At 40.4% G+C, this 288,358-nt stretch overlaps 3 protein-coding genes and 1 long non-coding RNA gene across 8 annotated transcripts; 1 reads left to right on the forward strand and 3 right to left on the reverse strand.

Moving 5' to 3' along the window:
• Positions 1 to 12,266: 12,266 nt before the first annotated feature.
• BVES (blood vessel epicardial substance) lies at positions 12,267 to 45,336 on the reverse strand. Of its 5 annotated transcripts, none has more exons than XM_054062254.1 (8): positions 45,181 to 45,336; positions 39,485 to 39,718; positions 37,078 to 37,202; positions 27,776 to 27,963; positions 26,814 to 26,922; positions 24,705 to 24,872; positions 21,591 to 21,732; positions 12,267 to 16,491 (listed from the first exon to the last, which is right to left on the reverse strand). In XM_054062254.1, the coding sequence occupies exons 2-8, from the start codon at positions 39,705 to 39,707 to the stop codon at positions 16,424 to 16,426; spliced, it is 1,023 nt and encodes a 340-aa protein (XP_053918229.1). In that variant the 5' UTR covers positions 39,708 to 39,718; positions 45,181 to 45,336; the 3' UTR covers positions 12,267 to 16,423. The 5 variants fall into 5 exon arrangements, with proteins under 5 accessions (XP_053918229.1, XP_009563179.2, XP_053918232.1 ...); XM_054062257.1 differs by lacking the exon at positions 12,267 to 16,491 and adding an exon at positions 16,498 to 18,230; XM_054062256.1 differs by lacking the exon at positions 12,267 to 16,491 and adding an exon at positions 16,498 to 18,236.
• A 5,144-nt stretch (positions 45,337 to 50,480) lies between these two features.
• Positions 50,481 to 69,594, reverse strand: POPDC3 (popeye domain containing 3). The gene is made up of 4 exons (XM_054062258.1): positions 69,303 to 69,594; positions 59,573 to 60,301; positions 57,639 to 57,747; positions 50,481 to 56,699 (listed from the first exon to the last, which is right to left on the reverse strand). Exons 2-4 carry the CDS (start codon positions 60,061 to 60,063, stop codon positions 56,379 to 56,381), a joined length of 921 nt encoding a protein of 306 aa, XP_053918233.1. The 5' UTR covers positions 60,064 to 60,301; positions 69,303 to 69,594; the 3' UTR covers positions 50,481 to 56,378.
• Positions 69,595 to 96,101: 26,507 nt separating this feature from the next.
• On the reverse strand, positions 96,102 to 203,534 carry PREP (prolyl endopeptidase). The gene is made up of 15 exons (XM_054061942.1): positions 203,337 to 203,534; positions 201,925 to 201,999; positions 194,868 to 195,001; positions 192,075 to 192,205; positions 189,245 to 189,454; positions 186,643 to 186,764; positions 173,832 to 173,937; positions 150,673 to 150,864; positions 140,567 to 140,764; positions 138,082 to 138,185; positions 119,655 to 119,791; positions 113,709 to 113,803; positions 105,819 to 105,950; positions 101,382 to 101,538; positions 96,102 to 99,493 (listed from the first exon to the last, which is right to left on the reverse strand). Exons 1-15 carry the CDS (start codon positions 203,508 to 203,510, stop codon positions 99,199 to 99,201), a joined length of 2,262 nt encoding a protein of 753 aa, XP_053917917.1. The 5' UTR covers positions 203,511 to 203,534; the 3' UTR covers positions 96,102 to 99,198.
• Positions 203,535 to 279,692: 76,158 nt separating this feature from the next.
• On the forward strand, positions 279,693 to 282,663 carry LOC128851858 (uncharacterized). Its single transcript, XR_008449391.1, has 3 exons — positions 279,693 to 279,822; positions 281,339 to 281,381; positions 282,158 to 282,663. It is a non-coding gene; the product is annotated as an uncharacterized LOC128851858 (long non-coding RNA).
• The last annotated feature ends 5,695 nt before the right edge of the window (positions 282,664 to 288,358 follow it).

The raw sequence follows: 288,358 nt of genomic DNA on the forward strand, positions 1-288,358 counted from the left end.
TGGCATTGTCAATTCTTTTCACAGAGCAGGGACTGGGACAAAATTCCAGCTGCAGTGCTCCAGAGAAAAAAGCCTACCTGCCTGTACACGTAAAAGGAGCTACAGCTAGACAGGGAGACACAACAGGTACAGGGGCAGTGATGGAAGAAAATACACTGATGAGAACGGATCTTGAGCCCTTAAGTAACACAAGATACATATTATCTTGCAGCTAAGAGCCACAAGTAGTTACCATAAAAGCCTTGTCACCACTGTGAGTCACATGGGGACATGCTTTACTCAACCAAAATAAAACCAGAATCATCCTTTTCCTGGAGCACTACCACCACAAAGCATAAGACAGAAAGTGAAGTGACAGGATACAAGGAAGGGTGGGTGGAAGAATAAAGAAGGTCAAGATTCTCTGTCAATCAGTTTTCTACGGCTGCAGGGAGATGTTGGCAGGTCCTGAGGGCCGCGGGGCTCCTCGGGTCACCCAGAGCCTGCACCAGTGCCAGCATCACCAGGATCCAGCCGCAGTCGTCACCCACTGTATTTTAAGTGTCCATCTAACCTATTCCAGAAAGGCTTCCGAGCCTGGTTTTGTCCCCACTTAGTCAAAGGGGGAAGGATTTGAGTCACTGTGAGCTTTTGTAGAGAGTTCCCTAAATTAGCTCCTCTATTTGAGATAAAAGTAAGAAAGAAGTCCATCTTTATTTTACCCATTCACCCGTCATAATTACTCTGTCTCATCCGTGTCTGCTATTCATTGGCTCTCAGCAAGGCCCCAGGAGCCAGGTCACAGGTCAGTGTGGGGGGACAAGCCTCTGCTTTGCTGAAAGGATTGAAATGTCTTAAGTACAGCTTCAGCAGCTTCCAGAAAGTGCCCATCTCTTCTGATAAATCAGACTTGGTGAACTGCACCAGCAGTGACACAACAAGGAGACCAGGATCCTGGAAATCACTGCTCCTGCACTTTGTTCTCTGGACATTGCTTGGTTCATTCAGAGTCTCAGGAGGACAGTTAATATACCCCAAATCTCTTTATCTCTTTAGCATGCACTGGTTTATTCCTCCAGATTATCTAGCAAGGTATTTGCCCTGTGAATTTTCAGATCTGCTCATGTGCCTCCTCTGTATCTTTGTCTTTAATTCAATTCAGAAATTTGTTGTTACTATTGTTATTAATGATCACTGGGCAATTGCCCTTTACCTCTAAAGCCCAGGAGATTATGTCTGTACATTTCACACTAGAGCTAGTGTTGGACATGTGTACAGAGATCAAACAGCTCTTCTAACTTCTTACAATATATGCTTTTCTGTTTTAAAGTCTTACATAGAAAGGGTTTCCTGAAAAAAAAATAACAATAACAATTATAGAAATACTTGGTCTTGAATTAATCTATAGCATTAGCTGCACTGGAAGCCAAATCCCCATGTTATACTCTATGTGGTTTTTTATTTCTGTGCTGAGTAAACACCTCCTGGTTTGGATGCCTGTTATGAAGAAGCAGGAGCACCAAACTATCCACACAAAGTATATGCAACAAATTTTTGCCAGTAGGTGATGAGTTTGGACACATCAAAATCAGGCTGCCAAGTGGTCCACAAATAACAGAGGTGGCATACGAGTCAACAGCTGAGACTTACTAACCCAGTCATTCTTGGGATGTGAGAAACTACTGGAAATGTGAGGTTATCCCTGTGCCCACGATGGGGACTCTGCTGGATAGAGGTGCCGATGTCACAGCTACGTATCACCACCTGCAGGTAAGGAACCTCCTCTCCTGGCACTGGTAGTGGGCCAGTGTTTTGCAGCAAGTGCCTCTTCAAAGTTTGGTGATGGCAGCTAACTTTTCCCTTGGTGTCCTTGCCCCTGCTGCCAGCACCTGCACTATTTCTAAGCATCCGCTTTCACATCTGCTGCCTTAATTTTGGAAACTCAGGACCTGATCTGCAGAGGTGCTTGGTGTTTGGAGCAACACTTTGAGCTCTCAGGCATCCCCAGGGCCACCGCTCATGGGACAGGCACCATGCGACTTTGCCACATTCATGGATGTTTACAAGTAATAGAGTTAGAAGGCCCCGCTTGAAGTTAACCCACACACATCATCAGAAGACCTGCCTCACACGCACAAAAAGTATAGGGGTGTACCAGCTAATCAAAATAAAATGGCAATGTGGGTTTCCAAGTATAATGTATTGCCCTTCATCTATAAGGCTTGAGCCAGAATTCACTGAAGCAAAGAAAGCTCCTGGCAGTGTTACTGGACAGCACAGGTAAGGCCATATGAGAAATGCATGATTTAGAAGTAGACAAGACTGAAGCACTCAGAAATACCTGGGTGTGTTCAAGTTCTGTCCTTTTTTTGGTTAAAAAAAATTAAAGAGGCAAAGAAAGCAGTGACATGATTCTTGCTTAGACAGGAACAGACTGCAGTCCTAACACAAGGCCATTTGCTTGAGGGAGACATATTTTGCTCATAGTTTAAGCTAAAAGCAAGAGGAGAATGTCACACACGTAGCTCATTCAAGATTCTGAGAGGCTGTGTTTAATTTGTTTGTTGCCCTGTGCAAAGATGCTTATTCCAAAATAAGGTCCACCTAGATAAGATACACACCTAGACCCACCTTGCAGGATCCTGAGGGTGCAGGATGCCCACGTACGTTATCACAGAATCACAGAATCACAAGGTTGGAAAGGACCCATTGGATTATCGAGTCCAACCATTCCTAACACTCCCTAAACCATGTCCCTAAGCACTTCATCCACCCGTTCCTTAAACACCTCCAGGGAAGGCGACTCGACCACCTCCCTGGGCAGCCTGTTCCAGTGCCCAATGACTCTTACTGTGAAGAATTTTTTTCTGATATCCAACCTGAACCTCCCCTGACGGAGCTTCAGGCCATTCCCTCTTGTCCTGTCCTCTGTCACTTGGGAGAAGAGCCCAGCTCCCTCCTCTCCACATCCTCCTTTCAGGTAGTTGTAGAGAGTAATAAGGTCTCCCCTCAGCCTCCTCTTCTCCAGGCTAAACAACCCCAGCTCTCTCAGCCGCTCCTCATAAGACTTGTTCTCCAGCCCCTTCACCAGCTTCGTTGCTCTTCTCTGGACACGCTCCAGAGCCTCAACATCCTTCTTGTGGTGAGGGGCCCAGAACTGAACACAGTACTCAAGGTGCGGTCTCACCAGTGCTGAGTACAGAGGGAGAATCACCTCCCTGGACCTGCTGGTGACCCCATTTCTGATACAAGCCAAGATTCCATTGGCCTTCTTGGCCACCTGGGCACACTGCTGGCTCATATTCAGTCGGCTGTCAACCAGCACCCCCAGGTCCTTCTCTTCCGTGCAGCTCTCCAGCCATTCTTCCCCCAGTCTGTAGCGCTGCATAGGGTTGTTGTGCCCCAAGTGCAGGACCCGGCATTTGGCCTTGTTAAACCTCATCCCATTGGTCTCGGCCCAGCGGTCCAGCCTGTTCAGATCCCTTTGCAGAGCCTCCCTACCCTCCAGCAGATCCACACTTCCTCCCAGCTTAGTGTCATCTGCAAACTTGCTGAGGGTGCACTCAATGCCTTCATCCAGGTCATTGATAAAGACATTGAACAGAGCTGGACCCAGTACCGAGCCCTGAGGAACCCCACTTGTGACTGGCCTCCAGCTGGAGTTAACTCCATTGACCACCACTCTCTGGGCCCGGCCATCCAACCAGTTATGCAGCCCATTCAAAAGGAATCTAAGGACACACAACTGCAGGGTTGCCGTCATAAGACTTATTAATGCAGATCAACAGCCTCTACAAGTACATGTTAGTTACATGAGGAATCGTTCCCAGAAAGAAGTGTAATCTCATGTATCAAATGGACATTCCTAGGAAAGTGTAAAGGCTCATAGCTCAAGTAGAAGAAGTGGGACCACAGAGTTTATACATGACAAAATAACATCCAATCTATGATTTTGAACAACTGCCTCCCAGTCTTCGAGCTGATCTTAGGATTCCCAGGGGCCTGAGTCAATTTTTGTCTGCCAGAACCAGCAGGATTATTCCCCTCCTCCACACATTCAGCTTGCTTCTGCCAGACAGAAGAACTTATGTCTGACACCCTGAAACCTCTGCTGTTATTCCCTTTGCTAGCTGAGACAAGAAAAGCCCAGAGAAAAGCCCAGCTGCCTCAAGGTACAGCTTTATGAAAAGGCTGAGGTGGGTGTTTAAGCAACTTTTCCAGCTCCCCCTGACTGACACTGCATCACTCTGACGCCAGAGCAAGTGCCTGGCTACTGCTCTTAGCCTTGTGCTCGCTGTGAGGCACCACATACGATAATGTCTTATTTTTCACTCTGGTTATCTACATATTAACACAAGTACCATATTATAGCAGCCTTCCGGTACTGATGAAATTCAGTCTGACTTGCCATCAATACTGAGGACTCAGCTGGAGCAGCTTTTCTAGTTGAAGTTATTACCCCGTAAGGTGACAACCTCTGGTACAAGCAATAAATGCAAAAAAAATAATGCCAGTTATGAGGGTAGGCTGAAAGAAACAGATGTTCTCATCTCTTTTTAATAAGTCTTCTTTTACAGGGAAGGTGGACTCAGAGGGATTAGCAAACAATTGTTCTCCAAGGCCAAAAGCCAGGAGAGACTTAAACAGGTCAGAAGTAGGCAAGCACTGAACACCCACCTCTCTGACCTTACAAAGGAGCGATTCCCCGGTCGGGCAGACAAGCCCAGGAGAAGTACGTTCATCTTCCCTTTCCCTTTTCCATTCTGAAGGTGTAGAGACAGAGGTAGAGTTGCTAGCTGTGATCTGGAATGCTTTATGACTGCCACAGCATTAGCTGCCAAAATTAGTCTCCTGCTTTACTGCTGTGTTGCACAATGTACCGAAACTGTAACAAAGCAGGCTTTGGCCATGAGAGCAATACTAATTCTACCAGAGCCATACTGCAGATGCCAAAAATTCCTCTAATAACAGCTCAGCAGATGTTTTCTTTTTCTCTTCATTGTACAAACCAGAGCTGGGCTTGGATATTAATACATTAAAGTTAGTATACACAGTGTTCAGCCAACAGAGCTGGTAAAGAAACAAAAAAAATTAGCATAAGAAAGCACAAGGGGCTTTGATTTTCCAAAGTGAGGTTTAATAATATTTTCCCCAATCCAGAAGCCATTGAAATGTTTCCCATGCCATTTACATACATAGTCTTTTTTTTTCAGATTGACTCTACCGGGGATTTCCATTACTGTGAGCAGTCAGCACTTCTGAGTACTTCTAAGTGCACTGTATAGCACGATCAATATGATGCTGGACAACAGCAGAACTCAGATCAGGTGCTTCAAGATGCAAGTAGCTTAGTGATCATTCTTTGCATTACTTCCATCGCTCAAGGGGGTTGATTACTCCTTTGTCTTTCTTCAGTAGGCTCTACTGTATCTTACTTAGAGAGGTGGAGAAAGCATCTCTGAGAGGAAGACAGGAATCAGAAGAAGAGCTGGAAGATTAAAATTGTACCATTGCTTGTGGTGTGCTCTGTTAGCTATGTGCTTCTTTAATGGGACTAGCTATCTGATTAAGTTATCCAGGGGCAGCTTAAGAGCTACCAATTATCAAACCAATTCTGCTCATCTTAGTAGTTTTCCTCAAATATTTACAACCATAGCTATACTTATTCACCCCAGCCAAGAGAAATGTTAAGTCCATCACTCACTTTGGGGACCATGAGACATACTCTAAGCTCCTCTGGCTCATCATCAAGCCTGAAGGCTACATGCACTTCCACAGTCTTTGCCAAATCAACATCTTCCCAATTAACAGTTTTTCTTCGGCTTCCCTGCCTATATCAACAGCATCTGCAAAAAGCATGGGAGGTTTGTCCCCAGCAGAGGCTGCTGTTTGTCTGCATTCTTGTCTTCCAACATGGATATTTTTCAGATTTATCCTCTGCTGAGCAAAACAGCAGAAATTCCAAGGTGCTCTTACATATAAGTTGTTTCTATTACAGCATCAGACAGTCAATCAGAGTTCAGCTGTGTTTATGCCATCAGGCTGCGCTAGAAGAAACACTTGTGCTGGCTGAGTGCAATCTAGGGAGCAGTTCAAGAACAGGTCTGGCCACATCGCTGCTCACCTTCCCTGACCCCAACAAGGTACTTGCGGTAGAGAAGAGTTATCAATTGAGTTCTATTTGCTTCTTCCATTTTTAAGGTAACTTTCAGAAAGCAATTGGTGTTGGGAGATGCTTATGATGAGTGGAGATAAGATTTAAAATTTAGCAGAGTCCCCATCCCTTAAGACAGTCAATGTAAGAATAAACTGGCTGAAGCTGAATGCAATGTAAGCAACTTGTAGACAACTACGATTAGCTCCAACTTACAGATCTAAATGAATACAACAGAAAATCTCCATGGTAATGTCCCACGGATACATACCACCTATGTATTCATTTGCCATTTAGGACAGAAATTAAATATGCTGAACCCTAACTGTGTCCTGTTCTGTGAAGAAAACCAGGGTTCTCAGCCCTCTGAAATAACCCATAAAAAATACTACTACCCTACCTCCAGATTTGGTTCAAAAAAGGAAAAAGGGAAGGGAGCAGGAAAGAGACAGCGAGCCAGACAGCCCCACAATGCTTGTGTGAACTTCATTTCTCAATAGGGTTTCCAGAAGAGCAGTTCAGATTTCCTACCCTCACCATCAAAATCTTCTGATTTTAGACAAAATTGTATCATTGCAATTCCTCCTTATGCTTTCAAACATGAAATACCAGCAAGAATACAAGACTAAATCTGACCGCGCTTCTGAGAAAGACAAACTCTGCTGGAGGTATAAAATGCAGAGATCATGCTGACCATTTGCGCCGTGCTTAGGATAACTTAACTCTCCCCAGTTCACAGGCAATCACAGATATGTACCACAGCAGCAAATGCTTAAGCACATCCCACAAAAGCCCTTTCAGTGGATTTTTCCAAGCACAGAGGACAGTCTAGCTCAACTCCAAGGAAAGAAAGACACACTTACCACACTCGTATGCTTAGTTGCTCCTGCTGGCTCTGCTCACTCCGCTCTCCTCACTCCTAGCCAAACGAATGAGCCATCTCCACCTGGGTTTCCCTCTCACCACTGCTCCAAGTGCAATCTCCATGCTGAGATAAAAAACCTGTTTCCCCCAGCCTAGCTCATAGCTCATTCCCAGCTGTGCTATGGCACAGGCAAGTAGTTGTGTGCTCCAGGAAAGGGAAATGGTGGCGGAGGTGTGATGGGGAAAATGTCAGCAGAGCAATAACGCTGTGATTTTAACATTTAAAAAATGTTTGGAAATATCTCTTTCAACTCCTGCCTCTGAAGAGTACAAAGGTTTTCTCTCTCATCCCCCTGGAAGTGCCTGCATGCTTCATGCCTCCACTCATCCCAAAGCCCTTAGAATTCAGGACAATACCACATTCGTATCCCATTTAGCCAGGAGCACGTGGGCACATGCTCTTTCTAAGTCTAAGCCAGCAACGGAGCCAAAGAGCAGTGCCACCTGCCTGCTCCTCTGAGGTACCCGCTGTAAGGAGAAGTAGCTTAAGAGACCAAGTTATGGACTTGAATAGTATTGAAAGGGATTCCCTCCTCCCTTATCTCCTCTTCATAGTCCTACGACAGCTTTTGAAAAATCATATGCGGAGGAAATGTTGGAGAAAGAAAGACAGATCAGTGTTTGGTTTTCTAACTCAGCTTTCAGTAAGCAGAAGTCCTCAGGAACGGTTCCTTGAAAGTCAAAGTAAATATTTGCAGACATGAGTGACCAAACTGTGGAAATTTTTAGCTAACTTTTTATAGAAAAGACTTTTTGTAAATATTTTTTCTTGAAAAACTTTTCATAAACAGCAAGCTGGAAAAGCAGTAGAAAAAAGGATCTGCCTAAATGTTGAGAATAGATGAAAATGAAGAAAGGAATGAGATTACAGGAAGAACAATGAAAAATGCACTGAAAAGAGCCTGGCTCCATCTTCTTTATTCCCTCACATCAGTTATTTATATATATTGATAAGATCCCCTGAGCCTTTTCTTCTCCAGGATGAACAGTGCCTGCTCCTTCAGCCTCTCCTTGTAGCACAAACGCCCTTTTGTCATTTACATAAACCTTTCTAATATATGACTGTCCCCAGTCCTGACACGCGGAATTACAATTCAGTCTGAGCAACCGCAATCAGATAAATGCCCAGGTGTTTGTTTTTTACTTCTGTCTAGACAAACCTGTCATCTTAAGTCACCTCCATATGAATGGAGTAAGAACAGGAATGTGGTTTCATTCTGCTAGACCATTTTATACACTAGCAATTTTGCTTTTTCCCTTCAACACACGCAATTTTGCCAACTGCTGTGTGTTTTACATCGTTTGGAGTACACTGAACAATAAAAAAAGCACAGTGTAAAACTCTAGATGGCGGTGTGATCAGGGAAATTGTTTTTAAAAAAATGAAGTAGAGCACGCTTTCTTCAGCATTTAAAACCCTAAAAGATTCATATTTCTTCACAGAATTTTTGGCAGACAATGCCAAGCTATTATTAAATTCCTTAGTTTTCTGGAACAGAGTTGAACGTGGAGTAGCAGTGAACACAACAGAATCAATGCAGTATCATACAAGTGGATGCATGTCAAGAGGCATTGCTTTTGATCTGTCCTTTGCTACAAAGTATGATGGGGAATTGTTATCCCAAAGCACTTAGCACAGGAAATCAGGATGTGGCTGCAACAGATATTAATCCCCCAGGAGAAAGTTAAGGAGGAATTCAAGTACTGTAAATTGCAGTGGCTGGACAGTATTCATTTGAGGTATCTGATAGCTATGGTAGGTGTCTGGACATCGTAAGACAACATCCATCCTTGTGTAAAGCCCTAATTTCTACTTAAGCTCTGACTTGTAAGTTCTGGAAAATAACTGTCTCAGGCTTCTACAGATACTTAGCAAACACAACAGGCATGGCGTGACTGTGACTTAGATTTGTAATTAATTTTATGTTCATTAAGTGCTAACTAAATATTCTTGTGAACTAAAATTCAGCAAATATTTAAGCTCACCGAAAATGCTTTATTCTACCTGTAGTCATAGTAGCTTTATCAACTGAAAAGCAGATTGTTCTGTTAAATAGCCTAACAAGAAACCATCAACTTTTGCCGTGTTCTTGAGCCATGCTCTCCTTATTGAAAAAAAAAAAAAAAAAGTAGAGATCAATACTGAGCAATGCTGCATCTTTTGCTTTTGTATTGCCTCTCTACACTCTCTAATGACTCTCATATTATCATCATCATGCTCTCAGGAAGTTTAAATGTCAGAGCTAATTAATTAAGAAGGTCTGTCTTCTCTTATTAATCCCATAAGTACTAAGAACCCCTTCCCCTTTAATCAGAAGCAGCTGTGACCAACATGGCACAGGAGACAGAAAAACAACATGTTACTCTCAGGCACTTCCTATGACTACATTTCTGAAACAATAATTAAAGTAACTGTTGCTGTAATTCCAGTATGGAAGTCAAAATGTGTCACTACAATTTCACATCTCAAAAATCTATCCAAATGATTTGTGAATGTATCCGTGCTGAACATGCACAATGTTGCTCAAGAAATTGCTGCCATCTGCATGTGAAGATACTTTTCCAGTCTCTACTTCTGCAATGGGCTCTACCTTGATGCTGAAAGTTCACTGAAGAACTCAGCTCTTGCCTTTTAAATACGGTATCAGCATTGCTACTCTTTTAATTTTTTACTGAAGCGCCTCTTTTGTTAGATCCTTGTTTTGCTTTGTAATGCCTGTATCAAATAAAGTAGTCTATTTTCTATAAGAAGATTATAATTCCGTTGTACTTATCTCTTAAAGGGAAATAGTATAGGAAAAAATTAAAGCATTTAGTATTTGAATGCCAGTTCAACACATTAATTTTTTTTGAATTTAAATACATTGGGCTTGTTTATAATTTTTTTTTTTTTAAAAAAAACAAGGCTATTTAAACTATATTCATATTATCAAAATAATTTTGATCCTTGAATTGACCTGTTCCGAGCTTGTGATTTACAGCAAATATCCATCATGGACTAGAACATAAGAGTTTGTGTTCAGCCTGTAGAAACATGCTGTGGGTAGTGACTAGCAGCTTTCTTTACATTAACTAAGATCTAAATGTTCACCAGCTCTGCTACTGGAGCATTTTTTGCATACCTGATTTCCTGAGTGCTGAGCAACACCTGGAGTTCTGAATCCTCTAAATGCCCAAACTAATTTTCGCAATCTTTGGACAACTTCTTCAGTGGGGATTTACCTCCTGAGGCAGTGGTACACGAGCTGCTGTGCCTATGAGTTACAGCTCAAGAGATGCTGGGTCAGCTCCATGTGAAGTTCATTCCACACCATTTATAAGTGAAACAAACAGCACTGTGCTCATGAGAGCAGGACAGAGTCTGAAATTACTCTCCAAGACAATTCTTGACACAGCTGATTAACACCATTTAGTTCAGTCTCCCTAACAAACACGATGCTCAATGTGTTCTACGGTATCAATACAAATCAACTGAAATCACAGAATTCTTGAAAAAAAAACCCAAAACATTTTGATGAAGTACTGTCTTCTTTTTTTCTCTACAGGCATTAGGCATTCAGGTTAGTAAAAAGAACTATTCGCTACTATGATTCACATCTGCTGCACAGTAGCAGTTACGACCAACAGAACATGTTATAATTTAACAGTATGTGTGGGTTTATGTATGATTTACTAGTCACACCATGAAATGAGATAACAATGCCTTTACAGCTCCTCCTCTACACTCCCTAAAACACTCTTCCTTCAAATCTGAACTAATACAGGATGCTTTTGCTTGCCCTCTGCAACAGCTATGAAAGGGGGGTCAATATAGAAAAGCAGGCTACAGTCTGTTTCAATCTCTGTTATCTCTGTAACAACTCTAATTGAAAAAAACAGCAGCAGAGGTAAACAGAATTAGCAAGTTGTGCTTATCAAGTACATTTATTTGCTATGAATTTTACTGATTTACCAGGAAATTTAAAATTTATAGTTACATATTTTTAGGTAATAAAATATATTGTTTCTGGTTGACTATCACAGTTCTTTATCATTATTTGCAGTGTTATTGCTATATATCCTTAGCACACGTGATGTTTTCCAGGCATAAATATACTTGGTTCCTGTTCACAGCAGATGAGAGTTTGTGCTCCTGAAGCTGGGATATGCCAACTGGTACACAAAACTCTGCTTCTGCAGAGCCTCCCTGATTTTTTAAGGCAAATTCTGTTCAGGAGATGCACTCTCTCCAGGCATCCAATATTGCTTGTATTTATAACAATATATGAGAAATCATTCTGCTGCAGAGGGAAGAACGGAAAGTGCTATTTTTACTTCAGTCATGCTGCGTTTTCTGGTTATTACTGAACTGTACAAGCTCTATTCCACCAACATGGTTTGCCTTTTGAAAGGAGTCTGAAAATTGGCAGAAATTTGGGAAAATTTCATCAAGACAAGAACACGGCTTCCTTTATCTCCTCGTAAGCAAAATAATTCCTCTTTCCTCTCTTACCCCCACAGGAGCCAAGACGCCACCTCAGAGATTTGGTCACTGTCTTTGAGACATTGAACTCATGATAAACTCACTCCCTATGTAAAAAAGATATTTTGTTTGCAATCTAGGTAGGAGAAGAAGGGCGTTTGCATATTTTCATCATGGTCAAATGGGTTTGTTCTGTGATTTTTTTCAGTCCTAGCCACTAAAACCCATGCATTGGCATCCTTCTTTTGACTGACGTGTTTTATCCACAGGAATAATTTTCTCTGGGACGGGAGTAAAATACATCACTTCTTACTCAGAGCTTGAAACTGCTCCTGGGAGCAAGAAGGCTTTCACCCACTAATCAGTGAATCTCTCACCGTCATGTTACTTACATGGCTTGATAATCAACTACTTGGAACAGCTTTTGTAAAACCTGCAAAAATATACAGAATTGTTCTATTTACAAAGGTTGGTTGTTCTGTAATCTAAAAGGAAGGTAAGCTCTTTAGGTATATGAGCCTGGCACATTGCCAGCTTCCTGTAACAGCATTTATTAAGACTTTTGCTTTCATCATTAATTACAACATTTCCTCTTCTTTGGAAGTTAACCCTGCTTCAGCAGGAAGCCAGATCAGATGATCGGCAGAGGTATCAAACTAAATTATAGAAATATTCTGTAAGCATTCTTTTTTATTAAAAGAAACAGGACATCCAAAACCTCAAATTCACAGCTTTACACCAAGCAGTCACTGGAGTTATAAGGATACGTATTTCTCTTTGTTTCTTGGTTTTCAAATATATTTAATTTTCCTGCTGTCTACTGTATTTTTGTTCACGGTATAATCTGTTCCGTTGCTAGTATTTGACAGCTCCTAAAAATGTGGTATAATTTTAAACATGCATTTAGGTTTTATTTGCTGAATCCCAGTTGTACACCAGTACACTCACAACTGATTCTACTGTTCATTTTGATTAATTAAAGCAGTGGGTTTGAAAGCTGTTTCAACTACCACTTGAGCATAAGTTACAACAGCTGCAACGAGATTTCCTGTTTTCTACCTATAAGACCTTCATAACATTAAATCAAATTTGCGTGATTAACTACATCAACTCCAACAGAGGCCAATGCGCTGTCTTTTGCATGTGTGTGGCCTGAAGATATTTTACATATATTCACACAAATTGGTAAGTACGTCCCACCACAGTATGGCATTTTTAGTAAAACAGAACTGACCGGACCACAAGATGTACTGATGTAATATTAAACACTGCATTTAAATTCATAGGAGTAGGAACACTCGACAATACAGGTCAAACTTCCAATCATTTAATTGTGTGGTTTGATATCGCAGGAGCCTTTGAGGAGGGAATGAGTGTAACTCAGATGCAGGCTGATTCAAGGATGCTCTGTCGGGATAAATTTTAGAAATAAAATGGAATGACACAAACCAATGACACAAACCAGCAAAACCCAGACTCTGACACCTTTGACTCCATAAGAGTTTATGCCAGACTTCTATTATTGTAGGTAGCAGAGTTTTGTGCAGTTCGATAAGTGGAATAGTATCTCTTCTCTGGTTTTTTCAGTTAAAATATACTATTCTTTGCATAACAAATTTCAAGAACTGTCAAAGCACAGAAGTATAGCTACCATCTACATGTCTTCCTTGTAGGAGACTGTGTTTTACTGTACTTGCAGCTACTCAGTTTTGAGATCTGAACTGAATTTCCTACATCAAGTTTAATTTGTACCTCGTGTATTGCGGTGTGGAAAGGTTAATCCAGAAAAGCTCAATCACTCCATGAATAACACTAAGGAAAAGCATAGACTTTGGAGTAATACAGTTATCTAAAGAAGAAAAAGTTAAGGAATAAAGGCAACATTAAATATTTTGCCAAGAAAAAATTAAAATTGAAGTTATTATTACACTTGTAGAGTCAAGCAGACAGGTTAAGAAATGCCAGATTTAGATGAAAATTCCTACCAAAAGATGCAGAAGAGTACGTGTACTATTTCATATGAGAATCTTACAACAATGATGGTAGGTAACAGCAACCCGGCTTTGGAAACACGATTTCAGAATCTCCCATTCATAAGACACAGGCTTCTAAGAAACTTACAGAGATGAAACTGGGGATGATCTCCACTGAAAAAGTGTCTAGAAATTTCAGGCTGTTCAGTCACTTAATACCAAATTTATGATGGCAAGGGTCAAAGTCAAAATAAAACAACCACCCATGTCCAGAAGACAAAAATAATACCTGTACAAGTTTTTATTTATTTTACTTTATTTAGAACTAAAATAAAGTGTGACACTTCCATCTAGAAGCCACTGACATATGCAAAATTCAGACATGGAGAGTTTATTAACTTTCATATTCCTCCCAAATTCAGCTTCTTCCTCTTGCACTGGAACTTTGTGCAAGCTCTGATACGCCCAAGGACACATCTGTTTAAGGCATCTGCTGGAGTTCAAGCTTATCAGAACACGGGGCTTCAAAGACATCATCTTCAACAGTTTCTTCTATTGGCTTCATTTTTGCTGAAGTTCTCAAGTAGGGAGATGTCCGGCCTGGGCCTGCCACAGTTACAAAGAAATTACCAATTAATTTCACAACACACACCTGCTATATACATCTATTTGTGACAAAGTGTACACAATATGATGATCCTGTCCTAACTCCCTTGTGAGAGGATTTTGTAAGTAAACGTTTCTTTGTTATTTGGCCACAGGCATCATGAAACTCTAGACACAGGGCAGTCGCGCTTCTGTGAATCAGCAATGCCTCTGAGACTCAAACTCTGCGGGCAGCCCCAGCACTCTCCCCAAATGCACTGCAAACCCTGACTGTGTGAGGTGCCCGATGCTGTGTCTCTGGTGATTGTTTTCTCACCATTACACTCACCTACTGGTTCTTCTCCACAAATGAAGACGTGAATGATTAAATACAAAAGGTACGTGGATCTGCACAGTTGCCTCGGCTGTGGAAAAATTCTTTAGTGCACTGGGCAAAGCTCACCTGGGTACCTGATCACAGCTCTAACTGCCTTAAAAGCACAACAATGTAAAACCTATGGAACATATAATAGCCCCATAAACATATAGAAAACAAGATGAATGGGTGAAGGCCACAATACTTTTGGCTGACATTGATTTCATTGCTCTGAGACAATCTTATAGAAAAGCAGTAACTCATAAAGCTTGCAAGAGTGGAGCACACACAACAGCCATTGCTAGTAAGACCTTTAATGGAGTTTTTGTCCAACGTATTACTGCAAACTATCTCTACTGTAGTTAAATTTTCAGTATGAGGATTTCACCAAAGAGATCCTCCGACATCAGCCAAACAGGTTTATTTCCCACCATCCATTCTGAAACTGCATCTGTACTTGGACTTTTTTCTTCTCTTAGGGCTCTCTTCTAGAGTCAAACTACCCCAATGGCAGTAGGTTGTAATCAGCTACAGTATGACCAAAAAGAAAAGGGAAAACTTTGAAATACCATTTAAGAAAAGATCAAGAGGTAGTGGTCCGGTGTGGTAGGTCACCATATCCTAGCCAAAAAGTCAAATGTTCTTGAAAAAGATACCGAGAGCTGTAATATAACTGTTATTGCAGGGATATTCCATTAATTTAAAAACATTTTTCAGATATACAGTAAAGTGCTATGCTAAGAAAGCCTGTTTATGAAAGAGGACTGCTTTGTGCTGCATATGTTAGAGAACAAAAATTCAGCTACAGGCAAGACCAGCAAATTATAATATTACTGCATTTTTAAGTCAAATTCACCCAAACACTGTTGTGAATTAGGTTTTTAGACTTTTCCATGTTAAAAATGTATTAGCATTTTCTTTTGACATTCAAAAAACTACTTTAATCATCATGATAAAGGTTACTTAAACAATTTTTAATCACTGGAATTGTTAAGCACTTCTTTTCACACAGATAGGTTTTTATGACCTAAGCAAATGATGTCTAGAACATTTAATTCTCTAAACCTAGGATTTGTGTGTACACTTGCATATAAAATTGGCTTTGTTGGAGGACATCAAAATATTACACTCAAAGATGAAAGGATGCCTGAAAATGCTAGATTTAACTTCAGCTTTCCATTTTTTCAGATTTTTGTATTGGTACACTTTATCACCATTTTTAGACTCTCTCTCTTTTGTTTAAGAGCACTTCACTCTCTCCAGAAATCAGAAGTAAGAAGCCATAAAAGTCTGTTCAACAGGATCCAGTATAAGATCTAACACTATCAAGTTGTTTGGTTCAGAGACATGCCCCTTTTCTCTATAAAAGCCACATCTACTGATGCCTCAATCCAGTGTTGGACAGACGTTCAAGAGACCGAGTCAGACCTTGAACTCAGACCCTCCATTCACTACTCTCGAGGGCCTAAGCCCAAATGCCTATTAAAATGTCATTTCTCATGAAAAACAATCCTGCTTTTAAGCACAAGTTGGGTATAACATAGGGAGCACACATGAGATAATACCAATAAAAGCATTACCAAACCAAAACCTCTCTACATTCTTGCTTAGCTTAGAAGTCTGCAAATACAGATTCATAGAACAACAAGTCTGAGTGATCTAAACCCAGCAGCATAGAAAAACAGACTGTGTCAATAACAAGTATATGAATGTCTATCAAGCAATAGAATTCTTGAATGGAAACTAATACAAAAATGTTTTTTAAAGGACTGAAAGTTAGGTGAAGCTACCCTTGCAAGTAGGTTGAACTACTTCTGCTTAACCCAAATTTTGGAAGAAGAGATGCACCAGTTTCATTTCGTAATAAATTACATTTAGATGGACTGTGGATGTCAAACACAAGTAACACGTGAAAAAGAAATCCACTTTAATACCTTCTTGAGGATGCTTGCTGAGTTAATGTGATGTTATCAACAGAAAGCATCATGCTGCAAACGACTCACTCCGTAAGCATTATAGAACTCTTGTTGGTTATTTCCTTAATATAAAAGCAAACAGTTAGTTGGGTTTCTTAGTTAATTAAATGCAAACACAGTTTTGTTAGTAATTGTAGTTTGGGACCCACTAATTAGTATTTTTCACGCTTTCACTACTAAACACTTTGAAAAAAGCTTTATATCAGTTCCTTGAGAAAATCAGTCAAAGCTGATTGTAGCACACGTGAAAGCATAATTTAAAAAGTTTAGGAGTTGTTAGGAGAATAAAACTTATTTATATTATAGTACCCAATTATCATATTTGTAGTGAGCAGCTTTTGTCTACATAACAATTTATCACCTAGCAATGACAAGACAGTATTCCTGTAGAGCTCCTCTACTGATAACTTCCTCTTACTAATGTCTTATTCCAATTTAAAAAAAAAAAAAATTAATTTCCACATGTTCCTCACTAAATTTTCCGTCGTGTCTTTGGGTGTTTTGCTCTATTTTAATAAACAAATGTACGATTGCAGAAGGAGGATCCAAGGGAACAGCAGTGGGACAGCATGCCTCAGCATGTACCTCATACTGAACCTTAAAAACAAACCAACAAAAAAGATTGACTGCTGCACTGAAAGCACCCAGGAGCAGATTTTTGAACATATAGCAGTGGGAAGGCAAATGACAGCTTTTTTTGTTGTTTCTTCACCTTTGAGCTGAGAAAAAGTGCATACATGGCCACAATCCCCACTGAAATCAAATCTTTAAGCAGAGCTCACCTTGGTAGCAAACCCCTCACTGGCAGGGACAGTACCCAGGGATAATTAACAAGCTATTTTAGCAAAAAAAAAAGATCAAAGCATTACAGTTTGGTGATATAAATAACCTTTCATCAAGAATTTTTATCAACCTTTTATAGATGTCAAAAATTTCACTTTCATCAAGATGCAAAAGGGAAATAACGGACAGTACTTCCCCAGGTGTCTGATACACTACTGTATAGGTAAGCTCCCTTTCTCCCCAAAACTAAGGGAACTACTGGACTCGTGAGGCTGCTGCCCACCTAGTGTTGCCAGTGGGGTGGTGGCTGTGGCTGTACAATCTACACCAGCCACTGTCAGATGGAGCAATTTTGGCACATAAAAGACATTTAAAGCCCTCTTTTGGGGAAAAGTACACAAAAAATACAGTACACAACCAAAGAAAAGTACAACAGAGGGAAGTGTATTTATCAAGTATGTGCTAAGCATGGATGCATCTTAGCAGTTAATGTAATTACAGATGAACATGTCATGCATTTAGATTACTTTCTCCCAAAGCCAAAATACCGGTTCAAGTGTTTTGCTGCTAAGCCTGAAAAAGAATTTTAATTCTAGCTAACTGCATAAGCATTTTTACAATTTCTTTCAGGCTTCTGAGGGTGCAACTTTGTCCAAGGATGCTCTACGCAGAGGAATGGCCTCCATTTCATGGACCTTTGCTGTGGAAGAGGTGAAAACTCAGTCGGGAGCTTATGGGTAAGGATCAGAGAACAGACAAACATAGGAGACTTTGTAGGAGGTATCTGCTACAGGCTGCCTGATCAAGAAGAGCAAGTAGATGGAAGCCGCCTGTAGACAACTCGATGAAGTCTCATGATCACAGGCCTTGGTACTCGTGGGGAGCTTTAGCCACACCAGTATCTTGTCGAATCAACAGGGCTGAGAGCAAGCAGTCCAGGAGATTTCTGGTGAGTGTAGCAGACAAGTTCTTCACACAAGTGATCGATGAGCCAACTAGGGGAGGTGCTCGGCTGGACCTGTGACTGACGAACAAGGAAGAACTCATCAGGGAGATGAAGGCTGATGGTAATCTTGGCTGCAGTATCCAGGAGCTGGAGGAGTTCAAGATACCAAGAAGTGTGCAAGACAAATAGTAAGAATTACAATCCTGGACCTGAAGACAGGGGACTGTAGCTTGCTTAGGGATCTACTTGGCAAGAACCCATGGAACATGGTCTGCAAGGGCAAAGGGACAAGAGGACAGATGGTTGATCTTCAAGCACACCTTCCCCCAAACATAAGGGCAGTCCATTCCAGTGTACAGAAAGTTGAACAAGCGTGGTAGAAGGCTGGCATATATGAACAGGAAAGTCCTGACAGAGCTCAAACACAAACATGCAATGTGGAAACAGGGATGAGCTGCTTGAGGGGAATACAGAAACAGGGCCCAAGCCTGCAGGGATGGAATTAGGAAAGCCCAAGCTCAGCTGGACCTAGATCTAGCGATGGGTAACAAGAAGGGTTTCTACAAATAAATACATCAGCAACAGAAGGAAGATCAGGAAAACTGCGAGACCGTAGCTCAGAGTCATGGACTTAGGGACATGGAAAAGGCCAAGACATTCAACAGCTTTTTTTCCTGCTGCTTTTACCTTACAGGTTTGTTTTAAGGTCTCCCAGGTCTCTTAGTCTAGTGGTAGAGACTGCGAGAGTGATACTTACAGGAAAGCCAGATTGAATTAGGGACCATTGAAGTCAACAGGGTAAACATAAGACTGTGGAATCACATGGGCTGCATCCAAGGGTGCTGAGGGTTGGCTGTTGCAATTGCAAGACCCCTTTCTATCAACTTGGAGAAGTCATGGCAGCCGGGGGAGAGCAAAAAAAAGGCCAATGTCATGACCATTTTCAAGAAGGACAAAAAGCACTCAGGGAACTATTGGCCTATCAGTCTAACCTAAGTCCCCAGGAAGATCCTGTCTTCCTGTAAGCCATGTCCAAGCACATGAAGCACAGGAAGGTGACTGAGAACCACCAACATGGATGTACCATGGGCAGATTGTGCCTAACCAGTCTGACTGCTTTTTGTGGTGAGATGATGCCTTTGTGGAAGAAGGGCAAACAGTAGACATTGTTTACCTGGGCTGTAGCAACACCCTCCACAGCCTGCCACAGAATCTTTTTAGCCAAATGGGTGAGAAATGGGCTGGACACACAGACTACAGGTTTGGTGAAAATTTTGCTGGATTGCAGAGTTCACAGGGTGGCAAACAGCAATACAAAACCCATCTGGCAATTAATTACCAACAGCATCCCTCGAGGGCCAGTGTTCAATGTATAATGACCTGGATGATAGGACGAAGTGCTCTCCCACCAAGTTCACAGACAACAGCCAGGTACTGAGGGAAACTGTTGATAATAGGCCAGAGGGTAGGGTGGCTACTGAGAAGGGCCCTTCAGAGGCTGAAGAAAAGAATTAACAGAAACCACATGAAGTTCTACTTAGGACACAACAAACCTACACAGCAGTACAGCCTGGGCATCAACTGGTTGGAAAGCAGCTTTGCAGAAAGAGGCCTAGGGGGATTGGTGGACACAAAATAGAACACAAGTCAGCAGAGTGCCTCTGCAGTGAAGAAGGCCACCCATATGTAGGGCCGTATTAGCAAAAGCATAGCCAGCCAGTCAATGAAAGAGATTAATCCCCTTTACGTGGCACTTGCGAGACAGGATCTGGAGTGCCATGTCCAGCTTTGGGCTCCTCTGAACAAGAAAGATAAGGACATACTGGAGCAAGTGCAGTGGAGAGCAACCAAGATGGTCAGAAGCTGGAGCACATCACACACATGGAGAACTGCAAGAACTTGGCGTGTTCAGACTTATGAACAAAAGGTTCTCAGGGGATCTTAGTTGTTGTCTTCAGCTACTTAATGGAAGAGTATAAAGAAGACAGAGCCAGGCTTTTCTCGGAGGCATGCACTACAGAACACAGGACAACAGTCACGAGTTAAAATAAAAGAAGTGCTTTTCACAGTGAGGGTGGTAAGGCCCTGGAACAGGTTGTCCAGAGAGACTGAAATCTTCCACCTTGGAAATATTCAAAGCTTGACTGGATATGGCCCTGAGCAACCTGCTCTAGCTGACCCTGCTTTGAATATGGGGTTGGACTAGAAGATCTCCAGAGGTTCCTTCTAACCTCAGCTGTTCTGTGATTCTAAATGTCCTTTCGGGGAATAGAGGAGGAATAAAGAAAAATACTGGAATTTTTACCAGTCTTTAACACCTATATCCCAGCTGTCACACTCCTGGCATTCTAGTACGGTGAAACACTAGTATGGCTTTTGCTTCCATCTATCTGGGCATGCAGACTATACCAATGTTAACAAGCGAAAACAGATAGGCCCTCCAAGTTTGAAGGAGTTCCTGGATGAGAACTGTGAGGAATGCAACAGAGAACAGATAATTAAATTGGAAAGTGCAAATACTTTAAATCACTTTCTCTCATCAGAGAGTTTAACCGTAATAAATAACTAGCAGTGACATTTCTCCTCACAGATTTGAATTTTAATTACTAAAGAATAATATTTCCCAAATCAAAATAAATAATCTGATATGATGCTTTAGAATTCCATTAAACTAACAGTTTATGTCAAATGAGAAAATCAAGCACCATTCAAGTTCTTTTATTCAAAAGCTGCTTTCAGAGTTCAGGCTACTGTTGAAACTGAGATTTGAGAAAATTAAAAGTAAAAAATAACAATAGCCTAGAAAGAATAACTTAGAAGGTTTCTATAAAGAAATAAATCTGAAGAGCAGAAGCAAAATGGTTAGGTATGACTTCTTCCCTCATTTCATTTTTTGTCTACTACCTCCGCCATATAAAGCACAGGGAAGGAGAGCTTGACAAGATATTTGGAAATTTTCCAGGTGGCATCAAAACATTGGTGGTACACCACATTTCTCCAGACTCTGCCAATACAAACTGTCTCAAGAAGAAACAGAGCACCAAGCTGCTGATGGAAAAACTTTTGTTTGGGTTTTTAATTTCTACCAGCACGTCACAGACCAAAGGAGATACTACTGTGACAGGCATTGTACATTCACAATTTTGCCCCATTGCTATAAACATTCCGTACCATGCCTACACATTCACATTAAGTCACAAATTGCAATACATGCTGTTTTTTTCCACTGCCTATAAGAGGTAGTTTCAGTTAGCATTCAAAGCTTTATGCATCTTCTGAATTCACCAGTTGAATCCTTGCACATATGTAGTGTATAGGAGCATCCAACAAGCTACAGCCTGCTCCCACTGGAGACAGTAAGAGTTCTACAATTACCTCTCATGATCAAACGAGCTGTATTCAAAACTGGCATGAAAAACTTTGAGCACTCACGAAGAGAGGATGCAGAAGAAGTCCCACGAAGGAACATTTGCAAGCCATCCTCACTGTCGCTGGAACTGGCCATACTGTTCCTCATCTGCATCACGGAGAGCTGTGAGCAAAGACTAGGCTGTCGATCAATCTTTTTTGAAGCCTAAAATAAAATAAATTATTATTATTTTAAAAAAGATTATCAAGTAAATTAAAAAAATGAAAAATAACAGTATCCTCTGTAGTAGTTGCTCTGGTATCAGCTATGACTATTCATGAATGAAGAAACTGCTTAGAACAGAAGATTATATACAACATAAATTAATTCATATGAAAATAGAAGATTCCAGTAATATATTGGAAATAGAACACTGACAAGCATGAAACCTCAAATTAATGATTCAATTTTAATTCTGTTTTGCACTAGACTTTTCATGTATTTTCCTACAGAAAGATTGGTCATTATTATTAGGTAATTCGTTACTCAGGTATGATGCTCTGCAATTAAATGCAGTCTTTATAATGAGACTGGTCCTCCACGCTAAACAAAACAGCATACTATACATAGAGTTCAGCAATTTATATCTTAACAGAAATTTGTTCGCTTTCTTGGCTTTTCATTTCATCATGTTAGAAAATGGTGAATGTCACTCCTTCTTAGTAAATTATAATCTGGCTCTTGATTTTACTTAAGATAGATTAAATGCATCACGTGAACATTATCCTCTATCCATCAAGTGGTCTTAGGAGCTTCCATTTAGTTTGAGTAGTCTTCCCGAGAAGTCTCTGTACTATACTATTTATATGAAACCATATATTTTAAGCAGTTAAGTATTACCACAAGTCAGAATGATATTATCTTCTTACTACCTGCCTGATTATGAGTAAGCTATACTGAACTTGTTTTAGTTGCTCTCTTTAATGTCCTCTGTGTAAAGAAGTCACCTACAAAATTTTCTCATGAGATTGTCACTAGTTAAATAGCATTGAAGACAGCAGTAATTAGTATATTTGACAATAAAGCCTATGAGAATTGAGGTGCATAGGGTGCTAGCAATGGAGAAATGAAGGAGAATTTACTTCGCAGTTCTTGTCCTATGCTATGTAGGAAGGGCTTGTGCAACACGATTTTCATTTAGGAAGAATAAAAAGGTAGTACAACATTCCCAAATGCTCACTCTTAATTTTTAGAACATACATTTTCAAAAGTTACTGTGAAAAAACAGTTACAATAATCTTAAATTCATGTGACTTGTTACTAGAAAGAAAGACTGGTACGAACTGAAGTTAAACTGTGCAGACGTTAAGTCAAAGGAGGGCTGAAGTATGATAGGTTTTTTTAATACTTAGAAGGTATGATAAGGATCTTTCACTTAAAAATAACCAAATACAGCATTACCATGAGTACTTAATTTAATTTCAAGAAATACTTATTCTGGTACCAAAGTTCTACAGCGCCAGAAGTCAGAAGCACAAGTGTGTTTCTGATGACTTTGTGTATTAGGCAGGATATCCTACTTCTGTCATTCACGTGAAAAAAAAAAAGAAAATGAGAAAAAAATGAAAGAAAAGAGGAAAATAAAATAGAGAATAGGAAGGATAAAAGAGTTAAAAAGGTAAATAGGGGAAAAAAAGAACAAAATTAAAAATGACAAAGTGAGAAGCGTGACTAGTAGTCCCCCAGGAAAGGCAGTCCGAATGCAACCCTCAGCTCACACACAGGAGGTGTGTTGTTACATGTTCCTTCTGGACGCCACACTCCAGGAATGACTTACTGTCTACGCAGATGTGAATTTTATTACAGACCATTCCCCTGTAATTATTTTTTATTAAAAAAAAACCCAAGCTTTAATCATACACTTTATAATGTGTACATTATAGACAGTAAGTCCCTGCTTTATTGTTTTTATCTTACTGTATTAGTAAGATTAAAACAATGATCCAAAATAGTTTTGATGCTCTGATTACAAGACAGCGTAATCCTCTATTTAATTGACCATAAGGCAGAATAAACCCTACTTTCTTTCTGTTGTTTCTCCAGCATTTCTTGGTTTTCTCTTTCTATAGCCCGTACAAAATTCAGAAAACTTACAGTGTCTAATTAGCCATAAAGACATGAGAAGTTAAGCCGTCTAAAGCCTGTTGTACAGCAGCAGTGACAGTCATTTGGGTCATTTTCTAATAAATTTACAGCTTTGCAGAAGTAACAATTTAACCTATATAAGAGATATTTACAGGCAATCTGATGAGAAGGATTTTGCTCTGAGTTACTGTGAGTTAAATCAATACAGACAGAACACAAAAATACTGTATTATAAAATTATAAAGCTTTTCATAAACGATGGTGAAAGTCCTTCAATTAAATTATGTATGAGAACCCTACAGCCACTACATAAATAATTAAAAAAGCCACCACCAACTAAGTTTCCATCCAAATCTTGAAAAGTCAGGTAAGTAACTAAGTAAGGAGACAAAATGAAAGTAACAGAAGAAAATCAATACATTCATGACTACACTCTGACCACTTACTGTGACACCTAAACCAAATTCCCTCTACATGCAAAGAATGAGTTATATTCAGACCACTTAATATTTTATATGTATTTATATTTTATGTGCATTTCATGCCTCCTTTTGCTAACTACATCATCACAACCTAACATTCCTTTTTGGTTTGCATGTGCAACCCTCAATAACATTTTTAAATTATTCTTCTTAGCAATCAGTATTATCTGGTTGTTTGACCTCAGCAAGCAAATTCTTTTACAAAACAATGCTGATGCTTGTACAAAGGCACCAATTTTTTAATAAGAGAGCATATCTAGGGAGAAGAGAAGCACCTTTTTAGCTACCAGCCACCACGTCTACTACTTTGTTGGAAATATTTGTACTAGCTGATCAGTTCTGACTCTCAGCTACTCATCTTTCTTGCACATTACTGCACTAACTTTAAACAATATTGCTTTTGACAAAAACATTTCACTGACTCATACTTTGGCAGAAAAGGCAAGAACTGTGAATTCAGCAGCTGACAGCAGCAGTTTAAAAAAAGTGTTTTAAGAGGATTTAAAACTGAAGTAACAACGCATTTGTGTGGGGGAATAAAATTCCTAAAACAAAACTTAAGTTGCTTACCTTGTCATTTAAAGTTGGATCATTCAGTGAATACAGTTTATTTGTAATATCTTTGCCAATAAGATACTTAAAAATCTCATATAGAAACGGCTCAGATTCCAGAAAATAAGTCAGCCTTTCCCTGGACCAGCACAGAAACTTGCAGTTATCATCTGCGATAATGGTGACCTAAGAAAATACACGCCCAGAATTAGCACTTCTCTCTTGCGTTAAAATACATGATACCATTTTATCTGTGTCTCCAGGCAAAATAAATCTTAAAGACATAAAACTCTTCACTATCCCTTAGAAAGTGATATTTACAAACACAGAACATCTCAGCTATTTATTAGCATCATATTTTTAACTTATAAGAATGACCAGTTTGTTTTTCAGAAAACCTGGGGGGAGATAATAGGGGGGAATCTCTCACAACTGTAAAAGAATTTATGTTAGAGGAGATTTACATATAGAGTGCACTACCTGCATCCCAACAGGCCTACATGTTGCTTGGTTTTATTTTATGTTGCTGTCACCAAACAGGTAAAACTGGTATAATCAAAAGGTCTCCATCAAAGAGTTTCTAGTGTTTTGGGGTTTTCCTTGTTTTTTTCTTTTAAAAAAAAAAAGTTTCGCCTTTCTCTCTTCACTGTCAGCCCTGCTTATTCCCAAGTGCCACCTTCTAGCAGTTGAGTTATGGCTCTCTGTGCTCAGTTACTGATAATTCAGCTATCAGTAGCTACAGAGGAGCTTGCAGCATCTCTAGGGAGGCTGGATCTGCCAGGTTCATCCTCCTGTGCCGGCAGAGGGCAACGGCACACCGAAACCTGCACCGCTAGGTGATACCCAAAGGAAAATCAGTCACCTATGAAGAAATAGGGTGCCTTCTGCTATTACAAGCTCATGCTACTTCCCTGAAAAATTAAATATCTATAAAGCCTAAGAAATAATGTGAAACTGTCACATGCGCGTGGATTTCAGCTTCATGATCTGTAATACAAGCACACAGGCTGAGGAAGAATTTGCCAGCATTGCCAGCAGATGAGGTCCTTAAGATTGAATCCTTGTCCTGTTAGAATGAGGTTATATTGCACTGGGCATGTTCAGCAGTAACAAGCAGAACTCACGAGTGAAACTGCAGTAAATTAAAAATTATTGCAAGGCATGCGGAAATTGAGGCATGAGGTTCTTCCCTTCAGAGGGACCGATTCATATCCATTTGCTTACAAGACAAACAGGCTGTGCCAAGAAGGTAGCTGTGCTGTGGGATTCCTCACTGCTGCAAAACAAATACATCTGGACATCTCTCTCTCTCTTTGGCATTTAGCCTAGCATTTGACTGGAACATATGACATCAGTCACTGATTTTAGATCCTACATTGCTCCCCTCCTGCCATGGTATCGGTGTGGAAGCACCTAGTCAGCCACAGTCTGGTCATTACTACACACACACAGAGAAAGAACATCAAGCAAGAGGCAGCAAAATAGCCATTTTGGTACTATGTTAAAAAACCTCCCCTAACAGTAGTTTTTCCTCACAAGTGACAGTACAAGAAATGCTTTAATGTACCAGTATAATTACAGTGCTAGAGACATATGCCCCTACTGTCCTCCACATGAGTATTTTTAGTCAAAACAATGTGATCTCTTTCAGCTTACGTTGTTTTAACAATTTTCAAAATGAGAGAAGCATTAATAAATGCTAGATAAACACCCACTTCAAACTGCTAATGCCTGAACTTTTAATCTTTCATTTTAGTAACACCGAATATTACAGAAACTAATTTTCCTTTTCTGTTTTTGAACCAGTGATGACACTGTTCACATAATTTCTTTTCCAGTAAAGCTCTCTCTCAAACTGTTTGTCCTGAATAATCTCTTAACAGAAAACAAACTTGCAAACAGTAAAAGAGAACAGAATAGCAAGAGCCAGACTGCTCAGCTAACACCATCATAATACTCTTCTGCTGCATTTAATTTTAAAATTTACTATTGATATGGTCCATCATGAATCACTACTAGAAAGCTAACAAAATTATGCAGCCAAATAGTTCACTGTCAATCAAATTTATACTCTCTTTGTTATGATTTCATTAATTTGTATGCAGTGACATTTAAACCAAAGTGTACCTGGAATTTCTCACCCCGGTTCATCTGTGTTGATCGAAATTCAGGAGAATCTATAAAGGCACAGGGGTAAATATTATGCAGAAAATGCCCTCGATAAGACACCTTCATTCTGGAAATAAAAATGTAAGAAACAACATTTTGAAGTCATGGCGGTTGATTAATTTAATCTAAATTTGGATATGATTATTGACAATGGAAAAGCAGAAAGTAACAGGCAAAAATATGTCCCTCTTCTGAAATTTCAGCCCCAAAGCTAATCTATCTTTTGCCTAAATTTCCACTGATTCCAAGCAGTTGACAGCAAATTCCAATTGCCAGATGTGGTGTGTATCCTTAGAACATTGCTATTCAAAATGAAAAAGATCTGAAGGGTTATGCTGCACAGCCAGACCAGAATCAGGCTTCCTTTAGATAACTAACTTTCCAGTAATGAGCAGCTAATGACTTCAAAGGAAAACAATGAAACCCAACACCACCATTGCCATCAATAGAAAGTGGTTGAAATATTAGCCAGAATTTAGCAAGAGCTTCAAGATTACAGTCTGGCCACGGGCATTTATTTCACTGTTTTTCACCTGGGTCCTGTCAGCCTCTGGGCAGTGTACCTGCTCCTCTCCAATTGCATATACATGTGCAATTATATATTCCATGTTCATTTAAAGTCAACTGGAGAGACAGTTTTGCCTTCTCTCATGCACAATATCATTTAACATTGAAACCTGAGAACGCACTGAGAAGAAGACTTAGATATCTAAGACTCAAACAAATCTCCTGCTTGTTCTGGAAAACACTGCCTTTGGTATTATACAAATATAATTCCCCTTAAAATCCGTGCAGCTGCACACACAAGCGAGGACATACTATGGTCCCAGTAAGAGACATCACTGTCATTTGGAAACTGTCTCACAAAATAGCCTATGTCCATAGACTATTTGGCTATCCTCAAGCTTTACAGAACCTACTTCCCCTTCAGCAGGATGCTCAGCCTATCGTCAACTGATGTTTTATCTTCTGCAGCATAGGCTTGACCTGTCTTTAAAGTGTGAATGTTGCAGAATTGTCCAGTTAGTCTTTGGAAGAGCTCTGGAGGCACATGGAGAGGTTCAAACATTCTCTTGTAGAGGCTGCTAAGCTCCTTCTCTATCTTGATCTAGAATGCAAAAATAAAAAACATCAAAAAATACATAAGTGTTAAAAAAGGATAAGACTGTGCACGTTTTAGTTGCTACATTTGAGGAATATTTCTGTTACGTTTAGGCAAGGAAAGAACTGGCGAATGTGCAACATCTATCCACAAACATTGCCTGTTCTAGAGTGACCAAAACCTTATCTAAAATTAGCTAGGCGTGCCCACTGGTGCTTTAGGATGCTGTTCTATCCAAGTGGCACATTAAATCATACATGAGGAGTCTTTTGAGGTGTCTGCTGATGTAACAGCAAACAGGACTTGGGCCAGAATTACACAGGAAAAAAAGTCAGGTTGCCTGCATTTTTCATATCATGGGCACACCTCATTCTGGGCATCTCTAAGGTTTCTCCTAGGAGCCCCTTTCACCCCCGAGTTTCTTGGCTTACTTGCAGTAGAAAAGCAATACTATGAATGCTGAAAAAACAAACCCATCATATTGAAACCACATGTGATGAAGGAAGAAGGAAAAAAAAAGCATTGCCAGCCGAACATCCCACATCCAGGAGCCCACCCAAACTCAGGCAAGCAGCAAAGAGGGAAAGGATGTTGGCTGAAATCCCAGGCCTGGAAGTCTTTCTTGAATGAAGGCAGCAGGGAATGAGACTGTATCCAAGCCTCCCCAAAAGCAGAGGCAGCCTGAAAAAAGCCTGCATATTTGCTGCAAGGAAAACAAATTAGAACAATAAGCATTGGATAATGAAAAGATAAAATACACGCAGAGCAGAGAATAAGAAAAAGCAACCAAGAAAAAAAAGGCTGAAAAGGAAGAAAAGGAGTCACTACACTAACAAATGAGAATATTCAAATTTTACACAGTTTTCCATTTTTTTTTGTATTTCAATATTTCAGAGAAGGAGAGAAGGCAGTAGCAGAGGAGTCCAGGAGTCACTTTGCAACTGATGGTAGCCAACAATAAGAATAGAGAAACTCGTGGTCATCTTATGGCTTGGGGAGGTGGGGAATCCAGAATGACCACAGGCTGCCTGAGGCCCCTATGGGCTTCAAACTGTCACTATTCGCTCACCGGGAGAGCAGTTTAGGGTGAAAATATTAGTCTTTAGCCACTAAGAGATGCAAGTTTTCCTCATCAACAGTCCTCCCTAAGCTGCTTTTGGTAGAATTACCTCTATGTGTGAGACAGCAAAGCAAGAGATTTCCTTATTACATTTCAAGTTTATTTAAACATGGAACAAATTGAGCTGAAGCAGAAACTTTCTAGATGTGTGGAACCACATTTGGAGTATTTCATACATAGCTTCAGTCATTGATGCAATCCATCCCACATCTGGGCCACCAAACGCCCTGGAAAATCCAGTGGACAGAGATGGTGGGTTAGTCCCACAGAAATAGTGTACAGTGTGTTATTAAATTGCTAGGCAGCAAGATACAAGGCCGATTATGTGACCTTGCAATTATCATTTCATGACTTCTTGGTCTTTATAATTCCACAAAAGCTCAACAAAAGGATATCCCAAACTTGCCGACTTCACTTTTTTAACCAGCCTCTAACCATGAAAAGTAAAAGCAGATTTATAAGCCACAAGGACTTTTATGCAGCCTCCATACGAAACACACACCAACACCTGTTTCCAAGGGTTTAACGTAAAAAATTCTCATGAGAGTGCTGCTGAGAACTTTCCTTTCCTTACATATAGCTGAACTCACTTTGTGTAAGATATCTGTGTACATTCACCACCCACAGCTGTATTAAAGCACCGTTTGATTTTTTGATCTGTCCACACATGAGCTTCAATCAAACATGAATTACTGCCACCTAAAATCATTTAAATGGATCTTTCCATTTCATTACACTGTGAACATTTTGTTACACGTTTCCATTCTTCTATAAATTATTCTCTGCCTAAAAAACTCTATCAGAACAAAGAACAGGAGGGCTAGAATATAAATGTTCAAACAGGATTAACAATAAAGTCCCAGAATGATGGAAGTTGGAAGGGATCTCTGGAGGTCATTTGGTTCAACCCCCCAGTCAAGCAGGGTCACCCAGAGCAAGGTCATCCAGGACCACGTTGAGACAGCTTTCCCATATTCTGAAGGACAGAGATTCTGCAACCTCTCTGGGCAACCTCTGCCAGTGCTCCATCACCTTTATAGTAAAAGAAGTTTTTCCTGATGTTCAGATAGACCCTCATGTGTTTCAGTTTGTGCCAATTGTCTCTGGTCCTATCACTGGAATACTGTCACTCTTTCCTGCAAGAGCCCATTGCTGGCTCATGTTCAAGATGGTGTCCACAGAACCTCCAAGTCCCTTTCTGCAAACGTGCTTTCCAGCTGGTCAGCCCCTAGCATGTGCTGGTGCATGGGGTTGTTCCTCCACCGGTACAGGACTTAGCACTTCTTGTTGACCTTCATGAGGTTCCTGTCAACCATTTTCTCCATCCTGTTGAGGTCCGTCCAGTTGGCTGCCCGACCTTTTGGCCTGCCAACCACTCCTCCAGTTCTGTGTCATCACTGTATACTCTGCCCCATCACCCATATCGTTAACGAAGATATCAAACAGGACTGGGCCCCACACTGACCCCTCGGTTACACCCCAAGCATACACACTAGCGCGTACAGCACATACCTCCAGCTAGATGTCATACTCCTGACACCACCCTCAGCCCAGCCATTCAATCAGTTTTCAATTCAAATCACTGTCTCCTAATCCAGTCCATATGTCAACAGCTTCTCTAAAACTATTTCACGGGACCTTGTGACAAAAGCCTTACTGAAGTTAAGACAGACAATTTCTCCTACTCTCTACTTATCTACTCAGCCACTTATTTCATAGTAGAATATTATCAGGTTGGTTAAACATGGCTTCCCCTTGCTGAACCCATGCTGACTGCTCCTGCACACTTCTTGTGCTTCACATGCCTGGAAATGGTTTCCAGGATTAGTTGTTGCATCATCTTCTCAGGGATTGAGGTGAGGCTGCAGTTCCCTGGATTATCCTTCTTGCCCTTTCTAAAGAAAATAGTGGCACTTGCCCTCTAACCCTTGGGCACTTCTCCCAGTTGACACGATTGTTCAAAAATGATTTAGTGGCCTCATAGTGACATCAGCCAGCTCCCTCTGACAATTGGTTTTGCCACCAGTTCTCCAGGAACTCTTTCATTTTTAACAGCCATATCAATCTAATTTGTACCTCTTTCTATACATGCAACTTAGAGATAAAATTACTTTCTTAGATGAACATGCAAGTTGCTCTCAAAGACTCGTGAGTTCAGAACAATGCACACAGACCTGAGGACAGGATTTAGCCCTGGAGTGCTAGTGTAATCCCTTAACTAGCACATAATTCAAGCTTCATGATTTTCCTCTCATATACAATACTTAAAAGAGAAAGTTGGCATAACCACTTCCTTAAAGATTGATCAGATTGGACACTATAGATAGTTCAAGTGGTCTCCCTCGTAACAGACTATTCACAAGCGCAGCTGACTGCTCCTCCAGTCATGCTTGTGGGTCACATTCCAAATGAGCCATACGGGTAGGTGTAATGTTTTGTTCGGCAGTGGCTGAAATACTCTGGGATGCTGCCAGAGCTCCAAGTCAGAGCTCTGCAGAGACACCAATTAGATTCTCTCAGCTTCTACTCAGACAAGAAAAGCCAAATCTGAAAGCTCTAAGGAGTTAAAACCAGAGAAATAATTTTCTGGTCAGAAGAGAAATTCGCTGCTATTTTGCATGCTCCATTTAATAAAATAAATATTTAACAACTGAACATATCAATTATTCATTTTGTAATATGACTAACTTGTAATTATTCTTCAATTCCTTCCTTTCCTTAAAAACATCATTTGTGAGGACAACTACATAAAATCGATTTTGATATTGGCAATACAATAGTTGCACACACAAAATCTTATTCAAAATTAGTTTCTATTTCTTTTTTATTCCTCCATTCTCTACCTTTGTATAAGAAAAACACGTAAAAACGGCCTTCTGTTCATAATAAACAGAATGTATAAGACAGCTAAAAAGACATGTTGACTACCATGCACCACTTCAAGTAAGCTTGCTGATCATCTCTAACAAAGAGATTCATATATCATCTGGGATATTACCGTGATTCCATATAATTTCAACTGTTGTTTAAATTCATGTAATTTACTGGGTATTAAGAGTCCAGTTTTCAAAGAAGCTGAGTACCCACAGTTCCAAGACCAAGGCTGCAGCGGCAGAAATACAAATCTGAAAGTCAGGCACCAGTTCTCCACTGTATTACAGTTTAGATTAACATGAAGCAATTTTTTTTTTTCTCCTCATCCTGCTAAAGAACAGCAGTGAAGTGCTTCTCACCTATGACTATATACAGCTACGTTAGCAGTTTATAATGGTTGTGTAGGCTTGTTCTCTAGCCAGTGGTGAGACGTCACTACCTTATCTTAAATAGATATTGGGCAAGTGAGTTGAATTACACTTAAACTAGACGATTAACTTGCATATGGATGAGGTCAGACAAGATGATTTTGACTCCTATTTCATAAGGTAAATCTAGCTGTAGAAGTAGATAATAATTTGTTCACTTTGAAAACGCTTTTCGTTGTTACACTCAAGTATTACATGCCTTCTCTCAGCCTTTCATTTCTGGGAGCAGCCACATTCTGAAAGATGTAATATTTCAGTACAAGCGTCAGAATGTGACTGAGACTGCCTAACGAAATAGTCTATGCCTACGTGGACTCACCAATTAAAAGTATTAGACATTCCTCCTACATGTCACTGTTTCTATTTAATGCACGTTTCTGTCTTTAGAAAGCAGTTAAATATAGCAGAAGATAAAGGAAAAAGAGATTCAATAAAGGCATCTATGGTGGCAGTTTCATGATTTTGCTTTGTTCTTTATTCAAAATTATGGAGAATGTCAAGAAGTAGTCATTCATTTTAAGAGTGAACAGAACTGATATTTGTTTTAGGTCAGCTCTTATGGTAGCAACTCCAGCCTCACCAGAAGGAACATCTAGGAAGTTTTCACATGGAAGACTGTTCCTGCAAGCTCCTTTCTTCCATTCAAGATCTGGAGTATGCATGGAGCTAGGGGCATTGTTCTGAACTAAACACTGCAAGCCTTACCGCCACATGATGTGGCAACCAAGTTATGACACAGTCAAGCATGAGCACATAGTGTGCCAGGCACTGCACTCAGGTGAATGCCCAGACCTACTAGCTCGCCTCCCAGTAGGTGTCTTACTGTGCAAGTGTTCCTTCAATGTTCTAGCATGAAGTCAAACAACAGAATCTGTCACTGAACCACGTCTCGGGTGTCAGTGGCTGGAGAACAAACTTGCTGTCTACATCTGCAGGTGGAACTCCAGCCCCCTCAAAAGGTCTTGCTCTCCTCTGGTTTCACCCAGGAGTCAGAGAAGTAGGAATGTGGCTGTCTTACCAGCTTCCACACCATGGATCAAGTTGGTTGCAAAGAATAGTTTGATGCTCTTTCCAGGATGTGGGAAATATTTTGTTAGGCTCTAACAAGAGCCAGATACTAAACTTCTTTATACAGGACTAACCTAAACCTGGATGGTCTGTTCCACAGTGTTTCTCATCCTGTCTCACCTAAAGCTGTTAGGCAACTCAACTACTACTCACTCTTAGATGCTGTGCCCAAATGATGTGCCTTGAATAAATGTTTAAAAGGAAAAAAATTAAGTTATCTTACACTAACTTTGCTTTCAGCTCTTTCTGAAAAAAAGATCTTTCAGTATCATCTCATTGTTGGACAGCAAGCTGAAAACTAAACCTGAAAAGAAACCAGTGTTAAGGTCTGTAGGAGGGTGTTTTAGAAAACAAAACAATCAACCAACCTGATTTAAAAGTAATTACTGAAAATATTATGTATTAAACCGATTAAAATAGTATATTTTTCATGTAATGTTCATAAATATTGCAATTTCCTAAACTTAACAGAAAGAAAAGTAAGTCCCAATAGACTAGCCATGTAGTGCTGTTTCTTTGCATATCAGAACTAATTCTTCGCTAAGCTTTAAGTTGTAAAGGTCACGTAGCTGCAGATGGTAACTTCTGGGTGAATCTGTACTCCACGTTGGAGGAACACTGCTGTAGGTAGACTCCTTCCTTTGTTAACATGTATAAGTAGATGTATTCAATTTATCAACTTGTTGTAGACAGATACAATTTAGCCTTTAGCCTCTTCTTATAAGGTGTGATTGCCTATTGGAATTTGCTCTGTGGTTGTTTTTAGCCATACTGGTAAAGATCTAAGCCCTTCTACCATCTCTCTTTCATTTCCTTTAAATTCCTCTTCCTCTGACAGCTTGCTCTGGCTCTACTTAAGCTGAAATCCCTAATTTGCACAGCATTTTTCAGATGTCCAACAAAGTCTATTTTCTTACATTTCCTCTAATGTTTTCTGACTAGAATTCTAGTTCGTTCTGCCTAAGAACAGCTGTGGTTTTGCACCACATGTGTATATGGTGCACAGTCTACAGGAGTGCTGAACACCTTAACTCTTCTGTGGTTCCATAGCCAGTGGGGAAGGACTAGAGAAATGAAGAGCAAAGTTACAAGCAGGCTCTCCAGTCCTTCCTCTCTTTGAGTAATTTTCTACCAACTTTGGCGATGGATAGTTTATCAGTAAAGTTTCATGTCCTTACATAATCCTTTCTTCTTAAACCCACTTACACAGTACTTCACCTACACCTATTGCTTATCCCTACTCCTACAAATAATTTTGCTAACAAATTTACTAGAGGATTTAGTGAAAACAGCTGACACTTCAATAGGAAGAAGTCTATATACACTATAGAGTATAGAGAAGCCTATAGTCTCTACACTACAAAGCAGTCCCTCTCCCCAGCCTATGCTAACGTAGCTTTTAGTATACAACTGTAATCACAGAAGAAAATGTTTTTCTTTCCTCATTCAGTATTGACTTACACGGAGTCAGGCAATTTTTTTTTTTACTCAAGCACAAAACAGTGTCATCCTCCCAAGATGCTCATTCACTCTCCAATAAACTTTTATTCACATTTTTGGAAATGATTGGACAGGTATGAATCCAAGGACCATTACCCATACTCTAAGGACACATCCCACAACTCACTTTTAAAAATGCAGATAATTTTTAAAGGCTTGGTTTTCTGGAGAAGTGAGTTTATAACAGGTGTGCACTCCTGCCTTTTGCAATAATTCCTGACTTTGTTAGCCATTTCCTGTCCCATTAGACAAAGAACTACACGTCTCAAGACAATAATAAAAGGCTAAATTGATGGGTGGGTTGAGGGGAAGGTGAACACTCTGACCTGGTGTCTTCACTGAAGAAAAAGAGTGCAAGATGAGCTCCCCCAATATTAAAGATTAGATTACCTGCATGGGATACCTAACCGCACAAACGAACGCGTAGAGTCTGGTTTCACTGGCTCTGCTTAATCACAACCACTATTTTGTGTGATGCATTGGGCAGCATGGCCATGGCTGAGTAGCAGAAATACAGTGCAGTCTTACCACGCTGCTCTTTCTTGATGATAGAACATAAGTGGATTGAATAGCATTAGCAATATCAACCAAAGAGGAACTTACTCTTTAACTGGGAAGATTACTCTCAGACAATGCAATTTAAATTACTAGAAACATTTACTACACAGCTATAAACATCTAGTATTAGATATCCTTGAAGAAAGACAGAGATGAAGTGTATGCTCCCTCACCAACAGAGGAGGCGGCTGCCAATTACCCGGCTGCTTTCTTGCACAGGCCTTGTTGGCTTGGTGAAGAGCTTATTTCCAGCTAGTTTAATTTTTTTTTTTTGGTACTAGCTGTTACACACTTTCACAACGTGTCTGTTTTTGAGGAATGGCAGAGTTATTGTGCTAATGATGCAACCCTAGACATATTCCTGTAATGTTCCCAGTATAATTCAATCTGCCTTAGATTTTGGAGACTATTGAATGTAATAGTAACATTTTGAACACTTAGCACTTCATTAATATTTGATTGGCACATAACAGCAACTATTATACTAAAGATGATCTAATTTTGATGTGCATGTACCACTAGAAGGCTGGGCTGCTAATCAACTTGTAGAAACAGAATGTATTTCTGGATGAATAATAGTAATAAAATTTATTTTCTGTTGGATATACATTTGGCTGAGGGCAGGGCAAATAATCCTGTATTTTTTGTATAAATTTCAAATATATTCTTAGCATGCATTTAAGAAAGTTATCCTAATGCATCCTTCTGAAGGCAACAAAAGGAGTTCCAAAACTCCCAGGCATAGCCCTCAAAACTCAATGAATGCACTAAAGGGGATAAAAGGATGGATAATTTCACTCACTAGTGCTCTTCCCACATTTTACTCAATTTTGCTGCTTATGTCTGAGTCCCACAGGTATTCAAAAAGGGTAGTAGCATCTCACTTATCTTTCATTTACATGTAAAATAAATGTGGTAGTACAAAACATATAGGCCAAAGCACCTGTTGGCAAAGCAAAGAGTATGAAGATCATTTATAAATGGACTTCAGCGTATGTTTCTACGTTGAAATAACAGTCTGTTAGGACACTAATTCATCAGTCTCCTTTTCCACCACAGAGGATGTTCATGATTTAAAAGTGAGGTAGGAAAGTTTGATCCCTCCCAATCTCCTAATTAAGAAAAAATACTGTCCTGGAACACTCAATTTTATGTATCTTAGTAGGATTTTATTTCAAGAGGCCTGTATGCATGTATTCCTGTAGGTGGGAGGGTGGGGGGGAAAAAAATACACACAAACCCCAAATTACCATTTCTGGTTTCTCTGAAAACAAACTACGTAAGCTGTTCCTTACCAACAAAACCAAACAAAACAGTCAAACCCAGCCAGTAGTAACTTCTAAAGTCAAATCGTTTTTCAATAATATGAGTTTCAGGGAAACAATTTTGTACTGCACTAGATCATACTTACGGTCTGGATCCTTCCTGAAGCAGCTAACTGACTTCAGCCAAAAGAACTCCTGTCTAATTCAAGAACTGCTGTGTAATTAATTGGTTTGTTCACCAAACATGGACAAAACTTCCTTTTTGTGTCTTACTAGACTGCTCGTGAAAGGTAGTTGTTATACATACCGGTCTTCTCTTATATACCAGGTATATGAAATGTAAAAGGTTGACAACCAAAAACACAGAATTCCAGATCATTATGTCCAAGGCACAACGGTAGAGCGTAGCCCAAATGATGAACAACGCACAGCCTGTAAAAATTTAAAAAAAAAAAAGTTAAATTTCACTGGGCAATGAACAGAGTCATACAAAGCCATCAAGAATGTGTCCACTGGATGTAATGACACTCTAAAGCAAAATGTTCAACAAGCAGTTGAACAGTTAGGATCCATGGATCAATGTACTCACTGGTAGCATCAGCTAAATCACTACAATGCTACAAACAGCACTAAGAGCAGGTTGAGAGCAGACTGCAGTCCTATCGCATGGGACTGCAATACTGGAGCAACAATAATTCAGATCAGGACTGGGGGAAGGAGAAAGGTGCAGCTCATGATGGTCTGTTACTAAAATGTAGAAATGAGATAAGGGGAAACTATCTTAAATACAAAAAAAGAAAAAAAAACAGCTCAGAAAAACTTTATTATTAGTACTGCATTAGTTAGACAAATAAGAGCCTAGAAATGAATGCTTGTTGTTCATATCACTAATGTTCATATCTAACTAGCGAGTAGTAGTTGCACAAAAACCTCCTTAAGTCATACACAGATATTTTTGAAAATTTAAAGGAAGTATCACCATTTCATTTTGATAAGGTCACAGCAGGGATCTGTATTGTCTTGTACAGCATCAAAGAGAAAATTTCAAATACTTACTCTTATTTTAGTTGCTTTGCTTTGAACAATGACAATCGCTTTAAAAGATAAAGAATGCTGTGTGATTAAGGATTCCATTTTAGCCCCCAAAGACAACACTTATCAAATGATAGATTATACATCCGTAAGACTCTCCCAGGTAACTATGAGTATACCATCGAATAGAGATGGCTGTAGAGGTCATAGATACATTTTCTCTTAAGTATCATGCAAAGGCAACAAGGAGAAGGTGCCAAATTAGTGTCCCTTCTGCCTTTCTCCATGAAGACAATGCTGAATTCATTAACTCAGTATTATCTATTCTGTCTGAGCTGTTGACCGGCCAGGCAGCGCTTATGTATGGATCAGAAAAATCTAAATACGGTGACTCTTGACCAGCTGGTTAATTAGACTACAAGGGACAGAAGAATATGGGCTCTGAAAGTATTGAAGAGGAACAATATTGTGGAGCAATACAGAAGTGGGGCAGGGTCAAAGTAAAGGGGACACACCCCTGGGAACCAGGGTTCATTACTTATGCTGCCCATGGAGTAAATGTGCTTCCAGCTGCCACCTCAGCTTGCAAAACTCTGATTTCACATCTGCTCAAAGTGCAACAAGACCTACAGACCAAAGTGGCGAGCTGAGCAAGTGCAGAGCTCCCACTGCTTTTAAAACAAGAATCACACAGACAAAAGGTCTTGCAATGCTCAGACCCTTGGTTGTTGGTGCAGTCTGTTTTAATAAGTTATCCTATAACAGTTATAAAAAACAAAAGGCAGTATCAGTGTAAATTCAACCACAGAATCTCTATCACAAAACTGGCCTGCACCGTTATATGAATAGGCATTCTCACTTAAAAATACTTAAGCATGCTCTGTGTTGTGATACGCTCGGGTTTATCTTTCTTACACTGCAATAACTCAGTACTCCTTCTCCTTTGATCACAAAAACCTCGTCCCACAGAAAGTACAGGGGCTTAGAAATAGCTGTGGGACTGAAAGAGTGTTAAAAGCGGAATCACGTTTGCTCAGTCTTGAGTATGCCAAATTTAGTTTTTCCTCTGAAGTCAATCTTTCATGTTGCAAGATGCCTACGGTGGTGGAAGAAACGAATTCAGGAGAACAAAGACTGCAATCTGTATGAAAAGCCTGCACTTCTAAATTGGCAATGAAAATAACACTGGTGACCTACAAGTGTCATGTGTTTGAACCCACGTTTAAAGAACGTGCAGGCCAACATCAAGCTTCTCAAGGAAAACTTCTCCTGCTGCAGACATACTGAGCTAGGGCACCAGCCAATACACAGTCTCAGTACTTACTTGAAGCCTAAAATTAAGGCCTTATGGATCCGTGCACTTAAATAGAATTTAATGAATTTTAAGCATCCAGTCAACACCCGAAGTAAGTAGGGTGTACTTGTTTTCAAGTTGACATCCTCATAGGTTTGAAATTGGAAGTCACAAATCTGGTAAATTTTAAGAGCCTAGGCACACATAATCCTTCCAGAAGAGGTATGTCAGGGCCAGAACAGACCCCCACTCACACCAAGACCACTTTCAGTACAGTACAATGACGATGAATACAGGCTGTAATTTCACCACAAGCTGAAAGGGCCAGCTCTGTAATGGTCACAAAATACTATTTCTGCCACTGGAATGTTGCAAATAATACTCCTACCTATGGTGAGCAAGCCTCGCAGAAAAATCATATGAAGGTTCAGAGTAGTTGGAATAACCAGTCCAACTGCAAAGCAAATATTTGCCATGTGGAAAACAAGATGATGAATCTCTTTCCAGTTTTCACATGCAGTCTCATTGAAAGGCACAAGGGTGGCGTTTTTTAATTCTGGAATAAAACCTAGTGGAGTAACAGTGAGTGGGGTCATTGATGTAGTATTCATCTTGGAGACTCCTGTAATTAGAGAGAAAAAAAAAAAATCACCGTGTATAAAACTGAAATATATTAGACATACACATAGATTTTAGGCTTATTTTATCTGTTCCCAGGATATATTCTCCATTATCGTTCAAGGAAAAAAAAAAAATCCACAAATGCTTTGAGAGGGTGAGCTAAATCTATAGTGTGATCATGTTTTACTATCTCCCAAGTGCTAGGCTTGAAGAATGGTATATTTTAAAACTTGGACCATATGTACATAAATAACACTAGCTACTATGACTGTCATCACTCAGTACAACATCCTACACATCCTTCCTACTCCTGCACAAATAAACACATTTCAGTCTACCATTTATTGAATGGGTCTACAATCATAGGCGAAGTAAATATTTAAGAGAACTTAAAAACCAAGATGAGAACTAAAAGATAAAATAAAAAATAATTTTAAAAAAGGCTTCTGTAGTGTAACTCTCCTCTACAGCATGCAAAGTTGTTCTTCTAAATGAGGAATGGAAGGTCTTAAAGGAGAAAGACGTGCTGCTTGGCTGGTTTAAAAAACAAAAGCCAACAAACTATACAAAAATCAAAATGAACAACAATCTCAACTTCTGGCTTGCAGTATTTGCAGGATTATTTAGAGGTCTCCCAAGCCACATATTATATAGCACACATTATCCAAAGTAGACAAAATCAACTCAAAACACTTTAGAGACAGTAAATAAAAACTCCTGGTTTTTCTCCTAGTTGATCAGATGCTACCAAATCAGAAAAGGAGATGTTCAGGCATCAGTTATGACAAGGATGCTAGTCTCTCAGGGAACTCACTCAGTCTACTTAGTGTGAGCAAACTTGCAAGACCTTTGGTTGTCTGTGGAACTCCTGGAGAAAGTGAGACAGATGAAAAAGCTAATCAAAAAATACACAGGCTTTCTTGCTTGCTGTTGTAATGCTAAATCTAGCATATTTTCCTTTCACACCAATTAAAAGGAAAAAAAAAAAATACCTGTAGGCAAATATCTTCCCAATACAAAGTAAAAAAAATCCTACTAAAAACAAACTACAAAGAGAAACTGGAAGATTCCAAGACACTGCCTTTAAAAATCTTAAAATCTGGTCTCTCTAGGGAACTGCAGCCAGCGTTGCAAGCACTCCAGAAGGTCCTCTTAACCCAAAGCAGTTCCCAGCTGGAGGAACACTACTGTTCCTAGGCAGGCTTTCAGAAACATGGGAGAAGCCTGCTTCCAGTGAGGCACATGCAGTCACAACTGCTGCAGCAGGGGGGGACCATATGGAGCTCTGCTTGAGTCTTGTTAATGAAATACATGCATGTATCACCAAGCAAACAGGCTCCAGAACATACAATATGGTGGGATTTGCATTCAAATAAATTCTGTAGAGATAGTGCAGGTCCCTGCCGTGTGTGCTTACTAACTGTCATGTAATTCATCTGCTCAGCAGACTTTTGAGTCACAGTTAATACACTCAATATTTCCTGCAGACTGGAATATGCTCAGCATTCCTCTGTTATTTGACAATTCTTCTTGGGTAAGATTACTCAAGTAATCTTGAGTTGCTTCATCCATTCTTTTTATTTCATTCCCCTTTTATCAACTTACGTACAAGGCAAAGCTAGCTGGATGATTTTTGAAATTAATCAGTCTTTCAATTCCCTTTTAAAAGCAATGGAAAGAAATAAATCAGAAAGAAAACCTCAACCCTCTGGTAGTTCGTTTCCAATACCCAGAGCCTGTCACAGCTAAAGCAAGCTACAGAACATGCAGAGGTATCTTGCAGGATCAGACGAGCATGGACATAGTATACAGAGTACTCGGAGAGCAATAATTAAAAAAACATATAATAATAAATTTAATTAATTAATAATTAATAATTAATAATTTAATTAATAAAATATTAAAAAAACATATATATATAATTTTCACCAAAATGAATAGTTCACATTCCTTAAGAGCACATTTCCTCTTTTCATACCTGCATTAGTTATTCACAAAGATGTGGTTTTTGGCATAAACTTAGTCTACATTAAATTGTTACCAGTAATCACAGTGCCCAAACAAATTCACAGTCCGAGTATACACACAGGCACCATCCAAACATGCTCCTGTTTTCCTTCAGCTCTTTCAAGTGAGCTTAGCAACAAGAGCCACAAGAACAGTTCCACTGTTCTGACAAAGCTGCTCACACACAGAGCCAAAGTGTGAGTCTGTTCGAGACCGCAGGACTGGCAATTTAATGTGGTTATAAACAGAAGGTAAATGCTAACTCCAGGGAACCGTGTTCTGTGAACTGTGCTCATCTTACCCATATCTCATCATTGTGCTCCTGCGGTTTTCAAACAATATAAACTTCCAACACTGAACAGCGGGATCTCTAGATCTCTTGCAAAAAGTTATCTGAGTTTCTATTGACAGTCACTCTTTCACTGCCCAGTCATCTGCGAAGAAGAGCACGGCTTGACATGCCTTCATTTGGCAAAACAAGTAAAGACAACAAAACCATCACACAGAATCAGAATCAGCTGTAAGTCCATCAACCCCTCTCAAGATCAAAATGGGCTGCAAGAGGTATCTTCAGCTGCATTCGATTACAAATCCACAAAGTTTTCCAGAAGCTTGATTTTTTAAGAGCAAAATTTTGCACTGTATCACTGGGAGAGCACAAGCTACTTTACTCTTCTAGACTTGGCTGTGAAGCATCACATGTTTGAAGAGTGGAAACCCAGGGAGCCAAATCAAGTGCACAGCACGTGACAATATAATTCTCCTCACAACTCAACCAAAACACTGCTCCCCCCCTCAGCCACAGATACTGATGCCACAACCTGCCAGCCATGAACTGGCATAACGGGAAAACATTTCTCTAGCAAGTGCTGACCAAGTCATTTAAAGCCTCTGACAATAAAGTGTCCAGAGTTGTAACAACAGGATGTTTAATGCTCTATAAAGTCTGGGTCTAAATTAGAACCTATGAACCTAAATCTAGCCACTTCTATTTTTATAGGCTTCATCTTTAATACCTCGAAGTTCTTATATGAATACATTAGAGCTTAACTTAGTACCACAGAGAAACACTGCAGCACAGCTAACAGACCGGGAAACAGCAGAAAGCTGCACAACTTCTCTGTCATCGTGGCATTTTAAAGCTGGCAGAAATAGATTGATGTTATCTGCACAATGACACAAGGATAGATTGTGATAGTGACTCTGAAGGGGAGCTGCCCATGAATTTCAGCTAGGGAGACTCCCTGAGAACAAACAAAACAGGCTGGCAGGCAGAGTCACAAGCTCTAATCTAAAATGTTTGTCCACAGATACCACTCAAAACACAAAATATTCAAAATAATAACTGTAATTTTTAAATCCAATTCTTTAGTCCTAATGTTGACTGCTATCAAATAATATCTAAGAATTAGCAAAATATCTTATGTTCAACAGATGAACAGGCAATAGTCGTTCCCTATCCTCTGCTATCTCAGAAAGCCAACAATTAATTTTGGAAGTACAGAATCAGGCCTTTAAAACTTTAATTTAGGGTTGTAAGTACTAAGGAATAACACTAAGGCTTCAATATATGAAGACAGGTATTAATATCAGAAATTAAAAATGCAACAAACGTGGCTGAGTAATTTTGGAAAAATTGGGGCAACAGTTCAAATGAAATCAAAGCTTTATGGATCATAAGACAAATAATTAAAATAACTTTTTTAATAACCAGTAATTTTTCCTTCACATGGATTTAGATGTACCAAACTAAGAGCTTGAAAACTCAGCTAACTGAAAACTCAAGCCAATCTGTTGTCCAAACAGGAAAAAAAAAGAACAAATCTAGAAAAAAACACCACTCAGTGATACTTTGACAGTAAATCTTATCAGAAATTAGTATAGTTAACAACAAAACCCATTAACTTTTTTGTGAATAAATTTGATGGAGAGTTAAGATCATGTTTTTAGGTCTGAAAACACAAATTCTCAGAATGTAAGCAAGGTGAGCTTACTCCAGGTTCGTTCTATGCTCAGGAGATCTTCATTCAGCAGGTCAAACCTCTGAAAGCTGTTCTCAAAAGGATTTAGATCCAAAACCTTTAGACACAAAGATGCCTTTTAAAAAACAGGGGCTTATGGATACCTACTCAACGTTCACAAAAGACAGATGTAGCAGAAAAAAGTTTAAAGCAGTTGGTTGTAGTAGAACAGGTCAGCCAAGCTGATACGGGACAGTGCGGTGTCCCACGCATGTCTTCATCCACTTTATTGAGATTATTTGTATCACGCGGCTTTAGTGTTCAATATTATTGAAGTGAACTGCTTAAAGTTTCGCTTGAGCATGCTTGTATAACTTTACAGTAATTGCAACTTTACAGTCCATCACTTATGTAGATGGATTTTGTGAGAAAAGAAAAAAAATCAGGAAAAAAGCCCCTGAAGCTCAACAATTCTTTTTGCTAAATCATACCTGCAGAACCCTAACTACTTTTCTAAGGTCTTGTAGCACAAAAGCTGCATAGAGAATTTAGGCAATCAATAATTTCTTTGCTTCTGTGAGCTGAAGACAAACTATTAGTGCTACCATAACTCAGTTAATTACACTTTAAGTTACCAATTTCCTTTTTATAATGAAGCAGGAGTGAATGGCAGAGCCGTATAAGAAGAGATGCGTTTCAACACGCTCTTTGGGGTAAGTTAATTTCCATTAAACGTGTCATTAACTACAGAAATTCCTTAGTCTCACTATACCATTTGTTCTAGACAAAATTTAACGTTTCCACTCTGCATCGTTAACCAAAACACCCATGCTTTGAGAAATACTCTTACACGGGCTCCACAGAACACCAGCACAGCTGTGCTACGGCCATGGAAGTTCGTCGCCTTTGAGCTCGCTCTGCTTTGAGGATTACATTGCGCACGGATGCTCCGCGAGCCCGACCCGAGGGACGAAGCCGCAGCTGTCACCCTGCAGCCCCGCTCGTCACCCACGAGGCTTCGTCGTAGCCCACAAAAAAAAAACCTAATTAGAACACCCCCAAGGAACCCATCCCTTTCTCCCCAGTCCCCGCTCCGACAACGAGGGCGCAGGGACGGGGCAAGCGGGGCGCGTCTCTCCCGGCTCCAGCGCGGAGCCTGGTGCCCTCCCGTCCTGCGGCCACCGGGACAGAGGGACCCGCCGCCCGCACCTGGGACGTCCCGCACCGCCCGGGGAGCCGGTTCTCCCTGCCCGGGGCTGCCTGTCCGTGCGTCCGTCCCTCTGTCCGGGCGTCTGTCCGTCCGTGTGTCTCTGTCCGCGTGTCCGTCCGTCTGTCCGTCTGCCCCTCTGTCTGTCCGTCTGTCCATCCGTCCCGTGGCAGGAGCGCCCTTTTCCCTGCCCCGCAGCCCCTTTCCCTGCCCCGCGCCCCCCTCTCCCTAACCCGCAGCCCCTTTTCTGCCCCGCGCCCCCCTCTCCCCGCCCCGCAGCCCCTCTACCTGCCCCGCGCCCTCGGAAGAAGCGTCCCGCGCGGCCCCCGCTCCGCTGCCGCTCCGACCCCGCCGCGTCCCCCGAGCCGCCGCTGTGACTAAAATAGGCAGCGGGCGGCGGGCGGCGCCAGCGCCGGGGCCGGCACCGATCCCCGCAGCGCGCAGGCTCCGGGGTGCGGGATGCCGCCAGGGGGCGGCGGTTCGGAGCCCACCCGGGTGGCCGTGCCCCCATCCGACTCCAGGCATCACCTCCGCGTGCTCCGTCCCGGTCTGAAGGCCGTGGGTCTCGAGCGGGGTCGGCTTAGGCATCTCAAACACGTGGGATGGATGACCCCACGGCGGTGCCTCCGCTCGCTGTAGGGCGAACCCGGAGCGCTGGCTTCCCTTCTCGGGGGGTAAATTTGGAAGAGCTGAATTCTCCCCTGAAGGAGCAGTGTTTCCCCTACATGGAGAGTCAAGGAGCCACAATAGCCTTTATGAAACTGCTCTTCTCGACTTGGCACCTGCTGTGGTTGCTTTGTCACAAGTGTAACATTCAAGAAATGTCGCTGAGTTTGCTCGTTTGGCTGCCTGACAGCTCCCAGAAATGGTGCACTTCCAAAGCGGGACGCTTGTGTCCCTGCGTGTTGGCAGATTGCACTGTGATGTCCTGCCTACCCCTCTCTGGCACCACTGGTCTTCGCAGGACAAGACAAACCAGCCACCAAGCCTGGATGGTGACATGTAGCATCCAGCCGTGAAAGGCATTGCAGATGGATGGACATCTCTGGACATCTCTGGACACCCCAGGCCATCCCAAAACCTGACAGTCAGTGATAAGTGAGGACAGCAAAAGAAGAAAATCTCTTTCAGTATATTCTGATGAGTTACCTACAAGGTGGTTAGGGTTTGTCTTTTTCAGCAGCCAAGAGCGTATGGTCAATGTTATACTTAAATATTTTCTGGAAGAGGAATACAGAATCCTGAATAATCTTTTAACTAAATGTTTATACATGTGTTATGTATATGACCTGATGTGAGATCTGGATCTTTCCAGTGATGTGTGCCATGTGAGTAGGGCTTTTATGAATCCAGCTGCCTGTTTTTCCAAAATATATTATTAATTTATGAGGAAGGACTTGGTTTGGGACTGTGTTTGCTCTGACTGGCCAGTCATTCTTACAGATCTATTCACTCTTTCCTGAGATATGCAGAGTAAGTTACCTGGGGAAAGGGCAGGAAGAGCAAGTCAGGATAGCATGGCTACAGAAACAGCCACAAGAGATGGCATCTAGCATCTGTTTGAGATTGATAATACTAAGTTATGATTGCCGGAGCAAAAGCCAAGTGGTTTCCTAAAGCAGCACAAAACAGCCTGTCAGAGAGCTCCTATCCAAATCTAGACTGACATGTAAGCTTTTTTAGCACGTTATTGGATGCTATGCTATACATTTTGCTGTACTAGGTGTGTCTTTTATGGAGTCTTTGTACTTCTGTCATCACCCTCCAGTCTTCTCTCTTTTTGTGAGGAGCCTTGGTGATATCTGCTTAGCCCAACACAGAAAATCCTAGTTAGGAAAGCTCAGCAATTAACTAATTATCTTTGTAGCTATGTGGCGGTGTTGAATTTTGTGTTGATTGCAGCTAGTCTCTTGGGATTTTTATATTTCAGTATATTAATGATTAAATGTCATTTCTCCTGTGCAGTGGAGTGGTAAGAACCAAGGCTGCATGGGCAATGTAGATGGTGGTAGCTAGTACAGCTGCCAGCAGAAAGGGAGAAATAGGGAGGAGCTGAGAGCTACCTCTGTGTCCTGGCCCTTCAGGAGGACCATAAGCAGATGAAGGGTGTAGACATGGTTCTGATGGGCTCAGCCTTGAGCTGTGGCGTGCATCCACACATAGAAGAAAAACCTTCCTTTCTCTGATAGAATGACTAGCATCAATTTTATATAAGCAATAGCAAATAGTCTTATGCAGTTATTAATGGCCATAATTTAAACCAGCCTTTAGTTACATACGTAATATTAGATAATGTAGATAGCATTTTATATATATAGTCATGTAACTAACATAAGCATTCTGTAAGTCAATGTATTAAGTGCAGTTTATTCTCTTAAAACAAGGTCTCGTGTACTGCAGGAGAGTGGGCTGGTTTAATGAAATCAGTTCAATGTCCTACTGTGAAACCACTGTAAAGACACAAACGGTTGGGCATACCTCCTGTCTATGTCAATAAAACACAAGTTCATTGAAGTCTGCTAATAAAAATTAATCTGATGAAGGCAAGAAATAAAAACTGTTCACTTCTACACCAATGAGAAGTTGGCTTCAAACAGCCACATTAGTTTTTAGAGATTTGTGTTGAATTGATGCATTTTGTCAGCAAAGACAGATCTAATGGTATTACAGCTGTTCATTGATGCAGACTTTCTCTCTGCCATGTTTCTCTCTCTTGCTATTGGAGTCTTGATAGCTTAAGTGCTTTTCTTCATTATTTAGTTATTTTCCAAAATAATGGTTAACAGGGGAAATTGTCACATGGATGTTGAAAATTGCTCGGTCTTATTCCTTATCTCCATTGACTTGCTTTGTGATCTCTTGCCAGTATACCCTAACCTCTTGATTGAACCTGGCGATTCTCCTGTATAATGCAGGGAAAATAAGGTGCACTGGTGGTGCAGGCAGATGTTGCTCAGTGGAGGTCAGGCAGAAGTTCAGAAGCATAGCTGAGACCGGAGCCTCCCTCTCTTGCTTCTCAGTTCAGCCTAGCTGGGCACTGAAATACTTCATTAAGTAGATGATAAAGTAACGCTTTGTAAAATTGCAAGCGCTCTGCCTCGTCCAAGTGAGAGCCCGATTCTGCAGCCTTTTTTAGGCAAAGTTTTCGCTAAAGAGAACAAATGCTTTGTATTTGGAATCCCAGATGTGCCAGGCTGACAGGGCTATTTTCGGACAATGGCAAGATCTATGAAATGTTTCCATTTATAGTTTTAGGAAGTGTACTCAGCATCTACAGGCTAAAAGATGCCTGCTCTAAACTGATCTTTTAAACCCTCTCTTTAGACAATGTGAGGGGGCTCTTTTCAAAAGTATCTAATCCTGTATGTGTTTGACAACTGTCTGGAGTGGAATGAAATATGCTGGCATAGTTCAGAAGTGCCCCATTTCAGTGAGACAGATCCCATCCTAGGTGCTGACATTATGTGCCATATAACTGAAAAATTACACATATTTTCCTCTGAAAAAAGTATTTATTTGGGTTTTGCCTGAAGGCATCCCTGAGAATTATGTTTTATTAGAAGGAAGTTTGTATTGAAGAGGTTGTAAATGATGAATACTCTCCCAGCTCTTTCATATTCTGGTGGACTTTTACCTCAGACCCTCCAAAAGCTGCTTTCTGATGTATTGCAATATAATCTGTCAAATTTTGTCATGCCGTAGCTGCAGTGAGAGTTTCTTCTGTTTATAGAAGAAGGGCTATCTATTTGTGAACCCCATTGAACCGGAGATATAAAACATCATATACAGGGGCTTCCAAGTGTCTGTCTGATAATGGAGTAATTGGTTACTGAGAATGTAGAGCCAGGAGCCAGGATTCTTCTAAACTGATCTGTCACAGTATCCAGGTTCTAATAGATGTACTGGTAGGTAGCTGTAGACGTTTATGCAAAGAGTACCTGATCCTGAGGTGTAAAATTGTTTGCTATTAAAGTTATATAAACTGTGCACAGTAAACAATTTAGTCATTCCAACTTAGCAATTATCCCTGTTCCTAAATTATACGTGAGCAGTCTCCTGCTGACAATTTAATTTGTATGTTTATTATTTGAAATTGCTCAGTGAATGATTATTATGAATATATGTGAGCCTATGATCTGCTTGCAAGTGCATTTCCTGAGACTGCTGCTGGAAGGGTCTCTTCCTCTTGCTCTACCTAAATCACAGTTCCCCCCAAAAATGAGTGCTGCGATGAACTAGATTGGGTTTTCTAAGGCAGGAGTCACGGTGTAGCTGTCGCTGCCCTGCCAGGGCTGCTTGTTAGCAGTGGTGGGGAATAGTGGGGAGCCTGCCCAAGTATGTAGAAATACAGGAATACCAAGAACAGGGTTTGAGCACTGTCCAGGACTCTAGTTGCTATCGACATGTTGCTCTTTGGTTGCTTTTAGTTAACGTGAGGCAGCTCTTACTTCCCACATAAGTGGAAGACAATTAATAAAGCAGTGCTTTTGCACTGCATCTGTCCCCTCACTTGGTGACAACTTTGATGCACAAAGAAATTTCAAAATGATCATGCAAAGACGTCTGTACTAATCTTGAAGTAAATTCGTGTCAGTCGCAGCTCACAATGTTCTCTCTGCAGAAATCTTTGTGAATTTATATAAGCCTATGTGAGTGTACTTATAAAACAAAGGAACTGCAAATACTGTCAGGGCAGTGTTATTTCAAGATAAAATGAGAACTAAATAACAACAGTTTAACATATCCAGAAGAACAGAGAGAACTTAAAAACTTGAGGAAGGAGGACAAAGAGGAATTGAGGGGAGGCATAAGATGAGTCTACAGGACTATTTAAATGAGTGTCAGAGAAAGCATGTAGGATTTGAGAATGAAAATACTCCACATACTGAGGGGGAAGAAAAGGTAAATAGCTCAGAGGAACTGTGAATGGGCATGAGGTAGGGGTTTTTTTTTAAAAAAAAGTTTTTTGGTTTTGGTTTTTTTTTTTTTGTAAAAAGACACAGAGAGAAGAGAGGAAGAGTAGGGAGAAAATGGATAATCCCATGAAAGAGCATAGTGTGGAGGTACATAAGCCAATATAAAGGCTAGGAACAGAAGTTCAGGAGTGAAAACCAAACCAGGAATGCACATTTGGTCCAAATGCATAGAAAGAGGTTGATGTAGCCCAAGTATTGAGGAGGAACATTTTATGCACTTGATCAGATTAGCAGTCCTAAACAATTTGTGTTTGAAATACTCCTTGTTTTGAGCATAAACCTCAAGGAGATAATAGCCACCCAATTTCTATATTAGCTGTCTCCTCTACCATTTAAGAAGAGTCAGCATCAAACAATCACGAAGGAGCATCTGGTTCACATTTACTGTCCACCCCAAATGTGCTGCTTTGTACATCCAGATGCTGGACTTCAGCTGTGCAGATGGTAAATGACTGTCAAAATGTGTGCAGAGTTATAATATACCTCAACTGCTTCTTACTACTCTTTGAGTAATCCATGGGACTAAAGACAAACACAGAATTAAGAAAAAAAAATTCCTCTAATCTCAATGAATAAATAAGACCAGTCTTCTGAGGAATGTTTATTATACTGCTTTGTTTGGTAAAGAAAAAAAGCAACAAAGACACTCCTATCATATGAGGTTAAAAACAGAGATACAGGCTGCAAGAAGCATACAGATATTAGATATGTAGGATTATTGCTTGTGCACATAGTATTAGCTTAAGTACATATACCACTGTATAAAGCAGTTTCAGAACTAAAATGACAAAGGTCTATGGTAGAGAGAAAAGTAAAAATAATTTGTAAAAAAAAAAGAGTATAAAAAAAGTTTTATGCTCCATATCTGATTTCAGAATATCAGTCTTTATTGTACTTTTTCCTTACTAATAATTAGTTCTTAGTTCTTTAAAATATGAACATATATACTGGAAGAGACACTAGGCTTTTTGAAAAGCCATAACCGAACAAGAAAATGGAGATCCAGTAAAAACCAGAGTGCGGTGCTGTATGATTGTATGATTGGTTTTTAAGAAGTGCTCCCATTCACCTCAGTAGGGATATCCACTTAAAAATATCATCTGATAGGTCCCAACCTTTCTATAAATGAAAACACTACAGTTTTGCTTCATATTCATAATAAGTATTAAAAAAAATTTATCTAAGCTAAATCTCTTAGTACAATAGAATACCTGTTTCAACTGGATTCAGTAAAATGTTTAAGGCTTTTAAGATAAGCAAGGTAAATGAACAAAGAGCCCTAAGGATTTCCAGCTATTTTATGGTAACTGGTGATAGTCATCCTTGTGTATCCTAGCAGATGTGACCGGCTTGCCTTTGTTAGGGGGTAAGTTATGTTGTATTTACCGCAGTGTAAGAATACGCATATGGGAAGACACAGGATCATATCTAACATATTTTAAATCCATCCCATAGCTTTCCTGCCTGTACCTCACCTTACAGTTGGCCCCTGGAAGTCCAAACCAAACACTGGGTATTCAGATTGTCCTATACACTCCTTAGGAGTCCCTAAAACACACATATGAGAAACACTAAGCACAGATGTGTGCCTCACTCCCATTGACCCCGGACTCCAGGAGGATGCCGGCTGCTTAAGATCATCCAGTCAGAATCCCTGAATGGGGACAGGGAGCCACTCACCTCCTTTCACAGAACTGAGATGCTCTCCTATGATGTACAGTTGTTACGGAAGGTGATGATGCTCCCCATTTCTATAAAGTGACTTAGTTAGAACATTGATACATGAAATGAAATTTTTGGCTTCAGTACCTTACTTCCAGAAAATTATTATATAAAGTCTGGCCCCCCAGACTTTAGACAACTTTGGGTGGAGAATTACTAGTGGATAACAAAACTATGGGATTCATGGCTAAAACAGTTATTTACCACTGTTATTTCAGTGCAGCTGCTTGTTTATATGACTTTAGTGTCCAAGTTCTTAATCGTGTGTCTTTTATCACTGTTTACCTTCAAAATCCCATTGAGGAAGGGAAAAAATTCTGTCCCCACAATACACTAGATCCCTTAAACTAGGAGCTGTGGTGGAACTGAATAAAATTCCCTGGGAATACAGGCAGAACAATAACTACTATAAAATCTTTCTGCTCCCACAAGCTTTTAGAAACATCCCATCTTTTTCCCAGTCAGTGACAATGTTTAACAACATTTGCTGCTTGCAGAGTGATGATTTTGGTCCAAACCCTCTGCTGGCAGAACCACCTGCGAAGCTACACTCTAAAAGGGCCTTGCATGACATGGTTTGGGACGTGACCCCAAATCCTAGGGCTTGCACACAATGTGCTTGTGCTGCCTTTCTCCTATACCCTCCCACTGATGAAGCTCCACCTACATCGTTCGATTAATTGGGATGGGGTAGCTTGATTTACATGCTAAGTTAAATTAACTCTTGGTTCACACAGTAGAATTACAGTAAGCAGAAACTGCAGACACAAAAAGAAAGTAAAGTCAATATGAAATAGAAAAAAAAAAAGTGCTTTCCCTTGGGAGCCCTGAACTTATTATATTTTTATGCATATTAATGTAATCAAAGTAAGTATTTTCAAGAAGGATTAACAAATCAGCTTAATGAAGATATTTATTTTGTTGTGCTGTAAAAAAGATATGTTATACAGTAATACTTTGGGGCAGAAAATGCATTCAACTATTACAGGAATAGAAAGAAAAATACTTAAATCTGTTACTCTGAATTCAGCAGATAGATATTAATCTTTTTCCTTTCTGTTTAAATGGTTTTCTTCTATCTAAATACCTATGGATCTGTTTCATTTTTAATACCTAGTTTGAAAGACCTGTTTATATGAGCAATACAACAATGTATTTTAATTTTTCATGTATTTTGAGCCCAAATCCATCATATTTATCATTCAAAGTAATCAAAAAATGTAGAGCACTTTTTTTTCTGGAAATGTAGCATCAACATATTATTTAATTACTGCAAGCATATGCCTATTTTTGTGGTGTGGCAAAACTATACAATTTCATCCAAGAATGTATTCAGCTTTCCCAGCTTTATCCTAGCAGAGTTCGGATATCTGTATGTATAGTTTGCCATCATTCTTTCCATTACTGAGTTTCCTCTGATCCCTGTCACATTCACTGGTTTGTTGCAGGGTAATTAACTCCTGAAAGTTTAGGACTGGCATGAACCTCCTCAGTCATCAAGTCCAGCCTCTATTTCATATTATCATAGAACAATCTTCCACTAAGCACTCACAACTAGCCTTGTGTAGCATTATTAGTCACTATAGTACACCGGGCTACCTTCTTTCTGGTAATTCTGTAGTTTTGAGTAAAGTTGCATGATGGAGTTCAAAAATTGCTTAGAATCTGTTACCTTACTTATGCAACTAGTAGTTAATCAAGTACTACCTAATGAAGGAATTGCAGGGCCAGTCCCATGCGTATTTAAGGCGTTTATTTTGATCTGCTAAAGAAGCACAGTCAGCCCGCCGCTGGCCCCTTTAAGTACTAGAAAGCCACAATAAGGTCTCTCTGGAACCTTCTCTTCTATAAGCTGAACAACACCAACTCTGTATATGGGCGTATATGATATCACTAAAGATTGTATTACTTCACCGAGAGGGCTTGCTGTCTCACCTCCAGTCCTTGCATAAATACTTATGTTACTGTAGATACATACGCCCCGAATTCTACAGCTGAAATGTTCTGCTAGTCATGACTCAACCAGATGCTGGAAAACCAGAAACAATTTTTAAAAAGTGACTCAAAGCTCAAAAAAGCACAGTAACAAAAGCTAAACAAGGGCCACCTGATCTAGTGGGACGTGTCCCTGCCCATGGCAGGGATGTTGGAACTAGATAATTTTTAAGGTCCCTTCCAACCCAAACTATTCTATGATTCCACGATTATCTAGAAGTATGTTCAGATATTGACTCAGCCATGTCCTCATAGAGATTTCTGATGGTAAGAAAAGCACCACCGAGGACTGTGTCTGGAAACCATGCTGAAACCAAGGCATGCACCTGTTTACAAAGAAGGAAAAATTCCCAAATCATGTAATGAAGTACCCATCACTCCAGAGCAGTTACCTTTCCAAGCAGTATGCTGTAGTTTAAATAGCATATATAAACTTGATACAGAAGGTGTGGGCAAGACTCTTTAGTCTTATTTTTGAAGGTCAAGATGATCATACTACTTTATTAAATGCTGACTCTATTTTAGGTTAAGGCAAGTTTTCTTGAACATATGGGGCAAGCTCATATAATCAAGAAAAATGAGGATAGCATTAATCTATGATTTATAGTTCATTTAATTCTAGAATAACATATCTTTTATGTCTCTACACTATAATCATTTTATTTGTAGACAACACAAAAAATTAAGTATAAACTTCATATTGGTCCAACACATTATAACACAAGAGATTTATAAATTCATGTTATCAGAATGAGAGACAGGGAGTTATTTTTAACTCACCTGTTAAAAAACAGCATAACATTTTCAGCACATGGCACGTTCATCAGGAGCAGCTCATCCAGGTGAAGCGTAGCAGGGATTGCAAAGCAAAACCTAAGTGATAACAAGATGCACTTCCTACTCACCTCTGGCACTGGGTGCCACCAGCAAATAAGACACGATACTAATCACAGTGCTGAAGTTCTGTGAAAATATCTATGCTGAGTCATACCAAGGGGTCAGGTAGCCTGCTGTCCTGTCCCTTAACTGTGAAAAGTACAGGAAGGGAGCACATACAGCTGTATGACCTTCCTACACACTGCCAGCCTCTGGCACCTTCTGCCTTGTTTTCTGTGCCAGTCTTTAATAGCTATCAATGAACCCTCTGTTTGCATTTCTTTGATTCTCTTTTGACCAAGACAAAGTGGCTTTGTGGCTCAGGGACTTCACACATTACGTAGTACATACAGAATACATTGTGTGGAAGAATTTGAGGATTATCACACTGCATGCTATGGTATTTATATTTGGCAGATTTTCTTCTTTGAGAGAGGCACATAAAACTAAAAGCAAAACTCATACATTATTTGCTCTACACTGAAGGTCCTACAAACAGGCACTTTCATATCACTTCTAACAGCTTTCTTATACATAATGCATCATCGTCTTTCAAGCATGACACTGTATCCTCCAGCAACAACTCCTAAGATCTAAACTGGTATGTATACGTGCACATACAAACACAATGGTTGTCCTACCAAAACAGTCCAGCAATTTTAAAATATTAAAAATGTGATCTACCTCCAGATCTATCAAGCAGCAGTACAGTCTCATAAAATAGTAATGTTTCCCATTTTTTGACTACTGGCAGGCACCAGGCATAGCAGCAGTAAGGTGAGCTAGAAAAGACAGTCATATACTTCTCCCCAAAGGCGGTGACTTCAAAGGCTGAAACCAACTTTCTCCTACTGAAGTGTGAGCTGGTGCTCCCTTATGTTATTAAAACACCACAGAATTAGCATGGGAATACTTTTTCAATCAAGAATTACATAGGCACAAAGAAGCAACTCTAGAAGCTAAACAAGAACATTTTGCTTAAAAATTGTATTTATTGCTGCAGCTGTTTCTTAAATAACTTCTTCCTGACAAACTTGGCTAAAAAGGATATCGTAAAACAAACTCCAATAGTTTGGCAGTTGATTGAATAACAGTATTTATTGTACATGGCATGGATGGCACGGACACTGTGGAAGCCTAGGTCCTATAAGACTATCAGAAACACTACACGATCATTTCCCTAAGCTATATTTGCAGCAGTTAAAACTGGTTTACTTTTCTAATGCCAGCAATTACATTCATGTTTGGTTTCACAGATTACCTCTTCAGGGCAGCCAGAGAGAAACCAATTGCTCATGGGACAGAATGTGTTGTTTCCTTTTGTTTGTGTTTTTAAGAATCTTGCCGTGCATTTCAAAATCTTCCATTTCTTTAAAAAATAAAACCAGTAAAATCAGTCTCAGTCTTTTTTTCTGCATTACTCTTCATGTTAATTGAGGCAATGTTCACATGGCATAAATATGAATGTTACAAGCCAGCTGCTATATTTTGAAGTCAATTTACTTGTTTTTATTGACTATACTGACTATACATTATAGCAAATAATTTTGAGAAAATATAATTACAAATACTGTGGGTTTGTTGTTTTTTTTTAAAAAAAACACAATACAGAGACCATCACAATTACAATAAAATTTCAGCCTGTTATGATTTGTTTTCCTCAAAAAGTAAGGAGATGAAGTTCAACAAAAGAATCAACAGAAACTAAACATATTGCAGAGAGTCAAAATGCAGAAGCCAACCTGCTGGCTCTAGAGGGAGGAAGAATTCAAGCTACTCCGATGAAAGTAAATGGCACTTATCAGTCAAATTTGGCTTGACTGGGTCTCATTCTACTTAATTTTTCTGCTCTTCCGCTTCACCGCTTTGCATTTCCCTTCAGTGCTTTTGGGAATGGCTGCAGTGCAGTTTTCCTTCCTAGGGCTGTGGGCTGAACGAACCGCAGTTTGTAACACCCGGAGGCTTGCGCCGGGGGGACCCTCTCTGTAGGTGGTATGGGGGCTGCACCGAAGGGGTATCCGGCAGTGAGACGTGGTAAAAGTTTGGTAACCGAATGTCGTACCTAAAACCTTTCCCCACGTGCACTCTGTCATTCAAGGCATACAGTTTTTCAGCAATGTCACTCCCAATTAAAATTGAGAAGAGGCGGGAGATGAAGCGGTGTTTAGCAAACAGCAGATAGAGTTTCTTTCTCCTCCAGGCCACGTACCGACAATCTGTCTCTGCCGTAAGGGTTACCTATAGAAGAGAGAATAAAAATTAGCCAGGTGATAAGGCAGCGTATTGCCACTGATGCCCTTGCTCAAAAGCACACCACCCCCCAGTCTCAGCAGGCATGCAGGCTGTGTCTGTAACATACATTTTGCATCTTTGCACCTACTGCAATTAAAAGCCATTTAGTCCAGCCAGAGAGAGCTCTGTGAGGCCTATCGTACGCAAAAGACAAGTGAGAAGGGTGACTGGGAACTGACTGAAAGGTTGTACCTTGTTGGCCTCGGTGACAGCATGCCTTTGCCTGCACTGAACAGTGCAGCATGCCTTTGCCTGCCCCAGCCAGGACGCAGGCTGATGCGTGCCCCAGCCTCGGCTCTGCACACCCTGTGTCGCTCTCAGCAGCCCCAGCCTGAAAGGCAGGTCTAAAGAAAGATCTCAACAAATGCCATTTGCCCTCATGACACAAGACATTAGATCCCCCCCACACAGGAGCTTAGCATGTGAGTCAAATGGCAGCAGTGGGAGGGCTCACCGATCACAAGAGGCACCCCTGACTGACGCTGTCCCCCCCGCTGTCCCCCCAACACCGAGCTGTACCACAGGCACAACTTTCCCCAGCTCACGCTCTCTGGTTCACCTCCCCTAGGGAAACCTCGTCAGCACTAACTCCCATTCACCTCCCGCAAACCTGGTTTCTCAGGGCTGGATTTGAGCCAAAGAATGCAAACAGAGTCTACCTCCCAGATTAGCCTTAAGGAAAAAACAGTTTGTTGTAATGACAAGATGCAAACAGAAAGAACAAATGGCATAATCAGTCCAGCAGGTGAAGAGGATTTCCCTCCTCAAAACAGTGGAATGCCACCTGTTTGTGTAATTTCACAAACAAAACCTGCAAGTAAATGAAGTTTGCCAATTAGCACATTAACAGTTTTCTGTAGCATTTAAAACCTTCTCTGCTTTTACCTGGAAAATTCCCTCTTCTGTGGGCCTCAGTGAATCCCATTCAGGAGAATCCAGAAATTGAAGAGGAAAAATGTAATGCAGAAACTCCCCATCAACTGTCACTCTGATCCTACCAAGATAAGACACGTTAATTTGTTAGTACTACCTGTACAGCAGCAATGACTACAACTAGAACTTGTTATTTCTGCTATGCAAAGAGCTTAAATAAAGCTTTGAGAGCATGAAAAAACAATTGCTGGCCAACAGTATTCTAATTATATTTTTGAACACAACTTGATCAGGCTGGTTGAAAGAGAATACAAGACAATCATGCAACTGAAATGGAAATCTTTCCAGATGTTCCTCAAGTTCTATTATTCTCTTTGGAGCAGGTCTGTCCAGTGACATATAAGCTTTGTCATGAAAAGGCCAGTGTTCACTGGACAGAAGAAAGACCAATGCACATTACACTATTTGCTTCCTTCAGTTCAAAACCATGGGATATATTCCTAGGTCTGGCAAATAAGCATTTTAGAGAGAATAAAGTGGCAAAATCAGGGAGTGGGAAGCAGAAGCTCCCCACAGCATGCGTTCGGTAAGGCTCTCTAAACGTTTAATAGGAATTATATGGCCACAGGAGCCAGGAGAACAGCATGGAGGTATGGGATCTCTGCAGGAATGCTATGGCTTTCTGCAAATGCCAAAGAAAAATGTTCTTTCTAGTTTTTAAATTATATTTAAGTTTGAAGACACACAGCAGCAAACATGCATAAACCTCATGAGCTAAAAGGAGAAAAGCAAGCTGTAGGAGTACCCTTTTTTACATCTGCTCTGCCCCAAGATTAATGCTTCTTACAAAAATCATAAGACACAGCCTTACACTGCACAAAGAAGGGTAGCACAAACTCCCTGCATGATTAGTAACTGGCTGGGCATGCAGAAGGATCGACACCTCTCCTTTAGTAGGACTATGAACAAAAGCAACCTCCACATAGTACTTTCTAGACAGCTTCCAAGAATGCTTTAAATCAAAGTGTTACTAGGGACAACTATCTAAAATCCATATTGTTCACTGCAAGCAGTCCTAAAACATCTGAGTTTCAAGCTGCCCATAAACTCCATCTATCCATGCAGCAGGCTGTCAAAATGCATCTACAAAGTGTCCCATCAAAGACAGACCATGGACATCATCTCTATGTATCCCATCTACTTTTGTGGTGGTCCAGTACTGTATACCACTTTGTATACAGTACAAAAGCAAACATTTCCCTTCAGGAAAGCATTCACAAGGTTGCCAGAAGGGTCTCCAGTAAGCAGGGAGTACAAGCAGGTGGATTTGTTGCCTCAGGGTCACAGTATACAGTGACTGCAAGACTCAGTTGTGCAAATCTTGATAGGGCTCAACTATGTTCCCTTGTAATGGAAGGGCACTTCTAGGCCTTCTGCTCTCCCTCCTTCTCCCCACCCCTCCCAGAAAGCAATCAAATACAACCTGTATTGAAGTCAATACTCTATTAAACAGTTTATCTAAGTATATACAGGTTCATAACTACCTTTTAGTCCTGTTTCAGATGATACTAGCAAAGAAAAATAAGAAAGATGCTGTGTTCATTAGTGAGGCAGTAGACAGCAAACCACAGGCTGAAGATTGAAGCATACACTTGTCTGCTTTATCCACCTAGCCTGTTAAGTGCTGTGATACAGTGGTCTGGAAAGAATGACTTAAAATCCTTTTCTTTATGCTATTACAGATTTTGTGCTTAGTGTTTTTATGCTAGTGCTGTCCTAGACAAGTGTATTTAGCCTATTAATATTTATATTACTTGCATTAATATTTAATCTACTGTACTGCAAAATGAGCAAACAATACACAAATAAGGGATTTTTTTCTTTCCTTTTCAAGAAGGAGGAAAAAAATAATATTTGCAGTTAAGTCTGAACAAGCTGATACAAACCTGCCTGATACAAGCAAGGACAGTTTATCAATAGGTGTTTTGCCCTGCATGGCATAGCAATGTTCCTTCTCCAGGGTAACCACTTCTGCATCACAGCACAAGACAATCTTCCTGTAGACAGTCAAAGAAATTCCCAGAGGCTGGAAGAGAGCACTGTAGAGTTCCTGGAATTCTCTGTCAAAGGAAACACTCCGAACTTGGTAGGTAACGTAAATGAACTGGACGAAGCATATAGCAAACAGTATAAAATTCCAGGAGAATATATCAGCAGCACAAACATCCAGCCAAGCCCAAACAGAAGAGCAGAGAAAGCCCAATCCAAGCAAGCTGAAGACATAGAGAAGCCCAAAGAATCCACTTCCTCCCATGAAGCCCACAACAAAGAGAATACTGGCTAGATGGTAGATAGATCCTTCTGCCTCTTGCTTCCAGGAGGTACATGTAGGATGTGCATATATCAAGCTTTCCCAAAAACTTGCATTTTCTCCCATGGCTGGAATAACTTTTCAACTCAGGTGAATCTTGGAAATTGTTATTTATGACATGCAGCTAGCGAGGTCCTTTGCTTTTCCATTCTTGCAAACTCTGCTCAATGATCAAATGACCTCAAGGTCTTTTTTGGTAGTAATGTTGCCATTAGGAAGCTAATATTCTCAGAAGGCAATGCTGTTTTTCACCAGTTCATGCATTGTTTTGACTTTGTCCGTGTCATCTGTAGCTTCATCTGATCTGGACAAGTGAAAAAAAGAAATTATAAAAATTCTTCATCAATTAAACTCTATCAAAGCTTTTATTGTTGAAAACCACAGAGTGCATCACATTCTTCCAATTCCCCTTGCAGCCCTGTGATTCCAGGATCAAACCTTAATATTCATTCAATTGAAGATCATGTTTCTGTATCTACGAATCCTGTAGCAATTGTCAAATCACCAATGAATCCATGTAAACCTGTACCTCACACCCACAGCATCCTGTGACAAGTCCTTCCACAGCCTAACTGCTGAGAAGGTAGTTGCATCTGTTGGTCCTGAACCTGCTGCCTGCAAGTCTCATTTAATGCCCTATCTAGATTTTGGACAAGAAGTAATAGTGAACTCTTGTTTCTTATTCACTTCCTCCACCTCACTCTGGATTTCCGTCAAACCACTCTCATTAATGAGTTGAGAAAGGCTGTTCTCTGTCCCCAGAGGAAACAAACTATGTCCTGAAACACCACAATAAGGGAAACCCAAGCACGATGAGGAATGGTCATTTCTACTCCAGGCAAAAAGCTGTCATGTATAAGGAAGACAAACCTTAAATGCAGCTTTATTAGAATACAAAGTAAATAGTCCAGCAACATAATTCTCAAATGACATTTACAAAACAATTTTATAAAATTTGAAATTCTAGCTTGTATAATTTCATGCCACAGACCACATAATTTTATTGTAAAATTTTACTGTTGTTAAATACGCTATTTGTTTCCATATGACAATGTATTCCTAAGAGTTAAATAAAAAGTAAAATACACAACCAAAAAGAATTTTAAAAAACAATATAGAAAAAAATCAAAACCAGCTTTCAATGTCTGTCTTTTAAAGTAAAAATACATGCTTCAATGTGAGATTAGGCACAGCAGAAATTGCAAAACCAATCAGTAGCGTAACCAGGATTGAAACCCACCAAAGAATTTAACTGTCTGGTTCTTTTCCTGGTAAAACAGCAGGGAAACTAAGAAGTATCTTGCTATCTAAATTATTTGATTCTCTAGAATATCAAAGATAGCTTCCCACCACCCCCACCTAAGAGCCAGAGGAGTCAATAGTTAAAAAGTACTGCTGGTGCAGTGAAGCATCCAACATAATTCAGCAAGGCTTTCAGTGGGGTTTGTTGTTCTGTTTTTTTTTTTTAATGACACATCTAAGAAATTAATAAAGTATCACATTTCCTAGCTGCTACAGCTTTACTTCTTTTAAGTTTATTCAAGCCCCAACATGAATTCCATGATTCAAAAATACTAACGCTAGAAGAAGATATAAAATCCTAAACAACCAAGTGGCAAAGTTCAGAAGAAAAGGTTATGAGGAGAGCTAGTGGGTAGTTTCTAACTACAAGTTTTTTTGTCTCTTATACAAATACTCTTCTCTGGTACAGGATTCCCCCCAGATGCAGCATTTAGCCCTTGGAAAATGAGAGATGAGAATTGCATCAGCTATGAAGAAGTTACCTAAGTGTGGTAAGGGCATGAGGAATTTTAAGGGGTACTTCTGTGATCAAGGGGAAAGATTTCAGAACCAAAAGAAAATAAAACTGGAACATATGGTTCCCAGACCCTGTGTTCTGAATTCAGTCAGTATTTGTATTGCATGGTCAAAAATTAGTGGCAGAACTTTTTGTTTGATTATTTTGTTTTTAAAATATAAACACTGACAACAGGGATTTTGTATTATTGTTAAGACTTCTAGTCTACTGCTGATGTTTTGCTCTGAGCAGTTCTCACGAAGACTCTAATTTCTACAACAAAAATCAGTGTTCAGAATGGACCCGTGACTGAGAAGTTACATGGGAACTATGTGCTGCCACAAACCACTGTGGATCCATACTGTAATCTACTTCCCATTACCTGTGTTTTTTTGTCATGTAACACATTGCATGTGTTTAAATAATTTGACATGACATTGCAATAATTTCACAAAATTTGTGTTCACTTTCCAATGCACATTCACAGCCTGCCCACACTACATCTCATCGTGTTGCTGCAAAACATCTACTCATGGGGTCATAAAAATTTGTAAAGAACAACACACCACTAGGACACAGATAGAGGGTCACCATACACAGAACCAAAGCCCTGGATAAACTGTTCTGCATTTGTAACTATATTTTTGGAATGGGATCTCCGTCTTCCAAAACCACTGTAAACAAAATTCTGAGTTATTTCAATAGTTTTGCACAATGAGAACTTTTACTGTGCTACAGCTTACCCCAGGCTGGAAAGGGCCTTCTCCCACCTGGACAAGAGAAAGGGCAAAACAGGGAGGCTGGTGCTACCACAGAATACAGCCTCACCAACATGACCCTCTCCTGAGCAAGATAAGGTATGCAGGCAGAAACAAACCCTCTGGAAAAACTGACAAAACCTACTACTAAATAGAGCTGGTTTCTAAGGGCTATGATGAAGAACAGGCATGCTTGCTGCCAGGGAACAGCAGGCAGAAGGAGAGGATTCACCTCTTTTTAATCAAGAAATTATTCTGAGATTTGAGAGTTAAAAATCATTTTGTTATGAAGCATTAAACAGAGTATAGACAATTGTACAAAGAGTAATACTTCTAATATTGCTTGGTATTTAGTGATAGATAAGGTCTTTCACATTTCTCTGTGAAAGTCCAAAATTGAGGGCTTCGAAATAGTCACTCTAATTAAGTCATCCATCTACTGCAAGTGAGGATGTGGGGAGAAAAATCCCGCAAATAAAAAAGCCAAACAGCTGTGTCACCAACTGTGAGTCATCCATCACTGAGGACCCATCTAGAAAGCGTCCCCAGCAGATGGACACTTACCAAGTTTGCAAGCACGTGAAGGGGACACCATTCTTTCATTGAGATGCTTAGGCGTTCTGACCTACCAGGACAGGGACATGCCAACTGACATAGCCTTGTTTGATATCCTGCCTCAGCTGTCCTTAGCTGTGGTGAACAGTTATTGCTACAGGTTCCTTTGATGGTGGTGACCAGGCAAACTGCAGCAGAAAACTGCATTTAAAGCAAGTACCTTGGATTATAAGCCTGAAAAACTGTACCTTCCCCAAGTAAATGTTTAATACTCGCTGCTCTGCCCCTCACCTATGGAGAAGGAGCACCATGCACAAGCACAGCCTCTGCTATATGACTACCATATTCAGAATAATACAACATTGACATCTGTAGGGAGCCAGAGGTGCACGAAAAACGTCTCCTTTCAGTTCAGGAAGAAGACATACCCTGTCAACACAGGCTGAATTACCGAGATGCTTCTGAGTGTTTTGCTCCAGCACACATCCCATCCTTTCCAGCAGGAGCAGATCAGTCTATATTAAAAGATGTGGGCAATATACAGCAGCATGGATTTCTTTAAAACAAACAGCATTGCTGGAAAGATTAAGCTGTCATCAGAAAGTGTTAAAACAAATTAGTTTGCTAGAGCTTCAAAGCAGTAAATGGAATATTTCACTTATACCGTCCAAAATAATCACCAGCCATCAGTATACAACAACAGTCAGATCAGAATGAATTTATCTTGTCATTTAAATGCACATAGTACGACATCCACCTTCCCAAATGGGGACCTTCCCCATGCATGACAGTATTCCCATAAAGAATTATCAATTACATACATTGTTAATTTGCTTGAGAACTGGGTATCACATGCCATTTTTATCACTGATGACTCAAATTCAGCTCTGAGAAACTCTGAACGTTAAATTACTCTGTTTGGATCATAATAATTTCTGCAAGAAAGAAACTCTAAAAGCCCTGAGGCCACCAACAGTTCTGTCTTTGTTCTTTTTAATTAAGTCAAAAGTAAAGCTATTCAGAGTTCAACTATTCCTTTCTTTAGTTGTCTTATCCCAAATACTCAGCCAGAAAGCGCAGAGCACTTTCACAATGTACACATGGACAAGCCATAGCGCTGTACATGCTGATTGTGTAAACAGCCTCGATTAATTGTTTGCTACACATTTGAAGAAAAAGTGAAGATTCTTTTACAGCAGACGTGCTTTCATGTACAAAATGAGATTATTCTGGATTTAGTAGGATTTGTCTCACTGGTTTTAGGCATCTACATACTAGATGTTAATACATGGACTAGTGGGCACAGCCTAGCTTGGCAGCCAGCAACCCTCTCAGGAACCAAACAGTCCTTCCAGCCAAGGGGACCCTCCCAGGCTCAATGCTCCCCTGCTTCCAGAAGGACGAGCTGTGAGCACATCTAGCCTGGCAAGTTACATCTTAGATGTATAAAAAGAAGCTCCTTAATTTTAGCAACTATTTCCTCTACCATGCAATGCAACTGCATACCTCGGTTAATGTACCCTTCCTTCTATTGCCCCTATGTCTCTGAAATCCTTTCTCAGCTCCTCTACCGACACCCCTTGCTCTCAATGGTTGGTTGTATGGCATGCTTTCCCCCAGCTACTTTCCTTCTGCAGTTGTTCACTTGGGATTAGATACCCAAAGGGACCAAGACAACCAAACTCTTAACTGCAATATAGTGCCTAACTCATGCAGTGCACAGAAGAGCTATGCAGCTATAGACAGATAGGGCTATGTGCTTATAGGCAATTATGGGCAGATAAAGAAGCTATTTTGAGTAATAAACTGCCCCTGAACTCACTCCAGGCACAAAGTATGGATGCAGCAATTAGGACAGTAACTAACAACACAAGCCCATATCCTAGCGTGCCTTAAACTTTATATGATTATATCATCGAGAAAGCAGTAGTTGTAATACTCAGTAACAAGGTTTTCCTGAGAAAACACAGCTTGTATGATACAGAGAAGTCTACTGTAGCTTTATCACAGTCCATAACATCAGGAAGATGGAAGGAGGATGAGGAAGAAAAGGACTACCTAATCCAGAAGACAAAGCTATCAAGATAATCAGTCCTTATAAAACTAGATATGTTCACATTACAAAGGCACACAAGCATACATAACAAAGGTAATTAATGGGATGCATTTAAAGATTTCCTTTCCTGGGAATTAAGACATTCAGGAAGGATGCTTTCAGATACCTAAAATAAATCTGGACATGCTATTACTAAAAAATTAACTGATTTACTACAATTCTATTTTTTATTCTACAGGAAGTCAGATTAGATGACCACAATGTTGTCTTCTGGACTTTGTCTAAAGTTATTTAATATAAAAAAAGTTGTATATACCTAGAAAGCAATGCAGCTGGTCTTCTCAATGAAATTTAGGAATCTATCTCAGATGCCAACAAAGTGGCTACTTTACACAACAGAAAGCACTGAAGATGGGTAGATCTCTGAAATTATTCCTCATATAGACCTTCCAGAAGAAGCCTTTATCCTTTCTCGGCAATGATTTTTCAAATAAAGGGATGTTTATCAATGAATACTTTAACATGAAACATGTATGCAATCCCAGCAGCTGAGCCTCAGGATACAAGTCCCCAGGCCGCTGGAGAACAAAGAGTGACTGAAGCTAAGTCCTCTCTCCCTCAGCCTCCTTCCTACACAACATCACAGCTTCAAAAAGAAGGGCAGCAACTGACCTGCCCATGAGTCAAAATGAGTCACCTGGGGCACCCTTGTGGGAGCAGGAAACATGGATTTGCACTCCCTTGGGGCTGAGGAAGGCATCCTGTGTCTCACTGATGTCTCACAGCTATGTGTCACCCTCTGGATCAGTGCTCTGAGTGCAGGCTGTCACTTGGAAGCCAAAGTATCTTGGGCTGTAGGGAACGCCGTCAAACCACACTCTTCCCAATCCTTCTGGTACCTCTTGGACTATGCGGGCTGCAGCTGCCATATTGGAACCCCACCCCCAGAGCATCTGTGTGAAGTAATATCTTCTCAGAGAGCAATGCTTCCGGGAATGCACAGAGACACAACAATAAGCAGCTGAAGCACATCCAACAATGAGTGGTTCTTCACTTCTGGCAGGGCAGCTCTGAGACATAATGAGTCCAGCCAAGCAGGACTTTTAGGGCCAAAACCATGCTTTGGTCAGGCAGAATTTAGGTTTCCAAGTTCAAGGCTGTTCAACCAAGAACCCCTTCAGTCAGCTGCTGCCTAACCCTGGACACTCTGATGCCATCTCTACATGTCAATGGTCCATGTGAATGACCCATCAATAGCACAAGGCTGGTGACCGATTGTCTACCTTGCCAGCCTGGGTCTGACTCCTGTTTCCCACCTGCAGCAGATGCAAAACAGCTTTATCCAAAGCAGAACACTTTAATGGACATCTTTTCATGGGACTGTCAATTCATTCAGCTTGTTTGGCTGCAGCTGGGAATGCCTGATTCCACTTAGAATTTGCTCAAATTCCTGCTAGTCTTTTTAAGAAGGGGAAAAAAAGCTGGTGGGGTGGAGGCATCAAGAGAGAAAGAAAACCTGCAGCAATACAGAATAGTTTAAAGCTCATTAGAAGCACTGCAAACAGTGAAGCTGCTATTATTTAGTCTTTAAATATTCAAAGACCAGCTTACTATACACTGCTTATAGTACTTGAACGATTCCTCATTTATCACTGTAAAATATACAATGCAATCTTCTGTGGTTGCAAAGCCAATATTGAAGATGCTATCTATTTTATCCTCTAGGCAGTATCTGATATTGATACAAGAAGTAGTTACTATAAAAATAATTACAGATTTTCTTCCAGTTTGAATCAGAACTGATGAACCATAAGTACATGCAGCATTCCTGTCAAACTAAGGAGAATAATCCCCTCCCTCCCTTTTTTAAGGCATTTACTCCTAGAAAACATGAACATGGAATGACAGTCAGATATTTCTTAAAACTAACTATGGGCTTCTAGCACTTGGGTAAATTTGAGCAAGGTTCTTGTACACTGAACAGCATTGGCCAAAAAATAATTCAGAGGGTCTGCTTTATTGTGGTTTATAATAAAAACTCAAAATGAAGCACAAGTTCAAGTTTTTCTACAGTTCACCTTTTAAATTAATACCAGAGAAAGCAGCTACAATGCATATTTCACTTATGCTCTAAAACTGTGTTAATGAACTACAGCTGAAATCCGCAGAACTCAGCTTAAATGAGTTTGTATGGTGCAGCAGTGCCTTTGGACGGGAACGTATGCCGAAGAAATCATCTGATGTGAACTTAATTTCTCAAAAGGAAATAAACACAGAGGGTTGGTTCATCACATTATCCCTGCATGTGCAACTGGGTTATGAAGAAGCAGGGTCACGAGCCACATGTTCAGACAGATAAACAACACTCTGAACCATGAAATACCACATTTACGTACTCTGTGAGCTCTAAAGCAGAGTGAAAGACAGATAAAGGTACCAAGGATGCCTTACTGGAACTGCTGAAATTATTTATCTGTATTGGAGGGTTTAGGTTTAGAAGTACAGTTCTATTCCCTGCTTTACTGGAATGAGCGTCATACAACTCTGCATACAAACAGAGCCAAGCAGAACACATGGTACTGGTTTAGCATCACTTTCATTAGTTTTCTATCTCTGAGAGCCAGAATACTCTTAATATCATCATGCAATACAATTGCAGACAGAGGCTGTCTTCCCTGTACAATATCTGACTTTGGTTTGGGTAAGAACAGCATGCCCAGTTACAGGTACTATACCACCACCTGGACACAACGATCAGAGTTCTTTTTCACAAGGTAGTGGAAAACACTAAAATGATAAAAAAGGCCCTCATCTCTGAAGAGCCTGCACACATAATAAAAAGATTAAATGTAGCTTCATCTAGCAACCCTCTTCTTGAATCCTTAATCAACTTCTGTTCTAATTTTTATCATAAAAGGTTTCCCTGCCACAAACTTTGCCTTCACAATTACCCGTATCACATTTCCTTCTATTTCAGTATCTATTCTCCTCACTACAGGGCTGCAATGTACTTGATATTTTGTAGGCTGGACATAGCTTAAAAACTTGACATTTGAAGCTACTTTATTATTTGGCACCACACAGAACTTTGTGGAAAGCCTGAACAGCAACAGTTCTGCAGATGTGGAAACCATTCCTTGTTTTGCTGTGGTCACTGAAGACACTTTGACTTGCATGTATGCAGTCATGTTCCCATTAATCAACAGAGTGGCAAAACACCCTAATTCTGGAAGCCAGATTTCATCAATGACATCTTCAGAACGCTACCAGGTGGTCCATGATTCAATATTACAAGAGATCAGCTATACAAAATGTTTGCCCATGAAGTGATTGACAGCCTAAACACACAGAAAGCTTTACAGAACAGCTGAAGAAAACGTGGTAAAATATTACAGTTTGGAAAAACATGTTTGGAAAAAAAAATATTACAGTTTGGGGAAGAGAAGTGTTTTGTATAGTTTGTTGTATCTTTGGAAAGAAACAACTGCAAATGCAGAACCAGACCTTAATTTCGGGGTTCATCAGCTCTTACCACTTGTGAATGGGGAGAGAGTAGAACTAAACAGCGGCAGCTACGGAGCAAAGCCCTGCTCAGTGGGAGAAATCCCCGGCCCGGGGTAGTTTTGTGGAAGCAGAGACACTTCTCAGTTTTGTGGAAGCTGAGACACTTCTCAACCCAGCTCCTGAGCGCGGGATGAAACCGCGCTTTCCTAAGCCATAAACGCTAAACTCGGGGTGCGCAGCGACGAGCCTGGCTTCGGGCAGACCCCCGGGAGCGGGGAGGCAGCGCTGCTCCTGCGCACAGGGGACACCGCAAAGGTCTCCAACCTCTGGACGCTGGGGAACAGCGACCGGGGCTCGCCCTCGCCGGGGACCCCGCCGAGCCCCGGAGCGGCTGCTCCGCCGCCACCGCCGCTCCCCGAGCCCCGAACGCCAGCGAGAGCTGGACGGAGCCCGGGGGGTGCGTGGGCAGCGCCGCGGCTGCAGCTCAGACCGCCCCGCAACCCCTTTTCTGCCCCGCGTCCCCCTTTCCCTGCCCCGCGCCCCCCTTTCCCTGCCCCGCAGCCCCTTTCCCTGCCCCGCAGCCCCCCTCTCCCTGCCCCGCAGCCCCCCTCTCCCCGCCCCGCAGCCCCTCTACCTGCCCCGCGCCCTCGGAAGAAGCGTCCCGCGCGGCCCCCGCTCCGCTGCCGCTCCGACCCCGCCGCGTCCCCCGAGCCGCCGCTGTGACTAAAATAGGCAGCGGGCGGCGGGCGGCGCCAGCGCCGGGGCCGGCACCGATCCCCGCAGCGCGCAGGCTCCGGGGTGCGGGATGCCGCCCGGGGCACCCGAGGCGGAGGGAGCGGCGTCCTCCCCGCAGCCCCGCGCTGCCCGTGGGCGCCGAGGAGGAGGCGGCGGTGCTGAGTTGCCGTGACCCTTCGGGACGGCGGTGCCACGGCTGAGCTGGCGCGCCCGCTGCCCGGTGCGCGGCTGGGACCCGCCCGCCAAACCCCGCTGCCTTTAGCGCAGGCAGGGAGAGGCGCCTGCTGGGGCACTGCTGTCGCGGGCTAAATGATGTGGAACCAATAGTTTGGAGTTTAATAAAAGTACAGTTTCCTGCCCTCTCACCTACTCGCCCCAGCAACGCGTCTGTTCAGAAGGGCGGTCTGTGCCTGCAGGGTCGTCTTCACTACGTGAGTCGTGCACCTGCTTGTACACAATCTTCATAGAATCATAGAATGGTTTGGGTTGGAAGGGACCTTAAAGATCAACTGGTTCCAACCCCCCTGCCATGGGCAGGTCCATCCCAACAGACCAGGCTGCCCAAGGTCCATCCAGCCTGGCCTTGAACACCTCCAGGGATGGGACAGCCACAGCTTCCCTGGGCAACCTGTGCCAGTGCCTCACCACGCTCAGCTTGAAGAAATTCCTCCTCATGTCTAGTCTAAATCTGCCTCTCTTCAGTTTAAACCCATTGTCCCTCGTCCTATCACTACAAGCCTTTGTGAACAGTCCCTCTCCAGCTTTCTTGTAACCCCTTTCAGGTACTGGGAAGCCACTATAAGTTTTCCTCAGAGCCTTCTCTTCTCCAGGCTGAACAAGCCCAACTCTCTCAGCCTGTCCTTGGATGGGAGGTGCTCCAGCCCTCCGATCACCTTTGCGGCCCTCCTCTGGACCTGTTCCAACAATTCCATATCCTTCCTATGTTGAGGATTCCAGATCTTCAGGTGTTTCATTTCAGAACAAGTGTATGCCTCACCAAGAGTATAGTTAGAAGTGTCAATAACATGGCAATAATACCTCACCCCTTCAGTGTGCACGCCGTGCATTTGTTCTGGTGATCGCTTTGTGTCTCAGGAAGAGAGAATTTATTGATGGAAAGAGACAGACTTACAAGTTGTTAATATACAAAACAATCACAGCATATTAAGTGTGCAGCTCCTGTTACTACAGAAGCTGTTTCTCAATAACTGACATGAGCAATAATATCTTTTAAATAGTTAGGGTGGAGAACCTTGTGCGCTTGCCTGTGGCCGCCTCCGAGATCCCACAGTGGGGTTGATGTGCTCATCTTACAGCAGGACAATGCACTGACATGAACTTCCCCAGAAGTAAAAGGACAGAGCAACCTGTTCTGCTCTAGATAGAGGGATTGGGACTTTTCTTAACACTGTTGTGAACTTGCTTTCCTGAGTCAGTTCCTTGGTTTTTTTTTAAGATTTTGATCTCTGTGTTTACCAGGGAAGAAGATGCCTGAAGTTTGGGAATAAACGATTGTCCGAAAAGTTGAGAAAACAAAGTGCCACAGCAGTATAACACAAAGCTATCTTGAGTTACACATATTCAAAACCTCATGATAGGATTGCTGAATACTTATTTTTTATATATATACACAAATATATATATATATTTATAAATCTATTCCAGTATGTGTTAATGTTCTTGCAGTTAATTAAACATTTAAAAGTGTTTGCAGTGTCATTCCAAATGCCTTTCAGATACACTTTGGCTACGATATTTTACAACTTATTTATTTTTAGAAGTATCGTTTGAGAGCTTTCTACACTGACAAACCTGAGGCAGTAGTGATTTACCTTTTTTGTTGTTCTTTGTTCTGGGGTAGGGTGGAATGCACTCAACCGCTTATTCAGATTCATCCCCAGTTGCATTAGGTGTAAATTTACCCATTATATTTACTCTTCATTGGGATGATAGTGAAGGGATGATGAAATATGTAATAAAAGAAGAACTGCTAAAGTTTTTTATTTGAACTACTCATCTACTGAGATTACATTATTCTAATAAACCAATATTACAGCAATTAAAATATTTGTCTCCTAATCATCAGTGTATTTTGATGGCGTATCTGTAAAACACTTTTTGATTTGTACTTAGTTGGAAGCCACAGTTAAGTCATCATCATTCTCCACAGACATACAAATAGTTCTACTACAATACTTTTTATTTTAATTCAATCAACCCCCCATAAATTATTCTCTAGCACTGTAAGACTGGGACTACAAATGGCCTTCTCAATCTAGCCTTGAAAATAAGGCCTGGATGAGAGGTAAAAATAAGCAATGAGGCAGGCAAAAATAAAATGGCAAAACCACTGCATGACAAGGAGAGACTAGCACTGCCCAGCGTGCTTTGAACCAGCCATTGTAGTGATCAAGCTACTCTTTAATATATTTAAAACTGCTTGTGGTACTTATATAAAACGAATATAATGACAATAACATAATAAATGTAAACCCAAATTATAAACAATATTACTCTTTGCAACAGTAAGAAGGGGCGGTCATACTTAAAGACAGGCTTACAAGACAGCCTCTGACAAGACTCAAAAATCTGGTATCAGACCTAAAAAGCTGCATGAGACTTTGTGGCCTTGGAGAGGCTCAGCTGTGGCAAATGCTCTGCACAGAGGGTGGGAAGGCACTTGGCCAAGGAGCCAGCAAGGGACAGCTAGGAAGGGGCAGCAGAAAGTGCAAGATTTGTTGCAGTTGGGCTGGACAGGAATCTGAACACCTGAACTGGTGTCTTTGAACACTTTGTTCAGCTGTGAAACTGGACATACATGAGTTTCTGGCTGATTCTAAACAGCTCGCTTCTCATACCTGCCATTAGATTTATGGGAGCACCTTAGATGCGTCTGTCTCTGGGCATGATCCATCCTACAAAACGTCTGACAGCTCCATAAAATGTGACGATTGCCTCACTGTTGGCTTCTCAACAGCCCTGCTTCCAGATGCCACTTGTAATGTTGCTGCAGTCAAGGCGGAGTTACCCAAGTAGGCACCCAAAAGTGCCTCCAGAGTGCTGGCATCCAGCCTTCCCCGGGTGCGAAGGCAATTTTCCCCAGACAGAGAAAGAAAAAAAGAAAAAAAAAAAACATTGTGTGATTTCACTGTCTGGAAAACAGCCAAATCTATTTCTTCAGTAACTGCTTAAGGAGGGACTTAGGTACAAAATCAGATTGTTGCCTTCTCCACTGTCTCTGAAGTAAAGTAATGGTGTTTCTGACATCATACTGTACTCTAGGAGGAGAAGTTATCAATAACTGTGTTTAAGGGAGAGATTTTTTTTGTGTTTTCTTAGATTTCTTTAATGTTTAATAAATCTCTACTGCATTTTTTCTTTCCCTGCATTGCCCTTGGTCAATAAAAATAAGTTATGAAGCAGGGAGATATGGTAGCAGGTGACATGATGAATTATCTCTTTAAGAAGCAATGTGCTTTTCCTCTATGGTTGTATTACTGTACTTCCTAGGCAGTCACAAGAGGGCTCTTGCATTGGAGCTCTTAGTCATTTTGGAATGAGAATTAAACTCTTTTATGCACTTTGAAAAAGTTTTAGCAGGCTTTTATATATCTGGGTTCTCCTGCAGAACCCCCTCCTCCCTTTGTTTGTGGGTACAAGTAAAGTAAGAAGAATCAGGACTGCGTTCATGTAGTAAACTAGTTTTTATTGCTACCTTTTACAAGGACGACATCAACCAAGTTGTTTCGTAATACAGTATAGTCCTGCAGTTCAGCCTGCAGAACTGAGCAAAATTAAAATTGGAAACCTTTTTTAATATGTCATTCAATTAATAACATTCCCAGTCAGGTACAGATAAAATAGTTTTAATTTAGGCAAAAGGCTTTTTTTTAGTGCATCGGTCAAATAAAATGCTAAATAGTAAATTTAATATTTTATCTTTTCACTTTTAAAGGCTTCCAGATAATATACTTGGAATTGAGTATGCTGAGCTGCAGTTAAAGTGGAGAGTCTCAGCTGCTTCTCCACTCAGGTTTCCATAAGCAAGGGTGTCAGGGATATAGTTCCCTGACCAAATGACTTCACATCCTAAAGCAACCTGACCACAGAGAAGACTTCTCCTTCTGGTGACTGGCTGTTCCCGATCTCAGCTCATTTCAGATGCCAGCATCTAGAAGAGTCTGTGGCTACTGCCATTGGAGATGCTTAAATTCACTGAGTGAGTGCTTTCCTGGCTTTAGGTTTGTAGAAAGATCCCCTCTGTGATTTCTGCATGCAGCCAGAGTCGCTGTGCTCAGGGCACTTGCCACAGCCCATCGCTAAGCTCAGTCGCTGTGCTCCGTGCATGGCAGAACCAAGGACGGGCTTAGAGCTGACTTCTCTAATCCACAAAATTTGTGCCGTGCACAAAGTTCAGCTGCTATCAAATGTAGGAACCAGGGATGGGTTTCTATGGGCCAAAAAGAGGGGTCCAAAAAACATGTGGATTGAAAGCCCAGTGCTTGGGGAGCTCGGTGTGGCAGAGGAAACCTGCACTTTCTCAAGACAGTTTCCAATTTTCAGCTAAATAGTTTAATGCCAAGTACAGAAAAGAACATGGAAACTAGCGCTAAAGCTGGACTGTGTACCAAAATCACTGCCCCATGACATCTGTGCCTCACTCAGATACATCCCACGAACACTGAGTACGTCCAGGTGTTCAGAAGGTGGCCAATGTAGCATGGCAAATGGTTGTATGGCAAAAAAGAGATGTAGATTTGAATTGTGCTATACCTCCAGATGCTTGGGTGGTTGCTTTAACCATATGACTGTTAGGTAAAAAGCGGGCTGCATGCGCAGAGAAGGGATGTGGCTGAATCATGGCTCTGTGAGACAAGGTGCTCCACTAGGCTGATGTTTGCATCACTGCAGAGCTGTGGTCTAGTCCATCCCTCAAGTAATGTGTCTGGTCAGGAGTGAAAATATAAAGTTAAAAATACAGAGTGTAAATCTAAGAGCTCTTCAAAGCATTGTGTAGCTATGGAGGAAGAAGTCGACTGTGAAAAGGAAAAGGCTGTGCTATACTCAGGCAAATAAAACAGATGCTTTCCATCACAAATGTTTAAAGACTTTTCAGGCATGGAGATGGTTTCTGATATCAGTATCTGATGCTCTCTCTCTTGCTGAAGTTCTGGGTTGTCATCAACCTCCTACTAGATGTCGTTAGAAAGAGGAAATAAATCTGTAATTCGCAGCCTAAGCTTTCATGTCAAACATCTCAGTAGTTACATAATGTTTTCAATAGCTTTTAGATTTACACTCCTTATTTTTATCTCTATAATCTCACTGCTCATTTTGCTTTTCCACCTTCTTTCAGCTCTCCCTTGTTCTCTTCCCAGAAGCCCTCTGTCTCAGTCCTTACCAATCAAGCTATTTTCATAAGCGTTGTCATTAAGAATAGATAAAGATCTTTTCAATAAATTATTATATTTGCTTACAAAGATCCAGATGACCAGATGTGCTGGCCAACGCAGGAGGTCTGTTTGGCTGGGGGAACCTATCTTCTTGTTAAAAACAAGTTTGGGCTAATTCAAAGTTGCACCAATTTCTCCCACATGCCATACTGTTTAACTCGTGTTTCATCCGCTGTAGCTCTCGTTCTTGGTGTTAAGAAGGTGCATTTACAAAATAGCGTTAGGTGAATTGCAGGTGGAAACTATGGGTAATGTATGTCATGTAGCCCTAGCAGTGAACAGAACCAAGTTAAGCCCTAGTGAGCAGACTTGCCATGAAGGCTTATGAAGTTTAAGAAATAGTCATCAAATATCTGGCAAAACCACTCCTTTTAAAACCACACTTTTTATCTGGAATCATTCAAAGAGAAAAAAATCACATAGCATACCAAACCACTGTAATACAGCCCTAGGTCCATGTAGGTACAGAAGAGTGGCATGGCAGTGTGAGGAATTTTTTATTGCTGTTTCCCACCTTCTGCCCCTATGCTTCACACATTGAAATGCACATGGAATATGGAAAAAATATCTGTTCTTGCACGTAGTTGCACTTGTTTAGTTCTAGACTTATCTGCTGAGGTTGCTGTCAGTAACACTAAGTCGTGGGGATTAATTTCAGCATGTATATCATATTTCTGTTTTAAATAGTGCTTAACAATGCAAAATGGACTTCAGCTTTGTATTACAGGATAATTAGCATATAAACATATAGTTAGTATATGCAGATATAGTTAGTACTACAGTATCCTGGTATCACTAACTTTATCCATCACAATCACTGTTCTTGTGTTTCACTTCAGACACAAAGCTTTGCAGAGAGTCAGAAATAGCAAGGATGCGGTTATATTTAATTCAAAGGTATAAAAATAGGAAATGGGTACTTTTGAGTGTTCACTTTATTACGTTGCTAATGAATTATAAAATGTATATAATCAAAATAAATATTCTTGAAATTGCTTCCTAATGAATTAGTTAGACAATGTGCCTATTCAGTTGTGTCAATGATTAATTATATTCTTGCCTCCTTCCTGGAATACAAATGCTTTTATTAAAGCAATCCACAGACAGTAAGACAACAGACTCATTCTTATGGTCATTCATTCAGTTGTGGATTGATAGAGTATTCCTTTCAGTGTCTTTAGAATTGTTTTGAACAGCTGCAAGTGGCTGTGACATAAATGAAAGTTCATGTCACCTTAAGCAGAGTGAGATGGAAGACAGTCTATTCAACCAGTTTCAGCTTATCAGTGCACAGTCATTAAATGTGAGTATTATCTGGAGCACTGTGATAAATGCAGAGTGTACTGCGCCAGCTACAGCCATCATCAGATGAGAACCTTTTTACGACATTCTGATGCATGGAGGTGAATTTCTCTAGAATCTTAAACATTTCATTCGTTCTCAGCTTCAATCTACAGCTTTAAACGTGGCCAGCATCACAGAAAAAAAAATCGTTATCTCCAAATGTAATACTTACAAGTCGGTATTTGTGAAGTCCAGTGACTGCCACTATTAAAGAACCTCAGTGTTGCCATTTCTGCAAATCTGAAAAGCAGTTGTTTATTTGCATAATGGCATTCATATCATTGTTGAACAAATAGGATTGATTTAATTAATATGATCATGGGAAAGAGAAAAATGCTTTCACACTGAATTTAAATAAGGAAATTCTGAGTTTAGGTATTCCTTTTTTGGCTTCCTAGCACAAAACACAGAGAAAATGTTGACAACCACCTGTCCTTGACACCGCTGGACTTCACGACAGAGAAGATAATTAATGGTGTTGGGTCATATACGCAGGTACTTAGGTAAGCAGATTACTTTATCCTAGTAAATTAACATGTGCATTTGCATGGAAAGAAAGAAGGACTGGAGAATTAGTTTAGTACAGTTTATCTTGCATAATGTGAAAGGACCAGTTTACAGTGATGGAAAACAGGGAGGAGTAGAAGTAAACAAGAATGTACCACGTTTGGCTGTTGGATGCAGTGCCTTCAGGGTGTACAGTTCAGCCAAAATTGATGAAAGTTAAAGGGAAGTCCAAAATACAGTTAATCCGTTATGAAGAACTGTTTTAACACTCTCTGTGTTAAAAATATTTGCTTCAAGTGAAGGTTTAGTAAAAAGAAACAGAGTTTATGTAGGCTGCAGCAAAACAAAATCAGCAACTTACAGAAGAGGAAAGTAAGGGCTTTTAAAATGTGAATATATTTTAAATGTTTTGGATAACAAAGAAAAGGCATAGAGCCTGGACTACATCTGACTGCATTTGATAGTGCTTTTTTTCTTCAAAATGCCACATTTACGTGTGGGAAAAATGACATTTAAAGAAAACCCAGAAGAAACAGACCAGCAAAGAGAACACTATTTCCTTCACTTATTAAAAAGCCTGGTTCTTGGTTCAAACCTGCCTTTGTTTTCACACATGCCAAATGTAGCCAGTGGCCCTTTGGGGGCGGGCATCTGCAAATCCATTACAGAAAAGGAGACTCTCCTTGGTTTCAGGGGAGCTTAGATGTAGCTCTGGATAAGGAAGGATTTGGGGTAGGTTCTACTGTTGAAAGTCCTCACAGGGCAAGCCCCATGTCCTGGCTGTTGCACTGACTTTGCCACATTGAGCTGTGAGGTGCCATAGCCTCGCTGGCCAGGACCAGGCAAGTCGTTGCCACCGTGGTGGGCGGATGCAGGCCAGGATGATGAGTGAATCCAAGTCCCTTGGCATGCGGTGAGAACAACTCCTGTGGACTGCATGACAGAGACGGAGAAAAAACACAAGTCAAGGCTTCTCCCTGCACCAATGCGATGGAGGGCAGCGGTGCTGGATGCAGTGGGGCGGCTGTCTCCTCGCAGAGCCAGGCCCTGACTTGGCACCAGCTCCTCAGGGCTGCTTGGACAGAGCTGATCTTGCAAGAGCTGCTCACCCGCTTTCTGCAAAATCCATTTTTCCCTGTTAGTGCCAAGAAGCCTCTGGCTAGCCAGGCTCATTAGCCTGAAGTAGCAGCTGTGACCAGCTTCCTGACATATGAATTCACTCGTGCCTTCCTCATTCATTCAGGTACAGATGAAAAAAGTATAAGCAACGGAGGGCCAGTGCACTGTCTGTGTGGTGCAGCATGAGGACGGCTGCCTTTTCTTCCAAAATCTTCAGCTGGGGCTTCTGTGGCACCAGAGCATCTGGCTTCTGAAGTGTCCCCACAGGTTGCTCCCTCCACCTCACCTCCAGGCGCTCACTCAGACTCTGCCTGTACACAGGATCAAACTGACTGAGGGAAACAACCAGCAAAGAAGCAATTACTGGGTTAATGAGCTCCATTGTGATTATGAAAGCAGATTTCTATGCCATGGAAATCAGTGGGAGGGTGCAAGTGCAATGGAAAGACTAGCAAGTATCGGTATGTCAGGGCTTGCAGATTCCTTTTCCCCAAAAGGGAACATGATGCTATTCTCACTGAACAGTGTGGACACGAGGCATATTTGCTGTATATTAGCAGTAGAAATATATTACCAGACAGCCCAGTGGGAGAGAAAATCAATACATTAGGGGAGGGTGGAGTTCCGAATACATGTACTTATACCGGGCACACATATACAAACTTAGAGAACAAAAGGAATAACAATCAAAGTTCAATGTAGGGACTTCAGAAATACCTTATTCTTTCTGGAAAGTGTCAGCCATTTCAACACATTCCTTTATCTTGTCCTCTCTTAATAAGCATATTGCCTTTCAATTGAGTTAGCTCTCCTAGATACTTAATTAGTATAAAAGAGCATCTCAATTTCTCTTTTCATAATCTGTTTTCAGTCATGTTTGCCTGCCCTTATATATAGCAACTAAGAATATTTTTTTTCTTTCCTCTTTTCCAGCATTATCTTTACAATTTGCACTGCATGTTTTGGTTAAATACATCCAGCTGAAAGAGTGACACAGACAGATCTAATTATAGATACATAGCCTAAAATGTAATGTCAATGGGATTGCTCTCAAAAATAAAGCTGTTTGGAAGTATTTACGAAAATGACAATTGAATTGTGTTCTTGAAGACCGGAAATTTGGGAAGGTCATTCTGCTTGTTAATGTAGATTGCCTGCTGTAATGCCAATAGACTATGTACCACTGCACACATATAATGAATAAACTATACAAAAAATTGAATTTATTACATGCACAGAAAATTATGTTCAGAGTACGAACATGGATAACATGCTCAGATACTACAGTGATGGGCTGCATATGGAAATCAAAGGAGAGTAAATAAAAAATACCTTGTACTAGTTGCTTGGATTTTTTTCCCCTCTGCTTTTGTGATAAAGAGTAGATTTCTTTCTGAAGTAAATGTGTATGGACAGATACCTACCAGAAAACTATCAAAGCTAATTTTCAAATCACAGCCCTCTGAGCAGCCTGATTTACTGTGCTAGGGCATTTCTATGCAATAGTTTTAAAGTGGTTGTGTCCAGTCAGTGTGAAAATAACTCAGAGCTGCCTGTGCTGGCTCAGTCCTGGAGGCACACAGGTGCTCTAGAAATCGTGACCAGAAAAATTCAAGAAGTAAGGTGGAACATAGAGGGTTAATATTTCACTTTTGATTATTATTTGCATTAGATACAAAGTATTATAAAAAAATGGAAATATCTTTTGCCATACTACCTTATATGATCTGTGTAGTAAAGGAACAACAAAGGAAAAAACCCACAACCTAGAGACTGTTATGTTGCAGAGCTCCAAAATATTTCCCAATGTGATCAGCTCTTATGTTTATCATTAAGAAATGCTGTAGAGCTGTCTGCAATACACCAAATATCACAAGATTCATCTTGAACAGCCTAAGTATCTCATCCTGCTGCAAATTGATGGGAAGGGAAGGGGAGGGAAGGCTAAACCAGTATGAGAAACATACCAAGCGCAGACGTTAGACTGGGTTTAGAGTGCTACCAGTTATTTTATGAGGATTATAAATAGGATATTTTATCATTTAAGTTAATATTTGGAGATCTTGGATAGCTTGTGATATAGCCCAAATGTCAGCATTAAAATGAAGATCAATAAACTGTTGAAAAGCTTTGCAGATAATTTAATCTTAGTTGTTACCCTCATGTGCAGGCCAAGCAAGTGGTGCTGCAGCTGGCGATCAGCAGGAAGGCAGTTCCTCAGACTGGCTCCGTAGCCTGCAGCTCAGTGTCTGATTCTCCTGCTAGGGTACCTTCTGAGTTTCGTGACTCTTTTTCTCAGCTCATGTTCAAATGAAGTAGTATTCAGGAAGTAAGGGAATAATCTGCTGAGCTTCATTAGAACTCATTTTGCTCTTTTATACTGAGACAGTAATTTAAGCCCCGATTCATGAGTTTCAACATCTCTTCCAACCTTAGTGGAAAACAAGCCAGAACTCTGAGCATGGTTGCCCAACTTTCTGACTTCTTGATCAGTCCACCTGACTTCTTGACCTAGGTGATTTCCTCTGGAAATGAGTGCAGCGTAACATGTCACATGGAAAGATATTAATTTTATTGGTGCTGGATTCCCTGCATTGTCATTTCACCGAGCAAGTTTTCCCTGATTGCAGGAACAGTACAATCCCTTTTGCTAGGGAATAGCTGTTATAGATTTTAGATGAACACCACTGTCTTAGACCTTCAGTTCTTTGAAAGTGTCAAAAGCAATTGAATAAGAAAAAGCTTGCTGTGCTATCTACTTGAGTTTCCAAAAGGCTTTCAGCACAGTTCTTCACCAAAAGCTTTCAAGGAACCAAAGCAGCTGCGTGGCAAGAGTGAAAGTTCATGCATGGATAAATAATTCAGTAAAAGAAAGGAACCCAAGGGTGGGAGCAAATGGTCATTCTTCATGATGAAACAAAATTGCAAGAGGAATCTTGCAAGAAAATCTGTAGTAGTATTTGTGCCGTCCACACAGTCATACATGACATGGAAAGAGGATGAGGAGTGAGGTTTACTGATGACATGAAGGTAACCATTTATACAAGACAGCAAAGATGGTTGTGCTGAGTTGCAGAAGGAGCTTGCTAGATTGAGTGGGCAATAAAATGACAGACAAAATTTGATGTAGACAAATATGAAGGTGGGAGGAAAACAATCTTAATTTTGTATATAAAAAGATGGGCTGATTGCTTCCCTCAACAGCAAAAGCTCTGGATTATTATAGATAGCTCCATGAAAACGATTCATTCTTGGTGTTAATGTGCAGTCTAAGAGGCAAAGCAAGTATTAACAATTGCTGGGAAAGAAAGATAGAATACTGGATGTCGTCATTGTGCCGTCATATAAGTCCATGATTTGTTCATCCCTTCAATACTACACGCAGTTCTGGTCTTTCTTTCTCAAAAAAGGGTAGAAAGGTTGAAAAAATTTCAGAAAAGGGCAACAAGGATGATCAAAATTATGAAATTGTTTCTGTATGAGGAATAATGACAGAGAATGAAACAGTCTGAAAAAGGGACAAATGAATGAGGAGATCTTCACAGAAATTTATGATATCATAAAAGGCTTTTAAAGAAGAGATCAACATCATGCTCCTTCTGCTAGAGGAATGAGGCACCATCAGATGAAGGTAGTAGGTGGCGGGTTCAGCTCACAGTTTTTCCCCCTCAGGTTGTCCTTGGGCAGTGATCTGCTCATAGACATCATGGATGCTCAAAGTTTGCATGGACACAAAGGGTACAGGACAAGCTCACAGAAGAAAGCTTTGCTGAGGATTACTGGATGCTGCATATGTACTTGGTAGCAGGACCATGCATGCTTGCCATGTTCTTATACTCTCCCCTTGGAGTACACCTGCTTGCAGTCACTGCTGTCGGCAAGGTACCACCTTAAAGAACTCTTACATTTTAAAAAGCTTTTTAAAACTTAAAACAAACAAAAAAAAGCACAACTTTCTTTTGTGGCCAATGATAAGCGGTTCCTGATCTGCAGTTTGGAAGCAGAAACCAATAGTAAAAAGATGAACATGATATGTTTTTTCCCTTTACATTTGAGCCTGGGGTTGCAATCTCCCAAGCCACCTTTGTTCCTTGCCTCTCCCAGCTGAGAACACTCACAGGGAAGCCCTTGTTTTAGTAAAACCCGTGTTTGTGACCACCATGGTCTCTGAATGCATTTCCATTGCTTGACTGCAGTACACTGCAATGTTATTAATAGCATTAGGCTTTTCAATAGTCATGTGACTCCTTTGGCCAAAATGATGTTAAATGTGAGGGTGACTGGGCTTGGAGGCTATAAACGCATCCCTATAATCTTTATCTCTCCTACTCAGCCCAGCTCACTGCACTGTCTGTCCTTTAGAAATGATCAAAAAAAATACAATTGTTTAAAAAAATACTGAACATCATTTCAAACTGCATGGGAAAACTGATAACACTGTGATTTGGAGTAAAGCCATGCTTTTACTTAGTACTAAAAGCAACCTAAGGCTAACCATGAGTTGGTTACACTAAGTGCTAGGATGTGTTTGACACCATGTTTTAGCTGCCATTTTTTAGCCCACTATATTTCCTTTGTGAAGAAGTGAAGCTTTGGTATGATCGATGCAGTTGCTGCTAACGATGGGTGAGGGATTTTAGAAAGCATTCCCAGGGCACAGACAGCGCTGCCGGGCTGTTTTCCTTCCTTCTGGAAGGGGACAGTATAATTCTTTGTCTTTAGCAGTTAATTTGCATCTGTTGCTGTCTCTCATCTGTTCTTCTTATTTCTCATGCCTGAGACTGTCATACTTTGTCCTTTGCATAATGGGTTTCAGTGAGTGTATTTGATGTCATGAAAAGGATTATTAGCTTCTAAATTATGAGAAACTAGAGCAGATGAAGTCTTGAAGCAAAAGATTTTATTTCCCTGAAACAATACCAAAATGAAATTAAATCAGAGAAGGAATTAAAAAATAAGAATAAAGGTATAGGTGGAATTATTTATAATTAGCTTGTTGTTATCTTCTGTATAGACCAGATGCTCTTTGCACTGTTTGTTAAATAGACTCATAATTCTTCTGTGAAATAACCTCTTAGAAAACAGATGAAAAAGCCTTCTTTTAAATCACTGCTGTATATACCAGCAGAAAAATAACCAAGCAATGCTAACAGAAATGACATGTTCCTCCCTGAGACCTAGGTGGATTTGGGGCTCCAAACAGACATCTGACTGTGGCTGAGTTACCTTGCCATGAGACTATGATAAGCAGCAGAGTTTGCTCCTTCTCACAACAGGAGCATTTGCCTCACAGCCAAGTGAGGAGGCGGCATTGATCATCATCTTACTCACTGTCCCTTGTTCATCTGCCCGTATGAGATATGGAGGGACAGAAATTCAATCCTTTCTTCACTCATGGACTTCATCCTTTCTTCACTTGAAGCCACGGCTGTCATTTATTAGACTGGTGATCGAGTGACCATGACTTTTAATCCATTTCTTACTCTGGGGTCAGTCAGTGGGGCAGGACACCACCTAAGCCCTTCTCAGGAACTACATGGAAGGAAAGCGTTGCTGCCTTCATCCATGTTACACCTGGGATGGAGGGAGTGTGTGTGCTCTGGTATTATGTCTCAGATGGGTTTTATATGCAAGACATTGAGTATCTGGCTTGTATGACACACATAAATTTATGGGCTTGATACTTTATTGCTAAACTTAGTCAGAACATGACTTTGCATGTCCAGAACATGACACATCTACATGCTTATATGATAGAACTGGAAACCATCCAAGTAAAATTGTCCAGAGTCTATGTCTAAGCATTGGGCTAAGGGGTCTGCAGACATCTCCTGGTGCCTACGTTTTTTGTGACTCCCTTTGTTTGGGACACATCAAAGCAGGTTCAGAGCGAGAGGAGTGGACTTTTAACTGGGCTTAGGATGAGATCTCCATTTCTTCTGAACAAGTGGGAAGTATTTTCTTTACTGAGCAGATGAATGCAGAAAACATAAGTTAAAAAAACCAAGCCGGTATCACTGGGAGACAGTCTACAACTGTTTTCAGTTCTGCAGAGCATTCATAAATTATTTCTATTGAAAACTAAACGTGTGAAATAAACTCCAACAGCAAAGAGTCAATGGCTGAATGAATGAACTAAGCTGCCAGCCTTTGAAGTAACTCCAAAACCACCCTGAAATCCATACTCACATTAATAAGCAAAAACTTTTCACTACAAAGCTTCAGCTGCTCAGACCTCACTCTTGAAAAGAGTTAACTTGGTATCGAAATTTCACTTGTTGCCATCCAAGGACAAAACCTACTTGCAAATAACAAAATGCTATCTGATAAAGACTATATTTATATTTGTAGTTGCTGGACAGTTTCAATCCTTGAAGCCAAGGGAGTGAGTAGAGCATAGATTCTCTGTTTGTGGCATCTGGGTAGTATTAAAACATATCTAAACCACTTGGATTGTAAAGTTACGAGTAATGTCCTCAGAACAGGGATGTTGTGCGGCAGAGATGTGACGGCATCTGCTTTCAAACCTTGCTCTGGCAAAGGAGATAAAAACCACTAATATTTTGTCAGGGTGACCGATACTCAGGCAACTTGAGGCTGTTCTTGCAGCAGTCTTTCAGTCTTTCAGCCTTTCTGTCTGTGTTGTGGGTGTACATGTAGTGTGCTTATATAAGCTGAGGTCCAGCTCTTACTATGGTCAGTGGAAACCCAGGTCTGCCTTCACATGCTCAAATGTGAGAGCCTGTGGCCATTTGAGATGCCCAGGGGTATGCTAGCCAGCTCCAGAAGCCTCTCCAAGCCTGTGGGTCTCCTGCAAAGCCTGGGTCCTATCTGCCAGCCCAGTGTGGACCCTGAGACATCCTCGAGCACCTAAAATGGCTTACATGTAGACACCTAAATTTATATATATTAACCTAGAGCTGGTTCCTTCCCAGGGGCAGGTTTCAGGTGTCCAGACATAAGATGGTTGCTCAGTTTGAGGTGCTTGAGGGTGTCTGAGATGCCTGAGCAGGGCTGGTAGGTACCATCCAAAGCCTGCAAATGCTGCACCTTTTGGGGGAGCATCTGGAAACTGAGGGGATGCTCAAGGGCATCTGAAATGCCACTAGATACCTGTATGTGGGCAACTGAACTGCCCCCCTAATGACACGACTGAACTGGTATTTCTTAGCGATCACAGATGAGCTCACCTGACACAGGGCCGTGTGGGACGTAATAGGTTACTTTTCTAAAGATTTTTTTAAAATGTATCTTTAGTTTTCTTGCAAGGCACAGAGCTATAAAGCACACACACTTCCCAGCTGAATTACTTTTGAAGGGTCCCTAGCAGCCTTCATGTAGTCCCCATTCTCTGTTTTATCTATCCATAATTCTACCTTTTCTTATTCCCACTTTCACCCTTCTATTTATGAAAGAAACAGTGTTGAAAACACTCTGGAGAAGTGTAAATCATTGTAGCTTGCTTGAATTTGGTGAAGTAAGGAGAGTGTGTATCAGGAAAGGATTTTTTCTTTTCATCTCCAGCTGTCATGGATTCCTCCAGTTCTCTTTGCTACCATATCCCAGAGGTGAAAAACTGTATGCTGAAACAATATTGTGTAGTTTATTCAATAGTAGTTTATTGTGTAGGTTAAGAATGATCTGTTTATTAGAAACCATAGATTTCTTATCAGCCATTTATTAGGCTTAAAGATTTTGCAAAAAAATTGCATTTTCTCTGTGATATTTTGATTAATTATGATGTGTCATGAGAATTAGTCTGTGTCTTCCACAGAACATACTCCCATATTACATGAAAGAAAGAGTTAGAGGGCAGTAATGGATGTGATATCTAAGAGTAACTGCACTGATGCGGAAAAATATTCTTTGCGTAACAGGCATCACAGCCTTTAAGACATCAATTTTTGGGGCACATAAAATACAAGATCACTTTTCCCTTTCAGTATAATGGAATCTTGTCAGGAATTATTATGGACAATTTTTCTTTTTCAGGTTTTAGCACATTGCTGAAGAAACGGAATTCTTTCCTTACGACAAAGACAATATTTCACTATGCATGAAAATAACACTAAGATTGGCCAAATCTGCAAAAGACATTGTTAACAGAGCTGACAACAGCAATTCATCTTAACTTTCTTTTTTTCAGTGCTGGCAAACTGAAAGATATTTTCTGTTTCCTTCTGAAGATATGTCTATGAAATTCATTGTAGCACTATGGTAAGGGGGCAAGAATGAACTAAAAATGAGATGGTATAACCTGAATTGTCTGAAAGGATTAAGAGAAATCTTCCAATAGGGTCATAACTTTGTCTTGAGCCTCTTTAAACTGAGCTTGGTGCCCACTTGGCTTCCAGTAATGTTACTGAGAAATGCAACGGGACAGTAACAGCATCCCATTGCCTGTTTTACTGCTGGAATTACCTCTGCCTTTTCCTGCACGTCTGTGGTATCCACAGCATCACTGCAGTTTCTGATAGGAAAGGTGGCCCTTCCTTGACAAGGTCATGTGGCCACTGGTGGCAAGTGTCACTGGTGAGAGGTGACGTATCCAGACCCTGGACATGATGCCTAACACAGCAAGAAATCATGTGTGACCCATGATTTTTTACTACCTTTCAGACTCCTTCTTGCAGGCTGGTGTTTCACCTGCTGCCTTTGTCTGAGACAGTGAGGAAAAGAGAAACAAAGGCATCCAAAAGGAGGGAAAGAAGAAATCCCACTGCTCCTGTGATGTGGATCCATTGCACAAAGTTGCTGAAGGGGGGTCAAAGCTAGTTCTCATTCACTGGGCAGAAGTATTTGAAGAGGAGGCTTACAACTGGGAAGAAACATGCAGCCAAATAGAATTTAGGAAGACTGGACTTTCATAGCTGCAAATTCAACAGGGGACACATGGAGAAGTCTTTTAATCCAGCAAAACGCTTGCTGCAGTAAAAATAATAATCAAGAGGTCACTGATTATGAATGGAGGCTGAGAAATATTCTCCCCAAGTGCTACTTTGAACACTGGCAGGAATTTTGTGTGACAGTGATTAGTGATGTTGCACATTATCTCCTGTTGAGAGCTTATACTTCTTAGCAGCAATCTAGTAGAAAAAAATAGACGATCAGAAGCGGGACTGATCTTGTAGAATTACAAAATTAAAGATGGAAACATACCTAAAAAATCTCACATGAGTTTACAAAGGCTTTAGAAAAACCTTGGAAGTCTTGTGGTAATGTAGGATTGTTCAGTGCAGGAAGGACTGTGAAGGGCAACAACAGGAGAAACAGGACCCCGTATTTTAGGAACACAGTGATGTGTTCATGACAAATACAGTGAACTGTTGGAAAAGAGACTCACAAAATGTAGGCAAAGTAGAGTAATTTTCAAATTGCTTCTCTTTTGGGATAGATGTGCTTCATGGTTTTTTTTTCCTGGACAAATGACATTTTCTTCAATTAAAAATGAATTTGGGGACATGCATTTCAGTGGAGGGGAAAAGAAATAATGTTGAACCCAGTATTTCTGAGTTTGGCCAGAAAACTGAAAGCCATGTTTTGTACAAGTGGCCCTGAAAATGGGAGATAAAGGGCAGAAACCAAGAGTGCACTGGCATAGATGTTAGCATCTATAGCACAGTCAGGTAAGTTAGAAGAGAGGAGGAAAAAGAATGAAACAAAATCAGATTAATTAAGTGCCAGTTGTCAAATGAGTGCATAATTAAGTACGAGTAGAGCAAAAGATGTAGGTGTTTAAAGGCATTTCTAGTAATAAAAGCTGTCATCAAAACCTTGGTTCTGTGTTGTTCAGAAAACAAAGAGTTGAGGGAACTCCTTGATTAGAGCTTGCATGAAACTAAGTGGCAAGGTACCAGTTATGCGTAGGTATTTAAATAACCCTTTGCACAGAACCATCCCTGAGCATTTTACCTTTTTTCTTTCTTTCAAAACATTGTGCTTTGTAACTTTCCCAAAGGCCAACAAAGCCATCTCAGATCATCACAGGAGATGAAGAAACATAAGAAATGATGATAGAAATGCAAGTACTTTGGTTGAAAAATCTTATCAGTGGTGGGGTGTCACATTCAAAGAAAATCTGAACTTACTCTTTATAATCTTACTCCTTTTCAAATGTTAAATGGCTTCAGTCAATGGCTTCTGCTATGGCTCTTTTGTCTGGCAGAGATGGCAAGGGTTGAAAAGGATTTTAAGAATGAAGTATTTCCATTTTACAACCTCTTTCTCGCTTTTCTCCCACTATTTCTCTAGTCTGAATAATCCTCAGGATGTGTCATCGAGACTTGAGAATGCTCATACTTTTTTAACTTTGCATTTCAACAGCAGATTTTACATAAATCTGATCGGAGGAGGTTGTCTGCATTTGTGTGGTATGAAATACCTCCATTGACCTCTGCACTGTCACCTACCTTCTGTGCTTTCTTCTACAAATTCTGCAGGCCTTTTCCCTAAGTTTCAGCTATCACAGAAGACTGCAAGGGTTTTTTAGCATGCACTATGCCTTTTTTTTTTTTTCTTTCAGATTCTGCTAAGCACCCAACCCCAATGACATCTTGTATCAGGCAGTGCTGTAGTTTAATCATACATTGTGTGAAACTGTTCTCCTTCACTGATTGTAAAATCTCTGCCTCTATTTTATTTTAATGTCTTTTTGTTTCTAGAGGAAATGCAGATTCAGTATCAAATTTACCATCTCTACAGCGTTTATTGTCAATATATCTTTCATACCATCCTGTTTCACTTTTCTCTGAATGAAAAATTCCTAATTTTTTAGTTTTTCCTAACAGGTATCTGACCCACTGGTTCTCATATGCACTTTCCTATTTTGCTCCATCTTCTCAATGTAGAACCAATGCAGTTCAATGCCAGATTTCAGAGGAGGCTTAATACCTTCAGTATCTCTCCTCTTCTTGATCAGTGCTGGGGGTTTAGGACTGTTTTTCTACATTTTTGTTTGTTTAATTCTAAATGTATACGTGGATATGTTTTTACTGGATAGTGAATAGATCAGATTAGGACATCCTAGGGCTTGAAGTTAGGAAGCATGGCAGGGTGTTAGGCTGCCACTTTTCTAATGCTGAGCCTCCCCTGGGCCAGGGCTGAGAGGGAGCTGCTATTTCAGGAAAGCCTACAAGTTTACAGTTGGACTTGATGATCTTCAAGGTCTTTTCCAACCTAAAAAGTTCTATGAATCTGTGACTCCCCAGGCTGAATTGCTGGCATGGGGCCAGCTGGGGAGTATCCAGGGGACAGGACGCAGCTACCCAGCCTCCTCCCCATGGCACAGACACCCCTCCAGCCATCCCCTAGTGCATGCTCTTGCGTACCCCATCACTGAGGTTGTCTGTGATAATAAATGACCTGGAAAAAAAGCCAAACTTACACAAAGTGCTTTAGCCGGCAACTTCAAGGAACAATATGGAGATGCACAAGAGGTGGCAGCAGTCTGTAGGGACAGCTTGCCCTGATGAAATAACAAAGGAATGGAAAAAACAACAGGAGCTGAACCAGAGCTAGTTCCAGCTAGAGGAGATAGTTAAAGAGACCAGGGGGAAGTTCAGAGCAGCAGTACGTCTGGGGTGTCCAGTGGTGCTGACTCCTTGTTAACCAGGGACACCCCATCGTTGCAGAAGCACCTGGAGAGAAGGTTTGTCAGAACCAAAACAAATGTTTGAGAAGTGTTTCTTTAAAAGATGACAGCTGGAGTTAGCAGCAGATGGTGAAAGCACAGTGAAAGTAGAGATTAAAACCAGAGGGCAGAATGGGAATTTTAACGCTGGTACCAAACATTCCAGATGGGTGAGATTCAGTTGTCTGTGGAAAATAAGTATGCTGTCTCAAGTCCCTGTAGCATCCCAGAAACAACATTTGAGTGAAGCATAGTCCTTTGGAGGACCACGCATGTGGGAACCACATGTCACCCTGGGAGAACAGCTCATCTTCAGAAACTGGCTTGAGGGATTTCTGAATTTCTAGTAAGTGATCTGGAACAAAGCGGAGAAAATTAAGCAAAGCCCCAAGGAAAGGTCTCTGTGTATGTGTGCTAGCCTGCAGCTTGTTTGCTTTTGCCGTGAGCTTTGTAGCGATTCCTACATGCTGAAGCTCTAGGTAATTCAAGGAGCAGACAAGGTTAAAACAGCAAGAAGAGCAAAGAATGAAAAATGAGCAGTGGTAGTGTGATTAGGAAAGATAAGAACACCTTGTGGAGCTCCAAGTGGGTAAAGAAAACAAGATATTCTTGTAACGTGTAGTACAGTGCAGAGAGAATGGATGGTAGAATGAGAAGAATGCTGCTGCTGCTGCTGTAAGATATGGGCTTACAGATGGATTTGTGTCAGACAGGCTCTAGATGTTAAAGTGTGAAAGTGTGGTTCAGAAATCTCTGTCCATTCATTGCTTCACTCCAGAAATGTTTTTTGCGTGGGACAGAAAGCTCTCTTGGTAGCTAGAGGTCTCTTGCGCCCAAGCTCTGATCTAAACTGGACTTCACCTTTGTGTTGAATGACACTCCTTGGTTATTCAGTGGCAGGATCAAGCTCCTGCATGCCTTTTCTCCTGCTGGCCTCATGCTTTACAGCACAGCAGAACAGATCAAACAAATGAACTGGCGGCAGAATTTTGGTAAGTTCTGGAGAAGTTGGGGGTTCCCAGCTCCCTTGCCTTAGCTGCCATTGCTGGTCCGAGGGGTGTGCTTGCTCACTGCATCTCCCTTCAGTTATCTATAGGTCTGTGGAGGTCCTAAGGTTGGCAAGCCAAGGAGACCAGCTCCAGTTTTTGGTTGTAAAGAGGAAGACTTCTGGGAAGCTGGCTTCTAGGCAAAACTGGTGTTTTCGACAAAATTTATGCTGGAGATAAGGATGACATGCTCTCCCAAAGGCTTGCACAAAAGAGTGATTATCTTCCCTAGACACCTGTTGTCATCCTGAATACTAGAGAAAACACGCAACTGAGATGAATATGCTAATAATCTCGAAAAAGAACAAAAAGCTTTGAGTGCAGGAAATGTTTATACTTCAAGAAGAGAAAGGTCATCCCTGTGATCTGACAGAATTCAGGCCCTCTGTCGAGGCAGGGCGGGTGATCCTAGAGACCTCATGCTCCAAATATATTTCCCGAGTTCCTATGTAAGCCCATTTTCCTCCACAGCCAAGACCTGTGTCAAGCGTTGGCATTGCTCTGGCACATGTACAGACAGCACAATCCTTCCACAAGCTGGTGCATTAGACTGGATGATGGCAGAGGTAATAAATACAGCAGCAGCAGCTGCTCTCCTTCCAGCCTTGGCAGACAGGGCTGCAGCACCAGCAGCCCTTCACTGTGGAGTCCTCCTTGGGCCCTGTGTTGTGGAGGCAGGCACGAGCCTCCCATCACTTCCACCTTGCACAGTGTTCTATGCTGTTCAGAGGTTTGCTGGCATGGTGTCACCGAGCTGCCTGCTGCAGGGAGGCATAAATTGTGTTTGTGAGGGACCATGCGTCCCTGGTCCTGCGAGACCCTCTGAATTTCACCATAGCAGACAGGCAAAAATTATTGACACCACACTTTTGCCTCAGGGTTGGTGTCAGCTGGAAGAGTCTGGCCACAAAGCAGAGAAAAAAAAGGCTTTTTTTTTTTCCCCCCCAGAATGATTTATCACTAGCTGTTTGAGTCTGACCAGATGTCTGCGATGCTGGAAGCTGTCTTGAGGAAGAGGGATTTATTTATTTAAAGTGGTACAAAACTTTTCACAATGGGCCGTGGCCATTAAAGACAGGCCCAAGTCAGGAGCTGCACGGCACAGCCTTCAGCTGCCCGGATGAACAAACTCACCTACGTGTGTGTATAGCCTGAGCAGATCCTTCCTCCTTCCCCATTACTCAAAGAAACACTCACCTCTGAAATGAAGAATTTCAGGGCTCAGAAGGAAAAAAAAAATAAATAAGAGTGACCTAACCCTGTAATTTAGTACTTACTGGGAAATGGCATATCCCTGGAATTCACATTAGCCCATATTGGTATTTTATAGTTACCTCATGGGATAAAACAGCAAAACAGTTGTGGATGCTGGCACCAGGGCCGAGAACATCTCTATGGAGAGTAAGGTGATGTTGTGCTCTGCCTGGATCACGACTCCTGCATTTATGATTGCAGCGTGGCATTGTCCAGTCAGGGAAGGTTCACAGGGTCACCGAACCCTTCCATCTCCTATCCCTTGGGAGGGTCCCAGCCACGAGGCTGCTGCTGTGCTTGAAAAGGGAAGGAAGGAAGGAAACGATACGATTCACAAGGAGCTCTGTCCTGGCCGATTGTCTGTTAAACATGCTCTGAAAATGGCTGTTGAATCACATCCCCAAAGATACTAAATTAGAGCAAGCAGTTGGTACCAGGCCTCAAGTGAGATACTGAGTTATCCGAACCAAGTAAACTGAGCCCAGACAGAGGTCTTACTAAAAGCCCCAAGAAGATGACACAGTCAAGTGGAGTTGCCTCAGACTAATTCTGGCATGGGATTCAAATGCCAGTTAAGTTGGATGTATCAATACCTAACTTTAGGAGCTAGGCTTTCCCAAAGACATGACAAAATTCAGCAAGGTGTCTGCCAGACCTCTGTAAGAGCAGAGGGAAAGTAAACCTAGATCTCAAACTGGGATTCAGAGTAGCTATCAAGTTAAGCACTAAGACACAGGAGACATGACCCAAGCATGTGAGGCACCTGAAGACCTGGAGCCTGGCAGCACCCAGAACACCACCACCTACAGGGATGTCTGAATACCCCGTTCTCTCCCTGGGAGAGGGTCCAATGCCTGCTGCTGACAAGTCCTGCTGCAATGGGTGTCTCGCCCTCCCCAGATACTCTGAGGGACTGCAGAGGCCACAACACCCCTCTGTAGTCAATGCTCTGATGGATACTCCCTTGCATCTAATTAGAACAGTAAAGCAGAAATCAGTGCACATTGGTGCCAAACCCTGATGAGCTGAAAGCATGTTTTCCAGAATGCCTTTCCAGGTGATAGCTACCATCAGGTGATTCTTCCTCTGACCCAGAGTTGCCGGCCCAGGTTGGCAGAACAGGCTGCCTGATTCTTACCAAAGGGAAAAAGCATCAAAATTAACTAAAGCTCTCAAAAAGCTCTGATGAAATGGTCTCAATAAGGTTTCTGATTCATTAGCTGGAAGTAATTTTGTGACTTTGACACTCCTCCCCCTCAACCGACTTCCTCTGGCAAGCACAAAGGCCTTGGAAAGCTCCACCAGGCAGGAAGAATGGGCAGCAGTCCCACGGCAGCAAACTGTTTAATGACTGGGTTGTTGTGCGAGTGACTATCATCTGTGAGAGGAGGATGTTTTCCAGTTTGTCCCTGGCAGCTAGTGGTAGAGGATAACCACACTGTGAATACATGGACTTCCAAGAACTTTTGGTTTTGGCATGAGTGCTCTTGCAAGGATCAGATTTGGATCTGCACTTCTTCGAAGCTCAAGGAGGTCTGAGTATGTCAGGAAAAGTCATCCCTTTAATATCAAAATACATCCAGAGGTTTGTTTATGTACAGTCAACAATAGCGGTTTCCCAAGCTTTGCAATTTACGGGCAGTGATCGTGAATCTTTATTTCACTTTTCTACTGTAATGCAAAGTTTTCACAGTATTTGTGTCTACCTACTGAAATGCAAGATTGACGGTAAACCATAAAAGAGCTGAAGCTTGGGTCCCTAGCAATGGTTTATAGATCTACAGTTTTATGCCAAATCTGTACTGATGATGAAAATACCATTTTCATACAGAGCATCTTTAAACCAAAACTGAAAAGCAATTTCAGGAGCAGAATGTTAATTATTAACTTTAAACATATAAAGTGGGAAGTACTAAACAGCTTGGCTAAACTACCGAAATAGGTATCTGCACATACCTATATTCCAAAACTTGTTCTACTACAGCAGAGCTTTCTCTGCAATATAAAAACCACCAGAAAACATCATATTCTGTTGAGAAATGCCACTATTTCATTTGAAATAATCAGAAGACACTAAGTATTGTTTATCTTCTCCTATTACAGTTTCAAAGGATTCTGAATAGTGAAATGCCTGAGCCTTTTATTCAGTCTTTTTCCCCCAGGAAGGAAACAACAGTCCATGTTACAGCACTTTGTCACTTGCTGTCAAAATTACATGTTGCTTTGCACACCAGGAAACAGCCTAGAAGCATAAAACAACACAGAAAGCAGTTTTTCAGCAGCTAAGCATTTTCATCTGAACTTCTAAAAAATTGCATTAGCTGGTGTATAACTAATGAGTAAATTCCTCTGTTATTTAGTACGCTCACTGCTAGTTGGCAAAGCAAACAATTTTTTTGCTGTTTCTCTTGTCTTCTGACACTTTCAAAGTCACAGAGGAGAAGAGAATATATTTGATGGCATCACTGAAATGCAATATATCTTAATGTTCATCTGTTCCTTTGCTGAAGATATGTCAGAGGTTAAGTACAGCTCTTCACAGGGAAAGAAAAGCAGCATGAAAGTGATGGTGCTAAGAACTAAATGGAATTAACCACCTGTGAGTCCAGGTGCCCCTGCCGAACTAAGGTATTTCATACAGCTCAACCGACAGCTGTTTGTAGCTTCGCTGTGTGCAATCCTACATTACAAACACAACCTTGTTTCCTAAACCCAGGAAATTCCACCCCCTCCTCCCTGTTTCTGTGGGCATGCTGCAAAACAGGATGCTTATTTTGGAACCTATACAGTGAATGTTCATCCAGCCTCCTGAAGTCCTGAAAGGGCCAGATCAATTTGAATGCTAGAAAATCAAGCCCTTTCTATTGTTTTTCTTTGGATTATTTCCCCTACAGTCTGACAATGATGCTTAGATGAAAATGACAGATAACATTCGGGCCTAATATTTCCCTGTTTAGATTATAGACAAATGTAACTACAAATGTAACTATCAATCAAATACCTACCTAGTACTCAAGTTAGTTACAACAGCATGCATGCCCCCACTTTAAGGGGTTCAAGAACAATGCCTTCCTTTGTGCACATACAAGGCCTGAGAAGCTCTGAACATAGTGCACATGCACAAACTGTAGTTTTCTGAACAGCACCTGGCAGGTTAGAGAAATCACATTTGCAGAGGTATCATCCATCCATTGACTCCAGCTCTTGTGCTGCATCTGCTGCTGAAGCTAGAAATGTTTAATGAAAATCACCACAAATTCACCCTTGCTTAAGTTTGTGCATTAAACTTACCCTGCTGTGGGAAAGGGAATGAGTACCAAGTTGATTCTTTGCCTTTGTTAGTCCTGCTAGCAAGGCAGAGAAGTATGTACAGAACAGAGGTTCTCACTGACACGTTATTGCTCAGCTTAGGTTTTAGATGTTGAATTTTCAGTTAATCTTCTTATGGAAAATTAGGAGAAATGGCCAAGCCATGGTCCTTTCTATTGCAGATTTTGTTTTATTCATGCAGATGCCTATGGCTAGTCCAGCTTCCACTGAGGGACTCCATCACTGGGATTTCTCTGCCATGAATAAATGGAAGACATGAAATTATTCAGAAATGGCTATTTAGGAATAATGTTATCTTGAGGACACACTTTGGTTATCTTCAGACTTAAGAATTGGGAGGCTATTCCACCTCCCCCTCCTCCAAGTGTAAGGGGAAAAAAAAAGCCAGAGGGACGCTTTTTCTTTTTCCTGGCATGCAGTAATTGTAAGGCAGAAGTAATTAAAAGAACATACGGAGAAATGAATAAAGTTGCCAAACCTGGCTGTTCAAACAGCATGAACTATCCAAATCCTTGATGGTCTGCACAAAGAGGCAATTGCACAAAAGCTGTCTACTAAAGGTTTTCAATGCAGAAGAGCTTGGCAGGAAACTCTGTGGTTGTTTATTAGCTTGGCTTAGAAGTCACTCCCTCAGCCCTCCCCTGTAAATCCTACTCGGCCTGGAAAACCCTTTCATACGAGAGGCTGTCAGGAAGACTATAAGCAAATCCTTATGCAACCCTGAGGGGCTACCTCAGGCTAAAAATAAATAAGTGACCTGACAACATAGACATCTGAAAGCTGTTGCCTGCCACATCGAATCCAAAAGTACTGCTGCTCATGTTTCTGCTTTCCTACAGACAGATGGCAAACCAGGGTCAGGTCAAGAAAATCCTGGTGAAATAGAAGTCCTAGGTGCCAGGAAGAGGCGCCTCCAAACTCTGTATGAGTGTCCTTCTTCCAGCTGCCCTTCTTCCATCCCTAAATCTTGCTAGTTACATTGCTGGAGAGGGTGCAGCATCTATCTGAAGTCAGTGTTTTGGTTTAGTTTTTGGGTTTTTTTTTCCCCTGCTACCAGAATGTAAATTAACTCTGATGCAAAGGAATTAAAATATCTTTTTCTGTGAAGAATATGAAGACTCTCAGGTTTTAAAATTATTTCTGACCTTTTTCACATAAATCAATTCTGTTGCAGATGTATTCTCATAGGAGCAAAGACAACTAAGGTAGCTTTACATTAGTTGTGAAGAGTACCAGAAGGAGCAATATGTAAAAAGTTCATTTATTTCCACTTAAAACCAGATTTTGGTTCATGTAACATAAGCCTCTTACAGCACTTTAAAGATTTTTCTCATTTTGATCTTGGCACAAAACATTGGTATCTGTTTATCTATAAAGAAATATGATTTTGAAAATGCAGAGAGTTGTCAGGAGGTTACCTTGCCCAGCTAGTGAATCTTGCTTCACATACTGGGAATAAACGATACAACATAGGCAGCTGCTTCATAAAATAGCATTTCCACTGCAGAGAAAAGAAGTTAACCTTGAAAACAGAGATTTCATTAGATTTTATACAGCAGGAATGGTTTGGCTCCAGGACTACTTAATCCAAATCCTGAAAGTTTAAAGCCCCCTATATTACAAGAGCATTACTTGCTCAGAGTTAATTACAGATTTCAGTTGGAGCATGACCCTTTCGGCACCAAAAGGAACAACTCAGCTAGTAGGACACTCTGCAACAACACTTTTTTGGCACCTGAATCTTGGACTTGGCATAGCCGATTGATTAAAACATCGACATTGAGACCTTATTACAGAAACACAATGTTCTCCCAATAGAGATCCCAACATTCTACAAACTTCTTTGTGAGTGGTGTCTTGGGCAAGCCAGTTCCACCTTTAATACTATTGATTGCCACTCAGAGAGAAATCTTAGTTTCCAAACTCATACCATTACAGGTTATTTGCCCTGATACTGAGCCATTCAGGCAACTCGGCTTCAGCAGAAGGCTTCAGGAGGAAAATGATTTTTAACCTGTGCCAGAAGTTTTGTGTTTGAGCAGCTGGAGAACCAGGAAAAGCATTTTTAGGAACAAAGACCTGAAGAGATGATTGAGGTGGCAGTGCTCAAACCTTTGCAATTCAATGCACCAACACAATTCAGCTCTACTTCACAAACACCTGAGGACCACGTTTTCCACACACCCTACACAGCAAAGCTATCTTCTTGGAGGCGAAGATCTCCTCTCATGATGATATGGTAACATTCAGCAACAGGCCAGATGCAGCAACTGGGAGGTGTTACAAGTGGAGATGGCACTGCTTTATGTGCTGTGCTTCTGCTGTACAAGCAAGCTGTTCTAAATTCCCAGACGATCATGGAAAGCTGTTCACATATCACTGGGAGAAAGGAGATGCTAAACCTAAACCCTGTTTTCACAGCCCAGAGGGAAAAAAAAACCCAAACCCAAGCTCTCCCTCAACTCCCTAATGTGATTGTTTAATTCAATGTGGTGATCAGAATGCATCAGTCCATTAAATTATGTGGTAGGACTGTAAAGTCCATGGATCACAAATGAACGCCAGATCCCATGCGAGTTTTAGGTGTGGTATTTCACAGGAAAGCAGAAATCTTTTTATTTGTTCCCTCCTAACATCAAATTATGCATAATAAGGCTTGGGAAGGATGATCCATCTTGGATTGCAGAGGGATCAGCAGAAGCCCCAGAGCATGAGAGAAATACAGAGTGAGTCTGGTGCAAATTTATCTTAATTTTGCTGCTGTTTACAGCAGTCTACTCCACTTTTAAACACCATTCCCTCATCTTCCTCAGCTTAGATGCTGTTTCCTTTCAGATTAAACTCCTGAGCTTACAGTTAAAATACAGGCCTTAGGGTCTAAGGATGACTATAATTACAAGCACTACTCTGAAGAATTCATCAGTTCACCCAAAAGCGGGAAGCAGCAGTGTTTTACTTGAGGGGCAACAACACTGATAATAGTTGGTAGAATACTGCTTTCCTATGTAAAATTAAACACTAATTGCTGCAGTGTATCAGAGTTTATACAGCTAGCAGGCAAATACTCACACTTTCTTTATATCTCTACAGCCTACATAGAAATACATGAAAAGGCCATTCAAATACTGTGCCTGTGTCAAATCATTAGGGAGTCTAACTATGAGCTCTTGTTCTGCAGCCGGAACATAGGTTATATATGTACGTTCAGATTTCAGTTTATTAAAGAACATTCTGTCAAAGGCATCAGGAAAAGCTGAACCTGAACAATCTGGACAAAGCTGTGGTTTGGGGTTATTGGTTTTTTTTGCTGTTACTATTTTGTTTCTAAACCAGTACCTGGACTACTCTTCAGAAACAGCTAGAGAGCTAACAGCAGAAGGGTTGTTGGAGAGTATCTTTATAGCTCGGCTGAGATTACAGAAGAATTCTTCAAGTTTTCTAGCCTCCAATTTTCTCTTCTGTGTGGAAGTAAATAACAGAAGATAAAACTGGTGACATTTTGACGTCTCTTTGGAAAGATAGAACAATTTGGCAACATCATGATTATAGATTGCAAAACATATATGAACCACACGTAATACAAGCTTTCAATAATACCTGATTTAATTACCCAGATTACTGTCTCTTCAGTATTTCATGGTTGTGGCTGAACACCTTCAATTTACGTTCTTAAATAAGTTACTGTGTAAATAAAGTGTGCTCAGTGTTCTTGTATCTGGACTGTACTTACATTTAATTACAGATTATCTGGATAAGTTTATAGGTACAAAATACATTAAAACTGTTTAAAAGTTTTAATGTTTTACATTAAAATTGTTTAAGCTCAACTAGCACTAACTCTGGAATCTAAATGATCACAACAGCACTGACAGTAGCTCAGCTATTTATTTGAACATGCTTTTCAAAATGTACTTTGGAACACAGTAGAAAAGAAATTAAAAGAAAAACCAAACAGAGGGAAGCACAAAAGATCAAAACTCCATAGCAGGTTGGAGCAATAAAATATTAAACTGCAGTTCTTAAATCTAAGTACTACACCAAGTAGTAGTCTGATTGGTCTTAAATGGTGTTAAAGCCCTTGTTTTCTACGAGAGACAGTAATAAGCATTTCGCCTATTCAATCCAATCAAGATTTAGGCATCGTGCTATAAAAGCAAACATATCTGACACTTCTTCTATAACTTTAGCAGTCGGCTTTCCTGATCCATGCCCAGCCTTGGTGTCAATATGGATGAGAAGTGGATTGGTTTGTTTACGGCTTCGGCCCACAACATGTTGCAGAGTAGCAATAAACTTAAGTGAATGCAGAGGGACCACACGATCATCATGGTCTGCTGTGAAAAGCAGCGTAGAGGGATACTGGATGCCATCTTCTTCTGGTAGTTTGACATTGTGAAGTGGAGAGTACCTGAGAAAGAGCACAAAAATGTTTACATATTTTTTCCTCAGGGCCCAACAGGAAGGCCTTCTCATACTGAATTTGTTGCAGTGGCATTCGATAGCACTCAAAATACTACAGTTCCTAATTGCATAAATCACAATTGCACTACTGGCAACTGATAATATGGTAGTGGCCACTGATCTCTGACTCTCAAATGTGAAACAAGTAGCCTCTAGCATTAGAAATTAAACAAAACAGTAAGTCACAAAGGATTCCATCCAACCATTTCATACTTCATTCAGACAAAATTATATCTAGGACAATTGTTACATTCCTTAAATTAAGGGCAGGGCACTATTTGTTCCCTCTGTCAGTGACAGGAAATAGAGAAAGAAATTTTGCTTTCCTTTTGAATGAATATCGCACTTGAAGGATTATCCAAATGTAAGTCCAAATTACGTTTAACAACACATGCGATATTTGAATATCTAACCTAACAGATTCCTGGCTTTCTCATATTCATCTAAAGAACAGTGCAAGAGAATCTGCAGCCTATGATTGTTTGGAAAAGAAGTGAAATGATAGCCACTAAATGTCACTCTATTTGCCTTATATATTTTTTTGGTATTTGTAAAGGCAACGTCTAAGCTACATTACACATATATCTTCCTACATTTGATAAGCAATTGCCATATTGTTGAGAAGGAGGCAAAGTAATACTTCAAGTATTGCCATAAAAGATGTTTCTAAAATTATGTGTTGAGAGTTTTTGTGTTAAGCAGATGTTTAACTAGGCATAGAGTGACTCCTTCCTACAAATGCATTTCTACTAATCAGAAAATGAATTTAAAACCTTGCTTCTACTTTACCTCTTCAGAATATCTGAATTAACAGATGTACAGGCAAGTTTAAGTGTCCAAAATCATGAAGATTACTTAGATAATACATTAAATATTAACTGTTATAAAAATGATCCAAGTTATCTATTGATAAAGATGAATTATTAAATCTATTGGTTTGTGAACTATATTTACAAAAACATGTTTGCCACTGAGAGCTTAGACAACAGAGGTTTTGAAACAGTTTAATTACAGTGGGCCCAACTGACCATCTAGTGTTTGGACTAGACATCGATTAATTTTTTTTTAATAAATACTTTAGATCAAATTAGATCTCTATGTACTTGTAGCTCACAACTTTTTAATATCTGAATACTCAATTAAATTTCAAACCAGCCAAATTGTTTAGTAAATCTGAAGCATTCTCCTGGAATGTCAATCTTCATTATTAAAGGAATACTAATGCAATAACAGAAGACAAGGTTCTAGAAAAATATTTTAAAATTCTGGTACTTATTCTAACACACTTATTATTAGTCATATCCAATGAGCAGATCATTGCTGTTCTCACACAGCTGTCTCTCTCGTCTGCTTTTTTAATTTTTTTTGTTTAATAATCTTTCCAGTCCTCTCAGCAAGGAGTTAAGAAATGAATTAATATCCTGTTATGGTCTACTGCCATTCAATACCTAAAAATAAATCCCATCCACAATCTATATAATACAATTCACAATGATGACTGTCTCTTCCCCATCATTAAAAATACAATTTATGTAGTGGTTCACTTGAGAATTTTCTGTTTTGACAGCCTAAAGGAGTCATTATTCAGAAACAAAACCTTATGAGCTATTAAAGCTGCTAGTAGAACAAGGTGTTTCAAAATATGACCAGTTCACTCAACAGGGCTTTGAACACCGTCTTCATGGAAAACCGACTTGTAAGTAAACACTGAACTCCCCAAATCCAGTGTGGGAAAGGATAATGTAATTCCTGGAATAGATATTGATCACAACAACCTGAAACTGTTGAGTGGAACATGCATTTTAACAACCACAGAAGTATTTAAAGGCACTTACTTGCACAGCCATTCAAACTGTTCTTTACAGTCAGAGCAACCGTAGTCAGTGGTCCAAGCATGACCAATGGTGTACTTGTGGAACTTGAGCATGTCCATCACTCCCACTTGGGCAATAGCACAACCAAATAGGTCGGGGCGCTGATTAGCACAGGCAGCTTCAACAGGAAAACAACTCTATTAGCATTCATATCTTCAAGAATTAAATTCAGTAGTGAAACGTCCACTGCCAAGCTAATGAAAGACCAACTTCCAAAAAGCTGTCTGTTATAACTCAAAGGTGTTTTTTTTTTTAAGTAAATGTAAAAATGTAGCATTAAAACAATGTGAGAAGAAGTATGATTTATCTTATAGTACCTGGCACCAAAAAGCATCAGTATTAATTATCTGATATAAACATAATTGCACTGGGACAAGACTTTCAGTGACTATGAAGACAAACAGACTTAAGCAAAACTGAAAGCAAATACACAAATGGATAAAAATGACTCCCAAAGATGGTATGTTCAAAAAAGCATAAGTTATTTCCCTGTTCTTAAGGCACCAAGTATGCTGTTCTTTTAAAACTGCCTTCCAAACTAGCAAATTTGGTTTAAAGGAGAAATGCACTTTTAAAACATGTAAGCTTTTGGACTACTGAATTGAAGCTTCCTAAATCATTCACTGCCTAAACTTTCAATATTAGTATCAACAAATAAAGGGGCATTAAGAAGCAAAAGCCCTCCATTTACTGATGAAAGCTTTTTTCCCACAATTACTATGTAAACCCATTTGAAAAGGTTTTTGATAAAAGCAGACTACTACAAAATCAAAGGAATAACCTCAGTTTAATAGAGCAAACTGCAGTTGTATTTTTGGGTTTTATGATTTCCATCTTCCTACTACTGGAAGGGACAATTTCTTTAAGAATGATGCTTGTCTCATCTTTCAAAACTAACCACAGTAGGCTCATCTAGCTCTGTGTTCAGTTTTTTAGTGTGGCAACTGGGAGAAGCTTTGGGAAAAGACATTAAACAAATACTAGGAGATATTTTGTACATATTATTAAGTTTTGAACTATCTGATTAGGTTTTCACCGAGTTGGAATTATGTCCAGCCATCCTGTTAAACAGCTATCAAAACATATATCCTCTGTAAATACATCTATAAAAATATATTTGTAAGATGGAAATTCAGCATGTAAAATTCTTCCATATATGTTAGCTATTAATTTTTGATTTCAATTGGTTTGCCCACTACAGAAGTCAGAATTACTCATCTGCAGCTTGTGGATCACCATGAACCATTTTAAAATTGGCATTGCACTTGCCCCCTTCTGTTCCTCAGATACTCAGGCTTAGTAGCCTGCAATTTCAAATTAGAGTTCACTAACATCTTGAATGTGTACCATCTGGTCCTGGCAACACACTACTTTTCCTATGATTGATTTATCTCAAAACCTCTTCTGCTGATGCTTCAGCTTCAGTCAGCTCCTCAGAGGATTCCCCACAAAGAGATACTCTGGTGCAGTGAACTCCCCAGGAGGGAATATCAATACAAATAGATTATTTCGTTGTTCGGCTCTGCCATTTTCTTTCTTTAGTGGTCCTTTGATACCTCACTAACTTGTACGTCCCACAAATCCTCTGGACAGCTTTCTGCTTCTGATGTGCATAGAAAGCTTTCGTTGCCAATCTTTATATCAGAAGCAATTTGCTCATCAGCCTCCCGTAGTCCATCAGTCCCTGTCCGAATTTATGCTCTACCCTATTTTCTTCATTTGAACATGATTTCTTTTTCCTGAAGGATGCAATTTTACTTCTGGTCATCCCTGATATGTAACTATGCTAACTCTTCCTGGGTCCTTTCTGAGCCATTTTCATGAAGGATATATAGTGCCTTAAACAGCTGTCACATAAAAGCTCTTTACATTTTTAAATGAAGCTTTTGGTCAGATCCCTCCCCTTCATCTTATTTTGTTTCATGAACAAAGTATATTCTGGTAGGAAAAAAGTCAAAACAACTCTGACAACATTTAATTTTAGTAGTCTCTATTGCAGAGTGTCTCTTTAAGCACTGGGTGTTGCTCAGAATTTTGTAAAAAAATTCCTGCTCCTAGTTCCCTAAATAAGTTACTTCAGTAAGAGATCACTTATGGAGACACTCATCCATTCCCACTGCACTTCTTTAATTAGCCATAATACTTAATTATATGAAGTAATAAACTGCAACCTGGAAGAATAATTTATTCATTAATTTTATTCCTCTACACATAGTTTGAACTTTAAAATTAAGTACAAAAGTAGATTTGAAAGCCTCAGAACTGTTTGTCTAAGCAAACACAAGAGGTCAAATACTGCATTTGCATGAAGGAGGTTTTCAGTTCACATCTGTGCTTTTCTGCTCAGCTTTGGGATCACACTGCAGGACAAGGAAGCCTTGTTTTGCAGCTGAACGAAGCAAGAGCTCAGGGCTCTGCACTCCTCAGAGACACCTCTTGTTAGTCAGACTAAAAGGAAACAGTATTTTTGAAAAGTGACAATACTCTTCCTTGTCAGTTTTTTCTTAAAAAAAAATGAGAACTGTCAGTGGGTCCTTGCACTGAAGCAAGAGTTACAGTCTCTAGTACTGCATAAACATCTATTGCAAAATTTAGTTCTGCTTTGATGAAAAAGCACTTACAAGAATTTCCTGAATTTACCTAATTCTACCCTGTGAAAAGAAATCCCCACCTGGCTCAGCAGAGCATGGGAATCCAGATGGACTGTAATGCATCTGCAAGTGCAAGGGAAGGTTTCTAACAAGAGAGTTTTCAGAGCAGAAGGTCTAGATTCCTAACACCAGACTCCCACTGGAATGAAGTGCATTATGCAGATGTCACTTCCTTCTCCTTACCTAAACAGGGAGCCCAGCTGACTTCTTCAGCCAGCTCTCTTGATGACTAAAGCTGGGTAGAATGAATCTTATACTACTGAAACTGAAGTTCACACAGCCATAAAATATTATGTAACATGTTGAAAGTTTACCCACATTTCCAAATGCATATTTACACTTACATAAAATTAATTGACTTGTGAAATGCTTGCACTCCCAATGGTGTGCTACCCCTTTAATCCTCTACCATATTAATCCTTTTCTATTTGTACTCTTATTTACAATGCACAAATATATCCTGCCACCTGTAACTGAGAAGCATGTAAGCAGAAAGCAAAACTGCAACTGTACAGATACTTCTTATTTATCTTTACAACAACTGCTTGTTAAAAACAAGAATGCAGGAATAGCCAAGATGGCTTAGACTAAAGATCTGTATTAACTCCAAATTCTGTTTCTTATGCTGGATGCTAGTTCACTGAAAAATAAAACAAAATCAATAGAACCAGTACTCAGCAGCAGATAAACAGGGAGGAGTATAAAAGGAAGAGCAAGCAAAGAGTGAGCCTGGCAAATCTGCTCATTTTCTATAAATCAGTTATGAATTTGAAATGCTTTTCTCTTCTCACAAGTAGTTCAACTCTGTCATGCTGTCACATGCCTTTCAGGCTCTTTAAATAGATACAATCTCCAATATTATTAATTTGTGTTTCCTTCCCCTTTCAAAATTGAATAAAATCACCATCCTTTTTCTTCTACTACTTTCAGATACAGGGATTCAATCAGAAATAAATTTTATATATCTTTAAGAACTGCTTAGACAACGAGATGTTTTACGACAAGCTTTTCTGTTTAAGAGAAGGCTATTAATTTCTTTGTATTTAAAAACACAGCAGTGAATTATAAATGAACAAGATGCATTTGTAACAAAGTGCTACATTTACACACTCCTTTAAAAGCTCATGACTTTTTCAAGTAGCTATACTTGTATTTTACCTTTCTCACCAGAGACATTCATGATTTTATTTGTGGTCAGGTTTTAACTACACAATAAAAGTAGAGACAAATTGTTACATGTCCCTTGTACAAAGGCTTTAAACACAGAACTGTCATGTTTTCATTCACTCTCCGAGAAGAAGAATGCATGATTACAAAAAGAGTGAATCAGAAACTCTGACGAAGCTTTGCAGGAGACAGAATTCTGGCTTGTGCTACAAATTACATCAAGTTTCCCAGTGCTATATAAAAGATTTCTGGTTGTTCAGTAATTACTTTGTAATGGTTAGCCTTAAGAAAGAAAAAAAAAAATGTTTGTTTAAAGCATTCTTACTTACTGTGCGATTCTACCACAGCCTTAGCTCTACCACACAAGACAGTAATTGTAAGTATGGCTTTTAACAGTCAGCCTTTGCTAGAGACTGCAGAACCTCAGTGTTGTATGCAAACAGCAAACGAAGCACAATCGTGTAAATTTAACATCTGGTATACAAATGTATTGAAATTCTGGCAACTTTTGAAAAGAGGTTCTCATAATTTTTTGGCTGGTTACTTTGATAAACCCAGCACACAAATAAGCAGTTCTTACCAACTAAGAGGCCCCCATTTGAGCCTCCATTAATAGTCAGCTTATTTGGGGATGTGTAGCCTTCCTTGATGAGGTATTCGGCAGCACACTGGAAGTCATCAAAGCAATTTTGTTTGTTGGCCAAGATACCACCTAGCACACAAATAAAAACAAATCAGTTGATAACATAAAATTCATTTGACACCAACTCTTCAGAAAAAAACATGCGTGCAAAAATACCTGGGAACAATTCCAGTTTCATGAACATTTTAATAATTGACGTAGCTTAGAAAGACAGCAAAATAAAAAGATTATTTCAACACAGAGAGAGTATAAGATGGTTCTGTCGATAAATAGTAATGCTTTCAGAAACTCTGAATAATACATACCTAATGTAGAAACATTTTATATTAACGAAGGTCACGATGCCCTTGAAGGACCATGAACGGTGTAGTAAGAGGAAACAATGGATAGCAACAGTAAGCTATGGCTGTATGCCCAGAAGCTGAGAGGGTGGTGTAAGTTAGAAAAGTAGAAATCATGATAACTTAGGGGAAAAGCATGTAAAATATGCAAAGCTAATTAACCAAGTAAGCATTTGATCTAGGCACGTGGACAGTAGCAACTAACCAATAATAGTATAAACTTATATGCGTGAACAGTTGTTTGTAACCAATCAAATGATGCCAAGTTTTAGATGCACATAACATTGTGTATATGAGGAGCTCGCTAAGAGCAATAAAGGTCTTTGATCCAAGATATCGGAGTCAGTGTCATCAATATCCGCAAATGGTGACCCTGACATTCATGTGACGCAGCAAGAGAGGCACTGATCTGGGGATCTGAGAGACGCTGGAAAGGACAGCGCACCGGGGAGATGTCTCAGCTGAACGATCGTCTTGCCAGCTGGACCGAGCAGACAAACGGAGAAAGCCCCGGAGCCCACAATCACCTGTTCCACAAGATTCAGGTGAGCCGCTGAGAAACTAAGTAGTATAGGATGGGGGTGAATATGTCGACAGAAGAAAAGGCAATAGTAAAGATGTTTAAGCATATTTTGAAAAGGAAAGGAATTCATTATGAAGAACATAAACTGGAACTGTTATTAGTATGGTTAAGGGGTAAGAACATGCCTGTGGAATCACCGCGTGTTTTTGACATTGGGACTTGGAAGGAGGCTGGTGAATTACTGTTTGAACATGCCACAAAGGGAGATTTAAATGCTTCCCATGCATTAACAACATGGTAATTGCTATATGAAACACTGAAAGATTTTAAAGCACAACAAGATCTAGCAGAGGCTTAAATAATCCTGACCCTTCTGGTCCAGTATTGAAGGATGTAAAGGCGACTTCTAAAAGGACTTCAAGAAAAATAAAAAAGCTATCACCATTGTGGAGTGATTGTGAGGATGAGGAAGCTGTTAAGAAACAATCATATCCAACTAAAGACAGGACTCATAAGATGCCCTCTGAACTTGCGAGCGAATCCGATCCACGAGGTGAAGGCGAACGATTAACTGTAGTACAACCCTCTGCCCCACCTCTTTCCGATATAAGATGTCCACTGAATACCACTAATCCACTCCTCTGTCCTCCACTACCAAGTGAAACTTCTGAGGATGAAAGTAATTCAGATGGACACAAGTCCTCCTCCTCAAGGAGGGAGGTGCAGCTGTGGGAACAGGTTGAACTGTTGCAAATTGTTCCCATGATTTATTACGAGATGCAGATCTTCGCTGGGAAACAGTTATGAAGTGATAAAAGAAATTTGAAAAGCTGTAAAAAGAGAAAGTACTGACTGTTTTGCCACCAAGCTGCCCACCACCCCAGTGCTCAAAGCAGCCGCCGGCTCCATCGCATGCATGAATAATTCACAGCCGCCACAGGATAGTCCTTTGCCACCAAAATGCTGTAACAACCAAAGACTATTACCTGTTAAACAATCAAGACAAACCTTATTTTATAATACGTGCGCATATTTTAAGTGTTGGATGTGTTCAGTACTGTGTATAGTTTAAATATTCATACCATGGTGCTATTCTTATTGACTGGTCATAAACAACATTGTATGGGTATATTACGCTAGCTCTCAAAAGAATGGTTCCCTGTGTGTGTGTGTGTGTTTAAAGCGCTTTAAACATTTGTAAGATTTGCAAATTGGGTTTTGTTTATAGGAGTCTGAGCCTCTGTTTGTTTTGACTAATCTTAAAAATGCAACTCTGGGACCTTTCAATCTCAAACATCCACTAAGACGGCAAATAGGTAGATTTACCTGTGACCTTTGAAGTGAAAGGCTGCAGAGGACAAAATTTTAAAATACCTAGAAAAAAAAAGAAAGGAGAGAGAGAGAGAAAAGAAAATAGAAAAAATAGAAAAAAGAAAGAAAATAGAAAATACAGAAAAGAAAATGGAAAAAAGAAAAAATAGAAAAATAAAGAATAGAACATAGAAAATAGAAAAAGAAAATAGAAAAAAAACCCCAGCCCTGTGGCTGTGAGTTCCCCCCTCCTCCTTCTCCTTATATTTTTTTGAATGTGGAGGGTTTTTTTCTTTCAGCTTGGAAGCCCTTATCTCTCTAGGGGAGTAACAATTTATGAAAAATACTCTGCATTCCAGTGTCCCTTCTAAGATCAGCAACTGCTGGGTCCTAGTGCAGACAACCGTAAAGGGGATTTTAGCCAAACACTAATGAGAGCACAATTTAAAAGAGTCCAAAAGGAGTATCCTCTGAGATTAAAAAACTGCAAAGGAATAGAAAAGTTAATGCATTCGCAGCCTTGAGAATTCCCATACAGGTAAAAACAGACAAAAGGGGCCAAGAACGCGACAACGCCTGGACCATTACCATAAATGTCAAAAAGGTTGTCACTTTACAAATCAAAGCCATTTCAAATACGATATTGGGGGTAAACTGTTAACATCAAAAAACCAAGAAAACCAGCAACCCAGCGCACAGCAGCGACACGTGACAACAGTAAATGCTCCCACTTGGATCTTCACAGCCTCCTCAGTCACAATAAGGGATTAATGCATTCACAAGGTATCGCTCCAAGCTTTTGGTCCTATCGGTAATGGTTTAAGTGCTTGGTTAGTGGGTCATTCAAGTGTTACTTTGCAAAGTCTTTTTGTGTAACCTGGTGAGTGAGTGCCAAGTAACATTCGTAACCAGTAAAATTAAAGCTTTGCATTGCAAAATATATACAAATTGACCACACACAACCCACTTGAGGTTTGATCTAATGGGACTTTACCAGCACTAAACTCAGTGACAGTTTCTTAAGACAACAAAGCTTCAAGTTATAAAATATGCTATATAAAATAGGCACGTCTGAATTCCTGCATGTAAAATATGCAGCTGATAATTTACTTTTTTTCCCGTTAGTCATTTCAAATCAGATGATATTTGGCTGTGGTCAAAAAGGGACTACAGAATTGCATCTTGATTTGAAATTTTGTTCGTTAACTACCAATATGGAAATACTTAAGACACTGCCATCCTGTTGAACAAAATTCCAAACGTGATCAGATGTATGAGGAATAAATCATGACTGAAAAGGTCCAGATGGTAGCATCAGTAAGACTTCCAGTTCTCAAAACAAAAAATTTTGCAGAATAAGATAGAGAAGGAAAATCATGGTTTTTCCTAAAATCTTTCAACGAGTAGAGCAGAATAATATCAATCTAGAGAACTCACAGCTGACCAAATCTCATCATCTTCTTGCTTTAGATGCTTGTTTGGCAAGAGACCAAAACTGGCTTCTCATTGAGGGTTATTCTGCCTTACGATCTGGTATGTTCCTTCTTACGCAATTAAATGCTAGTAAGAAATGGAAACTAGGAAGAAAATTGAACTTCCAGAGGGCAGACTTTGGACTGTTCAGAAGATTGGTTGGCAAAGTCCCCATGGGAGGCAGTCCTTAAGGGCAAGGGAGCCCAAGAGGGCTGGGTGCTCTTCAAAAATGAAATCCTAGCAGCACAAGAGCAAGCCAGCCCCATGTTCTGGAAAAGGAGGCAGCGGGGGAAAAAACCAGCTTGGTTGAGTAGGGAAATCTTGAGAGGTATCAAAAAGAAGAGGAATGTCTACGAGCTTTGGAAGAAGGGACAGGTGTCTTGGGTGGACTACAGGGAGGAAAAAATCAGGAGGGCTAAGGCCCAACTAGAAATCAAATTTGCTAAGTCTGTGAAAGATAATAAATCTTTCTACAAATACATTAACAATAAAAGGAGAAGTAGGGAGAATATTCAGTCCCTATTGGATGCAGAAGGAACAACAGTGACAAAGGATGAAGACAAGGCTGAGGTACTTAATGCCTTCTTTGCCTCAGTCTTTAATATTAAGGAAAATTGTTCCCTCTGTGTACAAACCCAGGAGTTTGAGGAGCAGAATGCGGCTCCCATGATCCAGGAGGAGGCAGTTAGAGACTTGCTTGCCCAGCAACACACCCACAAGTCTATGGCTGAAGGGAATCCACCCAAGAGTACTGAAGGAGATGGCGGATGTGCTTTCCATCATCTTCCAGTGGTCCTGGCTGACTGGGGAAGTTCCACTGGACTGGAGGCTGGCTGATATTGTGCTCATTTACAAGAAGGGTTGCAGGGAGGATCCAGGGAACTACAGGCCTGTCAGTCTGACCTCAGTGCCGGGGAAAGTCATGGAACAGGTGATCTTGAGTGCTATCATGAAACACAGGCAAGAGAACTCGGTGATCAGGCCCAGTCAACACAGGTTCATGAAGGGCAGGTCCTGCCAAACTAACCTGATCGCCTTGTATGACAAAGTGACTCGACTACTGGATGAGGGAAAGGCTGTGGAGGTAGTCTTCTTGGACTTCAGTAAAGCTTTTGACACTGTTCCTCACAGCATTCTGCTTCAGAAACCATCAACCTCTGGCCTGGACAGGCGCACATTCTCCTGGGTTGAAAAACTGGTTGGATGGCCGGGCCCAGAGAGTGGTGGTCAATGGAGTTAACTCCAGCTGCAGGCCAGTCACAAGTGGGGTTCCTCAGGGCTCGGTACTGGGTCCAGCCCTGTTCAATGTCTTTATCAATGACCTGGATGAAGGCATTGAGTGCACCCTCAGCAAGTTTGCGGATGACACTAAGCTGGGTGGAAGTGTGGATCTGCTGGAGGGTAGGGAGACTCTGCAAAGGGATCTGAACAGCGGACCACTGGGCTGAGGCCAATGGCATGAGGTTTAACAAGGCCAAATGCCGGGTCCTGCACTTGGGGCACAACAACCCTATGCAGTGCTACAGACTAGGGGAAGTCTGGCTAGAAAGCTGCCTGGAGGAGAAGGATCTGGGGGTGTTGGTTGACAGCCGACTGAATATGAGTCAGCAGTGTGCCCAGGTGGCCAAGAAGGCCAACCGCATCTTGGCTTGGATCACAAACAGCATGACCAGCAGGTCCAGGGAGGTTATCCTCCCTTTGTACTCGGCACTGGTGAGACTGCACCTCAAATACTGTGTTCAGTTCTGGGCCCCTCACTCCAAGAAGGATGTTGAGGCTCTGGAGCGTGTCCAGAGAAGAACAACGAAGCTGGTAAGGGGGCTGGAGAACAAGTCTTACGGGGAGCGGCTGACAGAGATGGGGTTGTTTAGCCTGGAGAAGAGGAGGCTGAGGGGAGACCTTATTACTCTCTACAACTACCTGAAAGGAGGTTGTGGAAAGGAGGGAGCTGGCTTCTTTTCCCAAGTGACAGGGGACAGGACAAGAGGGAATGGCCTCAAGCTCCGTCAGGGGAGGTTCAGACTGGACATCAGGAAAAAAATTTTCACAGAAAGGGTCACTGGAACAGGCTGCCCAGGGAGGTGGTTGAGTCACCTTCCCTGGAGGTGTTTAAAGGATGGGTGGATGAGGTGCTGAGGGGCATGGTTTAGGGATTGATAGGAATGGTTCTACTCGATGATCCAGTGGGTCCTTTCCAACCTAGTGATTCTGAGAAAATCCTCACATTACTGAAGCAAAGGTGTGGTCCAGTATAGCAAGGGTTCAATGGATGCACAAGTCAAACTCTAGTTCCTCCTACTTTGTTTAGAAGCTGGATGTTTATTCTAGGCTAATTGCTTGAGGCTCTCACTGTGGTCCAGGAACCTCCAGGACACTTAATTCCACCTTGAACTAAGTGAGATGAGGTATAATTTGGAAGTGTCTCTTTATCTCCTTAGTCCAGCCAGTGATCCTAGATACCCAACTGGGTGCTTTATTTCTATGTCACAAAAGTTCGGTAAGATAACTCTGACATTTGGTCATACAGATCTTGTAGAACTGGGACCAGTAAATTTTTCGTTTTCTATTTTTTAACAAATACACGTCATCCTCACATTAACAAGACCATTAAATAGAGACATACTGTGACAATGCAAGAGTCTTCAAAGGTGTGGCAATAAAGGAGAAATAAATCTTATTCTCCGCTCAAATTCAGGTCTGGTGTAAGCCCTGGATCCTATCTATACAATTACATCTAAGTAAACAGACTTCTGTAGTTGCTTCTGGAATTAACCAAGAACAGATGCATATCTTATTATACAACTGCAATAAAACACTTGAGTCAAAATTAGGCAGGAAATAGGTGGACCAAAGAAGCATTATTGTATTGAGATAAATTTTATTAAAATCTATTACAAACCAATCGGCAAATTAAAATTAATGAAGGATACTTCATCTTTAGCAATAATATCCTGTATCTGCAAGCATATATAGCTTCTATTTATGAAACTATTACATATTTAACTCAATTGTGAGGAAATGACCCAGACAAAAAGTTACCACAGATTAAATAGTAAAACCAAGATGTAATGATCTGGGAATAGCATTTTGTTTGATAAAAAGTTAGCATGGATTAATCCCATGGCAAACTGCGACATCTGTTTTCGTGCATTTGGCTTCCTGACAACATCTCCAGCAACTTAACCACCAGATTTGTGAGATGTAAATAAGGCATCACCATTAAAAAATGATGGATATGTTATAGAGACAAGTAGGACTTCTTCCAGCTTTTTCCTCTGGTGAAGGGATGCAGAAAATTGTCAACAATAAGGCAAGCGAACAGACAATCAAAGGCTTAAGGCACGGACAGGATGAGAAAAACATGGAGAGAAATACAACAAAGCTATTAAGAAAAGGGGGAAAAGAGATTGACAGGGTTTTGTAGTGAGTGACCTGTTTTCCCCACAGCATTAAAGTCAGCTTAAAAAAAACCAAAAAGGTCAAAAGCCTGCCTACAAGAAGTGAGATCCCTGAGGAGAGTATGGAGGGCGATGACACGTTACTGGACTTAGGGAGCTGATTGTTTTCCTATGAACATCAATCATGTTCATTAAATATGGGAAAAAAGTCTACCCATAAACTGTGCAAAAACAATCTAGAAGACCTGAACATTGAACTCCAAATTTCACACCTTCTGTAAGGTTCCACAAATGGTTTCATTTTTTGTGTCATACCAAGACAGTCTAAATAGTCAGTGCTGTTGTCTTGGGCATCTAGAATTGAGGGGCCACATACACCTGCAAATAATAACAGAGGTGTGGGAAAGCAAACCAGATCCTCTGCAATGTAGACAAACATTACCCTGAACTGATTCTCAAAAAAAAATAGCTGCACATCCAAATCCTTAAGTTTAGGGAACTTGATATTGCTTAAATAACCACAATAATTTTCTTGGAAAATATGGTGTTTGTGCAAAACCGTTTTTAATTACGTTGCAAAAATTTAAACAATCTAAGGAAAACCATCAGATACCACTGGACAATGTATAGATCTAACAAGAGAGTAAGGAAATATTTTACTTTTCTACAGAGCAAGTAAAAGGCAAAAGAAGATTTGAGTATAGAAGAGGGAGTGAAGAGAAAATGTTGTCATTTTTATTGTTAAGTCTGCAGTTTTATTCCTCTACTTGGACTGATTTACCTTTGTGCCAGGTCTCTCCATATTCACCACCACCCCTGATGTTTGCTATGGCGAGAACACCCCCTAGATGTCGTACAAAAATAAGTCTTGATACACTGAAAAAGCAAAAAAAATAAAGGATTATTTTTCATTTTCAATTTTTATACCCCTACCACTTTTTAAAATATGCTTTGAGTGAAAGATGTTCTCCAAAATCAATAATGAAATCATGAATGAGCTTCCCTTTGATGGCACCTGAGTAGTCAGGCTTTTTTCAATGGTTATCCATGGAAATGAAATACGCTGCAGTGTCAGGATAGGAAGAAAACAGTGCTGGTCCATTCTACCTCATTCAGTTCTGCATTTTGGAGGAGAGTGACGAGTGAGTCTACCTAACAGAAGACCTCTTCACGGGCATGCCACCACTTTTAATTATCTTCAAAGCCTTCAGCATGAAGACTAGAGGTACACAATACCACTGGGCCCCCACAGCTTTCAGAACTGTTCCTCTTCCAAGGGTCTTTTACTTTTTCAGAGAGTAAAGGAAGGCTTAGCCAAATTAAGAAAGCAAAGAACTAAAATTTAAGATCAGCACTTCATCTTTGTTTATGAGCACGTCTTTTCAACTTCTACTGAATGTACTTTCTTTTGGGCCTTTATAAAGTTGCATTTGCAAAAAAAAGCTCTGCTTCTGCTACTGTTTTGCGTCAGGGTCTGCAATCAACTTCTGGCCAATGCCCCTCTTTTTTATTTCGCACTTGCATTGGAAATACGAAACAAGTAGTAAAAAATAAAATGACAAGTTCTGGCTCCCTAGTATCTCTCTCTGGAATCTGACTGAAAGCTAAAGAAGCAATAGTTGGGTTTTGTTCTTTTTTTTAAATGCCAAATTGAAAAAATATCAAAACTACTGGTAACATGTCAAAAAGGACTGAAGTAATTGAAATGATACTTAACCATTAAGAAAAATAGATCTCTGATCTGTTGAGGCAGTAGCTTAACATAGCAGAAGTTGCAGATGGCAAACCAGACATGTGCCAAGGAGACCAGTAAAATATTAAAATTTAATCCCATCAAGTCTTTCCTCTACTAGGTTTAAATTTCTCATTTACTTGAAATTTTTGCTCATGCAAGAAACCACTGCCTGCAGAAATCAATCCACGAGAGCAAGAAAGGCTTGGCCCTTTTTAGCTTGAAGTTCCCCTACTGCCTATCAGAAAGACAGTACTCCTACACTGTGTATCATGTGGATGTAGCATCAAAACAAATATTTTTTTCATACCTCTCAAAGCAATTATCTATACACTGGCACTTGTTCTTGGCAGTATATACTAAGGATTAAGGAAACAAAAAGAAAAGCCGAATGATAACCGATTTTTGTATTTTCTTAATCCATCAAAGGAAAAACTTTCACTTTGGCTGGTTATCTGCAGCCATTAAATGCCTCAGGGAGCATGAATTATCTCTGCACCTGTAAAATCAATTCTGAAGCCCATCACTGTGAATTGTATTTTCTTTAGATTGCTGTGACATGCTGATCAGATGCAAGACCAATATTCTATACGCATGCTGTGCAAAGGTCACAGAGCACTATTCTGTCAAACTCCAGGATGCCCAGTTTCAATGCACTGCTGCACAGTTAGTGTGAAGTAGCCTGACAGTAGGTTGATTTATGAGACTGTGGCTTCTTAATTTTTGGCATATTAGAGCCAAATCTTGCAGAATATTCTGCACTTCTTTTCCCCATCTCTATGTCCCAAACAAAACCAATAGAAACTTTTTGGTACAAACTTAATCTCCCAGTAATCAAAGATAGCAAGTACAGAAATTGCAGGTAAGGTAAGAGCTTCCTACCCAAATATGCTGCCAGAGAATATTTAAAAAATAAAGAATTCCTGAACAGAGTCCATCCTTTTCCATCTGCTGGAAGAAACTGTGCCCATCTGAGGAATAAGCGTACTCAACCAGTATGGAATCTGTGAGCAATGCAAAACCAAAGTACTGAGTGTATCCTATCCTGTCCATGGACTCCTGTTACAGAGATGGTACCTTGATGATAACTTTTGGAGGAATCCAAGTGCCTCCAGGATCTCATCAGATATGCAATAATTATTATAGCAAGCTAGTCTCTATTTCCACAAGCAAACAATTTTTCTGTTGCACAGACTTTCGATGGGATAAACTCCAGAGCTCGGTAACAACTACTATACTACCAAAATTACAGATAAAATTTAGTATGTCTGTGCTCACTCTCAGCAATACTACTGTGATTTAGACACTTCATTACCCCATAGGCCACAAAATATACACCCAGTAATGTCACTGCCAGTGACAATTAATACCCACTCTAGTACGGTCAGTAGTAACGTGAATCAGGATCCTAAGTTGACCAATACTTCCAGGCAGATGCGTGTAGAGATTATAACAAACTTTCTCAAAGTGACTCAAAGGAGCTATGTTTTATCACATATATAATCAGGATTCATAAATGTTTTAGAAAAGTAAAAATTCCAAGCAATCAGACAGCACAAAATTCAAATTTCATATGCAATTCTGCTACTGTGTCCTGTGTTCTTCCAGGTGGGTTGTTGCTTCCAGATTTGATTCCAAGCCAACTTGGTGTCTGAGTTACAGCAAACTGCCCATTCACTCTGGATGCCTACAAAATGCCTCATTCTGCAGAGACAAGTCTGGCTCACTGCTCTTCCCAACCGTGTCTGTAGCCTTTAGCTTTCTAGTCCTGTTTTTCCTTCTCACCTGGGAGCAGGGTAAAGGAAAGGTGCAAAGAAAAGTGCAATGGGGTCAGGAAGGAGCCAGTGGAGGAAGACAGTTAATTCCCTGGAGAGCTCCTTTCAGTCCCTATCACTCTTAAGGAGCATAACACAAAAAATAAGAAGACAGGTATTGTTTTTAACAGTACAGAACAATGTAAGGAGCAAGCATACTTCACCAGAATTACTGACCTGCTGTCAGGTATTACAGCTGACAGAAATGCAGGCTAGGGCACTGGTGACGGGAAAAATACTGAGTCACTGAACTTGGTTGTTTTCTTGCCTTTTGTGGAGCAGAAGTAAAGCAACCGGAAGAGTAATCTTGCACTCTGCACCCTGGCTGCTATATTGCCTGACCTTTCTCTGGCCTTACACCTCCCTGCACCACCTTTTTGCTTAAAGGCTTCATACAATCTGGCCCTGTGGCAGTGAAATGCAATTTCACAGTCTGCTTCACAATCAGCTGTATTCCAGGATGCATTAGAAACTCCCTCTCTGTACCCACAGAGACACATACAGAACAGTGAAGGGAAACACGGTGGTTGCTGCAGGGTAATTAGCTGAATCTAAGGCATTAGTGGTGGGTTTGGGATGGCATTTCCCAAGCAGCTTTGCCAAGCCACTGCTGACAGTTCCATCAGTTTTAACTTGCATTTGCTATGGAGGCTGTATAATTAATGACAGTGCTCTAGCAGGCACCATATTCAAAATGCTACCAAATGCAGCTCTTCAGTCTGCAGGAGCATATAAAAGATGCATGCTTGTATTCAAAAATAAACCACTACTGTAACTGACTTAATGACTTTGGCCTATCATTTTCATAGTTACTTCTGGATCCTCTAGCCTGTTGGTTTGCTTCCATTGCTTTCAGTGAAAAAGATTCTATTTTCATTTTTTTTGTGTTGGAGAATAAATGAAATGCTACATGAGTTTCTGAGTTAAGCAGAAATAAGCTCCCCAAGCCACAGAACTGCCTCATGTTAATAGGTGTGAAATACCAGTGAGAAAGCATTGTACTGACTTGAAGAAATAAAAGATAAAAATGAACGACTGGAAAGGAGAAGATGGAGTGATTTGTGAAATGTTACAGGAGCCTTAAGTTCAAATACAAAAATCAGGAATATTTCCCCAGGAGCTTTTGTTTGCTTATTTGTTCAAAGGTAAGCAGGCTACTATTCCTTTGTGTTTCCATAGCTACATCTCAGCTCAGAATCAGGTGAACTATGCAGCAAGCCTCAGCCTTGACCATCTTGTGGCTGCTTGCTAGTGTTCATGCCTATGGTCACCTACAAAAAAATGTGACCGAACTGTGGTGCTAGGCTGTAGCTGGAGCAGCACTTGGATGTGGGAACTAGCTGTGAAATACTGCATCATACAATAACAGGGATCTTGTTAGCCTGCTTTTGGAATACTGAGGAGTAGTCCTCAGTGACTACTCAATTCTCAGGTTACTAATGATAAAGAAACATATGAAGGCTTTGGCTTTCCTTACTTTTCTTTCAGAAAGACAAGATTGAGAAGGAATATGTTGATATTACAGGGAGAGGATGAGGAGGGAGGTGTGGCGAATCATGTTTTATTTAACTTTTCAGTGGGACAATGCATTTTGATCTGGAGGTGAACAACAGTTCTCTGTACCTTTACTTTAAAGGGACAGATTCCTATTCCTATTTCACGAAATGTACGATGAACGTTTCTAGGTCACTGCTCCCACCCCCCATCTTCCTCTCTTCTGACCATCAGCTGCACCCTCTTGCTGCTCTTCACTGGACTCCTATGGGAGTCAATCTTCAAGTTGCCAAAGTGGCAGAAAATCAACCACTCTATTCTGTGGGGATAGTTTTCCGCCATTCACATGAGGTAAATCAGCTTAGCAAAGGTTCCAGCAAACACCAGGGCCAATGGATGGGAGATGGAAGAAGGTAGTGTGAGATACCATCTCCTTTTGCCAGCAGCCAGCTCATGTCAGCACTATGTGAAATTTTACCTTAAATCAACAGATACATAACATCATAATATTTACTTTAAAAAAGAAAAGATGGTAAGGTTTATCACAGTTTTCGGTATCTACAGTAAATTGTAATAAATCAGTGCTTGAACCTAATCTAAAAGGGAATTTAAAAACTATTCTGATTATATAATTCTGCCTCTCAAAAACCAAGGGCAATTAAAAATGTAACTTTGCAAGGCAGATAAAAAGCTTACAAATAAATATAGAACACAAGATGGGCGGCCCATTGTTAGACAAGGTATTTGCCAGAAAGGATGATAAACTGTAAATGCTATTTAGAAATACAATCACAGTGATCTGCAAAAGCAAGCACTACAAAGGGCTTCTTGAAATGTTCTGACTCTAAAGCAAGACTGGTAGCACCTGAACTTAATGAGATAGCTTCATAATAGATTATTTTTATGTTGGGGAGCTGCTCTTGCATTGTCTGAAAAACTGCTCCCCATTCAGTCCTTTGCATTCCTGTTTTCCTCCTTTCGCCTAGAAGCATTTTTTACGTATTACAGATAATCACTGCCTCTTTGTAAGTCTATATTCAAATTCCCTTGCTGAAGAAATAAGCCTTGTTTTTAAAGAGATCATCTATTCAAAAGAGATTATGGCTTTTGAGGGCTACAAAACCTGATTTGCACATAGCATACTTGGTTTACAATGCATTGTTCTGCATTTGCAGAGCCCATATCATATGCATCTCAAGACAATCATGTATCCCTTTTTCTGATCATAAAGGAACAGAATAGGATTTTGCTTCCAATGTAACTTCTTTAAAAGTAAAATATGAAAATACATGCAATATACGTTCACTTAAATGAATATTTTATTTTCTATAATATTTTAGGTAATTGTATAACTTGGGAAAAAAAGATAACTCCTTATGTTATTAGTTCAGCAAAGGGCTCAAATCCTTGCTTAATATATGTCCATACGATTTTCTGTTGAGCTTCACAGCACTTCTCTGCTCTGACATAGATCTTTCTGTGACCCTGGGCAAAACCCCTGAGTTCAGAACTAACAAAGCAAACAAATGATGTTTGGACACTGATGTGCAGTCTTTACAGCCCCCATGTTACTTCTCAGGCACCTGAAATGCATTACTCCGTCAGATCCATAGTCCACCCTGCCCTCAGTCCGTGACAGTTGTTAATACCAGATACTTCAGAAGAGGGTATAAACTACCTTGCTTACCTGTAGCTTGGTGTAATCGACATGTTGAAACCTCCATATCCATACAAGAAGGCAGGGTGAGAGCCATCCAGTTTAATTCCTTTCTTATGGATAATAAACATTGGGATCTTAGTACCATCTTTGCTAGGGTAGAAAACCTAAGACAAGATAAAAAGAAATATGAAATGCTAATATTGTTATAGCTCCCTACAACTGCTGTTAAAAAGAATCAGAGGCAACCACTTCCACAGCATCCAATGGGTAAAATCCTCTGAGCAATCTCCAACAGTTGTCTGGATCAGGTTTAGTAATGGCCATCACCTGCTTGGTTGCTGAATAGCTCTGGAAAATGAATCGAAATGAGACAATTCAAAGGATATGACAGTAATAATTTTTATGTACTTTATCCACTGGTTCTACATACAAGGGGTTTAAGAAAATACTACAAAACCAATACAATTCTCTGCAAGGGAAAACTGGCATTGTGAAAATATAAGAACTGCATCGTCCATCATATATGAAAACAGCAAAGACTGAGATGACAATGAGAATGAACAGAAATAAAACCAGACTTCCAATCTAAAATTATGATTTCTAAAGAGTTTTCCTTTTTAAAAATTCAAAATTTCAGACACTAGAGAACAGAGGACAGAGAAGAAAGCTCATGGTTGTGTGGTGACTTAATGAGACTCCACTAAACATCACATTATTTTGGATAACAGAGAGCTAAGCTACTACCAAATAAATATGTAAAACTCTCTGAAGATCTGGTCTTGTACTGCTGAAATCACAGAGAATAACTTTATATCAGTTGATGTAGCAGTCTTTGCTTGTAAAAACACACATTAAATCACAGGCAGAAGGCCAAAGATATTTAAAAAGTCACAGTATTTTGTTTTTAGTATAAGTACATTGGCATTAACAATATTTCTCAACAGAGTCACTCCAAACACCAGACTCAAGTTAAAAGAGTAAACTTTAAATAGCTGAAGACACTATTTCTTACTAAGCTTTGTGATAACAGCAAAAATACGACTACTCAACACTTGTACATGCAGCACGAATTCACCAAAGCAAGTCTGTATCCAGCAAAAGGGGACTAAGCATTGTCTCATCCGGGTGGTAACATAAGAAACTTCTGTAGCCCTCAGTATATTTTTAGTACATTTTTACATTACCTAGCAGCTAGAAACAGGACCCTAATTCTGTAGAATCCCCCAAACACATTCAGCAACAAAACCAAGCTACCTTCTGCCTTTCAGTAAACCAGCTCAAACCCCATAAAGTATTCACATAGCATGTTTTCATATGTTTTTCCATTACTTCTACTGCACCGTGTGAACTTAAGAGATAAATTCCGTGCACATACTGCAATTGCTTAACACAGTTCCTTTATATTCTTATTTTGATGCATGTATCTGCCTGCCTGCTCTAATTCAGGATCCAGAGTGCTTTATATTGCCAGTCAAGCAAAACATGTGGGTGTGAATGCAGTTTACTGCTTGTTGTGAAGCTCTGGTCGACTACGTTTCATTGCTTTGGTTTTAGCATCATTATTTGCAGCTTCTCGTCTTATCAGAACAAAAGAGAAGTAAATGAGGAATGACATTATTACCATTTTGTGGCATGTTTACAACCTCTGTGCTTTAAAAGGAAATAAACCTACCACACTTTTTATAAGCACATGGTCAACAGGATCTATTTTTATAACACATGAACCTCAACAGTAATATGAACCTGTGCAACACATTTATTCTGAGCATTGCTTGTAATGTGAAAAATGTAAATCCACATGGCATGTTGAAAACAAAATAAACACATTTAATTTTAGTTTATTACTACCGAAATGTGAGAAATTTCAAGTGAAACCACATTTACTTCCAAAGGCTTCATCAAAACCTTTAGACATACTCCAGATTCAGTATTTAACAGTTCCCAGCAGACAGAAAATTTCAGAACATAACCCTGAAGGCATTATTACACAGATGAAATCACTGTTTCCTACTACTGCCACAACTATACCTTTACTGACAAAATGCTCATCAGAACTCACTGCAGCAAAATAAAAAGTATTTCCATTCTTAGTATTTAGCTGGATACTATAAACAAATAAAATATCTGATGGATAGAAGAGCTGCTGAGGCTCATAATGAGAGGTTACAGAGACTCCCCTCCAAAATGCTATCCATCAACTCAAGTTGCTCCTGGAAATTCATGCAAGGGAAGCACCTGGCCCTCCTACATTTCCAGTCACTCACTGCTGTTGGCCAGTCCTTTCCCGATGATTAAAGGATGCCACTGATTTTCCTGCTCCTTTCTGAACATTAGGATTTTTTTTCAACCACTCTCTGTAAACTCTCTTCAGTAGTGCTTTTATCAGCATCAGTTAAGATTAAATAACATACCATTAAATGAAAATTCAACAAAACCAAAGATGCATGTCAAGGTGACACTTGCAATTTAAGTTTTCACTCCTATCTTTGCTAAAATAATGATTACTTCTACCTCTAAGATGAACAGGAGAAGGGGTGGAAATAATTCAGTGAGACACCGAGATACGTGAAGCTATTTAAACATCTCCAAATAGAATATTTTCAACAACCAATTCAATCTCACCTTTAAATTAGGTGTTATCTCTGAAGCAAGTCCAATGGTTTATTCAAGCAACCAATAAAGGGATGTGCTTCTATCTCAAAGATTAAGGTAAACTGGAAAGGGCAAGCCCTAAAAAGAAGAATTTCCCATGATGGTATTTCATGCCTAATTTTAGAAGCCCTCAGCTTTTACATGAGCAAATGCTCATAGAAGGTTACTATTGTTTTCTGCTTTATCGCAGTTAGGAGTGACCCACTTGTACTGGCTACATTGTACTACTCATTGTGTATATATTTTCAACTAAAGGCTCCCATGTCACTACTGTCATTAGCACACATAAGAAGAGGACAAATCAGCAAAGCGATTTTAGCAGTAAATGAATTGGGAGTAATGCTTCATACATATTTTTATGAATAATGAAACTCATCATTTGAATAGGGGCATGCTAGAAATAAATATTTTCAGCCTCCAGGAATGCACAAGCAAACTGTGTGGTTGACAGGGCACTCCTGCTGCTCGTAACCCTTCATGCTATTCTAGGACGACAGCAGGCGCAGTATACCAGCCCTGAAATAGTTGTTGCTAACTTCAGCTCACACTAAAGTTCCTTATTTGTCACACAGCAGAGGAGTCTCTGTGTCAGAAAGAATCACTTTCAATTCAGACGCTGGAACCTGAGGCATAAATTTATAGCACCTATTCTGATTATTACAACCCAGGGAGAAAGCAAAAGGTTCACACAATTGCTCATTACCATGAAGTACATGAAGATTAAGCTATACAAATTTAGTCATTCTTCCTTAATGCATACATATATATTTATACAGTGTTGGGGTTTTTTGGTTTTTGTTTGGGAACAATCAGCCAGCACTGTAGACAAACCCAAATTCAGAAAGACTCTATATGTATCCACTTCTGCCTCTGCAGTGACAAGAAACATCCTCTCTACTGCATCACCAGGAGGCAAAATGAGTGTATTTTAGCTTTTGAAAAGCTAAGGGGACTTGAAAGAGAGAGGCTGGAGATAACGTTTTTCTCTCAGCTATAGAGACAATACAGCCAGACATTGACACTTTACATACAGACCTAAAAATAATTTTGGCAATCATCCACTATGCACTTATCTTGTGAGTAAATATGCAATCAGTATCTTTGACTATTGAAGGAAGTGATACAATCACCACAACAAATAAAGAAACAAAACAAATCTGCCTGAGTACTCACATTGTGCCACATAATTAAAAATACCTAAAACTACTGAAACTGAAAAGAAACTTCCATTTTCAGAAATTAAAAAACGTAGCAATCTGTAAGCATGCACTTTTTCTCCCTCATCTGAAATATTTCCCCTGTTTAAACATGGAGAGATTAAAAGATGTATGCAATTACAATTGTTCGAAAAAAAAAAGTGCAGGTACACCTGAAATTATCTTACTTTCAGAAAGTAAAAAATCTTTCTAAGCAAAAATCAAGCCCAAACTTGTAGAGATTTAAAATTAATCTTATAAAGGTAAGATTTAACACTGTTTTTTAAATACTGCTGTAAAACACAGAAGAAAAAAATAATCTTATCCAAACAGTTGTAATGCATATATTTTAAGCTGTGAAAAATATCTGAATGCTTAGAAACCTTTTATAATTTTTCTGACTTGCTCATCAAATTAAAATCCAATTAAAAAGTATTTAGTTTGGCTTTTCAGAAAGAATTATTTCCTGTAGTTAATACATGAATTTTACATATGAAAAGAAACTTTGACTTCTGGGACTTGAAAACATCCCTTAAGTCACAGCAGGCTAATTATTCTTAGAAAGCCACTAGTGATTCTAAAAATGTCTCTCTCAACTTCTCCTTCAAGATTAGGTACTACATACCAGAGATACCAATTCTTTATGTGTCTTTGTGTGCTTGATCCAAACCAGGTACACTCGTTACACTCTTGTGTAACACAAGAGTTACACTTGTCACTAGATTGACATCCATTGTGTGAAATGCCGAAGAATTTTACAAAGAGCAACTAAAAAGGTATAAAACTCATGCTAGAATATCTTATTATGTTCAATAATTTAGGTTTAATAACACAAGACAATGCCTCTAAAATGAGTTTTGTTCCAATGTCTTCTATGTTAGTTTTACCAAGATAATTCCAGTTGAAACATATACAGGATGTAGCAGTCTCATGAAATTTAGCTATTGTTTTCTGCTTCTGGGTAAGAACGACTGCCCTCACACACAGCTGATATGATTCCACTAGCAGCCACCACAAAGTCACAGGCAGTGCGAGAGAAGCACAATATCCTGCTGAGTCCCAGAATACACAGGTCTGAGTGAAGCATGCATGGCTGTGTTGAGCAGTTCATCAAAGGCAATAACTAATTCAGCTTTTATTTCCTGGAGCTGCATTTCAGGCATCCAGTTTCACATAAATTATTTACTTCATTATGTGTGAAATGAAGATTTCTCATCACACTTACACTCACGTTTGTATTTTGAGATTTGGGGAAGAAAAGCACAAGCAATTCATAGTATATTACTTAACGTCACTTATGCTTTCCCAAACATCACAAATGGTTTTGAAAGGCTCACAAATTTAAAAATCCCTCCCAACTATATTTGGAAGATGACAGGAAGAGTAAATTTAAGGGAGCAGTCTTTGAAGAAGTTTTTTTTACACAGACAGTGGCATCGGGGTGTTCAAACCTATATTTAGGTACGGTGCCTGAGGCTGCGCAATGCTGCACAATAACACCTCCGACTAACAGCTGCTACTCATTGCTTCAGAAAGGCATGTCAGAAAGACCCTGTCTTCACAGGAGCAAGTATGAACACTGGCAGACAGGGAGAAACCCTCTCCTTGAGGTGCCAGGGCAGAAATTTCATTGATTCAAAGAGAATTATGTGCTGCTGTGCACACTCCTCCTCACATCCCATTCAGTCCCTCATTGCTTCTGAACTTACAAAAAACCCCGATACCAATCTGGGGCTAAAGACTATATACCACAAGTAAAATGTCTTATCCATTGCAGCAGTGGAATGGATTCAAGTATAAGGCCACCAGTGGCCCTGTGGGCAGTTCTGACAGCCAGCAGCCACCTGTAAGAGTAGCTCTTGCTAACCAGCAGTCTTTGTATTCCTGTATACAGGATGAACCAGAAGCCAGGAGAAGGAACTTATCACTACACAGCAAATCCATGTGATCTGAATTTTCCTTTCTTCAGAGGGGAATCCTCATCAATCTTCTGAAAGCCTCTTAAATTAGTTTCAAAGCAATTCGGTGCAGGTTGCAAAGCTTGCTTAATACAGAACTGGAGAGGGGCCAAAGTAACTCAGTACAGTAAAAATTCAAGCAAGTAAAGCCCAGAAAGAACATCTACTACAGATGTCTGCAAAAGCACTATGGAAATAATCAGAAAACCCTTTAGAAGAAATTGTTTCACCACCCACTGACCAGGACAAAAAGCAGCCTCATGCTGCCAGAGGCAAAGTGCCAGGAGATGGTCTTTTAGAAGAAATGACTTCTAAGTAAGTTTGGCTGCCTACCTGCAAATGACTGCAGGGAGGTATCTCATGGGGTGGTGGGAGGAGACTGGGGAAGGAGAGCAAAAAATACAGCTGAAAGTTCAGAAATCCTGCAGGACTAGTATGGTAGAAAAGGCTTTTAAATCATACTTTTCTAGATTAGTTAAAAGGCAGCATTCTCATTACATAAAACCTTAGTGGTAAATGGTATCCAATGAGACCCCTCTACTCCATTTGTGCAGCCTGAAAGACTTTTCATCTCTTCTCTAAATGTTTATCCTCTGCCCCTTTCAGTGTCATCTCAGAGCTTCTTGCAGCGGAATAATTAGCACCTGCTATATACAGTTATTCCTTTTCTTTCATCAATTTGCCTTAAAGAAAACTTAGTGTACAGTGTAGAGAGAGAAAGATATCAGGGAAGTAACATTTACCTTTTGAGTTAAATATACATTCTAGTTATGTTAAAAATTAAAAGGCCCCACAGACAAAGTTACAGTCTTTTTCTTGAATTACCTCTGTGCTTACACATTCAAGAAATAGATTACTATGAAGTAGTATAGTGTAAGATAAATAACCAGCTGTCTGAATGGAAGTAGCACACCACTGTAAATAAAAACATAAGTAACAGCTGCTGGCTAGTGTAATTTCTTTTCATTAAATCAAGCTTTACTTCATTGTAAAAACTGCTCTGACAGAAGACAACTCACTGTAATAGCGTGTAGGAATTAGAAAGCAAACACCATTCATCTTTACCATGGCAGAAATCAGTTCACGTTGTAATGATAAACACTGTGAGAATGAAAATGTAGAGGCAACTTACCATGGGGCAAGCAAGGGGAAGAACTTTACCTTATGCAAGCTACTCCACAATAACTATTCTTATTTATGCTTATACACTGTGGTAGGCGCACGTATCTAATTCAGTACGCTAAGAAAAAACAAATACTCACTCAAACATTAAGCGGCTAATTCAGCTTTTCTGTTTCTGACTCCACCTTGCTCAAAACTTGCTTGATTATCTCAACACAGCCCTGCTGTTGAGCTTTTCAAAAAGATGACAAAATCCCTGTTGTTTTTCCTTCTTAAGACAGCGGCAACTATGTGATTTGGAGTGCCCAACTTTCACTTGTAAACTAGTATCCAAAAATTCTCACACAGAACATATTCAATCTTGACACTGGTGATGTCAAGAGTCCAGCTTGTGTCAAAGGCCCAAGAGGACCCAGATATTCCACTCACATTGCCAAGAAGCTTTATTTATTACTTTCAGTAGTTGGACAATTTCAGAGCAGTTTGCACTCTCTTCACTGGAGACTCATATCGTGTTTGTAGATGTCAAGTTGGTTACTCAAAACCAGAGATGCTATAAATCACTAACCACCTACAAAAATTCTGCACGTAGCCAGTACAATGTTGAAAAAACAACTGATACTCTTCTTTACGACTTTTTGGTTTGAAAAGAGCAATCAACTACACCAGACAATGTATGTCTCAAAATCAGTCCCAGATCATTTATCCTGTGAATATTTATTCTGAAGAACTTACTGAAATAAACCAGTCACTTTCAAGTATTGCGAAGCAGTTCCATTTGTGCTTTCTCACTCAAATTACAGGTACTAATAATTTAATTTCTGAGATATAAGCTTGAATTTAAGTTATCCACTTGTGCCTGTACATGATTAAAACAAAATCTCAATATAGCAGCAGCAGAAAAAATAAGTCCCTTGAGAATGGTCAAGGATAAATGGAAGTCCTAGAAAATATTTTGGATGCTAGAAGAAAATAATTCCAAGGAACAGATGCTATTGATTCGAACAGTTGTGTCTTGGTGACCACCTCCTTGCTGTGGAGCCATTACTCCAGGCTCATCTATTGTTTTCAGATTTGCAGTACTCATTGTACAAAGAAGAAAAAGCACCCAGAGAGTAGCACAATGAAGAAACAGCACCCAGAGAGCAGCAAGAAGTAGAAGAGAATTACAGGAATGAGTTTTTGTGACGCAGCCGTAACAATACTTAGGGAAAAAAAAACTAAATCAAAACTAGTACAAAACAACCCAGCAAAAATTTCACTTGGTGGCATAATTTCCAGACAGATGTCATAACCAAGACTTTAAGGTGCTTCATAACAGGAACATCAAGAAGTGTGCTGATGCATGAATGAATGACAAAAGAGGAACACTTTTTTTTTTAAAGCATAATAAATCAACAGACCAAATGTCCAATGATGTTGAGTCAACTTCAGTGAATGCTAACAGATCAAAACCACCACTAAGTAGAAGGAAAAAGACAGGGATGCACCTATTGGTAAGATTCCCTGATTTTAGGCATTCTACCATTATGCTTTGAAGCTTTTCTTCATCTTGTTTATTTTAAGCCATTAGTGATGATCACTGTGCACTATTACTTTCAAAAATAAGTGACAAATTGGCTGAAAAGCAAGCAGTTCAGGGAGCTGTCAGGGAGAATATATATATCAATTTTTCCCTGTCTGTGAGAACAGCAAGCCAGAACTAAGGAAACCATCTATTTTTTACATCATTCATCTATGCACTTGAAAAACTAGTTACTATGAATAATAATGATATTTCTAGGAGGCTTCCCTTGTCCCATAAATTTCCTGGGAGACGTCTCAAGGACAGAGCAGAAATAATTAATCTAAGGAAAGATGATATTCTATCAGTACCTCTGGGCAATGCTGATAAAATCAAATCAACCACTAAATGAAGATGCTAACTAGGTTACCCTTAATAAAATTGCACACTGATGAATTTGTACTGGATCATAGGCAGACAAAAGCCCACAGAAAAAAAATCATAATTAGTGATTGAATTGTTTCTGTTTTTTTTCCTTAGGAAAAACATCCTTTCAGTACAGTCCAACATCTCATAATTTTAAAATTTTTACTACTTCTGTTCTTATACTGAGGCACAAGAGACAAGTCTCTTGAATGATCCCACTCAGATGAGTGTTCCACATACACAAGTTGACAACTGCATCGCTGGATACCCATCAACGCACTTTGTGTTTAATTTCTTATCTCTTCACCAATGAGTGACAACTTCTAGAAAAAGAACCCAAAAGAAACAAAACCACCAAACTTGTCTAGATACAAATCTATTGATTAAGAAGCTTTTTTAGCTCTGTCTTACATACTAATAATGTAACTTTTTTTCTGTGTTTGGTATAAACGGAGACAATGCCACTTGAAAGCATCTAACTTCCAACATATTATTAAGAAGTTTGACTGTGCCACAGAACACTGATAAAAGATAAACCTTCGAAAGGTTTTCCAAACCACCCTGATTTCTATTTGGCAAAAAATATTTTCTCAGTACAAACTTAACTGCTTGTAACTATTATGCTACCATCTTGGTTAACATGCATCCTTTTCTAAGGTTTCACATTCACAGTGAAAGCAAGAATGTAGCTTTAGTTGACAAGATATGCTATCATTTGCTTGCCTTTTTTCTTAAAATTGCAGTCTGCTCCAAGTAGTGGCCACACAGCCTCATTTACTTTGCAGGGGCTCCTGGGTTATGAACAATTTACAATAAATCTGAACCGAGTCTATGTAAGATCTTTCAAATTGCTGTTTTCCACTAATATTGACCACTCTCAATTCTATTAATCCGTTTTCCATCACAGTGACGAATTTTAATTAACAGCAACAACAACACTACTAATCCATCAAGCAGTTTTGGCCCCGGGTGGAGAGAGTAAGTAGAATCTTCTTGGGTTGCTGTGATATATAATACAAGTTTATCTGCATTTTTAATTTGTTTTAAATACTACCAAATATAATTTCTGTCTCCTGTAAGTAGTTAATGCATGCATATCATTATTAATCTTCCAAATGTATAATTTATTTCTCTGCCCTGCTTTCAAGCTTTGGTTGGTAAGGGCCCTGTAATGGCCTGCATTTGTACGCTATCTAACACACTGGTGAATATTGTCCATGACTAAAACTCCCAAGTGCTGCAATAACACAAATGACTAACGGAGTAAAAACCTTCTACTTTGTTCTCTACAGGCTACAGTACTACCTTAAACCTCTTTGTATCAGCTGTATGCCAAGCCTAATAAAAGACTGCATAAACTAGCTACCAGCTTGTATATGCTTGGAGGCCTGCAGCTCTGAAACACAAACTTCCCAGCTCTGCCAGAGCCGTTTCTATTCTGAAAACATCCCAGTTCCCTGGTAGCCTACAGGGACACCATTCAGACTGAGAGATGCATCTACAGTGAAGTATTTAAATAGAATATGGAGCTGCAAGGAAGCTTAATTGCTGGCAGAAAACACTGGGATGCTGCACAAAAGAGGGGACAAGGGAGTGCTTTTTGGAAGGAGAAACAACCAGAATGCAAAACTACCTGAAAAGGTAAAATGCAATCCAATAAATCCAGAAATGCAACTTACTATACTTGGACAGGTGCAATCACCTACAGGGGAGGGAACAACAGACAAAATAAATAATTCAGAAAAGTACCTTGAAGTTATAGTACACACCAAACTGAACTTGAACAAACAACAAACTGTTAGGGAAAAGGCAAACGCTGTACTGGGACATAAAATATAAGCAAACATCTCACCCACAAACCATATGAAGTAATGCTTTCTGATATATTGAATATTTGCAAAGCCTCAGTGAGAGTGGTGTGTTTGGTTTAAAACATAGCACATCATATGCTGGTAATCAAAAGTGATTCCAGGGAAAGAAAGAAAGTGGTAAGAGGCCCAGAAAATACAATCTACTAGAAAAACTGAATAGAGCACACCTTTTTTATTTTCAGTCTAAAGAAAAAAAAAATACAGGTACACATAGTGAGTGTGCTCTAACTAGAAAGAGAATGACCTTCATGTCTGTGAGGGACACAAAGCAATGCATTTTAACTGTGGCAAGGGAATTTAGATGAGACCTTGTGGCAGACACCCTGCTCCCTGCAAAAGCAGTAAATACGGGGAGCCACTGGGACCAATTGCCTAGGGAGACTGCAGGCTTTTAAGCACAAGGCAGACAAAAGCCAGGTGGGAATGGTACAGGCAGAAGTGACCTGCCATAGAGCCCAGGAGAGATCAGCATGCTCTAGGCATGGTAGCCACGAAAGCTAACTTTGGGACATTGGTACAGGCTCATGTCACCGCCACCTCCAACCACAAGAAAAGAGGGAAAAAAAGAGAACAAGTGAAAGATGATCGTTTTACAAAACTATGGCGGTTTGGGAGAAGACCAACGAGGAAGTTTACACATACAAAATTCACAGGAACAACTGGTGAAAAAAGAGATACATTAAAAAAACCTCACCACTTACATTGAGAATTTGTACTAGTTAAATTTCAGAAAACAGTATAAATTCTTAAATGTTAAAAATGTAAATGTTAAATATGTGTAAACACCTATAAACAGAGTGCACAATATTTTATTCTTAGGTAGCATGGGCTTCCCTAACATGTGAACAACTCTAATTACTATTGTTCTGCAAATCTTGAATTTGAAAAACACTCCATGGCAGACACATATATATATACCTGTGTATATAACTTTTACTAAATTTAAGTCCCCTTCTTCAGAAACATAATGACTACTCAACAGACTTACATGACAATCCTTGGCACAGTACTGAAAAATACAACCAAAAGAGCCCGGTTGTCTCAGTGGCCTGGTAAAGGAATTCTCTGCCAGACCAATGGCTTGAATTCTAGCCCACACCAGTGGTAACTGACAACTGAAACCATCTCATAACCTTTTGCCAACTGTGTGAATAAACCCAATGACTGTGGTCCACAGTGATCTGTCCTCAATGCAGCATTATCGTCACAATTTAATGCCCCCTGGGAAGGCTCCACAAGGCAAAGTAATGGGTGGGCAGATGCAGAGGAAAATTCCCACACTTGCAGAGGAGCGCTCTCATTCTGAACAATGCTGGCACACCGAAGTTTGACATTTATCCTCAACAATGGGGCAGAGAAAAGTGGTAGCTACCATGTCTTTCTTTCAGTGGAGGATTATACATGCAGTCCTTAGTGTGCCAAAATTTTCCAATTTTATGACTGCTTGGTCTAAGCAAGTATTGAACAGCTACAAACAAGCTTTGGAGCATTTTTTTGTGGAAGCATCCTTTGTGTTTGATTCTCCACCAATGATGGAACTGCCATCCAATCTGCCCTATACAAGACACACAAACACTGTGCTGATGAAAAGACAGAGTTTTGTCAGCATTTAATACTATTACAGATATCAGGAGTGGGGGCTTTTTTATTGATGCAGAGGTTCTATGAACTGCTACTTGTGTAAGACTGGCTTGATTAAGTTTTCAAACTACATCTGAATACTCATCTCTGAGGATCAGCAAAAAGAGGAGTAGCAAACCACTGCCATTAGAACAGCAAAGCCTCCAAACATGTCCCTGGTGCAGCATCCCATCAACGTGCAACCATGGGCAAATATCTGAATGTTTCTGCTCCTGTAGAAAGAAGCTAATAATACTTACTATCTTTGAGAAATAGTATTGATATGCTTATAAAAAAAGGGAGAAGAAAAGTTGAAAGAAGATTCCCACTGAGAATCTTTAAATAGAATTCTGACTTGTCTTGTGAAAAGGGAGTTAATTAAAATAGTAACGTGTTTGTGGTTAATTATTGGAGGTGAGATCAATAACAGGAGTGGATATGAAAGCTGGAGAAAAAACAGAAGGGAAAAATCTTCAGTGGTTTGTTCAGAAAGAGGACAAAAAATGAGCACTTTCACTCCAAAAATATCATTATTTTCATCTGTCTATATCAGCAAAGAATCTACCTACTGAGATTCCTGAAGGCTTAAAAACACAAGAACATTTAAGATGTCTGAGTGAATGACATTTAGTTGATGGTAAAATGTATTAGGCATTTATAGTAAAAATAAAAACTGGTTTTTATTCAGAATTAATAATGCAGTCAATTAAGACATGGGAGGCTGTTAATCAGTTTTTTAAGTTCTTGTTTAAAGCTCCTGTGTGTAAAAACAGATTCTTTACATTATGTTCAATGACTATCGTTCCATTTTAATCCATGTTATTTTACACTGTATTTTAAGAAATTCTGAGAAAGAACTGGAGCACAGAATGCAGCTTGGAATCAAGTACATCAACCAATGTCTCTATTCACTAGGAAAGCAGAAAACAAACCACTACAAGCTCAAACAAAAGTTCTACTGAGTAAGGCATAAGAAGAATATTTCACAATTAATTTTAGTTAAACTACTAAGTAATCACTTCACTTGGAGACTTAAATGAATGTTTTTTTTAATGTCTTGAGTATGAAGGTTCTACAGACTCTCTTAAAACACTTTTCAATTTCCTGCATGTTTAGCAGAAAAAGGAACAATCTAATATAAAAAGCTTAGAACTACTGAATCACAAAGTCTATATGACAATTCAAATGAACACAGAAACTGGCATTTTTTATATTATCCCTCCACACTGTGCGGTCTGATATTGTGCTAATTCTTCCTAAGAGCAGTTCTGTACTCGATCTCCATCTGAAACCACACTTCCATTGTTCTGCTTTCTACTGAACAAAAGCTCTCAACATCTTAAATTGTGCAGCAATACTCTGTGATACGCAATAAGTGGATAAAGCAACTCCAAACAAGTTTTTTGTTTTAAAACAAAACTTGAACTGGATCAGTGAAGAAAGCAATGCAAAATCCTATCACTTCATGCTTTTGGAATATAGAGAGATCTGATTCTCACTTGAGACACTTAAGGAGTGTCATGATCTGCCAGAATTACTAATGGGAATTATATGAAAGGCACTGGGTGGGTCTGCTTAAATAAAATGGGTGTAGAGCCAACTGGTACTCCTCTGCTCAAGCATAAGGATTTAATAGTTCAAGAGCATATAAAGGCATTATGGGAAATCCTTTACTCGATACACTTCTGGAGATAAATTCCTTCACACCAATACTTTCCCCCCTTAAAAAGGATTGCACCATGGCTGCAAATATGTAACATATTTAATATACAATCTCTCGACTTTCAAGAAGTGCAGGGCCTTAAAACTAGAGGACTATGTTTGCAGTTAGTGTTTCTTCAGTGACATGCAATTATAAGAGATAATGGCAGATTAAAGCAGTGATCAGAACAACCACATGTCAAGGGAGTAAGATGCTAAATCCACATCAAGAGACAGCCAATATTGCCAGAATTGTCACTGTGATTTTGTTGATGTCCTCCAGAGTAAGACTGTTGTCTTGGCACCAAAACCACAGTCAGTCAGTGCCAAATACTGGCAGAGCTGAAGACTTCAATATTCCTCCTTGGAGTTCTGACGGAAGCAACTCCAAGCTCATTTCACCCCTGCAAGAGGGCAGGTGTCTGTCACACTATGGCAAGCACTAAAACTGGTGCATTTCTTCACATTCTGCCTCCCACCCCCAAGTATTTCTTCAATTTCTTCCTCAGTGTAATATGGAACCACAAGGAAATAAAAGGAATAAAACAGAAACAAAACCCAATAATTAACTTTGTTTCCCCCCAAGTATTGATTCTACCCTGCCATGACATGAGATTGACAGGAGAGTCAAACCTCAAATACTTTTAGAAACAACAAAGTCCAGCTCCTCAAAAATCAATCCCCTTTTGGTTGTGCTGGATTCCCAGAAGAGGGAAGAAAAGGGTTCCCAAACAATTTATTCCCTTGAAAAGGGGAGAATTCCTTGTCTCTGCACAGAATTAATGTAAAAAGTAAATGCCTCTTCTCTGGTATGAGTGCTTTTTCTCAACAGTGATAAATTTGGAGCTACTGAATTTCTCTCTAAACTCCAGTGACCTATTCATAAATACTTAGATAAGCGAAAGAAAAAACAGTAACACCATCTCTACATCCACACTGAAAAACCACAGAGATCACAGCAGTTGTTGCACTGCTAAGCAGGTTGATCTTCCCCCAGCTTTCACAGGACACTGCTTTCCTCTGCTGACCTCCGCTACTCTATTTTAACAAGGGAATCCGATGCTCATGGAATGACGCTACTAGCAATAGCGTAGGCTACCAGGAATAGCATAGGCAGGTGCTGTGCACAAGTTACTCACACAACCCTGCCAATCAATCTCAAGGTTGACTCATCTTCTCTCAGCACTGTATTTTCCCAAAACAGAGATTAACTGTTGTGCCAAACTGCATGATGTAAAGTTCTGCTACGAACCAGAATGACTGTAGACAAATTTTCCCTATCAATGTCTCATAACTTGAAATCAGTACCATAAGGTCTTGACGATGGAGGTGAGAGACTGAACAAGTGGTGTTTCTCACAGCTCAGTGTTGGGGACAGTTTCATTTAGTATCTTTATCAATGATCTGGATGAGAGGATTGAATGCACTTTCAGTAAGTTTGCAGATGACACCAAGTTCAGTGGAAGCATTGGTCTGCTTGAGGGAAGGAAGGCACTCCAGAGGAATCTGGACAGGCTGGAGCAATGGGCCAGTGACAACTGTATGAGGTTGAACAAAGCTTTGTCAGTTTTGGCACTTGGGTCACAACAACCCCATGCAATGCTACAGGCTTGGGGAAGAGTGGCTGGAAAGCTGCCTGGCAGAGAAGGACCTGTCAATTGCAACATCTATTTCTAGTTCACCTCCAACTATTTTAAGGGCAGTACTGGAAAGTATTCAAAGAATGGCAAAAGGAGCCAAACAGCATTTTTATTGTTGGAATTTCAACACTTATAATCCTGCATATCAGCCTAAAAGTAGGTAAGCTGTGAGCCAGGCCAGAAGGCTATTTATCAGTGATTGTCACTGTGAGGTGCTAATATGGATAGGCATATAATAACTTAGTTGGACACTTTGTGAAGACAAAAGCCTTTCGTTTAAAGTAGCAATCAAGTTATTTATACACTAAAAAGCGTAGGCAAGTGCCATTTGCAAGTTCCTGCAAAAGTGTTTTTTCCTCCTGTAAAACCCACTCCAGACTATTTCCTGAAAAAGTCTGTCATTGTGATGGATGGAAGCATCCAGGGAGGCAAAGACAAATTCCAAAAAGTGTTTGGCAAAGGAAAAGTTATTAACACAATTTAATATTGCATTTATTATAACAAGAGTAGCCAGGATAAATTTTTGATGTGTGGCAAGTATTTAAATAGTCTGACTTTTTCATGAAGGTCACACAGAGTCTTTCAAGGTAAGGGCATATGCACAAGCTATGGCAGAGTAAGTTGGCAGAGTAAGAGTAATTATGGCAGACTATGTACCTGCAGGTTGTCACAGAATCAACAATCTACAGGCATGCTCTTAAGTCTGGTGTAAATGTCAGATGTGATGACAGCTCTTTTTTGACTGCAAGATAAGTTGGTTAAATTGTTCTTACTTTGGGCTGCCAAAAGGCAAGAATTTAACCTCAGGTACTATAAAGCAGCTGCTCTATGATAAATTTACCTAGTGTAGTAAACTATCACTGGTACATGCAGCGTCTATGAAATACTGTAAAGTGGATCCAAAAAAGCAAAAAGCAGGCACTGTGGCATTTTCAATTGCCATTAATTCAGGTTTCACACACACGACACCTTACACTTCAGTTCAAATCTTCTCAACTCAGTTACGTTCAAAGATTGCTGAAGAACAACAACTCATTAAAATTTCATATATGCTACACAAACAAAGCTAGGAGGATTGCTAGTCTTAGTAGGTATTTCTTCAGGTACATGAAATAAAGGATGAACCTTGGCAGGAGATTTGCCTTTCATTAAGGACGTGGATCAGGACAGAGAGCAACTTTCTTTTTCACTCTGATGAAAATAAAAATAATAAAATATTTTGCAGCGTTGTTCAGCACCTGCAATCAGTAGTTTTTGCCTATTCTTGGCATATTTCTTGCATTTTTTATTTTGTGTTTCTTCCACAATTCCCTGCAATGTTGCCCAAGTTTTGCAGTGGCTATGCAAGGCTCTCATCTAGGCTGACAGCCATTTATAAATTGCTTTGATAAGCTGTCACCTGCCTTTCATTCCGCCAAGCAGAAGCATCATCAAGGCTCCAAGTGGGACCCCACAAAGGGAAATGAGGACTAGAGTCTGGCAGAAGTGTGTAGCACTGGCAGGCTAAGTTACTACAGAGATGCCCAGGCAGTCCCAGCCTGGCCCTGACAAACAGCCTGTTTCACAGCTCTGTTGAGATTACTCCATGGATCTGAATGACACGGGAAACTAATTTCCAAGATGCTGCCACACTGGGATCATTTGTTGATAAAAGACAAAACCAGTTGAGTGGCCAGCCAAAAGTGCTCTTTATAAGCACTGATCCCAGTGTAACTGCACAGGCCACATCTCCCTAGAACTGGTGCTGAGCAGGAGTAAGTAAGGAAAAAAACAGAAACAGTGATATCGACTTCCACCCCATTACAGCCGAGTAGTGTAGTGCTGCCAGTGATTTACAGAGTGAAGGCTTCCCAGGGCACAGCAATAGCATGCATCCTCCTTGAAATTATGTGTATTAACATTCTACTTTACCTTAATTTAGGATGTAATTGATTTAAATGTAAAATGAGATTTTGTTTTTCCAGGCAATTATTTAATAAAATTTGATTTACTAGAAAAATACGTTATTTCTAATTTATGGCAACCCCTTCTAAACTCTTTTTAATTACAGGGGTATTTGTGTTCCATTATTATCCTTCTGAGTTTGCTGGCAATATTGTAATTGTACCAAGTTCTTTCCTGAAAAGAATGCTGCTTTCTTTCTCTGTTTCAGCTCACTATGCCCTGAAGATACCCTGCAGAAGTCTTTTAATAAATTTGAGTGAAGCAGTAAAAACACGTTCTTTGTGAGAACATTTCCAGCGAACTGTCCTCTACAACACTCTTATTTCTGTCTGGAGATGCAGAAAAAAAACATATGGAGCTATTTACAACCACCTCATGCACACACACTACTGTCTTTATGCTTATCAAGAATCTGCCCTGTGTATGTGCCAGAGGTAAAATTATAAAATAAGAGATTAAGAAAAATATCTTATGTCCTTTCAACACCTTGCCACAAGTTGCCCTGGCAGAAGAAATATATAAACATGGAAAGGCTTGATGTCAGCTCGATGTTAAAAGAAATATCAAAGAATACCATAACACAGGGAAAATTAAGGAATATATTGCCTCGTAATGTAAGGTGACTAAGGACTGAGTCTACCCTGTTCCTTGCAATGGCATCTTCGAATCTTTCTAACAAGACTTGCTGGAATTCCTTCAGAGTGCACACAGACCTGCAACCCAGGAGCTAATCAAAGAACTTGGACCTTTAGCCAAGTGCAATTTTGTTAAACTTTTGCATAAGTGATTACAGCAAGACAGCAAAATTCATATTTATTACCTGAATTGTCTGGTAAACAGAAGGATCAAATCCTTTCACAGTCACCTCCCGAAAAACTCTCGGCTCCAGTTCCTCTTTGGTCAGATCACAGTGATATATAATACCTAAAACAGAGTGCAGGTTTGTCAGCTTAGTGCATGTCCTTCATTAAAAGGATGCTGATTTAGGCACTCTGATGGAATAACATATGGCAAAGGTAACTCAGCAGTAGGAAAAACAGAAGGTCCAGTCACATTCTTTCAGTTACTATATAACATAACACAACACATACATACATACACTTCACCTGGGAAGGGTGCAAAGACTAACTGTACAGAAAAAAATGTCACCCTCCATACAAAGGCAGGTATTCAAAATGAGTTAAGTAAAATGGAAAAAAATATTTGTTTTCATGAAGTTACATAGCATTTATTGAGAATGATAATGTCGGAAGAACAAAGTATAAAGTCAATTTTAAAACATCTCTGGAGTCACCAGACTGAGAATAAATGTATCAAGAATTTCACTCAGGTCAACATTTTTCTCTTTGTGATAAATATTTTGAACTTACAATTCAAACAGACCCTCAGATAACGGAAAGAGCTAAGCATCCACTTGACATTGTGGCAGACTAGCACAGGCTACCCATGTAACTAAAATCAATTTGATTGTGTCTACTTCATTTTACATCCTGATCCTGCACATCTGAAGGCAACTTCACTTGCTTGAATTGTACCTATGATTTCCAAAGGATTGTGCACACGAGAACACTTACGTCAATAAGCAGTGTAAAACTTGTACATTGCAGCAGAGGCAGAATCACAGAGACTGCAGTAATCTAGACATTACACAGATGTGTAATTGGCCAAGAAGAATTTACATTTAGATTATAAATCCCATTTCCTGTCATTCAACGCTAATAACATTTGAGTGTGTGCCATAGACTGTGACTATCACGTTTGCACACTAGTTAACATAATACAAAATCCTAACATTCATGGATACATTACAGATACATACAACACAGAAAAGGAACCCCAGTGTAAATTATTCTTTGTTTTTCTGCTTTACAACAAGCAGGTCTCTGAAATTTTAAACATATACTAGGGAAAAGAACACTAAAAGTTAAGGCAACAAGCCCTCTCCAGTGATCCTCAATGTAATAAAATTAAGCAAGGTGGATAAGACTTGATAGAAACACTGTTGTTGTTTATATTTTAGATACTTTGAGGAAACCAGAATTAATTATTACAAAGGTTATAGCTATAAAAAATACATTGAAACATGAAATAATGAGGAACCATATCTGATATAGGGAATTGCCTCATTAAATCAGTTTTACAGACTGTGGAAAAAGAAAGACACAGATTGGCAAAGGAACACAGATGAAATCCAACATTTTTAATAACTGATAAAGTCTCTTTCTGTAATGGTGAATTAATGGGGGAATAAAAGTAGGACTACTCTAACCTGCTGGGAATTTTTTTTCTTCATTTGTCACAAAGTGACTAGCAAACCTAATGCAGGGTGACAGGTACAAACAAGCATTAAAGCTGCATTTCCCTTAAAAATCAGGATCCAGAAAGTGATGGAAAAGCACAAAGGAAAACACATTAGATGGTCACAGGCAGAGCTGCCCAAGCTCTATAATATACTGGCAAACATTACAGAGCGAGCAGGCAGAATAGCTGCATATTAGGAAACCACATGATGAAGCATAACCATAGTCATAGATTGCATTTCAGGAGTCAATCAACTTAATATTACAGTAACAAGCAACCGAACTCCTGGTACTGCATCTTTTGTTCTGTTTTATTTTTAGCGGCATGGCAGTTAATATTCAAAACCATAGTGATGTTTGGACCTGCGCTCTTTTGCTGGGTACTAAATAAATAAAAACCACTAGAGTGCTCACCTAAGTGTCTGACTGGAGTGGAGAGCAGGGATAAACATATTTTACAGGGAATAGCAAAAATTACTTTTACAGTGTCAGTATCTATGGTTTCAGAAGTGCTTTATTAATTATTTCACATATACGTTTACTACAACTTTTGTTGTAGGTATTAAAACACAAGTATGTTAATTTGTTTCTCATTAGTAAAAAAAGTGCAACTAAATACGAATGCAAATTATATCGATTTTTACTAGTAAAGTAGAGAGAACTAGGTTAACCTAAGTATAATGGCAACTGTCTTCAACAGAATGATTAAACATATCTTGCTGCATGAAGTAAAAGCAGTTAGAACGCTACAATTTCATCTCTAGTATAAGGCAGTCGAGTAATTTCTCAATGCGGGTTTCTTAAATATTAGTAGGCATATTATTTAGGCCTCACGGATCAAATACTGGTAAATTTTAAAGTACGCAATCACTACTCACTACATCGAGGGAAACAGTTTTATCTGCATCTTAGACATACCTAATAACTATTAAACATAGGAAAACAGGAAAGATATCGTTCCCAGGGAAAGGAACAATAACTAAAGGGAAAAAAAACCAATCTTACCTGGAGATAAAAAGGAAGTAAACTGATAGAATATTTCTGTATCCTTCTTTTGACCACTATATCCCACAATACTGCCAACCTCTAGGGGAAGTGTCTTGAGACGCGCACCAGTAGCCAGATCATGAAGGTACAGGATATTCTTCACGTCATGCAGATAGCACAAAACCAGCAAGTTGGACCTCACACAAGCAACCCATTCTGCAGAGTGTTGAAAAGAAAAACAGTCACAGAAAACATAGTAAAAAAAAAAAAAAACTGTAAAAAAGAAAACAATCAGACATAATCTGATTCTAAAATTCTTCAGCATACTTAAATAGGTGCACCAAAATTTCTGACATCCATTGACTTTAACTCTTAAATCTTTAGAATTCATTTGTGTTGTGGAACAAAATATGAACCGAAAAGTAAAGGCTGACATTCTTCAGAAATGCACTAACCATGTCGCTTGGGGCTAATTTATGCAGACGTAGGAATAAAGAATTGTTCAACCAAGATGCTTATGCATTTGGGGTGCTTACATATCAATACTGCTCAAATATCACAAATATATTTGTGATATTTGTGAAAGCAAACCTTTCATCTTTGCCAGCAATACTTACGGAAATGCTTGAAAATCAAAACAATCACTGTGAGTGAGACACAAGCTAAATTAATGAAAACAAACAGACACATGATCCTGTATTGCACATTAAAGCATAGAACCTAGAGGTTACTATTCATCTTCTTTTTACTGCCCAAGTAATTCAGGAGGCTGCTCTTGTACGTAAGCTCTAGCAGGTGTAAGAAAAGGGCTATTCTGAGGTCATATCCTTCACACAAAAAAGACAAACCAACACATTTAGTCAAGAAGCTGATGTTGTTAAACAGCATTCTTGAGATTCTAAGGTAGTAGCAACACGATACACCAGATGGAACTCAATCTGGCAGAAGGGCGCAGGCACAAAGCATTCTGCAGAGGTTCCCGAGGTTCATTTCCTCTATGCCTCTCCTGGCAGTTCTGGGTCCCTGTAGAGCTGCTCACCTCAGCTGTGCAGGAACAAGAGCTTCTGCTTCACAGAACCTTCAGTTTGTTCCCCAGAAAAATTAAAGAGAAGAAAAACCCATAGATCTATGAACTTTTTAATGGAATGACAATTTTTCTTTAATTATACTTTGGCAAATCCAAACTGATGAAAAAAATAAACAAATCAAGGCTAGCAATTTATACAAAAATCCCTGCAGTTCTCCGCAATTTTCTGCAGTTCAATCCCCATCTTTATATCCTGTGAAATGTAGAAGTTCTTTAGGGCTCCATTTCACTCAGTATATATCACATAATATATTTCCTCCTGTCTTCTGTGCCATTGGCATTGGATCTCTAGTGATAAATCTATTTATTTACTCACACAGACAGGAAAACGATTAAAACCTCTTTATGTCTCCTAGTATTTTTGTCATTTAAGAAATAGGTTACTCTGCTTTGCATCAGAAGTACTTCAACAACTTCTCATTAACTCATGAATCAAATACCAACTGGACAAAACACAAACAAGGTTAGAAGTCAAGAAAAAAAAAACTAGAAAAGAGGGAATGATGGATAATTTTTTTGTAGGACTAAGTGAGGTGCTAATTCTTGTGCTCTTCCAACTATGTATGTGCAACTTCTCTCCTGACAAGAAGACTGGAAGCGTAAATCATGAGCAAAGTACTAGCACTGGACAATGCCTTCTCTTACTCCTGGAAATAAAAATGAAAAGATGGAATCAAATGAGCAAGAAAAATCAGGTAGGACTGACTGGGGCATGTTGCAATGTCAAATTAGCACTGTAGATGTGGAGTTTAAAATACCAGCATCAGAGGAAAAAACACAGAAAACACAACAGAAGCAAGGAAAAAATTGACTGAATTTTAGTTTTACATTATTCACATTTTAACAGTTCTTTCCAGTTTTCCCAAAGCCCCACAAACTCAAATAATTTGAATTCACAGACTTGGACTGAATACAGTCTTATAAATGCATCTTTGCACATTTATGTTCCAGAGCAAAAGTTCAAAGTTGTACCATTTGTCCCTTCCATTAAGGGAAACAAGTTCTTTCTGAATTGAAGGTCAAAACTCATTCTACAACAATTAGCTTCTTTAGGACTCTCTGCTTTCATATACAATTCAGGTCTGTCATGACCCTCTAGAGCTTGAAGAGCTTGAAATCCTAATAGCTGTCTGCTTTCCTTTTAGCTTGTTCCTGAAGGACCAGTGAAATTTTACACTAGTCTCACTTTCCAGCCATATGAATTTGTGTTACATGAACACTAATATAAAGCTTTACTACTCCCCTCTTCCCAACGACCACCACTGATATTTTAATTCCTGGACTTTCTAACTCCCTCATGAGATTCTAGTCTAAATCTGGGAATTTTCAAACCAACATCCCAGGGTAGAACTCGAATTCAAATTTCAACCATGAAGACACGACCTGAAATAATAAGATACAGCAGAACATAACACTTTATAAATTAATAATTGATGTGTAATTTTAGCTATGGAGTGACTTAAATTTCTTAAGTGAGGCTGGAGAACAGAATAAACTTTGTAAGTTTAATTGTTATATCCAATTACATAGATTGAAATATAGAATCATTCTTGATTATACGAACAAGGAGAATATGCAGTTATTTAAAATATTTATTACATTGCCCCTGCACAAAGATGCCACCATTCACATGTACAACTGTTTCATGAACATAAAATATGATTTTAAAAAAAGAGCATTCTTGCAGTAAAACACCGTTTTTGCCTGCAAATTAACTGCTGTGCAATGAGATCCCGGGAACTCCATTGATTATTCTCAGTAACTGTTGTAACTAAAATGTCCAGGTTTACTCCCAATTCACAAAAAGAATTATAGACACTCTCAGGTAAACTTCAAATGTATATAATATGTAGTTTTGTTTTAGGAAAAATACTAATTAAGCAATCTTTATTTTAAAACTAAATTGTGATGACCCTTAATTCCTCACTAACCATTTGATGAAACATTGCCGTTTAACGGATGTTTTCATTAGAAGTCAAAATACATTATTACCTCAATTTACATATTAAGAAGAGATATTAATCTTTCATTAAAAAGATTAAATTGCCCAGCCCTAACACTGCTTGCTTACTTGGGGATTCCAGCTGTTGAAGAACCTGCCTAGGAAGCAGCAATATTAACTCTTCATCACCTCTTTGGTTTACAAATTAGATGCCCTCAGACGGTGAAGATAACAGATGAGAAAACAACGCAAAAATGTTTTTAAAACATTCCATGAGATTTAGGAACAGAGTTTCTGTGCATAATACCTGTATCATAATAGGTTTTAGTGCATTGCTAAGTGCCTAAAGTGCTAAGTAAAGGAAGCTACAAAGAAATGAGACAATCAAAACAGAGCAAAACATTGAAGCAGACTTGAAAGAGCAGAAGCAAAAAAAAAAACTCACTAAGAACGAATACACATATACAGAGCAAGCTAAAACAGTGCTGAATTAACAAGTCTTTTTTTTGACTGCAAGCTACAAGCTAAGTCTCTGCTACTCCCATACTCAGCATTGAGATCTGCAAATATTGTCGAGATTGTTGCACTTGCAGTCAACCTCCTCAGTTTTGCTCATGCTTTGCAGAACACATTCTACATGCCTCTGTACTTCCTGGAAGCTTTTAAGATCATGTGCTTGCAAATTTCACATCTAAAATTTAAACCTGACACCATTGCTATAGGCTTCCTTAATAGACAAAGGGCAGAAATAAGCATCTTTAGAATGCTGTTCACCCAACTATTTTGGATACCCTGCTCTGGAATACTTGAATTGCTTGCTGGGCATTTTCACACGCAAAAGCGGTTTTTTAGAAAAGTTAACTATCCGAGATCTCTCCAAATGCATAAGGTCAGTTTATTTTCAGCTAATACAAATGAACAAAGCAGTTATTCTCATAGTTAACCTATTTACAAGACACATCAGGCAAAGGATTTATTTTATTAAACAGTTAACATGTAGAGGTTGCCTTTTCCAACCTAAGCCTCTTGGCTCAGGAATGAGAGACGGACACACTTGGAGGCACTCATAGTTGTGAGGCAAGTGCAAAGACTTATCCTTGGTACTGCCCATTTGTCCCTGAAGATGGTAGTGATCATCTTGATGACTACAACAGACCGCACACAACTCTTGAATGGCTGAATTTGGGCTAGAGGAATTATATTTAACAAGGCCTAGAAAACTGAGTTCAACTATCTCTAGAAGAAATGGTCTAGTTCAACCTTTTAGAAATTCATATACTGATATTTTTCAAAAATACTTTTATTTTGACACCCTTCATTACTAGCAAAGGCATGCCACTAACTTGGCACCTGCAACGTTGCTATGAACAACTTTTGAAATAGTTTCAGGGAAAAAAAAGATTGAATTCTTACACTAAGTATCTGTGCCACGAACTTTACTTGCTTATGAAACTTCTGACCTTTCATTTCTGCAGCAGTGGCTACAGCATGTTAAGGGTCCAACTGTATAAACGTACTCTGACAGATACAGGCTGAAACATGGAGAAGAACATGTCAAGCTAGAAGAGATAGGTAGCTGTAAGTCTTCAGCAAAAACTGCTGAGTTACTTGCTGTTCAATGTGCTTGTGTGTCCACTTAACAAATCAAGAACATATTTCAAAGGACTGTCAAAGCTTCAACTGGAAAATAGACCTGGAATGTCATTTTGGTTTCTTTGGTCATCACAGATAGCAACCATAAACTTCAGTGTCTCTTTAGAGTAACAGGTATCCATACTGATCTCAATTAAAATGACCCATAACCACCACTGAAGGTTACTTCTGGGTAGACTTGCAAGCAAAGCACGAGCAATATACAGAATAAACTATTAATCATTCTGAAACATGAGAGCAAATATTGATGAGCTCTCACAACACATGAAAAGGCATATATCTTCTCTCTGAGACACCATTCTCAGTGACAGCCTGCCACATTTAAGCTAATGGAAAAGCTCCAACCAATTTCAACACGACAAAGATTTTATGTCTCACATCCTCTCGGCACAAGACACACAAAGGAGAGAGAGTAGGGGAAAAGCTCTTGTGAAGTTGCAAACATCAGGAGCAATGCTTCCTCAATTAACCTACAGGCCTTAGTTATCTGACTGATGGCAGGTGTTCCATGGCAAACGGAGTTAAACAGAGCCAGAAAAGCCTATCAGGACAACACTTTCAGTCAGGAACATGCATCTTTCCCTGTGTGCCCAGTGAAGGAGTGACGATATCTAGCTCGGACAGATTCTAGGGGGTGCTTTTTGCTGCTGGGAAACATTGGACCTAAGCCACATCCCAGGTTTGGGGTTTTTTTCCCATGTTTCACAGTAGAAGCTTTCAATCTGGTCGTTTGTGTTCCAGCCAATTTCCTCCTCTCTGCCACATTTCTATGCATCTCTGCAGGATGCTTCCTCTGGGCTATACACAGAAAGTCACCTGACTGCTTCTCAGAATAGTCATACCAGCAGAACACACACCTGCTTCACAAGCGAAACTCCCAAACGTGTAAAGCTATGGGTACTCTGAAACAAACACTACAGGGTAATGGAGCACACAAACTTCCTGATGACTGAGATGAACATATGGATTATTCACACCCATGCACAACATAATTTGGGATGAAAAATTTTGCAGTGCTCATTACAGACTTTCCCTCTTGGTTCCACTACAGTCCCAAAAGGTAACTGTATCTTGCAATACATTTGATGATTCTGGGTGGTTGTTCAATATCTGGTTTCCATGTTGTGTTTTCCACTGTAAGCTACTTCCAAAAGAATTATCTAAAATCTAAAAGAATGCCTGGGCCTTTTTTATTTCATGCTGTACTTCAGGTGTGAATAGAACAGTGATGAAAATCTGGCTCCCCCCCCGAAACTCTAAAGTGTTTATGAATTAGCTAGCAGGTTGAAGGTACGAATGACTATTTTTCATTCAGTGCGCACAAGCTAATTAAGGGAAGAGAAGCATTTTACATGCACTGAGTTTAGGTGTGCTGATGTATACAAAATATAGGACCATGGCCAACTGAGATTCAACTAATTGTTCGAGATACTCACCTCATCTACGACACATCCAGGAATGCGTCTTAATTCTCAGTACTCCTTACTGAGGAGATCTATCCTGTTTTTCATCATCACAACTACAGGGTTGGATATAACTGCTACGCTCAGGTTGCCTTGCTCCACTGGTACTGGGCACTTTTCGGGGCATCACAGTTCCCAGAATTTATTACTTAACCTTCTAAAGACAGCAGATTTATCCTATACCTTAGAAGTAGAGTCAGAGTGTCTGTAATGATCAGTCTGCATCTATGGTTTCATAGCTGTCTTTTAACTAACTCAGCACACCTCCTTGCAGCTATATGGTCATTTAAACTACTCATTCAGCTTTAGACATGAATCTCTCCTACAGTTCTATTTCAGACTCCCTGAAAACTAAAAGTAATACTTTATAAACAAACTCCAAAGGGGGGAAAATGAGTCTCATCATACCCATATACGTTCTGAGGCCACCCCTTAATTTCATTTTAAAATAGCTTTCATTTATTTCTTCCCTTTAGCTAACAGAGTAAAGATCTAAATTTACCTCAACTCTGTGTGAAATCTCTGCTGAGAGTTGTAAAATGAAGTGTGTGTACAACCTCACTGCAGAAATATGTTTGTTTTTTTCCCTGTATTTCCCAAATTAGCTCATTTATAAACAGTTCTGAAAACGAAAAGGTCAAAGCCAATAAAAAAGTCTATCTCAAAGAATATGTTGGACAAACCAAATGACATCCACCAAATGACATACACACACCTTGTAGGCACATGTGTTTACTTCTTGGTTAGATTATATTAGCTATACCATCTTCCCTAAGAATGCATTATGATACTTTGCGGAATTTCTCTTTTGCCCATTGATAGATACTTGCAGACCACCAATTCTTAATTTTGAATTTATTGTTCATAAATAAAACTATCTCTGTACAGCTTTTATGAAACTGAACTTAAGTTAATACATTGCAACAAAGGCAGCTATAGCTGCCAGGAAGATCACACCAGAGCAGAAGACTTTTGAGCTGAATATCACTCCAGTAAAAAACATTCGCGACCTAGAGCATCACTAACTATAAATTTTACAAAGAAATTTTAATACAGCTAATTACATCTCGGTAAAGAGTACTCCCACACATGTAAAATTGGACAAGCAGCAATACTCATTTACCTTTGAACCACTGCTGTCCTAGCTTTAGCAGAAGGTGTTTTGTTACATTGTGATCTCTGGATCACACAAAATCACAAAGTCACTTGACTGCCAGGTTTTCAAGACAATGAATTATTAATTGCTTTCTGCTATAATTATGTCTTTCTAAAACAAATCCTGGAATGATTAAAACAACATGACATAGAGACTGGCTTGCTTCCTGACTTCATCAAGTGAACAAGCCTGTATTTTGTTTATTCAGAGCTAAAACCTCCTAAAAGATGAAAAAACTCCCTTATCCTGGTGCTGAGGACACACCATCAATGCGAAACTGTCTACCACAAAGAAGCAATTGAACAATTCAAACTTACGTTACTGTAGTGCTAAGATCACCTTGTAACTCATCTTCTTGTGAAGACACTTTCATTTTTAATTTAATCCAATTCCTTTACATATCAATCCAAAAAGCCAGAGAGAAGTGTACATATGATTGCCTACTCTGGCTTCACATTCCAATATGGCAAAAGCATAGGCTCATTAAGGTTGGAAAAGACCTCTAAGATCACCAAGTCCAACCATCAGTCCAACACTACCCTGCCTACAAAACCATGTCCCCAAGTGCCACATCTACACGTTTTTTTGAACGCTTTGAAGGATGGTGACTCCACCACTTTGATGGGCAGCCTGTTCCAATGCTTCACCACTCTTTCAGTAAATAAATTTTTCCTAATATCCAATCTAAACTTCCTCTGACACAACTTGAGGCCATTTCCTCTTGTCCTATCACTAACCACTTGACAGATGAGACAGACACCCACCTCGCTACAACACCCTTTCAAGTAGTCATAGAGATTAATAAGGTTTCCCCTTAGCCTCCAGACTGAACAGTCCCAGCTCCCTCAGCTGCTCCTCATAAGACCTGCTCTCCAGTCCCTTTACCTGCTTCTTTGCCTTTCTCTGGACACCAGCAGAAGTAACTCTCTATACTCTAGTATAAGCTTAATGGCACACAACAGACTCCTGAAAGTCAGTCTGATCGTTTTATATGACAAATTATGTTTGCCTTCAAGTGTTTAAGAGCTGCATGCCTGTCATATTTACAGTCTGAAGGCCAATGCCCTCAGCAAAGCTGTTTTTTGTTTTCTAAATACAGTTCTTGTTATGATTGTATAGTCAAGGCCATCATCCATTAAAGGAATATTGCATGCATTAAATTTTTTTTTTGTATGTGCACAACCATGAACTCCACACAACTTTGTCTTTAGAATGAAAACAAAATGGAGCCGAGCTAAATACTGCAGTCTAGTGAAGAGTAGATGTGCGCTTTATCTTACTGGGAATACATAGCTAGTGCTTACACAGCCACTGGTCAAAGTTCCTTTGGCTATCCAGACCACATCTCATGTAAATCCACAGACGGTAATCACATTTCACATCAATCACATTTTTCTGTCCCATTCTCTTTGGAAACTTGCTGTCCCGGAGTCAATTCTTCAACTTGGTCCCACTTTATTAATTGCTGTTCCTTATAACTTAAGCATGGCTTCACAGACTGTCAGCAAATTCACACACAATCAGAAATTAGACTTTGAAGAAATTTTTCACTTCCACCTATTATTTATTCTCTGCTTAGGACTTGAAAGATATTTCATTTAAGACGAAGGTTGTTCCTAACTCAAAGAGTTCACAGTCTTAAGAAAAAGATAAGTATCTCACCAAGCTCTATTTTGCTATTTTTGTATTTACCAAAATACGTGAAACACTCTAGACTCTAGGTTTTTTGCAATATCACTACAATTCTGATGTGCTCAGAGTCACCATTTATGTCACACTGGGGACATAACTTGTCTAGGCTGTGGCAGAAATCACGAGACACGTTGTGAAACACAGGCAGAAATTAAGAATTTTTTTAAGTATCTTGAAAAGCGAGATCTTAAGAGGAATTTGAAAGAGTAGTCAAATAGGTTTGTTTTACTGTGGAAAGATGGAAGTTACCAAATATACACAAATGGATCATGTACAGAGAGACTTCTACTTCCACAAAGCAGCTTTTCACTGGAAAAGTAGCAAACATGAATTGATTTGTATAAAGATGGATAAATAAAAAAGCTCAGATTTTTTTTTTAATAGCTATTGTTATGTTAGTCAAATAAATCATAATTTTATTTTGCACTACAGGGAGGACAGACTACATAAATGTATAATACATAAAACACCTGTCAAAAACAGCTCAGAGGAGGTGTTTCTATATTATCTGAAACCAATTCTAACTTTTAATGGCATTTTCCCAAAAATGATGGGATTAAAAAAAAAAACCTTCATTTTGATTACATGAAACCCTAAGATTTAGGTTTTGAACTTGCTTTTATACTTAGAGAATTCTGTCCTTTACCTTCCCTGAGGCCTTCTCTCAAGTGTTGTCTAATCCTGTTATCCCAGGAACAACAGAAAATCCTGTCTCAAACTGACCAACTCTGTTCATAGTGTGCTGCACTACTGCCAGACTTGCTTTTCTCTTCGTTTTGCTTACAAAGTCCTTGTTTCTGTAATCCAAGACTGTCTAGTAAATGTTTACTACATTGACATGAAACAGGAAAATACTTTCCCCTCAATTCCTATGAACACAGAACTAAAACAAGGACAGATGAAACAACTTCACTGGGGCCACACAGGACGTTAGAGAGAGAGGAAAAAAATGAATCCTAGCCCTCTCAAGTCCCAGCAAGTCTTTTAATCACAAATCCTAAACAAAGTTTAAACATACAAAAAAAAAAAAAAAAAAAAAAGAGGTCTGTAAAAGGTCATTCAATAGACTAATTACTGAAATAATTCGAAAAAAGCGGCCTAGAAAGTCTTTTGTTTGACATACGTTCTTACCTAGAACATCTCTTTTATGTTCAGGGATGAGAACTTTCCATTTAGATTCATCTGGGTCACTGAAGTCAATGTTGATTAACTGGTAATTTGGAGAATGGCGATTTGTCTTGAAGGTGAACACTGTTCCTTCATTGGTGACGTACTCATACTCAGCCTCAAAGTTATCTATCAGCTTCACCCACGGAAGAATATCTGCAAAACCAAACACACAACATAAATTCTTCACCTTCTGAAACAAAACCTTTTAATACCTGAGAGCAAGGTCAACCTGACAATTGCTGTAGGCTCTTTCTTCTGGCAGTAACCAGAAGAGGTACACCTACAGAAAGAGCCAAGTATGTACCAAGTACTAAGAATTTACAAAGAATTCTCCAGATTAACAGGCTGCAGTACAAAAAAAAAACCCAACAGTTCATGGACATGTTAAAATACTGCTTTTGAGAGATTACTAGCAAAATACATGCAGAATACTGACACAACTATGTCCAGCATTTCTCTAGCTTGCCTAAGGGGCTGCTGGAAAGATCAGATGTTGGCTGCAGAGGTATTTCTACCACACCGACTGCCCTGGAGCTAACAACGCCAAGCACATCAGGCTCTTGCAAACGGAGCTCACACCCCCACACTCCTACAGACTTCCTGGAATAGTGAGTCGCAGCTGAATTTAAAGACTTGGCACTAAGCTTTATTTTTATTTATAATTACTGTTAAATTATAACATAAATTATTCTTTTTTTTCCCCTTTCTGCAAAATAGTTACTTTTTCTTAAAGTGGAAAGTCTTCCATCCTCCTTAAAATGCCAGGGCTTCCCACAGAATAGAAATGATGTTATTTGAGTGATCATAATAAACTTCAGTATCAGGAATTTCCCTGCCAATTCAGAAACAACATTCCTGCAGAACCTTGTCACCACAAAAGTACAACTGCAGTTAGCTAAAATGTTAACTTCTGGGTTTGTGAACAATGTAATTCTTTTTTCCCTATCAACCTTCTAGAATATCACACTCACTAATGAGAGTACACTTCCCTCAAACATTAATTACCTCCGTTTACTCACTGTACCACAGCCTTTGCATTGACTCAACCTGGAGCTGGGACTGAAAGAGTTCACTACTTTTTACTGTTTTGCAATAGGCATAGAGGCTAGCAGAAAGAAAAAGCAGCAAGATTAGATCAGATATGTAATATAATTGTTACATCTACAACCCAACCTATCAACCAAACCTATAAGTATCATATATTAGCTATGCTGAAAAGACAGAATCCTATTGAAACTTGAAACTAAAGCTTCTGTATCTTAAAATAACATATGACCCACAGACTCCTCCTTTACTAAAACTAAAGATTGTGTCTTTACTTTGAAGAATAAACAAATAAACTGGGCATACATCTGTTAATGAAACTCTGTAATACGTTTGTGCCAGCAAAACAGTGCATCAGCTTATTTTATAATATTAAAAGCTAAGCAGAATAATGGAAGTAGATCATAGCTGTAATTACTCTAAGTTTAAAAAAATAGAAGAATAATTGAGGAAGCAGTGAGATGTCTATGGCAATTTAAAAACCATTAAATGTAATAAGCGAATGTAGCTGGGCCTTGTACATTCACAAAGTTCATATCTCTTAATTGCCGTTTTGGTTTAAGGAAACTTTCCTGTCTCTTCAAGCAAAGTGATAGATTAGCCAATTAAATTCTACTTTTCATACTGCTATAATACAAACTTCCCACATAATCCAGTCAACTTAGTATCCTGTTTCTGAGTGAACCAAATGCACATGGAATCTTAGTTTTCACTGAGGTCAGATGTTTTCTCCTTCTCAAGAGATTTCATGTGGAAGAAAAATCCTGCCAAGTCCCTTCAGTTACTCAAAGCTCTACAGAGAAAACCTGCTTTGATGCCCATAAAACAAAGAAATTCCAGCCTGTAGTGGACTCTGATATATACCAATGAAACTGTTTAAAGATCTCAAGTCACACGCACAAGCATTTTAGCAAATAAAAATTTAACTGCAGCATAATTCCATAACAATATCAGAACATTTGTATTTTAGTAGCTGACAGAACGAAACCATCCTACTAAGAAAGAACAAGATTTCAGAAAAAGAAATCCCCAGGCTGTTGAAAAAAACCCCACTTTTTTAATGGTATATGTGCACAATAACAGTAGTCTCCACGATCACAACAAAAGTTGGATTCTGTGAAGAAAAAGGACAGTAATGCGAGATCAGGAATTTACATTGCTGCCTTGCAACTCATTCATCCACTCCCAAGTGAACAGCTAGGAAAACAGAGAGACGGTTGATACTCCACATGGATACATGAAGTTGTTATTACGAAACAAAGAGCATTCATCTAGTTAAAGTGGATGTTATATAGTCTTAGAAGACAAATATTGCAGATTACAGTACTGAGGGAACGTGTGCTCACCAAGCCACTTTCAATCATTTCAATAGTCCTGGCTAACTGGGGAGTTCCCAGTTGACTGGAGATCAGCTAATGGGATGCCCGTCTACAGGAAGAGCTGGAAAGAGCATCTGGGGAACAGGCCTGTCAGGCTGACCTGGCTGTTGAGGGAAGGTTGTGAAGCAGATCTTCTTGACTGCTATCACACAGCACACGCAGGACAACCACGGGATCAGGCTCACTCAGCATGGGTTTATGAAAGGCAGGTCCTGTCAAACTCACCTCATCTCCTTCTATGACAAGGTGACTGGCTTAATCGCTCTCTACAACTACCCGAAAGGTGGCTGTAGCAAGGAGGATGTTGGTCTCCTCTCCTAAGTAAGAAAGGACAGGACAAGAGCAAACAGCCTAAAGTTGTGTCAGGGGAGGTTCAAGCTGGATGTTTGAAAAAATTTCTTCACCAAAAAGGTTGTCAAGCATTCGAACAGGCTGCCCATGGAAGTGGATGAGTCGCATTCCCTGTTGGTACTTAAAAGACATGTAGCTGTGGCACTTTGGATCATGCTTTAGTGGTGGACTTGGCAGTGTTATGTTTATGGTTGGACCTGATGATCTTAAAAGTTCATTTCCAATCAAAACAATGCTATGGCTCTATGAACTATTTCCAGAGCATTGTCTCACAGTAGTGATTAAAACTAAGGCAGTAACAAGGCAATTACAAGTAGCTGAAAGAGACTATTACATCAGGTGCATCTGCTATACCGTACAGAGCATGGGCCAGAGTTTTTCAATGAGGGGAAGGAACCTTTGCAATGAGATAGATATCAGACATAAGAGGATGCAATTTAGAGCTGGTTGCAGCTGATCCAGTTGTGGCCCTGTGACTGAAAGGGATGTTTTAGCTTTGCCTTAGATCACCCTACTTAGCTGTCTCCTTTGGGCTAGAAGTAACAACCTGGTGACTAGCACTGACAATCCACTGAGTACTAATATGGCTGAAAACTGACATGGAGGGGAAACAGCCTATCCCTAGGCCATACCAGCAGCAGCACAAGAGAAGCAAAGGCCCATGCAGCTCACTAGTATGGCACAGCACCCCTGCCAAGAACTCTGACCATGCAGTTGAGTTGAGCTAACGCCTAGTCATCGCTGAAAAGGAGTTTGTCCTTCATCCCATTACTCCTAATCTGCTGCTGCTGGTTTGCTCATCTGCCCCAGCAGTGACCCAGTTAAACAAGTTAAATGACTAAAAAAAAAAAAAAAAAAAGCTCCAAAATAAAGTTTTCCCTTTCACTGCTCAGGCAGAGGAGTGCCACTATGTACAAGGCAGCCACTATACAAAAGGCAAGAGCGTGCAGTGAGGCAGATTTATTATACATGTGAAAAGCACCAGGCTGAATATCTTGACAGTTTACTGTAGACTGCTGCTATAACCTAATCCTTCACCTGCCAGGCCTTTCACTAAAACACACTGCCGAAGAGGAACAGATGCTTTTGCCAATATACTTCATATCAGCCAGTTATCCATCATAAAATAACTGCATTACAGTAGGAACTGCAGGTAGAGAATTTATAAACTTTATTTGATGGACAATAAAGCCATGCCACACAAAAGAAAACCATAGTCCTACAGAGCTGACCCTTCTGCAACGTTTAGGGCAAAAGCAACAGAGTATACACAAAGAATTTTTGGATCTGTACAAGAAGACAAGGGAAATTCTATCAGTAATATCACAGATTAAGCCCCCAATATTGTACTGGCCTCTGAACACAGCAAATCATGTATTAGTCTGCTGAAGGCTCTCTGTGTGATGAAGCAGGTTTGTAGCTGAATGATGACAACTACAGGAGAAGGAAAAGCTAATTTGAACAAACATTATAACAGCAAGAATGATCACAGAAAAATCTGTTATCAACCCTCTCTCAGAGAGAAAGGATAGAGCGGCTGAGAGTCACTGTTCATCAGTTCACAAGATGTTCTCAATACTTCCTTTCATATTTCACATTTCATGGAAAGACAAACAATCCATTCACGGCAAATAACCTCTCAACTGTGCTGGCTGGAAAGACAAGGCTTAGTAATCAACTAATGATAGTTCTTTTATCTAATGTTATGACAAAAAGCTTTCACAATGTAAACAGTCTCATTTGGCTTTTTTCCATGTACTCTAGCAGTCAAAATTCTCAGACAAAGATACAAATGTTAGCCTCCATAAATTTATATTGCATTCTAACTCATCAGTTATATTTTTCATAAGATAGTTTTTTCTGGCAACAGGGCAGTGCTGAGAACACCCAGGAAGTAAAACAAGAGGTTTGGCTTGTAACAAATGGACAGGCTTTCTACCCGAAAGAGTCGCATCAAATTTCATTATGGCGCATGCATTAAGCAGGTAAACTTCTACTCAAGGAAAGATCATGATCTTTCAGGTCTTAAATTTTACTCCAAAACAATTTTTCAGGGAAGTACCAGAAGATAAGCATATGTGTTTGTCTCTGAATTGTAATTTGAACATTAACAAGAACTAAGAAAACATAGAAACCCGGCCAGCCATCTTCAGCTTTAACAACTCATTCTCCAACTTAGCTACAGATATGACTTCCTAAATTGAAGCTATTTGGAACTCAGTCTGCCTTTCATCTTCAAGATTATAATTTCCTTGATCATTTCAATACGGAAGATTTTTTTTTTAAGAGTAAAAATACAAGTCAAAATAGAAATGCCTTTAAATCTAATCTGCTCACAGTGTGATTTATTTTTGTGAGATCCACCATGAACATCCACATACAAAACTAACTTTAGAGCATGTGGCTTTTATGTATGTTTTACATTAGAATTATAACACAATCACCTCCTAAATGTGAATGATCTGTGCATCCAGCATTACTAGCATTGGACACAAATGAGAGAGGAATATGCTGGTATAGTTCAATACTTTGCTACCGACAGGTTAATCAACATAAACATCTAAACAACAGCACATCCTAGTAGAACATAGGAGGACAGTAATTTCACAGCCTTAACGCTTTCAGTTCCAAGAGCTGGACGATGCAAAAAAAGCTTTATAAAAGCAGAAGACCAATGGGTACATGCATTAATAAGCACTTTTAACTTACTGCCATTCATTTTCTATGTTTTCCCCATTCCTTTAAGGGAAGAACACATTTTACTGAAATTTTTATATACAGAAACGAATATGTCTCTCTGCATCTCCTCTTTGAACTCTGTATTTCTTTTCACCTTTATTTCTGGAAGGAAACAGAACCATAGAATAGTTTAGGTTGGAAAAGACCTTTAAGATCATCAAAAGTCCAACCGTAAACATAACACAGCTGAGTCCACCACTAAACCATGTCCCTAAACATCATATCTACACATCTTTTAAATACCATCAGGGAACGAGACTCAACCACTTCCTCAGGCAGCCTGTTTCAACTCTTGACAACCCTTTTGCTGAAGAAATATTTTCAAATATCCAGCCTAAACTTCCCCTGGCACAACTTGAGGCTGTTTCCTCTCACTTGTCCTGCCCCTTGTTACTTAAGAGACCAACACTCTTCTTGCTACAACCTCCTTTCAGGTAATCATAGGAAGCAAAAAGGTGTCCCCTCAGCCTCCTTTTTTCCAGACTGAACACCCTCCGTTCCCTCAGCTGCCTCTCGTAAGGCTTGTGCCCCAGGCCCTTCACCAGCTTTTTTGCCCTTCTCTGGACACGCTCCAGCAGCTCAGTGCCTTGCTTGTAGGGAAGGGCCCAAACCTGCACACAGTATCCAAGGTGCAGCCTCACCAGCACTGAGTACAGACTGACAGGCTATAGTTTCCCTGATTCTCCTTCCGGCCCTTCCTGTAGATGGGTGTCACATTAGCTGACCTCCAGTCAAATGGGAGCTACCCAGTTAGCCAGGACTGCCGATAAACGATTGAAAGCGGCTTGGTGAGCACTTCCACCAGCTCCCTCGGTACACTTACATCATCATGATCAAGCCTTAGACAATCAAAACACTTTTGTCAGTTGTCCACGCTGCGTGCATTGGTGCAGATGCACTTCAGCTGGGCTCTTGTCTTGATCCTGCCCTTTTGGGGGCATAAGCCCTAATACCTACGTGATCGTTGCCAGACAATTTGTGCTTTCTAACACATCAACAACCCTTGTGTCTTTGCTGCTGCATTGATCTCCATTCCCCACCTCCACTGTGACAGCAGACTGAAGGAACTTGCTTGCACAATCAATAGTCAAACACTACAATTCAGGAGTTTGTTAGTGGATTATTATTTTTTTTCTCAGTCTGAGTAAAATGGATAAAAACCACTCAATCTCTTATAATTTCAGGCTTTATGTTTCCTACTAAATGGTACGCTCTTACTCCCTAAATTTTGTTTTCTTAAAGAATCACCTGCATCCTTTATAGATTCTATTTTTGAATATTAACCTATCTACACAGCCTGGAGTATTATAAAAATGGCTTAAAATCTGTAATACATATGTATACGTATGTTTATATATATGTTTATACATATATGTATATATGTGTAGATGAATATACACACATATTAAGTTTTGAACACCTTTGCTGTAGCAGAGAAATACCTTTTGCCCTTGCACTGTCAATCACTAACTGAAAATCTGTTTCACTTGCTAGAGGTACCTGGCAACCTCTATTCCACCTCCGCAAACCTTAACCACAGGATACATAAAACCTTTCATCACAGGGAAGAAAAAGCCCAATGCAAATTTCACGGTGCAATTAAAATTTTCCTTGTCTAGTAGTCCCATCTCCTTTTAGTATTCTTCCATTTATATTTTCTTCTTTCCCTTCTTGGATTTACTCTTTACACTGTAGCAGACAATGTTCAACTACTGCACATCACGTGGCCATAATTCACCATGAATACTTATAGAACATATTAGCACCGTATGCCTCATCATATCAGAGAACATCCTGTATCTCATCCTAATGACTGCTGGATATTTAGATATAACAGAGAACACAGCATTAAACTGCTGTCATCTTTCAGAGTACATTAGAACAATTTGAGTCTGCTTTAGGGTAGCTACAGGATACAGCTTTCAAACAGTGCTGTACAGCACCATCCTATGTGAAAGGAGACCAGAGCAGATTCTGGCTATACATGGATGCATTGTGCCCATCCCTCCAGCCTGCCTCAGTGGCTCTATCCCTAAGGCACAAATGTAACCCAAAACCTCAGTGCTTAGGAGATTCCTAGATGCTAGAGTTCTATCTCTAACTGAAATAGTTTTATTTCACCTACAAACCTCAAGCCACCACACTGATGTTAGTCTCTTGCTTCCTGCCTCCCCTGTCAGCAGCTGCATCATCTGTACATCTTCACTTGATCTGCATCTTTCAGCAGCTCAAGACTTCAGAAATACTCAGCAATTATGAGTCAGATACCCCATTCTATAGATGTGACTCCTGGATTCTCTGACTTCGCTCCACCAGCAGCTTTACTAAAAAAAGGAGCAAACAAAACAAACAAAAACCCCCTGCAACTAACCCAACTGCAAAACATAGGAGACTGACAGATAGATCCACAATATGTTTAGTACGATAACAGTTCAGATAATCATCCTTTTCTGGTGTCCCAAAATCATAACAAACAAACAAACAAGTGGGTAGTGGTGAATATGCTGACTGACAGCAGTTTATAATCCACAAAAGTAACAATTATGTTGATAGGCAGATGAAGGTTAATATTTTTATTTTAACCTCTGCTACTTGCAAAAGTTATCAGCTTAATTGCACAAGGTCGCATAATTAAGGGTGCAATCATCATTTAAAAAGTATCTGAGTTTTCATGAAGAAGCACCTTTTCATGCCTGAATACTGGCTCACTAAAGCAAGTCTGATCCATCAGACTGTTATTTAAGAGACTCCTCAGACACTGGAAATCCATACTTTCAAAGGTTTCTAAATTTCAAGTATCACCTAAGAGGTGATTTTGAAAACTGGGTATTTACTCTGGGGTTTGTCACAGTACTAATCAACAAAAGTTTTTATGTTCAATAGAAGACAGATAACCTCATGGTACACCATGTGCTTCAAACTGGAAGTGACTGTTTCAGGACCCCAGTTCATAACAAACCCTGGGAAATGAATGGCAGAGCACAGCCCTTCTCTCATCTACTTCCACATTGAAATGTAATTTCTTTTTGAGTCATACAACACTCAACTTGCTCTCGAGCTCTTGCTCTGAGCCAGGCAGCTACACAAAAGAACTCGGGGTTTTTTTCCTTCTTCTTCATGGCCACAAATATTTAATTAAGTGTCTCAGTCTGGTCTCCAAAGGTAAGAAAGATTTTTAAACAACGTGGACTCTCTTTCAAAGTAAGACCTCTTAATTTCTTGGGACCTGACTTCATTTACAAACATTTGAGGTGGGGAATACTGGAGAGGAGATATTAAGATGTCCCTGGAAGGAATGCAACTTTGTTGTGTTTGTACTGAGAGGGCTCTCAGTATCACAGAATCACAGAATCACAAGGTTGGAAAGGACCCATTGGATCATCAAGTCCAACCATTCCCAACACTCCCTAAACCATGTCCCTAAGCACTTCATCCACCCGTTCCTTAAACACCTCCAGGGAAGGCGACTCGACCACCTCCCTGGGCAGCCTGTTCCAGTACCCAATGACTCTTACTGTGAAGAATTTTTTTCTGATATCCAACCTGAACCTCCCCTGACGGAGCTTCAGGCCATTCCCTCTTGTCCTGTCCCCTGTCACCTGGAAGAAGAGGCCAGCTCCCTCCTCTCCACAACCTCCTTTCAGGTAGTTGTAGAGAGTAATAAGGTCTCCCCTCAGCCTCCTCTTCTCCAGGCTAAACAACCCCAGCTCTCTCAGCCGCTCCTCATAAGACTTGTTCTCCAGCCCCCTCACCAGCTTTGTTGCTCTTCTCTGGAAGAGAACCTGCAGATGATGGATGATGGCTACTCAATGATCATGGAAAGTTATTGTATTTTTGATTTAAAAAATGAATAAACGGAAGGAGGCATATTTATTCCCTTGAGTTAAAAAGTTCAGGCATGGCAAGATATATCAAAGATTATTCCAGAAAAAAATAAATCAAGCACTTTTATGAGCAGAGATTTCTCCATCAGTTTCAAGGCTTCTATTTTACTTCCACTTGGATGATCACTCAGACAACAGGAGAAGAGAATATATATGCTTTGTTTTGAGAGAATTATAGCTTATGTCCTCATGCAGCAGAACACAGCAACAGAAAAATAGGAACCAAAGGTGACTGAACGCTCTCTCTCACGCCACACTTTCTCTAATATACACAAAGAAAGGAACTAATATATAATCTAAAAAATAACTTCATTGTGAATACTATTAATAATTGTCCAGTCACGCAGTACCAGCATGAAGATCTCCTTACTCAAATTATTAGCAAGCTAGTTAATTTTATTGCTAATGATTTTCCTCCAATTAAAAAAAATGGCATTGAAAGCAAAACTCGTTGGAATTGCCATTTAAGGAATAGGAAACAATTTTCCAAAGTAAACTCTGTTGTTGAGGCTTTCACCTATCTTCCAAGACTCAACTGATTTTTTTTCTCCATATTTGTTACAGAATTAGGATATTATGGCCTTGTTTCAATAATGATTTTTGAAAGTTTATGTTTTCTTGGGTTTTTTTTTAGTTACTTCACTCACAGGATTCTTTCAAAAAAAGACAAGCACTCTTCCTCCCACCACATTCCACTTGTGTCTGCACTATCCTTTTTCTCTTGTTCATTTTCATTATAAAGCTTTTGATCCACAGGGTACGCAGCACACACTGACTCATCTCTTTGATGTTACTGTATATAGCACTGTTCGTTGCTTTTTATTTTAAAGAGAGACTTATAAATTGCAAGACACTAAAATACAAAAGGCCAGATAATCCTATTTTCAACACGAAGCGGAAAAAATATCACCTTTGTTTTTCCACCTGCCCTCATGGCACATACTTGCTTTCTTCGGTGCAGGGTAAAAAAACCCCAACCTTCTAAATAAAGGAAAAAAAATAAAATACTTACGGCTGAGAGCCCTCCTCTTAAATTCCTTCTTGCAACCTGTCTCTGACAGCCTAGTACAAAACAGTTCCAGCTTCAGCTTTTTCTTAACTTTTATTGCACCTTTCCAAGCCATTGATTCTCAAATATTTGACACCAGGTCCTCTTCCCATATGTGTCCTCCCACCACCTCCCACTGTTCCCACCAGACAAACTGCCAGTCTCCAACCAGCCTATGACCCAAGCATAGGAACCTCTTCTACTGCCCTCTCTCCCCAAACTCCTTGTACCTCCAGCTCACAGAAACCCATGTTTAGCTTCTAGCCAACGCAATCCCTTCCAACTTAACAACCCAGGCTGTGCTTTCCAACTAGCCACACCTCTCAACTTTTTTGAATCCTTCTTCTTGAATATTTTTAAATTCCAGAGGTCACAGCAGCACTTCAAAGTCTCCAAGTGCCCAGAGGTTATAACGACAGCTACTCCTTCTGCTTCCAATGCTGCCTTATATGCCTCCCTTTTTCCCCCCTCTGTACTCGGGCTTCAGCTTCTGTAGGGGTACAAAAGTGAGGCTCTGCCCAGAGCTCTGACTCAGTGACTCATAAATCAGCCTTCTGGTGCTCACAAGGGGATCCTCATTTTTTTTATTGGGTCCTAGCTGCTACCATAATACAAAATAAAGAAGAAGGTCAATATTAAGAACAATTTCAACAAGACCAATTGGCTATGTCATGTTGCTTTAAATTCACAACCAAGGCTGATTAAAGCCTTTGATTTATTTCTTGTTGCACATCAACAGATCTGTGCTAAATCCCCTCTTTCCTCCACCATCACAATAAATAGTCAAGGCTGACAATTTAATTAAAATGAAACAATCTAATTTCTCAAGAAAAAGAAACAAACAGAATTATTACCAAGCACAGAAAGAGTGAGAGACACGCTACAGAAAATGTACTGCCATATTTTAGTTTGGGTTTCTTTTAGTGAGGAGTACAATAAGGTTTGCCAATATGTAACTGTTTGATTACTATGTATCCAGCTATTTGGTCAGTATGAGGCATTTTTGGATATAAGAATAGCCGTTAAGCAAAGTGATTAATGAGAGAAATTTTCTCTTTTGACTGTTTCAACATGCAAATAAATTTGAGTGCTGCCTGTATTCTGGAAGATAAGTTTGACAAAATAGCTACTAAAAATTTGTGCATTACAATACTCAGCTACTGGAAAATACTTGTGCATGCTTTTTGAAGAAATACACAGCATTAGATCACTTTTAAATGTTTGCTACAAAAGTCAAGGCTTGAAAATCCCACTTGCAATTTGGCAAGATAAGTAGGGAAATCTGGAGTCTTGAATGAGGGAAAACCACATTCTGGGCATGAACCCACAGCGCTATCCTTCCTGACACAATGTACAGCTGTTACACCTCTGCTACTGTATTAGTTCACTTAGTGGCTGACAAAAAGCAGTGAAATCCTGACAAGAATTTAATCACTTTAATTTTCCCTAATCTTTCTACACTCTACCCCATAAGAAACCAGAGAGGCAAGCATAAAGGGAAAAGTTCCACTGCTACCTTATGCAGAGTATAGTAAGAGAGCTCCTACTAAAGCTTAAAGACTTCTTAAAGACAGCTGTCTTCTCCCAGTATTGTTTTACCACAGTGCTATGAATTATGACTGTAAGTTTCTAGTCTTGAGGAATGGAGTACTTACAAAGCATTCCGATATGACACAATAAAAGCTTATTTTTTTTTTTAAATGCATTATTTAATTGTAAAAATAAGACTTCAACTGGCAAACCTTGTCATTTCTGACTCAAAGGGTTTTGAGGTAAAAACTAAGCTACTAGCTGGGTTAACCTCAAGGGATTCACAAAATGCATGTGATAGCAGAATATCCTCCAAACCTGTCATCTTTTCAGACTAATTTAAAAGTCTCATAAAAAACAGCTACGTATTTGTCATAAGTTACTTATCACAGTGATTTTCTATTCTAAAAAGGAGCACTATTGGGACAAATAGCTCACAATGGCCCACTTTAAAACCTAGCAAACAACTTGAACATTTGAAAAGGAAAATGACTCAGTCTGTATACAGTATAAGGACAGTGAAGGGGGAAGGGAAGCATGAAGAACATTTTAGCTAACCTGGGAAGTGGAAAAGATGCTCAAATACTCCCTGTAATGTTTGTGGAAAGGAACAGAAACACTGCTGCCTTGATTACCTTCTAGGGAAAGCAAACTGACAAGGATTATTACAGAAGATTGCACTGCAAATGCAATCAGCCTATGGCTATTGATAAAATACCATGAGTAATCACAAGAATGGGTAAAGGACTATCAAACACACTTGAAGTTTCAAGCGTAGAAATAAGCAAGTCAACTCCTTTAAATTTCCTAAACATTTAGAAATAGTCTATTTTCATTTATTAGATGTGATCTCCACCTCAGAGTCAAGAGAATTTCCTGCCCAACACAGAGCAAGTTAACTTCCACAGCCACTGAAACATATCAAGAATCAATGAATGCAAAAGATACAACCGCCCTCAGGACAGCAGAGCTAATAAAGTGCTATATATTATCTCCTAACTTATAATTTAAAGGGACTACATACAAAGAGAAGGTACAACTCATACTGTGCAGGAAGCTGATGAAATGCATTAACTCAAGATTATTAAAGCAATAATGAAGTGGCAAATATTGGGCAAATCGTATTTCACAAAAAGGTAACTTGTGAGAAAGTTAAGCCAGAGGTTCCCTCTACATCAAAGCCATTTACTTTGGGTTGGTTGACACCTAGAATACCAGACTCAAATGGAGAGAAGTGACAGAGCTCCTAGCACATGATTTCCTCTAGAAACGTGTTTTCCCTGAGTACTTAAAATATCACCTTCCAGAATCTGATTTGATTAATATAATATCTAGGCTAAGAAGCTCAGCAGAAGGCAAAGTATGGAGTGAATACAGAGCCTCATCCCAAGAAACAACATCCACATGAAAGAAAAAACAGCATGTGTTCCCCATACTATGCCCTTAAAGGAAAACCAGACTTCCTTGCATGTTTTGTGACAGCTCAGACAGGGAGCTACCTATTGAACACGGAGTGCCTGCATCCCAAGTAGTTTCAATCTTTTCCCTCTCACCTCAACAATGCCTATTACCTAATTTCAGTAAGTCAGTAGGCAGGTTATTACGCATTCTTTTCTGTGGTCCCTGTCTCTGACTTTTAAAGAATGGACATGTAGCTCAGGCCTGCACAGATGTATAGATTGTTAGCAAAAAGGGGTGAAGTTTTTACTTTTTTCTGTTCTAGTTCTGGCTGAATCTTCCCTTTCAATTAATCTGGACAGTCTGGATCTTCCCTTTCACCCTCTAAGATGGAAAAAACATAGATCTACTTATTTATTTGCATTGTCTAGGTATACAATAAAAACAGCATAGGCATGTAATTGAGCATAAAAATAGAAGGTGGTTACAATTTAAGGAGGCAAAAATGGTTTTACAGCTTTTTGCTTAATTGGATTTATCTTGTTGCATTAATCTTTTCAAAACAGCCAGAAACTAATGGATTTAATTTAAAGAGGAAAGCTTTTTCTTGATATAAAATATGCTACATGTAAATAGAAGTTAAAAGGGAAGACTATGCATTCCTTCCTTCTACTGGGCAAAACCCTATCTGAACTCCAGTAAGCCTGTTATGGGCTATGTTGTGTATCTCAGTAATTCCCACAGTAGCTGACTCATCCCTGAATTCAGTCATCTTCTGAGTTCAGACAGATATTTGTGTTTTTCATTACCACACACGAAACATACTGTTTCACTTTGCATTCCTATTTTTACTCTCTTTTCCCAAGATGGATCCCCTTGCCCCACTTCTCCACTCTATCCTGCAAATTTAAGCAAAATAATTCAACCAGAAACTGTGTTGTTTGAGGGAATTTTTTTCTGTCTTTCAGAACATCAAAACAAAACAAAGGCAAGGAGGTCTGTTAAAATACAGGTTAAAAACTTTCCAAAAAGCCCTGTACCACATTTCTAATATACATTAAAGCTAGAAACAATTCCCATAAATGAGCTAGTCAATATTGATTGCAGCAGCCCTCCTTAAGTAGTGTATTTACTCTACTGTAATGAGAAACCTCAATGTAACTTTCTAAACCATGATTTTATAATGCAAATACATTCATAACTATGGGAAATTAGTTAATACTAGACTTTGAAATATTCCACAAGAGTGTAATCCCCTCCTATATGCCTGTGTGCTGAATTAGACTAGTTCAGCAAAAATAAACAAACCTCTAAAAAGTAATACAACAATGAAAAAACATTTCATAATCTCTGTACGTGACAGAAAAAGTTGTATATGCTTATATGAAATCTGCCACCTTCCAACCTCTAATTCTATCCCATGTAATATTGCCTAATTGCATGGAATTTTTCAATTTTTTTTGGTAAGACCTTCTGAACATGGGAAAAAAATGACAAAAGCAATAACTATTTCTAAATAAGCTGCATAGCACATCAAAAGGAACACAAACTACGACTCATTTTATGCAACATAAATGTTTTTCATTTAATACAAGAGCCTCAACCAGAACATTACTATTCAGTATCAGAAGAGCTAGCAACATCTTACATGCTTATCAATGTCTGGGATAGGCGTAGTTTAGTAGTTAAGTTTTTATTATGTCGATCTCTTCGTATTTAAGGAAAGCTCTACTTTTTGTTTTGTCCAGTCTAGAAAAGAGAAGACAGATCTGCCTATTCATGCTTCAGCCTTCCTGCTACAGCCAGAATGCTGCTGGAGAGCAACATACCCAGTACACTGAACATGTGAGCTTCCACAGTGGTAGTGTGGCTTTTTTCCCTTACATCTACGTGCAAGCACTTATTTTTACCTGCCACTCAAACAGTATTTAGATTTTTATATATCTCGAAGAAATACAATAAAGGACAGTCTTATAAACAGTCTCTGTTAGATTTTAAAGGACAGGTGCAAATACTAGTAGTGTCATAGGGAACAGGGATGTCAGAGATTTATTACAGAAGGAGTTAATAAAAGGGAGGGGGAAGACAACGTAAGTACGGAATTACTACAATACTATTTATAATACCAAAAAGCCAGTTGTGCCTCTTCAATTTCAAGGTATATTCCATATATTAAATCCTTTCCCTTATTTACCACTCTGTTATTTTTTCTCTTCTCATTACAAAACCGTATTCCTATCTCTGGCATTTGACAGAAGCTTTCTTTGGTCAATCAAATTCAACAATCCACTACTAGTTTAATCAATATCACCTAAACACGGTGATAAATAAATAAAATACAAAGGCTATCATCTCAGTTTTCAGTTACAAATTCAGACTATTTGTAAGTCTGTCTCTAGCGAGCATCTCCAGGATGTAAAGGTATTTTAACTGAAATAATCTGAACCTCTCCTCTTTCTAATCTAATGTTATTTCAACTCTTCTTTAAGGTCACTAAATTGGAGTTTCACTGTCAAAGCACCCTGTCCTTCAAATATACAAATATACAATATATACAATACAAATATTCAATAAATCAGAAGTGTTATCTGCTAGGTCCTAAGATATCCTAAAATACCTGTAATACCCTAACATTTTCTTCCAGTTCTCAATTTCCCTCATTCTCTCTTTTCCAGTCAGTTCTATTTCTGAAATAACTAATACTCACTTACAGTCCTGCAACTAGTTGGGGGTTTTTTTTTGAGATTTTCTTTCACAAACACCTGTGTCTTAATCAGATCATTTTCTTCTCTCACCTCAGCTTTGTACTTTTTTCAAATGCCATGAGAGGAATGTTCCCATTTTAATTTTTGAAAGTGGACCTCAGTTTTGTGGTTCTTCCCTGTTCCTTCCCTCCTTTTATTTTTAGAAGCATGAGAGCTCACAGCCACGGGCAATCAGCACAGAGGTCCAGACCTATCCAGAGGACTACTTGTATTCCACGTGGTTTGAATCATCCTGAGGTCTCTCATTTCAAACAAGCTCTTTCCGCATATTAGCTACAAGTGGAACACAGGAACCTCAGCTAATAGTCTAAACAGGTAAATTCAGACCATCATCTCTTCTAACACATCTAGGGTTCTGAAAGTGATTCTCACTGCACCTGCAACACAGCATTTGGCAGTGACCAAATTCCTGCAATACAGCACAAAGTGAGAAAATTCATTAACTGTCTCATCCACACTTTGGATCTCACAGCAGTCAATGATGCAACTAGCTACTGGGTGAGTTTAACACGTGGTTTAGAGCAACTTAGACTTGTTATTACATACCCAACCTACTTCTTATTTAACAGCCTACTGAAGAAAATGGGCATACAAATTTAAAACCAAGCATTATTTTGTTCCCCCTCTACATTTTTAAATAAAACATCAGATAATACTCCTTTACTATCATATTCCAGTGCATTTTCCCAGTTATGATGGTTAGTCTTTATTTCAACCCTGAGAATGCACTTGTCTAACACACTATGAATTGATCTGTAACTTACAGTTTTCATCGCTGGGAAAAGTCAGAAGATAAACAGGTTGTTTAAGGAGCTTTCTAGACACCTAGCTGTGCTTATTACTGCTCCTTCTAATCCATGGATCTGTTCTGCAACAGTGCTGCCTCAGGTCAGCACAACCCCTCGTGACGACAAACTCCTGCTGAAAACTGTAACAATACAAGTAAAAAAAATGCACAGGAAGGGTGCCTCTTAAAAGTCCTCTTAAAAGATTACAAAGCATAAAGAGAATCTTACATGCAATGAAGAGACACCTAAGACTTTGAACACTGGAACTAACGGAACCTTGGTGTACAGATTAGTATGAAGTCAGTCAACAGTTTAACTGAGTTTATATTAAAGATTCAGCATAAGCAGACTGTCGTTGGAATATTCACACAGAAGACAGCTGTTAGGAATGTGAGAGTTGAAGGACAAAGTTCCATTGACTTTAGTGTCTCTGATAATTTACAGGGGAAAGCACCTTAACAGAAAGTGTCTGAAGTATAATAAGACAAACGTTTCTTCTGAAGCCTTCTCCACATCTCAGGTATCCATAATGTTGCTCATCTGAGTGAATACGCAAGGTATAACAAGATCAGGTTTATGCCACAGCCCTTACTTAATAGATTCTCACCCTTCCCTGGCAACCTGACTTCCAGTGCACTCTTGTGAGAGTTACACTATTGGGACACCTATCTTTCTATTTATAGCTGACTGAATCTCAGAGCAAGTGGTTCAAAAAGCAAAGCGGGATTAAACATCTCCCATTTCTATAGAAGATAGGCTGCATATAAGGAACAGAAGACATACATCCATCGGAGAAACTCGTGATCCAGCAACTATTCTAGGTTAGCTCATCCTGTACTACTGCTGTACTGTCATCAGAACACAAGAAAACACTCTTCAATGTGGGCTGGTCAAACACTGGCACCAGGTTGCAGAGAATACCCGTAGAGATACTCAAAATCCAATTAGACACAGTCCTGGTCAAACCCTTATAGCTCACTCTGCTTGAGCAAAGTGGGTGGACTATATGATCTCAAGAGGTTCCTTCCAAGCTAAATAGTTCTGTACTTCATAAATTAATGCTCGATGAAAGATACCAGTTATGCACAGAGAAAGGACAGATGGAGACCACCTATAAGTTTCCCTCTCTGTTGCCTTAGGACAACTTTTTGATAGAAATTATTACAGTCATTACCATCATTATATATTTCTACCAATCCTGTTTTGTGACCACTGCTTCTTAAAGGAACATAACTTTCATTCAGGCAAATTTCAAATGTGTTACTTCCTTTCCTCATTTCTGTCCATCATCCAACATTGCCATCTCTTCAGCTCTTGAATAGTTCACTTGGAAAAACATTATGACAAGCCTATACTCAATGCCAGGTAATTCACGTCCCTGGATGTAGAAGAAATTGACACAAAACAGGCTGCTGTGTGAAATCAACCAGATTATGTATATATCTAAGCATATAAGAGAGAGGTGAGGCACAGGCCTAAAAACACTGCTGCATGACTTCTGCACTATTTAACCGCTAGCACATCTCCCGTCACATTTTTAGTCTGTGCCAACTGGCAGATAGTATGCAGTCACAGCCTGGGGGACAGTCTTTGCCAAAATCATTCCCAACAGGCAACTCAGACATAGTTATGAAGTCTTTGAGGTAGAGAGCTTTGACACACAGAGGTGAGCTGGCAGATAACCTCTTGCCTTCAGTGTCAGAGTACGGGCTGTGGCCAACAATGCTACTGTAGAGATATAGCTGGCGAGTTGAACAGGCAGCATGCACCATTCCTATGATGAAGCAATGGAAAGCCTGAATGCATGCTTTGATCAACCAGAAGACCTGAAGGGTTCAGGACTTCCATCAGGAGGATGGTACGGAGAACGCAAATACAAACTATGGCTACATTGCTCCTTCCCTGCTTTTTGTTGCAAATTCTCTGCCAGGTCCCTGTTTCAGCAACAACAAGAGGGAGTAGAGGGTACGTTGACTGGGACCTTCACAGATAAGTGCCAAATATTTCAGACTAATTTTCTCCTTTTTGGGAAAAATAATTTAGATAATAATAATATAGGTACAGATTATACATTGATGCAAGACAGGATCTGCCTTTTTGCTGCCTTCAGTTCATTTTTTAGCCTATGAGGATAGCAATAATTAATTATACTGCTTGTTTGTAAGAGTATCAATTGAATCTGTTTATTAATTGCATTTAGAAGTGTTATTAGGATATTTGGAACAGCTGTCCTGGAAATCAGATTTTTTGTCAGTTTTGGAGATCACTACCAATTAAGTGGCACACTATGAAAACGTACCACACTATTCATTGAAGAGGCCAAATATATTTTTCTTCTCTCCTCTCAGTGCTCCCTAACATGTAGTGTTTTGCAGCTTGCATTTTCATTTCCTACAAAACAAGAATGAAGATACTTCAGGATTGCACAAGGTCAAATTATAATTATGAACTTCCAAAGCACACTAAATTCTGAAAAAGCAGACTGTTTGGGTCCAGCTTTGGAAGAGACTATAATTACTGTTTTTTCACTGTTTTGAAGAACCAGACTATTAGATAAAGTATGAAATAAAAGATGTTAATGAATTCTACTACTGTATACACTATGCAATGAAGACATCTCCTAATTAATCAAACTCAATCTGGACAAAATAAATTTAGGATCCTCATCTGTCCTACAGAACTAATAATCATGCAGGCTTAGGAGAAGGAAAAAAAATAAATCTTCATTTCATTAAGTGAATGGTGATGATGACATGTTATTGCTAAGAGAAATTTCATTGCACAGCCTTCAATGAATAGAGCAACTGAATTCTTTTTGGCAAGGCTGGATTGTTTTCAAGAAGATACTTTTTCCAATTTGTAACGTTCCTACCAATTAATTTAAGGCTTCAGCAGGCCTTGGACTGTGAACTATCTGGAGTTCCATACCTCTAAAGCAAGTCTAAATCTTGACGACTGAGTACTAAGACAGCCCAAGGCAAAACCCAATCAACCACACACCTATCATTATCACATTAACTCTGCCTAGAAATTAAAACCATCAGTACAGTAACAGCTAAATGCCTAAGTGTGACACCAAAATTGTCAATTTTAAAGCTGCAAAACATACCTCATCATAATAAACAAACAAGAAGTTAATTATTTGTGGTTTCAATAATATTAGTTTGAAGGAAATGGACGAAAAGGATCTCCCCCATCAATACTGCTAAAAGGTTCAATAACTACAAGATTGATTCATCTTAGGTAAGAAATAACCCACTGATTTTTCAGTATAGTAATTAGGACACAGTTAGACCTAAATCTGATACAACTTTTTGGTGATTATATCTAATGCAACTGTTTGGTTAAATTCTGTTGTCTTGTCATGACATTCTTCCCACTGAAAGACACTATGAAGAATTTTCTAACACAAACTCTGCAGTAAGTATAAAAGGAGGAAAAGTTGTTTAGGGAACGTGCACACACATGCTCAACTCTTTCAAATGTACCCTGCTATTTTCACCCCTCCCTCTACAAGTTTACATCTAATCTACAGATAGAGGAACTGTTCTCCTTTTCCTCTAGTTTTTGGCTGCTGTAGTTCCTAACATGCAAGAGACACTTTTGCACCTCCCATCTCAAAAAAAATTCTGCTTTTTCAGAAGCAGAAAGTGTTAGTAACGGCACCTATTTTTAGTTTTCAGAACTCATTTTCTTTGCTGTTGAACCACCAAAATATATACAAGCATAAACAAGTAATTGCACTATTTTTTATTTAAATCAAATTATCCCATGTCACCTTTCTTGAATAATGAAATATGGATATTTATCTCCCAGTAAAAATACACATTTCTCTAGCTCAAGAATAAACTATTGATCTAGAACCACAAGAATCCGTATTTCAGAGACATCCCTGTAGTTTTCCTATGGGCAACCACCTGGCACTTCAGCAGTCAGTACCGAGGCTTCAACACTGAACTTCATGACTTCTTCACAGCCATTTGTTAGCAAGGAAGGCAAATAAGCAGCTTTATCATTGCAAGCACCATCACTACCAAACAGTGACAAAACTAAAGTTAACTCCACAAGACCTCAGGACATCAGAAGGAAAAGAAATTCACTCTTCAGTGGTCACAGATCTTGACTATAAAAACATGTTCTTTTCAATGAAAATTGCTTAAACAACTAAGAAATTTGATTTCTTCCTGTCAAAGACAAAGAATACACTACTAGCAATCAAAAATCAATAAAGGTGTCCCTAAGTTAGTTAACGTGACACTTAAAAACAGGGTTTTCAGGTAATAAGTCACCGATGAGAATCAGTTCTTTGCGTTTTTGTGCAATTCCAAATAACAGAAAATGCCTTAACTCACAGTTTCAGATGTAGCATTTCAAACTATGCCGTGGTATGTTTACATTGGGACAGCAAGTATTTTAAAATAAAGAGAAGTTCACAATTATATGACTGAAACATTATTTCACAAACATATGCTACAGAGCAGCTTTAAAAACAATCTCTTGAAATGTGTCACTCTATAACAAGAGTTTGCCACAAACTTGGTATGAATCAGAATCTCATCCATTAACTTTTGCCTAGCAGTTGCTTTTACTTCCTCAAAAAAAATGCATGGTATAAGTACCGGATGCCATACAAAACGTTACTGCCTGTTACCTTTGGAAAGGCCTCATTGGCTTTTCTGTTTGATGTCCTCTGAAAAGTCTAGAAAGGTTTGAGACTTGAAAGATCTAAGAGATAAGAATAGAATTTTCTAAGGCACTCGTGTGTGTATTCTTGGACAATCTGGACTAAAAGAGCAAGTAGGGAATTTAAAAAGAAACGTGCCTGAAAATCTAATTATTCATCTATATCAAGTACCATCTAGGACACAGAAAAACACTGGTTATCCTACTTTCCTTTATATTTTTTTCAAAACTAAGATGTAAACAGGTCAAGTAAAAAGGCTCAGATTAAACATTTAATAGTTCTGAAGGAGGAAAAAAGTAAGAAGCATCTTAGATGTTACCAAAGCTATGATGTCTGCCATTTTCTACATTCAAGAGGACGTGAACCAACCACTCAGTTGCCCAAGACAAGTTTAAAAGTAATTAAGAAATACCCGTTATAAAAGGAGAGTGACATGTCCACAAAACTTAAATCCCCCAGAAATGAGTATAAAACTGCTAACTATCATCAGTAACACTTAACTCACCAAAATTAAAAATATCATACTAAGACTTGTTGATGAACTAGGGGAAGACCACACAACCACACAGTACAACGAAGGCAAGGAGACATAAAACTATACACCCTGTACTGCAGAGCTGCTGTCAGTTATAATCGCACTCATAAACCTGAAGTTTTCTGTTTATGGGCAAGAGAACAAGTTTCTTGAGACAATATTTAACAAAGAGTAACTGCAGTACTTATTCTGTTTGTGAAGTTTTTGAAGACACAAGCTGCAGAGAATCAAAAAGACCTAAGTTGTGTTCCATGCAAAGAACATACCGAGGAAGAGATTTCAATAATTCCATACTCTGGAAATACAAAATCACTGATCAGTAAAACAATTAACTATGCCAACCAGCACCAAAAGCCATATGGAGCAAAGTACAATACTATCAGCCCATACCATCAAGGCTAAAAATCCAAAGGCTAATCCAATGAGAAGGCAAGGAGTATTTTATGAACATGCATTTAATTATAAGTAGATACTTCTACTGTAATAATAATAATGATGCTACAAAGCAAAGTTATGTTACTAAAATATTAGAGGATTTTTATTCATTTCCTAGTACAAAATGGAGAGGAAAAAAGTTACCTATAAACCAGGTACCTTTTTTCAAAGAAGGGAGATCAGCCTTGAAGGCAGACACATGTATTTTTAAAATGTGAAAAAAAAAAAAAATCAAAAAGTACTAGTGCTGTCGAAAGAAATGGAACATACACTGGAAAGGTTGCTTATATTATCTCAATTTTTCCTTGTGACCTTTTAAACAAACTGCAGAACTTAGAATGGAGCTTTCCATTTACTTATACGTAATAGAAAACAGTATGCTAGCAGAAGCAGTGCCTGTTTTCTCATAATCTCCACATTAAAGAAAAACAGAGTATGCTAAACAATACATATATTTAAATAGAAATATTTAAACAAAGTATTTCAAGTCTTACACTGTCTTAAAATGAAACAAAACTTACAAAGGAAGAAAACACATACCTGATATACCCTTAGACTCTGTCTGCAGATCACAGTACCACAGTCTGTTCACCGGATCACACCCTTCTCGGATAGACAGCAAGACATATCGACCATCATCTGAAACCTTTAAGAAGTTAGAGAAAAATCAAACACAATTCACCTTTTGGAAAAAAAAAAACCAACTTTAATAGTCCCTAAAGCCCTAACAAAAAATAATTTTATGCTATATTTAGTTGAGTGAACAGATGTGTACGGAACATGAGAACTTGCCAAGAACGACACTCATCCCTTACATCAAGAAATAACATACATATAGTCTGTTGACATTTCAGGAGATAAAAACCAAACAGCATTATCTGTTTATTTCCACCATGAATTAAAAAAGATAGTTTGAGTATTAAAAGTATTCCAGCTAAAAAGGTGTCTAAACAAGTCAGGGTGGATATCTGCTCCACTGTGGACACCCACAGGCTGCAGGAGGGCAACCTCCAGAGTCCCTGGGAAGTAGTCTTGAAGGGCAAAGAGTCCAGCAAGGCTGGACATTATTCACGGAGGAAGCCTTAAGGGTGCAAGAGCAGGCTGTTCCATGTGCCCGAAGACAAGCTGAGGGGAAGATGACCAGCCTGGCTGAACAGAGCTCTGACTGGAACTCTGGGGGGAAAAAAAAAAAAAAAGAGAGCTTATGACCTTTGGAAGAAGGGGCAGGCGGCTCAGGAGGACTACAAAGATGCTGAGGTTATGTAAGTGGAAAATTAGAAGGACCAAATCCCAACTAAAACTTAATCTGGCTACTGAAGTAAAGGACAAAAAAAAAACTACTTATAGAAATATATCAGCAGCAAAGGAGGGCTAAGGAGGATCTCCAGCCTTTAGTGGATCTCGGGGGAAACCTAGTTACAAAGGATGAGCAAAAGGCTGAGGTACTTCCCCTGAGCTGGAAAACAGGCCTGGGAGCAGAATGGAGCCCCCACAATCCAAGAGGAAATGGTTAGTGATCTGCTACACCACGTAACTACCTACAAGTCTATAGGGCTGGATAAGATCCACCCAAGAGGACTAAGGGAACTGGCAGAGGTGCTCTCTAAGCCACTTGCCATCATTTATCAGCAGATCTGGCTAACAAGGAAGGTCCCAGTTGACTGGAGGTTTACAAATGTGATGCTCATTTACAAGAAGGGCTGGGAGGAGGATCCAGGAAACTACAGGCCTGTCAGTCTGACCCTGGTGTTGGGGAAGGTTATGGAGCAGATCATTGTGGATGCCATCACACAGCACTTACAGGATAACCAGGTGATCAGGCCCAGTCAGCATGGGTTTAGAAAAGGCAAGTCCTGCCCAGCTAACCCGATCTCCTTCTACAACAAGGTGACCCACTTTGTGGATGAGGGAAAGGCTCTGGAATTTGTTTCTCTCACACAGTCTCACTGTTAACTCACTGCTGTTAGGTAGTGGTTTTCGCCTTTTCTTAAATATGTTATCACAGAGGTGCTCCCAGCATTGCATCAGGCCTTGGCACTGCCCAACGTGGAGGTAGCCCTGGCCTCTTCTCACACCACCCCTGCAGCACCTACGGTACCAAAACCTTGCCACATAAACCTTGCCACATAAATTTTCATTTTTGTCATTTTCATTAGGTTTACATACACAAAAATCTAATGCTGCTGTTGAATGAACATTATAAACTAGTATCACATCACACATTTTCCAATGAAGCTTTTCTGTTTGCTTTTGCACATCAATGCACACACACGATAAAGTTTCCAAAGCGGTATCTGCTGGTGCATAAAGTTATCAATGAATCTTTATTTCTACTCTGGCTTTGCTAACATACTCTGTTCCCTGGCAACGCTTTTGAAAGTGCAAGTCCATCAAGGGACGGCAGGAAGGAACAGGAAGTCATCAACTTAAAAGTTCCCTCACTTGAGTGAGCTGTTTTGAGCATATTCCAAAATGACCAGATTTAGATGTTTTATTAATAGCTTATACAGAAGGCTGTTTCCTGCTCACATTCTTACATGACAGAATCTAATGGAAATTTAAACCCCTAGTCACAAAATACGAGTCTGAGTTCTGGAAACTTTCATTTTGGCTCTAGACTCATCTTCAAAAAAATTTTATTCATATACTATAATTAATTCTTTGGTTAATATTGGTAACATTAGTTGTGTAAGATATCTGTAGAAGTAGCTATGCAAAATAAACTTCAGAAAAATTACTTCCTAACTCTATTGTTCTATTCAAACAGATCCACAGTTTTGAAGATACAAGAAGGGAACTTAGTAGGACACAGAGCTAAATCCCAGCGTATGAAAGGTAACAAAAAAACCGTCAACAAACACCCCTCAAAACAACAACAACAAAAAAATCCCACCCAAATCAGGGTTTCCAAGCTGTATTTTTTACAGGTATTTTGTCAACAATGAATTATACCACTAAAAAAAAAAAAAAAAAAAAAAAAGCCCATACAGCTGAAAGCTCACAAACAAACAGAAAAGAACACATAAGAGTCCTACTGGACCAAGAAAACCCCACACCATTACATGAAACAGCTAAAATAACTTTAACAAGGCAGCCTGCAAAACTGAGACATTTTGCCCCCTCCTTCCAAGATGGGAGTATATTCAGAAATGGAAACGAAGCTCAGGTGATCTTTTTTGAAAGAAGCATCTTCAGTGTTTTCAGATGAACATTAGTTGCAGGTGTCAGTTTTAATTAAACCAATGACTGCCATATGTTGCTTAAACAACTCTTCATACTTCAAAATCACGAAGTTTCATTCTCTTCCTCACCAATTCAGAAAACACGTGAAATAACTGCAAGTGGTATATACAAATATAAATTTCAGTTAAACTCCAGAATATGACACACAAAATTCTTGCAGTCATAATCAGAACCCACATAAATTTGTTCTTTGATGCTGTGAGTTAGTGGTTAGCAGAAGAGGGCTCACTTTATCCCAAAAAGAAAACTTGTTTGCAAATTTCTGATGATGTTGCAAGGGCAATTCAGAACCTGAGTACATCTAATGAATTTTCCCTTCCACATTCCCAGCTGGACTAGTGAAGAGTTAATAGCAATTTATGTTTATTCTGAAGTAAGAATTCCCAAAGCATATTGGTGGTAGGATGCCAATTAGGTCTGTCTCTATCACTAAAGCTGTCCTTCATCAGAGAGTTCTATAACCCAAAGGAATTTGACAGGAATAGAACAAGACACTGTTTACTGCAGTATGCTAAAATGTTTATTATTATACTGCAGATTTAGACATCTACATTACAAAGTTACAGTTTGATGAGAAAATATTGGCAGCAGTACCAGCTTATGCTGTTTCTAACTCTTGCTCTTCCTACTGCTATGATGGCTTGTACCCATGCAAGTTCATTCCCCTTGTCAGGCCAACACAAGCATTTACCACTTGTGTGGTAAACCAGACCAGGCAGCTGATCCAGCTTAAAAAATAGCAAGTTAAAAAAAGGAATAAGGAAAACACACAATAAAAAAAAACAATTTAAAAAAAAGTTCCTCTGATAGATTAGTATCTCAGTTCACTGTGCAGTCAGTGACACAAATGCTGAGCTAGCACGCTGCACCAAGCAGCTGGAAACAAGAATATAGGCAGAGATTGCTTAAGGCAGCTCAGATGACAGTACTGATGAATGTGTAATCATGGCCTGAATGCCACTGACTCTTCTGTATCACAAACAGAAAAGAGTCTGGGTTTCAGAATGGCAAAAGGAAACAGGATTTCCCAACTATCGTTTGGGTTATTCTTACGCTGCTACATCACCTTCACAAGCTGAACTGCGATCCTTGCTTTTGGCCCACAAACTTAGGAACTGAAATTTCATACCAGCATTTCACTCAAATCTTAGAACCCATTCGTGGTTCAGTATAAAGGAGCCAGCTGCAAAGTCAGAACTGACAGCTTGGATCAGAAGTAAATTCTCCTGGTTTCCCACATCCAAGATGAAAAGGAAACATCTCAAGAACTTCTGAGAGAGATCTAGAATGCTAGTCAGTGCACATTTCTCTCACTAAAATAATGTCTGTCACTTCAAACAACATCTACTGGTAAAGGTAAGGAGGTTATAAAGTAAATGAACATCTTAAAATTATATTTAGGTCTTGTTAAAAATAGGCAGAAGAAATCCTGTAGCCTTTCAAGCAGAGCTTTTAGAAACATTAAGCACAACAATGGCTTTATTGGTATAACCCAGCACTAATCCCTAATGCAGCACTAGTAAATGAAGGATTATTTCAAAGAGCTGATGTTGGTATACAGTTTGTAGTTTCACTGCTGCCATACAGTCACTTAGCAATTTTGAATTAATTAGATCCATTACTCCTGAAATATTTGCTGTGACCATCCCAACAGCACACAAACAAACAGAAGTATCATTATGATAGTTGTGCTCACAAGTACTATTCTCTTCAGACTTTCAAAGATCAAACCCTCAGGAGTAAAATCTTTATAGAAGTTAGTGGAATAATTTTTGGTTTTTACTAGCAATTTTTTTTCAACGTTATATGTCCTCTCTATTTTCATGAAAAGTAACCACTGCTTAGAAAAACATTAAGAAATGAAGTGGTTTACCTGTCACTTCAATAAATCAATGTATATCTAAAGAAGAAAACTTATTTAAAGCCTAATAAGTAAAAGTAGTTTTCCAACCATTTATTTTTCTGTTTTTATTACAAAATGGAGTTAATTCATTGTATAAGCCATATAAGGAACCCCAAACAGTTATATGTTCTGCACTTATAACAGCAGTGACCATCTACAAGGATCCACAGTAAACGTCTCCTAGCAGCACATTTCAGACTAAAAATTCATACATAATTAAAAAAAAAAAAAAAAAAAGAGAAAGAATGAACAGAAGGCTGTCAGGTTTTCAGACTTCCTGACTTTATGTACTATACTTCAGCTAAAACATCAATAGGAAAGACATCATTAAAGTTTTCTTCCAAGTAAAGTGCATGACGACAAAGCCAGTGAATATTAATGCTAACTCTTTGAATACTACCTGGGTAGTCACCATGGCAAGATTCAGGGTAAGGAGGTGCTCTCTATTTTTAGTTCACAAATACAGGCCCTCTGTGTGCACAATATTATATTAAGGCAGCTATAAATACACATCACTCCTTTTTAAGCTAAGCAATTAAATTTTTACCACCTTTGCTCTTTTTATTATCAAGGTGGAAAAACCTAAACACTGTATAATTTGTTTCCTCATAACAAAATATTAAAAAATAAATAAAACTCTGTTATTAAAAAAGATATTAAAAAAATAAATAAAACTCTGCTATTAGATAATATGCCTGTGTACAGGAAAAGCTAAACTGACTTCTTCTTTAGCTGCAGACATCAACACTATTATAATCTACAACTCGGTCTGCTATTATTTTACAAATTACTGTTCTTTATACACTAGTGTCCTTTGCATACGGGAGATGTCAGCTAATGCATTTCCAATGAAACTGAGCAAATGAATCACATAAAAAAATAATCAAAGCTTACAAAATCACAGACAGAATCAAAGCCTTCAAATCAAGCCAACAGGTCAAATTAGTAAATGGAGTTCATGTACCCAGGTATGGGAATATCAAACCATCCAGAGAAAAAGACCATTTTTTTTACCCAGAAAATGGGCAACAATAGAGATGCAACCATGCAATGCATGGCATTAATTCACTAGGAATTAAAAACTCATAGCACCAATAAGCTGCATGTATAATTCCTACAATTTTCACTATACACTATGTATATGACAGTTTAAACTACCCAGAGTGATTGACTGGATTTTTTTTTTTCAGTCAACTAGGAATGTATCCAGCCACCACAATAAAACAGACTTAAACTTTAGGTACATGCCATACAAAGATTTTTGCAGAACACCACTGAACCTGAATACGATTTGACCAAGAAGAACCTACATGGAAGAGACATTTCAGATTGCTGCAGAAATTACCTGCCTTTCACCATGTATCAGTATTTTACAGCTTTGTATCAGCTGAGTAAAGCAAAATACTGAACACAAAAAGCACAAAACACAATTCTTCCACAGAAAAAAAAAGTAAAAATTCCTGTAGAATTTGTCAAAATATTTGGTCACTAAAACATGAGAGCGATTACGCTCTCTGAACAGCCTCAATGAAAAGCTCTAACATCATAGCTGTACACAGTCTGGTGCCATGAAATTCTGCTTGCATGATGACAAAGTCAAGAACCCCCTCTGTAATCTTCCAGCCTTTCAAATTCCGCTTTTATTAACTCACTACCAGAAAAAGATAAGCTGTTTCCTTTCCTAGAACAAGAAACAGTTTTTCATAGAGTAAAATGACCCTGAAGGGTTGGTTGGTGGATTTTTTTTTTTTGGGGGGGGGGGGAGGCGGTGAGTAGGTGATGTATTTGTAACAAAAGGAACACAAAACTATGTTCTGACATTATCTTTGCAGTGGTATCAGAAAGTCATTGAAGCTTACATGTAGCTCCTACCACATTTTAAGTTCTAGCAAACTTTTGAGAAGATTAGGACTGAGGCAAGAATTCCCTTTCAGTAAGCAATCTCTTGGGACCGTCTAAGCCCCTCTAATGCTGGAAATGGTTTGTTTTATTTTCTACTTGCATCAAACTGGTTTAATCACCTAGATTTCAAAGACCTAATGACGGCTGATCACAGGAATACATAATTTCAGGATCAGGTCCAATAAAAACTACTTGCTACATTCTCAGGAGCACGCCTGACATGCTCTATGCGGTACATGGATTGATTATATGTAAACAACAACAAGAAAGATTGCCTGCCTGCTTCTTAATGGCAAAATTCTCCAGACCTGTTGGCAGGGCTGGAAGAAAAACAAAAAAAGAAATATATTCATAGTAGGCGTCTATTCCAGATTCAGCCTTGACAAAGACGGTGTTAAGGCTTTAGAAAAATTCCCACAGTGCTGTTTAGTCCAGCAGTGAGTCTCATTGGAGCACACCGACACTGTTTTGAGTGCTTCCTCTTCATGATGCTCACTCTTCCCCTGTGCATGCTGCACTTCCAAGTTCCTGCAGTGAAAACACGCCATAGCCAGCATACATCTGGCACAGCTTACTTCTTTCTGCTGAATTTCATTTGCAAAATCACCTCCCTGGCTGCAAACCACTGATGTTAACTGACAGCTTGAAACGTTAGAAGAAAAATTATTATCAATTCAGGGACTGCGCACCTAATTTGTTAGACAACAACACAAAAAACCTGTACTTGTTTTACTGGTGGCAGGACTGGGATGGGAGGGTTCCCCTCAACCCCTCCTTTCTCTCCTGTTTACTTTCCTGCCAGTACCATAGGGACTTCTAACACTACCAAACTGTGAAAGGCTCTTATATAACTTACTGTTTAACTTTGAGAATAACAGTCTGGCTGTGAGAGATACACTATATGAGTCTGGAGAGGAAGCAAGAACATGCCAATTAAAGAGAAGCATGAGAAGCTCCTTTTTTCCAAGAGTAGCTGTGACATTGCCAAGGTTTTAAAAATCTTCATCCCAGACTGCCCTCTACTGGGACGTTATTAAAAACAAACTTCATCCCTGCTTCCCCACCATACACTTTTTCTAGACTAAAGAAAATATTTGAGAGCCTCTTTTTCAAAACTTACCCATCTGTAAATATAAAACTCTAACAATAAACAGATTTTTTTTTTTCCCCTCACAGGCAATCCATTCAAGTGAGGAGCTGGAAATTCATCTATGCATTTCTATGCCTACATCATTTTCACCACCACAGATTTTGCTTAACTCCAGCACACTAGGGACTGGTGTCAAACGGGTAATACGGAAAAAACCTGAAGCTACATTCCTGCACGCTGTCTTGTATGAAGCTGAAAAAATTTTACACAACTCTTCTGTCCTGAACAGTGACCTGGTTTCTTCTCTACACTGAAAAAACACATTGTACCAACTTCCTATAGTGCACCCCGAGATCATTCATTTTTTAAAGTATCATCCCAGCATTATCACTTTTGCAGTCTCTGGAGGATCACCTTGGCAGGTGCTTTTCACTTGCAAGTAATGTATTTTGCTATTTCAACCCAATGGTTGCAAGATCTCCAACCTCTGCTCTAAACCAGAGTATGGAAGTACAAGTTCTGCCCCCACTATACATACATATTTGCTAGACGAGACTATATTCCCCCACCATAATCCAACTCTCTTCACTGCAGCTTGTGTAAAACATAAGGGAGCCCAAATGTTCTCTTATGTTCTTTTACAGCAAGACCCTGTAAATTTAAAACATTTTACATTTCTTTATTAATCTGACAGGAATGCATGAAAGCAGACTTTCATATAATGTAAGATACAGCTTTGCACAGCTCAATAACCTGTGGCACTGCATCAGTACCAAGTAAGAATATTCAGGACAGTGCCAGTAAGCCACATAATTTGATTTATACTAAAGACATCTTAATTTTTAACCCATTACTTTGTGGTCTTCCACTTTCTCAAAAACACACTTAAAAATTGACCAGAAAAATTGTCTGAATAGCCTAAAAATAAGATATTTGCCCTATTGTGCAAGGATAATACCACATTTTGCAACTGCATTGTTTTGGCTCAGCTTTTTTAATTGCAGAGTTTCGGGTTTTTTTCCTGACCATTAAAATTCATTTTTCATTAGTATCAGGATAACAGAGCCACATTTCACAGCTGGGGCTCACAGCACAACTCCAGAATGTCAGCTGTTTAAGAGTACTTTCACTTACATAACATCATGATTATTTACCAAGCTCACAGAATCACAGAATTGTTTGGTTGGAAAAGACCTTTGAGATCATTAAGTCCAATCACAGCTATCCACTATTAAACCATATCCTTGAGCATCTTGTAGTCTTTTAAATACCTCCAGGAATGGTGATTCAATCACTTCCCTCAGCAACCTGTTCCAATGTCTGATAACCCTCTCAGTAAATATATTTTTTCTGATAGCTAATCTGAACCTCTCCTAGTACAACCTGAGGCCATTTCCTCTACCATTTATTACTTGGGAGAAGAGACCAATACTCACCTCGCTACAACCTCCTCTCAGGTAGTTGTAGCTAGTGATAAGGTCTCCCCTCAGCCTCCTTTTCTCTAAGCTAAACAACCCCAGTTCTGTCAGCTGCCTCTCATAAGATTTGTTCTTCAACCCCTTCACCAGCTTCGTTGCCCTTCTCTGGACACGCTCCAGTGCCTCAATGTCCTCCTTGTAGTGAGGGGCCCAAAACTGATTGTGGGCTTGTTGAGGCCCACAAGCTGCGGCCTCAACAATGCTCAGTACAGGAGAAGGAGGACTTCTCTGGTCCTGCTGGCCACATGATTTTTGATACAGACCAGGATGCTGTTGGCCACCTTGGCACCCTGCTAGCTTATGTGCAGTTGGCTGTTAGCCAACACCCCCAGGTCCTTCTCTGCCAGGCAGCTTTGTAGCTACTCTTCCCCAAGCCTGTAGCACTGTATGGGCTTGAGTGTCTCAAGTGTAGAACCCAGCACCTGCCCTTGCTGAACCTCACGCTGTTGGTCGCAGCCCATTAATCCAGCCTGTCCAGATCTCTCTGGAGAGCTTCCCTACTCTCAAGGAGATCAACACTTCCTCCCAGCTTAGTGTCATCCGCAAGCTTACTCAGGGTACACTCAATCTCTTCATCCAGATGGTCAATAAAGAGATTGAACAAAACTAGACCCAGCACTGGGGAACATCACTTGTGACTGCCCTCCAACTGGATTTAACTCCATTTACCACCACTCTTTTGGCCTGGCCATCCAGACAGTTTTTAACCCAGCAGAGAGTGAACCTGTCCAGGCCAGCGGAAGCCAGTTTCTCAAGCAGAATACTGTGAGAAACGGTGTCAAAAAGCCTTTACTGAAGTCCAGATACACAACATCCACAGCCTTTCCCTCATCCATTAAGCAGGTAACTTTGTCATTGAAGCAGATCAGGTCAGTTGGACAGGAGCTGCCTTTCATAAACCCATGTTGATTGGGCCCGATCACCTGGTTGTCTTGTGCATGCTGCGTGATAGCACTAAAGATGATCTGCTCCATAACCTTCCCTGGAACTAAGATCAGACTGACAGGCCTGTAGTTCCCTGGATACTCCCTCTGACCCTTCTTGTAAATGGGCGTAACATTTGCCAACCACCAGTCAAGCGGAACCTCCCCAGTTAGCCAGGACTGCTGGCAGATGATGGAAAGGGGTTTGGTGAGCACCTCTGCAAGTTTCCTCAATACCCTTGGGTGAATCCCATCTGGCCCCACAGACTTGTGAATATCCAGTTGGCTGAGTAGATCTCAAACCATTTCCTCTTGGATCATTGGAACCTTGTTCGGCTCCCCATCCCTGTCTTCTGGCTCAGGGGGACAGGGTACCAGGAAAACAGCTGACCTTTCTACTAAAGACTAAGGCAAAGAAGGCATCAAGTATTTCAGCTCTATCCTCATCCTTTGTCACTATTGTTCCCCCTGCATCCAGTAAAGGACAGAGATTCTCCTTGTCCCTCCTTTTATTGTTAATGTATTTGTAGAAAATTTTTTTATTACTTTTCACAGAATTGGCCAATTCAAGTTCTAGTTGGGCTTTAGCCCTTCTGGTTTTCTCTCTGCAAGCTGGATCACTGCTTTACCACTCCTCCTTAAAATAGCTGTTCTCAAGAAAACACTAACACCTCTGGAAGTTTATGCCTGCTACAGGTCAAGAAAACAGTCATAAGCAGCCACACAGATTTATTAAATGAGAACCTCCAGCAGTGAGGTTGATCTCTGCTCACTACCATCCCCAGTTTCCCAATACCTAGGGGCTGTTTCAATTCCAGTGGTTTTAGAACTGGTAGCTGTGCCATATTCTATTATTTTCCTGTTCTGCAGCAAGAGCTATTGGTGTCAGTGTCCTCTCCCACCTCAAAGACCTTTTGTTCCTTTAATAAAGGGGCTGCATGTTACCTGAGACATTTTATATCAGGCAAAAAGACACTTCCATTTAAGGCTGCCTCAAGCTTTTCTTTCACAATAGAAGAGCCAGGAGATGCACGATGGCTGATTCTCTGCACCCTGGCCAGGCAAACTCTTTGCTACTAACTATGCTATAGTATGAATTCTCTGTCATAGTCCTCCTCGTATTCGGCTCTATATTTCTGATCTCAAAATGTTCCTTCCCTGCTTCTTCAACTTAGATAAGAAAAGGCTCTGTTAGTGTGCTATGATCTCAAAGAAGGTTCTGCTACCTGTAAGACATGTCTACCTCCACACCTAACGCAGACGGTATCATTTCCACTGAGTTTAATACTACATGAGACTGCAAAATTCCACTACCCTAAAAAGCTGTATAGTCTAATGAATCAGACTGCAACAGCACTCCCCCACGGAAAATTAATTTGCCTTCACAACAACATGTGTAGTTTACCTCACGACACTGCACAGCAATAATAATAACATGCATCACTCGTGTGAATCAGTGGATACATCAGTACAAGACATCTGTCACCAAAAGAAAGCCCATTTATTTATAGAACTAGGGAAAAATAAGGATAATGATTTCCAAATTCCATTTTATTACTAGATAAACTCAACAGAACCTACAATTAAGTATGTTTTGTATAAAAAAAGCTCAGTGTGGTAACTTTCCTGGGGAGCCTTCTGCATTCTCATTCACCATCCTATTTTGAATCCCTCTGTTCAAGTCTTCTGAAAGAACCTTTCTTTTCTGGCAGGGCACAGAAAAGAAACCCCCAACATTTTCATGGGTTGAGATGCTGAAAAGTGAGCACAGACCGATGATCAAATTTTTAAAAAAGAGGCACTATCAGAAAAAAGGAGTTCTAGTAACTGAATACCTCAAATCACAATAAAAACATTTCATACTTATAAAGAGTGTCACACCAAAACAGATCCTGTATAGAAACAAAATGTAACGATTAAACGCAGCAGCTAAGAGAAGAGAAAAAATTATAACAGGTTTTATCCACTGGAAAAACATCAGTTCCTTGATAAACAGAATGACTACCACTACATTCCAACAGCACTTAGAACAGCACGCTCTATCAAGCACTGTTAAAATTTATATGTAGAATAAAACACACAGTAACTACAAAACTTTGGGGTTTTTGAATGATTCATGTAAGGAAGAACAGAGCATGGTTACCTACCATTTTGGTTCATGGAGACTTTGCAAAACATATTAGTAGTTCAACAAAATAAGATTAAGAAATCAATTTCAGCAGTCACTTGTTCCATTTCCAATAACAGGTTCCACACAATATTTGTGCTGATAGAACCTGTTGTATGGAAACGTAGAAGTCTCCAGCCATGCACACAGTATTAACAGATTTTACCCTGTCTGTCTGCATTCTTCTGTTAAGTAGAAGAGAAATTTCATTTTCAGGAAAGACATTAAAAAATAAATATATTTAAAAAAAAAATAAGTGCCAGGGAATATTCAGACATACAGATTATTGGAACAAGCTTTTTGTGCACGAAGTGAAGGCTGGGGCTCAACGCTAAGAACAAACAAGAACACTGACACATTGTCCACTGAATGATCCTTCTCTCTCCTGGACTTCACAACAGGCAGAATGTCCTCAATGAAAAAAGAGGGTATAGGATTGTGTCATCACAGGATTGAGGACTGATTTAAAGCAGACCAGTCTTATTTTCAGCAATTCTTAGTCAATGATACTTAGATCAATGGTCAACTCTGTAACACTAACAAAATACCTTCCTTTAACAAAATGTTTCCTGCTTTAAAACTATTACAAGTTGCTAGAATCTGAAAAACTGAACATAATGAGAAGCTTCAGCGCGTTCACCATACCTCAGCTCCACCCATCCATTTCGGTTCATCAGGAAATTCAGCACATAGGATATCTTCTGACTGGTTAGTTCCTAATACATGATAATACAGCTTTTGGTGCAGATTAGTGGAAGTCTCAGTGCCTAGTGAAATGCAGATATTTAAATCAATTAGCTCTCAAATAAATCCAACAATAGCCAGATAAAACCCTTTAAACATTCTTAATGTCTTTGAATATACAAGAAAAAGTAACTGGGGAAGTTTATGGAGCACATAATCTTGAGTGCCATCATATAGCACACGCAGGACAACCAGGGAATCGGGACCAGTCAGCTTCGGTTTGGAAAAGGCAGGTCCTGCCTGACTAGCCTAATCTCTTTCTATGACAAGGTGACCTGCTTAGCACATGAGAGAAAGGCTATGGATGTTGTCTACCTCAACTTTTGTAAAGCCCTTATGCTGTTTACAACAGCAATCTCCCAGTGAAACGGAATGCTCGCAGCTTGAATAGGCACACTCTGGCTTGGATGACTATGCTGAGAGTTGGGGTGAATGGAGTTAAGTGCAGTTGGAGGCCAATCACAAGTGGTGTTCCTCACAGCTCAGTGTTACGGCTGGTTCTGTTTAATATCTTTATCAGTTATTTGGATGAGGGGATGCAGTGCACCTTCAGTAAGTTTGCAGACGACATCAAGCTAAGCAGGAGTGTTATCTGCTTGAGCAAAGGAAGGCTCTAGAGAGGGATCTGCACAAGCTGGATCAATGGACTGAGGCCAACTGTATGAGGTTTAACAAGGCTGTGTCAGGTCCTGCACTTGGGTCACAATAACCTCATGCAACACTACAGGCTTGGGAAAGAGCAGCTAGAAAACTGCCCTGCAGAAAAAGGATCTGGGTGTGCTGGTCTACAGCTGGCTGAATATGAGACAGCAGTGCAATCAGGTGGCAAAGAAAGCCAATGGCATCCTGGTCTGTATTAGAAATGGTAAGGCCATCAAGACCAAGGAAGTCATCCTTCCACTGTACCGTGCATTAATGAGGCCGCACCTCAAATATTGTGTTCAATTTTGGGTCCTTCCCTACAAGAAGGACACTGAGCTGCTGGAGCATGTCCAGAGAATGGCAACAAAGCTAGTGAAGGGTCCGGGACACAAGTCTTAGGAGGAGCGGCTGAGGGAACTGGGGCTGTTTAGTCTGCAGAGAAGTAGACTCAAGTGAGACCTAATCACTCTCTACAACTACCTGAAAGGAGGTTGTAGCAAGGTGGGTATTGGTCTCTTCTTCCAAGTAACAAGCAATAGGATGAGAGGAAATAGCAAATTGCACTAGAGGAGGTTTAGATTGGATATCTGGAAAAACTTCTTCACAGAAAGGTCTGTCAAGGATTCAAACATGCTGCTCAGGGAGGTGCTTGAGTCATCATCCCTTGAGGTATTTAAAAGATCTGTAAATGTAGTTCTTAGGAACAAAGTTTAGTGGTGAACTCGGCAATGTCAGGCTAACAGTTACACTTCGTGATCTTAGAGGTCTTTTCCAACCTGAACAACTCTGTGATTCAGCAGAAAGAACTATGAATGCTTCAAGTCTATAATCATTTACCTGGAAACAACCACCACCCTCAAAACCAAAACAAAACTTCAAACCACACTGCAAACCTGTTCAGTTACCCTTTCCTTTTATTGTTGATACTACATCCTCCAAATCTGAAGATTTATCATTTCAAGCTTTGCTTTCTAGAAACTGTAGGCAGACAAAGAAAAATAACAATCCTCGCCACCTTCTAATGATGTTTTCGCTCCCAGCTCACTCTGAGCAACTAAGGAGAGACACTACTAATTAACATGCCTAGATATAGACACACCTCCATTTGCTTAAAATAAAAAATATTTTAAAGCACTGCATGTAGTGCTATTGAATTTTTATTATTATTTTACTAGCAACATTTTCCAATACTTCAGTTTCTCAACTACAAACCTGCTTAAAAGTGAAAAATCACAAGGCAGATATCTAACTTGTGAGTTTGGCAAAATTACAGGCTGCAAAAGCAAATACAGGGGCAAAATTCAGGCTCTCTCCAAGGTTTAACAAAGAGCATAGCTCCAGAAGAAACTTTTCAGTAGCACTGCTCATAATAAGAGCTGCTAGAATCCTTCCCTATTGACGCTCCTCAACAATTTATTCCCCTTTGTGTGCTGCTATTTGAGTTTTGCTAGCATAAACATTTTCTACTGCTGTGCTGTGAAACACAGATGAGCTAATCTGGTTGAATAACAAAAAAACTTATGCTCCAGATTGCTATTCATCTGGTCAACCTCTCAAGCCAGTTCATCTATGCCCACACAAATGCATAAGGGGTAAAGATCTAAGTAAGCTGTCTCCAGACATCAAATTCAAGTCAATAACACCCTCATTGTAGAGAAAAAGAAAAGAAGCAGCAAACTTTTAGGAGAAAGACAGGGATAGGTAGACAAGAGCATACACACACTGAGTATAGGTTTTGGTCATACAGGGCATCATCTGATATCTAATTGTATAAACTAGTAGAGCTAGTTATTTCCTGCACGAATTCACTGCAAATGACATTTTGCTTCCAAACGCATGTAATTAATACAGCCATACCTACCATCACTCTTCCCTTCTTGCTTTGGATAGCAGTTATAGAACACGCCTTTTCCATCATGGGTCCATACCATGCAAGTGAATTTAACTCTCTCCAGTGTATCTGGAAGATCTTCAGGACCTTCCACTTTCATAAACTTAATAGTAACCCAATCCGAGCCACTAGAACTCAGGCCATACACGAAGTATTCACCGTCTTCACTGAATGCATAACCTAGGAAATCAGAACCAAACAAAATCAAGTAAGAACCAGCTCTAGGAATCGATATTTCCAAAAAAGAGTTTGTTATTTTGCCATGCAGCTTTTTATTATTTACTCCACACTAGCCAAAGTCCAATGACAGAGCAGAAATTGGGAAACCAATAAAAGACTTGCGTTCATCAAACACTGAAAAGTGCGTTTATTTTCCAAAAGACAGTGCAACTTCATCTGCTATTATCTGGGATTTGCAGCACTGTTCCAGTCTCTGAGGACTTCTCAAGTGGTTCACAGATTCGAGTTTAGGCATGCATACAAAATCATGTATGTTCAGTAACATCACTTAAGACCAATACCTGAACCATGATTTGTGCAATGATTCTGCTTCCCTGAGTTTGAGCCAGAAAATGCACACAGGTAGAGAACTTCAAGTGAAATTAATAGAGAAATATTACCAAAGAGGTGAATGTAAATTGAGATGCAAGCAATGCATCCTGAAATAAAGCAAATACTACTACAGTATTGGAAGTCACTGAAAACTAGACCCTACAAAGCCATTAAAACTGAAGTAACTGGAAAAATTTGCCATTATCACACAAATGGATTAGTCACTAGTATTCTCAGCTAACACCTCCAAGATATATGCAGCTTTATCCAAACTGTAAGGAAAATGTAATTCTGAAAAAAATTCAGATGAGCTTCCATCATAGTTGAGAAGGATCAAATTCATTCTTGCAAATCCACTCAAATGAAGAGACTGAATTATTGCAGGCCTGTACACATCTGAAAGTAACTACTGAAAAAAAATGCAGAAAAAGTTGCATTTCATAGAAATCATAGCTTTGAGAGACAACACTGTACCATCCTAATATGTTCTTCCCCCATAAGAACGCGAAAGTGGCCATTCCAATTCAGAACAAGATTGCACCTACCGGTCCTCAGCAGTCATGACAAGGAAATGCCTACAACAGTAAGAACAATGCAAGCACAAGTAGTATTTCCCTCAAATATTCTTACAAGCATCCAATGATTTTTAGCTTTGGAACCACCACCTTCTTTTGTTTGCTTTGGAATCAGCTACCACTGCCTTCATTTGATATCCTCTCAGTCTTGTAACAGAAAAAAACACGAATAACCAACACCTATTCACCCTTTCCATGTTACTGCACATCACAAATGGTTCTGCAGACCTCTATTATACCCCTGCTAAACTTTCCTTTTCCAATGTGATCGGTCTGGGCACACTCAACTGTTCCCAACCTTGGCTCCGTACCTCTGATTGTTCCTACATCCCTTCTCTGAACTGTATTTCAGAGCCCCTTTTGAGCTGAGGGGACTGGAACTATACTTAAAATTCAATGCCCGTGCGTAAATCCCTGGGTTGCTGATGTAATGGTGTTTTCTGTTTTGTTCTCCATTTCTTTCTTAATCATTTCTCACACTTGATGTGCTTGGCTTGACTACTGTTGAGAACTAGGCCAATACTTCCATGGAACGATCTATTATTAGAGCTTAGAAACTGTTCCCAAGTGGTCATGGTCAACTCAGAGTCCATTCCAGCTGTTCTTCTGCAAATGAGGTTAGGATTGTTTGTCCCCTGTGCATCACTTAATTTATCTGCACAGAGACTTTCACCTGTTAATTTACTGCCCACTGACTATCACCTTTCTGCAGCTCTATCACAGTTATTCTTCAGACTTTACCTGGAATAACTTTGTATTATCACCAAACTCGATCACCTCACTGCTCACTCCTTTTTCCAGCATATATGAACACACTAAACAGTGCAAGTACCAGCACAGCCCCCAACAGAACTCTACTGGGTGATTTCCAGTTTGAGCACCAATCAGTTATTCCTGTCCTTGCCTTTAAATAAATGATTTATCAACAACAGGTGTTTCCCCTCTTGTTCCATAGGTGTTCTTTCTCTAAGTGCATTTGGAAAGAGATTTTGTCATCAGGTTTTTAGAAATACAGAAAGATTATATGAACCCAATTCCTTACATCCACAGTTTAGGGCAGGACTTCTCATCAAAAAAAGCCATATTGATTCTTTTCAACTAGGTCACACTTAAAAAGCGGCATTCCCTAATTCTGTCCTTTGTTTTTATTAACTGGCATTGAATAGATTTAAAGGAATTGTAGGCCCAAGAGTTTGGCTTCTAAAATAAGCCATCAGGGAACTGGAAAATGGATAGCTAACACAAGTTAAAGTCCTTGTGAACTCAAGTAATTCCGTGATTCTCCTAAAAGTTAAGGCTACATTCCTTCACAGTCTCTTACTTCAACTTGTTGGCTTATATTAAAGATTCAAAATACAATTTTAAGATAATTAAATATAAATACATAAACTTTTTTACTTGCTGTGGACAGCCTGAAAATCTCTTCATATTTCAGTGGAAACCTTTTACAGAGTTACAAAAAAAAAAAAAAAGACATCGAGAAATTAAACCAAATTAATTGAGAACACAACATAGATTTGGAGGTGTTCTTCTGAAACACTATACAAACCTAGTGGCTATTGTGACTGCTTTGACTAAAACAAGCCATACTTCTACAGGTGAAGAGCTGGAAACTACTTCCAGCTTCTGCTGAAGACCAAGACTTATTCAGCAGGAACTGCTGTCTCACTAACCTCGTAAAGCCACAGTGCCATCATCAGAAAGCTTATTTGGATCAAGAAATACTTTGGCATCAGCATCCAAGGAGTCTTGTACATATAAAACTCGCTGGTTCTGCAGTCCTGTATTGTAGAAATGAAAATACCTAAAAGAAAAGTAAGTAGAAAGCACTCACATTTTCCATTAGACAAGCAAGAAAAACACGTACGAGATTGTAATGAATTGAATAAAAGACAAGTAAATATATAAGGGAAACACAAGCCTCACAGTATAGTAAGAATTACGGCTTCCTCTGTGGTCATCAGGGACTTAACCATCCTCTGTAGGTGCCTTTCTCTCCCACCTGCAGAGGAAGCCCAAATACCACTTTCTAGGCTTCGTAAAACGAGAAGAATCTCATCCCAATGTGATATAGATTGTACAGATGAGCTTGTAGGATGCATCCAAAACATCTTTTAAAAATAAAAGCTGCATTTGGCATTTGCCACAGTGCATTTCAAACAAAGCCAAGTATACCATAAAGGCTATATCACTACGGTTAACAGCTCTGGCAGCCACAGTCTTTCTGTTACAAGTACTGGCAAAAGTTCCCATCACCTAAGTTCTAAGCTTAGTCATTCATATTGCTGCTTTCAATCTGTATCAGGTGGCAGACGCATGTTCAAATGAAACAACTGAAATTGTTTTCTAATGTCACTAAAACTGTGTGTGTTTTGAAAAGGTTTAGAGAACGGAGAACTACAGAATTCTCTTTAGTGAGCGATACTCTTCACATCATAAGACACAAATTAATTAATAACTATTTACACAATTCATAGGTACTACACTTTTCTTCCTTCATTGGATTTTTGAGCTTTACTACACAAACACGTGACTTTATAAATCAAACAGCAGTTTCACCCAGGGGAACAGGGCAATTTATGGGTTAATGCTCAAACCTAAACAAATTCACATACTCTCCACAACTCTCCAGTACTTTGATACAAGCACGGGAATCTGGTAAACCAAGAAGGGGGAACAATATTCACAAAGGCCCAGCTAATAATATGAACAAGTAATATGTTCAAATACTAACAGAAATGCTTACTGAGAGTGTTCTGGTTTAACTGCGACAGTAACAAAATAAAAAAAAAAATTAAAAAACTCAAAAGATTCAAAGCAAGATTCAGAAGAAAAAGATATGTAATTTTCCATTTCATCATGCATTTTCTAGCCAATTTCACCTCTGCAATGCTGGGCAATAAGTTGGGAAGCAAAGGTCAAACAACACGACAGGCACAGCACCTCCTTGGGTACTCTCCATTCTGCAGATTCTACAGAACAGCTCTTCAGATACTGTCCTTCAACAGCTATTCTTGGGCAGAAAATTAGAGTAATTAAATTTCAGAATTTTGAAGTGGTCATGAGAAATTTAGCTAGTTCTTCAAATAGTATCTCCTCCCTCTGCCCCTTACTAAGAGTTACTTAACTTGGTAGAGTCCTCTTGATCTCCTCAAACACCACAGTATGTGGCGTTTTGGTATGATTTTTAAGGTACTATGATTTAAATTCAGCACGCACCAAGAAATAGAGTAACAGTCAGAAAAACTAAAAAGTCTATTAAAATCAAAGTAAGGTATCATAAATTAAAGCATATGAAGTTCTTGGCATAAATGCTCTTTCTGGAGGACAGTCAGCTGCATCGAATTAAGACTTTCCATCCCCAGTCGAGACTACATTCATCACTGCCACGTGTACTCCTGCAATATCAAGTCTTATCAGCATTAAAGATAACCACATTCAGGCACGTTTGCACTGTACAGGGAGAATGGGTCTGAGAATCCAGAGCAGTCACTGACCAGGCCTGCTCCAGAATCCGATTCAGCATAACTACATCTGCATGAGCACAACATACAAACTAATAAGCTTCACCTGATTTGCTCAGCAAGGCTCATTTCCCCAGATGCAATACTGTCCTACAGCAGCTTCACTGCTTCTGGGCTTAACCCTCACATCTCTACACATCAGTGACAACTTAAATCAACACCAGCTTGGGTTCACTGCTCACAATATACTTTTTAAAAAACCTACACACACCACAGGCTTGGCCCCCCTCAGTGACAATTATTCACATCCTGCTCACGGTGTGGGACAAACCACTAAGGAGAAGCAGATCTCCCTCAGTGTCTGTGCAGAAATCTTAAAGCAATGAGATATCTTCTGCGCTTTGCTGTGGATGACAGTGAAAACATACCTCGCATTTCTGAGTGTTAACAAGGATCAAACAAATTGAAAATACTGAAAACAACTGTCTGCATTTACCCCGACTAAGAACAGCTGGTTTTCACAAGGGAATTGCCACTGCTTTTCAGTGGCAATAACTAAATAAAAATCCTGCCAGATGCCCAAAGTGTGTCCAATATTAGAGCAGTATTTTAGTAAATATTTAGAACAACACGTTCATGACAGACTTGCGCTGTTTTCAGGATGAGGCGCCTTTAATTGCACTGACAGCGAACAGCCTTGAAGGGAAATCCTCAAACTTTTACTTTTACAACAGTTGTCTGAGTATTACTAAACTCATAATTCTTCCTACCAAGAGAAAAGACGACAAAAGCACAACAAGATAATATGACTGGGAACTGGAAACAGTCAAGCACTGAGTGCTCTGAATTATACAACCACATATATCACATGGGTTTACTTTTCCTAATTACCAACCATAAAGAAAATAATACAAATATAATTTTTTATTTGTTTTCCTAAATAGTAGTTGCTTTTGATTTGCTTCACATTCATCACTACCTACAAAGACATTCCTTACATACCTTTTTCCTCTCTTGAAGTGGCAACCGTACTTAGGATAATCGTAGAGTTCAGTCATACGTTCTTTGAACAGTCCTCTGACAGGACACTGCTCGAGGAAGGGTACTGTAAGCTTGTTCTGAGCCTCCACAAATGCCTGGAAGAAAACAACCCCCCAAAAATACATGAACTCATGTAAAAATGCGTATTTCCAACAGAAAACACTAAATTCTGAAACAATGCATCACAGACATCTCTCCCCCCCACCCCCATACAAGTTGGTGTGTAGTCACGCCTGAAGATTCTTACATACTTTTTTGCACTGTGCCACAAACCTGTAATCAGACTGATCTTATATCTTGAATAACACCTTTCCAGGACATGCATTGGGGTAACCAGTGGTTAGGCCAAAGACAAGCCAGATTCCAGCCATTACACTCTAAAAAAAAAAATCCCATACCTTACGCTTTCATAAACTTTCCTTATATTTGCCTAAATGTCACAGAATAGCTAACTTATAGTATATACCTAGGAAATATCATCTTCCCTTTCTTCACCACAAATACACAATACTCCAATACTCAATGATAAATGAATTAGGAAATGGATAAAGAACAGAGTCCCTTTTGTCTGCAGACAGCACTATAACTTGAGGAACTGTGAACGGCTAGAAGATGATACAAAATGCCATGTGCAGCTTCAGCTCATTCGGTTAACATAATACACAGGATTAGTCCCAGACAGTATTTCTTGGAAAGGTCAAAATACTGTCCACAGATTAGTTCTTAGTTACAAAAAGCGAGAATACCAAATCTGTGAGAAGAGAATTTTGAGGACTCTGGTTTCTTCGGAACACTCCACCTCTTAGTCACATACGCTTAAGGACAGTGTGCAGAACCATTACCACTCCAGCCGTTAGAGGTTGCCACTCCCATGGCATGCAGGGAAAAACATATGCTCTGTTGGTGTTTCATTATCCCTATTCATAGCAAGGTATATTAACATGAAATGAATACCTAAGTGTCTTAAGGTGAATCACAGCTGCTAGGGAGCAGACATACAGGCTTTTCTGTCTCTCAGAGGGAGTAGGAAGGGCAGGACGCAGTGTGTGTGGCCATAATTCACAGCCAGACATTGCAATGATGGCTGCAGGTACTACTCTCAGACCCTAGCCCCTCGTCTCCAGCCTGAAACCTTGTCTACCCCTGTCTACCCTTGTCTCTTGCTTACACAGGTCTCTTCCCTAGTTGTTTCGAAAGAGGCTATTGTTTCTACCTGTCCTGAATCTGCCACACAGCAAGCAGATAAACGCACGAAAACATCTGAGCCACGCTTCACCACAGGTCAACACCTACTGGAGCAGCAGGGCTACCATCTATCTATATTCCACAATTTGTGTTTCACAGTTCTTCAAAAAAGACAGCTGCTGTACAGACTACCTGGCACAAAATTACAAATTGCTACCAACGTTTACTCATCTCTTCATTCTTCCTGTGAAAAAGAGGAAAGACTAGAATATAAAACCCTTTCAGCAGCATTTTACAGACATGTCGTATGGTGAGCAATGAGCACACAGGGCAGAGAGAAAGACACTCTTCTCCCATTTCACAGAATCGCAGAATTGTTTAGGTTGGAAAGGCCTGTAAGATTGAGTCACCGAGCACTGCCAGCTCCACCACTAAATCATGCCACTTGCTGCCACTGCAGTGCAGCCAAGAGCTGCATTACACGCCAAGCTGTGCTTTCAGAGACTTGTCCAACCAAAAGGTAAATGAGAAAGTGCATTAATTATGGTCTGTCTCTACTTGAGAGGCATTTGTTCACACCTAAGCAAGCATACAGAAACTGATAAGCTTTTAACATGTGAGTGCAGAATTAGTAATGCCCTAAGAGCACCTAGCTAAGTACTAAAACATACTAGTTGAATACATGGACTGGCTACACACAAATCACCACTGAAGGATGACACACACAAAAAAGCACTACAACACTGAAAAAGAACAGATACAGAAGGCTAACAATGATGACTTCTCAACCTTTACTCAAAAATCAGACTACTTACCAGTGAGGATCAAGTCAGAAAACAATGCACTGAGAAAAAGGAAAGAGGTGAACACACTGCCAAGGGAAGGCCAATTTTTGCTACTATTCTGCCTTCCAGGATCACACTGGCATGGACAGCTTTAACATCCAGGATGGTAGCACAGCAAATCCCAGTGGTAAGTCAAAACAGCATGCAGCCTCCACACTGTACCACTGTAACAGTTACGTGCCGCATCAGACGATGCAAGAACTTAATCAAATCTACCCAAGAATTATGCAAGTCCGAATTTGTTTTCTCTAAATGGAAACATATGAATTTCAAAGACCACACATACAAAAATCTAGACAGCTACACAAATAAACTAACTATTGAAAGTGCAGTGACGTTTTCAGAGAAAAGATATCTTACAAAAACATGTATAACATGTATATCCAGTACAGTGGATGGGCAAAAGCACTTTTCAGTTGCATTCACTGGACAGAAATCAGCACACGCTTTTGTTTCATCTATCCTAACACCACCGAAATGGAAACATTGCTGCAACAGCATACTGGAACTGTGCATTGCTGACTTTTAAATGCTCAGACACATCTTGCCACATGTGTTTTCATTGCCGGTATTCAAAGAGGAGACAAACTTTTCTTCACAAGCATTTGTTTCACAAGAGCATGCTTACATACTAATTATTACACTCAATTGAATTCACTAGTAATTTTGCCTTTACAGAAACCTAATATATTCTTCCCTTTCCCACTTAGTATGCGCCAAAGATTCCAAAACTGTTTGTAAAAGGGAACACCACTGCTATCTGAACAAGGAGGTAGGAATTTGTTCTTCTTAGAGAGTTCCAAAAGGAGAATCCAGTTCAGTTTCCAACTCTGTTTCCAAACACTTTTCTACACTTTTAAGCACAAGGTTGCAGTCATGTTCAAAAAGCAATATATAATTGAAATATTGCTCCAGGTAAGGTACAGCAACAGATGTCAGCAGAAACTCTCACAGTAAACAACTCCATCCACCTTACTGAGCTAAGTAGACGCCACCCAGCCTATAAGGCTAATGGGAACTCTAAGCCTATCTAGAAAGATTCTTATTTTACCTGTAGAAATCAGCATCTTACAGTCAATCACAAGCCTCAAACCAGGACAGAATTTGCTTCAGAAGAAAGGGCAGAATAAGCATCCAAGTAAGGCATATACTTATGGGTATCTCAGAAAATAAGGTAATTTGAAAAGCAAAAGAATTACTAAAGTTTTGTACTAAGAACAGAGATGGTTCCCACGTATGGTATACTTCCCAAGGAGAAATCTTAGGATACAAATTGTTTTAACATTATCAGTCTTTCTTATTAACCTGTAAAGTATTTACAGCTTAATAGTCACCCCTAAAATCTTCATATATACATATATATATATATATATAAATGAAATGTAGTTCAGTGCAACTCCTACAAGAGCTCACATAGTATTTTTCAAGTATTACAAAATAAAACTAAGCAGACTTCTAATGGCTGCCTCTCAGCATTTACTTTAGTATTTGGCAAAGAAAAATTCAAAGTGCAAATAGAAATTTATGAAAACTACAAATCCATTTAATTGTAGTTTTGAGAGTTTCAATTCTATAATCCAAGCATACATCTGTTACTAACATAATACTACAACTCAACTGTGTACTCTACATGGCTCATGCTCTTTCAGCCCATGTCTACCCCTCATACCTGAAACAAACCATGCATTACTGCCTACACTGTCAGTGAGTTAAGGTGCTGTAAGAAAGCTGGGAATAGACTTATTACAACAGCTTGTAGTGAGAGGACTAGGGGGAATAGGTTTAAATTGGAGAGTGGCAGATTTAGACAAGAAGTAAGGAGGAAATTCTTCACAATGAGGGTGGTGAGGCACTGGACCAGGTTGCCCAGGGAAGCTATGGATGCCCCATTCCTGGAAGTCTTCAAGGCCAGGTTGAGCAGCCTGGTCTAATGGAATGTGTCCCTGCGCAGGGGGAGCGGAATTAGATGATCTTTAAGGTTCCTCCCAAGTCAAACCATTATATGAATCTATGATCAATGGTAAAATACTATCAGAGCATGAACCCAGCTTCCATAGGTAGAAACTGCCTATCTGACTAGGGGCTCAGTTTTCATTTACTGGAGAAAGGAGTTTTGCTTGCTTATAGCTACACACAACTATGCTAACCAAGCACACACAAGGAAAAAACTGATATAGTGAAGGACATACATCATGAAAATGGAAATCCATACTTCTTAAACAACAGCTTTTCCATGAGAGAGTAAGCGCCTTGATGATCTGCCTGATCAGCTCTAAGACTGCATGTCTGACAATAAACAGTTCTGCTTAGCCAAATGCAGATTTCAATGACCTCATTTTTATAGCATTTTTACAGCATACAGAATAAGATCACCTCGGTGACCCGGCTGAAAGATTTCCAGACCTATTTAACTTTTACCTAGTGAAAAGCAGGCTGTGGGCTGCTAGAAAAGGAAAGATCCCATTCTTGAACCACCTTAGATCCAACTATCATGTACAGGCCTTGGGGTGACCTAGATTAAGCACCCTAGATTAAGTACATGTGCCAACAGAAAACTAATCCACCAAAGGCTTCCCTCCCAGAACACCACCTAATAATGGCTACATCCATGCAAGGGAAGGACAGAAGCGTTCAGGTCAGGGCAAGAATGGGAGAATGGGCAGATAAAAACCACAGTACCATCTGACTTAATGGAACCCTGCAAACTACAGTGGATCAGGTACAGCACCATCTGCATTCTACTCTCACTGTAAAAATACCTGCTTAAGAGAATTACAAAATCAATCTCACCCTTCTTTGTTCATGTGTTTCTAAGCTGCTAACTATCAGAGCCCACTAGGACTAGCCCGAGGAACAATGAGTATGATTCTTCATATTCATAGCTGTTGTGGGTGATTTCTTTCAGTCTCAGTCCTGTTAATCCTACAGTAGGCATCAGGTGAAACTACTATGAAAATTCCAGAGTCAAAACCAATCTCACTTGCCTGTGCTTCATTCTCTGTGCTTCGAGAAATAGTAAACTTGATGTTTCACTGACTCATATCAACACAGAAATTGAGTTAGGCCTACCTGCTTATTTTCTGTGATCACACCAACGCTTGCCATGACTACTTCTGCTAAGTCTAGAAAAGTAGAATTCCAACATATTTGTGCATGTTTTGACTGTTTGTGTGTGAGAAAAGATTCCTGATAATGAATTACATTCAGTCTTCACTCGTAGCATAAACCAGAACTTTCCTTGTTACACACATTCAAATCATGCAAGCATATTGTAAACAGGAACCAAATATGCGCTCTTTCACTACAGACAAGCACAGATGCCCAAGAAATTCTTCTAGTTCTGTACTTAGTATGTAGAAAATTAAAGGTAGCCTATTGTGGAGGTGTACAAAGGGTATTTTTACTTTATCCCAAAACACATGGAGGTGTGTGGGATATTAAGGAGGGTATAAAGAGAGCAAGCAACCTGGAGTGAGAATGGGAAAGACACAGGTCTCAAGGTCAGCAACTTGAAGCCTTGAAAAGTTTACAAAGGATGCTACAAATTCTCTCTGAAGCCTGCATATTCAATTGCCTCTATACCTGCATCTGGTTATTCTTCAATCTGTTAGGTGCAGAATACCTATTCTGCAGGAGTCCTGCAAATTATCTCAAGAATTTGGAGATAAAACTGTTACAAAAAGGTAGCAAGAAAGAGTGGCCACCAGCAACTTCCACTGCAGAACACAAAGAAGCGAGTAATAAAGCAGACAGAACAAGTTTAGCACTTCAAGATTATTTTTTTCTAATCTCTTTATGAAAGTAGTAGAACAGCAAAATACTTTAATTCCCTTTGTTTGGTAACTCCTAGAACTTTGGAAAAAGATGACCTCCTCACATACTTATACATACAGCAACTATCTCCACTCCTCGCATCATACTACTACTACACAACAAAATTCTGCCAGGGGCTGTATTTTTTAGCATGTAGGCAAGTAAGACACACAGTATTTTCATTCCACCAATCTGACAACTTGTGTCTGAGCTGCTGCATTTTTATGAGGATGTTATAATTCCCCATCCCTTATTCGGTCTCCTATTTAAACTACAACCTCTGGAGAATTAGATTTATCGTCCTTCAACTGTTCTCATGCAACTTGTTTTCAAATGGAGATCCTGCCCTTCACCATCAGGCACACTAGACAGATGCCAGTGTTCTAGATCTGGAACTACAGTGATCACAAAATTATTAGCCATTACAGAGGAAACTCTTCCACACTGCCACCTACCACTTTCTGGCCATCATCTCTGCAATACCCCATGCCATGAATATCAGAGGAACTGTTCCAGAGTCATACTTAATTATTTTTCAGGATTCTCTGTCAGCAAAATACCAGTTCCAGCAGCACTACGTTGCGATACCACAGTGCAGGCTGAAAACACTGCAACATCTGTAAAGGATAATAAAACGCACTAACAAAGCCTAATTTCAGAAGGAAAATGTTTTTAGTTTTGGTCTTTTTTTTTAAAAAAAAGAGGTATAGAAACAAACGAAAATGTTTTTGCACACCTTATCATCGTACAAAGAAAGCAAGTCAAATCAGTTTTCTTTTTACTCTTTCCTAACTATGATGCTAGTTTTAGATGTACTTAGGACAGTGGATAAAGTGGTCTAAAATTGGAGTGCTTCTCTTCAGTGTGACACCACCACCCTGAGCATTTAAACTGTCTAAGAAAATGGATGCAGGATAAACAAGGCCCTAGTCTTCCAAATTCTGTGATCTAGGCCATACCAAGTGTTTCAGTCTTTCCCCCATTAGCACAAAGATAGAAAACAATGGCATTACTATTAGCACTCTAAGATATAACATGAACTAAACCTAAACTTACATTCATTATGTAAGTTTTCAAAAAGTATTGGCAGGTCCTTCAAAAACGGAGTACCCATGCACCTGGTCCATAAAAGAGAACCATGTCAAAACAGCCATTCCTGAACAAAGAAAGGTTACCTTTGTCTGTTCGCTATCGGGATCTTCAAGCCAGCAGTATGGGTCACTGATTTTATAGCCATGGTAATCCAACACCTGAATTTATAAAAGACAATACTTGAAAAAAAGACATTCACACAAGCAAACTCTTTTCATCAAGGAATGACAGTCATCAAGACAAACGGTTATTTGGAACCTCACAAAGCATACAGTGCTAAGAAGCAAAGACAGAGAAAAGCAACAACCTTGCTCCCATGTGAGTTGCTAGTATTACCATTCTTTGGTGATGGCACCAAGGCAACTAGAAAAACACAAAGCACCAGAAAAATGCAGAACATGAACATAAATTCCTTCCAAAAGATAAATTAGTAAAATAATAAAGAGACAACAAACCAAAACCCCTAAAAAAACAACCCAAGACCTCCTCCAAATCCAGGTATTCAAGTCAAATCAGAAAACCTGACTACTGGATGCACCCAAAATGTAGTTTCTAGTTACACTACTGTCCCTGGTTTAGCCCTCTGTACTGTTGCTGTTCACAAGCACATAAGTATATACATAAATTTAAAAACCCCAAAACCCCAATAATCCAATACAAGAGACTAACCCACACAGCTGAGTTTATCTGCTTCCTTCCTCCAGTATACAAAACAAGACTAGAAGGTACCTGCTGTTGGGACTTGCACAGTTCAGCCTTTCAATCAACTATGAAACTAAATACTTAGTTTTTTCCAATGTTGGCTTGCATCAGCAAACATTTTAGTTTAAAAGACATGCTAGTTCAGTAAACAACTCCCAGGCTGGTGCCTAAAGCACAGACTTTTGTGAAAGGAGAACAAAACTGAGCTGAACTGAACTCACACACCAACCCTTGCGTATCAAGTTATGGCTAGAACACAAGGAGAAAGACTAAATTAGAATCAGAATAGTTAGGGTTGGAAGAGACCTTAAAGACCATCTAATTCCACCACCCCTGCCATGGGCAGGGACACCTCCCACCAGACCAGGCTGCCTAAGGCCCATCCATCCTGGCCTTGAACACCTCCAGGGATGGGGCATCCACTGCTTCCCTGAGCAACCTGTGCCAGTGCCTCACCGTTCTCAACACGAGGAATTTCTTCTTAAGGTCTAACTTTCCCCACACACATATAAATTCGTTCCCCTTGTGCCATCGGCCCCTGCCCTTGCAAAGAGCCCCTTCCCAGCTTTCCCGCAGCCCCTCCAGGCACTGGAGGCCGCTCTTCTCCCCTCCCGGCGGAACAGCCCCAGCTCTCTCCCGCAGAGGAGCCCCCACAGAAGAGGACCCCCTCCTCCCCGGGTTTCCCCGCGGCGGCCCCGGAAGCCCCGAGCCCGCCGCGCCGGGCCGGGCCGTGCCCCGCACCCCTCCCCGACACGCACGGAGCCCCCGAGCCGCGCGCACCGCCCGCACTCACAGCGGTCTCGTCGCGGTGCACCTCGGGATACTGGAAGGCCTGCATGGCGGGCGGCGCGGGGAGACGGGACAGAGAAGAAGCAGCGAGACGCCCGGGCAGCAGCAAGGGAGGGACACGAGTCTTAGCGGCCGGCAGCAAGCGTGCAGCACGGCGCAGGCGGAACGCAGCCGCCATAAGCCCCGCCCCTCCGCCGACACAGGCGTCGCAGAGCGCCCCCTACAAGGGGCCCGCCGACATACCAGCGGCTGCGCGCGGGGATGGCAAAGAACTGGAGTTGGGGCGGAGCTCAGTATGGAGCTGGGGTGGAGCTGAACTGGGGCGGGGCAGATCATGGCTAGGACAGAGGTTGAGTCTGGTTAGGGCTGAGATGGGACTAGGGAGGAGTAGGGGCTGGGGCTGAGTTGGGGTTAAATAGAAGCAGAGACTGTGGCTGGGCTATGTTGGGGTTAAGTACAGGCTGAGCTGGGGCTGATTAGGGCTGAGGAGTGACTGGGTAAGGCCTGAGACTGGAAATGGGGCTGAGGTGGAACTGGCCTGGCGCTGATCGGGACTGGAAATGGGACAAAGCTGATTGAGGGAACTGAGCTGAGACCGAGACCGGGAAGGCTGGGACTGAAGCCAGGGATGGAACTGGGACTAAGGCTTAAATAGGGCTGTGCAGGGGCGGGGCTGACAATGGCCGAGGGTGGGGCAGGGGCTGGGGCTGAGCAGGGGCTGCAGCTGGGACTCGGGCTGGGCTTGGGGCTCAGGCTTATCTTGGGCTGGGCAGGGGCAGGGCTACTGCTGGGGCTGATTATGGCCGAGGTGGAGCTGGGGCAGAGCCTTATGCTGGGACCAGGGACTCGGGGTGGTACCGAGACAAGGGCTGGAGCTGGGACTGGGGCTTGGGGTGGGAATGAGACTGGGACCAGAAGCAGGGCTGGGACTCGGGCAGGGGCTCTGTCTAGGATGGGGGCCAGGGCTGGGACTGGGGCAGGGGCTTGAGGCTCAGGCAGGGGCCACAGCTGGAACCAGGGCAGGGGCAGGCAAAGGGACTGGGACCAGGACTGAAGCCGGGGATGGGACTGGGACTTGAGCTGGCACTCGGGCAGGGGCTGGGGCTCAGGCTGGGACTAAGACTGGGACCAGGACCGTGGCTGGGACTGGGGCTTGGGCTGGGAATGAGACAGGGACCAGGAGCAGGGCTGGGACTCGGGTTGGGGCTGGGAGTGAAGCTGGGACTGCAGCTGGGACTCAGGCATATCTTGGGCTGGGCAGGGCTACTGCTGGGGCTGATTATTATCTGACGTGGGGCTGGGGCAGGGTCTCATGCTGGGACCAGGGACTCGGGCTGGGACCGTTGCAAGGGCTGGAGCTGGGGCTTGGGGTAGGAATGAGACTGGGACCAGGAGCAGGGCTGGGACTCTGTCTGGGACGGGGACCGAGGCTGGGACCAGGAAGGCTGCGACTGAAGCCAGGGATGGGTCTGGGACTCAGGCTTATATTGGGCTGGGCAGGGGCGGGGCTGATAGTGGCCGAGGGTGGGGCAGGGGCTGAGGCTGATTATGGCTGAGGTGGGGCTGGGGCAGGGCCTTATGCTGGGACCAGGGACTGGAGCTCGGGCTGGGAATGAGACAGGGTCCAGGAGCAGGGCTGGGACTCGGGCAGGGGCTCCGTATGGGACTGTGACAAGGGCTGGGAATAAGACTGGCACCAAGACCGTGGCTGGGACTGGGGCTGGGAATGAGACAGGAACCAGGAGCAGGGCTGGAACTCGGGCAGGTGCTGGGGCTCAGTCTCAGAGGGGGACGGGAAGCAGGGATGGGACTCAGGAAGGAGCTAGGACCAGGAAGACTGAGACTGAAGCCGAGGACAGGACTGGGAATCAGGCTTATATTGGACTGGGCAGGGACAAGGCTAATGTGGGAGGGGGCTGGGGCTTGGGCTGAGCAGGGGCTGCAGGTGGGACTCTGGCAGGGACTCAGGCTTATCTTGGGCTGGGTAGGGACAGGGGCAAGGGCCTCATGCTGGTGCCAGGGACTCAGGCTCGGGCTGGGACCGTTGCAAGGGCTGGAGCTGGGACTGGGGCTTGGGGTAGGAATGAGACTAGGACCAGGAGCAGGGCTGGGACTCGGGCAGGGGCTCTGTCTAGGATGGGGACCAGGACTGGGACTGGGGCTTGAGACTCAGGCAGGGGCCACAGCTGGAACCAGGGCAGGGGCAGGCAAAGGGATTGGGACTGGGACAGGGACCAGGACTGAAGCCGGGGATGGGACTGGGACTTGAGCTGGCACTCGGGCAGGGGCTGGGGCTCAGGCTGGGACTGTGACAAGGGCTGGGAGTAAGACTGGGACCAGGACCGTGGCTGGGACTGGGACTTGGGCTGGGAATGAGACAGGGACCAGGAGCAGGGCTGGACTCGGGGCTGGGAGTGAAGCTGGGACTGCAGCTGGGACTCAGGCGTATCTTGGGCTGGGCAGGGCTACTGCTGGGGCTGATTATTATCTGACGTGGGGCTGGGGCAGGGTCTCATGCTGGGACCAGGGACTCGGGCTGGGACCGTTGCAAGGGCTGGAGCTGGGACTGGGGCTTGGGGTAGGAATGAGACTGAGACCAGGAGCAGGGCTGGGGCTCTGTCTGGGACGGGGACCAGGGCTGGTACCAGGAAGGCTGGGACTGAAGCCAGGGATGGGTCTGGGACTCAGGCTTATATTGGGCTGGGCAGGGGCGGGGCTGATAGTGGCCGAGGGTGGGGCAGGGGCTGAGGCTGAGCAGGGGCTACAGCTGGGACTCGGGCTGGGCTTGGGGCTCAGGCTTATCTTGGGCTGGGCAGGGGCAGGGCTACTGCTGGGGCTGATTACGGCCGAGGTGGGGCTGGGGCAGGGTCTCATGCTGGGACCAGGGACTCGGGGTGGGACCGTTGCAAGGGCTTGAGCTGGGAGTGAAGCTGGGGCAGGGGCTGGGACCAGGACTTGATCTGGGACTTTAGCAGGGGCTGGGGCTCGGGTAGGGGCTGGGGTCTCAGGGATGAAGTAAGGAGTCTTCCTTGGGATGCTTTTTTTTCTCCTCGAACTGTGCGCAGGTGCAGTTCCTTCTGGTTGTTTTCAAACTAGTGAACCAATTGCAGCCAGCTTTCTCAATCCAATGCCTGCTTATCAGGAAACTTCTACAAGCTCCCTTTCTCTTGTTATCCACCTCCTAGGTCTTCAAGGCCGTCTCTGATGAGCAGCACAATTTCCAGTGAGCTATTTACATTTACAATTAACTAAGTCCTTCAAACTTCTCAGCTTCTGAACCCTTCATGTTTGCCTTTGCTCATCAGGGCTGAGGTTTGGGCTGGGGCTTATCTTGGGCTGGGCAAGGGTGGGGCTAGTGCTGGGGTGGGGCCGATTGGGGCTGGGGCTGGGGCTGGCCTGGGCTGGGCTGGGCTGGGAGTGGGACTAGGCTGGGACTGGGATTGGCTGGGTGGGGGCTGGGGCTCTCTGCTGGGCTGAGGTGGGAGAGGGGACAGGTTCTGGCAGGGGTGGGTGAGGAGATCATTCCAAATGTCCATGTTGCCCGCGCTTGCTGCTTGCCTCTCTTGGCAGAGGAGTTGTTTCCTGCTCATCACACATCCAATGGATTCCATCCCCCTTATAGGAAACATTTTTAAAAGTATAAATTCAAGGAAGTTTCTTCTTTTCCCTCTCAGCTCTGCCACCTTGACACGGGGTGTGGGAGAGGCTTGGGCTGGACCTGGTGAGGTCGCGTCTGTTCTGCCCTGAAAACAGCAGCTCTTCCATGGGTGGAATTCAGGCTAGGTCTACCCAAACCTTTAGCGTGTTACCATCAAAGCCACTTATCCACAAGCTCCCTGTCACCCTTGAGCCAAGGCCAAGTTGTCCCTTGGGTCCCTGTGATGATGGCTGCACCCGTGGTGTTGGGGGCTCCAGCCCCTTCCTAGTGTGGTCTCTGGTCTGAATGAATATGCATCTACTAAAGGTGTTTTGGGTGAGTGACTTCAGGCTTATCAGCCAGGTATTTATTCTGCAGTAGGGTTTCCTGGGTCAGGAAACTTTGAAAACATTTTTGTCCTTCCAGGTAGAGACCCAGAGGCCTGGTTTACAATGAAAATACTGGGAACGTGCACAGGACAGGTGATCCTTTGACTAGCAACATGGCTGGACTTCCTTTCTTCCAAATGATTGTCGCTTCAGAGACCCTGCCAACAGCCTGCACCAAGTTGTCCTGTCAGCCTGGGGAGGACAACACTTCAACTTATCTGAAGTAAAGTCATGGGTGTGTGTGGCATCACACAGTGGTGTTTAAGGGTTTGATCAGCCCAAAGAATGTTCTCAGCTGCAAATAAAGTAACCACCTGGAATGTCAATCATCTAAACCATTTAAAAAATGGCTTATAGTTACTAGCTCAGAAATATGCCTCGATTGCTTACTCTTAATGAAGAGTTACTGTCTCTAATTGGGCCTCTTGTGGGGAGGTTGAGCATTGTGGCTGTATGAGGAAATAAGCTAGCCCCATAATGATCACTGTTTCTAAGTGACATAACTGCATTCATTAACTTCATTTACATCCTAAACAACACCTGCATGGCTTCTTGTCTCTTGTCCCTTCTCTTTTGGTCATTTTTCCTTTCTATCTTGTTTCTATCCCTTTGCAAGGCTGAAGCACAACTACCAGCTACACCCTTTGTTAGAGCACTCAAAACCATACAACCAGCAAGGTGGTTGACAGCAATGACTTGACATGTCCAATGCTGATGAAAGCTTGCTAATTGAGCAACTTGCTTAGGTAAATAGTAGCAGGCAAAGGCTGTCACATTTCCTTCTAGACGTTTCTGGACATATATACATGAACTGGTATCATATGGAGAACTATTAGCTTAATACTTTTGTGAAGTGCGTGGCTTGCCTGTGTGTTTCACAAACACACTGTATGTGCACAGGATATCTGAGTTCTGAGCAGTCTTGACTGCAAATTCACTTCATACACACCAAACGCCTTTTACCTGATTCAAAGACGTGGTTTACTTGAAGAAAATGTCATCCTTTTCAGCCTGAAAATATTGTACAGATGAATGTATTTTACATTTGTCCAGAATTTCTGGATGTTTAGCAGCTCAGTTGAATTCGCACGTATCTCTGACTGAGTGGCTGTACATCCATAAATATTTTGGGCATTTCCACGTCTCCGTAGGTGAGGTTTATGCTGTAAAAGCAGCCAACCTGAGGTGTACTGGAAGTTTTGCGCAGATATGCTTTCGGAACATGAAGAGATCGAATGTGCCAGGAGAGGGCAGTCTGACTGCACAAAGCGGTGCCGCTGGCACATAGTGGCTCGGGATTTTCAGGCTTCAGCCACCCTTTCAATCCAGAGCACGGTAATCCTGAATGGGCTGGCAAACACCCAGTAATCATAATATTTATCCATTACAATACCTTCCAATTCATCCCGAGTACAGAGAAGGCGGGAATACACAAAGAAACCCAAGAACCTGGTTGTCCAAGATAAGGTTTTTGAGCCTGTTTTTTTTTTTTTTTTTACAAGCAGTAATTTTGTTTCCCCAGTGAGCACTGGGGACAGAAAGTGAATTTTGTCTTTACTGTAAATTTCTCCTTTGTTTATTTGGGAGAGAGGAGGAGGATCACATGTGAACAACAGTAAAAGCAGCACATCTACATTGTCTGGACTTTTCTTACTAGAAAAGAAGTGAATACAGGTTACACAGGGTTGAAAACACTGCCCAAAACATATTTTTCTTACCAAGGACCATGCACCCCCTATACAAATGAAAGGCAGTGCAGTGTGCAGGCTGTGAACAGAAATTCTTGTAATGAAAGGTGCAGCAGTCTTCTCCCTTTTTCAGTAGTCTTGTTTAACACGGCATTAAAAGTGACCAATGCTAGGAATACATCATAATTGAAAATCTGAAGCTTATCTTTATTGTTTAGTGTTGTAGCAGCAAGTAAAATTCTATTAAAATTTTACTTTTTCTTGGGCTTAACCCTAGCAGAGCTCACATATGATATATTTGCTGAGTTTTGAGGATAAGATGATGAGTAAGCAAAATGTTCTCTTTCTGTAAAGGTGTTTAAAAAAGGTGTTTGAAATTCTCTAAGTAGTATCTGATCACACGCCCGTGTCAGCATGAATCGGATCATTTGAAAAACACATACTGGTCTCTGCTGATATTAATTATACTTCTGCTGATATCACATCCAGTTATTAGCAAATCTCTTTCAGCTAAGTCAGCATCTCCACAATGACTCACTGCCAGTAGTTTATTGACTCAGTAGGAAGTGATCTCATTGTCCTTGTCAGGAAAGATCTTACAAAAAATCTAACAGCAAATTTTGGTTTTACCTTTACTTTTCATCCTTTCCCCAACCTCACTCCACCGTTGTGACCTGGCAACGACTGGAAGGCTTTCTGCGATAGAAAGAAGGCAGATCTGTACCCTTACTCCTGTTTCCTTCTATATTTTTCAATTCCTATCCTTAAATGTTAAGACACCAGTTCTGCTGTTCAAATGTTTATCAACAGGTGTCAGCAGAACCTTAGCCTTGCACTGTCATGAGCTTGTGCTGAAGCGTACAAATAACTCGAGTTTCAGATGAACGTGACTCAAAGTGTCTGCCCTGCTGTATTCCTGTTCCAGAAGCACTGACTCAAGAACCTCAGTCTTGTCGATTTTCAGTGAATCTTTCATTCCTAAATTATGATCATCACTTGTACATATTAATTATGAAAATTGTGTATTGTTTATGGATAATTGAAGAGTTGCTTGGGGTTTTTTGAGCTGAATTATGAAGTAGCTTACATAATATAAAATACGGTTTTATTATCTCAGTTACAGAAAATTCTACATGATGCAAGTCTGGTCAGTATTTTTAAGTACAATGAGGAAAACAGTACTTTTGTGTGCTGTGGGACTGGATGGGTGCATTGAAGTTAGTGGCATGCTGCAGAATCATATCTAGCTTGCCCTGGGGTTGTGCATTGGTGTGCTTATGCTCCTGGTGCTGTAAAGTCAATTAAGCTGTGCAGTGATGTCCACGTGGGGAGCTAGTATGAAACAGCAATTACAAAGTAGTATCTCTAACTATTTCATTAGGCAGGCAATCTAAACCCTGATTATGGTATGATAAATTTATCTAAACTGACGTATGACTACCAACATGCAGATCACAGTATAACTACACCCAATTAAAAATAACTTTGAAGGATTTTTTCAGACAAATGAAAGTTAAGGTGTTTCAGTCTCGCCTTCTCCTCCAGCAGTGACCTTCCTTGTGAACTGAAGAATGAAAAATTTCTAATCTAGAAGAGGCTGATGACCATTTTTTTTTTTTCAAATTGATGGTTTGGTTTTATTCTTCAGTTTTTAACTGATAACAATTGACCATTAAAAGAAGGATTTGCCAAACACCAGAGATCACATAGACAACACCAGGGATCTAGGCCCTTTTATCCCTGGGTAGGTATTCAGTACTCCTCTTTCACCTAATTTGGAGTCTTTGGGTCTTTTAATAAGTTGTCGGGGAGACCTCCAGAGTTTGCAAGGTTAGGTACTGCCTACTTATGCACCACCTGATGCCTAGATTATACTTGCTTCAGCATTTCTGGAAATGTACCCTAATCTTATACAGCTGGGACTCCATGGCTCGTGTATTTTGCCTTTCTTCTGAAGAAGACTATTGCAGAAAAGTTAGAAGGATTTGAACTGTCATTGCTACACAGTATTTTGCAGAGAGGCAGGTTGTCATATAAAGCCCCACACAGTCAATAGAAGCTTTTCTGTCTATGCTTTTCCCCACTTATTTCACTGATCTTTGAATCAACACTTCCTCCATCTGCTCACACCAAAAATCACTCTGAAAAAAGAATTATCTTTATAAGCATCGTTTTCTGTCTAATGAAATTATATTCATTCTTCTGTGTGGAAAGATAGCAAATCCATATTAATAAAATGGGTAGAGAAGTGCTTATTTTACTGGTTGCTTTAGTCTTTCTGAACTACTCATTTTTTTGTTACTCTCTCTTGCAAAAAGAATTACAAGCTAACTCCTGTCTTCAGGCATCAAAACCAACTAAGATAACCTTTATACTGAAAAGGATGGCAGCATAAATAATCCTTACATGGCAGTATCTGAAAATGAAGATAAGTACAAACTGGAAGGAGAATTTTTATTCTTTTCAATCCTGAAAATGTAAGGATAAACATTTTCTTGCTTAGGATGAAATCTTCTGCCTATTGAAGTCAAAGGAATTTTTGTCACTGATTTCAAGGGGATAGGAGTGTCACCCCTGATCTTGGCAGCAAGCAAAACAGAAGGCAGCTTCCTGTTAACAGCTTATGTCTTGTTGACAGAATTTGAAATACACAAAACATAGGGAAACTGATATATTTTTCTTGGAAAGGAGAACAGCTTTAGCTCCTTTTAAAAGTCTCCACATCTAGAAATATCTTCTGCAGTTACCATTTACCCATGTTTTATGCATTTAGAGTATATGTGTTCAGATGGCTTAGAAATAGAGCTTTTTATAGTACCTCAGAAAACATTTGGTTTGGGTTACAACACTATAGAAACTACAGATCCCTGCAGAAAAAAATCCCAACCCCCAAACAAACAAATAAAAAAATTAACAAAAAACAATCCCAAAAACTTTAGTGTCAATGCACCAGGAATGGAAGTCTTCCAAGTGAAGACTTGCGCATGCCTTTGAGAAGAACCTCGATACATAGGAAAAAGCAAGAAAGAAAACCTTGTGCAATTCAGTGACCACTGAGTCTGAAATGCAAAGTATAGTGGACAATGTGCTACGCTACATACAGTAGCACTCCAGCTACCCTTATAACAAACAATTTAAAATATTGCCACTACAATTCCACAACGGAGACAAAAATAGTAAGAAAAATAATTTCAATTCCAGAACTGCCTTTTAAGAAAGGCACCAAATGTTGGCAGACTCTATGTAATTATATTCGTAAAGAACTTTTTTTTTTTTTTTAACATTCAGGAGTAACTTTAGCCTCTCTCCTGAAGGAATATGAGTTAAACCTAGTCTTATAACTCAATAACGCATTCCCAACATTCGTATAGCTGAGTGTGAAATCTCTGTGTTTCTTTTGATAGTATTGCAGCGTCTGTGCAATTCAGACATGGGCCAGGGCTTTGCTGTGCCCTGTTCCATGTATGCCCAAATGGAACTGATGCTCAGTGTATTTATGATCTAAGGTTTATGACCAAAGTAGAAAACACAAACCAACAGGGAGCTACACTCAGGGACGTGGAGGAAAACAGTATGACATTGCTGGTCGTTGTGTGTACTGCACTTGCAGCGTGCCAACAACCTGTTTTTTGCAGATGTTATGAAAAAGTAAAACTCCCGGGGAAATTTTGAAGATGCATAATGTCAGAGTGCTATGTCTTTTTAGAGAGAACTTCTCCCAGGCTGGAAGGGCAGCGTAGGAGGAAGATGTTACTAGTATGAAAGATTTACAAATGTGCGATTGCAGCTGACAGTATGAGTTGTCAGCGGTAGCAGTGGGGCAACAATCTGCATGGAGGAGAATTATGCTGTGCTTGATGATGAGGTAGCTGGTGGGAAGATGGGAGGAGAGAGGAAACCTGCTTACATATGTGGGCACAAAGAGTGGGAAACATGCTCTGTCACAAACAGAGAGATGCATCTTGGGGCGAAAGGATGAAAGCCAAACTGGTAATTTTAGCTGCACAGACGTCTGAGGAAGGTCATAGCTTTGAATTTTTATGTATCGAGATTTACACAGCGCCTTGATATGAGATGCTGAGGTGGACAAAGTCCCAGTCTGAAGGTGCTGACAACTTCAGGGCCCAAGCAGCAGACAGGTCAGTGATGTTACACGCAGTAACTGGAAAAAGCAGCAGCAGAGAGAGCTTAGAAAACAGATTAAGAGCTCTGGTGAACCATACTGAGCTTGAGCCGATGGCGAGACATTCAGAGAGAGGAAGGCTGAGCTTTGGGCTTGGACAGAAGGGAGCATATGGGTGGATTTGAGTCATCAGCATGAGCAGTTGGACTTGTGTTTACAGATGAGCTTCCGCAGAGAGGAGGTACCCTGTTCAAAGGGAGGAGGGAAGGTGACCAAGGACAGAGCCCTTTGGAGCTGCAGAAAGCGGAGAAAAACAAGGATGTGTTTTTCTTCTGTTCCAGCGTGTGATTTTTTTGATATGAAAAGCTTTTAATAACTGATTTTAAATCCTACTACTAAAACTTTTAAGGACACAAATTCTAACGTAGCATGGAGCCAGTACAGAAGCCCTACATGGCTTACTGAGTAAAAAGTCACTTCTGGAGATGAATTTTAAGTTTCTTAAGTTACAACAATATCACTGAAAACTATGTTTTTTATGTAGTATGTTATTTCCTTCTCCTGGAGCAATGTGCATGAATTTCAAAGGAGCAGAATTTTCAAAGGTTAGATAGATATTAGAAAAAGTTTAATATCTTCTTTACCTGGTAATTTTTATAAAATTTTTGCAAGCTCTTTTAAGAAAAAAAATAATCTATCCATAGGGTTTCAAATTCTGATAGAAAATGAGGGGAATTGAGACAAATCTGAAAATCAATTCCTCTTCTGAACATTTTTTGATCTTCTTCCTTCACCTTCAGTCTAGGCAGAGGAGGCATCCTTTTCGCTGACTGGAACAGGTTTCTGAGCACAGCCAGAGAACATGGAAAGAGTCAAAGAAATTGCAGAAATCAGTATGACATATTTGGGTAGAAGAAAACTCTGCAAAAATTCCTCACAAACTTTCCTCTGATTAATTTAATCTAATTCATTTTTACCTCCTGGTAGGAGTCCTATTCTAAACCCTGCACGTGCTGGAGAGTCATTAAAAGGCACAGGAAAAGGCCAAGGTAGAAAAAGCCCTCTGCCTTATAAGTTTATAGACCTGCTATTCCAAAGCACTGCTGAAATTACTGAGGTCAGAAGGACCCTTTATGCATCTTGGCAAAAAAATATTAAATCAGCATTTGTGCTATGTAACAGTGATGTCTCCTGCTTCCCCTTGACCTGTTCCTCTCATATGTGGTGTGAAGTCAATATTCAGCAGCCATTCCTGCTGCCTACCTGCTGTAGAACCAGCAGGATACTGCTGCAATTTATTTGACCCCATACAAAAATTATTTTATTATCTATGCTTAAATATTCTAGAGGAAATAAAAGTACTTGGGAAAGAAATTTAAAAGAGAGAAATACAAGATTTAAAGTCTGGGAAACCACATCTTCTTCTGCAAGTAGGGTCTTGCTTTCCTGGTAGACTTTCTTTGATCTCTAATTATGTTAGATGTTATGTTGTTGGTGTTAATGTTGTAAATAATCCCTCTCAGAATTCACTAATTAAATCCTTTAATATTATTCATTTCCTCCTACCAAAACTTACTGCAGTAATTAAAAATATGATGGTAATTTATTCTGTCCGTATGACTATTTTGTTCAGATATTTATTTAAATAATTGTATTTTATTACAACTTCACAAAAAATTCACCCTCATCATTTAATTAGAGATGTATGTGAAAAGTCAAGAGGTATTCAGAGTTAGGCTGTGTTTGTTCTCCTTATTCATGCCCTTACTCTTGCAAGCTTCAGGGTATTTACAAAGGTATAAAGGGTAATAGTTGTTACCACACCAAGTAAAACTTGCAAAATATCTCCATTTGCTTCATGATAAGCACGTTATCTAAATCTTGTAAGCACTAAAGAGATCAGAGGAAGAAATTTGCCTTTCTCTTGTGTAATGCTACATGGATTTTCTTTTTGGCTTGTAGAAGACTGGCATATTGCTGTAAACCAGCCTTCTTAATAATTTCTGCACTCATTTCTTTTAACTTATACCACTGCTGTGCTTGATATCATAAAGACACAACCACGTGGAAATAGATATATTTCTAGACAGCTTTTAGGCTTTCTCTTTTACCAGAGCTAACTTAAAGTAGTGCCTACATAAGGTCTTTGCTCATACTGGCAGGTCACGATTAGAGCAGGCAGGTTTCAGCCAAAGACACATCGGGTAATTAGTGGGAATAACAGACTTGCTCCAAGGCTCACATCTTTGGAAAAAAGCACAGTAAAATTAGTAACTGTGCCCCTACACCTACTAAAGAAACTGAACTGGCCTTCTAGCTTCAGGATAATAAACCTAAAAGCCTCATTTCCTGGAGGGTGCTGAAAATAAATGAAGCCAACCCCACTCTTTCCAAGGAGTGGAAAAGCTGGCAGTTGGTCTTCTCCAAGGGAAGCCGAACAGAACTTGTCTCTTGGTGCAAACATAGGACATCTCTCATTTCTCCTTGCAAAAGAGCATGGAGCTGAAACTATGGTTGGCTGATTTAAAATAACCCTTTTTCTTCCCTGGAGGCTGCCTGTTATGCAAGAAAGACGCTGTGCCAACCACTGGCTTGAAAGAGGCAGTTTGACTGATGAGCCATCCCCTTCCTCCGGCCCTCTGCAGTTTGGGGAGGTTGAGCTCCCCACCTATTTACTGCTGCTAACTTCTCCTTTTTGAGAGGATTTACTTACCAGTGAGGATCAGCAATCACAGGGAGTGAAACACCTGAGCCTGACACTTCACAGCTCAAGTAAAAAGAGATTTAACCATGTCTTCCCCATTGCCATCCAGCCATGGCATGAACTCCCTCATAATCCATCCCTGAATGAGCAAGATCAGATTTGGAAGGACAGCAAAGAAACTGTGAAGAGAGCCTTCATCCCCCAGCTCCCTGCGAGTCTGTCTTAGAAACCACCCAACCAATCCATGGTTCTCATGAGTGCACTGGTTGAACTGGTGTGCTCATGTCTACAGGCAGGTCTCCTGGGGTACTTCGTGGTTCTGTAACTCCACCAGGCCCTTACCTTTCCTCACATACATGTGAAAGACTTCTTCACCATATGTGAGCAGAAATCTCATAATACCTTATGCTGTGTTAGAGTAAACTACTTGAAGAGCCTTCTCCAGTGAGTCAGAGAGGATCCCATATGGTCTAGGAAAACAAGGAATTCTGGAATGGCACCACTGGAGGACCATTAGCAGGTTTGTGGTCCACCCTGCACCTACAAAGCAGGTGATAAGTTCCTAGCAGGAGTGAACACAGAACCAAGTTTCCAGTCCATATACCTAAACCCTTCTGCCAACATCCAAGTTAACTCTGCAGTAGAGCTATCTTGCATTGTCTTCCTACTAATCTTGCAGAATCCTGTATTCCCTGACATGCCTGCACTGAAAGCCCATTTACCAGTACATACTACGCTGTCCAGTATGGCAAAAAATACCTAGTTTCATGGACTCAGGTTCCCTCCTCCTTTCCCCTACCTTTACATACCTTCACACTCAGCACTTCCCCCATACACCGCATGAAGATCCTCCTCTAGGTTTGCTTTGCTTGCTTATCATGGTCTCAAGAGTTAGCACTATGCAAAGTTAAAATCTGTTGAGCACGAGGGCATTTGACCCTGACCACAATGTGCTGTTCCTTTAACAAACAATTAAGGCATTCCATGTGCAACTAAATTTGAAAGCAAACCTAAGAATTAATCTGCTTGTTTTAAATAGGGATATAAATAAGAACCAGCCCAGCCATTGCCCAAGAGATAAGCCAAAACTCTGAGGTTCAATAAAAGTTCAGTCACTTCCGTAGTTTCTTAAGCAAAATTTGTTGTGTCTTTATTTAGGGAATAGGGTCTTAATTTAGGGAAGAAGATCTTTATTTAGGGTTTTTAGGGAACACAATGTCCCCCTGAAGCTTGGAGTTAGTGTCTCATTTCTATTTAAGTAAGTTTCCTCTGGGTATGGATGATACTAAAGGGAAATAGCATAGCCAAACCCATTCTCACCTGGCACAAATATAATTTCTCTGGGACTTGTAGTTCTAGTGTCCAGTAGCAACCACCAAAACAGCTGTAAGAGTACCTGCATAGCTCTGCACTATATGTATCAATACTATGGAAGAGAATGCAGTAAAAAAATTCTCAGCATTTAAATGAGGCTTGGTGGATATAAAACAATACAGCTTGGCATTTAAAAAGGTATTAACAAAAAAAACCACAATAAAAAAATTTAAAGTTAGTGACACCTTACTTGTTCAATTTTGTTAAAATGGTGACATTCTCATACAAGATGGTATATTAGATCCTTGAATAAGCTAAGTTAAATATATCCTCAAGATCTTCATATATTTCTGCTACAGTTTTGGATCATACAATTTAGGAAAATATAAAATAGTTTCAATGTTCTATCCAGATAAAAATATTATAATAATTATTGAATTATTATAGAATTATTAATTATAGAATTAAGAATTATTGAAGTACTTTTTAGCATGAAGTGTTTCTGTTTGGCAGAAAGATATATAGAAGGAGCATTTGTGTTTAGCTTAATACTGTGAAGTTAACAAAATCGGTGATAAACTTATGAGACCATGGAAAGTAACTATACCCACACATTTTTTGAGGTGATATGAAGTGTGGAGAGTTCATTTTCCAGGGTTTGTAGATTGAGATTACATATTAACCACTAACCTAACTGATAAGTCTATGGACAGAGTCTGTTTTTCTATGAAATATGGCCTCACTTGTCCCATGCATAATGTTTTATGAGAGCTTTAAAATTTATGCTCACAGTGTTTTCTTGCAAATTATTTTCCATGTAGGTCAGTAGAGCCTTTCCTAAAGGATTCAGCAAAATGTCTGAGGAGTTTCGTGTAGATGTAATGCAACCATACATGAAAACTGCTTTAAAGAGGAGTTTTACTACAGAACACTAAATTGATCAAGTATTCCTATTACTGTTGCAAAATTAATTTGGAAGAGCACTCCTGTCTGCCTAAGAAGTGCACACTATAGCCTGTCACTGCAGTGTAAATCTGAAATGCTTCAAGTATCCTGATTTCAGAGAAGCTTGGTGCATAAACATCTTTGAAATCTTAGTGCCTTCTACATAACATCAAGAGCAGCAGCAAGGTCAAGGGGATTTCACCATGCTTCTGGCGCTTGTTTTATGAGGGATACTTTCTCATAGTAGCAGAGAAATTATTAATTTCCCTGAAGTTGCTAGTTTAATATTCTGTTTTATTAGGAGAAGAAGGTAAGCACATTGTTATAGCAATTTTTACAATGATAAGATTTTTTTTGGAAAAGAAGGAAGCTTTCATGTAACATTTTAAAGAGATGTATCATGACAATATCAGAGGCGTCCAAGGAAAGTCAGAAGATCCATTTGTTCTCTAATACACAGGAAAAAATATAAGCGTGCAATGGTATGTTTTTCTTTCAAGTTAAAATCTCTAGTGTCTCATGCTACAAATGAACTAAAATCATGTAGCCATTAAAAGTTTTTCATCAAACGCAAACAGCAACACCAGTATTAACTTCTATTGCACTGTAAATGTTTGCAACAGGTTTTCGCAATCTTATGTCAATCAAATGAACACATACAATTCATAAACATGTAGATAATTTTATTTCTGTATTTGTAGTATTAACAAAACATTATTTTTCAACTTCATCGTTTTTTATGCCTCTTTTTTCAGAGATATGCCACGCAAGTGTTTCAAACACTGTGATGCTGAGATTTTCTAGTATTGGAGAAAAAGAATGACAGATCTTTTGTTGAAATCAAAAGGATTAAAAGCACTTCAGTGACCGTATTTGCCAGACAAATGTTGTACTGAATTTTTTGACTCACCCACGTGTGCCCCCTTCACCATCCTAATTTTTATTGTGTGGCATATTGTATACTAACCATACATTTTATATTTATATGTCCCTACTGTTTCAAATCTATCTAATAAATAATAGAGTGTATAGTAATAATGCTGCAGTATTTTCAAAACAAATCAGTCCCATGACTCCCCCAAATTTGTTTTTCCAAGAAATTTCAAATTGACAGCTTTTCCACAATGAAAACCAAACATCAAAAAGTTAAAATGCTTGTCCTGAAAAAAGTTATTTTATAACTAGAAACAGTAATTTTCTTTTAGAGTAATTTTTAAAATGCATTTCTTCTCTGTAAGACATAAGAAATACATTATGTTTTCACTCAACTGAGGCAACAGTTACCTTTATGAAAGGTTTCAAAAACAAAATCTTTAAAAGATAGGAGATAGTACCTCCTTGTTGGGTTTTTGCTGTTTTGAGGAGGCTCCTAATCAGAAGTTTAGAGGTCAATGAGATGATCTGACTCTGAGTAAGTGAATCCCTAATTATTCTAAAGTACTGAGGCACTGGGGATCTGAGGTCTTCATTATACTCTAAAACACGATGTTTCAGTCAGCTCTTTTCCTGCCCATCAATTCTATCCTTTACATTCTTGTTTTACAGATAACACAAAATCTGTGAAATGAAATGTAAAGGCGGTATTTGTTACTATATTATTTTACCATAAATCACATAGTGCGCGTTATACATGTTTTAAATATCACTACAAGCTATTATATTCCACTTCAAAAAAATGAGGCTGTCTGAAGCCCTCAGACACTGCCAATGTCTTTTCAAAGCCTTCTAGAACTTGATCCAAAGCCAGATCAAGCTAATGAGACTTTTTCCACTGACTTAAAAATGTGGTTTCTTCTTGTGTAATACATGTCATGTTACAATGAAATAGGTGCATTTTACTTTGGGGCTTTTTAGGGAGCTGTGTTGTTTTTAAACAGAGTTTAAAGGCTAGATCCAATGTCCACTGGTGTCAGAAGGCCGAATCAAGCTGAAAATTCTATTCTGTGGCTATAAAATATTGCACCAAGGTGAAATCGGACTCATAAATCCTCCCATCACTTACCCAGCTGACTAGTTTCCTCATCCTTCCTTGCAATTCTACTATAAACTGAGTGGTGCCCATGGTTGCAGAGACAGACTCTTGCACCGAGAGACTGCAGAGAGAGACTCTTGCACTGAGATATTTTGTTTATGGTTAGATTGAAAGACTGTGATCTGTGCTTCTAAGCTGTAATGATTAATGTTACAACAATGCAAAGGCTTCAGACTCTAGAATCCCTTTTCTTTGAGTCTTATCTGGCTGAAATATCTCTGTCCTAGATTCTGAGAGATGCCAATTACTTTAAGAGATTTTATTATACATGAGCCTGGTTAAAAATAAATAAGAACTGAGGATTTCATTAAGTAAAAATAGTGACTGACCAAGAGGGAACTCTGTCCAGGAGCTCTGCTTGACTTAAGTGCAACATTATTCTCCTTCTGTATTGCTGTACACCTCAGTGAAATGGTTTAGCCTTATTGCGAAGAAACAGCCAGGTTTTTGTCTTTCACCCATTTTTATTGCAGATTCCTGCCTTTTAACTTCAGTTTGTATGGCTGCACTGTCTGCTGTGTGCTGATGTCCCCACAGGACCCTTTGTTTCCTACCTTTGAAAACATTCAAAACAAACAAGACCCTTTCTCTTCCCATAGACAATAAACGTAATATTAATGGTTACCTACCTGTGATAAGCAGAGCAGTATCATTTTACATGACTTGAAAGGGTCATCCATATCGTCAGGCACAATTAACTTGTCTTACTCTCACAAAACAGGCTGGGGGAAGTAACTAAGAGGCCATAATTCTTCACATACCTCAGAAAGCAGTTCTGGTACAAGGGAACAGCCAAAAGATACAAAAGATACAAAAAACTGCAAAACAACAAAAAACAACAGGCTTTTTATTGAGATCACAAGAAGCTGTGCTCCACTTTCTTGATGTGATACCTTCTGCAGCACTTATGTGTGTATCCACTGGAGACGATGAATTGCATACAAGTTTGAACAAGTCTACCTGCAAGATTTAACGTTATTTATTCCACTTTTAAAGAAAGCAAGTTCTGTTAAAATTTTCTGGAAAATGGAGTGGATGCCAGTGAAAGTTGTTTTGAGGATCTATCCAGACTACAATAAAATGTCTGCTGAAATCTCACAAGATGAGCAGCATTTTTCTATTTCTTTTTGTTTTGCAGCCTACCTAGATCAGAATGGCAAACTAAGAATGAATGATGACTCCAGGAGGCTTTCACACCCTATGTACTAGCTCTTCTTCAGTTCTCAAAACGAAGTTTAAAAAAGATGCTGCTTTGAGGAAAAAATGTCCCGGTAGAGACAATGTTTGAGACAATTTAGCATATTAGAATATCCCCTCTAGCAAGCACTGAATCAGTGTCCCAACTGATGTTTAGGGTAGTACTGTACTATTGAAGATGCCATCATTCAGATAAAATTACATTGACCACTTGCGCTGTGGAGAAATGCGTAGCACTTGCCACAATAACACAGCCATTAAATGTGTGACGTGACCAAATGCCATATCAAAGTATCGTTCTAGCCCCACACATCATTCCTTCAATTAAAGAACATGCATTTTGTGTCCTGTCTTAAATAACCAGGTAGTGCTGCTGCCAACAAGGTGTTGAGTTTCAACAGAAGAATGGCTGACTGTCAATACATCACTGCTTTAGGATCATTTGGGAGAAAGCACCCCAGTTAATGTAATTATTTTCCTATTAATAATATGGTAACTTTGAATGTGTTGTTATCTTTTTATGACAAATGTAAAAAATCTTAACAATGCCAGTTATGTTGTGTCTTTTCCCAGTTTAATATACATATACAGGGAGAGATGGCCAGAAGAAAGTTAATGTTTCTTACTCAGGTAAAATTTAAATTGGAAAAATAATTGAGAAATTCCTGTTTTTCCATTTTTTTTACAAAAAAAAAAAGATAAAAACTGTAGACTTATTTTCTTCAGCAAAAAAAAAGGTGTTGAAAAGGAAGAGAAAGTCTTCCCACATAATTTCTGTCCCTTTTGTAATGTATTATTTCCTGACAATGGAATCGTTTGTATACGTAGTTTCCCCTTGAAAAGAAAAGTTGGAAGTGCTTCAGACTTCTATTTAGATTCCTTTCACAATGATTAAAGATAAGCTGGCATATCTTGGTGAGGAAATCAAAACATCCATTCCTCTTGCTATTCTCTGGTGCAAATTTTTGCCAGCTCTATGTTGAGCGAACGCAGCCTGCTTGAATAGTCGAGAGGTTCACAGGGGTTTGAAATAGGAAGCTGTGGAAAGTGAGTATTGTCAGTAAAGGAGAAAGGAGACACAGTGAGGCAGTGAGGGGCTGTCTTGGAGTACTGCTGAAGACGGACCAGCTCTGTTGGTGCTTGCAGCTGATGGCTGCTGTAACATGAAGCTCGCAAAAGGTCAGCGGCTGCTCTCTGCCTATCTGTGCCATCTCTTCAAATAACAGTGACTTCCAGGACTCCTTCACCTTCTTCCCTTTCTGGCCCCAGCATCGCCTCCCTCCCTGTCCCTCTCTGGCACACATCCTTCAGCACCACTCTCTTTTTCTTCCTTGAGCTTTTCCTGTTGTCATCACAAAGACCTCTATGTCCTTTATTGTACTGCGTCCTCTCCTTGTCTGGCTTAAAGGCTATCTCTGGCTCCATAGATAAAGTCTCTGCTAAGAAAAGGATGGAGATTGAACTTAGAAAAATAAACCATAAAGGGTTAAGGAAGAGAAACGTGCTGGTGTCTTGTTTGAGGGACAAGTGCGCTGCTGCTGTAACTTAGTCAGACAGGTAAATTCAAAATTTGCCTTTAATCAACCACTTTCTTTATCGTACCCAAACTTTGTGAATTTCCTGAAAAATCTATTTCTGACCTGTTCCCTTGAAACTTGGAAGCAGTTCATTTGTGAGAAGCTTCCATATTACTCTGCCAAGAGAATTACCAAAATAGACCTGCGGCATTGTTATTTTTAAGGATTCATGACCCTTCATTCATCTGTTTGTTTTAGAGGTTTGTTTTTTTTTTTTTTGTTTGAAGCCACTTTGTCTTCGTGACACTGAAAGTTGAAAGGAGTGTTTTAAGTAACAAAAAAGTAGCTGTTTTTGTTTGCAGTGCGAATTATTTCAGAACGACCAGCATAGCTGATAGAATGAGAGTTCACAGTACTGCTAGACCACACTATTATGTGATATATCAGGTACAAAAAAATCTGTACTGACTAAGAAACTTCACTAACCTGGAGCTGGAAGGTAGTATAGAAAATTTGCTACACACTTTTAGCTAGCAGAGTTTGTCACTAGCAAGGCCTCCTTGACACCTATTGAGATACAGAGCACCAGCCTGGTAACTGGCAGGTGAAGGAGAAACAGGCTTTGCTATCCATAGACACCAGTCCTGCACAATTAAACGACTGTCTGCAGAGATATGTGCATTGTGGTAACCTGAATTCCCTGTCTTGACTGCGCATGTAGCAGGCAGAGTGTCATGTGCTCTGTCATATGACAACATGGACATGGCTGAGATGTAATTACAACCTCTTCTCTCCCCTTGCTTTGCTAAACTATTTTACTGCGATATGGCACAAACACAGGGAAAAATCTGTGACGTGCAGATCATGTGCCTACCCAGAGAATAGTTCACATTTGAAAATAACCAAGAAAGCAAAACAGGTGAAGCTTATTAAGGTAACAGAATCTTATAGACTTTGTCACTAGCTGCTCCTCAGCGCCTGCTGACATATTTGGTCCGGGTCTCAAAGGAAATTCAGTTATGATTACTTTAAATAATGACAGTAGGGCCTGTTTAAAAGAAAGGTGTTTTTACTAACATAGCTGGAAAACGTTTCTAGGACTGAAAGATTATTTCTAAAAGTTTTCATGCCCTTTGTCACAATGCTGTTCACGGATCCAGAAAGGCATGAAAACTTGTGCCGACAGATGAGTCATAATAAACTCAAAAATCTATGCTGAAGTTACATTATGACTTAGGAGCATTCTTATATCAACTCTACTGAAGATACCAAATCTTATCCAAGCATCTTCCTCAACCCTGAGTACCTGCAGCCTGCTTCAGGATAGAGCATTTAAGGAATGCTCTGAACACACATTAAACACCTTTGTAAAAAGTACTGCACATATACAAGTTGCCTTCTAAAATAACACGGCATCGCTTAATCAACAATTTGTTTGCGTTGCTTGTTCCTTAATTTACTTTTGAAGCTCCTCACATATGGCAAATTTGAACTCAACACTTACCAACGTGCTATGTCCTTCCTGACTGGAAATAAAGTTCCACTAAGGTATTTTGAGCTTAAATCACCAGTATTTCATTCAGAGAGCAAGTATTTCTTGCCCTTATGTAGTTTGTGCATCAGTACTAAAGTCATCTGACTATATCATAGTCAAATACCATTAGATAAACACTCCACTTGTAAATCTGGAGGAGTTATACGCCATTCACAAGCTCATCTACTTGAAAGTAATGTTTTAGATCCAGAAAAAACCCTACATTTTCAAATGTTGATTTGTTAAAATCATGGATTGTTCCATAATTTCAGTGAATAGATGTGCTATGCAGATATGCATGCATTTCTGTCCTCCATATCCTGTGCTTAGCATATTTAAATGATGACCAAGACATTGTTGTCTCCACTGAGAGAAGTGGTAGGATTTCAGGTCAATGAAATAAACCAATATCACCCTGGAGGAAGTCCTAATATTTACATCTCTTCCACCTTTCTTTTACACTGGTGCTACCAGAATAGCCTATTTGTTGGACAGGTCAAATTATGAGTAAAGCATGATTGATCTGAAATAAAGCTGTAAGAGAAATCGAGTGAGTGGGTGGTGGAAAGTAATTTGATGACTTTGTAGCCATACTGAATAATTTTCTTGGCTTTAACAGGTAGATTTGGGCTGCAATCTAGAAATATCGTTGAAGTCCTGCTCATCCTAAATGACAACACGGCTGCTTTTCTGTCACCTCTGGCTAGTGAAGAGTTACATTCTAATCTCAGTAGATGATGACCTGGCTTTGCTTATTTATGCCCCTTTACTAGGGTACAGCAACGATGTGATGTACAAATGCTTTCAATGCTGAAGAAACTTCAAAAGGCATAGGACACTACAGCACATAGTTTATCTGAAGCTATTGAAATCCTTTTCTTTTCCAGCTTTTGAAAACCATTAGAGGCACAAACCAAGTTTCTCAGGCTATGACCATAGTCAGCAAAATCTTTCCTCTGCTGTAGTGAAACTAAGTGTAATAAGGATGATGGTCTTCGCAGAAGTCAAATAGTTAGACTCATGAATGAACTCCTGTGGGGTCTAAGGAATATTATAAATTCTGCCAACTTCCCCTCCAAGAGCCTGGCACACTGGGGCCCATTTCTTGGACCTTGCCTGCCCTCTAGGCAGTGATACTGATCACCTACATTTAGAACAGAAAATAGAAAACATATTTCAACATTGCAACAGTAGGTTCTGAAATAGCCTTCCTAACAGAATTGTAGGAGAAAGAATCCAAAATTATTCTAAGATAAATGTATGAGTGGGATTAAATGGCAAGATAAAATGAACTCAGCATAGAGATTAATGTTTGAGCCATAAGTCTTTGTTTATTTCATATTTGGACCTTCTGATCAGCACTGAAGGTAGATGTGATCTCTGTTGCTCATGAAATGAGTTGTGTCACATCAATATAAGGTTTCACGATTCTGCTGGCCACCTGCAGAGAGCAGATTTATTTCCTCTTCTTTGACTTTAAACTCGGCTCCCAATTTTTTAAAAATAATTTCTTCTTGCTTCCTTCTGCAGCAATAAACATTGTCCACAGTAAGACCAAGGATCTTATGCAGGATGTACTGGGGCTCTAACCTTGGGTACATAAAGTAATGACTAGATTTGGGATCAAGAATACATTTTGCCTCATGCCAAACTGGTGAGGCCCGTGGCTGTTTGGGAGGCTGTGGGGGCTTCTTTACAGAGCGGCAAATAAATCATTTCTGGCAACCCTGTGAGCAAGTCAAACAACAAACATAAATGGGATGCTATCTGTGATCTTGATTTCGTAGAATCATAGAATGGTTTGTGTTGGAAGGGACCTTAAAGATCATCTAGTTTCAACCCCACTGCCAAGGGCATGGACACCTCCCACAAGACCAGGCTGCTCAAGACCCCACCCAACCTGGCCTCGAACACTTCCAAGGATGGGGTATCCACAGCTTCCCTGGGCAACCTGTGCCAGTGCCTCACCACCCTCACTGTGAAGAATTTCTTTCTAATGTCTAGTCTAAATCTTCCTCCCTCCAATTTATAGCCATTCTCCCTTGTCCTATCACTACATGCCGTCGTAAAAAGTTCCTTCTCAGCTTTCTTGTACGTCCCCTTCAGGTACTAGAAGGTCGCTATAAGGTCTCCTTGGAGACTTCTCTTCTCCAGGCTGAACAACCCCAACTCTCTCAGCCTGTCCTCACAGCAGAGATGCTCTAACTGTCTGATCATCGTCGTGGACCTTCTCTGGACCCATTCCCAAGTTCCATATCCTTGTTATGTTGGGTATTCCAGAACTGGACACAATACTCTGGGTGGGGTTTCACAAGAGCAGAGTAGAGGGGCAGAATCACCTCCCTTGGCCTGCTTGTTTCTTGCTCCCTTCTTGTGGCACTACATAGTCCCACAAGAATCTTCATAAATCTTTTTTTCTGTAGTATGCTGGGAAATATATGGCTTGCGGTAGATGGTGACATATGGAATACATGTGCTCAGCATCCTTTTAGTCATGTTCTCTGTATTCCAGTGTTTGTAATAGTCTTAGATTTCACATAGTAACATATATATTAAAAAAATATAAATGGAAGGCGAAAAAAGGCCAGTACTCTATAGCAAAACCAAACAACTGTGTGCCTCTCCTCCTGGGCAGCGGACGAGAAAACAAACAGCATATGATAGACACTGACTATGGTACTTAATACATTGATGACAATTATTATACTTGTGAACTTCTAATGATCACACTGTAAGACTCCAAAGCACAGACAGGAATAAAGAAAGGTGAAGTAATATGAGTAAGTAGAGATTTCTCTGTGTAAGACCACAAATAGTTTTAGCAAGCTAAACATCTATTTCCTACAATTATATAGATAGGGAAACCGAAAGGTAAATGGCATTGTTAGTGTTCAGAGTTTGTGTATGTAAAATGTATTATTTATTGAACATTTATACTATGAACAAGTTTAAAGACACTCAGTGTAAAGTGTTACTGTCTGCTAAAGATCTCTTCACTTAATGTTTGTAGAGTCCTGAGTGGTTTGCAAGTCAATTAAACACTGATGGAGCAGAGATAAACACTTCCTATTGAGAAATGTCACATCACTCTTTCTGCTTCATTTCATTATGTCATTTAATGCACTGAAAGGCATTCAAGTGACACAGCTCTAGCTATGATATCGTGGCATAGGCTGCATAACATGCTGAGGCACGTGCAGGTGGGTAAACAGTATTATAGTCATACCAGCTGGCACAGAGAGCAGAGAGAAGCTATCATGTATTTACTTTTAGGGCACACTACTATGCCACCAGAGTCTTGATAAACGGATTTTCTCTCATGCATTACTCTCTAAGCAGCAGGATGCAGGCACATGCAATTTAACACCCAGTAGCTCTCCTTTCTTTGAAAATTAAGAATTCTGGCAACCAGTGTTTTCGGGACCTTTTAGGATTAGATTTCCTCTTGCTTTCTACAAATGGGAACGTCAGCAAACACTGTCACTATTCTCTACATGATACATCACTCACATGATGGACAATAGATAAAGCATTGTAGTTTCAGGAGTGCTTAAAGAGTTACAGTTCAGCTAATGCTTGCAATTATTCAAATAGCTAAGATTTCTAACTATTATCAATTGTCTTTATGGTGAGGTCAAGAGGCCTTGTTTTGTTAGGAACTATGTAGTTAAAATGAAGGTAAAAGCAGTGCCTGGTGAACAGAGAAACCATATGTCCGTATTTTAATATAAGGCGTCATAAGTTTTGTTTCAAAATACTTGAAAGCTTCCAAATTTTTATTTCATTGTTGGGACACTCTGCTATTGTTGCCAGCATGTTGTTTGGTAAGGGCAAAACCTATGTTCAGAGTTGAATTAGAATTTGTTGCTATCTTGAGTACTATGTTTTATTAAAGTATAAGTACTGGAAGAAGTACACAGTAGCATTTAGAAGTATTTTGTGAGATAAAGACTGAAAAATGAAGAGAAGAAAGCTCAGTTCATTTGGAAACTCTTAGACTTAGTCTTGTAGTTCAAGTAAATATTGGTGTCATATGTTTCATACTTTATGAAAAATTAATGCACATCCTGAACTAGAAATAAATAAGTCTCCAGTTCTCAGAAATGTGCATGTGCTACTGTTGAATCAGACCTTGGCAACAACACCACTGGCACACATGAAAGAAATGTCCTTTTTTCTTCTATGGGGGTATTTCTGCACCTGTGTTATAGCTGCAGCAAACCAAGGAGTGCTAGGTAGCCGATATAGCCAGGAATGAAACTTGATACAATCCAGTGGTACAATCTTTTCTCTATTCCTACTGCCAGCTAATGGTGCTAAGACTCCTTCCCAGTGCAACTAAACCACACTTCCAGCAATAGGTGCATTAGATGGAGGAGAGACATAGGTCTCTGTTTTCCATCTGTGCTTTCGGTCGCAGAAAGCACTTCAATTTGACCTTGATTATTTCAATAAATTCATGGCCCTTTTTTGTGTTGCTTTTAAAATGCAAAAATAGAAATTAGATTGGAATCAAGAAAATGTGGTTGAAGAGAACTGGAGACTTCAGTTCTCTTTCTGGTTTTGGGAAAGCAACAAGACATGAAAAGATAAAAGGGCAAATATGTATAGAAAATAAAAGATAGGGGTTTGTGTGTATATCTTGTCACCCTAGTGTATACAAGAGAAAGTCATTAAGGCTACAAGTCATGACAGTTCTTCTTGATGATAAAATTGCATTGTCAACAAAAGGGCTAAGTATATAAATGTATCATATATCATCTCCCACTTTCTGTCTACATATTATGTGCTTGCTCATCTAAGTATAATAAACCTCTAAAATTTACAGCTTCTTCCAGGCTTTTTATGTAAATTTAACTGAAAACAGATTTTACTTGGAAAAGGAAAACAAAACCCACTATAATGCTTGCAACCAAAATGTTTCAACTTTGGACGCAGTTCTCTGAACAGAGAAGGAAGGTTTTCAGCGAATTCGTGCTGTTGCACCTCTTCACTCTGTGTCCTTGTATCCAAGGCTCTTTGGCAGATGACAATACCCCATCTCTCCTGCTGCATGTCCTCCTCAGAAGGGCACAGCATCAGATGCTTTCTCATTTACTCTCCTTTTGGCCCTTTGATTTGACCTATTGTAGCTCACCCTGACTCATCTCCAGCAGGAAGGGTGGAGGATTATCTCTCCCAGAAGAACTGATCTGGTGCTTACAGGGCTCTTCTGGGATGTGGGAACTGTGGAGTCAAGCCCTCTGAGGCTGAGGATACAAACCAGATTTCCGGTTCCCTGGGTAAGGGGACTATGATATCACACACAAGGTATGCATGAGTACTGCCTTCTTCATCCAAGCTTAAGGAAATACATGGCATGATATTTCTTCCCCGAGCATGGAAAAGTATTTGAGGATCTGAAGCCCCATTTCACAAGAGTGCCAAATCCAAGCCAAAGAAAAATATTCCTGATTCCTCTTTTTTTTCAGAGCTTATTATAGCTTGATTTGGAGGTCCTATCATGCTGAGTCAAGCATTCAGGTGGAAATTCATTCTTGGGTGCTTATCTCTCTCCATGTATCTTTCTTGGTACCTCCACAGCTGGGCGCTCTAGCCTGCTATGTGGGTTATTGCAAGGCTGAAATTCCTTCTGGCACCTTGGCCTTAGCACTGTTCTGCTAAAGTAACAGATGCTTCAGTACATTCTTATTCTGTCACGGGCAACACATGCCATCAAGTGCTGAAGGTTGCCAGAAGGTCACCTCGGAGGCCATTTGGATATGGATGAGTCAAGATGTGGATGCAGATAGCCACAGAGCTCCAGTGAGAGACCCTCAGATCTTCAGTAACCAGGACCCAATCCAAAGCCTATAGGAGGCAAAACAGAATGGCTGTCTTTCCACATGAGGGAGATAATCCATTAGCTGTGTGGGAAAAAAAATGAGCTCTTCTTTCCAACACAGGGCAGCTACTAGAAAGCAACATTGAGCCAATACACTGTTAGAGTGTTATAACAGACAAACAAGAAGATAGTTGGGAAATCAGATGAAATTCTTTTGAAATGGCTTGAGGTGAAGACATTACAGTGCACTAAACATAGAGATAAGAATACCTATTAAGGGAAATTATCACAGAGCTTAGCTCAAAATAGTAATTATTATAATATCTTGAAATAGACAGCTTCTCCCAAGAATTTGGATTTTTTGTCTGGGAGAAAGAAGAAGTGTGAAATAAAACCCAAGAAAACTAATACGCCTGCAACGTAATACTGCAACAAGCCAGTCCCTAGGCAGCATCTCAGACTGCTGGTAGTGAGCTCAGACTCCTCGCCCCAGAGAGTATGCGACATGAGTGAACAATGCGTGGGATGAGTTGCCTTTTGTGCCTTAAATCCTACCCAGCTTAACTTTCTAAATTTCCACCATGGTAGTATCATGGCTTAAAATATATCTTTCCTGATTCCTTATGTGCATTGCCCTGAGAGTTACTTTTGAGGCTAATGGAAGGCAGGAAGTTAGGTGCTGTTATTTTTTTCCATGTGTATGTAAAGCTTAATAGACTAAACTAGCAGGGTCAACAATAGGCAAAATTAAAACAGTTCTAAAAATGAACTAGACAAGAGGAAACAATTACAGGGCTGCTGTTTGGAGGAAACAAGCACTGGGTGGTTCAGTTGCTAACACAATGAACGAGACAGCCCACGATGGTGCTTCTAAACCCTTCCCAGTCTGGTATTCCCAAACTGTCCAGTGTTGTTTACTTGCCTGGAACAACGCCACAGACACATCCTGATAGGTTAGGAGCGATCCTCAGTGATTGCTGTGAGAAATGGGAAGTGGGCAGGGAGGGCAGCAGTAAGCAACGTCTGCTCATTTGAGGAGCCAAGCAGCAAATACTTTCGCCTCTCTGGGTTATCTGAGGAAACCTCTTCAGTCAAAAATAACTGCAGGAGGTATCATGGGCTGCAGAAAGCATGGCCAAATAATCTTCATAATTTTTCAGGACTGCTTTGAAGATGTGAAAGTGTTTGGGAGAATTCCTGCTGGTATACACTCAAATCATTAAAGTGATTTTAATTGATGGGGGAAAAAAAAGACACAACCTTAAGAAAAATGCACTGAGAACTCAGAGGACTTGTCTTGGTTTTTGTGCTGACACAGACTTAGGCTGTATCCTTGCATATCTCAGCTTCCTGCCTGAGCATTGCTTCCTTTCTCCTTGTCCTTTGAATGATACATTTCAGCTGCATGGGGTCTGTGGCAGGCACTGTTTCACACTACCTGTAGGTACTGAGCATGGAACAGCAATGCTGTTCTTCCTTTGTTGAAAGTACAGAAATGTCAGATATGGAGAATGCCAAGAGCCTAACAAACACTTTATGCCAACAGCCATTAGTCAAACAGGACAAAGGAAAGGGAGAGTTTCTCAGCAGTGTCACTTTTTTTACCCTCCCCAAAAGTTTCTAGTAAGTGAAGGTAATTTAAAAACTTTCACTTAAAAGGCTAAATAAAAAACAATTAAGTGCTTGCAAGCCTCTGCTCTGGAGAATTTGTGTAAGGCATCGTGTGTAGACCCTCTTTTCTGTCAGGCTTTATCATGTGAGGTGAGAGTGGTGTTTTTTTTAAATCCAGAAAACAACGCAGACCACAAGCAAGTCATCAGAAACTTACCGCAATTATATTTTTTTCTGCAAACATTTTAATTGCAGCTGCAAAAGACTGAAAAATTCTTCCTGATAAACATGCTTTTCTGCTCTAAAAACACAATTGAAAGCATTCTGCTAGCAAGCCTGCACAAAAGCTCATTAAATTAGGGATTATCTCTGAAGCTAAGTGAAAATAGAAGGCAGGTGGAGACATTGAAAGTAGGGTATTATCCCATCAACATTTATTCTGTTATTGCATCCACTTTGCTGAAATTTCTCATTAGCATCCTACCAGAAAGTTACAGGCTCTCTGGTAACTACAGCACAAAAAGTGTAGCCTGCCATTCCTGCAGAGTAAAGGAAGGTGCTGACAGCTCCGTGTCAGTCAGGGCGTTAATGCGCCAAGGAAAAGTGCAAGCTGCAGGTGAGGCTACAGAGAGCAGCAAGGTGCCTGATCCACCCTTCTCAGCAAAGCCAAATGCCATCGGTGATGCAAGAGCTCTGCTCGGAGCCTGCCAAAACAGCGTATGCTCTTTCAATGTTTCATTACCTCACACCACCCGTTCAGCTGCTAATGGCACTCCTTCTATTGAAAAGTGATCTAGCACAATGCACATGTCCCACAGCACACACAACACCCCCAGGTCTTTCTTTAATAGCTAGGAACTCAATGTACTCTCTGAATACAACCTGGCAACAAGGGTGGTGCAGAGCTACGCTGGCCCTGGGGCACCTCTGGGAAGGGAGGCAGAAGAGGTGGAGGCTCTCCCACTTCTGCTGGGCTGCAGGAGGGGGTGGAGGGTGACCCAGCAGGGTCTGTTGCTGCTTCCCTTCCCACTCCCCGCACTAGAGTTCCTTGGGTGAAAGTCAAAAAGGGAAGAAGACCGAAGGATGGCTCTGACGTCTTTCTGCCTCTATCCTCCTCTGGTGAGGGCTCTGGGGGTCCCCTGGGAGCAGCAGCCACTTTGCTGTTTTCCAAGAGGTGCTCCCTGGAGAATCCAGGTCACAGCGGAGAGGGAACAAGAGCCACCAGGAGCTAGTTTTCAGATCTTGGTTAAGACACTGAGTTAGAACTTCCCTTTTCTAGAATTTGAAGATGCATTTCTGCAAGCAGTGATCGACCTTGTTTGTTCCTTTAGTTCAGCACAAGCTTTTGTTCCTCCTGAGGAAAATAGAGATTTATAAGGAAAAAGCTGCCATGGAAAAGGCCTTATGATACCCCCAAGCTGGCAACACTTATACATGAAAGCGGAATTCGCAGAAGAAATGGAGACACTAACAACTGGCAGTCAACTTACTGCAGCTTCTCCCAGCTAGTACCCTCACTATTTTTATCTTCTATCTTTCTTTCCTCCCCCTCTTTCCCTTGCCATTGGAGTTTCTCCTGTGATTCCTTTCCCTTCATTATCTTTCCATGTAACTAATCTCTTCCTAATTAAATCCTATCGCAACAACCAAATTCCCATCACAATTAATCATTACTGTTCCTGATTTTAATGTTTTCATTTTCCCTACCTCATCTCTAGTTTGTTTACATACACTAAAAGAGTATCTGTTGAGGTGAGGAAAGCCCATTATTCCACATTTCTTCAAAGTCTCTCTCTCTGACCTCTTTTCTCTCCCTCTCACCCCCTAATTGGCCCTAAGGCCCTAAGTCTTATAAACATAAATACAATTGCATTTGGCTTTGAAGCACGTGTCAGTGGCATACAATAAGATGCCCTACAGAGGATACCTATAAGCCATGCTTCATTATTTTAACTGTTTTCCTTCCTCCTTTCTGCTCCTGTTTTCATTGTCGTTCTGTTTTTGTTTGTCTGTTCTGTCCCATTTTTTCACCCAGGACCTCTTCCTGCTTTACCCCACCCTTGCAGCCTCACCTCAGAGGAATGCAAACCAAATAACCATTCAAGGCTGATGAACTTTAAAACCCACGACATTCAAGTGGGTTGGAAATTAGACTGTTTTGTCTAATTTCACCCATCCTTTGTTTAGGGCACTGACAAACAAGCTTGCTGCAGCTCCTGGGTTAGTGTGCAGGAGGATGTGCTGCTGCATGTCTCCCTTTCATAAGGGAAATGCTGGAATGTGGCTGTGTACCAAAAGCCTGTTGTAACAGGGTTTGTTAGAAGGGCGCCCTGGATCCCCCACATGCATCTCATAAGCAGAGCTTTTCAGCTCACCTTCTTTGACAGTGAGCACATGGAAATTGCAGGATGAGTCTTGTTGATTGCTTAAGTGGAGTAATTTTTTAGGGCAATAAATAGACTAGTCAGCAAATCTGCTTGGCTCAAGTTGAAAATATGTCCCAAATAACCAAACAGAGCTTTGTTTGCTTAAGCAAGAAAACAAGATTGAAAGGAGTCCCTCATTTTCACTTTCTTGCTTTTTATAAACCGTTTCCTAAGGCTGCCTAAGAAAAGCATGTGCAATCCCTTTATTTTCTCCAAAAATCACTTCCAAGCTTGGTTAAAATGTATTTTATTTATTTTGCAAGTCATTTAGAGAGTGTAAGTAAGAGTGGAGCTGCGGCACTGGAGTGAGATGAAGGAGGTACCTTCCCCTGTGCCCCCTGAGTGGCAGGGCTGCAGGCGGCACTCGCCGGGGGGGTTCCCAGGGGCTGCAGCACAGGGAGGGTGCAGGGGGTTCAGGTGTAGGCAGCCAGAAGAGCCAGAACTTTGCTGCTGCACGAAAAAGCAGCAAAAGCCGATTTGTGTTTATTGTTTACTCATCTCTCCCCCTCTCTCTTCTCACATGCAAAAGCAAGGTTGCAATTATCACAATAACGAAGCTAGAACTGAATTTCTTTTCTGGAAAACCATCAATATCAGTTCTGGTTATGGCAATTATAGGACAGTGCTATTCTTTTTACAGAAAAGAGTTGAGATTATTTCTTGAAAATAAGCTAACAAAGTGAAAATGAAATATTTTAAAATAGAAAGGAAAAAAAGTGCTTGAATCCAGATTCCCTCTGATCTCTAGGGGCATAAATCTAATTTTCCATGCAATTAGTTTCAAATCATGATAAGTGACAGATCCTTTCATTTATTTGGCTGAATTGTGACAACATTCTCATTTTCCTTTTTGTTTTTCTATAGCCCACCAAGCCTGATCCAAAATCTACTAAAGCCAGTCAAAAGTTTCCCATTGTCTTAAAATAGGCTTTGGATCAGGCCCTAATTAGCCTTGGGCGAATGAATAAACTCAAATATTTAAATTGTTGTATGTTGAGTCTCAAACCATAAGTTGTTTTCATTCTAAGTTTAGAAAAGCCATGAATAGCTTACATCTCTTCATTTAGGAAATTTTAACTACATTAGGAAATTTTAACTAAATTTGTATAAAAAGCTTCCAGCAAGTTAAAAACCTATCCTGGGAACACTATACCTATATCCTGTTAAGAAAGAGTGGGAGAAGCGTACAATCTTTCCATTGACATAATGTACATTTCAAACATCACATAAAGCATATCCAGAAGTCTTCCTCGAGCAATCTTTATATTCACTGATAGTCTGCTGTATGTCTACCTATAGCAAAACAACTGGTATATATGTGTGATATATAAAAGTGTCTGCATACACAAGGGTACATATTAAATACAGCTATAAGCAACTATAATTTTTATTGATGTAAATAAGCTACACTAGCTGAAGGATATTTTTGCTGATATATCTACATTAGAGTTCTTTTGGCATGACTATGTGCTTCAGGTGAATTTTTCACACTTGATAGCAAAGCTGGCAAGACATTTAAGAGTTATTAAGTTGTAGGCTGGATAACATTTTAGTTGGCAAGACATAAGCTTCTTGACTTGCTTTGCGCTAATGTGCTACAGTAGAATTTACCTAATGAGCACGTTTGAGAAGGCACTTGATTGAATCAAAATCCTGAATCCAGAGCAGATCCAGTGCCAATCACAAGTTTTTGTAAAGACTAAACGATGCACAAAGGTACACAAGCAAGTGCAGACAGTTGCCTTTTCACTCTCTGTATAATTAGAGCAGACCTTACCCTACTTAGCTCACTCCCTGCCAGAAGTCAGGTAGCCTCTTTTTTATTGCCACACACTCCTCCAGCAATACAGTTTATTAGCCTGGGCTTGCTGCCATGATAGCACAACTGAAACTTTCAGAGTGGATCTGGTGTATGCCTGGCTAGCTCAAATGGAGCTACATAGGACTCTGCTGTGTTCCTGTACTGGGTTGGACTTTTAGTCCAAAATTTGATGTCTACCATGTAAGTATCTACGTCTTAATTAGTTCTCAAAGTTCTTTTTAAAAGCAGTGAAGAGAAATGGGCACATCTGAGGTTCAATTCAACTTATTCAGAGGTACGTGTCTAAAATAGGCCAGAGGAATTATGTGTGCCAGTGTGTAAACTTAAACAGGATGATTTCCAGCCACTTTCATAAAAAGCTACAGCTTGGACTTGATAACACATGGAAGCTGCACTGATTTAAGTAAAAGTGAGATGCTATAGCATGTTAATGAAATGAGTGTCACATGGAGCCATGGTCATGTTATGAAGTGAAGATGTGCGTCTATGGGTAGTAAAGCCTAGTACTTCCAAGACACTACTGCAAAATCCTGTTTTGGAGATGAATCAGACAATTTAATACTTGCTGTATGCTTGTTCTGCATTTATTTACTGGGAGCTCTTGGAAGAAAAAACAGGGAGGTAATGCAACATTTTCTCAGATAAGAGTATCTTGAAACAAACTTGAAAAACAGCGAGGGAGATTAAGTGGGCTAAGTGGCCTTTAAAAACGCTGTCTGTGAAGCTGAAGTGAGATGGAGTTTCCATTTACAGATGGGATCATGAAACAAGATTTACTGATCTTGGTCTGTGGGAAGGCATAATCCACAAAGACGCTCCTGAGGGAGGTAACCTGACAGTCAGTAAGCTTGCAGATAGTTGTCTTATTTTGAGATAAGTTTGGGGCTTTTCTTTTCTGTACTGCCTTTTTTAAAATAAATCCTTAACTTAATTTTGGGACTGCTGCCCTTGTGCTGAGGGCGGACAGCAGTGGTGAGTCCACACAGAAGTAGGTCAGTAGTGGTTAGGGGCTGATTTACTGGCTGCTTTCAGATGGTGAAACTATGCACTACGATCCTCTGTTGAGTCAAAGATTCCCATGCTACCTGCGAGCAAACAGATAGCTCTGCAGATGGCATGGCAGTACAGTGATGGTCTTGCTTCTCAGTAGTATTGGACAAACTCAACTGCTGTGTCCCAAGAAGAGGTATGTGCTCTGGGAGAGGCTTCACGAACCACCAGCTCAGCAATCATCACACTGGCACTGCAGATAGAGCTCCAGAGACCTGCAGAGTCCATTAGGACAGTTCCTCAATTTCACTGGCCTAAGCTTGATTTACATTTGTTTGCCTTATATTTATATGCTAAGAGGGGACAGATTAAACCAGCATGCACTGACATAGCACTGACATAGCACTGAAAATGCCAAGAGTGTTCAATTCCTCTTAAATTGCAAAACCAAAGTATCTTCCTATTGATGAAGAGGTCCTACACACTGAGGTCTCTTTCCTGCTTGAAGCTCCAATGAAATGGAGGATGGCTGTTTCAGCCATGTCTTACTTGATCAGATCACTTGCATGAAAATGACCATATCAACCTTAAGTTAGGAAACGGTTGCAGGCTTTCAGCAGCCATCCAGCTTGAGACTTAAATTTTCCTAATGAATAAACTGATCCTGGGGCGTCAGACACTTCTCACCAAGTTTGAAAGAAAAATATTTTAAAAAACTTGTTTATGCAGCATAGTTCCATATGCCCAATCTGACAATTAGCGTGAGTCTTCTGTGAAAGTTTTTGGCAATGGTTCAGACAAACTAAACCAGTGCACCTTTAAGGAATAAATCTGCTGAAGGAGGGGTTATTTTATTTTGAAGAAATGTTTCTAACAAATCTCAGCTGACTCCATCTGTGATTTATTTAATTCACCTGTGGAAGGACTTTTCAAAACTCTCACAAGATTGGCCTTTCAATGGAAATGACAGATTATTTTCCTGCTGAAGAGGGATTAACACTATTAAATACCCCAGGCTTTTCAGACTGGCAATGCATAGCAAGAAGTACTCTATGCACCAGATGCTACATCTACACCTTCACCAAAGGCTGCTTGTCAGAAACTATTTCCCCCTCTGTATGGGAGACATTTTTTCCTTCCATTTATTCTCCCTCCTAAGGCCACTTTATGTATATCCCTGGATATACCAAACTTTTTCATATTAGAACTTTAAGTCTTGAGGTTGTTGAGCAGCTTTTCATCAGTGTAGCAAGTAAATGTCCTGAGGCTTACTAAAAATAGGGATACATAACTCAAAAGGTATAACTTCATGTCATTTAAGATGATGTAGTTCTCCACACTGTTCATCTTAAAATTGTCCATAACCTCCCAGTTTGGATCCATACAGGCGATTTCTAGTCTTCAGACACTTGTTCCCTTCAAAAGAACAGCTAGCAACACAGCCCCAGGGGACAAATTAATGAATCTTTGACCCAGCTACACACAGATAAACTAGTGTTTACTCTTTGTTTGACAGGCTGGCAACAAATTTCACACCTAATTTACCCAAATCCTTTAGAAGAGGTTGCATATATTTTTACTCCTGTTGTTTAACTGGGTATAGTGCATCCTAGCAGATCAAACCAAAGTTTCTTTGGGTAAATGCATACTGTAAGGTGAGACACAGGTCAGAAGATGATTAAAGGCTGTATGTCTGGCTCTGGGCTGCCAAGGTGTGTGTGTCATGCACGCGCATTGTTCTCAGGGCAGCTCAGCATCCAGGCTCCCTGCCTTCCTCAGAGGATCTGGCTGCCTGTGATAGGGGCCTTTTCAGCAAGCATCATGCACCACTCAGCTTGCTCAAATGGAGTAGTTTGACAGTGCTGTAAGGCACTCTGAGGCTGGCAGTGGAAATCCTCACCAAGCCTGCTTAGCCTCACTTGTGCTGCGACTCGCTTTGCCGCAAGGTGAAGGCAACCTCCTCTGTCTCCCAGCTTGGGTTTGCTCTGGGGTCTCACGGGAACCCTCTGCTGTCATCAAAATATTTGGTTGAGCTTGTGCACCAAAGTGGACTTAGACCCCTGTTCAAAAGGCCTAATAAAGACTCAAATCATGATAAGCTCAACATGAAGCATTATCAGCTAATTATTTCATTACTCTGGCCTTCCTTTTTTGGTCAAGAATCCTGGAAACTGTTTGGTCTCCCTTTGGTCAAAGGTCAGACTGGGCTTGGCTGTCGCCAAGAGGGGTGGTAGAGAGCTCTGGTGGATGCCCGGCAGCTTTCCAGACTTCACCGGGTCCACAGAAAATAAAAACAGCACTGTTACACTTGGATCTACTATTTTCAGAACTTAATCTTGGTGGGCAATTAGTCACTGGAGAATGAAATAAACACTTGTTTAGAAAAGAGACTTCATGAGATGAGTCAGTTGTCAACCTCTGTTCTCTCCCCCAACAGGCAAATCGTTACTCAAACATACTAGTCATCAGAGCAATTACAGTATTCTATTAGCTAGTGATCCAGGCAAAAGTTCTGTAATGATGTGAAGTAAGAAGGAGGGATATTCCTACACATTTACCCATTCATTCATCCCTAGCATGGAGAACTAAATTCCAGCTCTCCAACAGATATACGCCAAAGTTCACGTCATTTTATATTTATGTTCAGCACTTTTGTTCCTAAATTAAACTTATAGCACATTTCTTATTTGAATTTAAAAGAATGAGTGAAGTAATTTTTTCCCCCATAGAATATCTTGGCACAAGTTCTTGAGTATTTTCAAACATGATTTTTAAAATCACTTTTTGGAAAAAGCAGAAAGTCAATGCATATTTAATTACCCTTAGCTATAGACAAATTTTCAGCCTCTGGATCCCTCATGCACAGCCAAGGAAACAAAAGAGCTTCTCCCTTGACTGAAAGGAGTTGTGAACCCAGAGCCAAGATGCTATTGAGCTCATGCTCACCATTGGTTATTTTAATCCATGCACACCTTGTCCATGTCATCCTGTTACAGTGTCCCTATCAGCACTCCAGAAATAACCACACCTTCAACAGTCCCCTCTCCTTCTTGCAACCTCAGTAGCGTCCCAAAGCCTATCCATGTTTTGGAGCAATGCTCTTCTCAGCCTCACTACCATTCAGTGGGACCAACCTGCTCCCCTCCTGGACCCTGGTTTGCTATGACATCCTGCCATCCTTTTTCACCAGTGGCAGGCATCCCGTGTTTGATAAGCTACTGGCTGCACCAGGATGGAGGCAAGGGTGTCTCCTTGCAGGGTACCCATACGATGGTGTAGCCCACCAGCGCGGGCTGCTCAGGAACCCTCCTCCATCACCCAGCAGCAGGAGTGGGCATGGCAAAAATGAATGGGCAAAAGCACTGCCTGCAGCTGCTGTGCATAAGCAGGTAGGCAGCAAAAATAAGCATGAATAGGTGTGGTCTTTCTTTGGATGTGAAATACTGCCCATGAGGCATGGATTTCAGGACATGTGGTGTCCTGACTTGCTGGTTGCCTTCCCTCCAGCTCACCCCCAGAGAGGCAGCAAGATAGCATGTAGGGGTGTGCAGCCACCTATGTGGGATCCAGCCAGACTGTCTGACTCGGGGGTGGGGGGGTGTCAACCGTTCGGCATGAACACATGTCAGAGCAGCCTGGCCTGACACCATCACTCCCTGCCAGGCAGCATGGCAGCTTAGCACTCCTTCCTTTCCTCCAGGTCCCAACAGAAGCGCTTGGAAATTCTTCCCCCCCCGTCCTCTCTCTAGTATCCTCCACGAGTCAGCCAAGCCCAGCTGTCTCGTTTCAGACAGAGACCACCATTTAAGGAAAAGCAGGCTGTGAAATTGGCTGTCTTGTGCTGCAGAGACACAAGGCTGGCCAGGAGAACATCATCCAGGGAGCAGAGCAGGGTGCTGCAGATGAAAAGGTCTTCCAAGTCTGGAAGGTCTTGAGGAGGCAATAGAATCACAGAATCATAGAATAGTCAGGGTTGGAAGGGACCTTAAAGATGATCTTGTTCCAACCCGCCTGCCATGGGCAGGGGCACATCCCACTAAACCAGGCTACCCAAGGCCCCATCCAACCTGGCCTTGAACACCTCCAGGGATGGGGCATCCACAACTTCCCTGGGCAACCTGTTCCAGTGCCTCACCACTCTCGGCGCAGAAATTCTTCCTAATGTCTAGTCTAAATCTGCCCCTCTCCAGTTTATACCCATTGCCCCTCATCGTATCCCCACAGGTCTTTATGAGTAGCCCCTCTCTACCTTTCCTGTAGGACCCCTTCAGGTACTGGAAGGTTGCTATAAGATCTCCTCGGAGCTTTCTCTTTTCAGGCTGAACAAGTCCAACTCTCTCAGCCTGTCTTTGTAGGGAAAGTGCTCCAGCCTTCCAATCATCTTTGTATACCTCCTCTGGACCCGTTCCAACAGCTCCATATCCTTCTTACATTGAGGATTCCAGAACTGAACAAAGTATTCCAGTTGAGGTCTCACAAGAGAGGAATAGAGGGGGAGAATCACCACCCTCATCCTGCTGGCCACGCTTCTTTTGATGCAGCCCAGGATACAGTTGGCCTTCTGGGCTATGAGTGCACATTGCCAGCTGTCAAGCTTCTCATCGACCAGCACTCCCAAGACCTTCTCTGCAGGGCAGTTCTCAATCACATCATACCCCATCGTGTACTGAAAATGGGGATTGCCCCGACCGAGGTGCAGGACCTTACACTTGGCCTTGTTGAACCTCATGTGGTTCTCACAGCCCCACTTCTCCAGTCTGTCCAGGTCCTTCTGGATGACATCCCGTCCTTCCAGTGTGGCAACTACCCCACTCAGCTTGGTGTCATCTGCAAACTTGCTGAGGGTGCACTCAATCTTGCTGTCAATATCATTGATATTGGACAGCACTGGTCCCAGTATGGACCCCTGAGGGACACCACTTGTCACAGATCTCCACCTGGGCTTTGAGCCATTGACCACTACTCTTTGAATACGACCATCCAACCAGTTTCTTGTCCACCTTACCATCCACTCATCAAATCCATATCTCTCCAATTTAGAGAGAAGGATGTTGTGGGGGACCATGTCAAAGGCTTTACAGAATCCAGATACATCACATCTGTCTGTTTACCCGTGTCCACTTGTGCCGTTACCCCATCATAGACAGCCACTAAGTTGGTCATACAGGATTTGCCCCTGGTGAAGCCATGCTGACTGCCACTGATCATCTCTCTGTCCTCCATGTGCTTTAGCATAGCTTCTAGGAGGATCTGTTCCATGATCTTCCCAGGCACAGAGGTGAGGCTGACAGGTCGGTAGTCCTCAGGGTCATCTTTTCTATCCTTTTTAAAAATGGGCACAATGTTACCCTTCTTCCAGTCACCAGGGACTTCTCCTGACTGCCATAACTTTTCAAATATCATGGAGAGTGGCTTGGCAACCACATCTGCCAATTCCCTCAGGACTCTGGGATGCATCTCATCAGGTCCCTTGGACTTACCTATGTTCAGGTTCCTCAGGTGTTCGCGAACCAGATCCTCCTCTACTGTGGAAGGGGGTTTACCTCCCTGGTCACCATCTTGCTGTCCCATGACCCAGGAGGGGTGAGGAGAGCAGTTATTGGTGAAGACTGAGGCAAAAAAAGTTGTTAAGTACTTCAGCCTTCTCCTCATCTGTTGATACATGATCCTCATTTCCAACCATCAGTGGGGCTACGTTCTCTTTGACCTTCATAGTAATGCTGATGTTTCTGGAAAAGCCCTGTTGAGGCTGAAGCAGTTGAGGCACATCTCAGGGAGGTGAGCAGCAAGCTAACTGGCCTCCTGCCACCAGCGTGGTGGGGCTAGTCTCAGCTGCTCCTAGAAACTCCCAGGCTTAGCATGCTGGGGCACACATCTGGTGCTCTGAGGCTGGGAAGGGTCTGCAAAGACTGAGAAATAGGCTCCAGAAATGTGGTGACCTTTGTAGGTAGTTAGTCCAGACCTATTTTTTGCACTCTCGCTGACCTCACCTTTCTCCCTACTTCATCCAGTTCTTAAAAATACAGTCAAAACACTCCCCAGGTTCCTGTTACTAATACCTTCATCTGAACTGCCCTGTCCTGGGGCCTCTAAACTCAGCCACTGCTCAGGCTGCTGTGTTGGCAAGAAAAGGAGAGACACTTCTGTGCTCTCCTGGTTTGACACTTCTGTGCTCTCCTGGTTTCCAGTAAACGCCTCTTGGGATACATCCTGAGAGATGCCTTGGGAAGATGTCTTAGAGAGGGAGAGCCTGGGCCCAAGGAACAGTCTGGGAGTCACATCCTTTCTGACATTGCTCCTTCTGTTTGGAACAAGTATTGCTCTCGGAGTCCTGGGAATAATTTAAATGATTTCTGATTTTGTTCTGCAATGTGTCTGAGATGTTTTCAGAGCTGCTTCAGACCATCTGCAAAGTGTGTTTCTTTGCACACCCCAGTTCTTCAACGGGTTTGGAGCCTGAGCTGGTCAAGAGAACAGATCCAATAACATGGGCCATAGAGAGGGCACGACGATAGTGTTTTTTGAAGGGGGTTTCTCTATTGAAAGATGCATTGCCTAATCAATTTTTTTGCCAGGTCTGTTGGCTAAATTGCCAGTCCTAATTTGAAGGCTGGCCTGAAAGGAAAGAGTGAGAGAAAGAGCTGGACTAAATGTTGTTGGTACGGTTGCCACACTGCAGTGTAGGAGCACCACTTCTCTTGCAAATGCGTGTTCTTTGTGGAGTTCTTCTGTAAAAGTCCTGGGAGCTGAGGGAAGTTACCCTCTTTCTGAGTATTTTTGTGAATCCTGGAGGCACCATCCATAAATGTCCTGTCCTATGGGGACAGGCTACAAACTCAGTTCATACTCCAAGCCTGAGTGACTTGGGAAAGCATGTGTGTTTTATCCCAAGCACTATTAACAGGCTTTGCCTCTGGGTTGTGAGGCTATGTCACTTTGCTGACCTGCGTCTGATCTCCTGATTTGGTGATGTGGGAAAGGGTGAGTTGCAACTCCTTCCATGGCAAGATTTGTGCAGTCCCAGTGAGGGCTACCACCACCACTCGATGATGAGAGCCCATGCTCATTCATTTCATATGCCCTGCATCACGGATATGAAATCCTGGAGGGAAGAAAGGGGAGAAACTTTCTCAGTGTGCGTAGGCAACCAGACAGGCTAATTTTGTGTAGGTGGAGTCTGGCTGCTGTGTCCTCCGTAGGCTGCTAGGCAGAGATTCAGACAGCCCTGGGGAAAGGGTGCAGAAGGCAGCTGGCCCAGAACTCTCGTCTGGCCCACATTTTTCCCTATCCCCTGCTTTTGCTAGAAGGTGCTCATGGATAATATTGTGAGTCAGGCAATGTGGTCTGCTGCATTTCTCCTGAGGGCTGTAGGTGTTTTGATTTTGTGGTTTGGGTTTTTTCTTTTTTTTTCCTCCCTTCTGTCAATAACTGAAATGAAAGGGTCAGGAGGAATAACCAGAAAGAAGGGTAATAGGAGTACTTACAGAGTAAATTAAATCTCTGACTGGGAATCTTGGCTAACATTTACGTTTTGCACAAAATGCTTTTACTGTCAGAAACCGTCAGGGCAGTGCAAGCTCCAGCAGAAGAGCCACTTCTGACTCCACACTAGCCCACAATGCAGATACACACAGGAGGGAACAATGACATGAGCAAAATTTACAGTAACTACAGGTGCTCCTTGGAAATCTCTTAGCATGTAACTGACAACGCAAATATTAAAACCAAGGCAGGACTGAACTAAAATAATTTGCCACATTGAGATCCAGATTCTGAAGAGCATAATGGGAATTGGCTATCTCAGCAAGTGTTATTAAAATAAGCATGTAATCCAAATCCATGTATTGAAGTCAGTATGCCAAATTAATAGCTTCTTTGTATTGCAGTTGTATAGTAAAAGCTTAATTGAAATAGTACAAACGTCTCACTAACTAAAGAAGGTCTCAAGGCAGTGTCAGCTTTAGTCTGTTTCATGAGGCGGGCCAGCATTGATTTTGCCTACTTCTCCATCAGCTTTCTAACACCCATAACATATCTGTCATTTCTCTTGTCAATTTGAACAGGAACCAGTAATTTCCAGGTAATATTAAGTAAACTTTTCATACTTACAAATAAGCTTTTCAATTCCCCATTTACTTTTTGATGTGAGAGCAGAGGTCTGTAGTAACAAGGGAGAAAAATAATCTAGGCTTTTGAAAGGCTTCCTTAGTAAGCCTAGAGAATTATACATCAGTTTTAAAGAGGCTGCAGAAGTAAAACAGATTTGATTTAGTAACTATATCTGTGGAGAAAAAAAAGGCTCTAGTATAGCTTCTGGACTGAGTTCCTCTGAGTCCTCAGGCAAGGATAACAACAGTACCAGTAAGTAATTCAAGAAGTTTTCTTCCATTTCTAGCTTTTGTTCTTTTTCAGTTCTCAGGAAAGAAAGCACGAGATAGAAAGGAGAAGAGATCACTGGAAGAAAATTATAAACCAAGTTTTCTCTAAATTCCATCTAGGATGATCAAAAGCTCAGAACTTAGTCACTACATCTTCCCCAAAATTACCATTGCTACCATTTTTGGCCAGCTCTTATGGACAAAATGTTAAATACGATTTTGCAAGAATAGGGTAACAAGAAAGGACCAACACAATTTTTCCCATCAGGCACAGACAGATGTCATTAAAATACTTCCTTTCTCTGCTAACCAAAAAGATATACTGCAATTGGATTAAACTACATAAAAAATGATGTGGGATCTTAAGGTTCATTAATGAGAGAAGATTTAGATCAGAGGTGGCAACTGTATTTTTAAAAGGAGGACCATTTCTAATGACTTGGAACTTTAGGTAGTGCAGATTTGCACGTCAACAAAAAGGAGGAAGAAATAAGCAGGAAAATCTCTTTACACTAAGGTCCACAATTCTGTACATAATTGTCTCCCACAGGAGCTGGTGAAAAAAACACTGACCAAATGCCAGACCCCACGGTAACCCTGCATTTTCATAATATTGATCATCATGATCAACCTGGTTTATTTCTTTAGTGAATTTTCTTCTTATAAAGAACTTATTTTGTTTTCAAAATAAAGCAAGGGAACCAGTACTGAAAAGCTGACACAGACAGGTTAGAAATAGGTGAAAACAAAGGTGCGAGGTGCTATCAGGATCTTTCCTAAACTGCTGATGGGGCAGACTGGCAGGTAGCATTACCAGTCCTGACATCTCTTGCAGGAATTACTGTGCTTCATTACACAAGAGCAGAAAATACTCTGATCACCTGGTTCCTTTTCACTCATCTGCTGCATAGAGTTTAGACTGCAGTGAACCTCCAGATCTTATCAAGGAGTAAAATGGAACGAGTAGGTCTGAACTGCAGAGTCGATGGAGCTTGGTCTGTGAGAAACTGTATCTTGTGGTTTGGTTCTCTGATATCTAATAAGGTGTGAGTTTTGCTTGAAGCTTTACACACAAGAGGAGCATTCATTCACCATTTTTGTCTTCCACATTAATTCTATGATGCTTCAAGAGGCGTGCATTCATGTCACATTGATTTCTTGGAACTGGCACAAATAGGCTCTCCTCCCTTTAATCTCTTCCTTGTTTTCTTGATAACTATATAAAAACACATAGACTCTTTGAGACCTCTCTCCTGCTAACAAATTTGATTTAGACCAGTTGTGCTTATGCCCCAACCATTCTCTCCCACCCTATATTCATCCCTTTCTGGAGGCTTTTGTGGGATCAGAGCAGAGAGCTGAGTTTTCCAGAAAAAAAGTGGATTGAAGAAAGCTCTTGAGGAGGCCAGATCAACTGTGATGTGATCCTCCCTCCAAAATGTTTGGGCCAACAGAAGAAAGAGGGGCAGCCTCTGGGCATGAAGGGAGTCTGAGGCAGGACGGGAGCTCAGTTCCTTCCTGCAGGATCGGGGCTGCCTTGTGGTAACTGGCAATGAGCCTGCAGTATAAAAAACATGCCTGGAAGATTTAAAAAGTAGTCTCAGAATAAAGTTAACTGGTTGAATCCAAACAGGGTATTCACACTTATTCATGAGCAAGCCTGTGGCTATCTGTTAGGTAAGAGGATAGGTCTGGGGCAGGGATTGTTTCTCTGATAGAAATCATGTCCGTGACAGAGCTGGAACATAACAAGCACACAGACCTTTCCTTAAGGACACGTAAGGCATTGCTTTCTTCTCAGAAAAAGTTGTCTTTATGTGAATGGAAACCTAAATGGCAAGAGTTGTATAAAGGGAGAGTGAGTGTTGAAAGGGAGCTGCTGGGTTTTTCACTGGCTGCTGCTCCCACTTGCCTCTTGGTTCCACAGTTTGTCCCAAGGGCAGGCTGTACAGCCTGGTGGTTGCAGCAAACCTGTGGGAACTGGGAAAGTTTCAGGCCATAATCGTGCCTGAACTACTGACTCACTGTGCAATTGCCTAAGTTGCTGGACCTCTTTGTGCCGTAGTCCACCAAGATCAAGTGCTGGGCAAGACATGGAGGTGAAAGAGAAGCAGATGCTGATTTATGCCTTTCTGAGTCAGTGTGTCAGAAATAGGTAGCTGGTGGTAAACATTTCTTTTTGTGTATTAAATTTTACTCTGTAGGCTGCTGTGGTCAGAAATGATATGACCACCACAGAGAAACAGTAAACACCCTAAAATCCTGGCCAGCTGAGGAAACCTATGGTAGACCATCTATTTAGATAAGTATCGTTCTCATACGTAGCAGCTGGTTTAGTTTAAATGGCTTCTGGTAAATTCAAATACTGCTTTATAGTAAATCCCATTGTTTTTAAATGTCTTATTTTCACTGCTGCTTCCTACAGACTTCTTAATAGGCATCATTTTAATAAATTCTGATACTGATGACCTGATACTGCCCTGGTAGGGAGAGTGCACTCATTTTAACTGCTTTGTGTTTTGATGCCCAGCTTTCTTCCTTTGGTGTAGTAGATGTGTCAAGCATGCCCTGACTGATTTAGCTTTGCCTGCCTGCCTGGGCAGTGAGGACTGGGAGATTTATATACATGCAGAAACATTGAGTTAATAATGAGTTGCTGAAAAAGTTTTGGGTCACATCCAAGTCTGTGTTTCTGAAAATGAGACCCAAGGCAAGAACTACAGACTCAGAAAAATACAAAATTCAGATTCACTTTTTACCCTTACAAGGTTTTTTTTCTTAATTTCACCGGAAATTCTGTTCAGTTGCATGCATGAAACTTCAACAATTTGAGGATGTAATTCTGTAATTCTTTGCCAGGCAAGTCGCCCATTGACTCAGTGATTTCAAAGGCACTGGTGCCTGTGTATGAATGGCAGGATATGGTGTAAATTTATGATCATGGAGCGCTCTGCTGTGTCCTACTTTCACATTTTTTTTTATTCATTTTATGGGAACATCATGGGAAAAGGATCCTGGCCTCAATTCATACAACTGGAGCTTTGCCACCCTCTTCTGTGGAACTGGGCTTCCTTCTGCTCTGCTTTTTACTAGACAAACAAGTTGTGTTACCTCTGAGAACTGCATTTCTGGAGTAAGCCTTAAAACAGCATCCAAATGTCACCAGACAGCAGGTGATAGATTTTAAGCAAATATACAAAATTGGTGTTTAGGAGATGATGAATCAAAGGTGTGTGCCATGATGGCACTGTGACAAGAAAGTTCACTCTGCAGAGAAGGTCTTGCGGGGCAGTGCCTGTAGCTTTTCACAAAAATACTGCATACAGCTAATGTCCTAACTTCCTTATCCTTCCAACCTCCCTTCTTAATCTGAACTGTCTTGATAGAAGGTGAAGGATAAGATGGATTAATAAAACAGCTTTTCTCCACACCTAAATAATATACAAAGTATGATCTATGGTACTGTTGGTGTCATAAAATAGAGATGTGATATCATTGCCTTGACATTATCTCCCTTGCTACCCTTGAACTCCAGAGACTTTAATGGCCTTCAAATAAATGGTCTTTAAACAAACCACTTTTCAAATGATCTTGTGGAACCTATTTAATCATTACCAGGAATAAGTGGTCATTGCACAGAACTGGATTTTCCTGGCTGCACCAGCAATAGTCAGTATGCTCAATCCCTAGGGATCAGAAGTTGTTAAAACAACTTTTTGAGCGCAACTGCATTATTTAACCAATTTGAAAAATGATGCTGCAGATTTAGAGTCATAGAATCATAGCTTTATTATGCAGAGCATTCTACAAACTGCTGAGCTTAAAATAAGAGCCCCTACCAGTTAAATGTGTATCTCCTAATATCCATCTTTCTTTCTCTCTCTTCCTCCCTCCGTGTACAATATATGGATATTTGTATTCTTAGCCTTAAATTTCATCATCTGTACACAGGGGCCAACAAGAGCATAACTTAATCCAGGACTGGGACTGAATTCAGTGATGGTTAATCACCACGCTTCATATGGAAATAAGATTCCCCATTCTTTATCCAAATATGCAATTAGTCATAGTGGTTACTGTAAAAACAGAGCGAATCTGAGAAGATGCATCTGCTTAGACAGGGAAAAAAAAATAAAGTCCCAAGGAACTGCAAGTACTTTCTTTCTCATGTAATTTCACCAGCGTAGCAACACCGAAGTTCTCTGAGCGTGTTTCCCTCTTTAACTGTGTCCATGGAGTACAGCAGTGGGTGCATGTACATGCTATACATCAGCCCTTTGACTAGTATAACAATAGTTCCCATCTATTCCCATTTTTCCACTCCGTATTTTTGCCTATTTTGGCTTTATGTCGTACACCATCGTGTATCTGGATGGGTAGCTGTGGATCTTAAACACTGGCATTTATGTGTGAGATGTAGTAAACTGAGAAGTTAGATCACTGCAGACAAAGGGGGAGGGGGGGGGAAGCTGTTATCTAACAAAATCCAGCGCTCCATATGTTGTCTTGCAGGTGTCCCTTTATGTTCTTGAGCTGAGTACTTAATGGCTCTACTTTTTGCATAAGCGCTGTCAGGTTTTCTATACCTGTTTATGTCCTCACGTCCACCACTCCACAGAAGTATTTCCTGCTAGCAAAGCGCTCCTCGTGCGAGGCAGAGAAGCGCTTTTTCTCAGCGAAACCATCCCTACAAAGTATGAATTTCCCCTCCCCTCTTTCAAAAAGCTAAGAGACAAGATATTCATCTTCCTCGGCGCGGCAGCCCAGTGCCACGGATACGTTAAGGGCAGCGGAACAGCCCCAGCCCGCGGCGGCGGTGGGGGAGGACAGGAGCAGCCTTTCCGCCCCGCACAAGGCGCTTTGCTCGAGGCCGGCGGGGTTTGCTCTGGCGCCGCAGCGGCTGCGGCTCCGCTGCCCGTCGCTAGTTGGGGCTCACGGCAAAGGGACGATCGGGACCTGCAGCCGCAGGTGCTGCATCCTCTGCCGTGGCGGGAGGGGCGGCGGCTTCGGAAAAGAGCCAAGTGTCCCGCCAAGCGCCGCGTCCTGCGCTTGGGTCACAGCAACCCCGTGCGAGCCGGCAGGCCTGGGGATGAATGGCTGGAAAGCGGCCCGGAGGAAAAGGGCCTGGGAGGGCTGGCCAACAGCGGGCTGAACGCCAGCCAGCACTGTGCCCAGGTGGCCAAGTAGCCAACAGCGGCCTGGCGTGTGTCATAATACCGTAATATCATGAGATTCAACATGGCCAAGTGCAACATGGCCAAGTGCAAGGTCCTGCACCTGGGTCGGGGCTATCCCCGATTTCAATACAGGAAGGGGGATGACGTGATTGAGAGCTGCTCTGCAGAGAAGGACTTGGGGGTGATGGTTGATGAGAAGCTCGACATGAGCCATCAATGCGCACTCGCAGCCCAGAAGGCCAACCGTATCCCGGGCTGCATCCAAAGAAGCGTGGCCAGCAGGGCAAGACGGGGTGATTCTGCCCCTCTATTCCTCTCTTGTGAGATCTCATCTGGAATATTTTGCCCAGTTCTGGAATCCTCAACATAAGAAGGATATGGAGCTGTTGGAACAGATCCACAGGAGGGCTACAAAGATGATCAGAGGGGCTGGAACGCCTCTGCTGTGAGGACAGGCTGAGGGAGTTGGTCTTGTTCAGCCTGGAGAAGAGAAGGCTCCGAGGAGATCTTATAGCAACCTTCCAGTACCTGAAGGGGGCCTACAGGAAAGCTGGAGAGGGACTGTTTCCAAAGGCTTATAGTAATAAGACTAGGAGCAATGGGTATAAACGGGAGAGGGGCAGATTTAGACTAGACTTAAGGAGTAATTTCTTCACTGTAAGAGTGGTGAGACACTGGAACAAGGTACCCAGGGAAGTTGTGGCTGCCCCATTGCTGGAGGTGTTCAAGGCCAGGTTGGATGTGACCTTGGGCAGCCTGATCTAGTGGGATGTGTCCCTGGCCATGGCATGGGGCTTGGGTCCCTTCCAACCCTGACTATTCTATGATTCTATAAATGGTGTGGCCAGCCGGACTAGGGAGGTCATCATTCCCCTGTACTCAGTGCTAGTGAGGCCACACCTTGAATACTGTGTTCAGCTTTGGGCCCCTCGCTACAAGAAAGACATTGAGGCACTGGAGCATGTCCAGAGAAGGGCAACGAAGCTGGTGAAAGGGCTGGAGAACAAATCTTAATGAGAGTTGGCTGTGGGAACTGAGGCTGTTTAGTCTGCAGGAGGCTAAGGGGAGACCTTATTGCTCTCTACAACTACCAGAAAGGAGGCTGTAGCAAGGCAGGTTTTGGTCTCTTCTCCCAAGCAACAAGAGATACAACAAGAAGAAATGGCTTCAAGTTGTGCCAGGGGAGGTTTAGACTGGATATTAGGAAAAAATTCTTCACTGAAAGCGTGGTGAAGAATTGGAACAGGCTACCCAGGGAAGTGGTGGAGTCACAATTCCTGGAGGTGTTAAAAAAGCCTGTAGATGTGGCACTTCGGGACATGGTTTTGTGGGCATGGTGGTGTTGGGCTGACAGTTGGACTTGATGATTTTAGAGGTCTTTTTCAAACTTTATGATTCTATGATTCTATGAAAGGCTTTCTTTTGGGGACCTCAAATGCTCTGTGGTTTTGCAGGTAAGGAAAAGTAAAATGCCCCTAAATTAAGTAGCTTTCACAAGGGCAGAAGACAAGACTATTGCAAGTTGCAGAACAGGATCTAGGTAGACCATCTGCCAAGACTTTGTTTTAGTACTCAATAATTTGTCATCTCAAAAAGGCCCTAAAACGGTGCATGATTTTAAGGATGTAAGAGATACCATTGACTTCACTGGGAGAGCTCACATTACGACATCTTCTAAAATGTGCTGCCCCACCTTGCTTGCTGAATGTATCGGTTGTTTCACATTCAAGGAGATGGCTTTGCCAGCCCTGAAGAGAAAACTTAAAATAGAATGAACTGCAGTATCTAAGGTTCTGGGCAAAGTTTCAGGTTTAATCCTAAATAGCCCTAAATCCATTCTTAGTAAGATGTGAATCATCATGTTTATAGTCAGAGCTACAAAGATAAAACTTGACACAGTCTGTAAAAACAATTCTGTATTAAAATGTGAAACTACAGTTCCTCTTCAAGTCCTAAAACCTTATACCTGATACTAAAATATTATTATCCTCTTAACACAAGTGCCAACTCTCTGTTTAGACAGGAAAACCTGCCACAAGGCTGGCTGTCTTTTTTCCAGTCTCTGAAAGGGGGAAAAAAATAAAAGGTATTTAAGTCACAGAACAGATTTGCTTTCCTATTAGATTTCTTTTTCAGGTTTGTTTGTTCTGTCTCCTCCTCACAATCCACATTTCTCTGGTACAACTGATAAACAATGTCTTTTATTGCTATAGGCAGCCAGTCCTGCCTAATACAATAGCAGGCAAGGCTTGGCGGGCCTGCAAAGTGCAGGTGTTTGGAGTATTGTGGTCATCCAAACCAGATGCTGAGGAGATGGAGCACCTGTTTCCCTTCTTTTCCACACTGGAGAATACCACACTATATAGGCTAAAGAAACAGCCTGAGATTAATAACGCTGCTGCAGTTTTCCCTTGACAGGGTAACAGAGATTGTACCATCTATGGCTTTTGCAAGCACTCCTCTGAGTGCTCATACACATGTGCTGGATTAATTTTTTTTTTTTCCAGAGCAACAGAAGGCAGTCAGAGACTGGTCTGTATCTTCATTTCTCTCCCAATTATTTTATTCATCATTAACCATACCCTGGCATTAAAAAAAAAAAAAAAAGTCTTTTTTTTTTTTTATAGCCCTCACAGCAGTAAAGTTAAATGAAAAAATTAGTGTATATTTTATATCTATTTCACAGGTTCTACAAATGTCTCTTTTGAATGCAGAAATGCAGTTACAGTGCTGTGTTCAGAATAGTTGACTCACTGCTACTGCCTTTGCAGGTGATGGAAAGCCCCCTGCTGATGTGAAAAGGATAGGAATCCTACCGACTGAAAGGCAGTAGTAATACTACGAGAAGGGTGACCAAAATGATGGCGCTAACTAAGCTCTTCTTCCTCTGTCTGACAGTCCCCGTGGCTGGCATGCCTAGGAAGCAGGTGCTGAGCTGGGAAAAAACACAATGAAGCACTGTGATGCGTAATGAGCCCTCCCTGGCCTCAACCCACCTTTTCTGCCCCTTCCCACCTCCCATTTCCCAAAAGCATTGCCCTTCAGAGAGGGAAGAAGAGCATGCTATTGGTTGCAGCTTTTGTGGCTGACAAACCATACAGAAACGTTTCACAGGCTGCAGGACTGTTTCCAATGCAGGAGCTTCAACCTCCATTTGCATCCCACCATAAGCTGTAGTCAAGTCCTTAAATGAAGAAACAAAACAGGTTTTAAACTAATGGAGAACATAAAACTGCCAACCACTTTAAAGCATTTTACTTTGTTTATAATTCACAGAAATATGGATGGTCAGCGACATCTTCCAGTTTTCTGGCCACAGAGTTATTTGTGTTAAGAAAGTATAAGTGTGTGAAAATATCTGCCATAAAGATAAAAGCTCAAAAACTTTGCAGAATTGTATTTTAGAACAAGTCACTTTCAAAAATGGAGCTCTAGCTCCTATCCCCAAAAAATACATCTACCTAAAAAAAGAACCCCAAAAAGAACCACATGGAAAAGAGGTTCATGACACCATGGTAGTATCACAGTAAAACAAAACCACCTTGCATTCACTGTGATTTTAGCTCAGGATTGCTCACAGCCATTGATTATTTCCAGGCAGAAGACAGAACCATTTTTATATAATAAAGATACTTGTGCAAGTCCTGCCTTCTCTGTCTTTTCTCTCTCAAACAGTGTGCATGCTCATACGTGAGCATATGCAGATGCACACACAGAAAAATAAGTATGCAAGCAAGACTCTTCCTGGAAACAAGAACAGCTTCAGGTCTTCAGCAATTTAAGCAGCTCTTCCATTGCTGTAATTTTGCAGGGATTTGACTAAGAGAGTACAAGGCACAGAAGCAATATCTCAGTTGCAAAATTATGTATGTATCCACCTCCAAGCAGGGCTGAAATTGCTCCTGGCTTCCTCAGTCTTTACCACAGCCACCCAGAAGGGCCAGATCATTCAAGGTAGATGGGGATTCTTTCCTTGATTCCTTGCAATTTGCTGCACAGGCAGACTTTGAATGAGAGCTCACAGTTGCTACCAATTGGTATTTACAAAAAATCTTTTGTATTTGTCCAAGGTACACTTCTTTGTTTTGGACACTTAGAGGTGCACAATGAATTCCACCTCTCCCAGAGAGTTTATTTTTATGGACTCTGACCTATCTTTGGTTTAGCCCAGACAGATTCCATACTACAGTACAGATAAAACCTGCCTAAGGTAAAATCAGTGGTATTCAATCCCCTCCCATCTCCCTGCTCCCCTTCCCTGCCCTAAGCAGACAGTGATAATGAGCCAGAAACTGCTTTGAATCAGGAAAAAGGGAATTTTGGAAACCAGTGTTGTATTTCTGTGAGGAATCAAAAATAAAATTGGGGTGGGTTGGGGCAAATGCTACAAAGAAGCCATTCAAGCTGGAATCAGAAGACAGAAGGAAATTACCTGCACTGGGAAAGAAGCAAAAGAAGGGTAAATTGGAAGACAGATATGCTGGGCAGAATTCAAGGTCTACAAAAGATTGGTTGTCTCTTTTGAGTTTTACACTCTCTTTGTCCTAATTAGACTAATAGAGGTAGAATAGAACTGAGGGAGATTAGAATCCATGATAAACAAGGCATCTTTTATTTGATATTATTGGAACTGGTTTCAGTTATCTTCAGAAATCTTTCTTTTTGTGCTCCTTAATTTGTCCTTGAAGTCCTGTATCTAATCATTAGTTGAGCAACCAATAGTCCTCCCCCAGCCCCTCCACCCCTTTTTATGACCAACTTTAATCTTTCAACTCAGTGAAAAACATGTTTCCCCTATCATAACTCGTTTAACAAAAATTCCCTTTCAAGTTTAGATTGCACAGATACAATAGCTTTCCTGAAGCTTCATGCTAGAGAAAGGAATTTACATTAGAAAAAAAAGAGATTTATGATAGCATTGTGTTTCCATTTGAATATGGAGAGTTAATAACATGCATATGTTTTTTTATTATTATTATTTTAAGGTTTAAGCTATGCCATAGGCAAAAGGAAACCTGGAAACTGTGGGACTGGCAGGGCTCAATGAATAACATAATCTGGATTTCATTCACAAACAGCAGCTCACACACAGGGAAAGGGCTGGTGTGTTTTGCCAAATCGGAACTGGAGTAAGTGCCAGGATTTCCTGATTTGTTTACATTTCTCAAAAAACTTTTTTCCCCTGGATGAGGCTAGAATTAGACTTCCTTTTCCACTTTTGGCCCTTTCCAAACTATTCTTGCTTGACATATTCTCTCCTTTTCCCTGTATTCTCCTTTGTTCCAGTGTCAGCTGGCTCTTTTGTCTTGGAAAACAGAAAAGGCAATGAAAGATGTCAGTCTATGATAATAATGATAATGTAGCCACGTTTACATGACAGCAAAACAATGCTGCAGGCTTTTCCAACACCCTTGGATCCACCATTCTTCTTATAATTCTTCGGGGGGAGCAAGTGTGATTTTTCTGAGGCCACAGACTGGAACAAGAGTGTCATAAGGTAAAAGAGATAAAAAATCTGAAATGAAACAGGCTAATCCAAACTCACTTGATGAGGCCTGTCACTGATTCAATCAGAAATCAGGAGGGGCCAGTTACACATAACTAAATCACCTTTTCATCAGCTGACTGGGTTTTCTGAGCCCCTGAAAACGTTGTTTTCCCTACTGGTCCTTTTCACTTTCACTGACTTTACTGTATTTGCCATTGTCTGCAACCTTAGTTCAATCACTGCAGAAACTTGTTTCAGAGACCTTCTCTGTGCCTTTGTTTGTAGCCTTTTGATAATCCCACAGAAAGAAAAACACTGTAGCTTGGACCTCAGCCATTGTTTTCTTAACATGACAAGACTGCCAGCCTGCAATCAGTGTTTGGTGTGCATGCATCAAAGGGCTGCTAGGGACTTCAAAAATTATGAGAAGACTAACAGAAGTATTGAAAGCTTGGGCATCTTGCTGAGTAGTGATGAGGGTTTAAAGTCCCTGATGTAGGAACTCTTCCACTGCAGAACGCGAGCCAGTGCTATTGTTGTTTCTCAGTAGTTCTTACAGCAACACAAAGTTATTCTTGTCAGGATGTCATGTCTTCAGCACCTTAACTACTGCCATCAGAGAGAGCCCTGTGAATGGTTCATGCTTTAATGGGATGAAGTGGTGAGGAGGGGTTGTGCCAGGCATGGACATTCAGTGCGGAGGCAGAGCAGTCATGGTAAGGAGACGCAGGGGTGCAAGACTGAATTTCTGCATTTCAAACAAGTGTTGTCAGACAGGTTTTCCGCTGACATTGTCCCTACTGACATCAATGTGCCAATGCTGATTTACACTAGCTGATAAATATGCGTCTGGGAGAAGAGGAGGATAGGGTGATGGTGCAGAAGAGTTAGTCGAATAGGAAAAGGAAGCGAGGGTGAGAAAGATGGAGATAAAAGGAGAGGGAAGGAGGGACATGAATGTGGGACTCAGGAAGCACGAACTGCAATGTATGTCTGTGGGAAAATGATTAGAAGAGATTGCATCAGACTGGACACCAATTTTGCAGTTTCTGCAGCACCTTTTTAAGATCCCATACTGAGATACTGAGCAGAGTGTGTGTGACTGGATATCTGGAACAAGTCCAAGCAAAAGGCCAAATGCAATCAGTCATCTGTGTGTGCTGGTACTTTGTACTAATGTTTCCTGTGCAGTCATTGCAACATATGTCTCCTTTGGTTGTTCTGAATTCTCATTTTCACCTTCAAGTATTTGTACCATAGTTAGTTGCTTACACTGTGTATAAGCTCCCACTTTTAGCACATCACTTCATTTGGGGGCCAGAAATCACTTCTCCACTGATACTCAGCAGGTGGAGGGATGAAAGAGTGTGAGATGGGGAAAGCTACATGAAGGGAAAAGAACTGACTTCTGAAAAAGAAAGTTAGATACTACAAGGGGTGGTAGAAAACACCTTTGTATGTAAAATCATTAGCCTGCTTCTTTTGCTTTAGGAGATCTCTGCAGAAAAGCAAGAGGTCCAAAAGCTGTTTTGCTTACTTGACTGATATAGCTGATTTCAGTACGGCTACTCATGTGAGTAAGGTGACCAGGAAATGGATTGATGTCAGCAGGCAGCCTGTGCTAGAAACTCACACCTACCCTTTCTGGTTCATCAGTTGTCTGAGGCCGCAGTTTCACTATTAGGTCTTGGTGGTGCATTTTTAGATTTCCAGTTACAGTTTGCTTAACAAGCACCGGTAGTCTAGCACCTGACCACTTACTGCCATTTAACTTGATGAGAACCATAAAGGACGCATTCTTCCAGGAGAAAGGGTAGAGGAAGGGCCAAACATATTTCTAGAGCTTTCCAATAATTATGATTCATGACTTGTGTCAACTAGAGTTCAGCTCTCACTGACAAGTGTCAGTAAGAAAGTCTTACTTTAAGAAAACACTTCTGCTTTTCTTTACATTACTGATAGCTAATACAGATGAAACCACAAATCTGAAGAGTTCAGGCTTCAGCAAATGTTAGTTATGCCTCATTCAGAGTAACTCAGTACTTGATGGTAATCAGCGTCTAATTTGGATGTTCCTTTTTCTCACAACCCCAAATAAATTTTCATTTTCATTTTTTGTACTACCCCTTATGTGGTAAAGGTCACCTGATTGTTTGAGCATAAAGTTAAGCCAATATTTTCTAAAGCAGTCGTTCATAAGAGAGGTCATACTAAGGAGTCTGAATAGTTGGCCTAACACACCCGCTTAGCTGACACAGACTTCTGGTGACACTTTATAAGACAAGTTACATTCAAGTTATTCAGTGCCATAAAAATAAGTTGTCCACATTATATCTCCAGAAAAAAAAGAAGTTGAAAAGTACAGATGTAGGGCGATGCACTTCATTTTTTCTCTCTACCCAAGGATATGAGCTGATGATCGCCGTGCCATTCTGCTGTAGTACTGTCAAGCCTGACCTAAAATTCAGGTTACACTGAAAGTATTGTGAGTCCTCCTAGCAGTGTCACACACTATTATCACAGTGATTTACCTGCCTCAGGCAAAGTTTGTCCTCTGGCAATAGGATGTCTTTGGGAGTTCATTAATTACATCTGGTGGAGAAATGTCATTAGCCAAACAAACGGTGTAGGATGCTTCCGGTGGTCTTCATCCTCTGTGGGAGTGAGCTGTTAACAAAAAGCCAGATTAATTTTATAGTCAGCAGGACGTGGCTGCTAACTTAAGTGGTTATTTGCAATTAGCTAACCATGGCTGCAGTGGAGCCTGCAGCTCCGTGGGACAGCAGAGATGGACATTCCTGGGTAGAGTGGGAGGGAAGGCAATATTGCATATTGGCTTGACATTTTTGGTAGAGGTCATCCAAGAAGTCAGACTCTGACTTCAAAAAACTCCTATCAAACTGGAACTATGAAAGTACAAGTTACATTTTACTGTCCTCAGACTGTGGTATAAGAAACATGCCTGACTCAGAAGAAATCTCAATGTTCCTTACAGAACAGGGAATTCCCTTTCTGATACAGCTGCAAGAAACAAATAAACTTTATATTTTTACAATTACAAGAAACAACCTTTTTCTTTAAGGAAGAATTGGTTTTGAAATGCAACATTTTCAAAAGTATTTGTGACAACTCCTGATCAGGGTCCAAGGCATAGCCATTCCGATCCTTCTGAGGTAATTCCCATCTCTTTGTTGTGAATGTGCAGACTTTGTGCAAAATGAGTCTTTTTCCCAGCAAGATTCTTCTCTCTATTCCAGACTTAAGTTTTTCTTTGTCAGTTTGTGATTACAATAGGAACAGGACATGGCTGACAGAGGAGAGGTATGTGGAACTTCTGCAAAACTCCACTTTTTTTATGAATTCCCTCTTTTTAAAATGAGAAGATCGTGATGGGTCCAACCAAATCCATCTAGCTTAGTAGCCTTTCTTTTACACTAGCCAGCGAAGGCTGGCTAATTAAAAAACAGAAGAAAACAAGCAAACTCAAATGGAGCTTCCTTGGCCACAAGACTGCTAACAATCAAGAGTTCAGAGAATTTTTGACCCAGAGGTTGCATCTGGGCTATTGTTTTTGATGTTCATCAATGGATCTATTCTTTGTAAAATTCAGTATTCCTATTTTGAATCCATTTATATCTTTTGGCTTCCACGACTTCCTGTGATAGTAATCTAATTATGCTTTGGGTTAAAAAATTATTTGCCCTTTTTTTTTTTTTTTTTAAACACTATGCCTCAAAATTTCAGTTGGTGTACTCTCTTGCATGGTAAAAAAATAGTGAACAAATCTTGCCTATTCACCTATGGCACCTATTCACCTTATTTATATCAGTCAACATAGCAGATGTGCTGTGTTAGTCATCTCTTTTACCAGTTAAAGAGTTTTAGTTCTTTTCCTGGCTCCATACCTTTTATCATCTTTATCAACCTTTTGTCTGCATCTTTTCCGTTCTACTGTATCTTCTAGAGATGGGTTAAGTGGAACTGTAGTGGACTGCAGCAGGTGTGGCAACCGTTTTGAAGTATCCAAAGTCAAATCATGTAATTACATTGCAACTTACCCCAAATGCCACAGTAAGGTCTGTTTGTTGGAACACAATAAAGGAAATAGTCAAATCTGAAATTTCTGTTTATCTGTTTCTACAGCATACCACTTTCAGGACCATTTCTGGTTCTTTTCTTATTTAGTTGTCTTTATTAGGGAGAGCGATTCATGATTTTGGAAGTTAGCAATACTTTACATATGTGCTTCTCAGCACTGTCTTTAGTTTCTGGCTCCTTTCTCACATTTATGGCAATGTGATATCCAAGTGAAACCAATCATAAACATAACATATCCAAATTTTTGGTGCTATGCTACATTAGTCTCTAAGGAAAGCTCTCTCTATTTACAATTTTATAGCATGCTTAGGTTTTTGATCTGAGCTGATAAAACCCATTCAAGAATAAAGACATCAATTAATTAAGCAGTTGTTGAGATCAGAAATCTGACACCCATATGGTGTCAAATTAGTGCCTGAAAGCAGTTAACTGCCAAGAGAAGCACATGCATCTGTTTCAAGTGATTAAAGTGAATTATCTATTAATTACTATGAGTTTCTTTATTCACTTCAAAATTGTATCACTGCACTGATTCTCGTTCTGTTATTCATCTTTAATGTCATCACTTGTAAACAAAGACTTGCTTCAAAAATATAAAGTTCCGAGCAAATACTAAGTACCATCTAAAAGACAAGCAAAGGAAACTCAGCTGTGAAGAGATGCCACAAAGCATGTGCTATGTTTTTTCCATTACTAGAACTACGTAAACCCAGATGTGTACAGGAGAGAAAAGTTGCCTCATATAACAATGAGTAATAAAGAGTATCTCACAATCATAGGATGCACGACACAATAATGAATTGTATATTACATACTTAAAAAACACAATTACAACTGTCAATATCTTTCCAGTGGAAGTTCATTGGCAGAACTGCTATACAACAAAAATTCTACTTCAGGTCTTTCATACTATTTTCCTGTTTTCAGGCACTCATGAATAAGAAAAAGTGCAGATGTTAGAAGCACACACACTGTCTCTCTCTGTATCCAAGGAAATAATTGTTTCCAAATACACAGTTGTCCGGTTATCACCAGCTTATTTTTAACATCCTAAAGTCAGAACTATATCTGCTTGGATAACATCAGATCCCGAGTCAGACCTGTCTGTCTTAGTCATGCTGCTTGATGCAGAAGGAAATATTCCTGCTAACTCAAATGGTGACATTCTTTCTTCTGAACCAGTGACTTGATATTACTTTTATGAGGATATATGTTCTGTTTCTTTAAACACGTAGCAGGAAACCAGGCAGGATGGGGATGAGGAAAGAGTCTACGGCAGCAACCCTACAGAGAGGAGAGAGAGAGAGAGCGCATGTATACATGCTTTTTAAGGAAAACACTCTGCTCCTTATTTTAATAATTATCCTTGTACAGGTGTTCAGGAAAAAATGTCCAGGAAGTCCCTCACTGCCAAGCCTGAAGAACACACTTGGATTTTGTGGGCACAACACAAATGGGACATATACTTCCGCATGTAAAAGTCTTTTCTCACTTACCTAAGACTCAGTCTAAATAGCTCTCATCCAAGCTACCTGCTTTCTACCAGCCATATCACCCAGTAAAATATATGGAGGTAATCAGCTAAATGACTACTTCAGAAAATTTATCTCCTCCTCACTAGTTCTTGCAGAAATTATCTGTGTAGGAACACAATAAACCACTGCCTGAAGTATCCTGCCTCTGGGAAAAAACTGTAGCTTTCTGGTCATTTCCTTAGAGAAAACAGGGGCTAAGCTTCTTAACGCCAACAAAATTCTCCACTTCTAGCATATGCAGATCAGTAAATCTTCAGAACACTGATATCAAAGACTAGTATGAATCTGAGGAACTTTGATGGTATTTTGGTCTTCTACACACAAGTAATGATTGATGGCACTTTTGTCTAATAGCCAGGCTCATAAGCTAAATCAACAGATTTGAGGAAATCAATATTTCAGGGGAATAACTATCCTGCCACAAGCTTCCCATTGGCTTTCCTCCAGAAGGGAAACTGAAACAGACAGCAAGATTATTAGACACATAATTTTAAAATTCTCCTTTGGGGAGGAAATGTTTTGTTAAAGCTTTCTGGTTTGCCAATGAAAACTAAATCTCCCCCCTTCTGTCCCCCGCCACTGCCTTTATAGTTTTTCTTATTTAAAACATTAATGAAAGCCATCATACTTTTCATATATGGAAGCATTCACATAGGGAAGCGCCCATAAAGTCACCAAATAAGGCAGTTATTCTAGGTGTAGCATGGGATGGTACCCTCCTGTTTTATCTTCATTATATATTTCCAGGGATGTGTCGTTTGGGCTGAAGAATGAAAGAAGATGCACAAAAATAAGGCCTTGATTGTGATATATGCCAACATCAGGCTGCTGTTAACAAATAAAATAGAAGTCTTGCAAAACAAAGATTTTATAATTTTCATTCATCAGTGCTTTTCTATTGACACTGGAAATTTACTGTTTCTCAGTTTAAAAATAAACAAAGTTCCTCAGATTATAGTGTTTCTTGTTATGTGATACCTATAGTAAATGTTTTTATGTTAATGTTTAAGGTGAGTTTGATCACTGTTCCTGTCTTGTGAAATATGATAGTTCCCTCATGATCAGTTAGAAGCTGGAGGAAGAAGGCAAGGTCCCCTCATTAAAATTGTGCCACTGACATGAAAACCTGGGGATGAGTTCTTTGCATCTAATGGTTCTCCCTGCTCAAACTCAAACCCAGACATCTCCCCTTCTCCCTCCAGTGTTCCCTGGAAACTCCTTTCCTGCTGAGACATACTCCAAATACACCATAGAACAGATAATCTATATGGAGTAAAGAAGTTCAAATCCAGAGGCTGAATGCTAAATCTCAAGACTGAGTTCTCTCCCCACCTCAGTCCCTTATCCATCCTCTTCTAAGTAAGTCCTCTGCGCTGACTGGAATAATTCTGGAGAACTGTAAAAGCAAAGTCTACCCTTCGAAAAAGATTCCTTTGTGCAGGCTTTGACAGACAGCCCTGAGGCTGCTTCCTGAGGGCTTAATTTCATTTTGGCATTTGCCGTTGGCCAAGCTCAGGCCCTCAGCAGAGGTGGGCTTTCTGGGGACAGGAAACACTCTGGGAGCACTTTGGGGAACACTGAAAGTTGTCATATGGCTGGGTGAGGCTTTCACAGCTTTGTATGTCTCTGTCAGTTCTCTGACAGGTTGATTCTGTGCCAGGAAGACCTGGAACAAGCTCATGGTTGGGATGGCACCATAGAGCTTCAAATGATAGGCGCATCCTTAGCTTTCAAGTCCTCATCTGCACTTCTTAAAAGGTGCTGTGTGCTGTGTGGAATTTGTCCTTAACTCTACTTCTACTGGAAGACAAATGTAAATTGTGATTTACTTGAGAGCTGATTTACTCTGACCAGAATTGGGAAGAAAGCAAAAGGTTCACCACACGATGGGAAAACTTCAGGAGGTGCTACAGGCTTTGGTATATAAATTCGCTGTTTCTCTATGTAGATGGTATAACAGAACAATCCACATTATAGAATCATTTTGTTGATAAAAACCTCTTCTATCCAGATGCTTCTAGACAAATGATACATGATACAAATAATCATCATCCTAGTCCGTATTTAGTAGCACCAAATGTTTTGGAAGGTGTTGTTGAGCTGCATCCATCTGATTTTACAAAGAGGCAAATAGCCTTTTTACACGGTCTTCTAACAACTTTAAGTATCTGTGGAGAGCACAGTGAGTTGTATTCATGCAGACTTTGCACTTCTAAAATGACCCATTTACTCACTTATGCCTGTTTTTAATATAGCTGTACTTTACAAGGGTCAGCATCTGTACTATGGTAGAAATAAATTTTAAAACAGTGCTTGCCTGCAGATACAATATATGTATGTTACTTCATTAGCATGAATACGGTCTAAATGGCATGTACTTTTGTCTGGACAGTATTAGAAATGCTGCTCAAGAAGTCTAGGCTGGATTGACCAAGTGGTTTAAGACCCATATTTGTATACATATTGGCATCCTGTAAATGTGTTGATAGCCTGCAGAAAAAAAAAAGGCAAACTGTTTTCAATGGTTGCAAAACTATTTACAAACACTTGTATTAACTGCATAAAAATCACCAACACAAAGCATCAGAAATTCTGAGAATCACGGATTATTTTTGCTGGACATTTACTGGATTCACAGAAGATGAGGGCATCCATTGAGACCTAGTGAAAAAACATCCTCTCCTAGAGTTGATTGAGATTTAGATCATGTTATAACAGAAAACAGTAATTTTAACCTTTTCATTATCAGTTTCAGTAGTTATAAGTCCCTGTTCTGTTCTGAAGGTGAGATGGCCATCAGATTTCCAGAGTTATGCGGAGCCTTTAGCAGCCTCAGTGGAGCTCTTGTGTGCAACTTGTTGCCAGCCTTCAGTGAAGAGACTTCAATATAAAAAAATATTGCCTGCTGTAGGCAGAAATGTGTGACAACTGGGATTTCTTTCCTCTTCTATGCAATGAACCGAAGTCATGAGTGACTTACATTCTCCTGGAAACCATGAAATTTGTCAGCTCTATCTGAATCCAACAATAACTCTATTTAAACTTCTGGGAAGACATAATAGTATGTTTGATTTATGGCTCTAAAAGAGTAGGTTGTTCTGAATATACATGAGATCTGATATTCACACACACAAAGGATTAATTATGATTCCCCTCCATGTAAGCCCACAAAGACTGAGGAAAGGTACATGAAAAGACTAGGTTTTTTGTGTCACCACCATCCGTTATAGCTAACACAATCCAAGAGGCAACCATTTATCTCTCTGAAGGGAGATTACTGAAAATCAGAGTGTATTTCAGTATCATCTCACTTGTTTTCACAGTCAGAAATCTTAATGGAGCATTCTTGAATTCATAGATCCAGGCATTCAAATTAATTTATCCATCTATAAAGTTATTTGGCTTTAACATTTCCTTTATGACGTTCCAGCCAAAATGGGGTCTATAGAGATGGTTTGTGTACAAAGAAAAGGAAAGTCTCCAACAGAAAGAGCTAGAAGTTTAAATGAGGTGAATGCAGGAATGATAATTCCTATTTTATAGTATCACTGCATGACTGCTGCATAGTGGAGAGGCTTAATATACATGTCACATCTCTTTCTGCTGATTCGAGAAAAAAGCCAGTGTCTGATAACCTTGAGGTAAATAAATTTCTCATTCATCTCTTTATGCAATTTGCAGCAACAGCAGCAACTTAGGTTCAACACCCACAGCCAGGAATCCTAGCAGAGTAGCATTCAGTCCAACTTTGACCCAGGAAACAAAACTAAAGTAGGAGCATTTTCAGACCCAGGACTGGTTTTGTCTGAACTCTATACTTTTTTTTGGTGGGGTGACATTTCTTCTTTGTTTGTATTCCAATTTCTGATATCCAGATAAGTTGGAAAAATCATGTGTCTGTATCTTATGTAATCAGATGAGATGAGGATGTTTAAACTGAGTTTCATTTAATCATTTTCCATGTGTCTCTTAATTGGCTTGGTTTCTTTTTTTTTTTTTTTTTTTATTCTGGCTTTGTTCTCCAACACTGGTTCATTCATTTCCTGAAATTTCACTTCACCTTGTCTGCTGTTATATTTCCGTCTGCACCGTGTTGTTATATGCATTTGCTGATGAGAATTAGCTTAAAATAATCTGTACCATAATTACTGACTTCAGACTTGTTTGTGTCTATAGGGAGATGTCCATGACAAAACAAAATAACAACAAAGAGGGAAAACTACCACATTCTTCCATGTTTGGACAGCCCAGATGTTATTTACAGCATTGTTTATGAAGCTTTTTCTTTGCCTTGCTGGCTTTGATCCACACACGTTGTCAGTTTTGAGCACACACATCCTGTCACATGGTGACTGTGTGCCCCTGACAAGTAAACATGCGGGAATGCAATTTATAAAGACAGGCTAGAACAGCAATTAATGAGAAAAAGAACTACAAACAAGACAAAGGAAATTAGGCAGGAAGATGAACTAAATCTGGTCAGAATACAGGATATCAAGGCAACAGCATTTCATGTCATTTATCCTTTAGTCACTAGCAAGTGTCAACATCAGTACGTGATGTCTGTGCTCGTGAGACTTCTATCATTAGTCTACAAGATGATTGCTCAGAGTGACTTGTTTCTACAGAATGCCCTGAGTGTGTGATATTTAAGGGGTGAAGAAGTTCATTGTCACATTTGGCACTTATTCAGAGTGATGGAATTCTTCAAGCACATTTGGCATAATGAACAAACAGAAGATTGTAAAATCTTCCTTTCCTATAAAGCTGAAAGAGGAACAGTTTCCAGTAAGGTTCCACATAATATGTAGAAAGAGGGAAATATCTGACATGCGTTGCGTTTTCATGCTAAAACAAAGTAATGCCACAAAAAAAAAAAAAAAACCCCAAACAAATATTCAACAAATATTTCAGGCAATAAAATTCAGTCACATGAATATTTGGGTGGCAGCAGTAAAAGGTTATGTACCGGGACTCATTGGACCTGGGAAGGGAGTGTGGGCTATTGTTTATTTCCCTGTTTACAAACTAATAAACTCCAGACAAATGGTGGGATTTGGCAAGTTCATTTAAGAGTCTGCAGGATGAGTAGCTGAATCTTGCCTCTGTTGTATGAAGAAGTCTCTGCTCTTTAAAGGTGCATTTTATTATAAAGATCATAAAACCAGCTGGGTGAACTGGTAGTTCATTACCCCTGTGTCTGGCAGGACTGTACTCTGGTAGGTATCTTTCTTTTAGCTTTACCTTTCCGTGTCTGTAGCAGAGGACACCAGAGAACAGTCCTTCTCTGGGATTAATTTAGCTCCTTAACTGCTCTTTTCCTTTTGGCCATCTGCTGTCTACTTGTTTCTTAATCATCCTCCTAACAGTTACTGTCCTCATAGGGCAGACCTTGTCTTTTCAGTCCTTTTTTCACAAACCTTCTTGCAGTATTTGGGAGGGTACTTTGCTGCCAGTCTTCTTTAGCAAGGGAAAGGGTTGAACTAACTCACATGGGAACTGGGTGTGTAGCTCCAAACCTTCAGATATTTGCCACTTGGGTCTTGGATCAAACACTTGCATTGTGCTTGGATCTTCTATGTCAAAGAACTTGCATGTTCTGCAAGGGCACTGTGGTTTCCATACATGCACAATTAGGAGAGTAAAACTAACGTGGTTTATATGATAACTTTGAAATATCTGTCCAAAGAGTTTCTTGTTTTCTGTTTAGCTCATCCACTGGCCATATTTTCCACTAACTATTCGTTGCTAATATTTAAGAATTCCTCCCCATTATAAGAAAGAGTTGGAGCAAGGGTAGTGGTTGGAGGGTCTGCCCTACGAGGAGACTGAGAGTGCTGGGACTGTTCAGCCTGGAGATGAGAAGGCTCATGAGGAATCTGATCAATGAGTGTAAATGCCCGAGTAGGGAAAGTAAAGAAGAGGGAGCCAAGCTCTTCTCTGCTGTATACAGTGACAGGACAAGAGACAACAAGCACAAATTAAAATACAGGAAATTCCATTTAAATATGACAAACCCCACTTTTACCATGAAAGTGGTCAAGTGCTGAAACAAGATGTGTAGAGATGTGTGTGAGCCTCCATTCTTGGAGATACTCAAAGACTGACGGACACAGCGCTAAACAACATTGTTGATGCTTCTGTTGATGCTGCTCTGAGCAGGAAGATTGGACTAGACCGTCTCTAGAGGTCCCTTCAAACTTCAGCTGTTCTGTGATTCTGTAAAACAGATGCACGTCCAGACTATATATCCAACAAAGACTATGAATTCCAAGTCTCAAAAACTCAACTAAAATGTCATTTTCAGGACAAGTTAGAAGCCAAATAGAAGCAAGAAATGAGAATGACAGAAGAACTGCATGTAACCAGAGCCAGAGAGACATGAAAAGAAGAGCTTTGATTAATTTTCTTTAGTAAATACTGAAGGGAATTTTTAGTAGGCTAAAGAGAGTTCTTATTTGTATGCTAATATCCTATCCACACACAGGGTTAAAGAGGACAGATAAGCCAGGAAAGTACATTTCAGTCAGAGTGCAGCAGCAAGATACATCTAGCACAAAGGTGGCCAAATGAAGGATTGATGTAAAATAGGGCAAAAAATGCACAATTTTTCTTTCCTAAGACTTCAAGGTTATCAGACATTTGAGGATGCCACAGAAACTACTGTTAGTACAGCTAAGAAGAAAGGCTGAAATTAGGTAACTTAAAGCAAAGAAAATTAAAAGCCCCAGGCAGATTGAGGAGGATGGAGAGCTGCTGAGGAACGTGTGATTTGACGCATGCAGATACAGTGGAAAGAGCAGGTGGCAAAGGCACCATGACCATACACAGCCCATCCATCTTTTCACTAGTAAAGCAGAGAGAGTGGGTTTCACTCGCTTCCCTGTTTTTTCCAGAAGCTTTTTTGTTGGAAAGCACCAGGAATTTGAAGAACTAATTTGAAAATGAGAGTAGAACTAGCTTACCCTTGTTTTCAGCCAGTTCATAGTTGGCAGCAGAATGACCTCAAGGATGAGGCAGGCTTTTCCTTCCTAATAGTAATAAATGTCTTTGGATCAGATCCCTCGTGAAAATGACAGCAGCGCTTGCTGGTACAAATTTGGAGGGCTATGGCAAAGGCGAAATAAAACTTCAAGCCATAGCAGTTTTAATGCTGCAGGCATCTCCAGAACCAGATCTAGGCCCTCAATGTAGCTAAAAACAGAATTTAAAGTCTTAGGGGCCATCACACTCTAAATGGTATATGGATTTCATATTGTTAGAGAGCTGTATATTAAGACATAGTTGTCATATATCTGATTGCTTAGTATCTTCAGACTGTTGACCTTCCCCACCAGTTTCTATCCCCTTTCCACTTAAAACAGAAGAAATACCTGGTTACATGATCAGTGAAGACTTTTCCACCATTCTTCAAAGAACTGATTTATTTGCAAGGTTATGTTCTTATCCATGTACAAAAATGTGCACCATGAATAGTTTTATAAGAGAAAACCAGCCAACTGGAAATCCTTCCTTTATTTTAAAGATAATAGCTCCATTTGTTTATTGCTTCTGTTGTTGATTTTTTCCAAGCAGAACAGCAAATCTGCTCTCAGTTAGGGGACTACAACCCTTTGTGGCCAGAGTTCAGTACATATCCCAGGGTATCTTTCTATGGCGAAACACCCTGCCTACTTCAATGAAGCTGTTCACAATTAACTCTTCTGGATGTGGAGATCAAAGCAACATAGCCTTTTATTGATTGCCTCAGGGCTACATTCAGATGGCCTGAATTCCACCAAAGTCCCCTGTGCTTGCTCCACAGGGAGAGTTACTGAGACTGAAGGGGAGCCTGGTGCAGGCAGCATGTGGGAAATACTGTCCACAGGGGCTCTGGAGGAACATGCGAGGATCTCTCAGAAAAAAACATAAGCCAACTCCTGGTGTGTGATTAAGCCTGAGTTTGATTCAGCTGGACAATCAATGGAGAAAGATTTTTTTTTTTTTGTTCCTAGTGAATGATATTTATAAAAATCTACTTATTTATACCCTTTTCATTTTTAAATATCTTACTTTTCCCATATGTTGTGAACCAGGGTGGAGCAGATGTCCAGAGAGAACAGCATCCGCAAGTTTTTTCATATAATAATTACGTTTGACAACTATTAAAACGTGGAGTGTAGTGAAATCATCACTACCTATTTATTATGGTAAAATACTCAATTTTTTTCAGTGGTTTGAGAGAAACACTCCAAACATCCATAAATATTGGTGGCAATAGGGTGCACACCAAAACCAACGTAACAAGCGCACTCAGTGCAGTATGTTGCTACAAGGGAAATTAATGCAAAAGAGCCACAGCACTAATGGCTTAATTATTGCCTTGGCAGTTGCCAAGATGACACTAAAGCATCAGGCAGACTGAATCTTTCTCCCCAGATGGGCTAAGTTCTCTTTCAGTTTCCTGGTCAGGTCATCATTTTGCTGACAGTAGTTTTACTCGTGTGTTTTTACACATTTAGTTGCCAGGGAATTTCTTCACGGCCTAAGCAGTTGTTCCCATTGTGTCCTACATTGGACTGTAGCATCCTGAATCCTTTTTCCAAACATTTTTTTTTTTTTTTCCGAATAGGATATCCAGACAAAATAGGCTCCTATATTTCAGCAAGGAAACTCTGAGATGCATGGAGAATGGATAGAGGATAGCCCTGACAAGAAGGACTTGGAAGTGGTGGCTGATGAGAAGCTCAACAGGAGCCAGCAAGGTGTGTTTGCAGCCCAGAAAGCCAACCATATCCTGGGCTGCATCAAAAGAAACATGACCAGCAGGTCAAGGGAGGTGATTCTCGTCCTGTACTCTGCTCTGGTGAGACCCTACCTATAGTGCTGTGTCCAGCTCTGGAGTCCTTAGCACAACAAAAACATGGACCTGTTGGAGCGGGTCCAGAAGAGGGCCACAAAGATGATCAGAGGGCTGGAGCACCTCTTCTATGCTCTCCAGCAGAGACACCTGGGGTTCCTCAGCCTGGAGAAGAGAAGGCTCCGGGGAGACCTTATAGCAGCCTTCCAGTACCAAAAAGGGGCCTGTGAGAAAGCTGGAGAAGGACTTTTTAGAAGGGTGTATAATGATAGGACAAGGCTTTAAACAGCTTTAAACTGAAAGAGGGCAGATTTAGGTTAGATATAAGGAAGAAATTCTCCCCTGTGAGGGTGGTGAGGCATTGGAAGAGGTTGCCCAGAGAAGTCATGGATGTCCCATCCCTAGAAGTGTTCAAGGCCAGCTTGGATGGGGCTTTGAGCAACCTAGTCTAGTGGAAGGTGTGCCTGCCCATGTCAGGTGGGTTGGAACTACACAATCTTGAAGTATCCTTCTGACCCAAACTATTCTGTGATTCCGTGATTCAGGGTTGTGGGCCTGGGAAAAAAAAAAAAAAAAAAAAAAAAGTGTGCAAGAGAAGTCTTATCCCTCTGATGCCACTGAGAAAGGGAACACGGCCTTGAAAATCTTCAGAACAGGAGTGTTTCATTGAAAATATGCAACTTGGTCAGCAAAACCAGCATTTCAGCAGCAGGCGTATCATAGGCGTAGGTTCTTGCCCGTCTACCTTCTGACCCGCTGCACTGTCATGCCTTCCCTCCACTGCCATGTGCCATAGGTATCCCCAGGACCTAGGTCTTGAGTACCAAAGGTTCAGAGTTTTCCAGAAAAATATTTCTTGGCCAGAGCCAGTCATTACATCTTCCTTTTCTTTATGTAGCTTCAGGAATGAGATCAAGCAAATGCAGTCAAAAGCATGACTTCTCAAATACAAGATCCAGCAGCATATTTTACTAATGTGCAGCCAGAAAGCAATTGTCAAGGGTTTAATATGATTCAGCATGTTCTTGGTTTTCCTTGTAAAACACCCTCCTTAAACAATGGAGTGGTTTAAACAGACCTTTTTTTTTTTTCCAGCATGTGGACACAAGGAGAAAGTGCCAGGTGATTGCAGAAAATTACTAATTCAGTTGAATTGGGGAAGGACATTCATTGTTTTTTTCACAGCTTATTTGATGTAACTCTCACACATTTTAAAGCCGATCTCCTAAAATACCAAAGCAAGTTTTTTCATGTACCTTCCAAATAGTTTTCTTCTGAGAAGGTGTTGATTAGAGGTAAATGCATATCAAAAACTAGAATGATTCAGTCAGGATAAGGCCCTTTCTCTGAAGATCAGATGCTTATCCAGACCTGAGCCACATAAGCCCTACCGCTTAGGCCTAGGACCATTATAGCCTTAGGGTTAGAAAACAAATGAAAGTTAACACAGAACTGGCCAAAAGGGGACAGTAAATCAATTATTAATACATCCCTTGCACAAATTTCAGGCTTTCCTGAAGTTTGGGTTTTCCCTCATTTCCTCTGGGGATTTTTTAACAGCTGGATGAGTGGGATAACTTGGCTTAAGGATGCTTTTCCTGTACTGGCTCCTATGTTTGCAATCAAAAGGACTCAAAGAGCGTTCCGTTCCAAAGAACAATGATCTCCCCTAGGTATGAAGAAACACCTTGGGCCACATTCACTGGTATGCTTGGGATGCTTTGCATCATCTTGGTGATACAAAACAGTCATAAACCAGGACGGTGTGTGAAGCCGTATAAAGCAGCCAGAACAGGTCTGATCTGCAGTCATCAGCATTATATATCACATGCACTGGAATCCCCCAAAGACCTATTCTTTTATACAGCTCTCTGGACCTTAGTGACACACTGCCTGATAGCACAGCTTTTATCATTGTAATCACAGAAATCAGTACAAAATGGAGCATCTGTGAGCCAAGTTATCTAATCCAGCTGTTGTGAAATTCCCCAGAGGAAATAAGGGAAGACTCAGAGCTTAGAAAAACCCAGCCCTCCGTGCTTTACAAGTGAGGCTGCAGCAGCATAAGGGACACTGTACTGCCAGGACAGGACAAGGCTGCAGAAGTTGGCGCGGAACCAAAGTCAGAGGCTGCTGCTTCCTGATGGCTGGTTCAGGCAGAAGTCACTGAGTGGGTGAATGGAGAAGTCATTGGAGATACAATGGTCTCTATCAGTCTTTGAGATCTTTGCCACTAGCTGGGCTAGGTCAGAAGAGAGCCTTGCAAATGTGCTACCTATTCCCTGGAGATTCTTGTGGTTCAGGCTCTAATCCAGTGTACTACTGTCCGCCAAAGAAACTTCTCTAGATTATGTTAGGTATTGGAAGAGATCACACGCACACAGACCCTGTTTTTTCAACCCCTAAACCACATCACACAGCTTAGTGCAGGAGCACTTCAGCTCTATCTATGCTAGAAAATAAAACTGGATACGTTCCCAGGCACTGGAAATTGAACCTCCGTTACATTGTTTGGATAGCCTCTGCTATATGGTGCTGAACCATTCCTGATCCAGCTTGAAAGTTAGTGAGGCCAGAAACCAAAGCCAATGGGCAGTTTGCATGCAGTGTCCCACTCTGGAGGCAAATGAACTTGGGCCCAACATGCTGACGGCCTCTGTGGCAGACAGCAGTCCAGGTCATGTTTAAGTTGCTGGCAACAACTTACCTGCTGGTACTCCTTTGGCTGTACCAGGCACTGAGCACTCAAGAAACTGTCTATAATTCTGCTTTTAAAGATAACGAGGTCCATAGGAAGGAAATGTGTTGCTTATTAGTCTATTCAATCATCTTTCATGGATTTATGTATGGAAGAATGGGTTTACTTGAAGCATATACTTTCATAATAATGAAATAAAAGTCCCCAAAACTAAACAAAAATCACATGAGTAAGACTAAACAGCGAGAAGTCTTTTCCAGTCCCCCAGATAGCTTGCTAGGAAGGCCAGACAGCTGCTACAACTGACCCCAGATAGGCTGCAAACATCCTTTCTTGCTTTTACCGTTCAGGACATCTGAAGCCACCCTGAGCAGTTACTTAAGTGCTCCTTTCCCATCACACTGGGGAATGACCTACTTCTTCTTTGCCTTTCCTGTTTACCTGTCTCATTCCCTGTGATTGGATGCTGAGACATTGCATGGTAATGTGGGGAATGAAGTCATTTCCTCTTTTTATCCCTTCAGTCTCTGAAGTAATTTCCTTCCCCCGCCCACTCAGCGTTTCTCAATATTTCTGTAGTATATGATACTTACCACTTTCTCGGCTTTATTCTACTTTCTGCTCTTACAGCCAAATAAAGGCATGTTGGTAAAATATTACACATCAGATCATGACAAATATAACTCCAGTAAGAGTGCTGTATATGTAAAAATTATTCTTTGTCTGAGATTAGCATATAAAGAGAAAACACAGCATAACATTGGGTATTTGCACTACTAATGCATCCACCCCATCTAAACTGCTGGCTGGAAAGGGGTGCATGGTGCACCATGGTAAAATAACCTTAGCTGGTTTACAGTTGTAGTAGACAGCTTCCCATTCAGAAGTTTTAAAAGCCATATCTAGTATAAAATCACCCATAAGGAGTAGCATCACCGTACCAAAATTTCTTCCTTCCTCCATGGCAGGAGTCAAATAATCAACAACAAAGATAGCTGAAGAACTGGATCATATAGGCATGCCTCACCTACTGCTAGGAACCCCATCCCACAGATGCCAGGGCAGATTTTCCTATGAGGCCAAATTTCAGAGCTAGGAAACCTGGGGTAGAGCAGACCTGACACGAGCATTTTTCTCTAAGGGCACACAGTGAGAGATCTCTGCTTGGTCCATGCTATCTCAAGAGCCTACAGGTACGTTGTAGTAATCTATCCTAGTCATGAGACCCCACAGCACTGAGGCACCCTACAACTATGACCATTTGTAACCAGAAACGATTTAAAGTGCAGCTTAGGTGTATTTGGATCACAGTGGACTGTTTCAGGTACTGCGTTCCTCCTCAGTTGTATCACCCATGTGTGATTTAATTTGGGGGCATACTGGAAAAACTATAGATAGGGCCAGTGTCTGTGCCCAGGACCAGTAGTGCAAGGTATGCGTTAGAGTACATCTTGCTTCCTGATTGGCTTCACTTGGGAATTTAGGAATCGCGTTTCAAACAAAAATACATGGCTGGAACTAATTCAAACCACAATGGAATAAACAAAAGTAATCAAATCAAACTAATAAATCAAGATTACAGCTCTCTCAAAAAGATATGGTCGAATTGAGCCACAGGTTATAAGACTTGATGCAAGAATTACTGGAAGTAACTCTACAGCCTGTGATTGCTGTTGATTATTTGAGATGATCTTGTTGGTGTCTTTTGTCTTTAGAGCCTGTGAGCTTTGTGAACACCCTTGTGTGAATGATGACAACATCTCTTTTTACACCACAGTGGCTGCTGACAACTAATTACACATGGGCAGTGAAACAGCTGAGAAGATTCCACAGGTAGAGAGAGGAACATCCCGCTTTAAAGCAACTTTGTGAGCCACAGCTAGCCCAGGAATCCCTCTCTACAAGGGTATTTGCATTTCCAGCTATAAACCATCTCTTATCGAGACATAATTGAACAAAAAATGAGTGCTGTGGAGTACTTTAAATTATCTGAAATAATAGGGCTTATAAACGCTTATTAAAATTTGGGTTATTAATGTTAAGAAAGGCTATTGATAAGGAGGGGTAAAGTCTGATTGCCTTGTGATTGCCCCAGTTTCCTTTGCAACCCCTAACTCAATGACACTGTATATATCCCTAGCACATAATCCCAGCATTTTCCAAGTAAAATATTGCATCTGATATTCCATCATTGCTTCAGCAAAAGAACTCTGAAAATATCAATGGCCTATTCTAGTCAATGACAAACAAATATGTAGTCCAAAGAAAAATCTATTCTTTTTCTTTCTGCAGTCAGTATGACTTTTCATGGCAACATGTATTTTGAGTATGTTCACAGCTTTGCTGACAGTAAGATAATGGCAATTTTTAATTACTTCAACAAAAGCAGTATGGAGAAAACATTATATGATTTTTGAACCATCACAACAGAATTTGACAGAAGTTGAAAACATAATACATTTTCTGTTTATATGTGAATACTTTGCTGAGAAAACTAGTCATGCTCACATCTCAACCTACAGTAAATTCCTGTAATTCAAAACAATGATTCAGCATTGCGTATTTGAAGTTGTGAACATTTAAACATATTTTTTTTCCACAAAACTTTTCGCACTTCCGCCTCAGACACTTTTTGTACAGAGCAAAAGTTCAAGCAATTTTTTCAAAAGAAAAAAAAAAAGAGAGTTTTCAACTCACACCTAAACACTTGAAGAGCAGTTTAAAGGCTATCAGCTAAAAGGCTTTGCATTTCAAGCCCATTTGGATTTCTCCGAGGAAGTTTTCCAGAACTGCATGTACAAATGCAATATGAGAAGGAAGCTCCAAAGGCTGCTTGCTATTTCTTTCTCAGCCATCCCTCCTACATCTACCCTCTAATCCTCTTGGGCTGACTTGTATCTCTGTGCATAGTCCTTCCAGTTTTATTGTGAAGGATTTTCCTTTCCATATCTGACTCCTGTCTTTGGTCCATATTATTTTGGGACAGCTTAGCCCCACCCCGGCTGAGAGTAGTGCTGCAGGAGGCTGCAGTATGATACACTAGGCTTGCAGGCAGACAGACAGATGGCCTGTAAGGATCTGACCCCAGCTGTAGGATCCCCTGACTCACACCGGCCCATGGGGCTGGCTGCAAGGGGTTTCCTCCCATCGCCTTCCTGGAAAACTAGTAGAAGCAAGCATGGGTGCCAGCCGCTTCCAAGCTGCCAGATATGAATTACGCGGCTTCCAGACAAGTGGTGAGACAGTCTCAGAATGGAAACTCCATCTCACACAGGTTTGTGCTACCTGCTGTGGTGAGGAGCAGGGTACCCCTGGGAACAGCCTTGCCCGGCACCTCTGCAGCCTCTGCAGGTGAAATTCTCTGGCCCACCAATAGCCTCGGCTGAGATGGCTCTCCACACAGCTTTCAAAAAAAGAGGAAAAAGGGAGAAACTGGTGCCAGATTCCTGCTTGCATGTCTAAGAGTAGTATTGACCCTTTTAGACCTGAAGCGGCAGGGGATATTTGGATGGGCAGCTGCCTGTCAACTCCATCCTAAGCTATAGATCAGTGATTTTTCAAGCTTAATCAATGTAATCACATCCCTGATCTCCTGGTGGAAGCCTGAACTCTTGGATGGCCAACTTAAAATGAGTACTTTTTTCCTTAGTATATCTGTTGCCCAAGAACCTGCAAAAGACTGTGGATCAGAGATTTAAAAACCTGGGAGATGGAGAACACCCAAACTAAACTCCTAAGAGGTATTACAGCCACATTTTTGAAGAAAAAAAAAAAAAAGAGATTTTGTAGTTTTACACTAGCCTCTTTTGCCTTTCAGAGTGATAACGTAAATCCAAATGTTCTCTGAGAAGCGTGCCAGGAAAAAAAAAGCCTGATTTTTTTTGTGCATTTGTTTTAGTTTGTTTTAGTTTTCTTTTGTGTTGTCCTTTTCCAAGAGAACGCACACATTTTTCAGCCAGATTGGCAGAGCATCATAAGAGAGGGAGTTGAGAGTTTCGGCACTAACTTTTGTGTTACACAAACCAAGATTTTTTTTTCAGGAAGAATTTTAACTGTCAAGATACCTGGTAGCATCTAAAAGTATGGAAGGCTGAAGCTGAAGAGGGAAGGTCTGATGCTGTTAAGCAGGTGGTGGTGATACTAAAAGAAACACTAAATACCAGAGAAGAATTTTTAATTAATAAAGAACGCTAAACTCATATGCAGTAACCACTGATATCTTTGTTCCTCATCACTGAAGGGTCATGTAGGCTTACATAGTACAGAGTCTGCAAGACAAAAAGAGTTATTTTTAAACAAACCTAGAAAATTCAGGGATGACTATTAAATTATAAATATGTGGATTGATTCACTACACTGACATTAAATGTGGGTCACTGCAATACTGTGTTTTTTAAGTGGAGTTATTCTGAATTGAAATAATGCTGTAATGGTATAATATATGGATTTTTAAAAATTTATTTAAAAATTGGTCTTGAACTCTAGTACTCTACAGCCTGCTTTCTGAGCATGAAAGGAGAACATTAAGGATGAAGGTTATTTTTATCTTCTAATAAACTAATATTATTCCTGGAAAAAAAATTCTCTGTGAAATAAGTCAGTGAAAATTTTCATGTAAAAATGGAATATTGAGGTTCAGTGCTTGGGAGAACAGTGCTACTAAGAACAGTTTTAATCTCCCAGCTCAGTTCAATGGAAAATATTTTTTTTTGCATTTCCTTTTTATTAGATACCTTAGATTTATTTTAACTCTTTAAATACTTGAAGGAAAAAATAGCTGTTGTGAGTACTAGATTTCCTTCCCTGAAGTACTGACCAGGAATACAGTGAAAAAGATATTATATGTGATGAATATGCAATTTAATGAATATTCACTATGAAAGATTCTTCTTCCCTTTTCAGATTCTTATCCTTCCGATTGCCTATGTGTGCTTCTAAGGACACAGGTTACAGGTAAAACTTTTCATTAGAATTCTGTTATAAAACATTGTTATATGGGAATTGTGGAAGGAAAGATGATCTCAGGCAGACTTGGATTAATTTTCTTTTTTGTTATTAGCCAGATTTCCTCTTCACTCTTCTTTTTAAACATTGTTTTGGGAAGTATTTCAAATATTTTTGGAATCAGAAGTTTTATTCAGAGAGTGAAAGATTATTTCCATCCAATTCATCTTCCGTATGAGGAATCTGCATTTGTTTCCTGTGAGCAAGTATAGATTTTCCACTTATATCTACTCAGACCTTGAACACAATGGCACCATGTCAGCAGCTTTGCAAGAGATCACATGTTTTTTCCAAGACCTGATGATGGAAAATCTGGAAAGCAATATTTCACGTCTCTCAGGAGGTTGTTTATTCTCAAAACTACTCTGTTATTTAGCCTCGTAACAATTACCCATTCCTAATTTCAAGAACATTTGTCCAGGAGGTAAAGCATTGAGCACTAATGAATCATTTGTTTCTTTTATGGGGATCAAGTGCATTACTAAGCAACGAATATGTTGCATAATTTTTTTTAAGCAAAAAGAGGAAAGTGACAAAGGAATGAGAAATATACGGGGTTTTGCAGTTTGTTTGGTTTTGGATTTCCTTTTTTTAGAGACTCCATTTCAGGCACTGCCAGTACTACCAGCAGAGCTCGCTATGGGACCACTCAAATTTGGAGGAGAAAGGTGGACATTCACAGCCAGGTTTCTAAAGTTTCACTGTTTCCATAAATCACTGGAATTGAAGTCCACAAAGAGCCACCATCCATCAGGCCCAGGCGCCTACTTAGTCATGGCAGTGGAGACACCAAGTTTCACTCGGTGGACGTTACCCTGAGCAGATCAGCAATAATCTCAGAAGTAGCACCAGATTCTCTCTGAGTTTTTGCAATGACTTTTGCCTAAGTATAAAGTTAATTAAACTTCCCAGCTAGTCTAGGAGCCCAGGCGTCAGACAGTGTAATGTATTCAGCAGTGAAGGGACAAGGAGTATTTAGGTTGATTGTTAAGCAACAACAGTAAGTGCTGTGGGCAAGAAGGACACAATGCCAGCTCTGGAAATTTTGCAACTGTTGTGTTGGGTGGTTTTTTTCAAGACTTTGTAATTGAGGCTTGCGGGGTTAATAAGCAACAACCACCACCAAAAGTAGCACTTACGACAGGGCAAAAGACAAGGACAAGAAGAACATTTCGGAGCACTTATGGTTGTTATTCTGTGAATACTCCACTAAGAAAGTGAGAGGTCTTTTGTGTCTTTTTTAGTCCAACAGCACATCTCTAGCTAAATCCCAGAGGGGACATATTTTTGAATGCCAAGATGAAAGTGGAGGCTACAGTAGGCAGGAGAAAAGGTGGTTTTAGCTAAACCCCAGCAGCTGTGTTTTGCATGTCTAAAACCAAAACCACATTTTGTCTTTGTTCATTAGGTCTCGCTGCATTAGGATCACTGCTGTGCAGGACAGGGCTATGCACAGCATGGTCAGCCCTGAGCAAATGACCTGAGGAAGGGCACAACTCTGTCACGTAGCAGGGAAGAGGGTGAGTAAGGGAAAACACAAAATCAGAGCCCAGAGCTATGCACTCACAGGAAAGAGGGGCCATGGCAGAACAGTAGTCCCTGCTACTCCTGATAAGCAGTGCCCAGAGGGCACCTGAGGTGACATAAGTTAAAGTCAAGTTAGCAATTAGCTCAAACTCTGGTCTACAGCTGTGGACCCCATCTCCTAGCTAAGGATGCACAGTGCTACCACCAGAGATTTATTTCTGATGTAGATGGACATTTTAATTGCCTCCATGGAGAGTCCTAAAATGAACCATTCCCCTTACCTCAAGTCTGAAGGAAAAACAAGAGAAAGTCTCCCATGCTTACTGCTAGCCATGGTAGCTGGAGCAACAAATGCACGCTGAGACAAACCTACTCCAACCAGGCTCACACACTCGCAAATAGTAGCCCAGGCTGTGGTTGCTTAATATTCCAAATGAGTGGCTAATTACTTCATGAGCCAATTCAGAGTACATAGGCACTACCTATGCAGCCTGGTAAAAGTAGATCTTGTGCATTCAAAATCAGGTCAAGCACAAAGCAATGCAAAAGAAACGGTCTGTAGGAGGGTGAGTGACATGTGTCTCAGGTTGTGTCATTTGTCCACAGGTAGTCACTCTCATGAAGGCACAGCCTCCCTAAAATTGGACATGCAAATACTCAAGAAATGTGGAAACAGGATATTAGTATTCAAGAATCTAAATTTAAAAATCAGAGTAGCACTGAACTTAGATACTACCCTGTGCTCCTAACAAATCCCTTTCTAAATAACACAAGAAGTCCAACCAGACCATGCTTCTGGATGGGTGAACATTTCTTACTGCTATATAGAAAGCACAAACCACAGCCAAACAGTAAAGTTACATTTTCCTGTGTCCAAAAACTGGTATCATGGCCACAGGAATTATCCGTATGCTGAAGTTTACTGTGCAGAAGTCACAGTAAATTGCTGAAATTAAAAGAAGTTCTTTTGGCCATTGGAAAGTTAAGTATTCTTTTGCCATGGAAGTTACAGCTTCTTTGAGTCAGTGCTACTCCAAGCTGCCTCTGGAATACCTGGGGAGCACAACACAACTGCAGAGAGGTCACTGAAAAAAAGAGGTAGGAGGGAAACAGAGGAAGAGGGATTATTCAAGGGAAGGCAAATCAGAATACTCTTTTCTTAACATGCCCGATTCACTGCTGCAGAATGACAGGGGAGAATGATGATGACATTTTTTTAAGGTAAATTTCTGTGTTAGCCTATAAGAATGAAAATATTGTATTTTGGAATATTACTGCTATATTACTACTATATACTACTAGTATGCCGCATATGCTAGGTCTTTCTAATATTTTCTGGGCTGTACAAATATCTGCAAATTAGCTGTAAGACACTAACAAAATGCTTCTGTGCTTGCAAATTGAAATTTTTGGAATTTTTGGTTTGCAGGAAATGTAACATTTTGTTCCACCCAGGCCAAAAAAAAAAAAAATTTGATTCTGAAATATCTCTTTCCCACAAATCCTTAGGAATTTCTGCTCAACAAAGAAGCTATGAGGAAGATTCACCATTGTAAGTCTTTGCAATTATTTGAAGTTTCCAGCTGTCCCAAAATAGCAGGTCATCTGAGAGTTGGACTATTTATGTCCCGGATTTAGACACACTTCCAGTGACTTAGCTGTCTTTTGTCAGCCTTTGGATTATTGTTTTTCACTTTCCTGGTAATAGATTTTCTCTAGTTCATTTTAAACAAAGACCTGGCCAACACCATAAATGAATCTTGGGAGCTACAGTTCTGACAGTAGTAAAATGTTATGACACAGTCCCAGAGAGATAGGAAGGCAATATGTTAGAAGGTAAACACTTGTTTAATGTGACGTCATATACAAATGCTTGTTATAATTTTAGATTATAATTCACTGATTTTGTTTCTATCTGATGAACGTAAGGATGAAAGCTTTGTTTGTTTAAGACCACAATCTTTCATCTAAACCTCTGCATCTTTCCAAATAAGTTTCTTTCTCTGGTTAAAGCTTGCTTCCTTTCTCGGCTCTTCTGATCAGCAGCTAGATAAATACCACTTGCCTATGGTCTGGAGGTGAATCCACACCTTGGATAATTAGGATAAATTTCCTTCTGCAGCAATACCTACTTGTTCCCCATTGACTTGCTCCTTCTTACACACACACACACACACACACACACGTGCATTTTTAGGTGAAAAGGACTGGTCAGGGGAGGAGAGTAGGAAGGGAAAGCAAGCAACATGGCCACAGTGGCCCTCACATTAGGACAATGTAGGGGGAGGCTAAAGTTCCTGACTTCTGTTCTCCTTTCTTTCTCTCTAGAGGAAAAGACACTCACTTGCTGGAAATATTTTCTGTCAAGAAGTCACCACCACTTCTACTTCATAGAAGGCAATATTAACCACCACTCTCTATATTTTTCACTTTTCCATGTATGTTTTTTTTTCTAATGCTTCATGTGTTGCTTGTCAGCTGTGGGGATCTCCTTGGAACCAGTGGTTTCCCTGGATGCACTCTGTGAAGTCCTTGCAACTCCCTGACCATCGATTATGGCAAAACTATGCCAATGTGTGCATCCTGGGGCAGGGGGAAAAGAATGGAGAAGTTTCCAGAGCAGCTGCACAGGATGACTGTAAACAGGATTTGTTTACTCTTGCCTGCCAAATGCAGGTCTGGAAGAGCTGTGTTCCTTGCTGGACTGTGACCCTGCCTTGCCATAACCGATACTGATTTGGCATCACAAAACCCAGAAGAGGTTATCCAGTCAAGGTGATTGCGTCTGGAGAAATCTAAACAAATTCTGTATTTCTGGGAATTATCACTCCATTGGTCAGAGTACTGGCTGTGTGGCTGCTGGCAGAGCAACTCTACAGAGAAAAAAAGTGTCAGGGCTATTTTAATAAAGTATTCCAATGGGAGTCAAAAGCATGCTGATGATTTCTTTTATGTGTTAATGCCATTAGCTACCTCAGGCATTAAGCGTGGGGAGTACCAGTAACTGACAGTGCACGGAGTGGGGAATGAATCATTTTATTTTTTCTTAAGTAACTTTGTTGTTCTCATGAAATTTGGTCTCAGCAACATTGTCAGGTTTCAATTAGTGTTGGTAACTCTGGCTCAGAAGAAGAAAAAAAAAATGATCCATGATGTGTTACTAGAAGTTTGACAAAAAGTGCCTTCCAACCCCCTTTAAAGTGCTCTGAGTCATGAAGGGCATTAAGGAAAAACAGGCAGAAAGACTGCTGTTGCGTCTTGCTTTTTCATGGAGGATGTAAGTAGAGAAGTTTTTGTTACATTTCTCCATGGCTGGCCCCTCCAACCGGTAGGCATCTCTTAGGTCAAAATCCATACGTTTTGCACAAATGAAGTTTTTTTGCCACTTCCTTAACAAAGACTGTTGAGAATAGTCAGATTTATAACACGAAGTATACCACAGCTGGAGATGGGGACTTTCAAAAGCAAGAGGAACAAATACACGAACAACTTTGCAACCAGAGCAAGGTTTTCTTTTGTGCTGAACCTGACCAGCTGCATGCTGCTTTTCTACTTGAATTATAGAGTGGAACCAAGAGTCAAGAGCTCTGGAGAATGAAGGGTGAAAACCCAAAGGTTACACTCCCTGCTCTAAAACTCCACTTAACAGTATCCTTCCCCTCCCTGTCTGCTACTAACTTTTATGTGCCTGAAGGTCCAGAGCCAGAGCAAGGGATTGTCTTAGTGAAGACCTACAAGCCTCCTACCCCAGCTGCATGTCTCTGCTCCCTCCCTACCATGAGCCCAGCCAGGGATCCACGCTGGCTGGAAATTCACTGTTTTTCTTTGCAGGGTTTGTCTTTACCTAGTTCAGCCCTGAGAGCTGGCTCCTTGCCCAGACGAGCTGAGGAAGGGTAAAACGGCAGCAGCGCTGACTAAGCTTGGCTTTGGCTTCCAGGGAACTGACCTTTCCCCTCCGCAAGAAACACAGCAGCCGTCATGGCCTTGAGCTCTGCATTGCCTAATTTATTTTGCTGAGCAGACCTAGCAGTATCAATCAGTTCCAGGGAGAGTGGAAAGCATTTCAAGAGTTATATGAAATCTCCTTGAATAAATCTAAATGGGCAGATGCCTGTCCCTTGGTAAGGACCTAATTACCAAGCCATTTAGTAAACAAAGAGTAATGCTATTAGTTAGGCATGCAGAGCTGATCCTCTTTAATCTTTATAAAGAGTCTGGGGACTTGTATCAGAGCTTTAGAGACTGCAGGGCAGCATACACCTAAAAATAAGTGAAACAGAGTTTTTAAAGGTCAAACCAAAAGTCTCTAAGCTACAAATGAGAAGGAGAAAGACAACAGTACAGCAGATTTGCTCATGCAGAGGAGTACATGTGCTTAAGTCAGTCGAGCCTGGAGGAACCTTCCCAGGAAGTCTGAGGATATTTTATCATTACTTCTGGGCTTCTCTGCTGACGCTGCCAGTGAGTGTACCAATTAATTTCAGTGCTTGAGCGTGTTTGAGCAAGTGGTCATCTGAGCAGTTAGCAATCAAATAATTCCATATATTTCTTCCACTACAGATGTGAATGTACAACCTATCAAGTAAATGAAAGTTTTTTATCCTGCAAAATTGATTTGAACAGCACTGATATATGTATACCTGCGGCTTCTAGTATTTTTCTGAACAATGAAATACTAAAATGTCTTGAAAAATGCCGTTGCATATGATGGAATTGTCATTAGAGGTGGTGATGAAACTTTGAGGACTGGGTATGCAAATACTACACATATTTGAAGGAGTTAAGAGCACTTGTGTGACTGAGTCACAAATTCACCTTTCCGGTGTGCCAAGTCATCACTTCGCTAGTGAATTCTCAGCTAATCTAGGAAGAATCATAGAATCATAGAGTCACAGAATCATAGAATCATGGAATAGTTTGGGTTAGAAGGGACCTTGAAGATCATCCAGTTCCAACCCCCCTGCCATGGGCAGGGACACTTCCCACTGATCAGGCTGCCCAAGGCCCCATCTTCCAACCTGGCCTTGAACACCTCCAGAGATGGGGCATCCACAGCTTCCCTGGGCAACCTGTGCCAGTGCCTCAGCATTCTCATAGTGAAGAAATTCTCCTTATGTCTACTATAAATCTGCTCCTCTCCAGTTTATACCCATTGCTCCTAAAAGAGGAGAAGGAGAGCTCATCAGAAACATTAAAAAGGTCTTAATACACACAAGGAACAAAAGGGGCAAAATGGACTAATGAACCTCTTTTATCTGGTATGACAATGCATTGTGCCTTAGAGTTACTGTCTTGTTCCCACTTCTCCTCACTTCTCACTCATGTCTAGACCAAACACTGTATTTGAGATACTTTTACCACATCATCTGTTTGCTTGGGAACTTCACTGGCCATCTTGATCACTATGATTTTTTATGTCTGAGATGTGGTCACTGGATCAGCTGCTGCAGCTCTCAACTGCTTTGCTCATCTGCATTGTGCTCTCTGTTGACTCATAAAAATCCTGGCTTGTTGATCAGCCTTCTGATGGTTTGATATGTTTAAATCCATTTTCATCTACATTCACATCCAACTAGTGAACAGTATTTGCTTTGTAGTTCTGGCATAATAGCCACAAACCTTCTGATGCATTATGGAATCATATGTTTGTAGCTCTTTCTTTTCCTTGATGAATTACAGCATAATCAGACCTCTCTCGGCCTCAAAAAAAAAAAAAACCAACAAAACACAAAAACCCAAACCAAAACAAAAAAAACAGAATAAACCAAAATGCCCAAAACACAAAGATGTGAAATATGGGATGCATTTAATCTGAAATAAAATCCCATGAGTGGCAGTGTTGGCATCAGTGGTTTGTGGTTATCTGTTTTGCGCAGACACGCAAATTGATATGACACACTTTAAATGCTTGGCCTTTTTTATTCTTAAACAAAATGATTCCATTTGACTCAAACTGATGAATGAAGGAACTGAGTTATGGAAAGGGCAAGCAATGAATAGCTGTAATCATGTTAGAAACAAAAGGACTTTAATATCATGTTAACTAATGATCAATAACTAGTGGAGAGGGACAAGATAAAAAATAAAATCAAATCAGGCTCTCCCCTTCGTGTAATCAATACATATCAGGGTTTAAAACTGATTTATATAAGGGTCTCTTTGAATGTAGGCACTTTTCTTTCTGCCTCTATTTGTAACCACGCTGATACAAAGAAGAGCTCAGGAGTCTCAGGAGAAGAGGAAGCTCTCTGCTTGCTGTTATATAGCTGAAGGCGTAAGGAGGGGTGGCAAAAGGAGGGCTCATTCTGCCAGACAGGTCTTTTCTCAAGAAAAAACCCAAGCAGGATAAAGTATCTAATTTTTCTTCTTATCTGAAGAGAAGATCATTGGGAAACCTGTGAGATCAGTTGGTCAGGGATAGCTTGCCAGACCACACACTTCAGAGGAATTCTTAGGAAGGAACTGAATATGAGATTTCAGGGTTCGTTGTCTACAAATTAGTTCTACAAACTACCGCAAAGTGAGAGGTTAACCGAACTTCATGTAAACCCATATGTCTGAGTAAAATATTTCACTTTTATTTAGGTGGATTGTTTTCTCTCTGTTCTGGTAGATAAGTGAATGAATCACTGGAATTTTTGTACTCTCCATTTCTAAACAGTGAGAAGGGAGAGTTGGTTATTTCTGGTGCGATCAGTGTTTGTAGTGGTTTCACACTGCATATTCCCCTTCTGCAAAATCAGCTGCTCTTTGCCGGAGTTCAGAAAACACAACTATCTCACCTAGACGAGGGCAGACTCACTTCTAAGGACAACTGGACCTTCTCTACAAGCCTACTGGGATCAAAGGGACAAAATGCAGCCTACTTTCTATTGTACTACCCAGCAAATAACAGAGTCTACCACTCAGACCACATCTGCAGAAAAAAAAACCCCAAGAACTCCACACACTTGCCTTTAGAGTTCTTCAGAAAAATCACTCAGCTTGGTCTTGGATTTTACCACCAACACCACCGACTTGAGTGAAAAGCCAACCTTCTGCACACAGAGTATGATTGTGGTTGGTATAGCTTTTCCTAATAATGTGCTCCAGTGCCTAAGCAGTATGAAATACCTGCACTTTTTATGTTTTTATAAGGTAGTAAATACCAGCACATAACCTTCTTGAGGTATGATCCAAGACCGAAGAAAAAGAACGTCTGCTGGCTGATTGCAGTGACTTCAATCAGATCCTTGCTCTTTTTTCTTCTTCTGTTCCCTGGCAACATGTGGAAATAGAGTAATATCTGAAGAGATGAAAATAAAATAGAAACATAAATCAGAAGAAATAAAATAGAATGCAGTACAATAAAATAAAATAATCTCCAAATATATGTAAAAGCATTTAGTTAATACTAGTTGTTTATATTGTAACAATGAAGGGCAAAATCATTAATTTAACTCTGTCAGTATTTGGATATGCCCTCCTTGGCAAGCTGCTCTTTCATGCTGAAGATAACAGGGGTATACTTTATTCTTAAAATAATGGTGAAATTGGATGCATGAGACTATTGGCTACTTGCAAAGTCTAAACATTCAAACTGCACAGAATTTCATGTTGTCCTGCTTGAAATGGATGTTATTTCCACTGAAATCAAGGAAATCATTGCCATTAGCCTTAGGGAGAGGGGTTTCAGACTGCTTTTCATGTATTCAGAGCAAATATTTTGGGGGTTTTTGTCTGTAAACTGACATGGCTCTCTGTGTGCTGTGAATAGAGAGAGTAAAATCTCAGGAGCCTTTGAAGTGGGGTGGCAGAATCACATTTTCATTGCAAAGATCTTTGCCCTCAGTCACGCAGCATAGGTCTAGACCAGAGCTGATGAGGAAAATATGCCTCCAGCATAAAGGTGGGAGGATGGTTTAGCCCCTAGGGAAATCCCTAGGTCTAAAGAATAATCAAAAATGTAGTATTTTTTGATGGAGCCATGTGTATCTACTGAAATACCAACCATAGAAACTAAAGTAAAAGCTTAGTGTTAAAAAGGCTGTCCCACAGGGGCTGTATAAGGGTTTTCTCACATAATGTTCTGTGACTGCTTAAGATTTTGCTGATAACAGGGATTTCCCTCTCTTTCTATGGACTAAATGTTTTGTTAGATGCAGCAGGAATTTACCTGGGAAGGCAGGGAGAGTATGAAGTTCATTTACACAGAACTTGGTACTTAGTACTTGCAAAAACTGCTTTACCATTCTCAGAGGAATCATCAATGTTACTTCGTTATTCCAAGCTATAGGAATTCACATCCTCATTTTATCTATAGACACTTTCAGAGCTCACACATACCCACAGAGCATACCTAATTCCCATTCTACAAATTAATTCATAGACCACAAATGCACCTCTGTGCCACTTTAGCTTAGGAATCAGTAAGTTTATACTCAAAGCTGAGGACATGTACCCCAAGGAGAGGAAAAAGGTGCTAGTCAGGTCTTGCCTCTGGGACAAGCTCCTGACTGACTTCTGGAAAGTTACTTGTGATCTTTGGGG

Source organism: Cuculus canorus, chromosome 3, assembly GCF_017976375.1.
Source record: "Cuculus canorus isolate bCucCan1 chromosome 3, bCucCan1.pri, whole genome shotgun sequence".
NCBI classification, from domain to species: Eukaryota; Metazoa; Chordata; class Aves; order Cuculiformes; family Cuculidae; genus Cuculus; species Cuculus canorus.

Coding starts and splice junctions, on each gene's coding strand:
- BVES (XM_009564884.2), bottom strand. CDS start 39,707: ATGAATACTACATCAATGACCCCACTCACTGTTACTCCACTAGGTTTT. Junction 37,203..39,484: donor GCGAGGCTTGCTCACCATAG/GTAGGAGTATTA, acceptor AAATTTTTACAG/GCTGTGCGTTGTTCATCATT. Junction 21,733..24,704: donor ATCCAACTTTAAATGACAAG/GTAAGCAACTTA, acceptor ATTTTATTTTAG/GCTTCAAAAAAGATTGATCG.
- POPDC3 (XM_054062258.1), bottom strand. CDS start 60,063: ATGGGAGAAAATGCAAGTTTTTGGGAAAGCTTGATATATGCACATCCT. Junction 57,748..59,572: donor TCCTTGCTTGTATCAGGCAG/GTTTGTATCAGC, acceptor TTATCTTGGTAG/GATCAGAGTGACAGTTGATG. Junction 56,700..57,638: donor CAGAAGAGGGAATTTTCCAG/GTAAAAGCAGAG, acceptor TCTCTTCTATAG/GTAACCCTTACGGCAGAGAC.
- PREP (XM_054061942.1), bottom strand. CDS start 203,510: ATGGCGGCTGCGTTCCGCCTGCGCCGTGCTGCACGCTTGCTGCCGGCC. Junction 192,206..194,867: donor CACTTCAAGAGAGGAAAAAG/GTATGTAAGGAA, acceptor CTTTTCTTTTAG/GTATTTTCATTTCTACAATA. Junction 138,186..140,566: donor TACTTCCTTTTTATCTCCAG/GTAAGATTGGTT, acceptor ACTCTGTTTTAG/GTATTATATATCACTGTGAT.